Source organism: Podarcis filfolensis (assembly GCF_964270895.1).
Source record: "Podarcis filfolensis genome assembly, chromosome: 8".
In the NCBI taxonomy this organism is placed as follows: Eukaryota; Metazoa; Chordata; class Lepidosauria; order Squamata; family Lacertidae; genus Podarcis; species Podarcis filfolensis.
This window is the reverse complement of record NC_139611.1, coordinates 15,079,777-15,364,571: the sequence shown is the minus strand read 5'-3', so window position 1 is coordinate 15,364,571 and position 284,795 is coordinate 15,079,777. Positions and strand designations below refer to the sequence as shown.

The 284,795-nt window shown below is 46.2% G+C and overlaps 7 protein-coding genes, 1 long non-coding RNA gene and 1 pseudogene across 17 annotated transcripts; 2 read left to right on the top strand and 7 right to left on the bottom strand.

The window, feature by feature from the left end:
- Nucleotides 1-1,336: 1,336 nt before the first annotated feature.
- On the bottom strand, nucleotides 1,337-5,061 carry LOC310769583. Its single transcript, XR_014551704.1, has 4 exons — nucleotides 4,827-5,061; nucleotides 2,582-2,710; nucleotides 2,371-2,437; nucleotides 1,337-1,550 (listed from the first exon to the last, which is right to left on the bottom strand). It is a non-coding gene; the product is annotated as an uncharacterized lncRNA (long non-coding RNA).
- A 52,499-nt stretch (nucleotides 5,062-57,560) lies between these two features.
- Nucleotides 57,561-74,719, bottom strand: SRM (spermidine synthase). The gene is made up of 8 exons (XM_083628939.1): nucleotides 74,388-74,719; nucleotides 72,717-72,837; nucleotides 71,368-71,460; nucleotides 68,423-68,576; nucleotides 61,737-61,820; nucleotides 60,683-60,828; nucleotides 59,528-59,650; nucleotides 57,561-58,324 (listed from the first exon to the last, which is right to left on the bottom strand). Exons 1-8 carry the CDS (start codon nucleotides 74,603-74,605, stop codon nucleotides 58,307-58,309), a joined length of 957 nt encoding a protein of 318 aa, XP_083485065.1. The 5' UTR covers nucleotides 74,606-74,719; the 3' UTR covers nucleotides 57,561-58,306.
- Nucleotides 74,720-78,285: 3,566 nt separating this feature from the next.
- On the bottom strand, nucleotides 78,286-102,167 carry EXOSC10 (exosome component 10). 2 transcript variants are annotated; one of them, XM_083628610.1, is made up of 25 exons: nucleotides 101,939-102,167; nucleotides 101,055-101,191; nucleotides 99,725-99,848; nucleotides 98,918-99,022; nucleotides 98,587-98,755; nucleotides 97,428-97,539; nucleotides 96,775-96,850; nucleotides 96,291-96,401; nucleotides 95,462-95,605; nucleotides 94,465-94,655; nucleotides 93,323-93,479; nucleotides 92,137-92,285; nucleotides 90,972-91,022; nucleotides 90,125-90,236; nucleotides 89,220-89,270; nucleotides 87,942-88,020; nucleotides 86,515-86,636; nucleotides 85,446-85,541; nucleotides 83,639-83,713; nucleotides 83,119-83,206; nucleotides 82,224-82,297; nucleotides 80,142-80,313; nucleotides 79,177-79,232; nucleotides 78,734-78,810; nucleotides 78,286-78,517 (listed from the first exon to the last, which is right to left on the bottom strand). In XM_083628610.1, exons 1-25 carry the CDS (start codon nucleotides 102,056-102,058, stop codon nucleotides 78,487-78,489), a joined length of 2,679 nt encoding a protein of 892 aa, XP_083484736.1. In that variant the 5' UTR covers nucleotides 102,059-102,167; the 3' UTR covers nucleotides 78,286-78,486. The 2 variants fall into 2 exon arrangements, with proteins under 2 accessions (XP_083484736.1, XP_083484737.1); XM_083628611.1 differs by having other exon boundaries at nucleotides 98,587-98,752.
- A 1,057-nt stretch (nucleotides 102,168-103,224) lies between these two features.
- On the top strand, nucleotides 103,225-210,845 carry MTOR (mechanistic target of rapamycin kinase). Of its 4 annotated transcripts, none has more exons than XM_083628354.1 (59): nucleotides 103,225-103,359; nucleotides 105,289-105,451; nucleotides 106,096-106,204; nucleotides 107,845-108,077; nucleotides 108,878-109,078; nucleotides 109,502-109,636; nucleotides 110,846-111,118; nucleotides 112,733-112,841; nucleotides 113,594-113,780; nucleotides 114,418-114,546; nucleotides 117,525-117,769; nucleotides 117,910-118,125; nucleotides 118,943-119,148; nucleotides 128,082-128,204; nucleotides 128,402-128,491; nucleotides 128,639-128,731; nucleotides 129,844-129,978; nucleotides 130,706-130,835; nucleotides 134,306-134,556; nucleotides 136,764-136,805; nucleotides 138,715-138,801; nucleotides 139,891-140,058; nucleotides 140,972-141,084; nucleotides 142,121-142,283; nucleotides 142,990-143,082; nucleotides 143,248-143,394; nucleotides 146,179-146,321; nucleotides 149,209-149,371; nucleotides 149,872-150,017; nucleotides 177,055-177,130; nucleotides 179,918-180,057; nucleotides 182,507-182,607; nucleotides 184,065-184,180; nucleotides 185,933-186,010; nucleotides 186,111-186,218; nucleotides 189,633-189,758; nucleotides 189,865-189,996; nucleotides 192,008-192,123; nucleotides 193,132-193,249; nucleotides 194,119-194,325; nucleotides 194,597-194,697; nucleotides 195,009-195,105; nucleotides 195,720-195,818; nucleotides 195,938-196,060; nucleotides 198,909-199,091; nucleotides 199,571-199,705; nucleotides 199,841-200,015; nucleotides 201,524-201,659; nucleotides 201,761-201,908; nucleotides 202,245-202,367; nucleotides 203,372-203,454; nucleotides 204,223-204,295; nucleotides 204,952-205,026; nucleotides 205,464-205,599; nucleotides 205,962-206,027; nucleotides 207,185-207,265; nucleotides 208,088-208,168; nucleotides 208,845-208,950; nucleotides 209,945-210,845. In XM_083628354.1, exons 2-59 carry the CDS (start codon nucleotides 105,332-105,334, stop codon nucleotides 209,958-209,960), a joined length of 7,605 nt encoding a protein of 2,534 aa, XP_083484480.1. In that variant the 5' UTR covers nucleotides 103,225-103,359; nucleotides 105,289-105,331; the 3' UTR covers nucleotides 209,961-210,845. The 4 variants fall into 4 exon arrangements, with proteins under 4 accessions (XP_083484480.1, XP_083484479.1, XP_083484482.1 ...); XM_083628353.1 differs by having other exon boundaries at nucleotides 114,415-114,546; XM_083628356.1 differs by lacking the exon at nucleotides 136,764-136,805.
- ANGPTL7 (angiopoietin like 7) lies at nucleotides 154,617-163,254 on the bottom strand. Its single transcript, XM_083628897.1, has 5 exons — nucleotides 162,433-163,254; nucleotides 158,892-158,992; nucleotides 158,043-158,237; nucleotides 156,958-157,156; nucleotides 154,617-156,338 (listed from the first exon to the last, which is right to left on the bottom strand). Exons 1-5 carry the CDS (start codon nucleotides 162,803-162,805, stop codon nucleotides 156,145-156,147), a joined length of 1,062 nt encoding a protein of 353 aa, XP_083485023.1. The 5' UTR covers nucleotides 162,806-163,254; the 3' UTR covers nucleotides 154,617-156,144.
- Nucleotides 210,846-211,703: 858 nt separating the features above from the next.
- On the bottom strand, nucleotides 211,704-221,720 carry LOC310769499 (F-box only protein 44-like). 2 transcript variants are annotated; one of them, XM_083628940.1, is made up of 6 exons: nucleotides 221,547-221,720; nucleotides 219,322-219,573; nucleotides 217,698-217,875; nucleotides 214,870-214,965; nucleotides 212,964-213,093; nucleotides 211,704-212,774 (listed from the first exon to the last, which is right to left on the bottom strand). In XM_083628940.1, exons 2-6 carry the CDS (start codon nucleotides 219,557-219,559, stop codon nucleotides 212,475-212,477), a joined length of 942 nt encoding a protein of 313 aa, XP_083485066.1. In that variant the 5' UTR covers nucleotides 219,560-219,573; nucleotides 221,547-221,720; the 3' UTR covers nucleotides 211,704-212,474. The 2 variants fall into 2 exon arrangements, with proteins under 2 accessions (XP_083485066.1, XP_083485067.1); XM_083628941.1 differs by lacking the exon at nucleotides 221,547-221,720 and having other exon boundaries at nucleotides 219,322-219,632.
- A 1,790-nt stretch (nucleotides 221,721-223,510) lies between these two features.
- LOC310769554 (F-box only protein 6-like) lies at nucleotides 223,511-230,959 on the bottom strand. Its single transcript, XM_083629037.1, has 4 exons — nucleotides 230,847-230,959; nucleotides 228,882-228,977; nucleotides 227,122-227,251; nucleotides 223,511-223,750 (listed from the first exon to the last, which is right to left on the bottom strand). Exons 1-4 carry the CDS (start codon nucleotides 230,927-230,929, stop codon nucleotides 223,595-223,597), a joined length of 465 nt encoding a protein of 154 aa, XP_083485163.1. The 5' UTR covers nucleotides 230,930-230,959; the 3' UTR covers nucleotides 223,511-223,594.
- Nucleotides 230,960-243,689: 12,730 nt separating this feature from the next.
- On the top strand, nucleotides 243,690-252,981 carry UBIAD1 (UbiA prenyltransferase domain containing 1). Of its 4 annotated transcripts, none has more exons than XM_083628921.1 (3): nucleotides 243,690-243,834; nucleotides 248,215-248,779; nucleotides 250,406-252,981. In XM_083628921.1, exons 2-3 carry the CDS (start codon nucleotides 248,257-248,259, stop codon nucleotides 250,891-250,893), a joined length of 1,011 nt encoding a protein of 336 aa, XP_083485047.1. In that variant the 5' UTR covers nucleotides 243,690-243,834; nucleotides 248,215-248,256; the 3' UTR covers nucleotides 250,894-252,981. The 4 variants fall into 4 exon arrangements, with proteins under 4 accessions (XP_083485047.1, XP_083485048.1, XP_083485049.1 ...); XM_083628922.1 differs by having other exon boundaries at nucleotides 243,703-244,124; XM_083628923.1 differs by having other exon boundaries at nucleotides 243,705-243,915.
- Nucleotides 252,982-269,866: 16,885 nt separating this feature from the next.
- LOC310768092 (eukaryotic translation initiation factor 1-like) lies at nucleotides 269,867-273,684 on the bottom strand (annotated as a pseudogene). The gene is made up of 4 exons: nucleotides 273,630-273,684; nucleotides 272,534-272,672; nucleotides 272,094-272,293; nucleotides 269,867-269,902 (listed from the first exon to the last, which is right to left on the bottom strand). The product of its transcript is annotated as a eukaryotic translation initiation factor 1-like (transcript).
- Between the last annotated feature and the right edge of the window lie 11,111 nt (nucleotides 273,685-284,795).

Genomic DNA, 284,795 nt, shown 5'->3' with positions numbered 1-284,795 from the left:
ACAGTGCCTCCAAGAGACAGATATGGGCGATACTAATGTCCTGGACCCACAGCCAACAGAGTACCCAGATTTGAGCTTTTATGTTACCGTATTTTTTGCTCTATAAGACTCACTTCCTCCTAAAAAGTAAGGGGAAATGTGTCTTATGGAACGAATGCAGGCTGCGCAGCTATCCCAGAAGCCAGAACAGCAAGAGGGATTCAGAATATTTTTTTCTTGTTTTCCTCCTCCAAAAACTAGGTGCTTCTTATGGTCTGGTGCATCTTATAGAGCGAAAAATACAGTATTACTTTTATAAGCCCATCCGTCCTTCCACTGGAAACAAAGTTATGAAGCGAAAACCCCTATCAATTCATAAACCTTTTCTTACACCGCCTCACAGAGTAGCCATTTGAATCACCACTCGTTGGCCTTCTGTTTTTTACCAGCAAGAAGTACACATCTTTCCAGGGGTGGGTTTGTCTGCAATCAGGTACTCCCTAGAAGTGATCTTTTCCAATAAGTGTGGGTGGGTGTAAGAGGATCGCTGCGCCCAAATAACAAATGCAAAATGTAATAACTTTGCAATGAGGCTTAGACAAGCCTCCTGCTGTACAGGAGCTAAGGACTGGGCACTCAATGAGAACTCACAGTATAGTTAGAAAGTAGGTCTCTTTGTGGATAATGGGGCTTCCTCCCAGGTCTGGGGATTTAGGATTGCACTGGAACTGGGGAAATAGAGGTTTCTTGTGGCTTTAAGAGTTGTGTGTGTCTGGCAGAAATTCAACAGGTTAGGCTTTTCCTTCTCTGGAAATACAATTCTGGGGGAAAGCTTCACCTGTTCTCAATCTGTCTGCCAAGTATTATACTTTTATTTTATTTTTTATTTATGCATTTTCCAAATTCTACTTACACATCATACATTTTTCCTCATACATTATTTCTATGAAAACTTCCCAACCTATCACTCCATGACATTCCAGGTAAAGGTAAAAGGTGAATGAATAGGGAAATACATTATATGCCATCTTTGGTATCTAATCCCATACTATAGCCAGTAAAAAGGCTTCAGGTTTGTTTGGGTTTTTTTTGGGGGGGGGATGTGAAAATATTTTTTCGCCAAGTATTATACTATCAGTATGGACAGTCATGGATTTAGTTCTGGGTCTGCTACATCGCCTGAAAAATAAGATACAACTTTGAATATCACAGGAAGCAAATGCAAATTGTCTGCAGATCTGTGTCCTCTTCTGAGAGTGTGTTGGAGGGCCCCACCCACATACTGGACCCAGAATGTTCTGCTGCACTCCTGGACAGATATCTTGTAGGTTCACATTCAAGAGACCAAACAAGAGGCTAGAATGCTAAGATTTATTTGCAGTTGCTGAATTCTTCCTGAATTCTGGGCTGCCCATGAAATCTAGATTCAGGGCTTAAGGACTATGGGAGCAGAGTGGAGGTATCAAGCAGTGAAGGTAAGCCATTGAGATCATTTGGTGAACCTGCTGAGCATCTGAGTTGATTCCAACCTGCATCTCAGTTTTCTTCGGCCATAGTAGCTGCCTCTACATCTGTGAGCAGAAAGTAAAGAGCAGAGGATTCATTCTGAGAGGCCAGCTATGATCTTCTTTATGAAAAAGGCAGGAATCACAGAATTTGAGAGCTGAGAGAGACTGGAAGTCATTTAGTCCAGCAACTTGAAACTAAAGTGTCCCCAGCACGTGGCTATCTAAAGGGGCAGACTTTCTCTCACTCCAAAATACCACTCTGTTGGGATTGGGTCCATTCTCCCCCTGTTTTTGCCATCAGGAATTGCCTCCCAGTGTTCTATCCAAATCTACCCTCCTGCAACTTAAGCCTCAAGACCCACTCCTCCCCTCTGGAGCAGCAAAGGATGATTCTTTGCCATCTTCCAATTGACAGCCCTCCATGGATGTAAAGAGTGCTCTCCTCTCTCCATTCAGTCGTCCCTTCTCCAGCTTAAACCAACTCTGTGGTGCATCCAATGTTAGACCTACTTCAAGTTGGCCCATTGAAATTAAAGAACATGCCTAAGTTAGGTCCATTAATTCCAATGGCTCAGAGTAGAACTTCCTTGAACATAACCTTTCATTGCTATAACCTTTCCTCCTAGGGCGTGTTTCTGAGGTCTCTGCTCATCCTCATTGCCCTCCTCCAAAACCCTTCCGGGTCCTCTACTGATTGCCTTCTCATCTTCCTAGAACAACATTCATGCTCTCTAATATCTGAGCAAAAGATATCTAGCAGGTCATTAACGTCCCATCATGGATACTTCCTTGCTAGGGAAGCTACAGCTGCTCAATTCTTGTCCACTGCACCACAGTTAAAAGAACAGGAGCACTTGGGATGAACAGAAAAGTCCATACCTACCTCTTTTACCCTCGCTGACGGTATCTATGTAGCCAGCTGAGCTCGGACAACGACATATTTTTCTGCCCTAGAAGTAAAAAGGGATGCGGTTTAACCTCTTGACAATGTATCTCAAGTACATTTTTAAAAACAATTGAACAGCTATTCCACTCTCTCCAGTCCTATTGCCTCTGAATCCTGGGAATGGTTGTTTGAACAGCAGGATACTTACAGCCCTCTCAAAACAGGTAGATGGGCCCGAGCATTCCACGCGTTGGGCCCTTGTGCAGCTCATGAGTGCCAGAACAGACAGCAGGATCAGAAGATGCTTCATGATGGATGGAGCTGGAACTGGTGCTCGCTTTGGATAGACAGAAAGGAAAAGGGAGGACCATGATTATATTTTTTCTGACCTTTAGAAAACATGCAATAAACACGGAACAACAGAGGCAATGAGAGCAATATCTGCAACAACAGTTAAAGTCATATCACAAAAGGTTAATGTCACAGAACATATGAGGAAGTGATTTAGAATAAAACTGAGAGCATATGCCCTAAAAGGCCTCAACCCTATATACCTGAAGGAGCGTCTCCACCCCCATCATTCAGCCCAGACACTGAGGTCCAGCTCCAAGGGCCTTCTGGTGGTTCCCTCATTGCAAGAAGCAAAGTAACAGGGAACCAGGCAGAGGGCCTTCTTGATAGTGGCGCCCGCCCTGTGGAATGCCCTCCCATCAGTTGTCAAGGAAATGAACAACTATCTGACTTTTAGAAGGCATCTGAAAGCAGCCCTGTTTAAGGAAGTTTTTAATGTTTAATGTTTTATCGTGTTTTTAATATTCTGTTAGGAGCCGCACAGAGTGGCTGGGGAAATGATGATGATGATGATGATGATGATGATGATGATGATGATGATTCCTTATATATGGGCAGAATGTGGGCTAATTGGCATGCAGTCGGGGCAGGTGAGAAGATTTCAGAAAGAAAGAAACACTTACTTGAGACAGTGTTGGGTTGTGGGCATCCTTTAGGCACTCTTGTCAGATATGGTCTGTGGGTGCTGCCAGTGCCCTTTGGCTTGATGGACACATTGGGGTGTAAGTTGCCCAATGGGGCCATGGTATGACTCTTTGGTTTTTAGACCAAAGGTCCTTGCAGCAGGAAGGGAGGAATCACAGGAAACCTCACTGCATGCACAATATTATAATAATAATAATAATAATAATAATAATAATAATAATAATAATAGTTTTTATTTATACCCCCGCCTTCCCCAGCCAAGGCCGGGTTCAGGGCGGCTAATAAGCAATAATAAAAACAAGTTGAATGAATACAACTTAAAAACAAGATTAAAATACAACATTGAAACATTAAAATGCAGCCTCATCACAGGAGGAGAAAGGAAAAAAGAAAGAGGGGGAGGGAATCAAATTGACTCCAATCCAAAGGCCAGGTGGAACAACTCTGTCTTACAGGCCCTGCGGAAAGAAATCAGATCCTGCAGGGCCCTGGTCTCACGAGACAGAGCGTTTCACCAGGCTGGAGCCAGTGTTGGGAAAGCCCTGGCTCTGGTTGAGGCTAATTTAACTTCCTTAGGGCCTGGGACCTCTAGGGTGTTGCTATTTATGGACCTTAAAGTCCTCCATGGGAGAGGCAGTATGTGCTGCTGTGACCCCCATCTATTAATGAACATCTGCCCGGACTTTATTAGATTTGTTTACATTGGTTGAATCTGACTCGCTAGTTTGTTTTGTCAGATCCTCAAGTTACGTTTATTAAATATTACCAATTTATCCACCTGTGGTTGTCTTGACCCTTCTCCCTGGTGTGCTGGCAAGTTTCCTTGATGCTGTCTCTAAGCTGTCCCTCCAAACCCGAATAGGAACATCTCCCCACCTCCCTGAGAAAGAGGGTTCTATTTGTTTCTGCCTTGCTCTCAGGGAACGTAGAGTTTCTTCACTGAAAGAATTAAGTGATGAACAGTCCCCAAGTGACTGCCCACCCCCACCTTGCCCTGCTTACAAGGGGAATGTAAGGCAGGAGATTGGAGGAAGTAAAGGAAAACGAAAAGGCTGCAGAGTGCAGACCACCACTTTGATTTAGATACCATTGACTCCACAGAACACATGGAAGCTGTTAATAATGGACCATCTAAAATCATTCTTTAAAAAGGATCAAGAAAAGCAAACTTTAAAAAGATGCTTGCATATATTTAAATAGAAATATAACATTTAAAGACAATTATATATAAAGTCGCACATTAAAATCCTTTGCAGAATTAAAGTAAGGACACTCGCAAACACCCCTTCAGTGCCCTAGAATCCCGGCACCCCACACAGGAGTTTTTGACCAACATTTTCTCTTTCCTTTGATCATTTTTAACTGCAGTTTCTTTCCCCAGATATTTCTGGGGAATAGTCAGAACAGCACTGGGTTTGATCTAACTGCTGCAGTCAAGAAGAAAATGATGTTCTTACCAAGCTAGTGGTCTTTGTCTCCAGGAATGAGAAGACGTTCGCTCTTGGAGAATCCAACCGAAGTCCTGTGCAGAAGAACCCACATTGGGCTGGTTTAAATAGCCAAGTGGTCTGAACTGGGGGGGGATTTGTGGGTATGATTTGTGGTCTTGTGTTCCTGGACTAAGACCAAGTGTCATTTGGGAGGACAATTAGCCATCTTGTGCTGACGTGGAGAACAGTGTGCTCCTTCCCAAGGCAGTCCTGTAGTCACTAACGGAATGATTCCCAAAGTGGACAGTACTGCTCACCGAAGGACAGTGGGACTAGCAAGTGCAGGTTCAGCTACAAAGAAGTGCTGTAGGCACAAAGGCTTTTCATAGAGTGGGGGACACTGGGTATGTGTTTAGGGAATGAAGCCAACAGTGGGTGCCCCCGCCCCAAAGTTTGGGAACCTCTGCACTAAGTCATGAGCTGTGTGGCAGCTTTTCAGATCCCAATGAGACCTTTGATGCTTAAAGTAAAGTAAAGTGGCCCCTGACCATTAGGTCCAGTTGTGACCGACTCTGGGGTTGCGGCGCTCATCTCGCTTTATTGGCCGAGGGAGCCGGCGTTTATCCGCAGACAGCTTCTGGGTCATGTGGCCAGCATGCCTAAGCCGCTTCTAGTGAACCAGAGCAGCACATGGAAATGCTGCTTACCTTCCCACTGGAGCGATACCTATTTATCTACTTGCACTTTGTGCTTTCGAACTGCTAGGTTGGCAGGAGCTGGGACCGAACAACAGGAGCTCACCCCGTCGCGGGGATTCGAACGGCCGACCTTCTGATCGGCAAGTCCTAGGCTCTGTGGTTTAACCCACAGCGCCACCTGCGTCCCTTTGACGCTTATCACCTCATTATTGCTCCAACTTCCTGGCTGTACAACGACTTTTGAAAAGAGGAATATACCTTCCCCTGCGTATTTAAGAGGTGCATTAATGTTTCAACGGTACCATTAATGGGTTCAGTAACCCAGTAGTAGGGAGAACATGGGCGTTGCATGATGAGCTTGGTTGTTTACTGGTGTGGGCTGATCAGCACACTGACACACTCAATGGACCAAGCCTGGTTTATTATGTCTGTACCACTGAGCCTAGGACTTTCTGATCAGAAGGTCGGCGGTTCGAATCCCTGCAATGGGGTGAGCTCCCGTTGCTCGGTCCCAGCTCCTGCCAACCTAGCAGTTTGAAAGCACGTCAAAGTGCAAGTAGATAAATAGGTACTGCTCCAGTGGGAAGGTAAACGGCGTTTCCGTGCGCTGCTCTGGTTTCACCAGAAGCGGCTTAGTCCTGCTGACCACATGACCCGAAAACTGTCTGTGGACAAACGGCCAGTAAACTCGGCCAGTAAAGCGAGATGAGTGCCGCAACCCCAGAGTCATTCGTGACTGGACTTAACTGTCAGGGGTCCTTTACCTTAACATCCACATTACAATGTCCTCAGTACCCCTATTCCTCCACTATCTTGGCTTGAGGACGTGACCCTACCCTCATTCCCAGACTCTGGAGATGACTTTCTCCCCCAGTTCCTAGCCCACTCTCTATTTCCTGCATGCTAGCCCACTTGATATCCTTCCGTCTTATGCTGTATACTTGAAAAGAAGATGCAGAGATGAACAAGCAGCTGGGCTTGGGGAGATGTGGTGGAAATATTCCTCCCACCCAGGACTGAAAGATTCTTTGGAGCAATTTTAATCCCATATCCGCTTGCCAGGATCAGGGATTGAGCCCCATGGGAATCAGCAGGGCTTGCTTCTGTAACAGTTATTGTGGCATAAACCCACTTCTGTCCCTGTATGCTTGATGTGTCCCCCTCTGAGACACCAAGCAGTGCATCTGTGATGCCAACTGAAAAGTCCCAGAGCCTGCTTTTCATTCTGGGGCCCTTTTAAATGTGCCAGTGTTAGACGGATGGGATTCCATGACTGAGAAGCAGATCCCTATCCGTTTTAGATGTTTCATTTGCCCCAAGGGCTGGTGTATTGCAGATAATAGACCAGACATGCAGACAGAAAATGCAATCATTTGTGGGGAAACACAGATTCCCTGGAGCACACACACGTGGTCTGTCTCCTGATGAAGACAGAAAAGTCTTCATTACAGTCTTGGCCCTTAAAATTAGTTTTAATTTGTTGAAAGCTGCTGTGAGTTGCTAGGGCAACCCAGTTAGATGGGTGGCATATAATTTATTATTATTATTATTATTATTATTATTATTATTATTATTAGTCAGGCTTGTGGAATTCTCTCCCTCCCCCAATGGCACCAAGAAGCAGGGAGGAACAAGAAAGTTCTTCTGATTTTATTCAGTCATCACAGTGAAAAACAAGGAAATGCGGTCATTCCTCAATGGTGGCGTTGCTCACACTGAGCTCCTCCCTCTTCCTCTCTAGCAACAACAACTGCTTCTACGGCATCTGTCTGTGGACAACTATCTCTTGCACCCTTAACAAACCCCATGTTTTGGGAGAAGGGGGGTCAGTTATGCTGTCCAGTGATGTGTTGGCTAGCTGCTCTGCCTCCCCTCCTCCTTCTCCTAACACCACATAACTCTGCTGTCCGCCTGTCTCTGAGCTGTTATCTTCCTCAAAGCCCTGCTGTAATTCAAGACTGCCTCCCTCCTCTCTAGAAGCTACAGGCGAAGAGTGGGGAGACCTCCGCCATTCCTCCTCCTCTTCAGTCCAGTCCCTGACATCATCATCATCATTACAGTAAACATATTTCTTGGTTGTTAGCGTAGCCTGAATGGATAGCCCCTGAAACACATCCTGCAGTCCTGAGCATAGCTACACACAGCAGAATCTGCACCCTCATTGAGCTCAATGGGTAAGTGGATAAGATTGCAAATTAAGTTTGACCTCTGGCATGGATACACTGTCAGACATATGACTTAAGAGGCATAGTCATTTCCTGGACATGCTGAAACAATGGAGGGAATAAGATCTTTTTATATATAGTAAAAATTTAAGACCGTCATTGCCGTTGGAAGATTTGTAGTGCTGCATCACAATCCTGGATTTGAAACAATGGAGGGACTTATGTATTATATATCTTAATTTAAGAGGACATCTCCTTATTTACTATTCTGTCTTTGGCTTACAATGATGCTTTGATATAACAGTGCAACATGATAATTAGGTATCTGTTCGATCAATCAATACTACCTTTATTTCAGGGCTCAGACAAGGGCTTCCATTCTAAGGAACTTCTTGCAAACAGTAGTAGAACAATGGGAACTTTTGAACCATCTATCCTTGCAAAAATGGTATAAGAACATTAGGAACATTGCAGTCTTAGAAAAGATTGCCCACAGACTGTTATTTCCTGCAGAGTAAAGGACAGCCACAGTCCTTTAACACTATATACTGGGACTTTATTTTACATCCTGTGAGAATGGACTAGATGGGCCATTGGCCCAATCCAGCAGGCTCTTCTTGTGTTCTGATGTTGTTACTAGGACAAGGACCCCACTGATACCCTGTACCCAAATGCCCCCAGAAAGATGGAGCCAGCCCTGGGGCTTCCCATGCTGGACATTTGATTGGTGACCATGAGGATGCTGGACTGGCTGAGCCTTTGGCCTGATCCTGCAGGGCTCTTCTTACATCTCCCCAGGGAGAGCATTCCACAACTGCGGAGCCACTACAGAAAATGTATCTTGAGCATATGATAAAATGTTTAGGGAGCTCCAACAATGAAGGAAAACAAATACAATTATTCAGTCAGTATTGGGAGGGTAGATTGTTATAAAACTAACCTTGTCGCCTGATGTAACACAACTCTAATCTGTTTTATACAATGCCAATGTGACAGATTTATTTCTTTAAGAGTAGACACCAAATTGCAGTGGCTGAGATGCCTTCAGAATCCCAAGCCTAACTCTGGGTTTTAAACCTATCTTTATTGCTTTTCTTCCAAAGGCTTATCCGCTTGGACTACTGCAACACGCTCTACGTGGGGCTACCTTTGAAGGTGACCCGGAAACTGCAATTAATCCAGAATGCGGCAGCTAGACAGGTGACTGGGAGTGGCCGCCAGGACCACATAACACCTGTCCTGAGAGATCTGCATTGGCTCCCAGTACGTTTCTGAGCAGAATTCAAAGTGTTGGTGCTCACCTTTAAAGCCCTAAACAGCCTCGGTCCTGCATACCTGAAGGAGCGTCTCCACCCCCATCGTTCAGCCCGGACACTGAGATCCAGCGCCGAGGGCCTTCTGGCGATTCCCTCATTGCGTGGCAAGTCCCCTTCCCCATGTGAAATGAAGACACTGGACACATTATTTAAGGTTAATGGGCATAAAAAGGCCACAACTTTATTGATTGCAGAATTGAAAGGTATTGGCCTTAGGCATTGGCTCCTATCGACTACCCGGCATGGAGACCGGGAAGGGTTATCCACAAGCCGTGGGAGTCCTGTTGAAGTACGCCAACTAGGATCCCACGGGTGTCACCGCTCGGGGGCGTGCCGGAGGCCCTTACCTCCCTAGGTTTCGGACAAGGCAACGCCCCCCGGAGTCCTCTACCGGACTACCCTTTTCATTGGGGGAAGGTGATGGCGCTTCCTTCCCCCCATTCATTTGCATAACAATTCAACCCCCTGCCAATGCCTAACCGCCAATACCGCGAAAGTTGTGACGTTTGCTACGAGGTAGGCAAAAAAACCAAAAGGCTAGAAGTGCGCCAAATTGGAAAAATTCCTACCAGGCCCCTTGCGGCGACCAACCATAGCAAGGTCATGGCTAGCTAAGCCTAAAGGGTGGGTGGGATAGGAAAAAACCGCTCAGCTGGAAAGGGGAAAGAGGGCGGTCCCCGGGCGTGCCTGGCCTTAAATATGCTAGGCCCCGCCTCCCCAGCCCGACGATTGGTGGGCAGGGTCGAAGGCACGCCCGGAGATTCCCTGTTCTCGCGGGGGCAAAAGGCCAGCCCCCGCGTGTGTGGGAGGGGTAAACCCGCAACCCCCTCTCTTCCCTAAGCTCAGAAATGGCTTTGCGAGAAGTGAGGCTACAGGGAACCAGACAGAGGGCCTTCTCAGTAGTGGCACCCACCCTGTGGAACACCCTCCCTTCAGATGTGAAGGAAATAAGCAGCTATCCTATCTTTAAAAGACATCTGAAGGCAGCCCTGTTTAGGGAAGTTTTTAATATTTAACGCTGTACTGTTTTTAACACTTGATTGGGAGCCGCCCAGAGTGGCTAGGGAAACTCAGCCAGATGGGCAGGGTATAAATAATAATTTATTATTATTATTATTATTATTATTATTATTATTATTATTATCCACAGTGGCGAAGCTGCATGCTCCACTACCAGGGCCGGAGAGCGGGCGGGGGCATGGCTGGTGCCCCCTATGGGGCATGACGTGTGCCCCAGGGGCGTGGTGCGCATCCTGGGGGCATGACGCGCCTCCTGTGGGGGTGCAGCGCCTGGCGTGGGGGGCGTGGCACGTGTCAGGGGGGCCGCCGTGATGGCACCCTCCCAGAATAGTGGTGCCGGTGGTGGTCCACTCCTGTTCCTCCGCCAGTGCTCATCCACACTTCTGCTTGTCTCACACTGAAATATACTCAGAGTCGCAAAGTGATTTCATGCTCTTTATTCAGCTCATAGTGGTGAGGAGGAATGAAGGAATGAATGTCCCCTCAAAGTATCTGCTTTATATACATTATTTACACAATGGGCTGCACATGATTGGCTAATTCCGGAATTCTACTGTAAGCCAATCAAGTTGTGGATTCACTTCTATCTGGAGCATGATTGGGTGGTTCCTGCCAACCAATCATACTGCTGCATTGTTCTAGGACCAATCAGACTGCTGCATTCTGAATCCTATTGTTCTAGGACCAATCAGACTGCTGCCTTTTGGATCCTATTGTTCTAGGACCAATCAGACTGCTGCAGTTTGGATCCTATTCAACTCAGTACATAACAGACACCAAGAAAGTATGGGGCTGAGGGGCTTCCTGCTTGTCCTGCGCTTTCTTGGCACTATTCCAAGCTGCTTTTCCTTTGTCCCACCGCTTTCCCCAAGAAAATCTGCTCTTTATCACTAAATCAGAGCATTTATCAATCCAGAGAAAACCTGGTTAACTTTGGTTCTGATTCCTGGGGACCAGAAGCGCTGATTTGGGCCTTGTGGGGTCTCGAAGGTCATGTCTGATACCTCACGAGCCCTTTGATACAACTTCCGGTTTATACTGGATGTTGCACTTGGAGGCCTGGCATGGCCTCAAAGTTACCTGGGAGGTCGTGTCGGAGCCCCATGGTGTGGGTGCTGAGTGCCCACACAATTTTTTTTATTATTATTGGTGACCTACTTGCCAGGACCCCCTAGAGTTGGCTGGGTACAAGTGGTGAGGCAAGTGGAAGTGTGAAGCAACAGCATTTATACTACAGAAGAAACACACAACCTTAGCAACTATGATGCAGCACGAATCTGGATTTTAGAGGGGAACTGGTGAGTCTTTTATTCCTCTTGTCCAAGTCTCTGCTCACCCCCAGAATGCAAACTTCAAATAATATTGTTTCACTTTCTGGTTTAATTGTGACTTAGCATTATCTTGTTTCCCTTTCTCTATCCTCCCCAGGGCTTTAAGGTTATTAGGGATGAAACACTTAAGGAAGTAATAAAAATCTTTAAAAAAAAAAAAAAGAAACACTTAAGGAAGAAGAGAAAATAGAGTTGATGTGACAATCAATGGTCTCCTCCCTTTATTAAGTACAGGGAATGAAAACATCACAGTAACCCTTAAAGATTTCCCCGTTGTTGTGTTAATTAATCAATCATCTCATCATTGGTAGTAAAACAGAAATTTTAAAAAGTAATGTGTCATTATTTGCATTGCACACGAGTTATATGCAATAATATTAAAGATAGATTTTCCACACATAGGATTGTACATAAATGAGCAGGTACATAGGTGAACATTAAACAGCTCCCATTGAGGCCCTCATTCTACCACCACTGTGATATGTGGGTGCAGGTTGTGCAGCACTGGCCATGCCCATCCATTTCCAAAGCAGGTGCAAAAGCCATTCCTGGAAGAGCCAATTGATAAAAGCAGGGGCTGGGGCGGGTGGCTCCATGTGTGTGTGTGTGTGTGTGTGTGTGTGTGTGTGTAGGAAACAACTTACATCCACAACCCAAAATTAGAGTTTGTGTACTCAATAAGAATGGAGAGCCTCAGATGCATGGGTGATGTATGAAATGGTGGGGATCCAGTGGAAGGAGAAAGTTGGAACTGTATGGGATTCTGTAATCCTTCTTGAGGTGCCAAGGAGAAACATCTGCACTGAGGGTTACCCTAGTTGTCATCATCAACATAAATATCAATATCATTGTTGTCATCGTCGCCATCTATGTTGTGAGAACCTTTCTTCTTTTCTTCATTGTTGTTCTTCTTCTTCTTGTTCTTCTTCTTCTTGTTGTAATTGTTCTTGTTGTTCTTGTTGTTGTCCTTGTGGTCTTCGTCGTCATTGTGGTCATTGTGGTCATCGTGGTCATCTGGTTTACTAGAACCTTTCTTCTTTTCCTGGAAAAAAGAAAGAAGAGAGGTTAATGCCTAACTTCTGCTGGCCTTTTGGACCCTTCCTACATTGACTTCCCATCCTCTGAAGCCCTTTAGGAATTGCATCGGGAAAGTCAGTCAAGAAGACCATGAAAAGTGTCTTAAGTATTTTTGCAGAGGGTGGGGGTAGATCTGATGCAAATAGGCAGAAGGAGGCACTGCCCCAACAACCTCAATCTGCCCTCGGTCACCCCCCACCAACTGGCTTCTTACAACCATCCCAAGGGTTGGCTGTAGTGGATCCAACCTTGGTATACCCATTGAGGCAGATCTCCTACTTAGGTATAACTGTATAATAACACAACAGGTTATCTCGTGGATTTTATGTGGAAGGGAAAACTTAGTGATTTGGAGACTTGGGCAGAAGTTGAACAAATATTTTTTTTATATATAGAACAAAGTTTTTAAACAAAGGATATGTCAGGAGATAATGTTATTTCAAGAAACAGTTATTTAATATCTGTACTAAATCTAACGGAATTTGCAGGCGCCTAATAAGGTAGTAAACCCACAGCTTATATTCAGGCCTATATTGAGTTCTTATAACAACAGGTAGATATTACAGGGGAATAGACTAGATGGCAAATGATTAGCTTATTTCCAGTTACTTTAGTTCCTCAGCTTGTTTGCATAGGTGTTACAGCAGAATACTTTGGTTCTTAAACAAGGTGGTACTTTCTATCCGTCACCCAACCTTTTAACAATCACACTCTTGATGTGCTCCTAGCAGTATAATGGACCCAGAGGATCAGCGCACCACTCTTAACTGGATTGGGATTCTTCTCTACCTAGGAGATCACTCCCCTCGTGACTGGAAATAAGGAGATTGTATCCTCACAGCTTCTATTTCCCTTTGCTCAAACTCAGCCCTCTAGTTAGCTCCTGTCTGAATACGCTCCTAGGACACTGCATACTGTCCTTCACACTAAGTTCAGAGACTCCTTTCTCTAACTTTATTTTCCTCAGAGTGGAAGTTTCTACCCAGAACCAACTCTCTCTCCCTATCCTAATCCTTTTCTCCCCTCTCAAATCAAGCCCTATCTGAAGATCCTCTCAGAAACTGCTCTCTCTTTTTCCTCTCCTTCCACCAGTGCTGCTCCACCACCAAACACTCTGGGGGTGTATTGGTAGCCAGTCAGAGACAGGCTCTGTCTTTTCTACCCTTTTTGATAGGTCTTGCCCCATTGAAGGGGTTGCAAGGACTGAAGAACCCTGCCTTCCAACTGCTCTCTCAGGTTCCTCCCCAGATCTCTTCCCCACCAGCCTAAGGCTCTGACATCTTGGTCTCATGGCTCCTTCCTCTTCATTACTCTATGTGTTCTAGGAGACCAGAGATGAGGAGACCTGGTCACAGCAGGAAGGGGAGATTCCCTGACAAGGAGGTATAAGAGGGTGCAAAAACTGACAAGGCAAAGAAGGCTCAGGTTGCTTGGGAGGGACCCAGGAGAGGAGGACACTTAGCAAGTCATGCGAAGGCAGGGACCTTCAGTCATCACAACTGCCTCATCACAACTGCAAGACCTACTGGGAAGAATTGTGCTCACTATGTCTGGGCTATTCTGTTTTCTTTGAAGAAAGAGTTGACTTCACTGACACCTTGTGAGTTATTGCTGACCGGCTTCCAGATCCTGCCTTGACAGTATATATAGTTTCCCTCAGAGTAGAACTACTATAAATAATAATAATAATAATAATAATAATAATTGGAATTACTTCCCCTAAATAAGTAATGTCCATTCATTTCAAGGGGTCAAAGTATGACTAAGTTTGGACACACACCCCAATCCTTTTTGCCACTCACAATCTTGTCTGTTTGGCTCCAGGGCAAGCATCATGGCTGAATATGTTGTAGGGCTACAAAGAGCCAGTAAACCCCCCCCCCCCATAAACACACACACACAATGCATTTTGTGGTATTCTACTCACAGATGGCTTAATCTTCTCTAATGACTCTTGCTCCTCGGGCTTCCGGAGGCGGCGCCAACGGCAATGGCGGTCTCCTTCTAATCTGGAGGGAGAAGCTCCGCGGAAAGTGGGTCTGTCCGCTACGGCGAAGCGGAGACCCTTTTGAAAATCACAGGCAGGAGAAGCCTGTGAACGTGGGACTCGGCGGGCACCCTTAGCACCCCCCGAATTGGCGAAGGAACCCCGCAAGGGGCTCTGGAGCGTAATGGGAGCTTGGCGCGGTGCTGAGAGTCAATTGCTCCTTCCGTGGGGTGAAGCCGCACAGCTGTTGCCGGAGAGCGCTGACCTTTTTCCTGTGACAATTCGGCTGCTAAACAACTACCCGTGAGTAGGTGAAGCTTAAGAAATTGGGACTAAAGGAAGAAAAAAGGGATTAATTTGGCACTGAAGCAGGAAGGCGTAAACAGGAAGTCCGCCTTCCGTTTCTGTACACAGATCAAAGCAAAGACGCTTCTAAGCTAAGACCTGGAGAGCGGTGCTTTTAAAGCTCTAAATCCGAACGTTAAAGTGAAAGAACTCCCCCCCCCCCCCGCCAGGTTAGTGGAGGGGGGGGAAGAGGGAAAAGTGACTTTATTTCTTCTGGGAAAAATAGAGACAATTATTTAACTCCTGGGAACGGACTGCCAGGTTCACTAGAACTGTTGCATTGAGAGTCGCACTATCTATAGACATTGTAACTTTTTAATGGTTAACTCTGCAAAGGAGATACTTGTTGAAGGTCTTCTCTGGACTTGAAACTGTTGCTTTTTTTTTTTTGAGGGGACTTAAGAAAGTTGACTCTTGCTCCTCTGTGAGACTGTTTTCTTTTTTCTTTTTTATCTTTTGTAACGCCTTCAATGCTTTCTCTGCCCCTATCGCTGCAAGATCTTTTAGAAATGCTAAAGCGGATGAACATTTGAATCTCTGCCTGAGGTTGACCATGGACTCCCACTTGCGTTTCAACCCATAAAAGTCCTCGCTATGTCCTTCATCCTGGTCCTCATCCACAGAGCGGGTCTTAATTTTGTTTTCATCCTTGTCCAACACGTCAGCATCAGAGTTACCCAACGTACTTGTAGTCAAGGCCAGCAGCACTACAGCTAGCAGGATGGGCCAAGACTTCAGGATATGTCAGATTCAAAGTGTCCTACTTTGGCAGGTCAAAAGGAATAGAAGGATGAAAGAGCTGTCCCTTGTCTCTGCTCTGCTGAATATGGAGCTCTCTGCCTTTCTTATATAGCCCTCTTCAAGCTCTGCTGAGTTATGCTACCAGTTACCGTACTGGAGCCAAGTGTGCAGTTAGGCACATCATTCTGTCATGGGGAACACTGAACTCCTTTGCCAGGGCTGAGTGAATTGCCTCCATTTCCTCCCTTTACTGTCCCTCCAGTTCATTAGGCTCAGGGTCCCAGTCTTCCTCAATTTCGTGGGTTTTTGTTTTAATGCCCCAAATGCATCATGCACAGTTTGCCACAGTTCCCCAACCTTTTCTGCTCCCTCTGCCTCATCTCACAGATATGAATGTGTACATTGGGGATATGCTCCAAAAAGCTTATCTGAAATTACCCAATTTTTATTACAGGTAGGGAGCATTATGAGCTTCGTCATGGTTGTTCAGGTCCCAAGGAGATACCTAAGGCTTATCACCTTGTTGCTGTTCCAATCTCCAGGCTGCTCAATGACTTTTTTTTTAGTAACACAGTTCAAGCTAAATGTTAACTCAGGAAAACTACCCAAGGTTGAAAACAGCTTAACCATACAAACAACTTTGCCTAAGGATTTAAATGTTAATGTTTCCATACAATAGAGAAATGACAAGAATCAATTATCTGCAGGTAAGGGAACACTGAGAACTTGACCAATACAACCGTAACTAGACAGCAGTCAGACTTTAGGTGGCAACTGTCTGTATTGTTTTGCAAAAGCATCCAGCAATTTATGATGAAAAATGTATCCGTCGAGACTTTTCATTCCATTGCCATTCAAGAGATGTCCCATGCAGTTGCATTCATTATTGATCCTTCACAAATCATCATTTACACCAAAGGATGCAAAACAATGAAAGCCAATTTCAGATCCAGCCCACAGCTGTGATTTCACAGGTTCCAAGTGTACACACAACTCTAGGTCAAATAAGGGTGCCAGCATTCACTGCAGTATTGGGAAATATTCTGTGCACACAAACAAATAACATGTCCGATGCCTTCTCCCCAAGTTTGAAGTGAATGAGGATCTATTGTTCATGCAGAGTTCCATGTGGGCACTGGAGTTCCCACATGGACACAAGAGTCACTCAGTCTGGGTAGTTTGTTCACCAATATACATTTAGCCTAACCTGCATTTACTTATCTGTAATATCCAGGTTCCACATCAGTCATTTTCAGGTTACAAGCACAGTAAACTTATTCAAATTCATCTATGTGCAGGCCAAGAAGCATATCACATTTTCTGTACCTGGAGTATCTTTTTGTTTAGTTTTTTTTGCTTTTTCATTTTTTTTTATAATAATATTTTATTGGATTTTAACAAGAAAAAAGGTTACAAAGTCGTAAACAATAACAAAATCAAAAATTCGACACAAAAAGAAAGGGAAAAAAAGAAAGAAGAGAAAAAAAAGAGAAAAAGAGAAAAAATAAGAAAAATAAAAATCCCTCTTTTCAATTTCTCACCATTTTTTTTTTACTTATTTTCCTGACTTCCTCCCACCTCCCTCTTTGTATTCCATTTAAAGATATGTTCAGCAAATTCATACCTCTTACCTTACCCTTAATTATATATCCCCATATAATATCCTCATATTTTCATTTATAATCAAACCATTCTTACAAATTCTTATTTCACCTTATTACTCAAACCACTTCAGTCATTTTCAGGTTACAAGCACAGTAAACTTATTCAAATTCATCTATGTGCAGGCCAAGAAGCATATCACATTTTCTGTACCTGGAGTATCTTTTTGTTTAGTTTTTTTGCTTTTTCAAACTAAGATTTAGTAGCTTCCTTGAAGGAATTGGGAAGCAAAATAACTTACCATGCACCGAATACACCTCCGTGTATATTTGTCTAAATAAATTGTTTCCAAACGGTTTGTGCAAAGCACTAAACATGTTACAACTATACAAAGTAACAACTTTAATTGGTTGAAGACTGGAGGGCAGGGGGAGAAACAGAAGGAACACACTGACAACTTTAAAGAATACAAGAACTCCTCAAAGAAAGTTCATGAGAAGTGGAATTTGCTTGTCTCTAAAAAGCTGTTGCCAACATGGACATCTGTACTGAACAATGCCCTCTATTACAAAATAGTTAAACATTCTCACCCACCCACCCAAACAGTTCAGTGTTTAATTTCATTCTTGGAATGGCACGGGTTCCTCCTCATTTGCTTGATCGCTGTTCATGCTTGTCCTTTGAGTGTTGGTTCCTGTTCCGGTGGTGCCTAGGAGGAGAAGAGCTTACCCTTCTTCTGGACCGAAAGCTAGGTTTGTATGGGTGGGATCTGTGTCTCTTTGGCTTGCTTTCCTCCCTGCTCTGGTTTGGTTCAGATTCCTTATCGTCTTCTTGATGGTTTTGTCCCTGCTCTTGCTCCTTCGGGGAGTGCAATGTGTTCTTAATAGTATTAATCAGAAACCTTTTATTTGTGCTGGCAAGAGGGCACTTCATCCAGCCCAGGGCTCCCATAGTTTCTGCTCTGGTTTTCCCACGCTTGGCCTCAGTTAGAAGTTCTTCCACTGCCTTCCTCTCCAGCTCCGAATCCTCCGCCATGGCGGCCGGTGGGGTCGGTCGCTCGGTTGTCCGGCCTGGGTGCCTCTCAAGCGCCTCCGTCACCTGTCATCTCTTCCTGCCCCCTGCTCAATGACTTTTGAAGAAAAACATTGCTGCACCTTTTGAGGAGGTACATTCACTTTCCATCAGGGCCATTCAGGAGTAAAGCATGACTGCGGCAGAAACAGTTTGCAAGTTTTTTAAAGAGTTTGGTTGGTTGCTGATGGGGAGTGACCAACACACCCCATCAATTCTCCATTCATTAACCATCATTCTTCACCATTCTCCACAATCCATTGATGGCCTTCTCCACTCTAACTTTGTCTCATTCTCCTTAAAACTCATCAGAGGTTGGTGGCCATCCCTGCCTCCTGTGGAAGCGAATTTCAGTTTGCTTTATCTGTGAATGAAGCAGGGCTCAAGTCTTCAGAGAAAGATCTCACAATGACAGCTCTCACATGTTGTTATTTTCACATTGTAAGGTAAAGGTAAAGGGACCCCAGACCAGCATGACTAAGCCGCTTCTGGTGAACCAGAGCAGCGCACGGAAATGCCATTTACCTTCCCGCTGGAGCGGTACCTATTTATCTACTTGCACTTGATGTGCTTTTGAACTGCTAGGTGGGCAGGAGCTGGGACCAAACAACGGGAGCTCACCCTGTCACGGGGATTCGAACCACCGACCTTCTGATCGGAAAGTCCTAGACTCTGTGGTTTAACCCACAGCGCCACCCGCGTCCCTTTTCACATTGTACTGTGCAGCAAAAATAGGAAAAGCAGAGATTTGAGAACGAATGCCCCCTTTATTAAATATAGGAATTCAAAACACCCATCATTTATTCAAAGCTTTTACACCACTGTCTTTATACTATAGAAATTAAAACAAAGAAAGTTTTATTATTTGCTTTGCATTTGTGTTCTATTCAGTTACATTGAGGTCAGGCTTTCCTCTGTTGGATTGTACAAAAATGAGCAGGTACATAGGTGACTAGCAAGCAGAGTGGGCTTGCTTCATTATAACATGATCAAGAAGAACAAAGAGCCTCAGATGTGTGGGTGGCATATTAGCAGGTGGAGGGTCCGATGGAGCAAAGTGGTTGGAACTGATCCATAACTTAATCTGGGATTGTGCAATCCTGGTTGAGGTGCCCAGGAGGAACTTCTTCCCTAAGGATTGCCTGATTTCACATGCTTTTCTTTTTCTGGACCAGAAGAGGACAGTCTATTGAGTATACTTGTGGTTGCACCAGCTGCTATATACTCAGCAGGCTTGGCACGATTCTTCCAGACATGTTTAAAGATATCCGACATTTGTTTGTAGAAAGAACAGAGGTCAGAGGCTGCTCTGGGAACTGAGGTGTTCGTGTTTGTTTGTTTGTGTGTGTGTGTGTGTGTGTGTGTGTGTAGATTTCCTCAGATTAGACCCACTGGAAGTACTGGCCCTAAGTAAGTAATGTCCATTAATTTCTGTGTTTTTATTCTGAGTATGACTAACTTTGGATACAACCTGGACTTTTTGCCAATCACAACCTTATCTGTTTCGGATTTGGGGGAAATCTTTGCTGAATACCTTGTGGGACTTCAGAGAACCAGTACTTCCCTTCTTCAAATACCAATTACTGCACTAAAACCAAGTAGGCAATTAGGCATTTCATGCTGGCATGGGGAATGCTGAGCTCCTTGCCAGGGCTGAGTGAATTGCCACCATCCACTCTCTTGACAGTCCCTCCAGTTCATTCCACTCTAGGTCCCACTCTTCCTCAATTTCATGGTCTTTTGTTTTTGTTTTTAATGGCCGAACTACATCGTGCACATTTTGCCACGGTTCCTAAATCCTTTCCTTCTCCCTCCATCCCATCTCACAAATATGAATATGTACATTGGAGATATGCTCCGAAAAGAAAAGAAGACGTTGCCCAATTGTTTTTTACAGGTATGGAGAATTATGAGAGTCCACTGTGGAAATTACTCAGGCATGAGGTTTGTCATGTTCGTTCAGGCCCCAAGGAGATGCCTCAGGCTTATCACCTTGTTGCTGTTCCAATCTCCAGGCTGCTCAATGAGCTTTGAAGAAAAAGATTACTGCACTTTATGACAACGTATTTAGGAGGTTCATTCACTTTCCAATAGTGCCATTCAGGAGTACAGTAACTCTGTGGCAGGAACAGTATGTAAGTTGTTTAATCAGCTTAGTAGGTTACTGGTGGGGAGTGACCAAAATACCAGTACATGCTGTTAACCCAGCCTAACTTATAATGTCCACAGTATCCATATTACAATGTTGCCCTGAGCAGGACTTGGAAGACTCTCAAGTCCTCCGTGCCCCCATCTCCACTATCCAGGTTTGAAGACGTGGCTCTCTGATTAGCCTCACTCTCAAAATGACTCACTTGTAGCTTTGCCTGATCCACAGACATGCAGGAGGATGTGACTGCAGAATCAGCTCTGGGCGCTTTTTAGGAATTGCAGACAGCTCTCCCAGAGAGGGTTCCTCCACATGAGAGATGAAAGCCTCCCCAACCATCTTAAGCCTTCAAGTGCCTCTAGTCCTTTTCTGAAGCAACATCTTCCATGTCCCAGCCAGAAGGGCCCACGGGAGATGTCCAGGATCCTGATTTGCCTATTTTTTACATATATATAATTTTTTATTACGTATTTTTCGCTCTATAAGACGCACCAGACCATAAGATGCACCTAGTTTTTGGAGGTGGAAAACAAGGAAAAAAATATTCTGAATCTCAGAAGCCAGAACAGCAAGAGGGATCGCTGCACAGCGAAAACAGCAATCCCTCTTGCTGTTCTGGCTTCTGGGATAGCTGCGCAGCCTGCATTCGCTCCATAAGACGCACACACATTTCCCCTTACTTTTTAGGAGGGAAAAAGTGAGTCTTATAGAGCAAAAAATACGGTAGTTTTTTAACATACCATTTTGAACAGTAATTAAACATACTTTTACATCTTACTGAATTTTTTGACTTCCATCAGTCCTATCTGATAATTTTCCAATCTAATCTCTTAGTATACATTTCTTACCTTTCCTATTACATTTAAAACTCACAACCAATATCTCTATTCTTTAATCTACTTTGTAACACTTCATATATTTCTCCTTACAAAACTTCTTGTAGTCCTACTAGCGTAATTTGTTGATTACAATTGCTCTTCAAATAGTTCATATACTTCTTCCTTGTCCTCCTCAGAATCCTCCCTGACATTCTTCACCATTCTCCACAAGCCACAGGTGGCATTTTCCACTATAAATTTGTCTCATTCTCTTTAAAAATCATCTAGGTTGGTGGCCAATCCCTGCCTCCTGCGGGAGTGAATTCCTTAGTTTGAAGATGCACTAAGAAACTCTGTGGTGGTCCTTGGGCCCAAGGATTAAGACATTCTGGGAGATGGTTTATAATGAAATGAAAAAGGTATTTAAATATACCTTCCTGAAGAAACCAGAGGCCTTTCTCCTGGGCATGGTCGGCCAATTGGTGCCAAAGAAGGACAGAACTTTTTTTATGTATGCAACAACAGCAGCAAGAATACTCATCGCGAAGTATTGGAAGACACAAGATTTACCCACCCGGGAAGAATGGCAGATGAAGTTGATGGACTATATGGAACTGGCGGAAATGACTGGCAGAATCCAAGACCAGGGAGAAGAGTTGGTGGAAGAAGATTGGAAAAAAATGTAAAGATTATTTACAGAAATACTGTGGTGAAGTATCCAGCGCATTGTATGTGTGAGAAAGTACAATCTGTAGCTGACCTGAGTGTGGAGTGGGTACTACTTCGGTTCCCAGTAAGGCGACTTCACTGGGCAAGGAACCCCACGAAGCGAGTGTGTGAGTGACTGAGTGGATACTTCGCAGGGCCATACAATGGGAGTTGGAGGTTCAAAGGGGGAAAATACACCTCTTGAATGTATGTTAAATAATTTTAAGAAAGCCTTCTCAGGAGCATATGGAGTCAAAATGACGCCAGAGCGCTTGAGAACGTTATGTGAATTAGACTGGCCAAAACAAAATACTGGATGGCCGCCTCAGGGAACTTTTGATATAAATTTAGCAGGCAAACTTTGGTCCAATATCACCAAAGAAACTAGAGGGTGCCCAGAACAATTTTCATATATAGACTCTTGGCTGAGCACATTAAATAATAATCCTCCATGGATAAGGGAATGCAAAGTCCAACGATGCAAATTATTGGCTGTAAAAGCCGAAGCTAGGAAAGGAATCTTGCCAAATAAACTCAAACCCATTTCTGAGGGACCAGAGGAAGAGGTGCTTCCACCTCCACCCTATGCGCCACGTCGAGGGGAGCCTAATCCGAACACTCCACCAGTTGTAACCCCAAGGCAAGAAAATGGAATGAATAATGAATCTGGAGTCACGGACCTTGATTCCTTGATAGATTATGATAAATATCTTCAGGAGGCATTGGAGTCCTATAATAAAGCCCAAGCAGAAGTGGTTGTTCCACCTGTGAGTCCCAGTAGACCTCCATCTACAGTCTCCTTTAGTGGAACAACTGATTGCCCACCCCAAACCCCTGTACATCCAAGTCCTAGAGAATTATTACAGAAGTTACAGGGAGACCTTGATCGGTCAGCAAGCAATACAGCCAGGCGCATAAAGCTGCTAAAAGAACGCCTTGGGACAGATACCATCCCCTGTGATTTGAGGCCCCTAGAGCAAAGCGAAGAGAAAGGTCACGTAGCAGCCCCTCTTAGAAGAGTATTTGATGCACTTGAGGAGCCTGTGCTGGTTAACGGGCAACCCGGACCACGGCCACCTCGAACTTTGACCCTCCAGTACATTCCATTCACAACTATGGATCTGATGAATTGGAAAACACACACCCCATCTTTCGCAGAAAAACCTCAGGCTATGATGGACTTGGTGACTTCAATAGTAAATACTCATAGTCCTACTTGGACAGATTGCCGCCAACTCCTGAATACTCTGTTCACCACTGAGGAAAGAAGAGACATAATTGAAAAGGCACAGATATATTTGCGTGAGCAGGCCAGAGTGGGAAATATTTTTAATATTGACCGTAATCTCCAGGATAACTTTCCCTTGGAAGATCCTAATTGGGATCCAAACAATGCAATTCACCTGGCCAGGCTTACCACCTATCGCCAGACGCTTGTGCAAGGTATCCGCAGGGCATGCCAGAAGCCCACTAATATGTCTAAAGTCTCAGAAGTAGAACAGAAACCAAATGAGAGTCCGGGAGACTTTTTAGAGAGGCTGCAGGAAGCCTATTGTATATGGACTCCTTTTGACCCTGAAGCCCCCGAAAACTGCAGAATGATTACTGCTACTTTTGTGGCCCAGTGCGCTTCTGACATTTGTAAGAAAATTCAGAAATCAGAAGGATGGGAAGGGATGCTGATGAGCCAAATTATGGCCACTGCACACCGAGTTTATCGGAATAGGGATGAGGTTGAGAAACAAGAGAAGAAGAAGTGGCAGAAGGAAAAGATGGTAATGCTAGCCACAGCAGTGAAGCAAGACTACCGCCCCTTAAATGGAGGGAGAGGGCGGGGAAGGAATCCACCACTGGGAAGGAATCAATGTGCGAATTGCAAGAAGGAGGGTCATTGGAAGCGGGAGTGTCCTGAACCCCTGAGGTTGGAAGAAGTACGCCCAGGCCCAGGCCCAGGCTCCGGCCCAAGAAACCAGGGACGGGGACGGGGAATGATCCAAGATGGAAGATATCAGAGACCTGGACAAGGACGGAGTAGAGACAATTTCATTGGACTGGCAGAGGAGGATTTTACCCGAGACTAGGAACGACCGGACTCCATAAAGTTAGGCTTCCAGGAGCCCACGGTCACGATTCAATTAGGGAGCCATTTAATAGACTTTATGATAGATACTGGGGCTGAATACTCAGTACTCCCAGAACTATTGCAGAAAAAGGCATCCAAAAGTGTAGTTATTAAAAGTGCCACTGGTCAGTCAGCTAAGAGGTCTTTCCTCCAACCTTTGGAATGCCAGATTGGGGGACATCGTTTAACCCATCAGTTTTTGTATATACCTGAGTGTCCAATACCTCTCTTAGGTAGAGATATGCTGTCCAAATTGCAGGCCCAAATCACCTTCACTCCTCAAGGTCCAGAAATGAAACTGCCATCAAAGGCAGCAGGAATAATTACCCTCTCAGTACCTAAGGAACAATCATGGCGCCTAATGTCAGCCCTGCAAGTCCAACCCACATTGGATACAGAATTAAACAAGCTCCTCCGAACCCTACAGGTGCCACCAGGAGTATGGGCCGAAAATAGCCCACCAGGAATGGCTAAGAATATAGCTCCAATTGTAGTAACCCTAAAACCTATGGCTACCCCTGTATCTGTAAAGCAATATCCTTTACCCTAGCGAGCAGCGGAGGGCATCCAGAAACATTTGGACCGCCTATTAAAATATGGTCTGCTTAAGCCCTGCCAATCAGAATGGAACACACCCCTTTTGCCTGTTTGGAAACCTGGGACAGATGAATACAGGCCAGTACAGGACTTGAGGCTCGTAAACCAGGCTATCGAGACCTTGCACCCAAATGTACCAAACCCATATACCCTGCTGAGTTTGATCCCACCAGAAGCAACATTTTTTACTGTATTGGACTTGAAAGATGCATTCTTCTGTTGCCGGCTGGCGCCACAGAGCCAACCTATATTTGCCTTCCAGTGGGAAAACCCTTTGACAGGAACAAAAGGCCAGCTAACCTGGACAAGATTGCCCCAGGGATTCAAAAATTCCCCAACTTTATTTGGCACTGCCTTGGCGAAGGATCTAACAAGTTACCCCTCAATACCTGGAGAAAAGGTGGTTCTGCAATATGTAGATGACCTTATACTAGCGGCAAAGGATTTTGATACCTGTAAAGAAGGGACAGAGGAACTGCTCCACTTGCTCTGGGAAGCTGGCTACCGAGTTTCCCAGAAAAAGGCACAGTTATGTTTAGAAAAGGTCAAATATTTGGGCTTTGACATCTCACACCAACAACGAGCATTGAGACCAGAGAGGAAAGAAGCTATTTGCCTTATCAAGGAACCTACCACAAGGAAACAACTCAGAGGATTCCTGGGAGCAGCAGGGTTTTGTAGACTATGGATACCTGATTTCAGCAGTCTGGCCAAGCCCTTACATGAAAGCACTCGAGGTGCAGAAAAGGACCCATTCGTATGGGGACCTGAGCAGCAACAAGCCTTTTTAGTTATCAAACAATGACTTATGGAGGCCCCTGCCCTTGGGCTGCCTAATTCGGAAAAACCCTTTCAGCTGTATGTACATGAACAGAATGGGATTGCAGCGGCAGTCGTGACCCAGAGATTAGGAAGTTGGAACTGTCCAGTAGCTTATTTGTCTAAACAATTGGACTCAGTAGCAAAAGGATGGCCTCCATGCCTAAGGGCAGTAGCGGCCACTGCAAGCCTTGTCAAAGAAGCTGATAAATTTACCTTCGGCCAGACGATGTATGTGAATGTACCTCATGCTGTTCTGACACTCATGGAATATAAGGGTAGTTATTGGCTAACGAACACAAGGATGGCTAGATACCAAGGCCTATTGTGTGAAAATCCCAGGATTCATCTACGAGTAGTGAATATGCTCAATCCAGCAACTTTGCTGCCCCTACCAGAGGTAGATGATGAAGAATCACATGATTGTCTCCACATAATGGATGAAGTTTATTCCAGTAGACCCGATCTGAAAGATGAACCATTGAAAAATCCAGATGTTGTATATTATACTGATGGTAGCAGTTACCTGCATGAAGGTGCCAGATGAGCAGGATATGCTGTGGTCACCAATGAGGAAGTTGTGGAAGCTGAAGCTTTGCCTGCTGGCACCTCAGCACAAAAAGCTGAACTTATAGGTTTAACTAGAGCTCTGCAATTGGCAGCCGGATGTAAGGCAAACATCTATACTGATTCTAAATATGCCTTCTTAACCCTGCATGCACATGGAGCTCTATGGAAAGAAAGAGGTCTAATCGGAGCCCACGGGAAGGCCTTGAAATATGGACCTGAAGTAGAAATCCTGTTGGAAGCAGTATGGGCTCCAGAACAGATTGCTGTAATGCACTGCAAAGGTCATGGACGTGGAAGGGATCCAATAACCAGAGGAAATCATGCTGCTGACAAAGCAGCCCGAGAAGCAGCCCAAAAGCCTGTGGGAGGATTTATATCAGCCCTCATACCAGAGGTAGTTCCAGAAGAAGTTAAACCTCACTATACCCCAGAAGGAGCGGTTGTGAAGGACGGTTGGATGATCCTGCCGGACAATAGGATTTATGTACCTCATCACCTAGCAGGCACAATTGTAAGAAATTATCATGAATCTTTAACCTTAGGAAAATGTGGCTAAAGTCTCTAATGGGAGACACATGGTATTATTTTCTGTTAAACAATAAATCCTACTATTTACTAACTCTTAATTAGTGTTTTTGCAGCTTGATTGTATTCTGTTAATATGTAGGGTCAATAACCTTTTGCTCCCAGCCTGTAATTCCCTTTTACAACTTTGAGAATTTTGGCTCCTGCTATAAATCAAGGGGGCCCTTGTCCAGGAGGATAAACATCTGCCAAAGTCTTTTAGCCAGCTGGTCTTCTGCCTGGCATAAAAACACACAAGCATCTGCAAATATATTTTTTAAGCTCATTTTCAAATACAAGTCTTGATCAAATGCCTCAGGCTCACTTCATTGCAGTGTGTGTCTCTGTGTTTGCGCAAGTGAAGGAAGCAGCTTCCGCCCAAGCCTCAATAATAGGAGGAATTTAACATAATCAATAAGAACCGAGAGTCTCCGATGTGTGGGTGGCCCGGTGGAGGAAAGAGGTCGGGGTTCATCTTGAGATCTATCTTTGATTCCACAATGCTGGCGAAAGTACCAAAGAGTCACATCTGCACAGTTCAGACACAAGGTGTTTTCTGTTTCACGGGCTTGTTGCTTGTCCCTCGCTCTCTTTTTTTCACCCAAATACTTTACTGAATTTCGCCTTTGCACCTCGGACTATAGCTGCAAATTTCGCTTTTGCCCCTTTGGCCAAGTATTTTGCAGCCTCTGCTGATGCTGACATTGCTTTGCTCATCTAATTGGAGAAAGAAGAAGGGATGTTGAGGCCTGATTCCATCAGCAACCCTCCCTACGTTGACATGCCTGCCTGGGGACCCCTCCCCCTGAACCCCTGTTAGAATTGCATTTGGAAGGTCAGTGTGGTAGGCTGAGAAAAGTGGTCGCAGGCTCCTTTGGGAGCTGGATTCTGCCAAGGCCTGATTCAAATCAGGCATATGTGGATGCCCCAGAGTCATCCATGACTCTCAGGGCAGAGTAGGCTTCAGGCAGGAAGGTGAGGCAGAACCTCTGAAACACTTACAGAGGCAAGCCCTGCAGAGAAGCCCCTTGCATAGGAATGGCATGGACAAGGCAAGATGGATGCCTTTGCCAAACAGCTTGCAAAGGTGCACACTTCAAAAGTGATCCCCCCCCTACCTTTAGTCAGTTGTGGGGAGGCACAAGCCCCGAACTACAGTGGAACGTACTAGCTCAGAAAGTGGCAGACTCTCCTACCTTGGAGAGTTTCAAACAGAGTTTGGATGGCCATCTGCTAGGGATGTCTTAGCTGTGATTCCTGCATCGCACGGGGTTGGACCAGATGACACCTGGATTCCCTTCCAACTCTGCAGTTCTATGATTTTATTATTCTACTGCAGGAACAAACCCAGGACAGAACAAGCAGTTGCTTGGGAAATGACTTATAATGAGGACCAGAGGCATTCCTTTAGGGAATGGTACAGACAGAGGCTCCCAGGGGCCAGAAGAGCAGATTTATATATGCAACTACAGCAACTCAGATTTTGCAAGCTCAGAAATGGAGGATGGGAGAGGTCCCAAGGAAGGAGGAATGGCAGCTAAAAATGATGGTGTATGCAGAGTTAGCAGGCTTAACTAGCAGGATAAGAGAACAAGATGATTGAGTTTATAAAGAGGAATGATTTTTGTGTGTGGATTATGTGGGAAATAACTGAAAGCAAATGAAAACATGAGCAAGATTAATGTGAATTCAACAGTTACAATTTTGTTTGAGGTAACATGAAAAGGAGGGGAAATTAGATGGTTGGAATAGAATATGCAGTAAGAATGGGAAACTTAAAAGAACCATGGAAGGAGAAGAAGGGAAGTTGGTGTATTATTTTGTTTTATTGGTGGGTGTTTATTTGTGGAAATTCTATAACTGGAAACTTTAATAAAAAATAATATCTGATAAAGGCCAAGTAGTTGCCAGATTGGCCCAAGGCCTGATTCTGAGCATTCAGACCCTGCCTGGATTGAGGCCATAGGGCAGATGGGAGGCAAGAGCTGTGAACACTCCTAGGATCCAGCCCTACCTAAGGATTCTGTGGGTAGTACTGGGATTTTCTGGATGCAAAGCAAGCAGCACGACCGCTGAGCTCCCATCCTTCCCCAAACTCATCAGAACTGCATGTAGAATTGCCTGTACCCACCTGGTCCTTGAAATTTTTAAAGTCACGTTTCTCTTCCACTTTAGCTGTGTCTCTCTTAGCTGTGTCGCTCTTAGCTGTGTCGCTGTCATCCTCCTTGCCCTGAACCGAAATGCTCAGAGTCAAAACCAGCAGTGCTGCAGATAGCAGGATGGGCCCCAACTTCATGATGGGTCAGATTCGGAATAGAGGTGAGGAAGGGTTGTTCCTTGTCTCTGCTCTGCCTGAGGTGGAGCTCTGCCTTCCTTATATAGCCCTTGTTGAGATCTGTTGGGTGATGCTACCTATTTCTGGCCTCAAACCAGAAATAGGGAGAGCAATTGGCCATCTTGTGTGGGGGACACTGAGTTCCTTGCCAGGGCTGAATAGATTTCCTCCATTCTCTTCCTTGACTGTTCGTCTGGTTCATTCCACTCTGGGTCTCACCCTTCCTGGCTTAGACATTTCTGATACTGACTCCAAATTTGCATCATGCAAAGTTTGCCACAGCTCCCCAGTCCTTTTGAAAAAAATAAGCAATGTTGCTTCCCCAACATACTTAAGAGGTACATTAACTTTTCAACAGTCTCATTAATGGGTACAATAACTCTGCTGTAGGAACAGTATGCAGGTTGTATAATGCGCTTGGTTGGGTACAGGTGTGGACTGACCAGGACACTGATGCAAGCCTAACTTATAATTGCAGGACGTGGGTGGCGCTGCGGGTTAAACCACAGAGCCTAGGACTTGCTGATCAGAAGTTGGCGGTTCGAATCCCCTTGATGGGGTGAGCTCCCGTTGCTCGGTCCCTGCTCCTGCCAACCTAGCAGTTCAAAAGCACGTCAAAGTGCAAGTAGATAAATAGGTACTGCTCCGGCGGGAAGGTAAACAGCGATTCCGTGCGCTGCTCTGGTTCACCAGAAGCGGCTTAGCCATGCTGGCCACATGACCCGGAAGCTGTACGCCGGATCCCTTGGCCAATAAAGCGAGATGAGCGCCACAACCCCAGAGTCGGCCACGACTGGACCTAATGGTCAGGGGCCCCTTTACCTTTACCTGAGGTGAACTTGGAGTTATATGACTCCCAAGTCCTCAGTTTCCCCCTTTCCACTATCCAGGCACTATGTACAGACAAAAGCATAATGTACAGACAAAAGCATAATGGCGTCCGTTCTCTCCAGCTCCGAGAGAACAAACAGGCACAAGTAAAAAAGTACATACAGCGGAAGAGATAAAACTGTCTTCCATTCCCCACACTCTTCTCAGACAGGCATGTGATTTACACCAATCACAAATGCAGCGTCGGAGGAGGGAAATTGCTAAAAAAAACCTTTCTCCTGAAGCATCTATGCCCTCCCAAAAGAGTCATCTGCAACCCTTAAATAGTCCATGGCTGATTCTGAAGTTACAGCCTCCTGTCCAGTGGTGCAGTAGGAGAAGCTACATAGAAGGAGATGCTGAGAGCTGTTCTCCAAAGGATTTGGAAGGCAGCATATTGACTACATCAGCCCCAAAGCCTGAAAGAGTTCTGCTACTGTTCTACTGGGGCTTGGCACTCACCCCGGAGGTGGGAGCAATTGTGAGAGGTTGGCAAGGAAAGGCAAATCAGGATCCTACAGATCTCTCAATGGGCCCTGCTAGCTGAGGCATGGAAGATGTTGCTTCAGAAAAGAGCAAGAGGCATATGAAGGCTTAAGAGGGCTGCGGAGGCTTTCCTCTCCTGTGGAGGAACCCCCTCTGGGAGAGCTGTCTGCGATGCCTAAAAAGCATCCACAGCTGATTCTGCAGTCACATCCTCCTGCATGTCTGGAGCAGGCAAAACTACAAATGAGTCATTTTGAGAGTCTGAAGATAGTGGAAGAGCCACGTCCTCAAAACTGGATAGTGGAGAAGGAGTGACTAAGGTCTTGAGAGTCATCTAAGTCCAAGTCCTCCTCAGGGCAACTTTGCCATATGGATGTTGTGGACAATATAAGTTAGGCTTGGTTAACAGCATGTTTCAGTGTGTAGGTCACTCCCCACCAGTAACCTACCAAGCTCATTAAACAACTTGCATACTGTTCCTGCAGCAGAGCTGTTGTACTCTTGGAAAATTAATGTACCTGCTCAAAACATTCTCAAAAGGCACAGTACTTTCTCTGCAAAAGCCATTGTGCAGCCTGGAGATTGGAACAGCAACAAGGTGATAAGCCTTAGACATCTCAACAGAGTTGCTGTACTCCTTCATGTTGAAAAGTTAATGTACCTCTTAAATATACCGTATTTTTCGCACCATAGGGCGCACCGGACCATAGGGCGCACCCAGTTTTTAGGGGGGGAAATCAAGAAAAAAAAATTTTCCCCCCAGCCCCAAAGAGCAGCGTACAGGCTGCGCACAACCTCTCCCTGCCGGAGCGGTTGCGCACGGCTATGGCACAAGCCAAGGCAGCGAGCAGGATGGATCCCGCTGGCTGTTTTGGCTTCCCCTTTAGCCCCGTGCAGCCTCTCCTTGCCAGGAAAGGCTGCGTGGGGCTAAAGACTCCATAGCCCCGTGCAGCCTCTCCTTGCCGGAGGGGTTGCGCGCAGCTATGGAGCAAGCCAAAGCAGCAAGCGGGATGGATCCCGCTGGCTGTTTTGGCTTCCCCTTTAGCCCCGTGCAGCCTCTCCTTGCCAGGAAAGGCTGCGTGGGGCTAAAGACTCCATAGCCCCGTGCAGCCTCTCCTTGCCGGAGGGGTTGCGCGCAGCTATGGAGCAAGCCAAAGCAGCAAGCGGGATGGATCCCGCTGGCTGTTTTGGCTTCCCCTTTAGCCCCGTGCAGCCTCTCCTTGCCAGGAAAGGCTGCGTGGGGCTAAAGACTCCATAGCCCCGTGCAGCCTCTCCTTGCCGGAGGGGTTGCGCGCAGCTATGGAGGAAGCCAAAGCAGCAAGCGGGATGGATCCCGCTGGCTGTTTTGGCTTCCCCTTTAGCCCCGTGCAGCCTCTCCTTGCCAGGAAAGGCTGCGTGGGGCTAAAGACTCCATAGCCCCGTGCAGCCTCTCCTTGCCGGGAGACGCTGCGCAGGGCTTTTCTGGCTTTACTGTGAGGTGGGGGGATTCACCCACCTCCCGCAAAACCGGCAGAAGCCGCGCAACTCCTTTAAAGAGATCGCGGCTTCTCCTGGCTTTTCTGGGAGGTAGGAGAAGGGACTGATGCGGCCAGTCAGTCCCTTCTCCCTCCTGTGGAAAAGCCCGCAAGAGCGCACGGAGCTTGTGTGCAGCTCTTGGGGGCTTTTCCTGCCTGCCTCCCCCCTGCATTCGCTCCATAGGACGCACACACATTTTCCCTTGCTTTTTAGGAGGGGAAAAGTGCGTCCTATGGTGCGAAAAATACGGTACCTCTTAAGTATTCATTTTTGGACTGGAACAGAATTTTGGGCTTCCTGACTAATGGAATAATAGACTCACCAGGTGCTCTCTGAAACCTGGAGTCAGACGAGATGCTTAAGGAAGTTGTTAGCCACCTCTCAAAGAAATATTTGTAATGTTAACATTGTAAAAAAAGAGATTACAGCCGTAATCTATCATGTGAAAAATCCCGCCGCCCCCAAAACTATTGCCTCTTCCCTGATGGGGAAATGATTTTTATTTAATGTTGGAGCATCTTATACTCCACTAACCCAGGGTGGTGCTGTGGGTTAAACCTAGGGCTTGCTGATCAGAAGGTCGTCGGTTTGAATCCCCGCGACGGGGTGAGCTCCCATTGCTCAGTCCCTGCTCCTGCTAACCTAGCAGTTCAAAAGCACGTCAAAGTGCAAGTAGATAAATAGGTACCGCTCCAGAGGGAAGGTAAACGGCGTTTCCGTGTGCTGCTCTGGTTCGCCAGAAGCGGCTTAGTCATGCTGGCCACATGACCCGGAAGCTGTACGCCGGCTCCGTCGGCCAATAAAGCGAGATGAGCACCACAACCCCAGAGTCGGCCACGACTGGACCTAATGGTCAAGGGTCCCTTTACCTTTACCTAGGTCAGTGGCCATCACTGTCTCCTGTGGGAGTGAGTGCCATAATGTAACTATCCACTGCATGAAGCAGTTCTTCCTATTACTCATCCTGAATCTTCTGACATGCAGCTTCAGTGGAGGCCCATGAGTTCTAGTATTATCACAGAGGGAGAAAAGCTTTCCTCTGTTCACTTTCTCCATGCCATGTGGAATTTTATAAGCTTCTATCATTGCCACCAGTCAGGCTTCAGGGAATCCAATCCCTCCCACGGTAGGCAGCCAAGTATTAATTAAACAAGGAGAGTTCTTAACAAGTCTTTTATACAATACAGTGGTACCTCAGGTTAAGTACTTAATTCATTCCGGAGGTCTGTTCTTAACCTGAAACTGTTCTTAACCTGAAGCACCACTTTAGCTAATGGGGCCTCCTGCTGCTGCCACACTGCCGGAGCACGATTTCTGTTCTCATCCTGAAGCAAAGTTCTTAACCTGAAGCACTATTTCTGGGTTAGCGGAGTGTGTAACCTGAAGCGTATTGTAATGGTTATAGAGGTTGCTCGTGCGTAAGTTGCCACCACTCCTGGCTAGGTTGCCTGGTTAAACCTTTTCTGTCTGGACAGCCCTTCACTTCGTGGCTGTTTCAGTCGCTAGCAGAATCCGTCAGTGGGCGTTTCTTGAACCTCTTCCAGCATAGAAGTTCTTTGACGCCAAGTCTCCGCCTACTCTCCCTGCAAGGAAGTCTTCTGCGCAGGGTGGGTGTGGGCAGCGGAGGACCCGTGCTGTCCCCGCTGGTCTCCGGCGAGGAGTCCTGGAGCCCTCTCGCCGATTCCCCCATCTGCCCCCCTTTCTCCCTGGTGTCACGCTGATTTCCTTCCCCAGCCGATGAGCTGCCTCTCTCCCTGCTGGGCCTTCTCCAGCATCGCTTTGGAGCCTTGCCTCCGCCTCTAGCTCCGATGGCAGTTCCCTGACACGTATGTAACCTGAAGCATATGTAACCCGAGGTACCACTGTATTCACAGAGAGAGAGATAGCAATGCCATCTTTCTTAGATAATGGCGTTTCTCCAAGTTAAGCCCCACCCCTCCATCTCTCCCTTTATACGTCATTCCTACGGTGGCTGATCTGTGTCTTCTACCTCTGAGCTCTCTGCTCTCCTACTTTCAATGACCTCCAGGTTCTGGGAGGGGGGTCTGGCATGCTTTCTAAAGACACTGAGTCTGTCAGCTGTCTCTCCCCTGGTGCTTCTTCTTCCTGGTCCTCTCCCATTATTTCCCAGCTTCTCTCCTCCTCTGCCTCTGAGCTATGCCCTCCCGCAGACCACTGACTTCCTCTTCTGTGGAAAGTTCAAGAGGAGGGGGAGGCGGTCTCCACCATTCCTCCTCCACTGTCCAGTCCCTGACATTATCTCTTACTCACTTTTTCTATGAACCCAAAAGTCCCAAATGAGGCAACCTTTGCTTGTAGGGGAGTCACTTCATTCCCTTCCACATTTTGGCTGCCCTTTTCTGAACCACCCTGAAAACCAACTCCAAAGATTCTCCTCTACTTAACTTGCTGATCTACATCAACAAAATTGAGCCCCCATCCAAACATAAATTGTTGGGTTTCCAGGAAGAGAGAATGCTCTTGTGCTCAGGTCTGGCTTGGCCCCTGTGAAGATGGGATGCTGAGCTGCATGGGCCACTGGCCTGATCCAGCAGAGCATTTCTTAGGTTATTATCACCCTAGTGGCAGTGGAAATATTGTGGGATGGGGAAATAGAAGGGAACCCCCTGTTCAGTACAGTTTTTCTTCCCCTAATTGGCCAGGGAATATCTGAGCCATGACAGCCTCATAACCGATTAGGGCCCCAGCAAACTCTGAAACTGGCCACGTGGAAAAGAGATGTCTGCCAAGACCAGAGGTAAATGGTGTTTCAAATAACTTTGTTCCTGCTCCCTAGCCAACAATACCTTACAACCCAAGCCACTCCTGATTAAAAACAAACCAACCAGCTGAGTGGCCGGGCACAAAACAGATTCTTCCTTGCTCATGGAGGAAAGGGTATATAAAGAGCTGGTGCCATCACCCGGGACAGAACAGACCAAAGGAGAAGCTCTTCCACTCCATTGACCAGCGTGGAGCCATCATGAAGTTCTCCACCACCCACTTTGTTGCTGTGTTGCTGATCTGGTCCATTATAACTCTGGATGAGGTCCAGGCTGAGGATTCAGCCCAGGGCAAGACGGTAAGTAGAAGAATATAAGGACAGCCCTGAAGCTGGATCAGGCCAGGGGTCCATCTAGTCCAGCATCCTCTTCTCACAGTAGTCAACTGAAGGAGAAGCCCACAAACAGGCCCTGAAGGTAACAGCCACTCTCCCTGACACTTGGGATTCCCAGGAACTGATATTAACAAGGGGTCTCCATCCTGTTGCCAAGGAGTTGTCATTTGCTGTTTCAAATCGAACATGGCCATCCAAGAGGCCTCCAATGTGCTCAGATACTGCTTGTGGGCTTCTTGTGGACTTCTGGATGGCCACACTGGGAACAGGATACTGCACCAGATGGGCCTTTGCTTGCTGTCTAGTGGGACTCCTCTCAGATCTCCTAAGACACAGGGTGGTATCCAATGCTTGTCCTCCTCAGAGTAGACTCATTGAAGTTAAGAGGCATGGCTATCTTAGGTCCATTAACTACAAGGAATCTACTCTGAGTAGTAATTCCTTTGGATGCAACTTCCTTCCTTCCCTTCTTTCTTTCTTTCTTTCTTTCTTTCTTTCTTTCTTTCTTTCTTTCTTTCTTTCTTTCTCTCTCTCTCTCTCTCTTTCTTTCTTTCTTTCTTTCTTTCTTTCTTTCTTTCTTTCTTTCTTTATCTAGAGTTCCACTGCTCCTCTTGCCACTGAAGAACTGCTATGGGACATATCTGGGAGGCCACTGTGATTATGAGGATCACTACCAATGTTAATAGACAAATTTATGCTTGGCCATTTCAATGGGTCTTCTCTGAGTAGGACTAGCACTTGCTACCTGTGGCATCTGAACTGGAATTGTTTCCAGATGTTGTTAGATGAATTAATTCATTTATCTCTTGTTTTGTTTGGTGCCCCAGAGGAAGGGCAGGATATAAATATAATTATTAATAATTACGGTAATGGTAATAAGAACTAAATCTCAACAACTCATAGAAAGCTGCCCTCTGCCAAGTCGAACTATTGGTTCTTCAATGTTATCTATGAATTGACTGGTTGTAGCTCTCCAGGGGTTCAGTTAGGGCTCTTTTTTATCCCCACCTGCAGATGCCAGAGATTAGGTTAAAGGTAAAGGTAAAGGACCCCTGGATGGTTAGGCCCAGTCAAAGGCAACTATGGGGTTGTGGGCCTCATCTCATTTTCAGGCCAAGGGAACTGGCATTTGTCCACAGACAGCTTTCTGGGTCATGTGGCCAGCATGACTAAACTGCTTCTGGTGCAACGGAACACTGTGATGGAAACCAGAGCACACGGAGCCATTTATCTTCCTGCCGCAGCAGTACCTATTTATCTACTTGCACTGGCATGCTTTCAAACTGCTAGGTTGGCAGGAGCCAGGACAGAGCATCAGGAGTTCATCCCGTCACAGGAATTTGAAACGCCAACCTTCTGATTGGCAAGCCCAATAGGCTCAGTGGTTTAGACCACAGTCCTTAGTACCTTGGACCTTCTGCATGCAAAGCAGATGTTCTACCACTCAGCTAATTATTATTATTATTATTATTATTATTATTATTATTATTATTATTATTTATACCCCGCCCTCCCCGGCCAAATCCAGGCTCAGAGCGGCTAACATCAAACGTATAACACATTAACATAAAATCAGGCAAACAATTAAACTACATCCTAAAATCAGATCAGGATCAAAATAAAATACAATCAGATGGCAACCCACAGATTAGGGTTGGGGACCTTAAATGCTCACCAGGCCCAACTCTTTCTGCTGAACTTATATGGGTCTGTGAGAAAAATTGGGAGGCCACTTTCATGCAAATTCTTATGAAAGGGGAGGAGGAGTCAGAGTGAACCCCGACCAAAGGCCTGGCAGAACAGCTCCGTCTTGCAGGCCTGCAGAGAGAAGTCAAATCCTGCAAGGCCCTGGTGTTTTGTGACACAGTGTTCCACCAGGCCAGGGCCCTGGCCGAAAAGGCCCTGGTCCTTGCCAGTCAGTCTAATCTCTTTGAGGCTCGGGACCTCCAAAATGTTGTTATTTGTGGACCGTAAGGTCCTCCATGGGATGCAGGTGGCGCTGTGGGTAAAACCTCAGCGCCTAGGACTTGCCGATCGAAAGGTCGGCGGTTCGAATCCCCGCGGCGGGGTGCGCTCCCGTTGCTCGGTCCCAGCGCCTGCCAACCTAGCAGTTCGAAAGCACCCCCGGGTGCAAGTAGATAAATAGGGACCGCTTACTAGCGGGAAGGTAAACGGCGTTTCCGTGTGCTGCGCTGGCTCGCCAGATGCAGCTTGTCACGCTGGCCACGTGACCCGGAAGTGTCTTCGGACAGCGCTGGCCCCCGGCCTCTTAAGTGAGATGGGCGCACAACCCCCAAGTCGGACACGACTGGCCCGTACGGGCAGGGGTACCTTTACCTTTACTTAAGGTCCTCCATGGGGCATACCAGGAGAGGCGATCCCATAGGCATGAGGGACCTAGGCCTACATTCCTTCCCTCAAACTCAAGTACAATCCTAGTCTTTGTGGTTCTCATAAAGGGGTGGTTTAAAGAGAAACAGAGGAAGCTGCCTTATACTGAGACAGTCCATATAGCTCAGTACTGTCCACTCTGAGGAACAAAAGATCTCCAAGGTTTAGGACAGGAGACCCGGCAAGCACACCTGGGAATGCCATTGTAGACTGAATTTGGGCCTTTTGGCCTGCAGGGTAGATGCTCAAACACTGAGTACAGTTTGCATGGAAGAGGATAGTCTCTTCCACTCTTGACCAGAGGGACAAAGGTTCCACTCCACACTTGTAACGCGAGGAAGGGTGTCTGCAGATGCTGGGTCGTGATATCAACTATCTTCTCTTTGCTACCAACAGGGGGCATTGAACGATGTGATTCATACAATCAGGAAACATTCCCCAAAGGCAAAGAGGAATGGAGTTGATATAGGCCTTCTTTTGCATGGGATAGTTAATTCTGTTGCAAATGCTAACAAGCCTAAGGTATATCAGCCTGCACCAGACCACCCAGTTGCTATGTCATAGCAACATGTCCTTCCTGCCTGCTGCTGGCCCTCCTCAAGGCACCTCCACTTCTGCAACCAGACCCTGCGATGCTCCAGTTCATTTTGATCTAACCTCCGACTGCTCCCTCCTCCCAAAGATGCTCAGAGGTTCAGCACAAGGTCTTCAAACATCAGCCCATCACCACTAATTTCTCTCCATGCAGAAGGAACCCAGCACTGAGGCATCAATTGCAATGGCCCACTCAAAAAAATAAAGGTCATCCAGCATTTCTGTGTGTCTGTTTTTACCTGGGATTAATGTCACGTCAGTTGAGTTTCAAGCAGAAGAGGTTTATTCACTAGGGCTGCCCCACTGAGCTGTGATTGTCATTGGAGGCTCAGGTGGCCTTGGCAAGGAGTGCTTTTTTCCAGCTCCAACTGGTTCGCCAGCTATTACCCCTTTTGGACACAGATGACCTGACCTCTGTGCTCCATGTTCTGGTAACTTCCAGCCTTACCTCTGCAAAATGGGGCTACCCTTGAAGGCAACTCAGAAACTTCCTTTGGTTCATAATACATCAGCCAGATTACTAGCAGGAGTTCCATTTTCATCACATATAAACCAGATGCATCGGTTGTCCGTTTGATTCCAGGCTCAATTCAATGTACTTCTGTGTTCAAAGCCCTAAAGGAGTCAGGCTCCAAATATCTGAAAGATAGTCCCCTTCCTTACGCTCCCTTGGCTGCGAAGTTCTGTGGGCTAACCAGCCTCATATAACCAATATGCTTAAGTCTAATTAAGGCATAAAGGGGTTAAGACCATTGAGTAAGCTGTCCTGCCAGGCTTAGCTCACCTTGGGAGGAGCTAGGGAATCAGGCCTATGGTTCTTCCCTCAGTCTCCCTCAGAAACTCAGCATGTAGAGAGGTCTGAGCTGATTGCTGAAGCTCAGATGTAGCATGACCATTATTGTGTCCCTATGCTAATAATTTAGGAACTTTGGCCTGATCCAGCAGCCAGGCTCTACTTGTGTCCACAGATTATTTACTTCTATGTTCAGAACATTGAGACATCAGCTTAAACCGGTCTGTCCTCATTATAACATACAGACATTCAGCTTTCCATTTTTATGGACAGTCTTCTCTCATAATGCTAGAATGGAGTCAGGGCTGTCCAATGAAGCTGAATGCCAGAAGATTCAGGACAAAGGAAATAAACTGTATAGTTCAACTATGGACCTCAGTCCCACAAAAGGTACTGATAGTCACCAGCTTGGACGGCATGAAAAGTGGATTAGTCTAATTCATTGATAATAGGGTTTCTGCCTAATTATGTTCTACTCAAAGTGTATCCACTGAAGGTGATGGACCCAATTGCTCATGTTCATTCATTTTGGTGGTTCTATTCTGAGAAGGACTCACAGTGGATACCACCAAAAGGCCATCTGTGGCTACTGATTGTTTTATTTTCTTTATTTATTGCATTTCTATCCCACCTTTTTCTCCAAGGAGCTGAAGATGGTGTACATGGTTCTGCCACTCCTCATTTAATCCCCACAACAACCCTGTGAGGTAGGTAAGCCTGAGAGGCAATGACTGGCTCAGGGTCACCCAATGAGCTTCATGGTTTGAAGCTTGGTCTTCCAGGAACCTAGTCCAACACGCTAACCAATGCACCACATTGTCTTCTTACAAAGTCCAGGGATCTAGATGAACAGAGAGATTTTATTCTTTCCAGTAGCACCTTAAAGACCAACTAAGTTAGTTCTTGGTATGAGCTTTCGTGTGCATGCACACTTCTTCAGATACACTGAAACAGAAGTTGCCAGATCCTTCTATATAGTGAGAAGGTGGGGAGGGGTATTACTCAGAAGGGTGGTGGGAATGGGTGATTGGCAGATAGCTGTGATGAGCCTGTTGACGACTCTTAACGACTGCAATAGGTCTTACAGGAAAAAGAGAGATTTTAGTTTGGCAAACATAGATGGGGCTTTTTTTCAGCCGGAACCGAAAGGTTCCCAAACCTCTCAGGTTGGTGCCATTGCCATTCTAAGAGAATGTGACTTCATTGTGAGTTCTGGCACCTCTTTTTCTAGAAAAATAGCACTGAGCATAGTGTTATGCAGCACAGTGAAGCTCAGAAACAAAGTGGCATGAGGCTTTGCAGGATCCTAGTCACACTGAAGAGGAATTTGTTGTTGTTGTTTTGAATACTTTGTAGACTGCATCATTATGATAATCACTAAGCATTGTACAAGGAAACAAAACAATTGACCTCACATTTTGACTCAGGAGAGGGACACCCTGAGATCACCTTCATCCACCTAATTATTGGGTCCACACCCATAGGCGATCATGTCCACCCCAGCAGCTTTTACACCAGAGTATGGGAACCATTGGTCCTCCAGATTGTGCTTTACTCCACCTCCCAAGAGCTCCAACCAGCATAATCAATGGTTCCACATGATGTGCATTCATTATAATGGATCTACTCTGAGGAGCATGAACATTGGGTGCAGCCCTCCAGCTCTTTCCCCCAAATTTCTGGTGCCTGGAAGAACAGCTGCTCCTTCTACTCAAATTCCCCTGGGCTGAGCTTCTGCTTCATTTGTGGCTCTCATCACAGACCAGAAGAGCACCAGGCTTGAAAGCAGGACAGCTGATATTTTCCATGATGGCTGTACACAGGAAGGTCTTCCTGAATGGTTATGCAGGGAAGAACCACCTTAAAGAATGCCCTGTCTTAGATGATGGCTTCGAGTCTCCTCAAAATAACCAAGCAAGTATTAGAAGTCACCCCAGAACTGGCCCTACTAAACATCTTCCAAGACAATAATGCCCACACACATTACAAAGAGCTCATAACCCACAAAGAGCTCATAATGACCTAGATCAAAGTCCACCAATGTGAGGGGGGTATCTAATCAGGAAGAATTTTGGTCATTCAGGTTTAGTGTCTATGAAGCAGAAAGAAAATTAATGAGCATACCATTTTCCATCATCTGTGTTAGTTCCACATGGGCAGCAGCAGAAACTGCCAGGAGCCTGATCTGAGACCAAGCCATAATGGATAATATCTAACTGAGCCTACAGAAATACTTGAGGAAATTTTTGCACATTCTCTGGGCATTGTGCACATCTTCCAGTCAATATGCAGTGTCGCCAATAAAAATGTCCTTACGCTCTGTATCTAATCCACAGGTGCATGCAATTCTCTGCCCCTGGAAATGGTGGCAGGCCAGATGTGGAGTGCAGGCCAGATATCCCCACTTGCTGGTGTACAGGACTGAGCTGGGATCAAGGACACCCATTCAAGGGCGTATCTGATCGGGAAAGGTTTCGGCCATTAAATATGGAGCAGGAAGAAAAACCAAGGGCATGGCGTTATGCCTCAGCCTCATCAACTCTGTTCTTTCCACATGGCCAACACCAGATATTACCAGCACCGTGTTCCATTGAAAGGCACATCCACCAAGACAGAATAAATGAGTCATATAACTTTAGAGTTGGTGAGCTGTAATATTGAGAAATAATCCATAATGAGTTGAAAAAAATGTTTAAAAGTACTTTCCCAAACAACAAAGGTTCTTTTTGTTGGGGATAATTCAGACGGAAATTTCCAGGTGTCAAAAAAGGATATTTATGTACTGTATGCCACTACAGTGGCCCGTGTTTTGTTAGCCCAAAATGGAAAACGAGCAAGGTCCAAATTAAAGAAGAATGGAAACATAAACGGATGGAATATTCGCAGTTTGCAGACCTAACACATAGAATAAGAGAACCAGAAGAACATACGTTTAGAGAAAATTGGAGAATGTTTACTGAATATATGGGGGGAGATTGTGTACACTTGAAAACGTTGGCAGCATTAAGATAAATTCAACAGTGTAAATAAGTTTTGATGGATGTAATGGAATACTGAATGGTTTGATTGATGTAAAATATGCAAGGATTTGTGTTATGCAAAATTAACCATGGAAAGAGAAGAAGGGAAGTCATTGATATTTCAAGGTGGTTTAAATGAATATTCTAAATTGTAAAACAGAAAATTTAATGTAAAATTTTAATTTAAGTTGCCATTCTTCTTTCATTGGGACCTCGCTCATTTTCCATTTTGGAAATGTTCTTTTTCAGTTTCCTGTTTTACAGTTTAAGATGCTTATTTTACATCCTTAAGATATCAATGACTTCCCTTCTTCTCTTTCCATGATTCATTTTACATAGCATAAATTCGTGCATATTTTACAAAAAGTATACCATTCAGTATTCCATGATTACTGCATCCATCCAAACCTATTGACACTGCTGAATTTATCTTAAAGCTGCCAGCATTTTCAGCTGGACACAATTACAGTATTTCCCATATATTCAATAAATGTTTTCCAATGTTCTTTAAATATACGGTATGTTCTTCCTGTTCTCTTATTCTAAAGGTTAAGTCAACTTCTTGCTAAAGGATCATCCAGTTTTCTCTGGTCTATTCCACTTGAAAATGATTTTGGCATTGCATACATTATGTAAAGGCTATATTTAAAGAAACAGACACTTTCTTTTGTCTTTGGGAAGTTCTATATAATTGCATATAGAGCTACATGAGCTGAATATCTGAGCCATGACAGCCGCATAACCAATTAGGACCCCAGCAAACTCGGAAACTGGACGCGTGGGAAAGAGATGTCTGCCAAGACCAAAGGTAGATTGTGTCCCCATTAATCTTCTTCCTGCTCCATAGCCAACAATGCCTTACGACCCAAGCCACACCAGATAAAACATACCAGCTGAGTGGCTGGGCACAAACCCAGATTCTTCCTTGCTCGTGGAGGAAAGGGTATATAAAGAGAGCTGGTGTCATTACCCGGGACAGAATAGACCAAAGGAGAAACTCTTCCACTCCATTGACCAGAGTGGAGCCATCATGAAGTTCTCCACCACCCTCATTGTTGCCATGCTGCTGATCTGGTCTGTGATAGCTCTGGATGAGGTCCAGGCTGAGGATTCAGCCCAGGGCAAGACGGTAAGTAGAAGAATATAAGGAGAGCCCTGAAGTTGGATCAGCCCTGGGGTCCATCAAGTCCAGCATTCTCTTCTCACAGTAGTCAACTGAAGGGGAAGCCCACAAGCAGGCCCTGGATACAACAGCCACTCTCCCTGCTACTTGGGATTCCCAGGAACTGTCATTCAGGGGTGCCCTGTTTTCTGTAGGAAAAGCTGGATGTCAAAGGTGGCGGTGCAAGCAAGGGGTCTCCATCCTGTTGCCAGGGATTTGCCACTTGTTTCAAATGGAATGTGGCCATATTCCTGCCTTGCAGGCGGTTGATCCTCAGGGTCCCTTCCAACTCTACAATGTTATGATTCTATGATCTCTAGGACTTGTGGACTCTTTCGGTTGTTAATAGGTTTATCTCTTGTGTGTACTATCCTGGGTTCCTTCTGGAGGAAGGGCAGGATATAAATTATTTTTGGGGGGGTTATTTTGTTTTTAATTTTAAAAAACATCTTCACTGAAAGTTCAAAAAGTACGTAACTATATGTGCACCAGCCATGGTGAGATGCAAATTAAAAAGAGAAAGAGGAACGGAAAACGTGCAGAAGGGGAAACAAAGGGGGGAACCCAAAACTGTATATTTTGCAAGGTTGTTATTGTACTTCACCATATCTTAACCTATTACAGTATTTGCGAGAATGGATTCCAAATATCATTGAATTTGTCCATAGCAAGTCTGCATTTATATGCAAGTTGTTCATATGTTGCGAGTCTGTAAAAGTCTTCAATCCAATCATAGAAGGGAGCCACCTTTTTATTTTATTTTTTATTAAATATTTATTGGTATTTTCAAAAAACACACAACAAACAAAAACAAAAAATAAACAAAATAAAAACAACACAAAAAAACATATTCGAAACTAAACAGAAAAATAGAGAAAACACATACAGTTTCTGATACTTATTTTCCTCAACCTTGTTTCTCAGACCTCCTCACACCTCCCCTTCTTGTATTCCAATTTAAATTGTCAATTCAGCAAGTCCTTAACTTATTTCTTCACCTTAACTTAAACATTTATTCTAACATACTGTTATTTTACTTTACTTCTTTTTTTCCATTTCCTCAATTTATTTTTAACAGCCTTATTTTCACTTAATTTAAAAAAAAGAAAAAAAAAACCAATTTCACCTTATTAAAATTACACATCAATACTTATACCTCATTAATTTATTCTTAAACCTTTTTCCTAAAGTCGACCAAAATTTCCCTTCCACGGTTTACCCAATTTCCTTACCACTAACAAAATATAAAACAAACAAAGCAATGCAAATTATCCTTATGTACTCTTTGGATTCCCAACCTCCACCCACCCTTCTCCCGGTTCCAGTCCCCAACCAATATCCATCAGTCTTTATATTATTTATTTAGCCTGGAGATCTCAGGTCTGAGGCCCTTATGTCTCTCTCAGTTCCTTTCTGCCGGTCTCTTTGATAGACCTTGATGTTAAGCCCCAGGTCTCGGAGGGGCTCCGGCCCAACAGAATCGATGTTGCTTCTAGCCAGTCCTCCATACTTAAAAGCAAAAGCAAAGCCTATGGGGTATTCCAACTCTTGTTTCAAATTTCTTTCAAATCCAAATGTCCCCACAGCTCCAGCTTCCACCTTCAACCAATTTATAATCCTCAGGTCTTCAGATCTCCTCAAAAGAGGATCTCTCCATTTTCCAAACTCCCAATCAAACCAGGCTTTCCGCATCCAGTTTTTATTGTCCTTTTTTATCATCATGTCAGGCCTCATATTGTAGCTCTCCTTTGACTCCTGCAAACCTCCATCTCCTCCTTCGTTTTCTTCAAAAAGAATATATTGCTCCATCGTGTCTACGCTTTCGGTTTCATTTATTTGTTCAGTTAAATAGGCTTCCTGTTTCAAATCCTTATCAGACTCCAAGCTGTTGTTTACTGTCCAGTGTAATAGCAATACCTCTGTAGACAAAGCATCATACTCATCTTGTAAGTTTCCCAAGAGAACAAGTGCTCTGTCCAATTCTGCTTGGAATTTAGACACTCCAGCCATTTTTGTAATGTAGTATCCTTGTTACCCCTCTAGGGGGATTTAATTCCTTGATCTTCCTTTCAGCTCAAAAACCAAAAGTCCAGTTATTTTGTATCAACCTTATTTTCAACAAGTTATCCCGAATAAACCAGCAAAAACAGCAGAAACAATGTTCTCTTTTTCCAGCTGACAACTAGCTGACTAGCAGCTCACTTGACAGCTGTCAAAATCTTCCATGCAACAGGCTTTCTCATCGGACGTTCCCGGGTCTAGGGGGGGGGTGTAATTTCAGCTCCCAAAATTCTTTTTATCCTCCAGAATATCTTCTTATAATGTCCAGACCGTGAGGTCAGGATCTTTTGTTAAAAAAAAGCAAGAAACAGATTCTCTCGACCTTAGCTGCCCAGTCCTTTGCTTTAAGTTGTTTACAAAGAGGGGGGGGTGGACTTCCTTTTTAGCCCCTTCCCGCTCGTTCCAAATCCAAGATAAGAAGTTTTTTAAAGTTCCAATCTCCGTATTACTCACGGGTTGATGTTTTAGAATCCAATCAATCTTAGAAGAAGTTGGCGCTCTCTGTCAATGGCTTGCGGCTTCACTCCGTAGACAAGGGAGTACTCTCAGCACCACGCCTTACCCTGCCTCCGTTCCGAAGCCTTTAAAAAGGCTCCGTCGCGGATTGGGGGGGGCGCAAATGGTGCCCGCCGAGTCTCTGTGTTCACAGGCATCCGCGCCTGTGATTTTAAGGGTCCCCGCTTCGCCGCAGCGGCCAGACCCAGACGCTACGGAGCCGATTCCCTCCGGAGCTCGGAGGGAATCCGCCATTAAACAATGGCACCAACCCGGAAGTCTCAGGAGCCACCTTTTTATTTTCCCCATTACTCAGCATCGGTCTTTTTGCTGTGGCAAGGGCACAGAGAGTCCACTCATATGGTCCTTTTGTAAGGTTCCATGAGGTGGGTATATAATTCAAGAGGATATCTTGCTCTGTAAATGTAAGGTTTTTCCATACAGTTCTGTTGACTCTTTCAGAATATAAATTATTGTGGTAATAGTAATAATGACGAAAGTAATATTAATAGCAGCAACCTGGAGAAAGCTGCTTTTAATCAAGTCAGACAATTGGTTTGTCAGTATTGTCTATGGATTGACGCGTTGTAGCTGCCTGTGGTTTAAAGGGTTTCTATCCCTACCAGGTGGCACTGTGGGGGACGCGGGTGGCGCTGTGGGTAAAACCTCAGCGTCTAGGACTTGCCAATCGCATGGTCGGCGGTTCGAATCCCCCGCGGCGGGGTGAGCTCCCGTCATTCGGTTTCAGCTCCTGCCCACCTAGCAGTTCGAAAGCACTCTTAAGTGCAAGTAGATAAATAGGTACCGCTTTATAGCGGGAAGGTAAACGGCGTTTCCGTGTGCTGTGCTGGTGCAGGCTCGCCAGAGCAGCTTCGTCACGCTGACCACGTGACCCGGAAGTGTCTTCGGACGGCGCCGGCTCATGGCCTCTTAAGCGAGATGGGCGCGCAACCCCAGAGTCGGTCACGACTGGCCCGTACGGGCAGGGGTACCTTTACCTTTACCTTTTATCCCTACCTGGGGATTGGGGGCTTGAACCTGGGGCTTGAACCTGGGACCTTTGTCACGCAAGGCAGATGCTCTAACACTGAGCTACAGTTTGCAGTGGAAGAGGCTAGTCTCTTCCACGCTTTACCAGAGGGACAAAGGTTCCAGTCCACACTTGTCACGGGAGGAAGGGTGTCTGCAGATGTTGGGTCATGATACCAGCTGTCTTTTCTTTCCTGCCAACAGGGGGCATTGAACGATGGGATTCATGCCATCAGGAAACGGGCAGCAAAGGCAAGGAATGGCAAAAGCGGACCGGTTAAAGAGCCTAACGGGGGCTTAAATCGTCCTGGACCAGACAAAGAATTAGGTATAAATTGACAACTTGTCGAATACGACCTTCCTGCCTGCTGCTTGAGGCACCTCCACTTCTGCAACCAGACCCTGCGATGCTCCGGTTCATTTTGATCTAACCTCCGACCCCTCCCTCCCCCCCCCCAAGATGCTCAGAGGTTCAGCACATGGTCTTCAAACATCGGCCCATCACTGCTGGTTTCTCTCACTGGGGCATCAATTGCAATAGCCGAATCAAAAAAATAAAGGTCATCCAGCATTTCTCTGTGTCTGTTTTTACCTGGGATTAATGTCACGTCAGTTGAGTTTCAAGCAGAAGAGGCTTATTCACTAGGGCTGCCCCACTGAGCTGTGATTGTCATTGGAGGCTCAGGTGGCCTTGGCAAGGAGTGCTTTTTTCCAGCTCCAACTGGTTCACCAGCTATGGCTCCTTTTGGACACAGATGACCTGACCTCTGTGCTCCATGTTCTGGTAACTTCCAGCCTTACCTCTGCAAAATGGGGCTACCCTTGAAGGCAACTTAGAAACTCCCTTTGGTTCATAATACATCAGCCAGATTACTAGCAGGAGTTCCATTTTCATCACATATAAACCAGATGCATCGGTTGCCCGTTTGATTCCAGGCTCAATTCAATGTACTTCTATTTGTGTTTAAAGCCCTAAAGGAGTCAGGCTCCAAATATCTGAAAGATAGTCCCCTTCTTTACACTCCCTCTTGGCTGCGAAGTTCTGTGGACTAACCAGCCTCATATAACCAACATGTTTAAGTCTAATTAAGGCATAAAGGGGTTAAGACCATTGAGTAAGCTGTCCTGCCAAGCTTAGCTCACCTTGGGAGGAGCTAGGGAATCAGGCCTATGGTTCTTCCCTCAGTCTCCCTCAGAAGCTCAGCATGTAAAGAGGTCTGAGCTGATTACTGAAGCTCAGATGTAGCATGGCTCTTAGAAGCCATGGTTGTTTCCCTATCTGGGCAGTGTGCACACACACACTCACACACACATATAATTTTTATCAAGTTTTCATATTTTTCCTTTGTCACATTCATATCAAATCATATCATCACATACAACTTTGCTCGTACTGTGCATCAACTCCCCCACCCCCCACTCCCTGGCTTTCTTAAGCAATCACAATCCTCTTAGCATCTCTATATCACCCTATTTACCTTCCTACTATACTTAAAAAAATTACTTTAGTATTTGTAAATCAGTTTCAAAAATTATCGTTACAAAATATTTTAAATCAAACCTGCAAATGTTCTCAAATTTTTACAATGTTCTTTCATATATTGTATAAATTTATTCCAGTCCTTTTCAAACAGTTCTTCATGCTGGTTTCAGATTTTCCGTGTCAGCTTTGCCAGTTCTGCATATTCAGTCATTTTTATCTGCCATTCTTTCAAAGTTAGAAGTTCCTTGTGCTTCCATTTCTGGGCTAAAAGTGTCCTTGCAGCCGTGGTAGCATACATAAACATATTTAAGTCTACTTTTGGAATTTCTTCTGCCACAATATCCAATAGAAAAGCCTCCTTTTTAAAATGAAAGTATATTTAAAGATCTTTTTCAATTCATTGTATATCATGTCCCAGTAGGCTTTAACTTTACTGCACGCCCACCACATATGGAATAAGTTCCCTTCCTTCTCCTTGCATTTCCAACATGCCTTATTTTGAGCTCTATACATTTTAGCAAGTTTAGTTGGCATCAATTACCATCTATACATCATCTTCATTAACTTTTCCTCAAGTGCCATATATGTAGTAAATTTAATTGTTTTTGTCCATAATCTTTCCCACTTATCTGATTCAATATTATGACCCAAATCTTGAGCCCATTTAATCATAACCAACTTAACTTCTTCATCCTTTGTATGCCATTCTAATAATAACTTATACATTTTTGACAGTGTTTTTCTTTTGCTGTTTAGCAACTCTGTCTCTAGTTTTGATTTAGTGTTACCAAAACATTTTTCTCACTATCTTCCTTAAGTACATCTTGAAATTGATGGCACTGCAACCAATCTGATAGCTTACCTCTTATCTCTTCAAATGACTTTAGCTTCAATTGGTTATCAACTTCCATTACCAAGTCTTTGTATGTAGCCCAATCACTTAACATATTTTTCTTTTTTACTGTGAAGGCTTCCAGTTGTGAAAGCCACCATGGAGTTTTCCATTCTAATAATGTTTTGTATCTGTTCCAGACCTCATAAATTAATTTTCTTATAGTGTGGTTTAAGAAGCCTCTATGTACTTTAACCTTGTCATACCACAAATAAGCATGCCAGCCGAATCTGTTATCAAAACCTTCTAAATCCAATACATCCCTATTGTCCAAAAGCATCCAAAAAGCATTGAAAAATTCAGCCATCATGGACCAGATCAGCAGCACCACAGCGAAGAGGCCAACCAAGAACTTCATGATGGTGTTGTAAACAAAAATTCCCCTTTTCCCCTTTGGGGTATCCAAGAGCCCATATAGAGTCCTTACATAGGTTCCCTATTGGTAGGAGAGAATAACAGAGGCCAACCAGAGAATATTGAGAGGCAAAGCAGCTAGTAAGCTTGATCTGTATTGATCTGTTGCAACAGGGTGCTTCCCTCACCCACAGGAGAGAGGAGGAACCCAGAAAAATGGTGTGCAAGGCTTTATAAAGACTTTTGAAATTGCCACCCTGTAGATCAAGACCACCCCCAGAAACATCATACATACATCACAGAAGGGGTGTAACCTAAGACCACCCCTCAGATACATCACACCTACATCACAGAAAAGGCGCTCTAAACAGAAATTTGAATGTTGCTTTTCTCCTGTCTGACAGGTTATTTGACTGGATTGCCTGGGTAGCCTGGCCAGTCTTTTGTAATGATAAATACTTAGTTCCTGGGCCATGTCACAGGCTCACACCCTATTCATATCTTAAATGTGTCCTTAAGACAGGATTTGTGAGGAAAGAGACAATGGGAAGGTTTCCCACTTTGACCTTGCAGAGAAAACATTTGGTCAGTTTAGGAATCAAAATGGTTCCACATTGGTCTTCCTGTGCTGATCTATGTACGTGCTTGGTTAGTACATTTATGAACATTTCCATATATCTAAGACCTCAAAATTCCTATCACAATGGCTCCACGTTGGTCAATGGAGAGGAAGAGCTTCTCCTTCGATCTGTTCTGTCCTGGGTGATGTCATTAACTCTCTTTATATAGCCTTTCCTCCCTGAGAAAGGAAGAATCTGGGTTTGTGTCCAGCCATTCAGCTGGTTTGTTTCATCAGTGTGAGAAATGATAAAACCTTTTGCTTTTTCATTCATGTTGCTTTTTCATTCAAGGCTGCAGCTGCTAAAAACAACCTCAGATAGAACGTTACTTTTCTTCACATGGGCTACAAGGCCGCAGTGCTAGATAACTTTAGACAGTAGATTAACAGGCATCAGCAAATATAGAACTTTCTGACACCTGCTGGTGGTCAGGATGTGGGTGTGATAAGTAGACAAGCAACAGCAAAGCAGAGAGTTCAATTCACACTTATCTCCAGGTATTTTTGCTTGGCTTAGCAAATAATTGCATAGGGATATTGACCAAATAAAGGCAGGCTAATTAGGCAGTCATGATGGGCTGTAAACCTTGTGGTACCTCAGCCGATGGGGAGACAAGGGAGGGAACCTGCACTTCGAGTAATAGGGAATATATGTTTATGCTTTGTCAGTTTTGGGTGTGTCTACTTTGGACACCCGCTCTTGCAATAACGTTTTGTAATCAATAATCTCTTTGCTGCTTCACCAATTTTGTTCAGATTTAATTTTGAGGGTCTCAGACCAGGGCCAGATTTAGGTTTGATGAGGCCCTAAGCTACTGAAGGTAATGGGGCCCTTTATATGTCCAGCTGTCCTTTGTCAACAACAAATTGTCACTGTTTTTGTTGTTGAATATATGCTATATGGTAATTTATGGACCTAATAGGTATCTAAAGCCCTTTGCACATAACAAATAGGAACCTACACAAAACACTGTTGCTGTATGTAGGTTTTATTTTGTTTTTTATCTTAGATTTTGGAAATGGACATCCAGGGGTTTTTTTCCCTTTAAATTTTTTGAGGGCCTCCAAGAGAGTGGGGCCCTAAGCTATAGCTTGTTTAGCTTATATGTAAATCCAGCACTGTCTCAGACCCACTTCAAACAATCAGGAACAAGGCCACAAGCTTGCCTTCAAGCTCTGAGATAAACCTTGATATTCTACTGAAAAGACAGCCCAGTTTTATCTACCTACTGCGCAGTCCTAAGCATGGTATAGAGGGGTCCTTTTCTCAAACCATTTATGCCAAGTGATCTATGAGAGGGCTGTGTGTGACAAGAGGAGGCTTTGCTGAGTATTTCAGGGTCTGTTTTGTTCCCAGCAGGTTACGACTACTGGATGCCTCTAACTTTTCGTGATGGTGCTATTACTTGCCCGTGGCACTTGTACTCAATAATCCATAAATGTAAAAAGGAAAAATGGTTCTAGTCCATTTTTCAGGTTGTGTTCATTGACTTTGCAACAGCGCCTCCTCGCCACTGATTTAGAAGCCAAGCAAGTGCTTTGGTCATGATGCACACACACATCTGTTAATTTCAACAGGTCTCCTCTGTATCCAATATTACTTCTGGTCAACTGAATTTCAATGTATAGCACTGGTCTTTATGGAGCTTGAAGCAATCTCTGTCTGATTAAAACATGCACAACTGGTACTGGGTTCAATTCTGGATCTGCACAACAGGAAAGTGCAGGAGAATCTTTGAGTTGGTTTTGGGGAGTTGAGCAACTTTCCTACAAGGAAAGGTTGCAGCTTTTGCCTTGATGCTTCCAATGTTCGTCCTCTTTTGATGTACATGAATTGTAGCATAATGAGAGGGGGAGCTTCTGGGGCGCCGCAGCTATGAAATCCAATGGAAGGCAAGAGGCAGGGGCGCCACTGAAATTTCAAGCACCAAGGTTTGTCACTGTGTGCAGCTGCATGCATGCCTCTCTCTGTGTGTGTGTCCACAGTCCACATGCATGTCCCTCCAGTTTGCAAAGGTGCTTACAGGCCTCACAGTATGCTTGTGAAACATGGACCACTTATAAACGCCATCTCCAACTCCTCGAAAGATTCCATCAACAGTGTCTCCAAAAAAGTTTACACATCACTTGGGAAGACCAGTGAACTAATGCCAGCGTACTGGAAAGAAGCAAAGATCGCCAGTGTTGAAGCAATGATTCTTCAACATCCACTTTGTTGGACTGGTCATGTTGTGCGCATGCCTGGTTATTGTCTTCCAAAGTAACTGCTCTATTCCGAACTTAAAAATGGAAAGCGTAATGCTGGTGGACAACAAAAGAGGTTCAAAGACTCTCTCAGTCTAAAAAAATGTACAGTGGTACCTCAGGTTACATACGCTTCAGGTTACAGACTCTGCTAACCCAGAAATAGTGCTTCAGGTTAAGAACTTTGCTTCAGGATGAGAACAGAAATCGTGCACCGGCGGTGCAGCAGCAGCAGGAGGCCCCATTAGCTAAATTGGTGCTTCAGGTTAAGAACAGTTTCAGGTTAAGTACGGACCTCCGGAATGAATTAAGTACTTAACCCGAGGTACCACTGTAGTATAAACACAGACAGTTGGGAAACACTGGCCTGCGAGTGCTCCAATTGGAGAACAGCTTTTACCATGGGCTTTGAAGACGTTCAAACTCAGGACAAAAGGGAGAAACGTGCTAAGAGGAAGGCACGCTTGGCAAACCCTCACCATGATCAACTTCTACCCAGAAACCTATGTCCCCACTGTGGAAGGACGTGTGGATCCAGAATGGGCCTCTACAGTAACTTACGGGGCTCACTGTTAAGACCGTGTTTATGGTAAGGTTACCAGATTGTTTTTAAATGAATCCGGGAACACTTTTCAACTTCCTACTAAATAGATGGATTTTGTCAGGGGACTGATTTGTAAATCCGGGGACTGTCCCGGGAAAGGGGGACATCTGGTAACCTTCATTTATGGCAGACAATCTTACTCGTCTATGAGTGATCACCAAAGAAGTTGTTGCATGGGTCCCAGGGCTCTCAAGGGACCAGGATTATCTGCTCTGCATAACCCTGGAGAATCGTTGCCAGTCACGTGTTGATAGTACAGAGCTAGATGGGCCCAACATTCAATTCTCTGACTCAGGGCAAGGCAGATTCCTACACTCCTTTTTGAAAATATGATTATTGGGGGCCTCCATCTTTTTAATAGCCTCTTTTTACATTTCCTCCTCTTAATAGGGACAGGACAGCAGTGGCTCTGTGCTAAGCCTAACTTTATGGGTTGTAATGTCCTTTTTCTAATTAGAAAAGCAGCACAAATGCAAAACAATTCTGCCATCAGCCAGCGGAGAGGGATTTGGAGCCTGTTGTGTTGCATCCGTTAGCTCTTCCCCACGCAATTCGAGCCACGCACCTCCTCACTTGCAAAGCCTCCTTGAACCATGGCATGACTTGTTCCTTGATGCACTTTAGCAAGGCCTTCGTCAGCGACTCGGGCCTGGAGCATGTCATACACGGTCTCTTTTTCAGGAACAGAAACCCTAAAAGACTGGGAGAATGTACAGTATGTACATTCCCCTGTACTTCATCCAAAACCTGCAGCTTGTGTTCAGAATGCACAATTGTTGGTAGGAATGAGATTCTGTTGGCACCTCTGCTCAGAAGCTCTGCACTGCCTGCCGATTTGCTACCAGACCAATGTGTTACTATAAAGCCCTAAACTGCTTGGGACTAGTTTACTTGTGGGATCGCCTTCCCCCATAAGCACCCACTTTGACTGCTTCAATCATCAGAACCGGCACTCTTACAGGCGCCACATCTTACTTATTCCACACTTGCAAGATACCGTTTTACAAAGCGTGGCAGCACCTACACTTCGGAACTCCCCGCCTGTTGATAGCAGGGAGGTACCTTTGCTGTGTTCTTTTCAGCACCTGCTTAAAACACCTCTATACCTGTAGCTCAGTGACCAAGCAATTGCTTAGCATGCAAAAGGTCCCACGTTCGATCCCTGGCAACTCCGGGTAGGGGCTGGCGATGTCTCCTGTCTGAAACCCTGCAGAATCACTGCCCATCTGTGTAGACAATATTGAACCTGGTGGGGCAATGGTTTGGCACAGAAGACTGCAGTTTCTTACAGTCCTCAGTGAGAACAGCCTCTGCAGCCTCTGTTCCAGAAGCTCACAGCATGTACAGATTAAAAGGTAAAGGTAAAAGACCCCTGGATGGTTACGTCAAGTCAAAGGCGACCATGGAGTTGCAGCTTTCAGGCCAAGGGAGTTGCGGCGTTATGTGCTGGTCATGTGGCCAGCATGATTAAACTGCTTCTGGCGCAACAGGACACTGTGACGGAAGCCAGAGCGCATGGAAACACCGTTTACCTTCCCGCCACAGCAGTACCTATCTATCTACTTGCACTGGTGTGCTTTCAAATTGCTAGGTTGGCAGGAGCTGGGACAGAGCAACAGGAGCTCACCCCGTCATGGGGATTCGAACAGCCAACCTTCTGATCGGCAAACCCAAGAAGCTCAGTGGTTTAGACCACTGTGCCACCTGTGTCCCTAAAATAGATTAGTACCCACCAGTGTGGAGGGGGGAATCTAGGGTTGCAGGGGCCAAAGACCCGTTTTTAATTTTGTAGCAGGATCCCTGCCTCTAGGGTCCTAGGGCTGCCCAATCGGCACAAAATGGGAACTACCGTATTTAGCAGCTGAAAGTCCTCTCGCCCTTTGTGCTGATTGGAGCCAATCCGAGATAAAGGAGGCGAGTCGGTCACTGGTGATTGGCTCCTAGGGTCACTTTGGAGGTGGTGTGTGGGAAGAACCTGGAGTTGTTTTTGTACTGCTCTAAAGCAGTGTTTCCCAAACTTGGGTCTCCAGCTGCTTTTGGACTACAACTCCCATCATCCCTAGCTAGCAAGATCAGTGGTCGGGGTGATGGTACTGCAGTCCAAAAGCAGCTGAAGACCTACGTTTGGGGAACACTGCTCTAAAGCTAAGCCTTTGGTAACCTTGAAAACTCAAGGTGCTTCAGTAGCACATTCTGCCGCAGACAATAGGAAAACACAGCTTAAGCCACTCCGAAAGCAGATATTGGAGCTTACTTGCCCATCTACTTTTCCAGAAAACGGCAGATCTGGCTGAAAGGCAACACATGGGAGATCTGCACTGATAGTTGCTATGCATCCCGAATTCTTATTATTGTGTAAAATGGTTGTATAATCTTAGTTGTATAATCTTAGAAGTGGGTGTGGCTGTGTCATAAAGGAAGCCTGCCCCTCTGAGTTTGCCATTGCCCTACTGGTGCCCATGTACCCAAGCTCTCCCACACCACCGGAAACATGCTGAGCTGAGATTTCATGGCATTTCATCCCACCTGCCGCCCCCCTCTCTCCTGGCAAGAACTGCCAGGTAGAAACTAGAGAAGGGCTGTGGCTCAGTGACAGAGCACCCGCCTTGCAAGCAGAAGGTCCCAGGTTCAATTCCAATCAAGTCCAGGAAGGGCTGGGAGAGAGACTCCCTGTTTGGATTGCTGCCAGACAGTGGAAGCAGGTTAGAGCTCTCTAACAAGTGAACTTAATAAAACTGAAGATGCAGCTAAAACCTTAGGAGAAGCATCTCTTATGGCTCCAAGAGGGCAGTAGCTTAGTGGAAAAGCACCAGTTTTGCATGCAGAAGGTCCCAGGTTCAATCCCCAGGTAGGTTTGGAAAACTGCCCTCTCTCTCTGAACCCTTGGAGAGCCACTGCCGGTCAGTGTGGACAATACTGGCTTAGGTGGTCCAATAGTTTGACCGGGTTAATTAGAGGCTGCCTAAATTCCTAGATTTAAAAACAAAACAAGAGCCATGCAAGTAATGAGATTCTTATTAAGTTAGCTCTACATGTACTACCAAGTTCTCGTGTAAACAGAATAGAAAAAAGGCTGGGTTTTTTGGGAGGAGGGGAAGCTTCTCCAGCTCCTGGCCCTGTGAGCCTCTCAGATGTTGCTGGACTACAACTCCCATCATCCATGACCACTGGGCCCAGGTTGCTGGGAATGATGGGAGCTAGAGTCCAGCAATAAAAGGAAGGCCACAAGTCCTCCATTCACGGCAACTTGCAATAATAATATTTATTTAGTATTTATCTGGCTGGGTTTCCTCAGCGACTCTGGGCGGCTCCCAACAGAATATTAAAACACAATACAGCATTAAACATTTAAAACTTCCCTAAAGAGGGCTGCCTTCAGATGTCTTTTAAAAGTAAGATAGCTGCTTATTGCCTTGACATGATGGGAGGGCGGTCCACAGGGCAGGCGCCACTACCGAGAAGGCCCTCTGCCTGGTTCCCTGTAACCTCACTTCTTGCAGGGAGGGAACCGCCAGAAGGCCCTTGGCGCTGGACCTCAGTGTCCGGGCTGAACGATGGGGGTGGAGACGCTCCTTCAGGTATACAAGGCAGGGAGAAGGAACCTGCAGCCCTCGAGATGTTGCTGGACTACAAATGCCATCACCCAACTGATTGTTGGCCCTCGCTGGCTGCAAATGACTGGGATGGGAGTTCAACAGCATGTGGAAAGCCATAACCTCCCTCTTCTCTGCTTTAGGTAGAGCAAATGCCCTAAAGGGGAAATAATGTCTCTCTCTGCCCCGTTCTATACCTGCACTGTTCCACCTTCGTGACATTTTTTAAAAAAAGGGGAGAACAAAGCCAACTCAACAGTTTGGGCAAACCTTTCTTGTATGACAGGGCAGAGTTCAGGTGATTTTCAAGCACAGGCTGATATTAACGGATCCCCCCCTCCCAACCCACGATCACCTTTGAAAACAGACATTTTGCAATCAGATATAAATGGTCCAAGATAGGCAACTGGTCTAGAGTTCTTGGAGAGGTGACAGTCATGTTGGATGTTGAGCACCTCACAACAGCTGGAAGGCCACAGATACCTGACAATAATACATACAGTGGTACCTCAGGTTAAGTACTTAATTCGTTCCGGAGGTCTGTACTTAACCTGAAACTGTTCTTAACCTGAAGCATCACTTTAGGTAATGGGGCCTCCCGCTGCCGCCGTGCCGCTGCTGCATGATTTCTGTTCTCATCCTGAAGCAAAGTTCTTAACCTGAAGCACTATTTCTAGGTTAGCGGAGTGTGTAACCTGAAGCGTATGTAACCCGAGGTACCACTGTATTGCTAAGAGGGAGGGAACCAGATGCATGAGCAGAGCTCTAAAACAGGGTTACCCAAACTTCCTCCAGCTGTTTTGGGACTGCAACACCCACAGTTCCTACCTAACAGGACCAGTGGTGGGAACTGAGGTCCCCAAACAGCTGGAGACCCATGTTTGGGAAAACCTGCTCTAAAACAAGATAAAAAGATCCTCGGACCCCAACCCAGCAGTTCTTAAGACACGTGTGGGTAAGCTGAATGCCCCCCACCCCAGCTGCAGCCGAACTCCCACCAGCCTCAGCAGGCACGGCCAGTGATGATGGAAGTTGTACAGAAAGATCTCAAGGACCAACAATTCTGTGACTCTTAACAAAATCCCATTAACTCTTCCCACAAAAGCAGGTGCTACTGCTGAGGCCTTGAATGCTGATGGGACTAGGTTTTTTAGTAACTGGGGAGAGGGGAAGAGGCCCAATTAATTTCTAGGCCCACCCCCCAAGAAGAAACATGATTTAGAGCCACAATTTGGGCGCCGAGGTGATGACGAGCGGTTGGAAATGTTTCACTGGAGACGCCGGCTGATGTTAGGGCCTGGCAAGATCGTAATAAGCAAAGCACCCTGATCGTACGGAAAAGAGAGGGGGCTTATCTCAAAAGCTCACCCACCCACCCAGCCCTTAAGAAAACGATACTTAAATTTTATTTGAGTCCGTTTACTATACAAAGAGGTTAACGGTTCTCTACAGACAACTTTGGTCTTTCTGCGCTCAGCCAATTAAAACGCCGCGAAGAGACCCCATTGATGGGCTCAGGAGTCGGGGCAGGTGACCAAAACCACCTGACCAGGCAAGGAGGAAAGAGGTGTGGGCATTCCGTGGAGGTGGGGGGCAAGGGGGAGTGAGGCAAGGGAAAAGGGGGGGGCAGAGAAAACATATCCAACTATGCCTGCTCCCACCACACCCGATGCCAATCCCCATGCCCCCTTGAAAGGCAGAGCGTCAAACCATTGTGCCTGGTCCTGCCAAACTAGATGGCAACCACTTTAAAGGGAGATACGTTGTCAGTTATAAATACAGCGTTTTCGGGGTGGGGGGGGTGTTAAAAAGGAAGCAGGCAGGCGCCTGAAGGCTCTACATTAATGCTCCACATGTTGGAGAGACGAGTTCAAGCAATGGGCCAACAGCGAAGCCTGAACTAGGTGGATGGGGGCGGGGGTTGTTTGGAAGTGGGGTCCTGCGGTTGGGTGCAAACCCAGAGTCCTTTCATTTTTTTAAATACATAATTGGAAGGAATGTTTAGTTGGCAGGCTGGAGGCCGCAAGGCAAGCGGGGACCACGTCAGGCCGCCCGCCCGCCAGAGACGATCTGCTAGGTGGATGAGGTTTCCGGGGTTTTCCATCCCGCCGGGGTATCCGAGGCCAGAGGTGGATCTGCATCGGGGTTCTCACACGGCGCTCAGAGCCTGGTGGGGAGGAAAAGGAAAATGAGGATAATCAACAGGATGGGGCGACCCTCATTCGGGGCTTTCCATGGCCGCATCCACAACACTGTGATGCCACTTTAAGCAGCCATGGCTCCCCCCAAAATAATTCCTGGAACTGTAGTTTGTTAAGGGCCCTGGGAGTTGATAGGAGACCCCCTGTTCCCCTCGAGGAATTACGGTTCCCAGAGTTTCACAACCAATCCTTCTTCAAAGGAAACTCTGGGAATTGTAGCTCTGAGAGGGGAATAAAGGTAAAGGTAAAGGGACCCCTGACCATTAGGTCCAGTTGTGGCCGACTCTGGGGTCGCGGCGCTCATCTCGCTTTATTGGCCGAGGGAGCCGGCGTACAGCTTCCGGGTCATGTGGCCAGCATGACTAAGCCGCTTCTGGAGAACCAGAGCAGCGCACGGAAACGCCGCTTACCTTCCCACCGGAGCGGTACCTATTTATCTACTTGCACTTTTGTGCTTTTGAACTGCTAGATTGGCAGGAGCAGGGACCGAGCAAGGGGAGCTCACCCTGTCGTGGGGATTCGAACCGCCGACCTTCTGATCGGCAAGTCCTAGGCTCTGTGGTTTAACCCACAGCGCCACCTGTGTTCCTGGGAGGGGAATAGCGGTCTCCTAAAACTCTCAGCATCCTTAACGAACTACAGATCCCAGAATGCTTTGGGGCGGGGGGTGGGAAAATGTGACTACTTAAAAGTGGTATCACAGTGCAGTAATTTTTAGGTCTTGCCTTCTTTCTGTGATGGCAAGTAGTCTTAAAACTGTTTCTAATATTGCGTTTTAATGTTGGAATCCGCCCTGAGACCTTGGGTGAATGACAATTAGTATCATTATTAACGGTAATAATTTAAATGTCAGAAGGAGAAGGGGACAACAGAGGACGAGGTAGTTGGACAGTGTTCTCGAAGCTACGAACATGGGTTTGACCAAACTGCGGGAGGCAGTGGAAGACAGGAGTGCCTGGCGTGCTCTGGTCCATGGGGTCACGAAGAGTCAGACATGACTAAACGACTAAACAACAACATATTTAAATGCATGGTGTGATTGTGGCTTTTCTTGAAGAAATGGAGACAGCAATCCTTCTGAATACCTTTTGCTCCCCCCCCCCCCCATCCCGGCTTAGGAAAAGAAAACTTCACTTTGCAAGGACAGCATCTCAGCCCCGGTGGTTTACCTTTCGTGCAAATTCAGGGAGGACAAAGGCTGCCCGGTGGACATCCGAGTTGTAATACTTAAGATTCATTGCTTCCACTTCCTTCTGGGACAACTGTTGGACAGGGTCCCTGAAATTAGTGTTCTGCAGGAAGAATAAAAATCGGATTTATTTGCAGGCACATTCCTGTTTGCGTCCACAAGGGGGCAGAAATGGGGGGTGGGGCCTTACTGATGCATAAGTATCGTAATCCCCGCATCAATGGCGTGTTGCCTGTATTGCACCCACCCTACTCTTTCTTGCCAAAGGAGCTCAAGGTTCTCCATCTCCCCGTTTTATCCTTATTTATTGCATTTATAGCCCAAGGAGCTCAAGGCAGCGTACATGAATCTCCTCCACCCCCTTCACAACGACCCTGTGAGGTAGGAGAGGCCGAGAGGCAGTGGCCCAGGAAAGAGGTGTGGATTGGAGAGAGTCACGACAGCCAGACAGAAGTCCCTGGGGGGCCGCACGCAACCCAAATTTACAGTGGTACCTTGGTTCTCAAACGCCTTGGTACTCAAACAACTTGGAACCAAAAACTGCAAACCCGGAAGTAAGCGTTCCAGTTTGCGAACATTTTTCGGAAGCCGAACGTGCTCCGTTTTGAGTGTTACGCTTCCAATTTAAGTGCCACGCTTATGTTTTGAGTGATATGCTGTGGTCTGCCTGTTTTTGGTATTCATTTTGTGTTTTTGTTTTTGCGGCTCTTTTCGTTTTGTTTTTGTGACTGTGTGGAACCCAGTTCAGCTACTGATTGATTGCTTGTGTGACTGCAGTACATTGTTTATTGTTTTCATTTTATGGATCGATGGTCTCGTCAGATAGTAAAATTCATGTTAAATTGCTGTTTTAGGGGTTCTTTTTAAAAGTCTGGAACGGATTAATCCGTTCTGCATTACTTTCTATGGGAAAGCACGCATTGCTTTTGGAATGCTTTGGTTTTGGAACGGACTTCCGGAACGGATTATGTTTGGGAACCAAGGTGCCACTGTACTTAGAGCGGGCCCAGTGACATTGATGGACCAGACTGATTCACGCCCGTAAGTTTCAATGCTCTGCAAAGGGCTTGCTCCGGCATGCAAGCCTCTGCTCCCCAAGCCCTGATTGACGGAAAGAAGCGGCAATATCCCTTACTGAATTCTTGCTGCAGAGCATGAAGCCGATCTGTCCGCTGGGGTAGGTCGGGATGGTGCAGTAGGCGTACTCGACCACAGGGAACAGTGACTTGCAGAACTGGCGCATCTCCTTAATGAGGTCCAGGTGCAGCCACTGGCATTCGCCTGGCAGAGAGACAAATGTGGAGAGGAGTGTTATCAAAGCCTTCCTGGGTAGCTGGGGGAAAGAAGAGCTGGTATTTGGTTAGCCAAGAATCTGCGGCCCTTCCACCTCCCAGGCACTAGGGGGCAGGCTTCCAAAGAACTAGATCTGAGCTGGACAACCCAGAAACCTGAAAGGGAGTTCCACTGCACGTGTGTCACCACTGAGAAGGCCCTACACTATTTTTTTGGCTGTTGCAGTAACCCTGATACGCTGTGTTAAATGCAGCATGGTATTTCAATTTGTACTTTTATACCTTGCCTCATTTCTTACATATTGCATTTTTGCTGCGTATGTATGTATGTATGTATGTATGCATTTGGTTGGTTTTCAGATTAAAATTTTAATGTCACATATCCAACATACAACATAAAAACAAGATTCCAAAGAATCTCCCCTTTGTGGGTCCTGTTGTTAAACATTTCCTCCTGCATCTTCTACAACAATCCAAATCTTTTACCTCTCCATTGTGTCCAAAATTCACCATTAAACTACAAGTGTTATTCCAACCCTACTAACGATTTTAACTGTATACAATGGTTTTCAAGATAAATTATAAATTTCCCCCATTACTTATTAAAATTGATGTGTTAGTTTGAACTGCAATAGAATGAAAAATAATACAGGAAGAAATACAAACCCAATTAAAACCCACTATGGGTATTTACTGTGGGCGTGCTGCAGACCACCTGAATGAAGCTCATGGACCTACCTGAGCAGGGGGACCCCTGATCTAGGGGGCACCAAGCTTTCCATCCCTGCTTTTTTTTTTAAAAAAAAAGGAGGGGTGGGGGGAAACCCAACACTTCAGAAATGTGCTCAGTGCCTCCAACTGGTCATCAGCACACAGGCTATTTCGGCTGTCCCTCACCTTGGCAGCAGAGAATGCCGTCTTCCCGCAGAGCTGTCTTCATCAGCTGGTAGTAGGATTCTTTGAAGAGGCTTTCTGCAGGACCTGGAGGGGAAGGAACAGCACCAGGGAGGGTTCAGTATGAAAATACCTGGGAGGTATTTCTGGGATCGCTTGGATCACACCCTGCAAATCTGCATTCATCCATTTATATTCACCCTATCTGCAAACCACACCTTTGAGGGCCAACCTCCCACCTAACAAAGTAAAAGAGCATTTATCCGACGCTAATCCCACCTAGCAGTTCGAAAGCACGTCAAGGTGCAGGTAGATAAATAGGTGGGAAGGTAAACGGCGTTTCCAATGCGCTGCTCTGGTTTCACCAGAAGTGGCTTAGTCATGCTGGCCACATGACCTGGAAGCTGTACACCAGCTCCCTCGGCCAGTAAAGCGAGATGAGCACCGCAAACCCAGAGTTGCCCATGACTGGACCTAATGGTCAGGGGTCCCTTTGCCTTTACCTTTAATCAGAGTGTCTGAATTTGCTCCTCCTCTTCTCTTTTTCTTTTGAGCCAAAAGGTTCAAAGTGTTTAAAAGCATTTACATACAGTGGTACCTCTGGTTACGTACTTAATTTGTTCTGGAGGTCCGTTCTTAACCTGAAACTGTTCTTAACCTGAAGCAGAACTTTAACTAATGGGGCCTCCTGCTGCTGCCATGCCGCCGGAGCACAATTTCTGTTCTCATCCTGAAGCAAAGTCCTTAAGCCGAGGTATTATTTCTGGGTTAGTGGAGTCTGTAACATGAAGCGTATGTAACCTGAAGTGTATGTAACCTGAGGTACCACTGTACTGCTTAATATTGCCAAAAAAACAAAAACCACCTGAAAGATAACAGGGGCAGCGACAGGGGCAGTTCCCCACAAGTATCCAAACAATCAATCAAATCCATTTATTGTGAGGACCATGCCTGTGCACAAACATCAAAAGTTAAAAATATTAAAATTCATTACATACTATGCCAACAAAACCTTCTTCCCACAGAATAGAAAAGGAGGGAAAACGAGCAACGAGTTAAACAGACGATGAAGGGGTCTTTACATTGTCGTCCATAAATCTTTCCCTGGCTTTCATGGCCTTCATCACAAAAACCGCTACCACATGGGTAATGCGTGGGTTTGCATCAACTAACAAAAATTTTACTCTATCTTCAGGACTGGTTATAGAATTGGGTATAATTTGCAGCAATGCGTCTCTAAAGCCCGAGTAAATGGGGCAATAGAGGAGGTAATGTGTAAGATCCTCTTTAATTTTCATAAGGCAAGGACATAAACGGTGTTCTACTGGGGTTTTTGTGTATCTACCGGTCAAATAAGCAGTTGGCAATGTTTGGAACCGTGCCATAGTAAAAGCTCTCCGAAGGGTGGGATCAGTGATCTCCACCAAGTAGTTGGCACAGATTTTGACTGCTTTTACTCGAGGGAACCAGTAGGAAAACCCAGAGTTTTTTATCTTAGTGGAGTCCAAAAAGGCGTCTTTTTCAAAGATCCATTCCCGAACTTTATCAGGGCTCCACAATTTGAGAGTATTAAACTCAGGTAGGTTGTATCTTGATAAAATGTCTAGTAGATTTTTATGCCAAGTGGTATTATTTTGTAATGATACAAAGGCTTGTTTAGCCAATAAGGTGTTCGGGGCATCTATGAGGTTGGTGAAAAAACGCAGGAATCTTAAGTGGGCCCTGGCAGACACAGAGGGTAATCCTACTTCCACTCTTAGGAAAGCTGCCGGAGTGCTCTGAGGGAGGCCTAGAATTCTTCTGAGATAAAAATTTTGGAAGATTTCAAGCCTTTCTAGCAGCTTCTGATTCCATCCCCAGAGTTCTACTCCGTATAACATCTGGGGAATCACTTTTCCAACAAAAGTTTTTAGTGCCGGGGTCACCAGTTGCCCTCCCCTCGAATAAAAAAAGCTGAGCAGAGCACCAATTGTCCTACGTGCTAGAAGGGCTACAGTCTTGAAGTGGGCAAGCCAGCTAGATGTAGCTTGGAAAGTGATACCAAGATATTTAAAGAGAAGACATTGGTCAATTTTGTGTTCATCTAAAGACCATCTGAATGTGTGGCGAGCTCTAGTAAATACCACAATTTTTGTTTTATCATAATTTATCTTTAGAGAGTTTTGGGAACAATAAGCTACGAGCCCCTCCAGCATGCTATGTAGGCCCCTTCGAGTGAGTGCCATGACCGCCATGTCATCAGCATATAGCAGTATATTCAGGTGTTTGCCTTCCAGGGCAGCAGCTGATGACTTATACTTTGCCATATGTTGAACAATGTCGTTTATATAAAAATTAAAGAGGAACGGCGCTAACAAACAGCCCTGTTTAACCCCTTTCCCCAGTGGCAGTGGGTCAGTATAGTTGCCTGACATCCCAGTTCTAATTTTAACTGTGATGTCTGTATGTAACTCTCTAAGTATTTTGAAAAGTCGTCTATCTATATCTGTGTCATATAGTTTTTGCCATAATTTGTCCCTACAGATTGAGTCAAAAGCGGATGTAAGATCTACAAAAGCCACAAAAAGTTTGCTCTTATGTGTCTTTGTATACTTATCTATCATTGTCTGTAATACCAAACAATGGCCTATTGTACTATGGCCCTTTCTAAACCCTGCCTGTTCCGGATTAAGCAAGTTAGAGTGGTCAGCCCAGTCAACCAATTTATTTAACAGGTGACGAGTATAAAGTTTATACACAATGTCCAGGAGACTTATGGGGCGATAGTTTGAGGGATCTTGGGGGTCGCCCTTCTTATAGATGGGGGCTACCAGGCTCAGTTTCCAATTTTCTGGGATTTTGCATGTATCATTTATTACCGTAAAAAGTTGGGCCAAAAAAGCAGCCCACCACTGGGCATTTAGTTTAAGCACCTCAGGAGGAATCATATCTTCACCGGGAGCTTTGCCATTCTTGAGTGTTTTAATTAGCTGTAAACATTCTAATTCGGTAACAGGATCCCAGCCCATTAATAGATCGTTTTTAAGAGGAGGAAACTGGCTCGGTTTAGGGTTGGGGTTAGGGTTAGGGTTATATAGCCGGGAAAAATGTTGGTACCATAAGTTAGGTGAAATACTGTTGGTTACAGTTATCCCTTTGGGTGAAATTCCCTGAGCAATTATTTCCCAGAACTTTTTGTCGTCCCGCAATTTGATCGCCTTGTCGAGTGCCTCCCACTGTTCCTTTCTATAGAGGGATTTCTTAAGTTTTAGAGTATTTTTATAATGAGAGCGCCACCTGTGCAGGTTTTCCACTGAGGACAGGGTCCCTTCCTGTTTTACCTTATTTTGTAGTTTCCTGAGCAAAGATCTTAGATTCCTACAGTCTTTATCGAACCAGGCCCTCAAATTATTTTGTTGTTTGGGAGGGTTGGGGTTCGTGAGTAGTGGGAAGAGCGACTCTGAGACCTGCTGAAATGTTAGAAAGGGGTCAGAATTAGATAAAATACACTGGTCTCTCAAGGCCAGTAATTCTGATGAATGCAGGTGTAGTTTGATTTTGAATTCCAGGTCGCTGTTCCATTTACGCCTGCGAAGGGCCAGAGTTGGAGGTGGGTCTGCACAGTGATTGCGGTATTGCGGATCCTCCAAACCACGGGGAATTAGTGAAATTGATATAGGGAGGTGATCACTCTCAGTTCTGTTAAAAGTCCTAAAGCCCTGTGACCTCTCCAAGAGTTTTGGGGAGACCAGGATATAATCAATAACGCTCATACCTCTAGGCCCAAGGAAAGAAAAGAAACCCCCTGACCTGTCCATATGGGTACCATGCAAATTATACAGATTATGTTTGAAGGCAGTCTCCATTAATGTAATGCCTGCCTTATTCAAGACCTTATCATCAGAGGACCAGGGAATAAACCAATCTGCCTCTGGCAGCAACTGAGATTTAGAGCAGTACGTATTAATATCGTTTCCTATCCTGGCGTTGAAATCACCTGCCAGCAGGATATCCATGCCAGGGAATTCTAGTTCAGCCTTTTCCAAACATAGCTCTAAATCTTCCCAGGTTTGTAACGACTGGGAAGGGGTGCCTATAGGAGGGATATATATATTAAAGCAAAGGAAATCTCCTCCTTCACTGCTAGAAATAAGTAGGATTTGTAGATTGTTACTCTTCACCCACTGCTGTTGCCGGACCTTGCACTTTAGCTTGGTGGAAACAAAAGTGACTAAGCCACCACTAGGTCGGCCTCGAAAATTTGGTTTTATCGCAGGGGTAGCAAAAGCTTCGTATCCCTGTAGAGAAGGGACATGGAGATCTAGACACCATGTCTCCTGTAGGCATATAATCTGAAATTTTGTGAGGAAATCCAGAAGGTCGACATCACCCTGCTTAGATAGCCATCCTGCCACATTCCAAGATAGGATGTGGAAATAGGATGATGGTGGAAATAGTGGCAGTCAATCTCTTTTCCGGTGGTTTGAGGCTCCTGAGTTAGGCTCCTCCTCCTTCTGCCCTGCTTGGTGGTTCCAGGTTTGAGGTCGCTGGTCCCAAGGTAGGTGTGATGGCTTTAACTGAGGGGCCAATTGGTTGATTTGGCCCAGAGGGTCTTCGATGACACCATTACAAATATCATGATGGTCAGCTGATGTATCATGATGTTCAGCTGGTTTATGCAGAGCAAGGGCTTTGCCGACCCATATAGGCTGTACAGGTAGCAGGTCAACAGCTGAGTCTTGTGTCAGTACTGCTAGCGGGTCAAAATTTGACAAATGCTGTGGATCTTGATTACGTATCGGACTTAAAATAATGGAAGCCTCCAATTCCGGCATCAAGGCATATGAGGACGAGAGCATTTCAAACTGGTCTGGCTTGGGTAGTCCAATACCAGGCTCATTACACGTAGAGACCAGGGTATCAAGCGGGGGGTGTAGAAAATCAATTAGGTCATTTGCGGGCAGGCTTGCCACTCCCTGAGGGGTAATGTGTCCCGGCTCCATTCCCCCGACTATTTGTTCTTTATGGCGCACAGGCCCAGCATCAGCACAGACAGCACCTATCCTGGTACATAGCGGTGTGCGGGTCAGGTTGGTGAATACCCTTGTGAAATAGATGTACCATTTTCTTGTACGGTTTCTTAGTCCTAAAATCTTTGCAACACAGTGGGCAGATCTAAAGTTAATAACCATACGTCTCATATAAGGTCCAGAAGGCAGCCATAAGATGTCCACTATATCTACGGGGCATAGTGTCTGCCCCAGCAGTTGGGTCAGGGAATTTGCAACCGAATGTTTATCCACCCATTTGTTGTGATTCAAGGGGTGGTTTCAAACCAGTACTGCAAGTTTGCTGTTCTGGAGTTGCAGACTTGAGTTTTGTACTTGGTTGGGCAGGCATCTCACTTGTTTTTGTGCAAGGTTAACCTGCACAGTTGGGCAGAGGTGAGCGGGGTTTGCAATATTGTTAAGCTGAGGAAGTGAGGGGGGGCAACTGAACAAGCCAAAGACTTTTCCAAGCTTCTTTTCAATCCCATCCAGCCTTTTATATAAGTTGGTGATGGTATGTGTTATCAACTCAGTCTGGCAGATTAGCAGTTCCAGTGCCTCTCGGTCTTTGTTTAACTGGACTGGTGGCTGGGATAATTCAGGTGAAGTTTTTTGCAGGGACTCAAAAGTCTGCTCCATCTGTTCCTTCATACGCAGGTTCGAGGCTAATTGTAGGCCGTCCACAGTACCGGCAGGCTCCTCATGAGTAGTACTGGGAGCTAGGGCCTCATAACTGTTTGCTGTAGGGAAGTTTCTACAGATCTCATTTAGGTCATTGTCAGGCAGGAAATCCCTGATATTTGTCTGTTTTTTGGCCGTGCTCGTAGCTTCATTGGAATGCTGCCTGCAGCGTTTCTTCCCTCTCATGTCGGCAAGAAAAATAGGGAGAGGATTTCTCAAAATCGCAGGGTCAGGGCAGGTTTTGCTGTTAATGAGCCCTACTCCCTTTAACAGTCTTTATCTGCCGCGTTTATCTTTATCTGCCGCGATTTCTTGCAGATTTATGGGAGAAGTAGAAATAATCTGAACCATAAACCATAAAACTTCTAAAATAAACGCCTTAAGGCATCTTAGGGCCCTTAGAACCCGCCAAAGCAGATAGTAAAAACAAAGCTTTACCGAGCATAGAGCAAGGCTGCCGTTCACATCGCCAAACAAACCCGTGTTGCAAAGAGAACGTCAACAATGTCTAGGCAACACGATGACCATATATACATACGTAATAGACAATCTTTCAGAGACTTTGAAACTAAATATTTCATTTTGAACTTGTTATGGTTTGTAGGAATTCTATGAAGATTGTCTATTACGTATGTATATGGTCATCGTGTTGACTAGCTGTCCCACGAAGGATTCAGGGATTTTTGGAACTGGCAGAGAAAGCTTTCCCGCAGACCGCAGTGATTTGCTGGGTGCATAAGGCGGTCTCTCATGTCACCTGCTCCTGAGCTGTATAAGGTCTTCCAACACCTTGAAACTGACCTGGAAGTGGACTGGCCGATGGTGCTAATCCCAAAAGTCATTTGCCCCCACAAGCCACTTAGGTGTGCGACCTGTACAAGCTGCAGCCTCCAGGTCAACCCCAAGAGCCCCAGCTGGTACACAAGATTCACGATCCAATCACAGTCACTGGTCAAGATCCCCGACGCCCTCTGCACTCACCCATGGGGTCGGAAGAGTCTGTGATTATCACATCAAAAGCCTCCTGGTTCTGCTTCATGAATTCGAAGCCGTCTCCAACATGCAAGGTGAGTTTCGGGCTGGAATATCCCACGGCCATTCCTGGAAGGTACTTCTTAGATGCTTGGATCACATCCTGCCCCCCCAAAAAGAGAAAGAGAAAGTTTTGTCTATTTACTCGCCCAATTGATAAACCACACGTTTACCGTATTTTTTGATCTATAAGACCCACCCGACCATAAGACGCACCTAGTTTTAGAGGAGAACAAGACAAAAAATGTTCTCTCCCTCTCTGCTCAGCGCCTCTCCACAGCAAAGTTTTTCTTCCCGCTTCGCTGAAGGGGCGCTGTGCAGCTTTCCCTCTCTGCACTGTGCCTCTTCAGCGGGAGGAGCACTCTGCTGCGCTCAGGAAGCTTCGGGCAACTATCCCTGAAGCCAGGAGAGCAAAAGGGATCGATCCCTCTTGCTCTCCTGGCTTCAGCGAAAGCTGCGCAGCCTGCATTCGCTCCATAAGACGCACACACATTTCCCCTTACTTTTTAGGAGGGGGAAAGTGTGTCTTATAGAGCGAAAAATACGGTAGATGGCAAACCTCCCATCAACTCATAGGTGTACAGTAAGAAAAATGAACAAAAGCATGCATAGTAAATTAATAAACGTGCCCGAGTTTGCTTTCTTCTTCCTCCTTCCCTATCCCCTTTTCCTTTTGTGCTAAGACTCCAAGCTGAGATTCTATGAGCTTGGGTTGGATGAAGAACAGGATTTTAGGCAGGGAAATTGCTTTAAATAAATAACAGTAATAAATCACTAAAACCACTGGAATAAATCAATCACTGGAAACCACACTTGGGTCCTGTCCGCACAATACATTCTAGGCCGCATCATACCACTTTAAACAGTCACGGCTTCCCCCAAAGAATCCTGGGAACTGTAGTTTGTGAAAGGTGCAGAGAGTTGTTAGGAGACCCCTATTCGGATCGGAGAGCCAAATCAGAACCACGGGGAACAGAGAGGGAGGTTTCGGGGATGCTCGGGAGAATCCAGAAGCACGTAGAGAAGTTTGGGGATTTAAAGAAATCCCAAACGAAAGTGGTTCAGCTTATCTCCTCCCATTGAGGCAATGTGCCTTGTATCTCCAAGGAATGTCGGCTGTAGAAGTAACCAGCCCTGGGATGGGGAGGAAAGGCTCAGCTGGCCTGCTTTGCATTTTTGGAGGAACTCTGAACACAAACGCTCCTGTCTGGGACTGCACTGCGGCAATTTTATTATTAGTATTTAGACATACATACAGTGGTACCTCGGGTTAAGAACTTAATTCATTCTGGAGGTCTGTTCTTAACCTGAAACTGTTCTTAACCTGAGGTACCACTTTAGCTAATGGGGCCTCCCGCTGCCGCCGTGCGATTTCTGTTCTCATCTTGAAGCAAAGTTCTTAACCCGAGGCAGTATTTCTGGGTTAGCAGAGTCTGTAACCTGAAGCGCCTGTAACCTGAGGCGTCTGTAACCCAAGGTACCACTGTACATATATACATACAGAATAATGTACATACACTTACAGACAAAAAAAAAAAGGCAAAGGAAAAAGAAAAATGCATAAAATAGGTAAACATCCATGTGACTTCCCCCCACCAGCACTTGTCATCTTTATTACTTTAAAGTTCTTGTTTGCATTGCAATTCATGTGTCTCTACCTTACTTATCTTATTAAACTGTGATTTTTTTCTAGGTCAACTTTACAACTCAGTCTAAACATATCAGCATGCTATCTTCAGAGCAGTGTTTACTCATATATTCTTCAAACCATATCCACTGTAACCTTAATTTCTGATTTGCACTGCAGCATTTTGTTGCAGCTGCTACCTGTGCAAACCTGCCAGCCCACCCCCCCCACCCCGATTTTCAAGGCCCTGGCAAGATTTCATTAGCATGATGCAAAATGCATTTTTCTCTCTCTGCCTCATCTTGCAAAACCCCGCATAAAACTTCCAAAGTTGGGTGGAGGAGGATGTAGTACCCGCCCGCACCCCTTCTTTGAGTTCAGTCGGTAGAGCATGAATGAGACTCTTAAATCTCAGGGTCGAGGGGCTGAGCCCCACGCTGGGCAAAAAGATTCCTGCCCTGCAGGTGGTTTGACAAGATAAGCTGCATAGTTTCCTTCACTCCTACAAGTCTATAATTCTTCACAACTAGAGGACAAGGAAGTAAGTCTTTAATAAGGAAGGTGGTTAAGAAATCATAGCCCCGGGGAAAGGATAGGTTGATAATTGCTTTTATCCTGTCTAAGAGCTCCGAAATGTACCAGGCAACAAGACAGCCAACGCCCTCGGAGCTTGGGCAAGAGGAAAGAAATTAGGATACTAACACAGAAACTTTGGCTTGCAGCCAGCGAAGCCCTAGGCCAATTGAAATTTATGAGCCAAAGTTAGTCATCTTCATTTATTTATTTCAGCGGGTCTACTGGCTCCATGGGAAGGTGGTGGACTCTCCCCCTTCCTTGGAGGTTTTTAAGCAGAGGCTGGGTGGCCATCTGTCATGGATGCTCTAGCAGTGATTCCTGCATTGCAGAGGGTTGGACTAGATGACCATCAGGGTCCCTTCCAATGCTACAATTCTATCAAACCTAACCTTGGCTCTCACCCATTGTGAGCTCTTGAGGTCAAATCCTTCTAAATTTTCTGTTACTGGTTTCCCATCACCCCACCCCACTGCCGGAGGACCGCTTGGAAACTCCCAGGGGTCTTGGCGGACCACTGGCCACCAATTTACTGGTCAACCAAACAGACCCCCTTCTTGTAGAAATCATAAATGTGTCGCTGGAGATGCTATGCAATTTTAAATTGCATGTTGTGGACTGCAGGCTAGGGATCACAGCTTGGGGGAATCCCATTTGACAGGCAACGATCCATAAGCAGAACTAACTTTATTACCTCGTCAATTTCGCACTGTATTACGGACTCCACGGAGGGGTGCTTGACCACTTCCCGCAAGACTCCTCCATCGCCGCCCCCGATGATGAGCACCTGTGTAGTGGAGACGGCACTGTTACTTTGTTCTGACAACGCCCACCCATTCATCCCCCTAGACGAGGGCCATGTTCCCTTTCGGGGGCCACATGCCAGTAGCAAAAGTGGGTGGAGCAACAAGTGCGAATTTTACCTTTGGACAGTAGGCTAGTTTCCCCACTCCACTCACACGCCCCTCTCTGCCCTCCATCCAAACAAGCAAGAAGCATAGTCACGGTCCAAGGACAAGGACATATTCCAGCTAGGCAAAAACATGGAAGGAGGGTGCAAAGCAGAGAGGGTGTGTGATCAGAGATTCTTTAGTTGAGATTCCTGCATTGCAGGGGGTTGGAGCAGGGTCCCTTCCAACTCTACAATTCTATGAATCTAGGATCCCCACCCCTGACCAACTACAACTTTCCTTCTGTCAAGTTACATGGTCATTAATCTAAGCAATTGAACCTGCCCTCACCGCTTTCTGTACTTTACAATAGTCTACTTCTTTACTTCTTAAGTTAGATTACCCACCACCCACTCTCAAAGAACGACCCAAAGCAACTTACAGTTGAACTATGAATCAATGTAACCATAGGACACGGGAGGCACTGTGGTCTAAACCACTGAGCCTCTTGGGCTTGCCGATCAGAAGGTTGGTGGTTCAAATCCCCAAAATGGGGTGAGCTCTTGTTGCTCTGTCCCAGCTCCTGCCAATCTAGCAGTTCGAAAGCACGCCAGTGCAAATAAATAGGTACCAGTCCGGCGGGAAGGTAAATGGCGTTTCTGTGCGTTCTGGTTTCCTTCATGGTGTTCCGTTGCACCAGAAGCGGTTTAGTCCTGCTGGCCACATGACCGGGAAAGCTGACTGTGGACAAACGCCGGCTCCCTCAGCCTGAAAGCGAGATGAGCGCCGCTACCCCATAGTCGCCTTTGACTGGGCTTAACTGTCCAGGGGTCCTTTACCTTTTACCTTTACGTGTAACCCTAACAGCTAATGGCAGCCCAATAAAAATTAACAAAGGGTTGGATCCAGTGCTAGCCCTGTGCACAGCAGACTCACTGAAGTCAATGGACATGACTAAATTGGGCCCATTAATTTCAGCAGGTCTGCTCCCCAGTAGGACTTAGTTGGAGACAGCCCAAAGAATCAAATGTGGCAAAATATGCAGGTAACCCCCCCAAAAAACGGGTGCTGGCCTAGAGGAGCTGACGCAGCAACGTTCTTCATAGGATCATGTCCAGAGATGGATCCCCCAGGACGACAGGACGAGGCTTACCTTCTGTGGGTTTGGGTGACTGCACAAGGGAAGGTTTGCGATCATTTCCTGGTACGAAAACTCATCCCTCTCTGTGCACTGGATGACGCCATCAAGAACCAAGACGTTCCCGTATGTTTTGCTAGAGAAAGAAGACAGCAGGGGAAATGATGGGTCTGAACAGCAGGGCAAAGGTGTACGGTCTCCAGAATCTGCCCCTTTAAGTCCCTGAACACCAACGTTGCAGAGCTCCAGGGACAACATCTGGATTGCCACAAGTTCCGCATCCCTGAAGTAGGCCATCAGTTGCCTTCACTGTCCCTAAGGTGCATTTAATGCAAGGACAGGGACCTCTGGCCGTGTTGGCTGAGGCTGGTGAGAACTGGGAATCTAACAACCTATAGAAGCGCAAAGGGTCCCTGTTCCTGAACTAGGCCATCACTTGCCTTTCCTGTCCCAAGTTAAAAGGTAAAGGGACCCCTGACCATTAGGTCCAGTTGTGACCGACTCTGGGGTTGAGGCGCTCATCTCGCTTTATTGGCCAAGGGAGCCAGCGTACAGCTTCCGGGTCATGTGGCCAGCATGACTAAGCCGCTTCTGGAGAACCAGAGCAGCACAGAAACACCGTTTACCTTTCCGCCGGAGCGGTACCTATTTATCTACTTGCACTTTGACGTGCTTTTGAACTGCTAGGTTGGCAGGAGCTGGGACCGAGCAACAGGAGCTCACCCCGTCGCGGGGATTCGAACCGCCGACCTTCTGATCGGCAAGTCCTAGGCTCTGTGGTTTAACCCACAGCGCCACCCACGTCCCAAGTTACCTCCATCATAAATCTGACCATCACTTGCCTTCACTGCCCCTAAGCTACCTTTAAGGCAAGGACAGGGACTGCTGTCTGGGGCTTGTGAGAACTTGAACAACGTATAGGGATGCAAAGGGCCCCTGTTCCTGAACCAGATTGCCACTCGCCTTCACTGCCCCTAGCTACCCCCAAAATAACTCTGCCTTTTTAAAAAAAAAATCAGAGGCAGATGAAGATACAGCCCTCCAGATGTTGAACTACAGATCCCATCATCCCTAACAGCTGGCTAGAGCCCAGTAGCACCTGCCTTGCATACAAAGGGCCCCAAAGGGCTCCAAGTAGGGCTGGGGAAGACTCCTGCCTCTGAATCCCAACAGTGCTGCTGCCTGTCAGTGCAGGCAACGCTGGCCTAGATGGACCAGTTGCCAAATTCCAAGGCAGCACCTGCTGCCACCAGCCAGGAAGGAGTCACCTTGAGTGAGAGGGAGAGCTTAGAGCAGCGTTTCTCAAACCTGGGTCTCCATCTACAACTCCCGTCATCCTTGCTGTGGCAGGACCAGTGATGAGGGATGATGGCAGTTGCAGTCCAACAACAGCTGCGGACCAGAGTTTGAGAAACACAGGTGGAGGGTGTCCCACTGAGACCCAGGTTCAAATGCCCCACTTGGCCACAAAAGCTCGTGGGGTTGTTACAGGGAGTCAAACAATGAGATCTTTTTCTGGGGGTGCTTGGATGGGTGGGAAGACTCCTTGGACAAAAAGGTGGGCTGTATGAACGCCACCAAAGGGCAGCCCCGCCCTGTGCTTTTGACAGGATCGGGGCAGTGCACCCGTGCACGCCATCTTCACGTGCTCAGTACCCGCATCCTGGCCTTTCTCCCGCACCTTACCTCCTGAAGACCAGGATCTCCTGGAAGGGCGACCGCTGGTGATGCAGGACCTCCTGGACTTGCAGAGAGAGGGCCTGCCCGGGCCAGAGGCTGCACGTCTCGCGGAACCAGCCCTCTTGGATGACGGCTGCTGGGGCTGCCGCCTCCTCCTCCGCCTCCCCTCCCGCTGCTGCTGCCCTCCTTCCTCCTCCTTCTCTTCCTCCCAGGCCAAGCTCCATGGCCGGCCGAACTGGGCAAGGCGAAGCGGCTGCCCCTCCGCTCCGCCTCGCCTCTGCAAGCACAGGCCACCTGTGCACGCCTCAGCCGAACCGGCGCAGCGGCGGCTTCAAGGGAGGCGCGCCCGAGCGCGCCGCCGACCAATGAGGAGCCGCGTCTGCGGGGCCGGCGGAGGCAGCGCCGGCCTCTGGTTGGCTGCGGGCGGAGAGGGTTCGACGGGGCGGCGAGGCGAGCGAGCAGGGTAGGGTGCGCTCGCGGGGCGGGCGGGCCACGTGGGGCGCTGGGCGTTCCTTGCGCGTGAGAGCGAGATAGAGACGTCGCGGAGCAGCTGCGGTAGGGAGGGCGATGCGCGCTCCTGATTGGCTGGAAGGAGGGGAAGGCTGAAGCCTCTCTCCACGTGGCTCTTCAGCAAGGGCAAGTGAGGCCACGTTGCATCTTCAATCCAAGTGCACGGGGTGGCTTTTGGTTTTTTCTTTTGCATTGGAGCAAGTCCACTGAACTCGGCGGGCTTCTTCAAAGGTTCTTTAAGTGCCATGCATAGCCTGATATTCTCAGTCGAATATAAAAGCTTAAGAGAAAAGCAATGACAAACCTAGACAGCATCTTAATAAGCAGAGACATCACCTTGCCATCAAAGGTCCGTATAGTAAAAGCTATGGTTTTCCCAGTAGTGATATATGGAAGTGAAAGCTGGACCATAAAGAAGGCTGATCGCCGAAGAATTGATACTTTGGAATTATGGTGCCGGAGGAGACTCCTGAGAGTCCCATGGACTGCAAGATGATCAAACCTATCCATTCTGAAGGAAATCAGCCCTGAGTGCTCACTGGAAGGACAGATCCTGAAGCTGAGGCTCCAATACTTTGGCCACCTCATGAGAGAAGAAGACTCCCTGGAAAAGACCCTGATCTTGGGAAAGATGGAGGGCACAAGGAGAAGGGGACGACAGAGGACGAGATAGTTGGACAGTGTTCTCGAAGTTATGAACATGAGTTTGACCAAGCTGTGGGAGGCAGTGGAAGACAGGAGTGCCTGGCGTGCTCTGGTCCATGGGGTCCTGAGGAGTCAGACACGACCAAATGACTAAACAACAAAATATGAAAGATAGAGTGTCCTATGTAGGATTCTACAGAAATAAGCACGCACATAGGTGAATATTAAGCCACTCCCATTAAGCCCCTCTTTCCACCACTGCTGTGATATTGGGGGTGCAGGTTACACAGCTCTGACTATGCCCATCCATTTCTTGAATGGGTTCCAAGGTCAGCCCGGTAGAGTCAGTTGAGATGGGCTGCAGTGGGGGCTTGCTTCATGATAACATAGTCTAGAAGAATTAAGAGCCTCAGATGTGTGGGTTGTATAATAGTTGATGGAGGGTCCGATGGAGTTTGACCAAACTGCGAGAGGCAGTGGAAGACAGAAGTGCTCTGGTCCGTGGGGTCACGAAGAGTCGGACACAACTAAACGACTAAACAACATAAAAGCTTAAAGTTGGGGTCGGGGAAGCACATTGCCTATTTTGTTGGCATCTGTCTCAAGAAACAATGGAGTGTGCCTTTCAGGGGTTAAGACAAACCTCTGTGATAGACAGCACCAAAGTGACTGTTTGAGTGCAAGGGTTGCCAGAAGATAATAACAATAATAATTTATTATTTGTAAGATTGGGTCAATCTCTTAGGGACTCCACTCTGGATTTGTGTAGGGTTTACCTTTTTTCATTTTTATTAAATTTTCTGTTTTACAAGTAATATCTAAAATGTATGATACATTATTGGAGTGGGAGGTCAAAGATGAACAGGTCAAGGAGGTAATGATCAAGTGGGCTTTAGATATAGGGGAAACTATCAACAGCATGGGAAGAACTATGGAAAAAGAACTGGAAATTTACAGCCTGTGAAGCGTTGAGGGGAAATTTAATCGATGGTTTATAGATGGTATTTAACACCTGCCAAAATAGCTAAAATGTATAAAACAAAAACAAATCTGTGTTGGAGGTGCAGTAAAGCAGAGGGGACATTCGTACATGTGTGGTGGACCTGTGAAAAAACCAAAAGCTTCTGGGACATAGTGTATGATGAACTTAAAAAAAATGTTTTAGTATAACTTTATGAAAAATACAGAAACTTTCCTATTAGGGATAACGGACACAGGTATAACAAGAGAGGATCAGAAAATATTCCTCTATGCCACAGGTGCGGCAAGGACCTTAATTGCCAGAAATTGGAAAAAAGAATTTGTGCCGACAAAAACAGAACGGCAGGATAAATTATTAAAGTATATTGAATTGGCTAGATTAGCAGAGGCAATTGGGGCCTCCCCAGACAAGAATTTCAAAAAGAATGGGGAAAATGTAAAGAATACTTTACAGTGCCCTAAAATACATACCTGGACTTGTTTCGATTAATGTCTGCAGGAGACTTGGGGGGGTTGTTGGGTTTTTTTGTCATAATTTGAAAAATCATAACAACTCATAAAGAAAACAGTTCATAAGAAGTAAACAAGGAGGCCATGTACAGGATAAAGGAAGTCTTTTATTTTGTTTGTTAAATATTTATGTTATGTTTATGCTATGTTGTTTATGTCTAATGGTGGTGGATTTGTTTATTTGAGTTGTGGTGGATTTATGTTGTAAACAAAAAAAATAATTATAAAAAAAATCTGTTTTACAATTTAGAGTATTTAAACTACCTTAAAAAAATCAATTTTCCCTTCTTCTCTTTCCATGGTTCATTTTGCATAATATAAATCCCTGCATATTCTATATAAACCAAACCATTCAGTATTCCATTATTACTTCCATCAAAACTTATTTACACTGTTGAATTTATCTTAATGCTGACCATGGCCGATAATAGGAAGCAGACAACTCTTCCTGCTACAGCAGCTCCACTGGCTACTAGTCTTGTTTCCAGGCATAATTCAAAATGTTGATTATCACCTATAAGACCTGTATGGCTTAGGCCTGGGCTATTTGAAAGGCCATATTCTCCCATGCAAACTTGCCCAGATGGGAACAGGGCCTTTTCAGTGACTGCCCCCCATCTTTGGAACTCCCTCCCTGGAGAAGCCAGACTGACTCCTCCTTTGCTGGCCTTCTTCTGCCCACTTTTCCTTCCAACAGGCCTTTGGGAACTGACTGTTTCTGAGGAAAGGGCTGGTGCTGTGGGGCTATTCTTGTTATTGTCTGTGTTTTCAAAGGATCCTTCTTTATATAATTTTAATTCTATTAGTGCTTAATTACATTTTGACAATGGCCTTTTCTATGTTTTTTAGCTAGCTCTGTTTTGTCTGTGTAAACTGCCTTGAGTCTGGGACTGGGGAAAAGTTGAGATGATGATGATGATGATGATTATAACAATAATAGGCAATACTGTGCTAGATGGACCAGTGGTCAGCTCAAGTTAAGGCAGCTGAGATCCACACTGGTCTCCTGCAGAGCTGCTGCCTGTCTGTGCAGACAGTACTGAGCTAGATGGAACAAGGATCATTTCTCCTTAAGTGGCAGGACGACGATCAGGTGAGCTGTGAATTCTGGCTCTACCAGACTCAAATGTGCAATTTTAAATCATGAGGATCTTATATAAAGATGCTTTGAGAGCCTCTCGGGGCTGCATGAAGCGGGATGTGGCTTTTCTGAACGAATGAAGGAAAGGGGGAGAAGAAACAAACAAACAGCCGCGCAAATCTATTAAGATGCTCCCTTTCCTCCATCATTTGTGGGGGAAAGAAAAGCAGATTAATATATATCTTTTTTATTTTTAAAAAAAGAGCAACAGCAGGTATCCGTACAAAAAACGGCAGTGGCAAACGGCATCCCCTTTTGTTTAAAAGCCATTCCAACTCTGCATTCCACGGCTTCTCCCAAAAGCTTCCAGGAGTCGTACTATCTTTTCGGCCAGTTATGCCTGAAGCCTCTGCAAAGAGAATTGCATTATAAATTCTTATTTCGGAATAAAGTTTAGCCGGGGACGTTCCAACCATCAGCTGAAGCTTAATTGCTCTCTTGATGCAGAATGTACTTGGGAAAAAGCGTCCCGTCCCCCGAACAAACAATGTTGAGGACTAGAAAGCTTTAAAGTCCTATTTGCAAGGCAGCTCGAATGTTCTAGCAAACAACTGTCCGGACATACCTGTTGGATTTTCCAGCCATGTACGACATGCTTTTAGTTCCGGCTGGTTGCTGGACTCTTCCGGCTCCGGGAAACTTCTATGTTTGGTTTTTATTTTTGAGAGGGAGAAAGGCGGAAAGAAGGTAGCAATGTCAAAACAGCAGTTCTTGGCCCAAGGTCACCCAGTGAGCTTTATGGTCAAGTGGGGATTTGAAAGCTGGTCCAGACTCTAACCACTACCCCACTGGCCCATCTAGTCGAGCATCCTGTTCTCACGATGCCCCCAAGGGAAGCCCAGAACCAGGGCCTGAACACTCTTCCCCTCCTGTGTTTTCCAGCAGCTGATATTCAAAAGCGTTATTGACCATGTAGGCAGAACTGAGCCATCCTCTGCTACTAGCCTTCATGGGCTCCCCTGCCTCAAGAGATTTATCAAAATTCCTGTGTGCAGAAAACAACCTTACCTTGCCAGCTTGCTTGGAGGGATCAAACTGTGTTGAGGGTTTAGGCCTGCTGCTTCCTGAGAAAGAGAGAGTGGGAGAAAGATGGGGGTAGAAAGCAAATCTTAGCAAGGGAGATCGCTCTTGCAGAGAATAGATCATTTCAAGAGCCGTCAAGACCAGCAAAGTTTAGGCACGAATAAAAAGCACCGGCTGTAAAACAGACATGCAGTGGAAGAATTCAAACAGCCAAGACTTCTAAAAAAGGAACTAGGTAAAGGGACCCCTGACCATTAGGTCCAGTCGTGACTGACTCTAGGGTTGCGGCGCTCATCTCGCTTTATTGGCCGAGGGAGCCAGCGTACAGCTTCTGGATCATGTGGCCAGCATGACTAAACCGCTTCTGGCGAACCAGAGCAGCACACGGAAACGCCGTTTACCTTCCCGCCGGAGCGGTACCTATTTATCTACTTGCACTTTGAGATGCTTTCGAACTGCAAGGTTGGCAGGAGCAGGGACCAAATGACGGGAGCTCACCCCGTCGTGGGGATTTCGAACCGCCGACCTTCTGATCAGCAAGCCCTAGGCTCTGTGGTTTAACCCACAGCGCCACCCGCGTCCCTAATAATAAAAAAAAGGAACTAGGCAGCATCTTATTTTGCCTTGGCGTCGAAACAAAGCAGAGGGCGGAAACAAAACTGAACGGCAGTAGTAATAGCAATAAAATAAATAACAATGGTGGTGATGAAAAGGTTAGGAAGCTGCTGTACACGGACCATTGGTCCATCCAGCTCAGTACTGTCTACACTGACTGGCAGCAGCCCTCTGGCATTTCCATCTCTCCCAGCCGTAGCTGGAGAGTCGATTGGGGAGCGAACCTGGGACCACTGAGTTAGGCACCTTCCCCACACGTGACTATTACATAAGGAGAGCCCTAGTGGATCCTGAGTCCAGCCTCTTGAGCTCACGGGGGCCGACAGGAGCCTCACCAGCAAACACTTTGAGGTCAGATTTGCTGTAATCAAAGGGGGTGAAGGGCTTTGGAGTGGCCTCTGGTTCTTCCGGCTGCGGGGAAGCTTTGGGCTTCTTCTTCTCGGCCCGGGGGGTCTCGGTACCCGGATCACTTTCCACTCTCTCCCGCTTGTGGCCTGCTTGTTCCTGCTGTAAAACCAAAGGAAGGAGGAAGGAAGAAGTTTCAAAACACAGCCTGGAAGAAGAGGGCAGGGAAGGGCTGCAGCTCAGCAGAGGAACATGGCACCCCCGAGGTCAGGGAAACTACCAAGGGGGCCCCCTCGTTTGATCTCAGCACCCGAGAGGGTCTGTAGGGAAGGAGACAGCCTTTCAGGTATTCAAGGCCGGAGCTATTTAGGACTATCAGTGCTAGAAGACATCTGAAGGGAGCCCTGTTTAGGGAAGCTTTTAATGTTTAATAGACTATTGTATTTTAATATTCTGTTGGAAGCTGCCCAGAGTGGCAGAGGAAACCCAGCCAGATGGGTGGGGTATAAATAATAAATATTATTATTATTATTATTATTATTATTATTATTATTAATTATAGAATGAGCCCTTTGAACTAAACAAACTGGAAGCCAATGCAGCTGCTTTAGAGCAGGGGTTATATGGGACCCAAAGGGAACCCCAGCCAGTAATCCGGCCGCTGCTTTGATCTGTATTGTAGTTTAACAGTTATTAGACTGTTGGATTATATGACCTGGGAGATCAGGGTTCGACTCCCCACTCAGCCATGAAGCTCACTGGGTGCGAGCTTGGGCCAGTCGCCATCCCTCAGCCTCACCTACTTAAGCAGGGTTGTTTTGAGGATAAAATGGGGAGGAGGAGAATCATATACACCACCTAGAGCAGTGGTTCTCAAAGGGTTTGGCAGGAGAAGATGGCAAGAGTTTGGAAGATCCAAGGACAATCAAGGAAACATTTAAACATGTATAGTATAGTATAGTATCAATTTTTAAAAAATAATAATTGCAGAATATGGATGGATATCTTTTCAAAATTAGAGCAAGAGCATCAATGATACTGAGGACAATCCCAGCTGTGATTTTTTTAAATTTATCAATAAAGAAATACAATACAAAACGAACAATTTTTTATTCTGAAAGTGTGCCCCAGAGAAAAAAGTTAGCGAACCAGTAACCTACAGCCTCCTTTGGGGGAAGCATGGCAAAGAAGATGGAGTAAATAAACACAAAATAAATGTGCATGTTCCTAGAAATTCTATAGGTTGACCTCCATGTAAAGAATGTAAATAGTTTTAAAGGGATTTTGAATGAGTGTAAAATTAAGTGATACTGTTTTAAACTTCCTTGGATTATTGTCTACCTTGGTGGGTTGTTCATCATCACCAATAAATTTATTGTACTAGTCAAAAGCCATGAAAAATCCATACTTTTTAGGCTACAGCACCTAGTATTCCTCAGCTGTCTCCCATCCAAGTACGAACCAAGCCTGATCCTGCTTAGCTTCTGAGATCAGACAAGACTGGGTGTGTTCAGGGTAGTACGGCTGTAGATAACCACTATTCTGAATTATGCTTTTTATAGGGTAGGATGCACTGTGGAATGGGTTTATGGAGCCAAGGAAGCAGGGCCCTCCAAATCTAGATCTAGATCACTGGTCCTCAGCTATAATATTTTACATGCAAGTCGACACTGAGGTTTTTAAAAATTGGGATATTATTTTTACAGATGAGTGTGGCTGGGGGTGGGTCCCCAAATGTATGTTTGGGCTAAAAAGGAGGTCAGCAAACTTTTTCAGCAGGGGGCCGGTCCACTGTCCCTCAGACCTTGTGGGGGCCGGACTATATTTTTTTGGGGGGAAACTAAACAAATTCCTATGCCCCACAAATAACCCGGAGATGCATTTTAAATAAAAGGACACATTCTACTCATGTAAAAACACACTGATTCCCGGACCGTCCGCAGGCCGGATTTAGAAGGCGATTGGGCCAGATTTGGCCCCCGGGCCTTAGTTTGCCTACCAGTGGGCTAAAAGATGGGCCCTAGATCTGCAAACGTTTAGTCGTAGATGCTGGGTTGGGAGACCCCACTTACCGCAACCAGCTGGCGGACAGAGACTGCGTTTTCCACTTTGCCTTTGCTTTCCTTCTTGGGGACTTCATGAGCCGCTGGTGGGGGAAGGATGGAAAGGGCAAAGTTAGCGCAAGGACTGCCATGCTGGCACACAACTAGCGATGCATTGTGGTCAATCAAAGCTTTGAGAATCCAGGACACCCAGGCAGAATCCGCGACCAGGGAGAAGAGTCAGCAGAAGAAGATTGGAAGAAATTTAAGGACTATTTAGAGAAATACTACAAAATTAATGAACTCTGAAAAGATGTTGGATTGAACTTTTGTGGTCTCTAGCTGTTATGATAAAGATAATAGGGATTAAAATTGTTTAAGTCATTAAATTTAAAAAAGTTGAGTGGAAAATAAGGTGTTATTTTAAAAGGAATGTTAAGAGATTAGGATTTGCTGGATTAACAAGTTGAACTAGAAAACAAGAAGGGGAGGTATGAGGAAGTCAAAGAAACATGTTATTGAAAAATTGTTATTGAAATTGACTTGTTTTTAATATTTTTTTTTCTTTTTCTTTTTGTGTTTATATAAAATTGGAAAATCTAATAAATATTCATATATAAAAAAAAGAGAATCCAGGACACCCAAGCCTAGGGTTGCCATACATCCAGGATTTCCCAGATGTAGCCAGTATTCAGCCCTCGTAATCGCTGAAAAGTCCCGGAAAATCGGGACGTGTGGCAGCCCATGTTGGTAGTATAGATTTTGGCAAATTTAATTAAAGCTATTAAAAAAAAAAGACCTTTGATCTGTAGAAAACGCAACTTGAAAAAAAGAGACGATGCATGTATTTTTTTGTAAACTAAGAAATCTTTAATAAAATAATGAAAACACAACAAAAACAAAAACAAACAGGCCAGCCTCACACCTGTCTGCTGGATCTTCTTCTTAGCAGATTCTTTCTTTGTCCCTGCTTGAAGCTGGGCCTGGCTTAGGAGCTTCCACCGATTACTGATCTGGGGGGAGGAAACACAAACACACACAAAAATTGCAACTCTGCCAATGTTACACCGTGTTCTGGTGCACGTGGCCGAGCCAGCCCAATCTCCAGGGAGGGTGTAGGCAGTAGCACAGTGGTTGAGGAACCTGCACTGTGTGCAAAAGGTCTCAGGTTCGATCCCTGGCAGATCCAGGTATGGTAGGGAGACGGAACATCTGAAACTCTGGGGAGCCGCTACCTGCCAGTGTTGACAGCAGTGAACTAGATAAAGCAATGGTCAGACGTGGTGTGAGGCAGATTGCCACCCACGCTCCTGTTGTTCTCCAGTTAACAGCATCAGGTGGCAGAACTGGAGGGAACCGCAGCCCAAAAGCCAATGGCAGCCAGTGTGGACAACTCCGGCTTATAACCAGAGCAGGGGGCAGTTTTGTTAAATAACCGTTCTTACCTCATAGATTTTCGATGATGGGTCAAACTTTGCCAACTGGGAGATATGAGCGGGGTTCTGGTCCGCTGGCAAATACTGGAGGGAAGGAAAAACACGACCGTGGGAATAATAATAATAATGAATTTTATTTATACCCCACCCTCCCCAGCCAAGACCGGGCTCAGGGTGGCTAACAACCAATAATAAAAACAAGTTGATTAAAATACAATTTAAAAAAACAAGATTAAAATACAACATTAAAACTTTAGGATGCAGCCTCTTCACAGGAGGAGAAAGGAAAAAGAAAGAGGGGGAGGGGATCAAGTTGATTCCAGGCCAAAGGCTCTGTCTTACAGGCCCTGCAGAAAGAAATCAGATCCCGCTGGGCCCTGATCTCATGAGACAGAGTGTTCCACCAGACCGGAGCCAGTGTTGAGAAGGCCCTGGCTCTGGTTGAGGCTAATCTAACTTTCTTAGGACCCGGGACCTCTAGGGTGTTGCTATTTACAGATAAGGTTCTCCATGGGGCATACCAGGAGAGGTGGACCCGTAGGTATATAGATATCCCCTAATATCAAGATTAGGGCTGGGGAACCCTCTTCAGCCCGAGGTTCACATTTCCCTTCCGAGTAACCTTCCGGGGGCCACACAGCAAAAGCAAGCAGAGCAATTACTGTTAATTTTGCCTTCGCCTAACTAGTTTCTTCTCTGTCTCTCTCTGCTAGCCTCTCTCACACATACAGCCCTTTTTATCCTCTGTCCAGACAAGCAAGAATTCAAAGACAGAGTTCAAAGACATATTCCAGCCAGGCAAAAGCGTTCAAGGAGGGTTTGGAGCAGGAACAGTGAAGGGGTGTGGCTTGGGGAGGGGCCAGAGGGCTGCACAGAGAGGTCTGGAGGGCCACAACCTGCCTGCTGCCCTGGCCAGATTCCCCACTTCTGATCTTGACTCACCAGGGCCCACTTGCAATTGTAAGCTGTTTGGGGGAACCAATCCTGGATTAAAAGTGGGGTGCACCGCTTGTTAATTAAAAGAAATCAGAATTCCAAGGGACCCCTTCACTTCCCAGCAGGATTCATGCAGCTGGAATCTACCTCGCAGTATGAGATATTCTGCAACTCCCAAGAAGTGGGGAGACTCACAAAGCCCCCTAGAAGCAACAGCTTCCCAGCTGTGGAGTTTGTGCAATTCAGATGCTGCATTAACAAGCAATATATCCACTTACATATATAAACACGTTGCCAAGACATAATGAGAGAAAGAAGGGCAACATGAAAAATCTCTGGGTTTGCTTTTTTTAAAAAAAATCTTTTACAACTTGGAAATGTTTTCCTTCTCCCTAGAAGCAGAATAGCAGGAAAACATTATGATTAAAAAATGCACAGCCAATACGTTAGAGATGATGGGAGTTGTTGTTTGCTTATTAACACTGGCTAGGTTCACACATAATGCTAAGCTATGGTTTACTAACCCAGGGTTTAGTGTGGTGCAAACCCTGCCCAATGGCTTGTTCGAATGTTAGCAAACCATGATCTGAAGACATGGTTTGTTGCTGCCTTTACCAACCTTGGCTTGTCTTAAAGCTTGGCATTATGTGTGAACCCAGTACCCTTTATCAACCATGGTTTGTTTGGCCACCGCACCCCAAAATACAAAGGCACAAGGAACAAGAAGCTGGAAGACAGAATAGAGACAGAACAGACTTTGGAATATATGAGTTGTGGTTTGCTTGATCATCTGTGGTTAGCTCACAGTTGTTAAGCAAACCATGGTTCTAAGTGTTGCATATGAGCCAAACCACTGGGTAGGAAAACAAGGACTTTTTACCATTCGGAATGGGTTTTCAAAGGATTCCATGATCTGGCGGGCTTTCCGTTGGGTGACTGTCAAACTCTCGTCCTCTTCTTCACTTGCTTCCGTCTCCTTTGGGAAGGCAGAAATATGGATTAGTGGGACTAAGTACAGAACTGCAGAGGCCTGTCTGGAAATCTCCTGAATGGGTTAAGATTGCATTTTAAATATCAAGAGGTTCCCCGCCCTCCCGTTTGCTTTAAAAGAACAGTATGTAGAAGCAAACAGTTGCTGAATTGTACTTCTGGTTTGGCTAGCTGTTTATAGCATTTTGATCCACTGTTGCTTTTATTAATAAATACAGTGGAACCTTGATTCTCAAACTGAATCCATTCCGGAAGTCTGTTCGACTCCTGAAACCGTTCGAAAACCAAGGCGCAGCTTCTGATTGGCTGCAGGAGCTTCCTGCACTCAAGTGAAAGTCAAGTTTGATGTCCGGCTTCCGAAAAACGTAACACTTACTTCCAGGTTTTCGGCGTTTGGGAGCCAATTTGTCAACTAAGCTGTTCGAGAATCAAAGTTCCACTGTAACCTAGAGACTTTAGTACAGTCGTACTTTTGATTCCGAACGCCTTGCCTTGTGACTCAAACGTTTTGACTCCTGAACGCCGCAAACCCGGAAGTGAGTGTTCCAGTTTGTGGACGTTCTTTGGAAGCCAAACGTCCGACGCAGCTTCTGATTGTGTGCAGGAAGCTCCTGCAGCCAATCGGAAGCCGCGCCTTGGTTTCCGAATGTTTTGGAAGTGGAACGGACTTCCGGAACGGATTCCGTTTGACAGCCAAGGTACGACTGTACTTGCTTTTTAATCTGTTGTGAGGTCAGGTGACTGATAGGTGGGCAACCCAAGCTAGGTGTCAAACATGGGCAGAGACAAGGATCATGCCCCATTCAGTGGGGCAGGGGAGGGAAGAGACAGGGATCGTGTCCCCGCTCCCAAGTGGCTGGGGGAAAAGACCAGGATTGTGGGCCAACAGCTGAATACTGTTCCCTACCCCTGTTCTAGCTCATTTGGTCCCCTGCCCTGTTCTCAGAAACCTAACCTACATTAAAGATGTCAATGCTGGCTCTCAGCAGGAGGCAGGACAGACTTGGCGACTCGTCCGACCTTTCCGTCTCCTCCTCTGCTTCTGAAAAGAGACGCGCCTGCTCCCGGCTCAGCCCAGGTGCTGAATGACAAGAGGAGGGGGAAGGAAACAAAAGCACAAGGAATTAAGACTACCATTTACTTAAAATTGCAAAGAAATTTATTTATGTATGCTACTACAACAGCAGCAGCAAGAGCGCTACTTGCCCCAAAGTGGAAAGAAGCAGAAGTCCCAGCAAAGGAAGAATGCATACAAAAACTTATGGAATATGCAGAAATGGCGAAACTTATCCGGCAGAGTAAGAAATCAAAATAACAAACTTTTTATAAAAAGAATAGAAATGGTTCATTGAATACTTACAAATAAACTGCAAACAGATAAAAACATTGGCAGGATTATTTTAATAACCTGCAGTTTTATAAGAGCATACAGTGGTACCTCGGGTTACAGACGCTTCAGGTTACAGACTCCGCTAACCCAGAAACACTACCTCGGGTTAAGAACTTTGCTTCAGGATGAGAACAGAAATTGAGTGGTGGCGGCGCGTCGGCAGCAGCAGGAGGCCCCATTAGCTAAAGTGGTACCTCAGGTTAAGAACCGCTTCAGGTTAAGAACGGACCTCCAGAACGAATTAAGTTCTTAATCCAAGGTACCACTGTATATTTAAAGAAGATGAATAATTGAGTAAATTAAGTTAATCTGGATATGCAGAAGATATTAAAAATATAACTGTAAGGAATCACAGAAAGAGGGGAAGGAAGTCAAACTCTGAAATGTTAAATTGATTGTAAAACTAATGAACTGTACAGTGGTACCTTGGGTTAAGAACTTAATTCGTTCTGGAGGTCCGTTCTTAACCTGAAACTGTTCTTAACCTGAAGCACCACTTTAGCTAATGGGGCCTTCCACTGCCACTGCACGATTTCTATTCTCATCCTGAAGCAAAGTTCTTAACCCGAGGTACTATTTCTGGGTTAGTGGAGTCTGTAACCTGAAGCGTCTGTAACCTGAAGCGTCTGTAACTTGAGGTACCACTGTATAAACTTGAAAAGTATAAATAAACCTTTTTCAAACAAAGACTAACATTTACTTATTACATTTTAATCCTCAAACGAACTTCAGGATGGGTGCATGGTTCTCCTTTCCTTACTTTTTAACACTCCCCTGAGGCAACTTAGGTTGACAAGACTCGTAGACCCAAACAGTTACATAGGGCCCATCTGCACTATACATTTAAGGCTGTGCTAGACCGCTTTAAACTGTCATGGCTTCCCCCACAGAATCATGGGAGCCTGCCAACAAAGTGAACCAGTTACAGGGGTTTGTGCGCTTAGAACCTAGGGGTGGGGGGTGGGGATCCCTCTTCACCCCTCTTTCCAGACCCACCTGGATCCAAGTGGTTCGGCTTCTCATCCTGAGGCACGTGCGAGCTGTCGTGAGGTCCAAACAAATGATTCTCCGGCTTCTGCCAAAGGAAATTAAAGATATCCTAGTCCTCGTGATTCTGAAGGAAGGGCTGGTCACATAGGGAACTGCTTGATATCAGGTCAAACCATTGGCCCCTCTCCCTCAGGTTTACCTACACTGACTGGCAGAAACGCTCCAGGCTTTCAGACCTAGCTGGAGATTGAACCTGTAACCTTCTGCATGCAAAGCTACAACACCCAGAATCCTTAAACTTTTAATTTATTTACTTACTGTTGGCAGGTAAAGCTTTTAACCTCTTGCAAGCAGTACCGTATTTTTCGCTCTATAGGACGCACTTTTTCCCCTCCAAAGTGAAGGGGAAATGTGTGTGTGTCTTATGGAGCGAATGCAGGCTTTTGCTGAAGCCTGGAGAGCTAGAGGGGTCGGTGAGCACCGACCCCTCTTGCTCTCCAGGCTTCAGGAAGCTATCCGCAAGCCTTCGGAGTGCGGCGGGAGTTTCCGCCAGGCTCCGAAGGTTTTTGGATTGCAACCTGCAGCCCGAAGAGCGCAGCGCTGCGCACCCCGGGCTTCAGGCAGCTATCCGCAAGCCTTCGGAGCCCGGCAGGAGTTCCCGCCGGGCTCCGAAGGCTTGCGGATAGCAGTCTGCAGCCTGGGGAGCGCAGTGCCAACTCCCACTGCGTTCCCCAGGCTTCAGGCAGCTATCCGCAAACCTTCAGAGCGCTCCCCCAGCCCGCAAGCTCAGGGAGCGGCGGCAATATTTAATTCTTTATTTCCTCCCTAAAAACTAGGTGCGCCCTATGGTCCGGTGCGCCCTATGGAGCGAAAAATACGGTACTTGCAGGATCCCCATACCCACTATGTGCCCACCCAGCTGTATTGATCTGCGGATGTCACATAATACTTGTTCCTTAGTTGGAAGAAACTGATCTTTTAGTGTAGTTGAAACTGAACTTTAGAACTCCCTGCCTATTGACACCAGGCAGGAGCTGTCGCTGCACTCTTTTGAGTCCCCTGCTTAAAACATTTTTGTTTAGGCAAGCCTATGCAAATACACACACATCAATGTGTCTCAATCTCTTACACTTCAGGTTAAATTTTTTCAAGCTGTTTTTCTATCGACAGTTTTAATATTTCTCTATAAGCCGCTTAGATGTCTTACTCCAGTCAAGTGGTATGTAAATTTGGTACATGAAAAAGTAAAACAAATGCAAGATTGGCATCAGAAAAAAAGCTTACCTCTGTGTTTCGAAGAGGTCCTCTCTTTTTCACTCCAACTGCAATTTCAGACTAAGAGAGGGCAAGGAGAAATAATTATAAGGATAAAATTAAGATCACATTAAAGATCTCTTGCACACACAAACACTCCACCCTGACACCTCCAAGTCTACTTCCCAGTCACTGGCTGAACAGCAATGATATCAGCAGATATCAGGAATGCCCATAAAAATTCTAACGGCTCAAGAAAACATATGCTAGAAGGCTGACAGTGCATAATTTTATTCTTACTGTGTAACTGGTGCTAACTTGGCATAAGAGCAGGGTGATTTTAGGAAAGAGAGTTTGTATGATCCTAGGAACATAGGAAGCTTCCTTCTATAAAGTCAGACTGTTGGCCCACCTACCACTAACTGGCAGCAGCTCTCCAAGAATTCAGAGACAGGAGTCTCTCCTGAAGGAGCGTCTCCACCCCCATCGTTCTGCCCGGACACTGAGGTCCAGCTCCGAGGGTCTTCTGGCAGTTCCCTCACTGCGAGATGCGAGGTTACAGGGAACCAGGCAGAGGGGCTTCTTGGTGGTGGCACCAGCCCTGTGGAACGCCCTCCCATCAGATGTCAAGGAAATAAACAACTATCTGACTTTTAGAAGACATCTGAAAGCAACCCTGTATTGGGAAATTTTTAATGTCTAATGTTTTACAATTTTTTATGTGCTGTAAGTCACCCAGAATGGCTGGGGAAACCTAGCCAGATGGGTGGGGTATAAATAATAGAATTCTTCTTCTTCTTCTTCTTCTTCTTCTTCTTCTTCTTCTTCTTCTTCTTCTTCCTCCAACTCCATAGAGATGCCAGGGATTGAACCTGTTCAGTTGCTTTGAAACACAGCTGTCCTGTACTTAATACTGTCCCCCCCCCCCCCAATACCTTCAACAGCGGCATCTCTCTGGCCTGCTGGATGAAGAGGTGCATTTCGTTGATCTGCTGGCGAACGAGGGGAGGAACTGGGTTGCAGCAGGCGATGATGCCCTGGGGCTCCCTGCAAATCAACAAAAGGACCAGGACATTTTAAAAAAGATAAAACGCTAGCCAATGAAAATCATAGCATTGTGGAGCTGGAAGGGACAAAAAGGATCATCAAGTCCAACCCCCTGTAATGTAACAAGTACAGCAACAACAACAACAACAGGGTGTTGACCCTGAGATGCTATAGCTCCAGGATGATCTTAGCCACTTCCTGTCCCAGAGCTGGTCCTTAAAGAAATGTGGGTGGGGCACAGCAGAATGATGGAGCCACAGACCAATGACAGGAGAAGATGGAAGAAAAGCCGCAGGGGTGTCTGCAATGCCTATCCCCAATAGAGATATAAAGGTTGGGAGAGAATGAAGAAGGAAAGCAGAAAGAATTCTGATAGGATGAGCATTTTTCCTTCCTAGCTTCTGATCGAATTTTCTCATGGAAAACCTGCCAGTTTGGGAGAAAGGAAAATTACTATTTGGGCACCTGATTTCAAAATTCACCTGTTCACCCCATGCTTTCCCCAAAGACATGACCCAGCTAATGTTTTAAATACTATTAATTGGATCTACTGATTAGTGATGCGTTCCATGCATTTGTTTAATGGGGATGTCACTTGGCTTTGGAGAGTTTATTCTGTTTGTGGCCATGATATATATTTTTTCTCAAGTGTTGGCAGCACATGCGTGTTTTTTCGTTGCTGCTGCTGCAAATAAACACCCGTTCTTCCCCTTGCAAAGCAAAAGGCAGACTCACTTGGGCAGCTCCTCCGCTATCTTGAGCAGCATATGGTTCGGCAGCACGTACCTGCGGGACAAGGGGAGAAATGAATGGTAAAATCGTAGATTTGGAAAGGGTTCCCCAAAGGTCATCGAGTCCAAACCCCCCCGCAATGCTAGCATCACAGCTAGAGAATCACAGGCAGATGGCCATCCAATCTCTGTTGGAAAACCTCCAATGAATCAATTACGAACTAAATGTTAAATGCCACTACTTTCGCTATACAATGAGATCAGTCTTGTAAAGAGACCTGCCAAATATATTACTAGCTTTAACTCTCTTTCTCCTTCCCTTTTAGAGAGGAAGAGGAAGGGAAACAAGCCTGTAGGGGACAGATAGAAACCTCAAATCCTACTATGACTCTGCCCACCTGTGAAACGTGCCCTGCGGAGGAAGGAATGGGTGGGTGAAATAATAATAATGGGTGGCCAGATCCAGTTCTCCACTGCTGGTAAAGGTAAAAGGTAAAGGACCCCAAGTCCAGTCAAAGGCGACTATGAGGTTGCGGCGCTCATCTCGCTTTCAGGCCGAGGGAGCCGGTGTTTGTCCACAAACAGCTTTCTGGGTCATGTGGCCAGCAGGACTAAACCACTTCTGGCGCAACAGGACACCGTGACGGAAACCAGAGCGCACGGAAACACCGTTTACCTTCCTCCCACAGAGGTCCCTATTTATCTACTTGCACTGGTGTGCTTTCAAACTGCTAGGTTGGCAGGAGCTGGGACAGAGCAACAGGAGCTCACCACCGTTGCACAGATTCAAATTGCCAACCTTACGATCGGCAAGTTCAAGAGGCTCAGTGGTACAGGCAGCTTTGAAAGGATTCCTTTGCCGAGCAAGGGCTCTGTTCCCTTCCAATTCTAACAGCTCCCCTTTTATTTATAGCATTTATACCCCCCCTGTTTCTCCCCCAAGGAGGCCAAGTGGACGGCTCACCACCCATTTAATCCCAACGATGGCCCTGCGAGGTAGGATGGATTGAGCAAGGAAGTGACTGGGTCAAGGTCACGCCCAGTGAGAGCTCCAGGGCCAAGTGGGGGCCAGAACCCGTGTCTCTCCCAGGTCCTAGTCAGACACTCTAACCACTACACCACACTGGATCCTATAGCCCGCTCTGGCAGTCCCCTGTAAAAGAGCTCACCCCGTGCTCTCATCTTCCTGCCGACCCATCTTGTCCCTCCAGGCAAAGAGCAGCCGGAAGGCCGCCAACTGCTGGCTGTTGAGGTGCTTCTTCTGCTTCCGGTAGAGCTCCAGGTATGAGTCTTCAGTGAAGATGGGCTTGACGTATTTCTAAGGGAGAAGAGGCAGGTGGAAGCGACATAAGCGACCTGTAAGGACTTGTGTGCTGCTGCTGGCAGGAGGAATCCCTGACCCACAGCTGCCTGGCACGGGTGGGAGTCCAGCAATGGCTGGGAGGGCAACAGGCTGCCTGCTCCCGTGCTAAACTCTAGTTTCCCAGCACCCGCTCAAAGCCTTCCATGCTGCATTTTCTTTTTTCTTTCTTTTTCTTGGAATTTTATTTACAACATAACATAACCCCCCCCCAATACACAAATCCACCCTCATTAAACATGAACATAACATACAAAGAGCATAACATACAACAACAGGTAAAGGTAAAGGGACCCCTGACCATTAGGTCCAGGCGTGACCGACTCGGGGGCTGTGGTGCTCATCTCGCTTTATTGGCCGAGGGAGCCGGCGTTTGTCCACAGACAGCTTCCGGGTCATGTGGCCAGCAGGACTAAGCTGCTTCTGGCGAACCAGAGCAGCGCACGGAAATGCCATTTACCTTCCTGCCAGAGTGGTACCTATTTATCTACTTGCACTTTGATGTGCTTTCGAACTGCTAGGTTGGCAGGAGCAGGGACCGAGCAATGGGAGCTCACCCCATGACGGGGATTTGAACCGTCAACCTTCTGATCAGCAAGTCCTAGGCTCTGGGTTTAACCCACAGCGCCACCCACATCCCTAACACACAACAATACCAACAACCAAATGAAAGACTTCCTTTATCCTGTATCTGGCCTCCTTATTTACTTCTTATAAACTGTTTCCTTTATGAATAATTATTAAGATTTTTCAAATTATAACTTAAATATCCCCAAAGTCTCCTGCAGACATTAATCGAAAAAAGGCCAGGTATGTATTTTAGGGCACTGTTTTGTGAAGTATTCTCTGCATTTTCCCCATGCTTTTTGAAACTCCTGTCCAGTGTGCTGCATTTTCCTATCTGGGGGTGGAGGGTGAGGGTGTGTGTGTGTGTGTGTGTGTGTGTGTGCGCTCCTCCTTCCCTTGCATGCCTCTGCCCAACACAGGGAGCTCACCTTCAAGCAGATGTCCTTGCTCCGCTGCCACACCACTTGGAGCTGAGTAGGCTGCCCGTTGGCCTTCTCCCAAAGCTCCTCCCTGACCCGGTCGTAGATGTACAGCAAGTAATGCGTGTCGTCGCGGGCATAATTGAGCATCTCTTCTGGGAGGGGTCTAGAGGAGAGACAGAGAAACATGGATTACGGGGAATCTCGGGTGTGGTGGTCAGGAGGGAGCCAGCAGTAAATCACACAAAGCGGAGTTAACTCAGGAGGGACCCACACATTTCATTTCTTTGGGAAATGATATATAACGAATTGAAAAGGATGTTCAAAGTAACTTTTATTTTTTAAAAAAACTCAGAAGCTTTTCATTTAGGAATTATAGGGACAGAACTAGCTAAATTGTATAGAAATTTATTTATGTATGCTACTACAGCAGCAAGAATGCTACTTGCCCCAAAGTGGAAAGAAGCAGGAGGTCCCAGTAAAGGAAGAATAGATGCAAAAGCTTATGGAATATGCAGAAATGGTGAAACTTACCGGAAGAGTAAGAAATTGAGATAACAAAGATTTTTTATAAAAGACTGGAAATGGTTTATTGAATCTTTACAGATATATTGTAAACACATAAAAACATTAGCAGGATTAGAGTAATAACCTTTAGTTTTAAAAGAGTGTATATTTACAGTAGATAAGTTAAATGAACTTGGATATGCAGAAGGCGTTAAAAAATAAATTTAAGGAACCACAGAAAGAGGGGAAAGGAAGTCAAATTTTGAAATGTTAAATTGATTGTAAAACTAATGAAATGTATGGATTTCAAAAGTATAAATAATAATAATAATAATAATAGAACAGGATCTGCACAAAATTGGTGGAATATCAGGCTTAATGAGGACAGCAGCTCATCCCCAGTAGGTCTTCCCTAATGGATCACTTGCCAAGACTAAAGGTCCCCACCTCCCTACAGCCATCTATGTCTTCTCCTCTCTAGGGTTTTCCCCAAGCTATCAAAGACTGCGCCTGCGTGCCTATTATTGCCCCTCCCACTTCATGCCTCTTCTGATTCTGGGAGACCTGGGCGGATGGAAGCTTGTTGTACAGACTCACATTGGTATAATCTGGAACACCCCAAATCTACCCCCAGTCCTCCATACCGTATCCTCCAGTCCGCCAGCTGGTACTGTTTGTTGGCATCCACCTTGCAGTAGAGCTTGAGCAAGTGGTCCAGGGAGTGCCGGCCAAGATTGAGGAGCCGAGCCGCCTGGTGGGTGTCGAAGACGTTCACCAGGTAGAGGCCGAAGTCTCGCTGGAGCCACTCCACGTCCGAGTCGGCCCCGTGCAGGACCTGCGAAGCACCAGAGCCATAAATAGCGGGGGAAATGTCAAGAAGGTTCCCCGTCTTCCCACCCACCCACGTATGTATCCCTCTGATCATTCCAGGATGGCACTGCCTAGGCCAGGGTTTCTGAAACTTGGGTCTTCGGCTGTTTTTGGACTACAACTCTCATCATCGCTGGTGGTCTTGTAGTAAGGTTTTAAGCCAGGCATAGGCAAACTCGGCCCGCCAGACGTTTTGGGACTACAACTCCCATCATCCCTGACCACTGATCCTGTTAGCTAGGGATGGTGGGAGTTGTAGTCCCAAAACATCTGGAGGGCAGAGTTTGCCTATGACTGTTTTAAGCTTACTGAGAAATGATCTATAATGAACTGAAAAGGATGATCAAAATAACTTTTGTAAAAATTATAACTTTTGCAAGGCTCCCCTTTCCCCCCGGTGTTTCTACAATTACTGTTGTCCCTAGACAAGAGAAGATGCCAGATAGGAGCTGGGAGCCCCAGAACATCTGGAGGGCCACAGCCTGCCCATCCTTAGGCTTACGGGCTTAGTGTCTGCTGCTCGACAGAGCAGGTAATGCAAATAGCCAGAAAGGGCACTCCAGCTCATCGGTCCAGCCTGGCCAGGTGATTTGAGGAACCAAGAGGAGCCCGGCTGCTCCTCCAGAAGAAGCACCTGGACAACCCTGCTAGATTTTATTTGCACCGGCTTTTGTTTTAAGCTTGACTGGAAGAGCAGGGTGAAGGGCAAACCCAAACCTGACCCTTCTGCCACTTGTAAAATAAAAATAGTAAAAAAAAAAGGTCTTTCACCTTGACCACTGCAGGGTCTGTGAAGGTCTCATTTAAGATGTACAAGTCACTACGCAGCTCCAATGTGTCGATGATGAAATCTTCTGTCCGGGTGGAAATCTGCATAAGGCATGTCAAGCCCAGGAAACTCCGGTAGGAATGGTGCTGTGGAGGGCAGCGTGAGAGAGGGAGAGAAACAAAAGAAAGGGGTCCATCAATTCACAGCAAATGCAACAGCTCGCCTTCCCTGGGTGGGTAACTGGAAGCACTGTTTTCAGAGCCTGCTAAAAACATTTTTTGTTTAGACAAGCCTACGCAGGCATGCAGAATGTTGATGTATGTTTTAATCAGTTTTTTAGTTTACGGCTGATTTTAATTTTTAGAATGTTTAATAGTTATTTTTACTGCTATTACTGATTATGTCATTGTTTTATTGCCTTTGTAAACGGCTTGTTTTTGTTCTTTTACAATCCAGTGGTGTATTTTTTTTTAATGAAATAAATAAATTACCCAGCAGCATCTCTAGGTAGGGCTGGGAGAGACTCCTTGCCTGAAAGCCAGGAGGGCAGCTGCCAGTCAGTGTAGACAATACCAAGCTAGATGGACCCAATCGTCTGGTTTTGTATAAAAAGCGGCTTCCTGGGCTCATTTAGGACCACAGTTGCACTGTCAGATGCATGAATCAAATTAACGATTTGAAAGATTGTGGAATTAACAGAAGATCCAAGCTGAATGTGAAACCTCTAGTTTTCACACCCAAGCTACAAGCACTTCACCCCTGGATCTTCTCGGCCCATTGCAAAAGTTTTGCTGCAGGACACAAAACTAAAAAACCAGGACAAATTCTTACCTCCAAGTCCAGGGCGAACTCTTTGCAGCCCACCAGTTTCTCGTTCAACTCCACCAGCTCGTCCAAGGTGGAGATGAAGTGGCAGGGTGTCTCCTCCAGGGGCCTGAACATCTGGGAGGGGAGAAGAGTTTGTATTTGATATCCCGCTTTATCACTACCCTAAGGAGTCTCAAAGCAGCTAACATTCTTCTTTCCCTTCCTCCCCCACAACAAACACTCTGTGAGGTGAGTGGGGCTGAGAGACTTCAAAGAAGTGTGAATAGCCCAAGGTCACCCAGTAGCTGCATGTGGAGGAGCGGAGACGCAAACCTGGTTCCCCAGATTACGAGTCTACTGCTCTTAACCACTACACCACAAGGTGTAGCAAGGCATTACGGCTCGGCAGGCATGAAGCCAGAAGGTTTTAACTTTTGTGCGTGATCTACTCAATGAAACATTATTTGAGAAAGAAACATTATTTGAGAAAGAAAGAAAGCTAGCTTACCTGAACTTGTGGCTTTTCAAGAAGTTCGGCTGGTGGTGAAAAATGTGCCAGTTCGTACTGGTAAGGGTGAGCAAACCTTTTAGGATGAGAGGAAGGAGAAGGGAAAGTTAGAGAGCTCTGAGCAAGCTCCAGATGCAGAATCAATTGCCTAGGGAGATACTTAGGCCTGCCAGACCATTTAGGGACAAACCACATACACCTGCTGTATACCTGATGTCAAACATGGCGTCACAGGTGTGGGAGCAGGTACATAAGAACTCAGGATCAGGCCAAAGGGGGCCTGTCTAGTCCAGCCTCCTGTTCTCGCAGTGGCCAGACAGATGCCCCAAAGCAAAGGCTGCGAGCAGAACTTAAGTGCAACAGCAGTTCTCTCTTTACCTGCGATTCCCAATAACTGGCATTCAAAGGCATACTGCTTTGGACAGAGGCAGGAGAATGTAACCTTCTGGGCTAGTAGCCAACGACGGACATGGTTGGGCCAATAAAGGGTGTGCGAGCCTCCACAATCAAGCTGATCCCTGGGTCCTGCGAAGCTTTGTGCTGGTCGTGCCGCCAGGCATTTTGACAAGTGGGTGCCTTCCCCCACCCCCGGCCACCTGTCAAACTCGGGGGAACTGAAAGGCCCCGACCTGCTTGACCAGTCGCTCTCTTACATGTCCTGCTCAGTCTGTTGGGTCCTCTGCTGATACAGGAAGTCGGCCAAGGCAGCCGGCACATCCAAATCCTCCGGGCGCTCCTTCCGTTCCCGCCTGCTTTTTGAGAGCACTGGATGTCCAGAGAGGAAAAAAGGGGTTAGAGGTGATGGATCTACTTTCTAGGACTTATTTATTTTTTAATTGGCAGCCTGCTGCTTTCCCTCTGTAATAATAACCTTTGCACTCTGAGCATAGGAACACAGCAAGCTGCTAGGGACCTTTTGTCCATCTTCCTCAGTGTTGTCTGCACCAGTGTTTCCCAACCATGGGTATCCAGCTTTTTTTTTTTACTACTGTAGGAGTGCAAATATCCAGAGTGTGGGGTCAGGTGGGATTACTATGAGGAATTATAAAATATGCATCAAGCCATTGTGTCCACGGTGAATGCATTGTGTTGACTGGGTTAAATTCATTGACAATAATTTCTGACCAAATCCCACAACCCTCTGCATCTCTGCCCATTTCTCTTGCTTAACAAGTCACGTACACAGCCCAGTTGCTTTGCCAGGCATACATCCTGGGCCATAAAGATAGTGGGCAGTTTCTTTGATGTAGCTTTTCTGATATATTAATCTTAGGGCCAGGAAACAGGTCTCACATAAAGGTGATAATGATCGCTGTCCTCCTGGCCATCCTTCTTATCATGTATATTGCTTGTTCGGGGTTGCCAAATGCACTCCTTTGTAGTTCTGTTTTGTTTACCCCAAAAGTATGTGTGCTTAATTAGTTTTGGTAGTTTAACTTTGTCCCCACGTGGGGTTTGTTGAAATGCTCAGAAGAAATCTGATTGGTTCTTACCAACACTCTGTAAAAGTTCTTTTGTGAATAAAACGACCTGGGCCAAGGGGTGGGGAGAAAGGCAGAGATTATTATATGCACCCTTCCCAGAGTCTTGCTGGTTCAAGCCTCTGTGTGGCCCTCCAGCTGTTTTGGGACTACAACTCCCATCATCCCTAGTTAGCAAAGACCAGTGGTCAGGGATGATGGGAACTGTAGTCCGAAAACAGCTGGAGACCCAAGTTTGGGAAACACTGATCTACACTGACCGACAGCAGCTCTCCAGGGTTTCAGGCAGGGAGTCTCTCCCAGCCTTGCCTTGGAGATGGCATGCCCTTACCTTCTGGCAGTGGCTTCAGAGCGTTGGGCTTAACAAAGAGCTTTGGGACGAAGGGGGTGTTGGAGTTGTCCACCTTCTCACGGAACTTGAGCTGAGGGCGGACGATGTTCTTGGCGTGCAGCAGGCGGAAGGTTTCTGACTTTGTTCGCTTGTTGGCTTCCCCAGTCTGCTGGAAGAGAAAAATCAGACAACCCCCTTCAGCCCTGACCGTTGGGGTGGGGGCTGATGGGAAATGTATTCTGACACCGTCTGGATGGCCACAGGTTCCCCCACCCCTGGCTTAAAGAGAAAGAGCCCCTTAAAGGACATAGGAAGAATGGAAGCTTCTCACCTTGCGGTTCCAGCTGGAGACAATGGTCTTAGGAGGCTGCAAGCCCGAGGGGAGGATAGGCTGCTGGTTCTTGTTGACACCTGCTGCTTCATCCAATAGCATGCCCTGAAATTGCAGGTCACAGTGTGAGACCAGGGGTGGCAGGCAGAGGATGCAATTTTGGGGGAAGGACCTGGGGCTATCTATGAAGGTGACTCAGAAATTATAATTAATCCAGAATGCAGCAACAAGACTGGTGACTGGGATCAGCCACCAGGACCATATAACACTGGTCCTAAAGTATCTACACTGGCTCCCAGCATGTTTCTGAGCACAATTCAAAGTGTTGTTGCTGATCTTTAAAGCCCTAAACTGCCTCAGCCCTGGATACCTGAAGGAGTGTCTCCACCCCCATCATTCAGTCCGGACACTGAGGTCCTCCTCTGAAGGCCTTCTGGTGGTTCCCTCACTCCAGGAAGTGAAGTTACAGGGAACCAGGAAGAGGGCCTTCTCGGTAGTGGCGCCTGCCCTGTAGAACACCCTCCTACCAGATGTCAAGGAAATAAACAACTATCTGATTTTTAGAAGACATCTGAAAACAGCCCTGTTTAGGGAAGTTTTTAATGTATGATATCTTATTATGCTTTTATATTTGCTGAAAGCTGCCCAGAGTGACTGGGGCAACCCAGTCAGATGGGCGGGGTACTACTACTACTGTTAATATTATTATTATTAGCACACCCAACATGAGATCTTCATGGAGCGGCAACACCTAGGTGTTCAGGGGTGGGGAGTGAGAAGCAGTGCACAATGCCCAACGATGCTCACCACTCTTTCTAGGATGGCATCATTGGCATCGACCAGCAAGTCAAACTTGTCTTCCAGTTCTGTGACCTTGTTCCGGTCCCGGAGGTGGCTGCGGCAGCCATGGTACTGCATCACCCTGCTCATGCTGGGAAGACAAAAAAACAGGGTGTTGGAGTGTGTCACACAATCCTTAGCAGCGTTTTCCAGCTCCCCGAAATCAAGCTGTGACCAGAACCTGCAATCTTAGTCCTACGATCTCTATTGATACAAGGACTTTGGTACAACAGCCCCTCTTGGCTCCACAGGTCATACTAATTGCCTATCCAGCTTTAGGTAAAGGTAAAGGGACCCCTGACCATGAGGTCCAGTCATGGCCGACTCTGGGGTTGCGGCGCACATCTCGCTTTATTGGCCGAGGGAGCCGGCATACAGCTTCTGGGTCATGTGGCCAGCATGACTAAGCTGCTTCTGGCAAACCAGAGCAGCGCACGGAAACGCCGTTTACCTTCCCGCCGGAGCGGTACCTATTTTATCTACTTGCACTTTGACGTGCTTTCGAACTGCTTTCAAGCAGGGACTGAGCAATGGATTCGAACCGCCGACCTTCTGATCGGCAAGTCCTAGGCTCTGTGGTTTAACCCACAGCGCCACCCGCGTCCCTATCCAGCTTTACTTGATGCTAATTTCCTTTCGCCTCTGAAATGCTAAGCTGCCCTCCGAATTGCTAAGCTGAAGTGACCTCCCACCCTTACCTTACATCATCTGGCAGTTTGAGAAAGCTGTGGTGCAAGATCTGTCCCTGCTGCTGCCTTTTCTGGCTCCTGCTAGACCTAAGATACAGTGGTGGTGTCTCCAGCAGCTGCCTCTCCCTTGGCTGGTCTCCTAACCCACCTTCGGTCTCCAATTGTGCAGGAACTCACTTATTCTCAGGAACCTCCTCCCCCCCCCCCAGGGGGAGGAGCTGATGGGGTTGTTGGGAGGAACAAGCAGCACTCACTTGGGGGAGGGCATCAGCGAGGGAACAGCTCCCTCCCCCACTGCCTGTGTCACCATTGCTCAGGGTCTTCACCCACAGTGGCAGCCCCTGGGATCGTCCTCCTGTTGGCCCAACCCTGAGCTTTCCTGGATCTCCTCTTCCAGACCCAACCAGTTCCTGACAAAACAAGACTGATGGGGAGTTCATTATTATTATTATTAATTAAATTTGTATAGCACCCTACACCCATAGATCTCAGCGTGGTTCACATCTTGGGCACACGGGGCAAAAGCAATGTGAAAAGTGCCCCAGCTTCAAAAAAAAAATGTCAATCTTGGCATCACAACAAGCTTGCAAGAGAGCAACAAGACTCACCAGTGCAGCAACCGATCCCCTTGCATTTCACAGAAGGTCTGGAAACCAGGAAAACTGCGATAGAAATCGTATTCGTCTCCGGGCTGAGGGAGGCCGCCAGAAGCCTTGGTGGCTGACACCACCGTGCCAAGGGCATGCTGGACCGTGGGGAAAAGGACAGTGCAGTGGTCATTGCCAAACAGTTTTTTCTATTTATTTCACAAATGAAGCAAGGCAGATGCTTGACGACTAAGCTACGACCCTTAAATATCAGCTACAACAAAAAGCTCTTTTCAAGCCTAATTTCCACAGGGAGAGGGGGACATTGTGTGGGCACATTGGAATACCGTGTACAGTTCCGATCGCCTCAACTCAAAAAGGATATTGTTGGAAAAGGTTGAGAAAAGGACAACCAAAACGATCAAGGTTATGGGGAAAGGTGCAGCGTTTGTGCCTTTCTACTTTAAAGGTAAGAGGCAGCGTGATGGGAGCATGTAAAATTATGAACGGCTGGGATAAACAGAATAGTTTCTCTCTCCTTCTCAGCATGGTCTTCCAATAAAGCTGAATGTTGGAGGATTAATACTATAAAAAACTTTTTTTGTAAACCGCTTTGACGGTGGCCTTTTGCTTTTTTACAATGAAGCGGTGCATCACTTTCATGCCATAAATAACTTTTTTAAAAACCCTGTAAGCTGCTTTGGCAGAATATGGCGTATGAAGGACTAAATAAATAAGGCTTATTTTATACTTTGCAGCCCAAAATTAGATGCATTTTCCTATATCTTTCCCCACGCTGCTGGGTCACCCAAGAGACTACAAATCCCGCCATGCTTTGCTCTTCCACGCAAGCCAAGCGGCACCCGTAGCGACTTTGCCTTTTCCCGAGTTTTCACCTCCTATACCTTCACGAAGGAGTCTGCGTCTTTGAACCCAGGCAGCACGGCGTCCGCTGCCGTGTCGCTCTCTGCTCCCGGCGGCTCGGCGTTGTTGTCTGAGCCGCCGCCGCGCTCCTTCGCCGCCATTTTCCTTTTCCGTTCCTAGCTGCCGCCGCTTCGCCACTCAGTGGGCCGCCGCCATATTGGGATCACACTTCCCGCAGGAGAGAGCTCATCTCGTTTTTCTCTCGCGAGAAGAACGAACCACAGACGTAACGAAAGTAGAGGTGACTGCATCTTCGGAGGTTAAATTTCCGGGTTCACTTGGGAGTTTTTTGCGTGCGTGTGTTTGTGCATCTATCTGCGCGCGCGTGTGTAGATAGATCGATAGATACTTAGATAGATAGTATGTGCGTGTGCGTGCGTGTGTGTATATATATATATAGTGTGTGTGTGTACGTGTATGTATATATATATATAGAGAGAGAGAGTGTGTATATATAGATTTTCATCTATCTCGACACACAGTGTGTGTGTGTGTCGTGATAGATGAAAATACACATATATAGCAAAGTAGAATGGAAGTTTTTTGCAACCCTCCCCGGTGCAATGCACCTAGTGATAATCCTATCCTGGATTATTGAGGGATAGGAAAATGTCCGATCCTGTATTGCTAACTGAATTTTGACTCATTTATTTACTGTATTGCACTTTGATTATATATTCACTGCATTGGAAACCTTTGCTTAAAGCAATATATAAATGAAGCATACCATAGGACAAAAATAACGCAACCATTAAAATTTAATTTTTCAATATTAGCTATGAAATTTAAAATTTCCTGCGCACTGGGGTCCATCAGATTAAGTCTTGTAATTATGGTAGGGAAGGTCAGAGAGTCTTCGGCTCCGTAAAGGCAAAACAGAGAGCCGCTTCCCACCCCCACCCCCACAACCATAGAGCCTCCAGCTGGCTGAAGCCTTGAACTCTCTATGGTTCATGGTAAGCCTGGCGCACGCGCGCTAGCGACTGCTACTCGGTCCTGGGCGGAAGCGACTGCGCGACACCCCCACCGTCCTTCTTAACTAGCGTCCTACTGGTCCGTGCGAATGTCAATCTCCCAATTTTTCTCTTCTGATTAGACGGTTTCTCCGTACCTCCCTGGGAGGGCGGGGAAAAGAGGAAGGTGGCTTTCTTTTTATTTATTTTTTTAAAGAGGGCGGGGACAACACCCTGTCACTCCCTCCTCTTCTCTATTTCTACTAGCAGGGCCCCTATCCGTTAACAGCTTGGAGGCTTCTGGTTGGTTAGCTTAGCCGGTTAGGGGGCGGTGCTGACACTGAGGGCGGGCGCAGAAGCGGGGAAAGAAGGCGAGCGCTCTGCCGGGCCGCGAAGGAGAGAATGAGGCCGAGGAGGCGGTGAGAGGAGAAGAGGAAGGAAAGGAAAAGGTGACACTCGGGGAGTGAGGGAGGCAATGGGGTGGGAGGAATTACCTCGGGGTTTGCATTTTAATTTTTACCTCAGGATCTGTGTCTACTCGTGAGTAAACTTCGCCAGTGGAAGGTAGGACCGTCCGCATCTCAGTTCCGTTCTGCAGTTTCTCTGAATCCCAATTACGGTTTATTACCTTTTTCCTTATTAATAATACGTTTTAACGTGACAGCTAGTGTGTGTGTGTGTGTGTGTGTAAACACACATATGTATAGGTTCTTAAGAGGTAGTATCCATATACATATATATATACATATTTATATACGTATATACACTCACACACACACGTGTTTGTGTGTATGTATGTATACACATGTATGTATATATGTATATATGTGTGTGCATGTATATGTACACATGCATACAGTGGTACCTGTATACCTGAAGGAGCGTCTCCACCCCCATCGTTCAGCCCGGACACTGAGATCCAGCGCCAAGGGCCTTCTGGCGGTTCCCTCATTGCGAGAAGTGAGGTTACAGAGAACCAGGCAGAGGGCCTTCTTGGTTGTGGCACCCGCCCTGTGGAACACCCTCCCATCAGATGTGAAGGAAATAAGCAGCTATCCTATCTTTAAAAGACATCTGAAGGCAGCCCTGTTCAGGGAAGTTTTAAATACTTAACGCTGTATTGTTTTTAACACTTGATTGGGAGCCGCCCAGAGTGGCTGGGGAAACTCAGCCAGATCGGCGGGGTAGAAATAATAAATTATTAGTAGTAGTAGTATTATACCTCAGGTTAAGTATGTACATATGTATATATATAGAGAGATTCTTCTAGGTGGTATCCAACTCAATGCAAGTCCTACTCAGAGTGGTCCCATTGTAGCTTTGTTTTCAGCTGTTCTTTATCCATAAGACAGTCTGGAGTCCCTGTCAGGGTAAAAGGTGGGGCTTAAATAAACAACAACAACAAATAATGAGCCTAACTTAGTCGTGCCCGTTAATCCAACTGGGTTGCATCAGATCAGAGACCTGTAACATGACGGACTTGGTCTTGCAAGGGTTGCATCTCTTCGATTAGGCTTCCTGTCAAGGATGGCACTGGCTTTATTGCTTGTCATTGGTATCATCATTATTATTATTTAGTCATTGCTAATTAGAATATATACACACACACACATATATATAGATATGCGTGCGCACACACACATTGGTACCTTGGTTTTCAAGTGTCTCGGAAGCTGAACATTTCGGTTTTGGAATGCCAAAAAGCCGGAAGTAAATGCTTCTGTTTTCGTACAAGCCTCGGAAGTCTAATGGCTTTCGCTGAGTTTCCCCCCCCCCCCCCAATATTCTCCATTGAAATTGCAGACTGCCCTTTGCGCCTCGGTTTTTGAAATGGTAGCGGATCAGTAACCAGTGCAGATCTCTGAGTACAGGTGTTATATGCTGACAAAGCCTCACTCCCATCAGCAATCGCCCTGCAGCATTCTGCACTAACTGCAGTTTCCAGATCAAGCGTTAGGGAAGCCCCACATAGCGCTCATTGCAGTAATCCAGTATTGACGCAACCAGTGCATGAACTACTTGTGAACTATCTAACAGTGGGATAAAGAATTCTGCTGTTTTATTTATGCTTTATTGATTTAATATGCTGTAAACTGCTTTGAGATTTTTCTTAAAAATATAAAGCGGTATAGAAATTAATTAAATAAATAAATATTGCAACAGCTTGTTGAAAAAGGAAATGCTTCCATACATGCTGAAAAGACAATAGAGATGAATGATGTATGCCTCTCTTTTGAAGCTGTCCCGTTTTTGCAGAATCTCCAAAGTAAACTGGAAACATAACCCCTATGACAGAGGCTTGGGATGAAGTGACCTTCAGCCTTCTCTTTTTTTCACCAGTTCATAACGGTCTCTTTCTGCCATTCTGTCTCCTTAAGGGCCCAGAGGACTTGATGCTCCTCGCTCTGATTTGCCGCCACCATGTCGGGGACGGTCATTATCCTTCAGCAGTTTGCTGGTGGCCTCAAGAGCCGGAACGAAGAGGCCAGGGCAAAAGCTGCCAAAGATTTGCAGCATTATGTCACCATGGAGCTCCGTGAGGTGAGTGAGATGGGAGGAGAGCTGGGCAGACCTACATATATGTTTTTCCTGGGAGTGGAAGCATGAACAAGGTATCATTTCCCTTCTACCTTTCCCATAAAGTCTTTGCTTTAATGATTTCTTTGCTTCAATTTGTTCACATTTGCCTCTCCCTTCCCTCAGTTGCCTCTCCTTGCTGTCAGACTTAGATTGTAATCTCCCTGGGGGCAGATACCTTTCTTTGGATTTTGTTTGACATGTACATCATGTAAACGGGTGCTGTTAAAATAATAATTTGACCCACAGGCTATTTTAAAACATTTTCAAATTTCATAGGCAACTGGCCTCCACCAGGCCATTCTGTCCATACCTGAACCCTTTTAATTGGAGAGCCTGGGATTAGACCTGGAACCTCCTGCATGCAAAGCACATGCTGCAATACCCAACTTTGGTTCCTCTCCAACATCCAACACCTTTCCACCAAGGCACAAACGAGAAAGCCTAAGAGATTTCTTCGAGTTTGGATCAGTCATATGTTCTTAACACTTTTTATTCATTTCTGCCTCCCCCGTTCCCCCGTACAATTATGGAGACTGGAAAAGCCTTTACTTATTCATGGCCAAGAACTACTTTTCAAACATTTTTGTTTGTTTTCTCCTGCACAGATGAGCCAAGAGGAATCTACCCGTTTTTACGACCAGCTGAATCATCATATCTTTGAGCTTGTCTCTAGTTCAGATGCAAATGAGAGGAAAGGGGGCATTTTGGCCATAGGTAAGTGCCTGCATATTTTGTCTAACAAAAATCTTGATATGCTGAGAGTTCCTTTATTTTTTGCCACATTGGGTTATAGTATATTTTCTCTCTCTCTCTCTCTCTCTCTCTCTCTCTCTCTCTCTCTCTCTCTCACACACACACACACACACAATTTATAAATACTTCTTTTGTTTAACAAATAACCTAATGTAACCCAATGTTTTGACAAGAAAGCCATTCAGAATGCAAAAAGAACAATTAAAAAAGGGGTATTTTTATTTTATTCCCTACATTTTAAAAAAGTCTGTGTAACAGCTTGTTCTGCTGCCTTACAGCCTCCCCTTATTCTAGGAGTGGGGAATTGGATGGAGTCTCAAGGGCCTGATAGAGAGACTTGACAGGGGGCACATTTGGCCCTCAGGCCTGATGTTCGTCACTCCTGCCTTATACCATGCAGTATTATTATTATTATTATTATTATTATTATTATTATTAGCCTTTTTTTAACATTCAAAGTGGCCATAAAAACACAACTTCAAACAATATTGTAAATAACTGAAATGCTGTCTCCTCTCCTGCCAGGGAGCCTAAACCTCCAGTTAGCTGGAGAGGGGGTGAGTGAGTGAACCCATTGTCCATTTTTCATTTCCACTTAGCTGGGCCTGTTTAGGAAAAAGCTTGGCAAAAAGATGGATATTTGCTTATTGGGAATGGAAACTGCAGAGCAGAGTTCTATAAGCAGCAGAAGCCTGCAGAATCTGCTGGACAAGTGGGACCTGCAACTCAGTATATGACAGTGTTTGGGTTCTAGCCAGCCTTTCCTTTCCCAAGATACTCCATTCCATTCCACTTTTCTAATAGAAGTTCAGCAGCCTTCAGCATGCTAAGCCATCATTAGACTGTGTGTGTGTGTGTGTGTGTGTTCCCTCCATCCTTTGGTTTTTTCCAATCTAAATATTTTTTTCTTTCCTTTCCTTTTCTTTCCTTCTGCAAACCCCGGGGTTCCCTCAAGCCTGCTGTTACCTCTCTTATGTATGGATGGTGCTGTTTTGCTGTGTAAGAATCTGCTCTTGGAGTTCACTCTTACTGTGCAGGATGATAATTGTATATACCTTACCAATTAAGCCAGGGATGGAGAACCTCAGGGCTGGGGCCAAATGAAGCCCTCTGGGCCTCTCTGTCTGGATCTCTGGCCTCTCCCCAGGCCAGAGTCTCCCTCCTTAGACCTACTTCATATCCCCATGGAATGTTTTTGCCTGGCTGGAATGTGTCCTTGAACTCTGACAGTGCCTCTTGCTTGTCTAGAAGAAGGATAAGGAGTGGCATGTGTGTGTGTATAGAAGGCACCTTTGTACAGTAGGCTAATGTTTACATTAATTGCTTGAACCCCTTTCACCTATCCGGCTACAACATGTGGCCCCTCAGAAGGTTGCCCAGGTGGAAGTGTGGCCCTTGAGCTGATAAAGGTCCCCTGCCTCTGAATTACGATTTTCAAAAATGGTGGGCTGTCTTTCTCTAGGGTGGTTTGCGGTATAGGAAGAGGTAGCAGGGATATGTTTAAATTAGTGAATTGTAGGGATATTTGCTTTCTTCCAATGTCTTACCCAGCTATGGCACTTTTGAAACAACCCCTGGCATTTTTCTTTTCTTTTCCCCAGCGAGCCTAATTGGCGTTGAGGGAGGCAATGTCACCCGCATTGGCAGGTTTGCCAATTACCTAAGGAATCTCCTTCCCTCAAATGACCCTGTTGTTATGGAGATGGCCTCCAAGGCCATTGGGCGCCTGGCCATGGCAGGTGACACCTTCACAGCGGAATACGTGGAGTTTGAAGTGAAGCGGGCTCTGGAGTGGCTGGGAGCCGACAGGAATGAAGGACGGAGGCACGCAGCGGTAAGAGTTCATTCATTGGATGCAAACAGCTTGCAGGGCTTTTGAGGATTTCAGGAGTGGTACTTCAAGGGGAGATCCGGAGCTGTGAGCAAATGTCTGAGCTTTGGTCATGTCCTTCGCTGTTTTTCCTTCCTCATCTCAGTGTCTTCCCTACCCACCATACATTTAACCAGTGCTGTTTTGAAACACCAAACTTTGCACCATAACATAAGGCAGGGTTGTCCAGGAAGTTAACCGCTCTAAGGGCATATTGTGCTATGAAACATGTGTTTGGGTTTATACCAGCTTAAGGCTCTCTGCTTTCCCCAAATAACTTTTGGAATTGTAACCTGTTGATGATGCACAACCCTGCTCAATGGCAGATTCCCACCCCCACAAGCAAGCACCAGATTCAGATATGTTTCTCCTTAGAACCACAGCAGGGGAAGAAACAATTCAACTCTCCATCCACTCCTGTTGTGACCTTGATAATTATTAAACTTCCTCCCCCAGCAGATGCTATTTGTGTTTCTCAAAAAACCTGTGTGTTAAATGCAGAGCCGCATTTACTGTTGTATCTAGTTTGGCCTTGTGAGTTAGAAGTTGAGTACAGTGGTGCCTCGCAAGACGAAATTAATCCGTTCCGCGAGTCTCTTCGTCTTGCGGTTTTTTTATGAACAAATCTCCACCTTGCTCTTTGTATGAGCTTCAGACAGAAGGCATGACCCCTGTGAGTGAGCCTGCCAGCACTGTTAGTAAGCACCTGATTTCTTGTTTCCTTCCTCTTGACTCATATCATTTCACTCTTACCTCCCCTCCAGGTTTTGGTTCTGCGAGAGCTGGCAATCAGCGTCCCCACCTTCTTCTTCCAGCAAGTGCAGCCATTTTTCGACAACATCTTTGTGGCCGTGTGGGACCCAAAGCAGGCCATCCGTGAGGGAGCCGTTTCTGCCTTACGAGCCTGCCTCATCCTGACTACCCAGCGAGAGTCAAAAGAGATGCAGAAACCGCAGTGGTATCGAGTAAGGAGAAAGCTTTCAGAGCTGATGTGGGTGGAAGAAGCTCTTATCCATGCCACACTATTGTAAATAACGCTCCCCCTCCTTAATCCCCACAACAACCCTGTAAGGTTAGTCTGAGAAGTGGTGACTGACCCAAGATCACCCAATGACCTTCATGTAAACCCTGGACTCCCAACTCTTGGTCTGATGCTTGAAGCACTATGCCACACTGGCTTTCAGCATTGTAAGCCTTGGCATTCTTGGTGGAAATCTCAGTTCAGCCATAAATCTGCTAGCATGTCTCTCAGCCTCGCTGCCCAACTCTGTGTTAATGAAGATAAAACACTGACTTGCTTGACAGTGTGAAGGAGTAAGATACAAGTGTTTGAGCAGTAAGAAAAACAGCTATATAAATGCCAAGTAATAATAATAATGTCATTTTAGCAAACATACGAGGAAGCTGAGAAGGGTTTTGATGAAACTGTGGCCAAGGAGAAGGGTATGAACCGTGATGACCGCATCCATGGGGCCTTGCTCATCCTTAATGAGCTGGTGAGGATCAGCAGCATGGAAGGAGAGGTGAGTTGATAAGAAGGGGGCACAGCTGGGTGCTACTCTTGATGTTGAGCTATGAAACTAGCTCCCATAGGAGGCAACAATCGCCACCAACTTGTACGGCTTTAAAAGGGGATTAGACAAATTCATGGGACAATACGGCTATAAGTGACTGCTAGCCATGTTTCACCTCCACAGTTGGAGTCAGCAATGCTTCAAAGTATCAGTTGCTGGAAACGGCAGGAAGGGAAAGTGCTGTTGTCTTCAGGTTCTGCTTGTGAACTTCACATAGGGATCGGGTTGGCCACTGTGAGAGCACAATGTGCCATTCGCCTGATCCAGCAGAGTTCTTAATGTTCTTCTGTCAGCTAGTTTAAGGTTGCTGATTTGAATCAGAGCCCACAAATATATTGAGGTCGGTCTGGTTAGGCCAGTGATGACTTTTTAGAGTCAGCTTGCATTGCAAATATTTGTGAGCTGTTAACTTGCCTGCAGTGACCAGGTGCCAACAACCTCTTCAAACTCCTCCTCCTCCTCTCCATTAAATGGCAGAAAAGCAACCAAAATATGCCAAGACTATAAAAGCTCAAAGAAATTATGTGTCCAGATTTTGCATAGAACCCAATGACTCTCTTGAGTGTTCCAGACGATTTAGGAGCATGTTCTCGGGTTGGGTTCATCAACCTTCCCAGGCTTGAGTCCCCATCTTCAATGCTAACCTGAAACAAAGGATCTTGCTTTGATTTTTTAAAATATATCCTTCTCCCCCTACTCTTTTTGCTCATTTTCTTAGGACATAGCTGCACAGCGGATGAACTGGATTTATCTCTGATTCCATCTCCTTTGGGCAGGCATGGCCAAACTTGGCCCTCTAGCTGTTTTGGGACTACACCTCCCATCATCCCTAGCTAACAGGACCAGTGGTCTGGGATGATGGGAATTGAAGTCCCAAAACAGCTGGAGGGCCAAGTTGGGCCATGCCTGCCTTAGGGGTTCTTGGGAATGATAGTTCTGTGTGTATTTAGTGGAGGAGACTGCATGGGAGCTCTGGTATAGACATGTAACAAAGAGGTAAATGATCATTGGCCACACTGACAGGAACTGTAGCCCGAAAAATCTGGAGGGCATCTGGTAGGAGAAGCCCAAGCGGGCTGATCTTCTGTTGCCTTCCATGCTGGGGTGGGTGGCCAGGAAAAGTAGCATTAAACATCCTCTTCCTTCCCTTCCCCACAGCGTCTTAGAGAAGAGATGGAGGAGATTACACAGCAGCAGATGGTGCACGACAAATACTGCAAAGACCTGCTGGGCTTTGGGACCAAACCTCGCCACATCACCCCGTTTTCCAGCTTCCAGTCTATACAGCCTCAGCAGTCCAATGCCTTGGTGGGGCTACTGGGCTACAGCCCCCACCCAATAATGGGTTTCGGTGCATCACCTGTCCCACCCAAGTCAACCTTGGTAGAAAGTCGGTGCTGCAGAGAACTCATGGAAGAGAAGTTCGACCAGGTGAGTTTGAATATACCCCCCCCCCCTTATTTTGCCCTTCAAACTGCAACAAAACAGGCACAGCTTGAACAGCATCCCTTGGAGTTATGGAATCTCTCTGTTCATCTTTTCACCTGTTGCTGAAGAGAGATAATTTATGCGCCCAGTTCAAAATTTCCCTCTGAACAAACTCTGCGGTCATACTTATTTGTTGATGGGTACAGCAGTGAATGTGGCTCATTTCAGCCATTGCAGCAATCTGTTCCATGCAAGCAACAGACCAACCATGATACTGTGCTGCTTTTTTGTCTGCTCAGCTTGTAAGGTCCTTCTTTCTGCGGTGTACCAGCCTCCTAAGGCAGAGCAAAGGCCCATAGTATAGTTTGTGAAATCAGACATAACTTCAAGTCAGTGCAAATGGTTTTGTAAATTAACTTCATCCATAGTTTCATATCCCAGCTTATGATCTGACATGGGTTCAAATGTGAAAATCAGTAGTGTTTAAATAAAACATCATTTTGTGTGTAGTCAGTCAGAGCTATTTGTTAGAAACTATTGATCAATACAAAAATACAAGGAGCAAAGGACATTTGTTTAGATGAGGTTTGATGGACGGAGAACCTCACCATGCTCATTTCAGAGTTACTAGCCACAACTTTCAGGGACCTCTTCCCTTCTTTGCCAACTCCCACAGACAGTCTTACATTGAATGCAACAGTCCCAACTTCCCAGAAAAAGGTAATGAGATCCCTCCCATTTGGTTCTGATTCTCTGCTGCTTCTATATGAGTTGACTCCGGCTCCCATTCAGATAGCCAGAATTTGTCCTATTCGGAGTAGGTCTGGTGGGTTATATCCAATACTGTACTGTTCTTGCTCAAAATGTACCCACTGAAATTAACAGGCCTTAGTTAGCCATGTCAGTTAATGTTGGTGGGCCTACTCTGTATAGGCTATACATCCCCATGAAATGAATGGACATAGCTAACTTGGGTCTATCAATTTCAGTGGGTCTGCTTTCGGTGAGACTTGAGTGGGATACAAACCAATGTATGTGTCTAACACTAAAATTAAAGTTACTGTGATTATTATTTTTTATTATGCTATCTATTATTATACTTTTTATTATGTTTTTACAACTATGCTCCATAAAGTGTTCTTAATGTTGTACACTGTCCTATGATCTTTTGATAAAGGACAGCATATAAATTGAAAATAATAATAACAACAACAAAACAACAAATAATAATATAGATCATTACTCATAAATAATTCTACAGTAGACAGCCATTGAACTTACTGTGTACTGCAGATTTTAAACAATTTTAGAGGGACCGAAGTGTATCTCAAACAATGTTTTAAAACTATCCCTTGAAGTGCATTTCTCTCACTATTCTACAAAAGAAAATTGTTCATGAGAGGTTTTTCCCCCATTTATCCTCAGATCTCAATTTTTCCCCCCACTGGAAAAATTGCAGGGGGGAAAGGACCCTCTCGTTGCTATCTCAGCCCTTCACATCTCTTAACAACCACCCATACATCTGCAGTCCGAAGTGGTATGGCCCAACCATACATCTCAAGCCTCGTTTTCTGTTCTGTTGCCACAACACCCTTTTACCTTTTGTCTGTCTCTCAGGTGTGCTACTGGGTTCTGAAGTGCCGAAGCAGCAAGAACTCTCTGATCCAAATGACTGTCCTCAGCTTACTGCCACGCCTGGCAGCTTTTCGTCCTTCTGCTTTCACAGGTAAAAGCGCTCTTGCATACTGGTTTTTCAGAGGTGGGATTTTAAAATTTCATTTTGCAGGAGGCAACAGGTGGAGAAGATGGGACTGCAGGAGCAAACCCATTTGCTATTCCTGTACAGAATGGAACATACTTATTCTACTACAGATTGGTGGTGACTGGGTGGAATATATCCTACTGCTACAACTATGCTAGCTGAGGCTGATGGAAGTGGGTAGTCCAAAATATCTGAAGTGCTTCAGCTTGGGAAAGGCTAGGATAGAACTTCCAGATTCTGTGCTTACTTTCAACTGAGTGTTTCTTGGTGCCCTGGAACCAGGGCCATGCCTTAGCCACGGCTGTTATTTCTCTGTGCCTACTGGCTGGTGGCTGTGAATGACCTCTGAGCATAAGCAAACTGCCTTTCCTTCCTCACTCACTAGGTAAGGACCCACAAGCAGGACCCAACATAATAAAAGCCTTACTGGATCAGGCCACTGGCCCATCAAGTCCAGCATCCCATTCTCACAGTGGCCAACCAGATGCCTTTGGGAAACCCACAAGCAGGACTCAAGTGCAAGAGCACTCTCCCCTCTTGCTGTTTCCAGCAACTTTTAACCAAAAATCGCCCACCTACATTTAAAAGCCGGGCTTGTGGTAAACAAGTTTGTGAGCAGATTTGGCGAGTAACCTCTTTCTCAATGAACAAATGCAACCCCGAAATAATGTTGCTTGTGTTTCCTCTCTCCTTTTTTCATGTGAATGTGTGGCCAGCTGACCACTACCTTCCGGACACCATGAACCACGTGCTGAGCTGCGTCAAAAAAGAGAAGGAGCGAACTGCCGCTTTCCAGGCCTTGGGCTTGCTCTCGGTGGCTGTGCGGTCAGAATTCCAGGTGTACCTTCCCAAAGTCCTTGAAATTATCAAGGCTGCCCTCCCACCAAAGGATCTTACCCATAAGTGAGTGTGCTGCATGCAAAGGTCAGGAGACGGCTGTGATGTCTTTTAAAAATGTTCACGAGTTTCCCTTTTAAATGATAATCTCCAAACTGTGATCTGTGGGAGGGAATGATTTTTTGCCCAGTGTTTCTTCTGAAACATACAGAAGCTGCCAAGAATTGGGCTTGTGCCAAAATTATAATTAATATGATTTAAAGGTTTCCAAGCTACTCTGAACATATTTAAAAGCGTGAGTGTAATTACATTACTCCATTAATGCATTCACACAAAATGTTAACAAATTCACACAAACCACCTATGATTCATTGATATAATTTATACACATACATATATAGAGACATGCACACACACAAATAGAACACACATGTTACGCACACATGCACACGCACACACACACAAAACCTATATTTTAATTGTGGTAACCTGCCCCGGGATCTTACAAATTGATAATGGTAATAGTAATAATAATAACACGCCCACTGGGTTTTCTTCTGGCTCGTCCTTAGGTGGTGTGTGCATCCTGTTAACCTTTGTCTTGGGGGCAGCATGGGGCAGGAGAAATGGTTATACAAATAGGATGATATTCAGGATGACACTTCCTTCTTCTTGAAACTGTAATTCTGATGCACTTCAGCAGGAGGCAGAAGTCGGTGCAGGTGGATGCCACCGTCTTTACCTGTATCAGTATGCTGGCACGTGCGATGGGGCCCTCCATCCAGCAAGACATCAAGGAGCTTCTGGAACCCATGCTGGCTGTAGGACTGAGGTAGGGATTATCCGTTACCTCTGCCAGCCACTATGTGGCACTTGTGGGCTTGCGTTTCCCTCTGCTAACCACTAGCCTTTTTTCAAAAGATACAACTGGCTAGGGCTCCGCTTCAGGCGTTAAGCACCACTCACATTTCCAGCATGTTCTTTATGGGTCCTGCTGCAAACATTACAGCAACCCTGGAGGGGGCAGGGTTTGTCTCTAGTGCTAGTTCTACTCAGAGTGGATGCACTGAAATTAATGGGCATGATTATCATCAAACCATTATTGCATTAGCATACAGCCATAGCAGGATAAGACAAAAATGCTAGAGAGAAGCAACCTAACAAGATACAAATGATATTACTGGCATTGTGACATTTAAATTACCCTAAAACAATAATGTAAAAATTTAGTTGCCAGCGCCAGGAATCTAAAATGCGGATGTATATAAAACATATAATGGCCCCAAAATAGGCTCGGCACATTAGGTTAAAAAGGTAATACAAAGAATTAAAACAGGTCCAGGTCTGGGACACACTACCCAGTCAGTGTAGCCCTGAGTTTCAAAGCCTGCACTATAAAGATTGCCACCCCACGTGAAATTTGGGGATTTGCATCCACAAGAAGCGATTTCAAACAGTCTTCCTTAGATGTGATGGTGGGCGGGATCAAGAGGAGGAGCTTAGTTCTTATTAGCTCATAAATAGGGCAGTAGAAAAAGAAATGTATGAAGTCCTCTACTACATTCATTGTGCATGGACATAGACGCTGAGTAATGGGGGTCTTAAAGTAAATCCCCTGCAAGAAGGCCGTGGGTATAGAATGGAAACGGGCCATGGTAAACGCTCTTCTCAAATTGGGCTCCGTCAAGTCTATCAAGTAGTTGGCCAGTGATCTTACCACTTTCACTTTAGGGAGCCACTTGGAGAGGCGAGCTGTGGTGGACTGTGCCCGGTCCATGGCCTCGTCTCTTGTAAGAATCCAGGATGGGCATGATTAACTTAGCTCCAGTGGGTCTGCCCTGGGTAATACTTAGTTAGTACTACCCCAAATACATCTGAAACGTCAAGTGGGCTTACGCAACGGAGCTGTTGCACTTGGTGGCTTTGTGCATGCCCACTTCATGGTTGCAGACACATGCCTCTTGTTTAAGTGCAGCAGTGTTCCCTGCAGGTCTGGGGAGCAATGGGGCCCTCGAGGCATCTCGATCTGGCCCTCTGGACTCTCCCCAGGACTCTCCTCCTTGAGTGCTTTTACCTGGCTGGAATGTGTCCTTGAACCGTTGACAGTTTCTCCTGCTTGCCGGGATGGAGGGATGTGGGTGTTGTGATGTCTTAACACCTGACTTCTGTAGCTTACTGTAGAAAGGTGAGAGCAGCATCCATTGCCCCACTTGTTTTTTGCCTCTGGCCCCTATCCCATACCGGCACGTGTTGCCCATGCAGGAATGCATCCCTTGGGTTCCACCTCTGAAGAATGGAGTTGAAGGGGCATAAGATACAGTTTAAGTGTTTTATCCCCTGCCACCCATTACAGCTATCCTGCCAGTAGAGCATTGGGCTATGTGGGCATATCTGTGCTGAAGCATCCCAGAAATTCCGACTCTTTTTCAGAGTATTAATTGCATTCTTTTATTACTGACATGGACCACATCTGAGAGGAAGGGCCAGACAGAATTTTAATAATAACGAATAATGATGCAGGGGTGTTTGCTGGGAGCACGTGTGTCCCCATCGTCATGAATCCATCGGCTCACCTTCCTGTGTTGTTGGTACATGGGTGTTGCTGCTGGCACAGTTCCCAGTTGGTGGACACTGGCAGAGTTTTTGTTTATTCAACCCATGTGTTTTTCTTTCCCCCTCCTGAGCTGGCCTTGCACTGGATGCAGTGAGCATTCTGCTGGCATAGCAGGGGTGGAATTCCCAATCCCAGCGTCATGCAAGTTTAGGATTGTGCTGTTAATCGTCTTGTGCACCTCTGTCAGGTGCAGGGGGTACGCAGAGTGCAGCATGTGTTGTTAGCTCTGAGGAAGCTGCTGTTTTTCCGTGAAATGTCAAGGTCTCCATGTGTCTCTCCAGAATGGAGTGTGTGCTGGTATTTAAAGTATTTCCAAAATTCCACATGCATTCCTCTGAAGGCCTCAATGTCCACTTCTGTCATTTTAAATATCTCCTGTGAGGCAAATGCCCAAGCAAACAAGCAAGAAATTTTTATTAATCATTATTACCAGTGGGGCAAGTTTGAGAGCTGAATTCTTTTGTCTCTTGACCTTCCACAACCCTCTTGGTAGGAGTCTGGCAACTACAGTGGTTCCTCAGGTTAAGTATTTAATTCGTTCCGGAGGTCTGTTCTTAACCTGAAACTGTTCTTAACCTGAAGCACCACTTTAGCTAATGGGGCCTCCTGCTGCTGCCATGCCGCCGGAGCCCGATTTCTGTTCTTATCCTGAAGCAAAGTACTTAACCTGAAGCACTTTTTCTGGGTTAGCGGAGTGTGTAACCTGAAGCGTATGTAACCTGAGGGACCACTGTATTGGGAATTATATCCAGGCAACTAGTCTGAGGCCAGAATTGTTTTCAGGCCTGGAAGGACTCTGCCAAGACATTTCTGGTGATTTTTTAATCTGTGTGTCAGAAAGATAGAGAGACTTTTCCTAATAGACCCAAATGACTTTTTTTTTTTTAATCTTTTGTGGGCTTTGACACCACCAAAGCCTGCAAAAGAGTTTGCCCAATAAGACTGGACTATTGGACTGGAGCAGAAGTGGGGAGCCTGTAACTCTCCAGGTGTTGCTGGACTACAGCTCCAATCATTCCTAACCATTGGCTGTGCTGGCAGTGGCTGATGGGAGTTGTACCCTGGTAACATCTGGAGGAGCACAAGTTCCCCATTCCCAGCCTAGAGGATGAGGAGAGAACTGCAAAAGGATTTGAACCCTTGCTTAATGGCTTGCCAAGCTAAAGGACCTGTGTGGACCTCTGTCTTGCCCTCAGCCCTGCCCTGACGGCCGTGCTGTACGACTTGAGTCGCCAGATCCCCCAGCTGAAGAAGGAGATCCAGGACGGGCTGCTGAAGATGCTCTCCATGGTTCTGATGCACAGGCCCCTGCGCCACCCAGGCATGCCAAAAGGCTTGGCCCACCAGCTGGCTTCTCCCAGCCTCACCAATATCCCTGAGACCAATGATGTGGGCAGTACCACACTTGCGCTCCGCACCCTGGGCAGCTTTGAGTTTGAAGGTGAGTGACAGCAGCGGGAGGAAACCAATTGAAATCCTAAATAAGAGGGGCAGCAGGGTCACCCCCTGCCTTGCGTCTCATGCGTGAGAGTGGCAGCAAAATATTTTCTCCATCCGTTCCACACACCCCTTCCCTTTTAGGGCATTCACTGACTCAGTTTGTTCGGCACTGTGCGGACCACTTCCTCAACAGCGAGCACAAGGAGGTCCGGATGGAGGCTGCTCGCACATGTTCGCGCCTGCTCACGCCGTCCATTCACTTGATTAGCGGGCACACCCATGTCGTCAGCCAGACTGCTGTGCAGGTGGTGGCGGATGTCCTCAGCAAACTGTTGGTGGTCGGTATCACAGACCCAGGTGAGTGCAGAGGCCAGGGGTAGGCTTGTCACTTCTATGGTGCTTTTATCAGGTTCCCAGCAAAGGATATGAACAGTGCCCACCCCCTTCTGCTTTAATCTTGCTGTTCTGATCATTGGGTAGGCCAGCAGTTTAACTCCCAATAATCAGTTTTTCAGGGTGCTGTGATATGCCAACTCCTGGAGAACAACACTACTTTAGTAAGAGAGCACCTTCTTTGGAAGGTTCCAGATCCAGTTCCTGACATCTCTGGTGAAAACAATCGAGTAGTAAATGATGGGCAACATTTCTCTTTCCCTAAGACCGCAGAACAGGGCTGCCTAACCTTTTTTGGCCAAAAGGCTACATTCGCATTTGGCCCACTTTCTGAGGGGCTGGAGGATGCATGCTAGTGGTCAGAAGTGGGTGTGGTCACTACATATGCTCTCATAATCTTAAATATACATGCCCAGGCACACCTCCTCAGTTTGGCTGTGGAAGGGGTTTCTTGACCTCTCCCCACTCATCAGTTGATGGATCAGAGAGGGTCATTGGGATGCTGGGCTCATTGGAGTGTCTACTTTGTATCCCCCTGTTATTGCTGCCAAAATCAGTGGAGTCTTTGGGAATTAGCCACCCTTCCCCTAGAGAGCCACTGCCAACCAGAACAGACATGACTGGACGGACCCAGTATGAGGTGGCTTCTGGCATTTCTATGTCTTCCTCTAGCAAGAGAACAGGCACAGAAGCAATGCCCTCCCTGTGATTTGACTGTATCATTCAGCACTGTTAAACTAGGCTTCACTCAAGCACCTCCTGCTCAAATGTGCTCTTTCAGACCCTGACATCCGATACTGTGTGCTGGCCTCCCTGGATGAGCGATTCGACGCACACCTGGCCCAGGCGGAGAACTTGCAGGCTCTTTTTGTAGCCCTGAATGACCAGGTGTTTGAAATCCGCGAGCTCGGCATCTGCACCGTGGGCCGGCTGAGCAGCATGAACCCGGCTTTCGTCATGCCGTTCCTACGCAAGATGCTGATTCAGGTAATGGGAGTTGGAAGATTTCGGAGAGGCACCAAGAAGGTGAAACTGTCTGGCCCTGGAAGCAGTGAGAGCCCTGCTCCAGTTCAGAGGTGATCGGGTTTTATCCAATGCTAGAGTTGACTCATTGAAGTTAATGGACATGACTCACTTAAGTTTATTAATTTCAGTGGGTCTACTCTGAGGCCACATTTGCACCATACACTTAAAGCACTGTGGCACCACTAACCAGTCATGACCTCCCCTAGAGAATTCTGGGAGCTGTAGTTTGTTAAGGGTGCTGAAAGTTGTTAGGAGACCCATCTATTCCCCTTGCGGACCTACAATTCTCAGAGTTCCCTGAGAAAAGGGATTGACTATTAAACCCTTCTGGGAACTGTAGCTTTGTGAGGGGAATAGGAAGGTCTAAGAACTCTCTGCACCCTTAATCAACTACAGCCCCCAGAATTCTTTGGGTGGAGGTCATGGCAAGTTAAGCGTATGGAGTAAATGTGGCCTGAGTTGAATACATCTCTTTCACTACACCCTTGTTTTGGCCACATTCCAGGTACACTTCTCTAGGTTTTGTTTAAGGGACCTTGTCATAGCGACAGAAGAATCTGCCTTGTACTGTGTCACATGGGGAAGGAAATGAATTGAATAGTCATGTCTAGTATCATTGCTTGGGGAATATGGAGTTAACTTGTTAAGCCTGACCTGTCTGGGTGTTCAGATTGGAAGGTGGGAAAACCATTGAAGATGTGAGGGATCTCACATAGCCTGTCTTGAGTTGAGATTTAAAACCTAAAAGCTTCCTTGAACCTTGTTGATTGCTAGGCTTGTGAGTCACCTAGCCCCAGACCATACCCACAGTTCTTCTTTAGTATTCAGATCAAGGAGGGTCTCTCACAAAGGATATATACCAGTGAGAAGGATCATAGAAAAGTCTTAAGTGAAGAACTGCCTGGTAAGTGTGTGGTCTTAGGGAATGTGACTGCGGGGGGAGAGCTGGTTTTGTGGCTAACCATTTATTTAGTTGTTCTTTTGCTCCATTGCTGAGATATGCTGTTTTCTATAGGTTTTTCTATGTAAACTATGTTTTGTAAGAACTTCCCTCCTTCCCTTTTTAGTTAATATGTAACTTGATTTCATTAACACTTGTCTCTGTTTATACATCCCTACATCTGGTGCCAAGTTCCATGCTGTTTGAGTTGTCCTTGAGCAGACACAAGGGCTGTTTTGTGAAAGGCAGCCGGGGTCAAACCACTCATTCACCTGGTGGCAGTGAAAAGGTCTAAAGCATGGGTAGGCAAGCTAAGGCCCGGGGGCCAGATCCAGCCCAATCCCCTTCTAAATCCAGCCCACTGACGGTCCTGGGAATCAGCGTGTTTTTACATGAGTAGAATGTGTGCTTTTATTTAAAATGCATCTCTGGGTTATTTGTAGGGCATAGGAATTTGTTCATTTCCCCCCCCCCCCAAATATAGTCTGGCCCCCCACAAGGTCTGAGGGACAGTGGACCGGCCCCCTGCTGAAAAAGTTTGCTGACCCCTGTCTAAAGGAAAGTGTGGGCAAGCAGAGTGTACACTCTGTTTGGCTGGATCTTTCTTTCCCCACATGGCATAGGGCCCAGGGTACCACATTGTGGTGCCTTCTCACAGAGATCATTGGCCCATCTAGCACAATAACCAGCAGCAGCTTTCCAGGGTTTCCGACAGGGGGCATTCCTAGCCTTACCTGGAGATGCTGTGGTTTGAACCTGGGGCCTTCTGCATGCAAAGCAAGTGCTCTGCAACTAAACTATAACCTTTCCCTTGGAGATGGGGATGTGTTTGTGCACTCATACAAGGGGGGCTTCCTGAGGGCAGATTAGGAGGAGCTAAAAGGTCCCCCTTTGCATTTTTAGTTTTCTTCTTGGACTTTTCCCTGCATATGCCCCAACTAAGGAGGAAAAATGTGGGTTTGTGCAATTGATGGAGAGAATATGAATGCTTGAGTTGGCCTTCTTCATTCTTCAGTCCCTAGATGATGTTGGACTACGACTCCCATAATCCCTGGCAATTGGCTAAGCTGGCTGCAGATGATTGGAGTTGCAGTCCAGCAACATCTGGGGACTCAAGTTGAAGAACTTTGGTGTGGAGAGTCAAGACTTCATTGTGTGTTCTTGGGTGTGTTGCCGGAAATATCCGAGGGCTCCCTTGGACAAAAAGTAAAGACACCAACCAGGATAACTTGGCTGACCAGGACCAGGACCAGGACCAGGACCAAGGCACCCCCCTTTGATAGTTCTTGTCATATGGAGTAAAATAAAATGGAACAGTGCAAATCCGATGTATGGTTGATTTTCCATGAATTTATAACAGAAATGTGGCGAATGTAGTGTGTGAGTGTGTGTGTGTGTGAAGTTTGTACAAACAGAATGATTGGGGTGGGGGGGTTCCTGCTACAGTTCCCCCCTTCGGAGATAAGATTGCAAAGGTGGCTACTTTGCAATCCTTTTCTCCGCACAATTTAAGGTGGTAATTATTAACCTGCTATTCTCCGTCCCAGATGCGTGTCTCCATGTGTACCTGAAAGGGACTCGGATGTCATGCTTCTTAAGGACATTTGCATAGAAATATAATGGTGTAACAGTGCACATAATTAGACTTAGGATATCACGTAAAATTAATATTTTGTTGTTCAGTTACTTGTGGCACTCTAGTACCTTGGAAGAAATATTTTCTCAATAGTGGCGTATGCTTTACATTTAGCAGGAAGGTCCACTAATGACTGAAAAATGCAGTTTGCTTTGTCCCCCGCCATTTTTGTGTTCTCAGGTGTCAAGGTAGCTCTTCTGTGGTCTCACACCGGCCTGGTGTCACAGTAGTGGCAATCCCTGGTGAATCCACTTAGGGCTTTCATATTAACCATGTTGCCTGGCACTCACCCCAGCTGGCACAGGTTTGGGCACGTCATGAGGGAAATGTCCTTGCCTTGGCCATTCTATGGGATTTTATTATTATAGGCTCTGGTCTTGCAGTCATGGGAAGTTGCTCACTTGCACTTTAAGGACCAAAAAGCTAATTGCAGCCTGGATACACTTGCCCAAATCAAAATGAGTCCAATTTGAATTTATCTTGCCCCATGGTTCCCAACTTCTCAAACCAATCTGTTAAAGGGCATTTGTCCAAATAAGTCAATTTAACTCTATAAGGGATTATTCCTGCTAAACCAAAGCATATGCACTTTCATGTATCTTATCAGCTTCTCTTTGGTTAAGCGAGTTTTTGGCACATTTTAAAATGGGTAGGGAAGTTGGCAGAGTGCCAGGTGAAACAACTAAATGTGGTTATAAATTTATCTAGTTCTAAACATTGGACTACATAATAGCCTGGTCTGTTAAAAAGCATAAAATGTATGAGAATCCTCCACTGGGTTGTAAGGAATAAGACATTAAACATAAAAACAATTACACACAAAAATAGCCACAAAAATAGCCCCCCCTTCCCATTTGTGGAAATAACACACTTGTCAGACACATTTCAACATTCCTACATAATAACACATAATACAAAACAAACTAATTAAGTATCAGTTGCATATCTTGAGACAATTGTGATATTTTATGTATGTATCTTTAGAATCCTGGAGCACAGTCTTGAGGTTCAAAAGTGAGAAGATGTCCTTAGAATTCTACTCCACCCCCCTTTGTCAGCCCCACTTCCCCTTTGAAAGGATTTGCTGTGGCCACTTTGAAAACTTTGGTGTCTGTTGTTGTTGCTGCAGGTAATAGTCTTGTGGTGGCGAAGCTTTTCATTGGATCTGTAGTAACACATCTGTAGAAGTGATATCCTGTAAGGGGCAGGACTTAAAGACAGAGTTAGAAGGGGCAAAAAGGCAAAAAAAGGATGTCCTTCAATTTACGTGGGAAGCTGCAAATAATAAAAATCTTAGCGGATTAAGCATTTTATTCATTCCAATATTATTATCACATTTCCATATAATTACTGTTATTATCTGCCAAGTTTGTTTGCTTTCCTTCACTTAGTTTGGCTGTGGAAGAAACGAAGGGACAAAACCTTTGTTAATTTGAACACAATTGGCAAGTTGTTAAACTTTTTGCTTATGTGGGTCCGAGTTCACGTATCCTGTTTTAAAGGGGGAAACAAAATTTTTCTTTCTTTCTTTGAAAATCTCAGTCAGGAATGCTGTTCCTATAATGCACACAAAGCCTGTTGTAAAAGTTAAATCCCGTGGGGGGGGGGGACTAGTCAAGAGTGGAACTCACAGTGGGAGCGTTTTGATGTTTACCTGTGAAAAGAATTTGGCATGTTAAGATTTGGAACCTGGAAAGCTCTTGACTTTTGATGGGCTAGGTTTTTGGGGTTTTTTTTGTTTTTTGTTTGTTTTTTGTTTTTTTTTAACCCTTTTGTCTTCCGTAGCCCCTGGAGCAAAAGACACATTAAGGGGGATTTCCCTCAATGGTTCCAAGTTTTACATAAGGGAATTTGGATAAGTTTCTCCCTGCAGCCCAAGCTCTCGAAACCTCCTCTTCCCCCTTACAGTTCCCCCCTTCTTCCTCTCTCTCTCTTTTGTGCTTTTTTTTTTTTTTTAAAGGTGATCTAGCCTCTGTGCATGTACAGAGTTCATGTCTCAGTAAACCTTTTATACTATTGAAAATGTTGAATCTTTTGGCTAAATTACCATTTGAAGAAGGGAAGGTGAGGGTAAGGAGTAGATTTTAAAATAGGGTTAGATTTTAAAACAAAAAAGAGAAACTCAGCAATTCAAGTATTCACCAAAGCTAGCAATTGTAGCCCAAGCAAAGGGACTGCTTCCTTTATGTACAGGAAAGGGCTAATATCCCTCTGGCCATTCGCGGAACAATGCCACGCCCTTATATATGGGGGAAAATGGCCAGAGAGTCAAAATTCATAGGTTATATATTTTTTTTAATATTCTCAGTCATTTCAGCCTTACAATTTGCAGACAATATATATATATATATATATATATATATATATATATATATATTTCTGCCCTTTATTTACAGGATTGGTCAAGGCGCATATGTATTTTTATGTGCTTAAACTTTGAATTGACTTTGAAGTCTGATTTTTAAATAGTAGACAAAATTATAAACACTTTAATCACTCAAATGCTTGATATTACCAGTTGTGCTTCAAAACCATCAAGGCTTCACCTCTCACCTTTTAAAACTAAAGAGCAAAGCTAGGCTGAATTTCAACTACATCACCACACCAGAATTGTTTCATTCTGTCTCTTTTTTTCTTCCTTCTTACTTCTGTGCCAGGTAAATTTACTCCCGAGTAAGCTTCCTTTAAAGGAAACTGCAAAGAGGGGGGGAGCAATCTTTCCTAAGGTACCCTGCATCTCACTTTCCTATGTGTGGTTATTTAAAAAAAAAAAAAAATCAAAATTAGGCTTACTATTCCTCTGCAAGTTCAGAAAAAAAACCTGTTCACTTCAATCTTCCTTTGAATATCATTTCACTAGGAACTTGCATTCTTTAGTCTAAGGAAGTAAACTCCCTCAAACTATCTCAAGATCTGCTAAAAGGGTTCTGTGTAAAGTTGGGTACTTTTATTTTCCTCTTCATTAGTACATGATAGGAGCATAGATGTTTCCTTTCTCAGTTGTAAATCTGTACTTAAATGGGTATGTCTCTTTGATAGTACAAATCTTGCTGTGAACCCTATATTTTGGAGGGTTGGACTAGATGACCCCAGGGTCTCTTTCAACTCTCCCAATTTGTGGCTGTGTGGAAGGGACATGTGTCTGCAAGCATTGGAGGGTAATACCTGGCACAGAAGTAAGAAGGAAGAAAAAAAGAGACAGAATGAAACAAGGGGGGGGGCATTTTCTGAGGAAAGAGGCCAGGAAGTCTTATAGAGACTGATATCAGGAGCCTTACAATAACTCTTCTGTCCAACCAAATCAAAGTTAAAACTGGACGCACATATTTTTCTTAGAAGGAACACCATACTTTCATAGGCATATGCTTGATGAAATACATACACTGCATTTTAGCTTGAGAGAGCAATTGTGCTCAACTAGGCTTTTGCAGCAGAAACATTAGGTTAACTTCACATTCCAAAATAGACTGGAACACAGGTGTACTCACAAACTCAAAAGTTACAACAAAACATCATTTACCATTAGACTTAAAATCACCCTCCTCACTTAAACTAGAGGAAGGAGGTGGGGTAATCCTCCTTCCAGAACACAAGTAGCACGTATACAGGATTTTACCACTTGGGAGGAAAACTCTCTTTTAGAGCTTCTCTCAAAGAACAAACATTTGCATACTTCATTCTCCATTTTGTCTTGTTTCAGGTTGACAAGGTCCAACATGGCTTCCTTAGATTTAAAATTTTGAAGCAAGCTTGCAATTTTAAAAACTATGTGCATTTAAGAACAGTCTGTGGATGCCGAAGCCAATGTAAACACAAACCCTTTAAATATTTCTAAATCTTGGGAGTACATCTCTTATTCATTTTTTTTTTTTTTTTTTTAAGAAACTAAGTTCTCTAATGTGTGGGCTCTCAGGCTGGGCTGTTATTATATCTACTGCCTTCTGAGCACCATTAAGTTTACGGTTTCATGTTTAGTTTTAGGTTATAGTTTAACAACACAAATTTGATATGTTCAGCTCTCCCTAAGGGTTCACACCCTGATTGTATTGAAGGATCCCTGAGGTGGCCCAGGTGGTGGGCCTAAGCTACCCACTAAAAGTTACAACGGTCTCGTACTTTGTACTTGAAAGACCATTTTGCCCCTTTATTTTATTTTATTTTTTTTCAACTGGAGATGACAAGCTGGAGGGGCGTATTAGAATCCTCTCTGGGGCAAAAAGGCTTCATGGAAGCTTTGTTGCCAGGAGGAGTCCAGCTAGGGTGTTTTAGTGAGCTCCCATTTCCCTCTAGTATAAAGGACAGAAAAGGACAGAAAGAATGGACACACAAGGGGGAAGACAAAGAGGGGGGAAAGGGTAGAAAGAAGAAAATAATATTCTTTCAGTATTTAAGGTACCTTTGATTATCTCTTTAACTCAATTCCTGCCTATCAACGAACCGCAAATAACTTATCATCTATAAAACCTCAAACATCAGCCTTAAAACCACGGGTCTCTCTCTCTACCCGCTACACAACCACGGATCCTGAAATTCTGCCTCAGTACTGCTTACACAACTAGTCCTAGTGTGGGGCCCCAATTCCCCCTCTACCACCCACGACAGCCTCCTGCCTAGCCTTTGAGACTAAGTTCGGACCCCTACTGAACGCCTGCGCAATGCCGTGCCAGATCGGGGTCCGAGAAAACACCCAAGGTTTGAAAGGAAGCAAATGACCTTGCGTTAAAATACTTTTGAAAAGACGCCTCTGGACGACTCCGAGAGAGGGACGTCAGAGAAAACAGTAAAGAGCCACGCTTTCCCGGACTCAATTCCAAGACGGAAAACGGGGGAGAAAAGGGGACAGAATAAGACGTCCCTGGACGACTCCGAGAGGTAACGCCGGAAAACAGTAAAAGTACCACAATTTCCCGGCCACGTTCCGAAAAAGAAATTGGGGGAGAAAAGGGGAGAGTTTAAGACGTACCCGGACGACTCCGAGGGGTAATCGTCAGAAATGAAAGAAGGAAAGTCTGGCTGTCGTGGGGACGCTGCTTCTTCCACCCCCCTCCCAATGTATTTACTTCAAACCATACTCACGTTCGAAGATGTCCCCCGCAGATCCCGGGATCCTTTCCCTTTAGCCGGCTTGACCTTGCCTTTGCTCCCCCTGGCTGGGCTTTTGGTGACGATTGATTACCGCCCACAAAGAGGAGGCAGGGAGAGGAAGAAGGATCCCTGGGCTAAGGTTGCCCAGTGGCGCCCGATCCCCTCTATCTCCCTCCTCACCTTCGCAGGAGAACCAAGTGTCCCTTTGTGGTCGCCAAACTGTTGCCGGAAATATCCGAGGGCTCCCTTGGACAAAAAGTAAAGACACCAACCAGGATAACTTGGAGCAAAACAGCAGCCTGTAGGCTTGGCCTTTATTGAACTGTTGCAACAGGGTGTTCCCCTCACTTGCAAGAGAGAGGAAAGACCCCGAAAAATAGTGTGCAAGGTCTTATAAAACTTTTTGAAATTCCCCTCCTCTAGGTCAAGCCCACCCCCAGAAACATCATGCATACATTACAGAAAGGAGGGGTTGAGGGAGGAGTTGGTGGTAACCTGAGTGTCTTGTCACCTGGCTAGTTCCTCCTTTCCCCCCTCCCCATGAGTCACTTCCAGGAGACAAAGGGGAGTTTGCAGTTTCCTGCCCCCAGAGGGAAGATCTGATCATTGTCCTTTGTTTCAGTCCATGCTGAATCCACTCCCATATGCAAGTTCTTTGTGATCTTGATTGTCTTCTGTCTGGGATCATCAGGGTTGGCATAGCAACTGGGCAGGGCTCCTGTGGATGTGCTGAGACGGTGAAGGGATTATGGCTGACCAGGACCAAGGCACCCCCCTTTGATAGTTCTTGTCATATGGAGTAAAATAAAATGGAACAGTGCAAATCCGATGTATGGTTGATTTTCCATGAATTTATAACAGAAATGTGGCGAATGTAGTGTGTGAGTGTGTGTGTGTGTGAAGTTTGTACAAACAGAATGATTGGGGTGGGGGGGTTCCTGCTACAGTTGAAGCTTCCTAGCCAACCAGCAGCCTGATGTCCTGACCAAAACTGAAACCACCCCTGACCTGGCCTGATGTTACAAGCAGGTCTTTTCTTCATTATCTTTGCTTCTTCCATTGGAGGCTAAAGTCCACTGTTCCATTACATAGAGATAAGGACCAGATGGAGAAAGATAATCTTCTGCTGCTTGAGAATGGGAGTTGTAGGCCTGTTATTTACTTCCCAATCTCCTTCTAACTGGGGAAATACTAGCTCTCACCTCCATGGCGTCTTTCCCCCCCCCCCTTCAGATCCTGACAGAGCTGGAGCACAGTGGCGTTGGCAGGATCAAAGAGCAGAGTGCAAGGATGTTGGGGCACCTGGTCTCCAATGCCCCGAGACTTATCCGCCCCTATATGGAACCCATTCTCAAGGTAGGCCTTTCATAGCACATGTAGGATGGTTGTCCCCCCCCCCCCCGAATTCATTTATACATTACGCCATTAATTGAATGATTTACATCCGCTGTGCTTTTCTGGGCGGGGCATGAATGCTTGGCTGAAATGGGCCACAAACACAGACTTACTTTCCTCCCTGATCAAAATTCCTCCTTCTGCATGTCATTCAACAGGCACTGATTGTGAAACTGAAAGACCCTGACCCTGATCCGAACCCTGGAGTAATCAATAACGTCCTGGCTACCATTGGTGAACTGGCACAGGTAAACCTCTAGAAGTTTGGAACTTTATTTTGCTTGACAGAGCCACACTTTTCATGGCAGTGTGAGCGCTGCCATGGTCACTTCATGCCTGTAAACTTTCTGTTCCTTCTGCTCACCCGCCAAATCCTCTTTTTCCTCCCTCATCAGGTTAGCGGGCTGGAGATGAGGAAGTGGGTGGATGAGCTTTTCATCATTATCATGGACATGCTCCAAGACTCCTCCCTACTTGCTAAGAGACAGGTGAGCAGCGTGGCCTGCTTTCATGAAAGCCTTTTTGATTTTCCTCTCTAATCTTAGAATATTGTACAAATCAAACTTCATAATAAGAATCACTTTTCACAAAAAGATGCCTCTAAGCTACTTGCAGTTCTTAAAATACAAATAGCATAACAGACATTAATACCAAATTTAGAAGAACAGTAATAGGACAAAAAAACCCTGCAAAGTGCTCATTCGGGAAGCCACCTCCTCCCTTTATTTATTCATAAATCACAACCTTCTCAGTGATAGCCCCACATGTATGGAATGCTCTCTTCAGGGAGACTTGCCTGGTCCCCACCTTGACATTTGTTTTCCTAGGTGTTTGGGGCAGCAGCAATGATGTGATACTGTACTGTTCATAAAAATATTTCTTTGATTTTAGTATTGCATTTTCTTTAGTTTTGATTTGGGACATTTTTTAGTGGGAAGCCATGTATAAATTGAATGAACCAAACTTACACAAAACACACAAACTTCCAAGCGATCTGGAGTGAATTTTTGGAGCTCACTGCCACGCTGGTAATTCCCCAAGCCAGGAAGATTGGGAGGCACAATGTTAAAAAATCAGCAAAGGACTTAGTGCCTACCTTTGGCATTTAAGCCAAATTGCCCTTCCTTGCCCCTATATCTCTCAGTCTTTTTCTTTTTAATGTCTAAGGCCACCTTCTCCAATCTGGTGACCTGCAGAATGATATCAATGGGTATTAGCCACAATGGCTCAGCTCTGCCTCTGTGGTTGCAGGCAGTAATTCTGAACAGCAGTTGCTAGACCCATAAGAGGGGAGGGTGCTATTGTGCTCAGGTCCTGCTTGCAAAATTCCCACAGGCATCTGTTTGACCACTGTGGGAACAGGATGCTGGACTATAGATGGGCTGTTGTCCTGCTCCAGCAGGCTCTGTATGTTGCTGGGCTCCTAACTCTCATCACCCCCTTGCTGTTGGACATTCTGAGTGTGACTGACCTGAGTTGGGGCCCTACAACATTGGAGGTCACCAGGTTAAGATAAGAGAGCCAACCAGCCAGTTGACTCCTAATTATGTCTCATAAACAAAAACAAAAAGCATTCTTTTTTATGGCGGATCTGTTCCAGGTGGCTCTCTGGACCCTGGGTCAGCTGGTGGCCAGCACTGGCTATGTGGTGGAACCCTATAGGAAATATCCAACTCTCTTGGAGGTGTTGCTGAACTTCTTGAAGACGGAGCAGAACCAGGGTACCCGGAGAGAGGTAGGCATGCCATGGGCTGAGAAACAAGGGCAGGCTTAGTAAAAATTCTCTTGAATTCATGCTAAAGGGGATGAATGGAAGTATGTTCTCTTGTGCTTTGACCAATTTGACCAACACACACAATCGTGTGTTGAATGATTACAGGTTGCTATGGTGAAATATGAGACGTTTTGATTTCTTACTGTGAAAATTGTGCTCCATAGGTTGTGGGGGGGCAGGATTACTTAAATCAATACTTTTTCTAAAGAAATGTGTGATGTACTTTTTAAAGATCCCTAAAGCTTATGATAGGGTGACAGTAGTGTGGGAAAACGTGAAGGGCTTTTTGTAAACCGCTTTGAGGTTTTATACCATATTTGTAGGCTTTATAACATATTTATAACATGCGAATTAAATAAATAGGTGGAGAAGGCTTGATAAAGTAATCAGGGAGCTGAACAGTGACACAAAGTGCCTCCTAGCTGATGGCTGGCTGGTAGAATCATCTCATCTGGTAATTTCCCAGCTTTGAATCAGTCACTGTTGTCTCTCTATCTATATTTAAGCCACATCTGAGACTCTTAGGATTGTCCAGCTGAAAGCCAAAATTCTGTCCTTGGAATTGCTGGTTTGAGTTGTGCTTTCACAGTTATTGTCTGCCTTTTGCGCTGGTGATGCTTCTTTTGATGATGCTTTCCTTTGAAGCATGATGAGTCTTACCCTCCCCCCAATCGTTTGTTCCTGTTAGGCTATCCGTGTCCTTGGTCTCCTGGGGGCACTGGATCCATACAAGCACAAAGTGAACATTGGCATGATAGACCAGTCGCGGGATGCCTCTGCTGTCAGCCTGTCAGAGTCTAAATCAAGCCAAGATTCTTGTAAGTAGACTCAGAAAGGGTCCAGGGATTCAGTCTGCTTCAAGGAAGAGCTCTTAGCCTTGGTGCTGGGTCTCCTGTCCCCCAAAATTCTTATGACCAAGATATAGAATGTGGCTTCCCTCCAGATTTTGGTGGACTCCACCTCCTGGCACCATCCCCTGAACCGTTGGACATTCTGGCTGCTGGGAGTTGGAGTTCAAGCAACATCTGGATCCCATTGGCGACCTCTGGCTAGTGGATGAGCTGTGGGGTGCGTGGATTTTTTAAACCTGCAGTTCCACCTGCTAATGTATGCATGAGTTGGAATACTTGTACCTCATGCTTGAATCGATAGAATGGAAATAGGTGGAGACCTTGTTCAGAGGGCTGCTGTGAGGATGGGCTAGATGGTTTCTACTACCACTCCTCTGCCAACCCCCTCCCCAACATTACATTAATAGCTCAGCAGTGTTGATAAGCAGTGATCTTCCTTGATTCTCCTCAGAAGACATGGGTGATATATAGGGATGTTACCTTCTTTTAAAAAAACAACAACACAAAAAACCCTGCAATTTCATAGACTAGTTATATGGAATGTGATTGATTGATCAGGTTGATTCAATCTATTTACATGTGAAGAAAGAAACGTACATTGTTGTTTGTAGATCAGCCTTTCTCAATGGAGCACATGTACCTTCCTTCTCTGTGATAGCAGCGTTCTGGGAAATGTAATCCACAGGCCCCCTAGCCTGCATATTAAATGGCAGGGATGGGGAACCTGTAGTCCTCTAGATGTTGTTGAACTACTGCTCCCATCATCTCTAACCCCTGGCTGTGCTGGGTTGAAGCTGGCGGGAGCTGAAACATAAGAAGCTGCCTTATACAGAGTCTGGTTTATCCAAGTCTCGGTATTGTTGATGCTGACCAGCAGTAGCTCCACAGAGTTTTAGACAGGACATCTTTCCCAGCCCTCCCTGGAGATTGAACATGAAAAAAACTGTGCTCTCCCACCGAGCTGCTTCCATTCCCTTTAGATTTCAGTCAAGCTATGGGCTAGAAGTGGCAATCATAGACTTTTCTGTTTGAAACCTTTCCTGCAAATAACCACTCAGTTTATTTATTTAGACATAATGATCTACCCATCCTTCTTAAAAGAAAGGAAGTTGATGGGCAGTTTAGCCTTCAATAGCAGCCTGGTTTTAAATGGTGAAACTGTCTCCACATCCACAAAAATTGTGGCTCTCCTTTTGAGGAGAAGCTGCCCATGAAAACCTCACACGTCAGCTCAGTTTTTCTCATTTCCTGTCTCTTTCTGCCTGTTTGTGTAGCTGTTTCCTGAATTAGAAAGTTTAAAGGTGCTAAACTACTTGATGGGGTGGAACCATGCAGCTGTCTGCCAGATGTTTGCCTCAGTCTGCTCTCCTTTGGTTCAAAGAGTCCCCTCCCTGCACCCAAATGTAGCAATCTGGATTTACAAAATTGGGCATGATATGCCTGTTGGCCAAGTCCTGAGCCCACAGAATTAAACTTACAAGCAGCTATAATGAAGCATCCACCAATTTTGCACTATTTGGAGCTGGAGCTCTTTTAGGGTTTGATGGAAAACCAGGATTCTGGCATGGAGAGCCAAATGGAGAGAAGAAAGCCAAAAATAAGTAGAGGATATTATAAATCTCCCTTTCTCCAGCTGTGACTATAACTGATTAGCTTGTAAGCTTTCCTGAGAACTGAAAAGCCACTTAATACTGTGACTTATGATCAACATTTATTAAGGAAATTGTTTGACGGAGACGCTTGTTTGGCCAGAGATGGGATCTGGAAAGTTCCTGGCAAAGAGGGGTTAGTGTTTCATGTTGAGGTTCTCTTCAACTCCCCTGCACCATGTAATACCTCAAATACTTGCTCCATTGTAATGATAGAGCTGAAACAAGCTCTATCCACAGTCAGTTGAGTTTAAACACAATGTTTGCATGCTAGATGCCCTGGTGGGTTATGGCTGCAAATCTACAAGTGCAGGAAAGGCACCAAATTCAGCTTCCTGAAATGCCCAGGATTGAGAAACCAACATTATGATTGGTTTGAAAGGGTTTGGGCAGTGCCTGGCAATTCTCAGAAGCAAGAGATTAGCGGCTGAATAAGCTTTCCATTGGGCCAGGGGGCAACTGTGCTTCATTCAGCCCTTTCCCTCTCGCTATGCTCTGTGGCAGAAGTGTAGATTCTACAAAATGGTTTACAACTGCAGAATAAGTTAGGCAAACTAAGGCTGGATATATGTCATTTATAGCAACAGTCACCAACCTTTGGGGGGCAATGGGCACATTTCAGATTTGGAGAGAGTGCTAGGGGCACCAGACACAAAGTGTAGGAAGTGGCATAGCACAAAATTAGAGAGTACAGTCATGGCACAGATTTTCCTATAATTGTATTTCCATACTAGAAAAGACTTAATCTGTTGAATATCTTCTGTTAAAGGTAAATGAACCTTGTTTCCTCCCAGTCCTAAACCAAAAACCTAGGCTGCCATCCTGTGTCTGTGGGAGTAAGCCCTGCTGAACACAGAGACTTACTTCTGAGGAGACGCATATACAATTGTACTATAAATTAACTATATAGTGCATTTTTAACAAGTACCTGGTCCTTGGCACCTGCACAACAGGAGGCATTCTTAAGCCTCCCTGCAAAGTTTTCACATTTGCTTTTGTGGGGCGGGGGGAATTCTTTAACATCCACCCATGCTTACTGTGTAGTAGTAGTTGCAGAAAATAGCTTTCAGGGACTACCTGATCTCAGGTGAACCCACCACATGGAAGAAGCATCCTAGCTGGAAGGACAAATTATTGAGATTCCAAGGATAAGATAGAAGCAGGAAAAGTGCACTAAAGTGGAACCAGTAGCATTTTAGGACCCTAGGGATTTCTGATGACCGATGTCCAACAGCTCATTTATCAATCACAGCTCTAATTTCACTTGTTGGCCAAAAACACTTGACAGGCAGGAGCAGCTTGGCTGGCACATTTCACAGAAATCACTTAGAAAGTTTTCTTTCTGAAAGGGCTAGCGACTTCTTCCTCCTTCTTCTTTTTCTTCTTTAAATAAAATCTCAGTGTCTTAAGGCCCTAGCCTAGGAGCTCCAAAGTGTCTTCACATTGGCTAGGGTTAGTGACTCAACAGTGGTACCTCGGGTAACAGTGGTACCTCGGGTTACAGATGCTTCAGGTTACTGACACTTCAGGTTACAGACACCGTTAACCCAGAAATAGTACCTCGGGTTAAGAACTTTGCTTTAGGATGAGAACAGAAATCATGCGGCAGCGGCCCGGAGGCAGCAGGAGGCCTCATTAGCTAAAGTGGTACATCAGGTTAAGAACAGTTTCAGGTTAAGAACAGACCTCCAGAACGAATTAAGTTCTTAACCCGAGGTACCACTGTATAGTGATCACATAATAGCCCCTGCCCCCAATATCTGTGGTTAATTCTCCCTCCCTTTTCAGCTGATTATAGCACCAGCGAGATGCTGGTCAACATGGGCAACCTCCCCCTGGATGAGTTCTACCCTGCCGTCTCCATGGTGGCCCTCATGAGGATCTTCCGGGACCAGTCCTTGTCCCACCACCATACAATGGTGGTCCAAGCCATCACGTTCATTTTCAAGTCTCTCGGGCTCAAGTGTGTGCAGTTCCTGCCTCAGGTCATGCCGACCTTTCTCAACGTCATTCGGGTTTGTGATGGTGCCATCCGCGAGGTGAGTGTGCCCTTGTCTGTCCTCCTCCACCCTCCCCTGAAACCAGAATCGGCTTTGAGGAAACAAAACCAAGAAGGCCGATTCCTGAAATATATGGGGCGTTGCTGAGTTGTCCGTGTCCGCAGGCATGCTGCAAAAGTGAGTGACCGCTTCCCGTCTCTGTTTCAATCTTTTTTGGAATATTGTCTGTTACTAACCATTCTTCGCTGCTGCCTTAGAAGCCCTGCTGTTTAGTGGCTTCCACTTTTGTGAAGCCTCTTTTGCTCTAAGCTAGCTTTCGCTGGTCTCCCTTGCCCTTCTGCCTGTTGTAACCTTCAGACCTCTATACCAGGCATCTGCTGCTTTTTGTTGTGGTTGTGGCTGCTGCCCTCACTGCCGTCAGCAGGGGAAGCACATGTGCGATGCCGCAGCTGGCCAGACTCCCTCACCTTGGTCCCCATCACGGTTCTGGCAGGTGCCGGGTTGCTCTGAGCAAGTTTCAATTCTAATTCCAAAGCTATAGAGTTGTATCCAATTAAGTTTATAAGGGTAGATCGATTGGAATTAATGGACCTAAGCTAGTTATCCCCATTACTCCATTTGGAACACAGTGTATAGTTCTGCTTGCCTCACCACAAAAAGGATGTTGTAGAGTTTGTAAAGGTTTAGAAAAGGACCAGCAAAATAATCAAGGGAGTTGAGCAACTCCTCTGTGCAGAAAAGTTGCGGCGTTTTGGACTTTTTAAGTTCAGAGACAAGGTGAGGAAGAGGTGGCATGATAGAAGTTTATAAAATGATGCATGCCACGTAGAAAGTAGATACAGAAAAGTCTTTCTCCCTCTCTCATAGCACTAGAGCTCCAGGTCATCCACTGAAGCTGAACGTTGGAAGATTCAAGACAAATAAAAAGTCTTTCTTTATGCAATGCATAGTTAAACTGTGGAACTCACTCCCACAGGGAGGCAGTAATGGCCACCAACATGGATGGCTTTAAAAGAGGATTGGATAAATTCATATATATATATATATATATATATATATATATATATATATATATATATATATAAAGACATACCACACAAATTCTTACATACATATTCTTATTTGGACTTCCTTCAACACCTCTGATAATCCTCCGTCCTGATCACTTCTCCTACAATTCTTGACTTAATATTGCCTTTACCTTTCTTAACAAATCATCTCCCCCTTTCCATTTTTACAATATTTCTTAAATTACTCCTCACAGAACTTCTTGTAAACCGAGGATTGGATAAATTCCTAGAGGAGGAGGCTATCAATGGCTACCAGCCATGATGGCTGTGCTCTGCCTCCACAGTGGTTCCAGATACCCGTTGCCGGAAACCACAGGAGGGGAGAGTTGCTCTTGTACTCAGATCCTGCTTAAGGGTTTCCCACAAGCATTGTGGACTACATAGGCCATTGGCTTGATCCAGCAAGCTCTTCTTATGCTCTTATTAATTTCAATGGACTTGCTCTGAAGAGGACTAAGATTGGATATAACCTATAGTGTTTATATCAGATTTGAGAAACTCTTGTGGTTGATTGTGGATATGCTGCCGCTTGCCACCAAAGTACTAAACCGCGGCCTAAATTTATGTTCTGCTTCAAGCAAACTGCAAGGCTCTATCATTCATTTTAAAATAATTATAATAATGGGTGGTAAGGATCTGAAACAAAAAAAGGGGTGTTTGCATTGTCATTGGAATACCCAATGGGCTGGGAGACATGAGTTTTCAATTTGTCTGTCAAACTGAAAACAACTATTGAAATTGCACTGGGACCCACAAAGGCCTCAACTGCTTTTTGCTTGATTTTGCTTCCCAAATGGAGCGCAATTTGGAGGAAGTTAGGGCCTGTGCAAGTCCTGTCAAAATCTCTTAAAATATTAGCACAGATTCAAAACATTAAAGAGGGAACAGGGCTGAGGTTGTTCCCTGGATTGAGCTCCATGTATGTAGATTGGACAAGCTAGGAATGTATGTTTGGTTAAGAGCTGTGTGTTGTATGTGGGATGAGCTTTCCCTGGCATGCGCTGCTGTTAAAGTTACCTTTGTAGGACTGCAGCCGCCACCGGCTGGTTCTCTCCCAGAACAAAACAACTTGTGGATTTCAAGGCCAAATTCTGGTGCTCTGGGTGCCTGGACCAGACTTGATCTGACTTCCTTGAAAGCTACATACTTTTGCCTACTCTTTTTACAAATTTTCAGGTAAAAGAAGATGGTGAAAGTGTGCTGGGGAGAAGAGCTGAGGTGGGTACATACGGCATTTAAACACCTAAACAGGGGACTTCATGTGATGTGTATAAAGCATCTCGTATTCCCAAGCAAAGGCAGCTTTATGTCAAGCTCGGTGTTACACATCTTTGATAAATGGAAGTAATGAAGACAACAACAAGATTCTAATGACAGCATATGAATCAATCTAGCTTACCTTACCCAGCAAGCCCTCCCCTCTCCCGTCACAAATGCAAACAAACCCCACTGCAACCAGCCACACACAACCAAACACACCCTGCCCCCCAATACCTATCAGTGCCAAGGAAAGGTAATAATGCAATAAACGGATAGAAAGAGAACCTACCCAGTTGACGCTGACCCAAAACCCCACACATACACTATACAAAAGAATAGAAGCCTCACCACCTAACCCCTCCTCTCCCCGCTCTTCTTCCCCAACCTTATACTGTACTCAACACTAATGTCTCACAACAAATGTAACTGATTTGTAAGAAAGACTGTACAACCTGAAAAAAGAGGCAAGGCATGTACTTTTGTAAACCGAGATAATCTTTAATAAAAATAAATTAAAATAAATGGAAGTACTGTACAAAAGAAACCTGCAGACCCAAATATAGATGTTTTAGTTGTAGGCAATATGTGAAATTCACCTTTGTCCTCCCTACTCCTTTGCCTCTTCACTTCTCCCTTCCTGCACACACCACACAGTTTTTCCATTCCCTAGGAGTCCCTATAGACTTATTGGCCTGTACCTTTTCAGACTCTATACCCTTTGTCATGCTCCCCTTTCTGCCAAACCCACAGGACCCCATCCAAACTTACCTTTTGCTTCCCTCATGAAAGCTTTGCTGCTCAGATTCTGTTGCTTGTACCTCTTTCCCCCAACCCCAAATTTGGAATATTTATGAACATACCTTGGCATCAAAGCTGTTCAGCTGATGGCATGCCAGCCAGGCAACAGGCTTTGAGCCTATTTCAGCACATGGTTCTCCCCTCCCCAAAGGCACTATGTCATGAAGCAACACCCAGCATGGGAATTAAGCAAAAAGAAGCAGGCTTCATTTGGGGACAACTTACACTGGCATAAACTAAGCTAACACGGGCCCCAGAAAAGGAAATGCATTCCTGTTAAGTCCTTACAAAATGCAAGTAGTCTCCCCGCCCAACATGTAACCTAACCTGTCACAATAGTAGCCATTTTACTCATTATTTTTTTGTGAATATACCTATATTTAATACGGTCATAGACACAGTGAATGAACCTGTTTTTTCACAAAATAGTTTTCAACATAGACAGCTATTTCCCCACTCTTTTCTGCAACAGCCTCCTAATAAATTTACAGAGCTAGTTCCCCCCCCTTCTGTTGCATTGTTCAGCTGAACCACCAAACAGATATTGACAAGATAGTAAAAGGTGAACTTTCAGCATAGAGCTCAGCCATCTTTTCTTCTGAAAAGGATGTGGATTCTCTTGCTGTGTGTCGTGTGCTTACAAATGTATCTAGGCACGTGAGAGCGAGAGAGTTTGAGAGAGGGGGGAGTGGGGTGCAAGAGGGGGGCATGGCTTGGATATCATGAAAACCCTGGGTGAGATTGGCTGGTGGGACAAGTTGGGGCGGGATGAGTTGGCGAAGTTCTGTGGCGCTCCAGTCATGGTGTCAGCACTTGCATGTCTTGATGCTTTGTGGCATGTCTGAATGTCTCTTGTGTGTGTGCACCCAAGGTTTTGATAGTGCACAGGAGTGCCTGTGAACTTCACAGAAACGGTTCCAAAGCAAAATTGAGCCCTGTGTTTGCAGCATGCCATAGCAGTGTGGTGGGTGGCTGTTCTTGTAAAGAGCTTGTGAGCAAGAGTTCCTGAGAACTGCTCTGTCCCAAGCCTTACCTACGTTTCTGTAACCCCTTTCCCTGCTCCTTTCAGTTCCTGTTCCAGCAGCTGGGGATGTTGGTGTCCTTTGTGAGAAGCCACATCCGACCTTACATGGATGAAATTGTCACCCTTATGAGAGTAAGTATAGCTGCCTTTTAGCTCAGTGCTTCTTCTAAAAGACTCCTTGCAGGAAACATGGACTCTATAAGGGCACAAGGAGCAACTTCATGCTATTAGCCCATCTAGTTATCTGCCCAGACTGGCAGCAGCAGCTAAGAACATCAGAAAAGTCCTGCAGCTGAGGCACTGTGGAAGCTTGAGAGCCACCAGCCTCGGCACCTTAATTTTGGCAAGAAGCTTCTCAAAAGTACAGCTGGGCATTAAAGAGTTCTGCTATATACCTTGAAAATTTATTAGAAGCGTTTATTAGAATTTATTTATTAAAATTTATTAGAAGCACAGATGTATTAAGGCAGAGTTTTGTGGTTTACTGGGCCCAGATTCCCTTTGATCCTATTAAGAGGCATCAGGTGGTAAAGATTTAACTCTTTATTGAAGTCAAGCCTGGCTTGGTTTTATTTGCTCTGCACTGGAAAGGGAAATTGAGTTGGTGTGGTTGTGGTCCATGCCCTGGTGTTTATTTTGTTCCAGGTCATGTGTGCTAAGTTTGCTTTGCTTACAAGAAAATCATTTCCCTCACTTTGGCTTGGGGGTAATAATCTTTTCAGATTCTTCTGGCAGCCTGCCTGGTAGGCTGCATAACAGGCAGACCCATTTATGAAGTCAGGTGAGAGGCAGGAGGATTGTATTTCAGCATGGTGCAGAGGCCTACAGCAGTAGTTAAAACTGAAGTATACCACTGCAAGGCATAGTGATGGCCGCCAGCTTGAACCACTTCAAAAGGAGATTAGACAAATTCATGTAGGGTAAGGCTATCAATACCCACTAGCCATGATGTTCTGCCTTTGCATATCAGCTGCTGGGGATCATGCGTGTGAGAATACTATTGCGCACATGTCCTGCTTATGCGTATCCCATAGGCATCTGGTTTGCCACGGTGAGAACAGCCTGCTGGACCGGGCAATAGATGCAGTTTGTGTGGGATCTTAAGTTTTGGAGGACTTGAGAGTCACCTGAAGCCTCCCTAATTCATCCTACATGGGAAGTGTTCTTTAGCTTCGTATTTTTCAAAGTGTCCCCACCCCTAACTGTCCTTTCTCCCCCCAGGACTTCTGGGTTGTGAACAACTCGATACAGAGCACCATTATCCTTCTCATTGAGCAAATCGTGGTGGCCTTAGGTGGGGAGTTCAAGCTCTACCTTCCCCAACTCATCCCTCACATGCTGCGAGTCTTCATGCATGACAGCAGCAGCAGCCGCAGCGTCTCCACCAAGGTGAGCACAATGCTGCATTGGGGCAGCGGTCCTGGATGGCACCTGGGTGTCACCACTAATGTATTTCAGGACAGTTTTTAAATGGTGGATTGAGTGTGGTTCAGCTGGCATTTAGCATCTTTCTGGAAACCTCATTAATTTAAAAATGCCCCTTTGCTCTTGCATTCAGATGAATATGTAATACCATTAGGATGCATACACACCATATATTTAAAGCATTTCATTCACTCATTCATTCATTCATTCATTCATTCTCTGCCTTTTTCCCTGATGGCTTACAGATCAAAACATGGGGGGGGGGTTTAAAAACCAATTGAACATTAATAGAATTAAATCTCTCTCTCTCTCTCTCTCTCTCTCTCTCTCTCTCTCTCTCTCCAGCTTCCCCCAAAGGATCCTGGGAACTGTAGTTTGTTAAGGGTGCTGGGAATTGTAGCTCTGTATGGGTAAACTACCCAGGATTCTTTGGGGGAAGCCATGTTCTTTAATTGAATGGCATGACTTGCCTTAGTATTCAGGCAAACATGATCAGCTGCAATACATTATCTTCTAGGGAGGTATTTTGTTCAGTGGTGTGAAATTATCCCAGTCTTCTTTACCAAATGGAGGTACCCTGGGAAAAGCACGGGGAGGTGTGTGGCTTGAGCAGGGAACTGATCATTCTCTAACATTCACTTGATGCTTTTGGACAGGTGGCGGAGAACCTGTGGCCCTCCCACATATTATTGGATGATAGCTCCCTTCTTTCCTAGCCATTGGAAGTGCTGGTCAAAGCTAATGGGAGTTGTAGTCCAACAACATCTGGAAGGTCCCAGGCTCCCCATCTCTAGTTTTCCTCTTTAAAGCATTCTTGTGGTTAATCTTACAGTGACTGTTTGAATGTCATTCCTATTGAGCTTTCTCTCCTTTCCAGCTGTTGAACGCCATCCAGCTATTTGGAGCCAATCTGGACGATTACCTGCATTTATTACTACCTCCCATTGTAAAGCTTTTTGACGCCCCAGATGCCCCACTGTCAGCTCGCAAGTAAGTGCTGGTCTCTCCTGTATACTTCTCTCTGCAGGGTAGTCCCTAAGCATGTTCCTTGGTGATGCCACATTTATTATTACTATTTTTATTGGGTTTTATCCAAATAGAATGTTCTTAGAGTAGACTCATTCAAATGAATGGACCTAAGTTAGTCATCTTCATTAACTTGAATGGCTCTACTTTGAGTGGGGTGAACATTGGCTACAACCAGTTGTTGTTTCAGTTATGAATTTCTTTCAGTGAGGCATTCATAAGCAATTTGTAATATAATAGCCTATATAAGACAGTTACATATATAAACACAGTTAGAAACAATTGCACATATTTTTTATTTATTCTTTAGATTTTCACCCTGCACTTTCCTCTAGGGAGCCCACTATGGCGATACAATAAACAATACAATAATGTTTTTGGTTATTTTAAGAATTTGAAAAAGCTTTGAAACAACAGCACATGCATAAAATCAGTTTGTGGCTTTCATTTCTGCCTTGTCTTCCCACTATCGATTTTCTCTTCCCTCTCACGAAGCAGAAAAACTGTAACCTCCTTGACTCAAAGTTGTTGTCACTCCAAAGAAAAAGAAGCTGATAGTCGGGGTGGTGAGAAGTCAACACCACCCTTTCTCTCTGCTCACTGATATGATTACTATTGGACAAAGAAAGGCAGAGGAATATCCTTTTGTTCAAAGAGAAGATCATATCTTCCTCCTCACTTTTTAATACCTCTTTACCTGATGTGAATATTAAGCCAATTCCATAGTCCCTCCCTCTTCCTCAGAGGGAAAAAAGGATGCAGTTGGTACTGCTCGTATATTTCCCCAAAGCTTTACCAACTTGAGTTTATAGGTTGTTTTTTTACATGGACCATGTGTATCTTTTTTCAAAAAAAATAATCTTTATTAATTTAAATTACACACCTATACAAAGAATTTACAATGTGTATCTTTACCACAAGTGTTCAGTTCAGTTTAGATAATAATCACAATGCTTCTTTTCTGCTGCTACCTCCCCCCCCAACCCCCCCCTCTCTTCAGAGCTGCCTTAGAAACTGTGGATCGCTTGACAGAGTCTCTAGATTTCACTGATTACGCCTCACGGATCATCCATCCCATAGTGCGGACCCTAGACCAGAGCCCAGAGCTTCGGACAACTGCCATGGACACACTGTCATCATTGGTCTTCCAGCTAGGGAAGAAGGTAAGAAAGGTCATTTTTCCAGAGATAGAGCTTTTTGGAGCAGTGGGTGGTATTTGACTTGAAATCTTTTGTCTTCTAATTTACCACATTTTTCCGTGTATAAGACTAAGTTTCCCCCCTAAAAAGTAATGTCCAAAATTTGGGGGCATCTTGTACACTGATATATCCCCCCATTTTCTTAAATTGGAGTCCCCAAAAATAGGGGGGATCTTATACATGGGGGAGTCTTATAGATGGAAAAATATGGTAAATACTTTCCCCCTAAAGTGGTGTGTGGCTTCTCAAATAGCCCCTTGCTTGGTTGGAATGTTGTCCTGCTCAGTGTACACAGCTGTGTGCACCCACATACTTCAAATGGGGCATTAATTTATTGCAGGAAGGAGTTGGAGTTCGCTGGCATTTATTTTCCAGTTTCAAAGTATCCTGGCTTGTTACCACATATGAACCAGGGATAAATGGTTTATAGCAAACTAGTCAGTTTCAAGCCAAGCCAGCTTCAGCAATTGGATTATGAAGCTGACTTGTTTTAACAAACCAATAGCTTGTTTTAAAACATCAACTCCTGGCTGTGGACAAAGGGATGTGCATGAGCCTGCCACTTTGCTTCGACTCATTTCAGCTCTCCCATGTAGTGCTTAAATCACTGTTCCGCATTCTGAGTGAACCAGCCCACAGTCTCTTGGTGACCATTTCCTTTTGTTTGCAGTACCAAATTTTCATCCCGATGGTCAACAAGGTGTTGGTGCGCCACAGGATAAACCACCAGCGGTACGATGTCCTCATCTGCAGGATTGTGAAGGTCAGACTTCTTTAAAGTAGTCACATGGAAGGCTGAGGGGAGGCTGATGGATTTGTGTTAAGGTGTCAAGCCATTCAGTGGTGGCTCTTGGTGGAGCAATAAGCTAATTGAAATCAGCAGTGTCAGGCGCAGCACGGTTTAATGACAGATCTGCTCTCAAATTAGGGCTACACCCTTGCTGACGAGGAAGAAGATCCCTTGATCTACCAGCACCGCATGCAAAGGAGCAACCAAGGAGAGGCTTTAGCCAGTGGTCCTGTGGAAACAGGCCCTATGAAGAAGCTGCATGTCAGCACCATCAACTTGCAAAAGGTAGTCGGGGGGGGGCACTGCATCCTGCAGAGACTCATTAGTTGAGACTAATGGGTGCTTTTCAGAAAGAAGTCTTATTAAAGGAGATGATGATGATGATTCAGAAATGCCTTCAGGACCAGTTTTCCATTTTCCATCAAGCTTAAAGCAATTGCTTCAGTGACCCTCAAATTTGTCCACATTGAATCTCCAAAATTAAAAAAAAGTTGTGTTTTTTTGTTTGTTTTGTTTTTTAAGTGAGGCTTCCCTAGGCATGGTGAGGTCCATTTCAGAACCTTCCCTTTTTCCAGGTCAGAGCATGTTGCTTGGGATGTGTGTAAGCAAAGTACGAGTATTCTTCCTACAACAGAGTGTTAGGGAAATTTATGAAGTGCATATATTGAGAAGGACCAAGAAGGAAACCTCTAGCATTTTTTTAGAGGCCAGGCTTCCACTGGAGATTACACAGTTAGCAGCTGGTTCACACACACATACATACTTCCTGATCGATTAGAGCGGCACGAAGTGGCAACTTGTGAATGGACCATTGCAGAGCAAACACAAAAGGGTCAAGCTTTTGCATTTCCTCTGGGTCAGAGCTTGCATTATTTTATGTTATCTTGTAAATTCTTTTCACGCATTCACTGGTCAAAATTCTTCCTGCACTGTTATTGTTGCACAAGGTGGGAGATGGGCCCACATGTATTTAAAATGCTTTCAAACTCTGAGCCTCCTGCTTTCTGGAAAGTGGCTCCATGAACCATTTAAACCCTGAGAACCATGTTTAAGTCCAGAGGTCCTTTTGCCCCTTCCTTTACAGCAGACCACTGTGCAACCCCACTCCCAGGCTCCTGACAGGAAAATTAGTAGCTTTGCAGGAGTTTTATTTCATGCATAACTTTTCCCCCTCCAGCTGTTCCCAGTTGGGCATTAATGCAATTACATTGAATGGGTATGATCAAAGTGTAGCCCTTGGCCAGATCTAAAAGGAAGTGCCTGTGTTTGCGGTGCTCTCTCGAGCTATTAAAAGTATAGAAACATCACCTGTGGAATGGATGCCTTTTTATGAAATTAGTAGGGCAACCCTGTGATTGTTGTACCTTACAAAATAAACCCTGAATAAGTGGCATGCAAGGCATACATTCATTCATTGTTTACATAATTAGTTTTTAAAATTATGTAACCATCGCCCATATTTGTGTGCATGTGTTTGTACCAAGAAGAAAAACAGGTTATGAGCCAAAAGTGGCAGCCATAGAAGCCACCTGCTGTATCTCTGCATGATTTGGGGGATGTGGGCAGCACATCTCTGCTGGTGAATTAGGCAATTTTGCCAAATGTGCATTGGATGTGATTGGGTCATCTACTCACTACTGATGTAGCGATACCACAAAATTACCTGCTTTCAGAGGATGCTGCATGTTTGATCTCTGCACAAATCCCTGTTTTGGGCTTGCCTTTTCATGTGGAGTTATGCCCAGAACTGTGCTTCATGCAGACACACTGTGCATGGGCCTCCTTTTTTAGGTGGCTAGTTCTTAAGTCTTTTTTCCTCCAGTTAATTTAAATTTTATTAGTATTTTCCACACAACAACAGCAACACAAAAATTATCGAAAAATAAGAATACACAAAACACAAAAACCAACATACAAAAAGCAAATCCATCTCTTACAAATTAGTAATATAAACACTAAAAAGAAAAACAAACATGTATGTTAGTTCTTAAGTCTTAAGTACTTGGAGAGAACATTTTTGGGTGTAAGAGTGAAGGGTACACAAAGAGAACTGAACTCTAGGTGGCAGCTTAATGGGGAAGCAGAAGGGAACTATTTATTTTTGGAAGCATTTTTACGCCTCTCTTAAGGCTCCCAGTGTGGCATACAAAGATCAGTAGTATGACAGTTCCCACCCATAGACCTGCAGCCTAAAAGACATGACACACAAGGAAAAATGGATGGGGAGGGAGGAGGAAATCAAGCAAGTTCGGATACCAGTATACTTATAATGACCCAGCTGGGTTGGCAACACTTGTGGTGGCCTGATGGAATGTCTGCTAGTGGCAGTCAAAGGAAGGCAAAAGGCAGCTGTTCCCTCAGCAGAGCTGATGGAATAGCCTGCTTCATTTCTCTCCTTCACCTGCTTTGCAGCCTGATGGAATGGCTCCCACTGTGTAATAATAGGATGGCTTTAGAAGATCTCTGACCTGCTCGTTCTGTATAAAGTATCACATGGAACAAAAACTTGTGGTTGGCATCCTAGTCACTTGGTTGCTTTTAAATTCTCAGAAAGCAATGACAGCCAATTAAGGATAACCTATTCGTATATGCAAAAAAAATCAAATTGCTTCCAAAACTGTTTCTTGGGATATATTTCTCTCTCCTTTTTTCTTGCTTAGTGTAAGAGAAATGTATTGGGTGCTGCCTTCTGCTAGGTCAGACTATGTGGCCATCTAGCCTAGTACTTTCTGTCCTGGTGGACAGTGGCTTCCCAGGATCTCAGGCAGAGGAGGGTCTTTCCCAGACTGGAGGTAGAACCTGAGGCCTGTTGGATGGAAAGCAAGTGCTGTCTAAGCTGTCTATTTAACCTTAATTAAAAACATGATAAATTTATTATACTTCTGAGCCAAGACATGCATTTAGCTGTTTACGCTTTGCACTTAGCTAAATTGTTTTGGAATTTTAATAGCTGGAGGGGGAGAAAACAATGGAGTTGTGGCCCACTCCGTAGCTGATTTGATCTGGGGGGTTTTGTGTTTATTTTTTAACACAGTGCAATGAAAGTGTCCTTTGTGTGCATTCCATCAGGCCTGGGGAGCAGCACGGAGAGTTTCCAAAGATGACTGGCTGGAGTGGCTGCGACGACTGAGCTTGGAGCTGCTGAAGGATTCCTCATCGCCATCCCTGCGCTCATGCTGGGCCTTGGCCCAGGCCTACAACCCTATGGCCAGGTACTGGCATTTCCTGCCTCTCCTAACTGTGCGTCCGCTGAAGCCAAGTGCCATAAAAGAGGTGGAAATAGAAGGGCAAAGGCATTCATGGAAAGAGCTTTTAACTGCTGTCCGGGGGCAAATAAAACCATTTGGGAATCTGATTTCATAGCCAACTTCCCCACCGTCCCCCTGGACTGGCAGCTCCTTAAGGTGTTTTGGGTTTTTTAAAGAGATCACAGACAGGAAGCCCTGCCCCCCGCCGGCTGCTTTCTTTTTTTAATACGTCTTCTGCTATTTCCAGCATATAATAGTAAACGGAAAAGGTGCTATAAAATACAGTGAAATTAGTCTGAGGGCATGATGTCTCCAATAAAGGCACTTCCATGCTTCTGCGACACTGCTGCTATCAAAGTTGCCCTAATCTTTCCCAATGCTCTGGGTCTCACTGTGTGACAACAGGTGGACTTTTCAAACTAATTTAATTGCTTTGAGAGAGTTGGAGGTTTCTATGCGTATTTCTAGCAGAAGGAACTCGAGAACTGTTGCCACAATCAATGCTGTAACTGCATGTGTGTGGCAGGCAGGATTGGATGGAGGAGGAGATAGTCCTCCCACAAAGTCTCACTTTAACCTCTAAGCTGCCTTGTGGTTCACAGAATTAAGGAGTTCCAACATTTATTGGATTGAGTGTTCAAATCCAGATGAGCCATCTTAAGAGAAGTGAAGAAATTTGCCCGTGTTTGAGAAGGACGCTATTCTCTGTGTGTCCCATTCAGCGTTCTAATGCAGACAAGTCGGCCCACTTTCACCCTGGAGGGCACCAGTTGGTCTGATCCCATTGTTTGATCCTGAGACAGGGAATGAGAAGTAGCAGCAGGATGGGACTCCCTCTCAGGGGATGGGTTTGAGAAGAATGGAAGGAGTGTCTCGCTGATTTGGGCCGAGGGTCTATCTTCGTCACCAGCCTGTTTCTCACTATGACCAAGCAGAAACAGTCCCTTCACTGTAAGAACATTAGAAGAGCCTAGCTGCTGGATCAGGCCAAAGGCTCATCTAGTCCAACAGCCTGTTTTTCACAGTGGCCAACCAGATCACTTAATGGGAAGCCAGCCCACAGTGAGGGCGGCTGGTATTCAGAGATTCTGCTGCTTCTGATCCTGCAGGTAGCATACACAGCCCTTGTGACTGGCAATTGTTAGTTTCAACTCCATGCTGTTGTAGGAGAACATCTACTTAGATGGCAAACAGGTTAGGTGCAGTGAAAAATATTTTATGGCGGCTACTGTGGGTACAAATAAGAGCTCAGAACAGACACGAAGTTGCCTTATACTGGCTTGGATTGTCATTCTCTTTAGGTCTCGGGCAAAGCCCGTTCTCAGCCTGATCACCTTTAAAGTGGAGTTGCTGGTGATCAGGCCAGAGGCAAAGCATAAAATTGTTTATATCTGTTTTAGAAGTCCTGTTTCTTATGTATGCAAATGATAAAATTCAATCATTTGATCCTGCATGAACCCGGAGCTGTAGAATATAAGAGCATACTAGATCAAGCCTGTGGCCCTTTTAGTCCAGCATCCTTTTCTGACCGTGGCAAACCAGAGGCCTGTGGGAAACGTACAAGTGGGACATGAGAACAAAGGCATTCTATCTACTCGCCCCCCTCATGGTTTCCAGAAACTGGTATTCAGAAGCTTTATTGCTACCAGTTGTGGGAGCAGAGCATAGCTATCATAGCTAAAAAGGTAAAGGTAAAGGGACCCCTGACCATTAGGTCCAGTCGTGGCCGACTCTGGGGTTGCAGCGCTCATCTCGCTTTATCGGCCGAGGGAGCCGGCGTATAGCTTCCAAGTCATGTGGCCAGCATGACTAAGCCGCTTCTGGCGAACCAGAGCAGCACATGGAAACACCGTTTACCTTCACACCGGAGTGGTACCTATTTATCTACTTGCACTTTGATGTGCTTTTGAACTGCTAGGTTGGCAGGAGTTGGGACCGAGCAACTGGAGCTCACCCCATCACGGGGATTCGAACTGCTGACCTTCTGATCAGCAAGTCCTAGGCTCTGTGGTTTAACCCACAGCGCCACCAACGTCCCAACTATCATAGCTAGTAGCCATCAAATAGCCTTGGCATCTATGAATTTGTCTAATCCTCTTTTATACCCATCTTAGTTGGTGGCCATCATTGCCTCCTGTGTGAGTGAGTTACATAGGTTAGCTATGTGCTTCAGCAGCAAGAGGCTTCCCTCACAGCAAATTCAGGGCTGCGTTTTTAGACCGGGGTGGAACACCTGCAGCCTTTCCAAAAGGGAGTTGGAGTCCATCAACCCGGGTCTGCATTGCAGGTGGTTAGAGATTATGGGAATGTGAGTGCAGCTGTATCCTAGGGAGCCACAGATTCCCCATCTCTGCTTTAGAAGTCTCATTTTACTCCAAATTTTGTCCCCAGATAACCTCAGACCCATGCCACAATTGTATCCACAGCTGATTCTGCATCTGTTAAGGCTGTAATCCTGTTGTCTCTTGTGGGTTTGGATCCTAATTTCTCTAGTAATTCAGCAAGATCCCTTTCTAGCCTTTTCAAGCTAACCCTGCTCCAAGAAATACATAGGCTCTTTCATTGGATCTCTGAGACCAATATCAATTTCGGATAGACTGCTGAAGCAGCAGGTGCTGTGACTCAGTCCAGAAATCCTGCTTTATGTTTTTTAAAAAACAAAAAACCTTGAGTAACATTCCATTGTTTTGGGTGGCCTTTCTAGTGAACAGGGTTTGCTGACATTTGCAACTCTAGGCCTGTGGAATAGCGGGGCTTACTCCGTTCTTTACTCCTTAACTTAGTATAAGGAGACTAATGACTTGCTTGCTTAATGCCACATCACTCTTTCCCTCTTCTTCTCCCTTCCCAGAGATCTTTTTAATGCCGCATTTGTTTCATGCTGGTCTGAACTCAACGAAGACCAGCAGGATGAGCTGATTCGCAGCATTGAATTGGCATTGACTTCTCAAGATATAGCAGAGGTCACCCAGACCCTTTTGAACTTGGCAGAGTTCATGGAGCACAGTGACAAGGTAAAGATGCCATTGAAGGAACCCTTTGGGGGAGCGGAGGGCATGGGGGAAGAGATTATCTACTTACATCAGCCTTGAAAACCAACCAGTGAGGAGGATGGCTTTTATGTCCTTTAGTCCTGCTTCCATTACCTTGTTTGCCTCTTGCTGTTTTTGCTGTGGACTGCTTATATCTCACCTCGCCTCTGGTGCTTGATGGGACCCAGTCATAGAAAGCTGCCATATACTGAGTCAGACCACTGGGTCCATATAGCTCATTACTGTCTATGACTCTACACTGTTTGGCAGCCGCTTTCCAGGGGACATTCTGATCCCTATCTGGAGATGCCAGGGATTGAGCCTGGAACCATCTACATGCAAAGAAGATGCTCTACCACTGAGCTATGGCTCCTCCATCTCCCAAAGGTCCATTTTCCAACCTTGTTCTTGCCCCTGGGCACGCCTACTATCTATAAGACAGAGTCCTGAACTTTCTTTGGCCTTCCTTTCTGTATTTTCAGGGGCCGCTGCCTTTGGGGGATGATAATGGCATTGTCTTGCTGGGGGAGCGGGCAGCCAAATGCCGGGCGTATGCTAAGGCACTGCACTACAAGGAGCTGGAGTTCCAGAAGGGTCCAACCCCAGCAATCCTGGAGTCTCTCATCAGGTAGGGCCATTTCTTCTGAACTACCTTTGTCAGAAAAGCTGATCCTGGCCTGGCAGCTGGAAAAAAGCATTCAACAAACGTGTTTCTCTACATAGTAAGCTTCTACCTATGTAGCACACATATCAAAGTGTTTGTCTATGTATTGAAGTGTGTATCTATGTTTCCTTGCTATTTTTACGAATTGGTGCTTGTGTGCAATGACAGAAATGGAGAATGAAGCTAGCATTATGAGATGTTGTGCTGCATTAGTGCAGGACTTGCGTACAACCCTTCCAGAAGTTTGGGACTACAGCTTCCATCAGCCGCAGCCAATGCCTGTGCTGGATAGGGCTGATGGGATTTGTAGTCTATACCAGAGGAGGGTGCCACATTGGTGAAAGCTGGTTCAGGGCATAAAATGTGGTTGCTTCATAAACTTTATTAGGAGGATGGTACATGTATCTCTAAAACTTTTCCTTTTTCCACTTAGGCAAAAGCATTTTAAGGCAAATCTTGGCACTAGGAAGGTCTCCCCTCTGTGTATCATCCCTGGCCAAAAAATTTAAGTGACTTTCAAGAGACTTTATATAAAGGACATTTTGAAGACATTTGGCCGTTGCCTTTTTAGAACACACAGAAATACCCTAAATAGCTGTGCAGTTTATAAAGTGCTTGGACTCCCACATCACAGTGGCTTGGGGGGATCAGTAGAGATTTCAGTATCGATTGGCCTGGCAACAGCAGCAGAAGCACTTCAGCACAATATAAGCTCATAAAAACTCCGGGAATTGACCCTCCCTGTTTCTTAAAATACCATCATCTGGTATTTAAATGCCTGGGGCCAAGTACAATAGAAATGGTCCAACTCACTGCCAGAAATTCTGCAGACTTTCCTCTTTTCTTTGCTCCCGCCTGGGCCTAGGCTGGGTGCCTCTATGAGCAACTCTGAGCTTTTCTCCCTGTCCTATTTGTTTGGATCTTGCACTCCATGGGCTAATCCATTCTGAGAGAGACAGAAAGAGATTTATTTCCATCCACTTAGTACAATACTCATTTGCAGTTTCCTATAGACCACACTGTCTTTCCTCCCTTCTCTGCTCCTCTCCCCAACTCAAATGTCCTCTTCCCTCTCACCTCCAAACAAATTACAAGTCAACATTTTTGCCTGCTTCTGATGTCCATTTCAATGGTATGGCAAGGGCAAGGTGCAGAAATATTCCGGGCATCCTTGGGCACCCTTTCCACAGCTACTGTGTCTTCCTCTGAGCCTGTGGAGGCAGGAAGTGAGAGGGATGACTGCTATTCAGCACTGAATGCTATACTGTGTTAAGAACACATTAATCTATGATACCTAATTGTTGCTTTTCTGGAAGAAAAACCAAGCAAAATACCACTTATCCCTCTGCTTTGTAATCTAGCCTGTTAAATGTTCATCTGATATACCTGGCTAAAGCAATGGCAGGCTGTTTGTGTTTGGCTTGTCCATTGGCTTGTGTGGGACATACAGTTTTTGAGAAACGCTTCTGTCTCTTCCTTTCTCTCTCTCTCTCTCTCTCTCTCTCTCTGTGCGTGTGTGTTTGTTCGTGTTCCCCCTTTCCTTGTTTCTGAGCCAGCAAACCAGCAATAACTTCCACAGAGTTTTGTCCAGTTGGGGTCTCTGTGGTCTCTGGATTTGGGGTTTATTATTGCTGTCAGCCAGCCACAAAATGATCTCTTTGTAAATTCCCATACCATGGTCAGAGTGATATTAGTGAGGCAACTTTTCTCAGCTGGCATTTCCAGAAATTCTCCTGAGTTGCATGGCAGTCATTCCCAGCTGATGACAGATTGTCAGCTTGGAGAGCAGGCAAGAGGTGTGCTTGAATCTAATGCAAGAACAAGAGCAGCTTCTTTTAAATGATGGTGATTTAATGGCAGGGGGAAAGAATAGCTCTTTGAAAGGGCCATGTCTGCGCTTCCTCTTCTTGCAATGTGCCTATCAATACGGGAGCATATGAAGCTGCCCTATCAAAGAGACAGACCAGCAGAGGCTAGTCCATTAGGGCAAATGGAGCAGTGCCCATTAAACCCCACTCTGCCCTCGGCCAGCCCTGCCTTCTTACTTGCGTCCAGTCCAGGGGGTGGCACTGCCTGTCAGATTCCTCCTCTTCCGTCTGAGTGTTGCCCTTGTAGAATTCAACAGGGAGAAGAAGGAAGAATCTTGCAGAGCATGTGCTCTGCATGCAAAGGTGTTCAGGTTGAAATCCCTGAGCAGCCTCAGTTAAAAGGACCTTGAGCTTGCAGTTCCACTGCCTGAGAGAAACTGCTGGGTGGAGCAGACAGTGCTGGGACTGATGGACCAATGGTCTGTCTCAGAGGTGCCTGGTGTCCCTTTGGATTGGTGAGGTAGAAAGTAGGTGGATCACTTACAGGCAGAGCTAACTATTTCCAGTTATGTTCCCATTCTTTCTACTTGGGAGGCTATACAAATAACTTAAGCCCTAAAACAGTTTTAAATTAAAACCCGCCTAGCCTAGAGTGGCCAACTGTATGCCACTCTGAAGGCCACAGTCCTCCCCCTGCTCTTGCTCCACAGGAACACCTGCTATTTGTTGGTATACTGCCTTGGAACATGGAAGCTTCATGAAGCTAGGATGACTTAATAACCATTTGTGCAACAAGAAAGGAGATTGAAATGTGGCTCGCTTTCAACTGTTAAAAAATAAATAAATCCAGAGGGGGCTTTTTCATTAGTGCATGTGTTGGGGAAGATTTGGCCCTCCCAGGTGTTGCTGAACTACAACTGCCATCAGCCCCAGCCAGTAGAGGCTGGAATCAAAGCTTAAATTTCTCAAGGACCTTTCCTGAAGGGCCACTTATATCTGCAGACTAATTATTCTGGTGTTAATTAGCTGTTGAAGTGTACTCTCTGGTACCCTGGTTTCAGTCCAAATTGAAATGGATTCAGTTTAAATAGAAATGTCTTTACAAGCTCAGTTGTCGCAAGCAACTGGAATTGTGCCTGAACTTCTTATTTTTTATTAGCCTGTTTTTCTGTTTGCTTCCTAGTTTATTTAGGGCTTTTTCCAGTCTGGTGTATTGACTTCATTATGTTACTTCACTTCTGGAGCTAAGCATTTTGTTGCTGTTAATCAGTCTCTGTTTTGCTCCCAGCCAGTAGTCTTGGCTTAATTCAAACTGTGGACTTCTTGTAGAATTTTCTGTCCCTAGAGATGCATAATTCCTCTTTGGTTAAGCCATGTGCCTTTTGCCTGCCTGCTTCTGACAGATCTGTTAATCAATCACTGGCTGCAATTACTCTCTTCCTCTTCCCAAGCAAACAAATTGTACGTGTGTGAGAGAGAGAGAGAGAGAGAGAGAGAGAGAGAGAGAGAGAGAGAGAGGAAGAAGAAGAAGAAGAAGAAGAAGAAGAAGAAGAAGAAGAAGAAGAAGAGGAGTTTGGATTTGATATCCCGTTTTATCACTACCCGAAGGAGTCTCAAAGCGGCTAACATTCTCCTTTCCCTTCCTCCCCCACAACAAACACTCTGTGAGGTGAGTGTGGCTGAGAGACTTCAGAGAAGTGTGACTGGCCCAAGGTCACCCAGCAGCTGCATGTGGAGGAGCGGAGACGCGAACCCAGTTCACCAGATTACGAGTCTACCACTCTTAACCACTACTCCACACTGGATCAGGGATAGCAGCTTCTAACCTAATGTTTATAACATGCTTCTGAACTGCTACTGCCTATGCTTTAAACATACAAAATTGCCTAGTTCTGAGTCTTCTAGCTCATTATTGACTACAATGACGGGCAGTGGCTGTCAAGGAGGGGCATGGGAGTGGAGCCACTGGAGGGGAAGACTTTCCAGGCTTCTTTAAAAGTCCCAGGTGATGCTAGTCCAGGCATAGGCAAACTCGGCCCTCCAGATGTTTTGAGACTACAATTCCCATCACCCCTGACCACTGGTCCTGTTAGCTAGGGATGATGGGAGTTGTAGTCCCAAAACCTCTGGAGGGCTGGCTAGTCTTTGGGTGAGGCAGCACCTTTTCTAGTAAGGCAAGCAGATCCCACTGGGAGCTGCCCAGGGTTTTGTCTGCTGTGACTGGCAATCATTATTACACCCCCCATGGACCCCAAGCCCCACCAATAGCTCTTCCTGAAATGTTCCAGGCAGTTCCTGTCCCTTTCCTTCACTCTTTATCTATGGAAAATCAGGCATGCTTAAGCTTTTGAAGGAAATGGGACATGTAGCTTTAGCATGCCTACGGACCAATCCTGTGCAGCATTAGGTCACTGTGCATAGAATTGTAAGTCCCAGTGAAGTCCCTAGTGGTGCTCACTCTCTAGTAAACCTGCTTGGCAGCACATCCTTTTATTAATTGTGTGTGGCTGTCCCTGTGTGCATTGCCCAATTTATCTCTGCCATGTTCCTGTTATCTTCTGCATGTGTCTCATTTTCCATATCATATCCATCCATTGCTCTTTTCTCTTGTCTGCTGAGCTATTTTCAGACCCTGTGTCTGCCACACAACACATACTGTCACCTCTCCTGGAGCCTTGCTTGTTCTTTTCTTCAAGGACTTCTGATTTTAATCTGCCTGCTTGTTAGGTATTTTGACAAAAGACTCAAGACCCAGTTTAAAAACAAGAGAGTTTATTATAGAATCTGAAAAAAACAAAACAAAAAAATCCATTGTGGAGGCGTGGCAGATTTTGTACAGAGCGCTCTTTCAATTTACAGTACATCCAGATCCACCTGGAGCATCACCCACACAGCAACCATCTTTAACAACAATATGCTCCTGGAGGGATGGTCCCAAATTTTGTCCAGTCAACATGTACAAGACACTTTCCAGGAAACCAATGTCTTCTGGTGCCAAGATAGCAACTTTAAATTATGCTAGATCCCTCTTGTAAATAATAATTAAAAAAGTGAATAAAAAATAGATATATTAACTATGAACCCACTCTGGCAATGAAGTTAAGCAGGGAACTGAGCTGTGAGAGGAGTCCTTGGTAACTTGTGTTTTTTTAAAACAAATCCTTTCCCCAATTGTGATGCATTGCAATGTGTGCATAATATTATTCCTCACATCTCTTTATTTGTGTTGAACACTGCACAGTATATTAACAGGACTGAGGATTCTCAGGCCTGGTGGTTGCATGTGGTCCTTGTGGCATCTCTATTTGGTCCTGCTCTGCACCCTCCTTGGGTGCTTTTGCCTGGCTGTGGTATGTGCCTTTGAGCTGTGGTAGTGTCTGTGAGTGGGAGATGTGTGTTGGTGTGCAGAAACCTCTGGTTTTAGTGTGATTGGAATGGAAAGATAGTGTGACTGCTGTAGAAAGATTAAAAGTTGCATTCATTGCTCAATCCACTTTTTCCTATGGCCACACCCACCACTGTCTTGAGGCCCCTGTAGAGTTGCCTGTGATAGAATGTGGCCCTCAGGTTGCAAGAGGTTCCTCATCCCTGGCTTATAAAAGCTCAGAATATTAATGTATATTTTTTATTGTTGTTGGCACCTTCCTTTTGTAGTAACCCCCCCCCCCCAAAAGCTCAAGGCATAAATAGTAGGCTTTTAAATCTGGAGTGTCTTTGATGCCCCTCTCCATTCATCAATAGGAAGATCTGTGGGGAACTCCAATTACGATTCATCCAACACCCCAATCTGATTCTTTTTTCTCTTTTAAATTGTGGGCCTATGCTTTTGAAAAGAGGATCACCTCACTTGCCATCATCTTCCTAACTCAGCACTTCCCTCCCACCCCCATTCCCTTACCTCATTTTGGCCGTTGTTGTATCTGTGCACTTGAGTCAACCTAAAACAGGGAGTGATTGCAAGGTGGAGATTTTTAAAAAGCTGGGAAAGTTAATACCGCACTTTGCATCCCTGTACTCCGGGGGGAAATGCTATACCAACTCTGTGATATTTGTGAATGGAACAAAATTATTCTCTTAGGAGGATGCTGCTTGCCAGGGGCTACATGTCCTGGGACATTTGAGCATCCTACTGGAAGAGAGTGTTGTGATGAGAAAGATGCAGAAGTACAGCCCTTGTATTTCAGACCAGTGGTTGTGGTTGTGGTTTTGTTTTTTTTGTTTTTTTGGTTAGCATTTGTGTGTATCTTTCTCCCTGTCCCCCATGAAGTTGTGTCTCTGCTGCCTTACTCAACTTTGTTGGTATCCCCCTGGGCTTTGAAGTCTGCCGGCCGAATCTTCATCTCGACCCTCTTCAGGGAATAGGTTTTACCGTGCCATCCGTACCAAGTAATCCCATCTGTGCTTTTGTTGTGCTCTCCATTGCGGTAGTAAACCCCGTTCAGGTTGGAGTCTGTACAGCAGTTGTACCAGTAGCCGCCTGTTGAGAAACAAAAGTGGAGAAAATAATTTGATCTGTCTTCAAAAGCAGTGGGTTTTGAAACTTTTTGCCTCCAGGGAACCTCCTTTTGCATTGACATCTGCCATCATGGGACCAAGCAAATTGCAAAGCATTCTGGGGCACACACGGTTTCATTAATGCATTGGCCTACCCCTGAGCCAAAGGGTCAGGTAGCAGGCAATGGGAAATAGCTTTCTCTGCCCATGATCTAGGAGAGCCATTGCCAGTTGGCCTAGACTAGGTATAGGAAACCTTGCCCCCCACCCCGTACATTACTGAACCGCCACTCCAATCACCCCAGCCATTGGCTATGCTTGCTAGGGCTGCTGGGAGTTGTAGTTCGGCAACATCTAGAGGGCCAAAGGTTCCCCTGAATTTGATGGACAAATAGTCTAACCTTTTATAAGGCAGCTTCCTGTGTTCCTGTTTGCTCCAGAAAGTGCTTCGCATATCACATTTTGTAGTTGTCATTGTTCTTGCAATGCTTACAACTTCAAAGCGAAAACAGGTTTCAGAAATGTTTCTAAATTGCAAAATGGCATTCAGCCCTGTTCAGCTAAAACTTAGTGTAGGAGAATGAGCCCACCTACATGCTTACCTTTGCGTAACAGCGCACAGTGATCCACACACTTGTCATTGTCCTTGTCCTTAGTGCTGAAGGCTGTGTTGTTGTGATACCTCAGGGAGTCATGTGGAATGTTGCCACTGTAGTTGGCCAAGAAGAGGCGGTAGCTGTTTAGCTCGTTGCCCAGAGTGAAGTGGTTGTACAGAGCGTAGCGGATGTTGCCATTCCAGTCCTGCAAGGGTAAACAGGAGGTGGATGAAGGTGAAGAGGAAACTTCTGTTAGCAAATTTATCTAAGAAAACCGTTTCCAGGAATGTATGCACCTATCCCTCCTTGCAAGGAGTGCCATATCTTCAGGCATCCATTGCTCTTTCAAATGGATGTGATGGATACCTGCGCAGGAAACGATACGGCCATTTCCTCAACGTTTTGCATTTCATTCATGTGTTCAACCACAGGGCATCTTGTCTGCTAGCTCCACTGAAACTACTTCTCATCTTGTTCAGAAGCTGAAGGTTTAGAATGAATAGTGTTTTTGGAACAGAGGATGCTTTAAGCATTTAATTATAGCTGACTCCCTTCAGCAAAACCTCATGCTCTGCCTGCAGTTTGGCAAGACTTCCAAAGGAAAATACCTCTGTAGTTGTGGAGCAGCCGCTGAGGACATCTGGGTATGTGCCCATGCTTTTTGAGTTTAAGGGCACTGTTAAGAGGGCATAATGGAGGGTGGGGGAGATATCTTACTTGCCAACCCCAGATACTGACGCCTGTGTAAAGCAGTACCTAGAAATTGCAATACAGTCGTACCTTGAATCCCGAATGCCCTGGAACTCAAACGTTTTGGCTCCCAAACGCCGCAAAACCGGAAGTGAGTGTTCCGGTTTGCTAACGTTCTTTTAGAACCCGAACGTCCAACGGGACAGCCAAACAGAAGCCCAATTTGGTTTTTGAAAGTTTTGGAAGTCGAACGGACTTCCGGAACGGATTCCATTTGACTTCCAAGGTTTGACTGTATCTTAAATTGCTGTTGGAGACTGCTCGTCCTTCTAAATTCCTCATCTGTTCAGTGTAGATAAATTACCAAAAGTTAGCCTGGTTTTTTGAAATCATTCCCTTACCTCGAGCTCCACACGTAGCATTGTCGGGCGCCGGGAAAGCCTATGGATGTGCTCATTTCCCAGCCAAAAGTCTCCCTGGATGCTGCCAAACCCTTGCTTGTACTGCTTCCAGTCCCGGCTGAAGGAAATCAGGCCAACTTTACGCCTCTGGATGACTGTCCAGCCTCCTCCGTCAGTCTCCATGTCACAGTATACCTGGAGCGATGGGAAAGAGTGTTGATTCCAGTCATTCATGGAGACTAGGGACTGTCCAGGCCCCTTTTGGGGAGGGGGCATGTATTTGTTGCTGCCAAATTGGACTGAATAGTTCAGTTGATTTGAGTATCTGTTGTCCCCCCCCTCTCACCCCACAAACCATATCAGTATGAATATAAGTGAAAACATGTATTATTGGTAATGGCAGAATAAGGGATTTTAGGCACTGGGTAGCAGCATTTACCATGAGGTCAGCTGCTTTTTAGTTTAGGAGAGTTGTTCTCTGTGATGCTACAGGTGGAATGAAGCTACTTTCTCGGAAAGCCATTTTGAGTACCAAGAAAGGGAAATCCATGAACATCAAAAGTTTTTTTAAATAAATAAATAAATAAATAATCCTAAGTGTCATTCTTTCAGTCCAGCAATCCTGGACAGTTTTCCCTACTGCTGCCATTCAGCCCCATAGATTGGACCATTGTAGAGAAGCTCTTACCAGCACCCCTAGAGGGTCACCTTCTGTGGGTCATGGAGGCTCAGAGAGAGCAAATGTGTGCTCCTTCCATAGGAACCTGTCCTGAAAGCTGCCCAAAGCTGCCCATCTGGACTATAACTGGGGCATAAGTAAGTCATAGCATTTGTATTAAGACTTCTTACTTGCATTTCTGGTGTTCCCAGGAATTCATCAGGGAGGAGTCTGTAGACCCCTGAAGTTCTGTAATTTCTCTGATAAAGCGATGAGCAGTCGTACACAGCATCTGTGTCAATGGAGGGGGTGGAATGGGAAGCAACAAATGTTTAGCAATGACTGACGAGTATTCAACACCCCCAACCCACAAATTGTGATAAGTTCTTAAGTACAGCGGTACCTCGGGTTACATATGCTTCAGGTTACATACGCTTCAGGTTACAGACTCGGCTAACCTAGAAATAGTGCTTCAGGTTAAGAACAGGATGAGAACAGAAATCATGCTCCGGCGGCAGCAGGAGGCACCATTAGCTAAAGTGGTGCTTCAGGTTAAGAACAGTTTCAGGTTAAGTACAGACCTCCGGAGCGAATTAAGTACTTAACCCGAGGTACCACTGTACTTTTGACACATTTTTATTAAATGTAACCTTGCTTATGTTACAGTTCCTCCAAAAACAGCATGTTAGTTTTAAACTTACGTTGCAATATTTAGTGAAGCCTCCCTAGAATTTCAAACCCGGAAGGGGAACCCTGAGACCATCAAGCCTCAACCACCTCCAACATTAACCTATGTGATTGAGACAGCCATGTGCTCCACAAATAAGAGGACAGCTGTGTATCTCTTCAGGATGCTTGCAGCTGATGCTTTCCTTAAGCAAGTGAGCCAAACTGTGTTCTACTGGTGAATGAAGCCATTGCCCAGTTTGGGAGAGCTAATAATAATAATTTTATTATTTATACCCTGCCCATCTGGCTGGGTTTCCCCAGCCACTCTGGGTGGCTTACAGCACATAAAAAATTGTAAAAGATTAAACGTTAAAAATTTCGCGATACAGGGTTGCCTTCAGATCTGCATGATGGTGGCTGCAGTCTAGAAGCATTTCCCAAACCTAGTAGGCTGTTTCAGCAATTGATTGGCACACATGGAATCAGGAGGGCCATCTGCTTACAGAGAGGCTGCTCAAGTTATTTTTCTCCTGTACATATATAAGTGCAGATTTTGGGCGCTAACTTCTCCAGCTCCTTCTGTAACCCTTCAAAAACACAACCATTGAGCAGCAAGGACTTGGAGCAGGATCAGGCTAACAGAAAGGAAGGCTCAGTGGCGCAAGGGGGATTTGATGGCTTTGGCATGTGTGCCTGAAACCCCCCCTCCCAAAAAAACCCATTCTAAAATTATGCAAACATTATCCTGATTAGTAAAGAATAAAGAACCAGAATGGTTCAGTAACCATAGTATTGAACTTTGGGGACTTAAGGTTCTAATCCCAGCTCGGCTGGGTGAGTTTGGGCAGCTTACAAACCCTTAACCTTGACTGCAACTGTAAAGTTGACGTAATAGCAACGTATCTCACCATGGTCTTTTAAAGGTGAAAGAGAAATTGTTTTGGCAATGTAGCAGCAGTACTTGTCTGTTCAGAAATGACTAGTGCAAGAGCTGGTGTAACCAACTACAAATCTAGAAACTTCAGGTTTGAATCTCACTTTGAATTTTCTAGGCAGCCTCGGGGCAGGCATTCTCTGCTGCATGCTTTGTACTGCAATAGGGGCGTATCGCACCCATACCAGCCTGCCTCACAATAATTTACTATAGCAAGATTGTGTAAAATGACCTGAACACTCAGAAACAGCACTTCACAGATGCGAAGCAGTAGTGTTACTACTTCTGAGTGTGAAAGAACCAGTTTCTCCTCCAAAAACTTCCCTTATTGCAAAAGCCCCCAGACTGAAGCAATGGGGAATAAGCTAGGCAAATACAGTTTGCTGCCATTCCGCAAAGCCCAACCTCTTGATCTGATAGGATGGCCATGCCTGGGACAGCTTCCCCAGTTTGCAGTTGTGCTCTCAGGCAGACGAGCCAAATCAGCACATCTGACATGTTTGGACTGTGCACGGTCTGTTTTCTGCATCATGGCCTGCTCCCACTTGGAAAGTACATTCCCGCTCCGGCGAGCGTATCAGCCTTTTTGGAAATGGTTGCTTCCCTTTCCATGTTAAGAACTGAACAACCAGCTGCTTCCAGGGGAAGGGAGAGGCCCTTCCCGAGGTTAACTTTTATCCATCCTGACAGGTGTAACAGAGTGCAAGGTGAATGATTTCCACCTATTAGGAAAGATTAGGTGCCAACTGGGGCTTCCTTGCAGCCAGCAATTCAAGTCCCTATGTGGCTGTCTTCCACATGCAGTGTGGCCTTACCGTGCCTGTAATAAGACATGTTGTGGTTTAATAATTTTGTACCTTGAAGACACACTCTGGGCTATTTATGTGAATACTACGAAAACCTCAGTGTGAGGATTTTTTCCCCCAGGTCACACTTGTATATAGCTTGGTTGCTCACAATTGAGGGAAAGAGCTGCTTCCGGGCGACCATGCCTATAAGCTAGGTTGAGTTGATTATTTATTTCACTGTAAACCTCAAATGATGAACCGGCTAGTTAAAAGGTGTGTTAGTAAAAGTGTGTATGGCTATATTGGCCCCTGGGGGGGAAAGGTGATTAGGTGGTAACCAAGGTCATGTTACTCAATTAAATCGGATGAGTTTTAATTGATTATTGGGGTGGAGTTTTTAAAAATATAGCTATACATATAATGTTGAAGGAAAATTCATATTTTCTTTTAGGGAAGGGCTGCGGATCAGTAGCAGAACAGCTGCTTTGCATGCAGAGGGCAGCAGGTTCAATTCTGGGGGCCTCCAGGCAAGGCTGGAAATTAGTCCTGCCTGAAATCTTGAAGAGCTGCTGTTGGTCAGTGTGGGCAGTATTGAGCTAGATAGTGATCTGACTTAGTTCTTTAATTTTGAATGGTGCAGATATATATGTAAAATATCTCACAACATTCCCCCTTGAGTGAGCGTAAAGGTGGGGTGCCTCTTGGAAGAAGATGCCATCCACCTTTTTCAATCAGGCTTTTTTCTTTAAGTGTTTTGTCATTGAGCTGAAATGCCTTTCAGTTTGATTTACTGAGGTTTTAAAACTATTTAACCCAACCAGTGTGTGTTAAAGATGGCAATGCTAGCGTTCATGCATCTCAGGATATGACTGCTCATATTCTCACACAGAGTTCTTTGTGCGAAATCACACATGTACTCACAACCTTCCCTCTTTCCTCACAAACTGCTTCTGGAAAAAAGCATGAATGGGATCTGGCTGCACTTTCCTATCTTTAAGCACACACAAAGACAGAGAGACCATAATCTCAATGTAGGACTGTCTCTCCTCACTTTTCTGCTGACATTCTAAAGAGTGATTGTGTTTTGAGTGTCTGCAGGTCTTACACGCAGAACAAAGCTATTATCATTTAAAACATTCAAGCTCTCTTGGAAATGAAATAGTTGAACAACTCAAAAGCAAATACACAAGATTGTGATTCCCTGTTTAAAAGCACCTCTCCTGGGGTGCATTTTGCCCAGCAGAGTTTGCTTGCAGTATTGGGGGTCTTAACTGAGGGGAGCAGCTTCTGAGGTTCTATTTTTTCCATGCATTTATTTGCCATACCACTGGTCCTCCTTACCTGCGGATGTTTGCGTGACAGTCTGAGCTGCCTGGAGCTGCACGATGCCCAGCTGGTTGTTCATCTCCGAGTACTTCCCTTCCACGTCATTGAGGCGCAGGTCCATCTGCTTGAAGCTTCCTTCCAGCTCCATCACCTGCATGATGGCGTTTCCCAGTTCATCCTCCTGCTTCTTGCTCAGCTCCTGTATCAAGGTGGACAGGTTGGCCACGTGCATCTTCAGCTCCTTCAGCTCCTCACAGCAGCCTAGGTTCTTGGGGTTCCCATTGATCACCTTCCTCTTTGGAGGTTTCTGCAGCCAGGCTGGGTACACGGCCAAAGAGATGGTTACTGCACATAACCAAGCCAGCTGAGTGCTGAATGTGGTCTGCATGCTGTGTCTAGGGATTTTTCTTCTTCTCTGCTCCCCCGCTCACTTGGTCCTAGGGGTTGCTTCAGAAATTCTTATCTCCTGGCCCAGGAGGAGGAAGAGTTGCTTTTTTTAGTTGAACTGTATTTGTACAGATGTTTTCTGTAAAGCCAAAGCTCTTGTTTCCCTCTTTCTCTTTCTCAATGAACCAAGTCTCTCAAAGGTGGATCACTCCTGTCGGAGTCTCTGCTCTCGAGAAATGTGTGTGCCTCTCCCTCGCACACCGCATCTTAAATATCTATTGCTTCTGGGTACCTCCCTCCCCCTCTTGCAGCCCATACACAGCCCGCTAAGCCACTCCCCACTCATCTGCTCATATCAGGTGGAAACAAATACTTTTTAGGGCTTGTTTGCGTGAATGTGGGGGGGGGGGTTAAGGGTGGGCAGCTTGGAGGCTTTTTCTGTTCAACTTTGTCATTCTCTCAGATTTGGGAGTGGGGGGAGTGCAGGGAAGTCATGGGAGTTGCCAGTAAATGCCTCCTACTGGATTTTAGCCTTTCTGGTGACTAATCCTCTGGCAGCATGTTAAGGGACAGAGCAGGAGTTCAAGTTTGGTAAATGGAAGGGGGTTCTGCGGGTCAAAAGATTATATAAGAGGTTGGGGGTGGGCTGATCCCACTTCTAGCAGCCCTTTATTAAGAGAGCAAGGGTGACTTGGATTTCTGGTATGTTTTTCTGACTGCCTCAGAGGAAGGGACCCAAAAGCCAACTGGTTCGGAACTGGGAGGGAAAGGGCTACGTCATGCCACCTGTCAGATGCCCAGCACACAGAGAGAAAGTTCCTGCAAAGTCTTGTGACTCAAGCAAGCGAGCCCAACCCCAACACTGCCAGGTGCAGGTGGTATAACAAGTAGCAATTCTGAACTGGTCCAGAGTCTGTCCTGATCCATCAAGCAGTGAACACGAGCAAACCCCATTCCTTAAGGGAAATTTCAGTAGGTACAGTTCTCACATTACAATACAGTAAGTAACAGTGTGAGAAACTAAGATATGAAAGCTAGGAGCTAAATGGCACCTTAAACTATGGTTACCAGATTTTTTTTTCCAATGAATCTGAGGAACTTTTTTTTTTTTTAAGCAGAGTAGCAACAGTGAGTCAGTAGTGGGGATGGTGAGGCAAAAGACCCTGGGCCCAAGCACACATGCATATTGTATAAAGGTGCAAAGCCCTTCTTTCGCACCCTGCGAAACATAAATGCGCAGAGTTTTTAAAAAACTGGGCAATGGCGCGCCGCCCGCCTGTGACTCCTGAGCCTTCCCCAATCTTCTGCCCCCTTCCCCCTTTGTTTTGACAGATCAGGGGAGTCGCGGGCGGGCGGCCAGCCTTTGCCCTGGAGGGGCACAAGGAGCACGGTTTCTCTGCCAGGCAAGGTGCAAAGCCCTTCTTTCACACCCTGTGAAACATAAATGCGCAGTTTTTTAAAAAACTGGGCAACGCCCGCCCGAGCCTCCCAAGCCTCCCCTGATCTGTCAAAACAAAGGAGGAAGTGGGCAGGAGATCTGTACCAATGGATGTCCCTGGTTCCCCTTCGGCAGTGGGGCGGCAGCGAGCAGCTCCTGAAGCTAGCCAGAGCCAACTGTGCTACCAGGCTGGCTCCGGGCTGCTGAGGCTGCCACTGCCACATTTTCTGGGGACAGATTTGCAAATCTGGGGACTATCCCCAGGAACAGGGGACGTCTGGTAACTCTACCTTAAACCCAGGTTATGGATGCAGCAACAGAATGTCTATGCACGCTTTTTTAATAACAAAGCTGAAAATGAATGAACTGCAGCTAAAATATTATGTTCATTTTTCACATGGTCTAGTCCTTCCCCTGCCCACCCCCCTAATATTCTTAAGAGGGTCTCTTCTCCAGTCTTCAGAGAGTAGCTGGAAGTGGGGAGGCAGAAAAAGGTCCTTTCTTTCCACTTTGCAGCTTTAATCTGAAATCTTACGCGCAGCACTGCACCTAGAGCTCAGAAACTGCTCACGCTAATGAAATTCCCGGTCGCAAAATGCACATAGATTAGAACTATGGGAGATTTGAACGCTGATAGGTACAGTTGCTCACATCATAGAATCTCAGACATAGTGAGAAGGGGGACCCCAGGGTGGAAACTACTCTGCTGGCAGAGACATGTCCAAAGGGGATTCAGTGCATCTCTTTTAGCTCCCAGATACCTAATACAGACAGACTAGCTGTGGTAATGTGTTTACAACTCTTTAGAATTGGAAACAGTCAAGGATAAACCGGGGTTGTCCCTCCACTGTCAAAAGCAGCGAACCTTTCAGTACTTCGCTGGGAATCGCAAGTACAGAGAGTTGCTATTGCATTTAGGTCTTGCTTGCGGACTTCCCATTGGGGCATCTGATTGACCACTGTGACAATAAAATGATGAACTAGATGGACCCCTTTTGGCTTGATCCAGCAAGTCTGCTTTTTGTTCTTATGCTGTCATCTCAACTACTGCCATGGAGCCAGATTCTTGTTCTGCAATTGCATTTCTGCATGAAGTGGCTCATGCATGGATGAAACCTGATATAAATAAAACACAAAACCTCCAGTAGATTTTATTTTTTTAGGTCTTCCTGGATCAGTTTATTTCCTTTGCTTTTTTTTCCCTTTTTGGTGGGTGGTGTTCTCTTAAAAGGGGTGGGGTAGAGCTCTAGCAAGTAGAGCATCTTCTCTGCATGCAGAAAGTCCAAGATTTAATGTCTGAAACCCTGGAGAGCCACTGCCTGTCAGTGTAGATAATCCTCAACTGGATGGACCGATGGTCTGGCTTGACTTGATATCATTGCAGTCTTTGTTTTATGATATACAGTAACTTCCTATGGTCCTACCTTTTAAGGAACCACCCTTTCCACATTGATCAGTCTACTGAGGAGCACCTTCATGTCTGCCACACAAACATTTGTGAATTATACCGTATTGGCCTGAATATAAGCCTCACTTTTTCCCCAAATTCCGACTGTGAAAAGTTAAAGTGTGGCTTATATTCACGACCTTACAGTATGCAGCTAGGAGTGTGGGACAATCAGTGCCAGGGGCACGCCATGCATAGTCCCCCGTCCTCTCCCCCAAGGCAAGGAAGGGAGAGAGAGCGAGGAAGGGGAAAGGGCGCCATCAGTACAGGTTGGCTCTCCCCCTCCCCCCTTATGCAGCTAGGAGTAGTGAGGAAGTGTGTGGCTTATATTTGGGTATTTTCTTTTCTTTTCCCCCTCCAGTTTTTAAGGTGTGGCTTACATTCGGGTGCAGCTTATATTCAGGCCAATACGGTGTGTCTAAAGCACACAGCTAGTCCAGGGAAACCTAGAGGCTGCAATCCGTGCTCTTCCAAGTCTGCATTTTACTGAGAAAGATCAGTTGAAGCGGGCCAGCTGCCTCTCATGGAATCTTGTTGATCATTACTATCCTTCTCATTAAGGAACTTAAGCAAGATCAGTAGTTGCCTCTGCAGTCAAAAACACAAAAAAGCCCAGTTTTGAAAAAGTAAAACCATTCCACAAATTTTGTAGCACCCCCAACTAAGAAGAAAAAAGCATATTGTTCCCAGGAATGCTGCAAAGCCACACAAGTTAGTTTGCTATAACTAAGAAGGTCTTTAGTTTGGTCGGTGCCCCTGTAGTAGAATGCCTATGGGTGCTCCATGCATGCCACCTTGACTTCCATGTTGGAAGGAAGGCGGGATATCAACATGCTAATAGCTTCACATATTCCCTGTAGGAGGGAGGGAGAAGAATTTCTGGAATTTCATCCTCCTGTCCCAAGTAGCACTGCTCACTTGCACGCACCCGTGGTCTCTGGCTCCCATGCTTTCTGTGACCTGAGATGCCACCAAATTTCTGCACTCAGAAACAACGGGGATGAAAGATCCACATTTTGCTCATGTTGACGCAGATTATTTTGTACAAAAATTTCTTGAATGGAATTGCTTTTAAAGAAATACATGGGGCGTTGACCCCTCTCCACACAGTCCTGACCCTTGACCTTTTTCATTCTCTCTCTAATCCCATCTGAGTCTCCTCCCAGCCACGGTTTCGCTTGTTCCTAGGGGCAAATTCTTATTTGGGCCTCTTGTGATGAGAAACATATTTGTCAAACTGAAGGCCAAGGAGACGAGCGTGATGCTCTGTGTGTCAGTTGTTGCCTCCCCTAGTTGTCCTTGTTCCTTTTGCATTTGTCTCCTTTGTGCCCTGGTATCCCTCTGCTAGGATTTCAGCAAGGTGTTTTGTTTTGTCGCTTCTATGCCAGTGTTTCTTAGAATGTGTGTGCTCAATTTAATGATGCAGGTGGACTATCATTTAGATCAGGGGTCAGCAAACTTTTTCAGCAGGGGGCTGGTCCACTGTTCCTCAGACCTTGTGGAGGGCTGGACTATATTGGAGGGGGTGATGCTGCAAGAGCACCACGAGCCCTGATGGCTGCTTACCTGTGTCTTGTGAGCGGCAGGAGCTGGCGGCGGCAGAGGGACAATGAGCGGCGCATGAAAGGGCTCCGGAGAGGGGCTGCTTAAAATGGCGGCTGCCTCGTGCGCTGCTGCTGCTGCTGGCACCAACAAAGCCCAGCCCCCTTCCTCCTCTAGGCAGGGCAGGGAGAAGCCAGGAGGAGGGAGGGAGGAGGCAGCGCCTCCACCACCACCTTGTGAGGGAGAGGGAAAGAACGCACATGCTGGCGATCCACGTGGCGATTCCCAGACTGTTCGTGGGCCGGATCCAGAAGGCAATTGGGCCTAATCTAGCCCGCAGTCCTTAGTTTTCTTACCCATGATTTAGATTGTGTGTCACCAATATGACACAAGTGCCCACAGACGCCTTCCTTGGTGGCATCAGGGTCCTGTCTTCTCACTGAAATTAAGCGGGAAGCCTTCTTTAGCCAATAGCTTTAGCCTAAATTGCAGCACAGGTGCCATTTCATGGTAGAGGTGCTTACAGCTAGGGAGTAGAGAGTTGTGACATGCCTGTAGTGACTGTGGCAGTTGCTTGGGGTTGAACCTGATACCAATGTGCCCGAAAAGGTTGAGAACCCCTGTCTTGGATTATTTTGTACAATGCCTTAGCTGCATAAAGTTCTGTGGGTCTTGGCTGGACAGGCAGAGTGACATTCCAGGGCCAAGGTGGGAAATCACCAGTAAGAAATGGTATCCTGTTGCTGTAAAGCACATGTGGTGTGTGTCTCTTTCTCAAGCCAACTTAACCAGCCTTTTAAATAAACCTACAAAAATTACAAGCCTGAAAGAAATTTTGCTAGCTTTACTAGAGTCTGGCAGAAAGCTCCATCCCTAGAAACATAGGAGTCTGTCTTATGCTGTGTCAGACCATTGGCCTATCTAACTCAGTGTTATCAGAACTGACTGGCAGCAGCTGTCTGGGGTTTCAGCTTGAACCCATTGAAATGAATCTAAGTTGCTCATGTCCATTAACTTCAGTGGGTCTACTGTGAGTAGGACTAGCATTGGATAAAACCCTTTGTGTCTATGCTCTGTTCTTCCTCTGCCAACTGGTCTCTTTCCTCTGCCTGGCTACTGGGCAAATGTTTTAAAACACAAGACTGGTTTTAAGCTCCACCCACACTGTGCCAGCTACTAGCATTGCCTACTGAGCTCAGTACAGCAAGTGGGGCCACTGGCTAAGTAGCTGACCCCCCCCCAAGGACCAGTGGCTATCCACAAGATCAGGCATAGCAAACCTGTAGTCCTCCAGATTTTGTTGGACTCCAGCTGCCATCAGCTCTAGCCAGCATGGCCAGTGATCAGGGGAGTTGCATGATGGGAGTTGCAGTCCAGAAATAACTGGAGGACCACAGATTCTACATCTCTGCCCTTTGAAGCTTCAGCCTCTGGCACCTCTCCTCTGTCTGACATGTTTTTCTCACGATAGAAGACCTGAGAGGCTCCCACTCTCATCCCCAGCTCATCCTTGGTTTTCCCATTTTGGTCTAAGTTGCTTCTTATCTTCTGATTTTTTTTAATGCCACTTCTGAAACTGGATCTGTGCCTGCTCTGAACCATGCTACCCACTTCTGGCTCCTCAAGAAAGACAAGCAGGAACACCAAAACCTCACCATGGCTGTATCCAACTAAGTTCTGGAGTCTGACCATTGCTATCGTTGGTGTGACTCCTTTGAGCAGTTTTCTGACTTGTCTCTGAAGACCATTTAAGCAGGGCCTATTTTTCAGATGGGATGCTGGGTTAAATGTGCATGGAGGGCATGCTTGCAAACTGAATTGGCCATGAGACCCTTATGCAGGGGTGTGAAGAAGCCAAATGTGGCTCTCCAGGCCTCCCTATTTGGCCCTCTGGTCTCTTCCCCAGGTTACAACCCTTCCTCAGCTGCACCCTCACCATCCCCAGATGTTTATGCCTGGCTAGAATGTGTCCCTCTTGCTTGCCTGGATGGAGAATAGAGAGAGGGAGGGGTGTAAAAACTGGCCTATGCTACAAAGCTAAAATTCATATTCACAAACCCTGAGACTGGGAATGCTGGGTTGGTGTATACACTCTTAGACTTCACATGGTGGTATTGATATGTCAAAAGCTGAGGCTTTGGGGAATCAGCCCCCAAATGGACACATGCATTATTCAGCCTCCTGCTGCCCTATGCAAGAGAGAAACCTAGCTCTAGACATCAGGTGTCTGGGGAAAATGGCACGTTAATGCAGCTTCTGGTTCGTCAGGCCTCCTCTACGTCTCTGTGGACTTCAACCTTTTGGTAGCCAATCTACCAAAACCATTTTAAAGTCCCAAGGACTTAGGCTGCAACCCTAAACCAAATAATTGCAGAGTATAAACCATATTAAACACAGTGGGATTTACCTCTTGAGTAAACACTCTTAGGATTGCTCTGTTGAGATGATCAGCAGAGAGAATTATTTCTCCAGAGCCAGCCGGTCAGTGAGGAAAAACATCCACCTGTTTCTTACCAACAAATGTTGAGAATCGCAGCAACAGCATGTGGCAGTTCTGTCTGAGAGGAATATTAGCCCCTTGGGGTGATATGCATGAGCTTAAAAATATTTTTCTCTTTCTCTGATGCTTCCCGCTTGTTGAACAGTAACTGGAAAACAGTCTTGTAATTCCTTAAGAATGTTAAAGAATTTCAAAAGTTGATGCCTGAGTGTCCAATTTGATGGTTTGGGGCCAGAGTGTGTTTTGCCAGTTGCCTGTGGAGGTGGCAAAAGCTACCCTTGAGCTTTTAAAAAATGTATGTTTTTTTAAAGGTGCTGTCACAGTTCTTCTTGGAAGCTGGTTGTCTAAACAGTTAGTCACAAGCTTCTAGGAAAGTCTATATTCTTTCGCATCCCATCTGACCCTGCTCTTTTCCAGCCTCAAAAGAGAACTTCCATCTGTTTTAAGTGACTCTCTTCCTTACAAAAACACACATTCCAGTTACTGATGATAAAACAACTTCCATAATCTGTCAATAAGCCACTAATAACAGCTGCTTTCACACATGCATGCACGCACACACACACTCAAAGACACGTGACAAATCTTTCATACTTGGAAGAAATTATTGTTGTCTTTGGTGGGGGACCTTGGACCTGCTGGCCCAATTAGGCCCACCAGACGGCTCTGTTTGGCCTGCAGGACCATCTGAGCCAAGTCACACCTACCTGCTCTAAACCAGACATCATATATGACATCTGTATGGGCAAAAAATGGGTCACCTGGTGTAATTATGAGCCCAGGTATTTGACAGGTAAGTGGCCCCATGAGGGCAGGGAGGAGATTAGAATATTGCCCACCAGCCAGATTCAGTTTTCCACCCCTGCCCTGGTATATGTAATGTGCAAGTAGTTTTATGACCTTTTTTTTATTATGCAGAACTCAAGTTGCCCAGATGTTGGCTGGGCCCCAAAGGCTAACTTAATGTTCTATTTCAACCCAGTTTCAAGCCCTGTTATATTATTCAATGGTCAAAACTGATTTGTTTATTATTTATTCATCAGTTTGATTTAAATAGATAATCTCTGCTCTCGAGGTTCACAGTACAAAGACACAGCACATGAGGAAAAAGAGACAGGAGGGAGGAAGGGAAAAACAAGCTCATGTGTGTAAAATCACAGTTGTTATAACACAGTTAGATAGTTCTGGCTATGCAGATTCTGGCTACCCAGAAGACCAGCAACTCCTTGTCAGTGGTGAATTCCTTCTGTCTTTCTTTCTCTGAGAGCACTATTCCCCCCATTCCACCTGCCCAAGATTAGATCCAGGAGCAGAGCAAGTGACAATGTCCAGGCCAGGAGGGCAGGGACTGTTCATCTTGGGGTCAGCATCTTCCCCCAAGTCTTGATTTTTTTCCAGTATAAAGTCTGGGATGCACACACAAGCACAAACTCTTTCAAAATGCTCTTACGTAGCCCCTGTTTGTATTTCAAACAGAAGATCCCAGCAGGTTGTATATCTGAGTCTCCATCTGCAAGCTGATAAATTATAAGGATCAACATTATTGTCAAGTGGATTCGGCTCTCTTGAGGAGAGGGAATTGAAAATGATGTGTGTGTTTTTCAAAAAAGAAACGTTTGTGCTTCTTCCAAGATTTAAGAATATGTGTGGTCCCGCTCAGCCTTTTGTTTTGAAGTATAAAACATCTTGTCTCATTCTCCTTTTTGACAAGCTGTGGAAAGGAGAGAGAAGTTAGTGCCAGAAAGTGGCAGCAACAGAGCAGCCATAATTATGATAGAGGGTGGGAAAGGATAATGGCCAATTTGTCAGTAGGTGTTGACAAGAGAGATAAAGTTGGAAGTAATTAACTGCCTGACATACAGGGAGTGATGTTTCTGCCTGCCAATGGGACTGTGACGGCCATTTATCACTTTTACAATGCACTACAATGAATCACTCTTGCTCAAGGAGGAGGAAAGACATTCCCTCCCTAGAACATCAGAGGTTTATCTCCCAAGTCCATCTTCTGTCTCAGAGGTGAGAGAATCCTGGCTTGCTGTTTTGTCGATAAGGATAATGTTGGTGCTAGCGAGTAATTGGGTGACGATTTGGAAGCTTACAGCCTGCTGCAGGGGATGGATAACAAGGGTTTTATTACACCAGTGCTTACAACTCTGCATAGCTTCTCGTAATTGGGGCTAGACCTTCGCCAGGATCTAACCTTGTTGGTTCTGTGAGTCTCTTGGTGACGTTCAGTATTGTCAGGAGGCATGGTGTGCTTCTGGACTTCCTGACAGGGACAGAACCAAAGGATGTTATTTTGCAATAGCTCTGATCCCTGCTTATGGGTTGGTCCCAGAATATAGGGATGAGGAATTCCTTCTTTGGCATGTAGACCATTGGTGTATGCCTGCATGGTGCTTCTCGGATTGATTCTGTCAACAGACCATGAACTTGTCTGTTTTTAAGCACTGTACATGAGGCAATGGCTTAGGAGAAGAGTTGTGGTTCAGTGGTGGCTCTCACAAAAGATCGCAGTCACAAATAGGATTGTGTAACAAGTAGTGAAAGAGACCGTGCTGTCTGTCAGCGTTGACAGGATTGAGCTAGCTGGGCCACAGGCGTGTATTGGTATAAGGCAGCGCCCTATATCTTGAGTGAAGGGATATGGCTCAGAGAAGGTGCCCCCGTACCTTGTATGGAGAAGGTCCTAGTTTCAGTCTTCTAACTCCAGTTAGAAGTATCAGGTACAAAGTGACAGACAAAACCCTGCCTGAGACCCTGGGAAGCCAGAGCTGGTCAGAGTAGGTGAAGCAGGGCTTCATTGACAAATATTTGTTGTTGTTTTGTCGTGTCTGACTCTTCGTGACCCCATGGCCCAGAGCACGCCAGGCACTCCTGTCTTCTACTGCCTCCCGCAGTTTGGTTGAACTCGCGCTGGTAGCTTCGAGAACATTGTCCAACAACCATCCCTCAATCTTTCCCAACATCAGGGTCTTTTCCAGGGAGTCTTCTCTTCTCATGAGGTGGCCAAAGTATTGGAGCCTCAGCTTCAGGATCTGTCCTTCCAGTGAGCACTCAGGGCTGATTTCCTTCAGAATGGAGAGGTTTGATCTTCTTGCAGTCCATGGGACTCTCAAGAGTCTCCTCCAGCACCATAATTCAAAAGCATCAATTCTTCGGTGATCAGCCTTCTTTATGGTCCAGCTCTCACTTCCATACATCACTACTGCGAGAACCATAGCTTTAACTATATGGACCTTTGTTGGCAAGGTGATGTCTCTGCTTTTTAAGATGCTGTCTAGGTTTGTCATTGCTTTCCTCCCAAGAAGCAGGCGTATTTTAATTTTGTGACTGCTGTCACCATCTGCAGTGATCATGGAGCCCAAGAAAGTAAAATCTCTTACTGCCTCCATTTCTTCCCCTTCTATTTGCCAGGAGGTGATGGGACCAGTGGCCATGATCTTAGTTTTTTTGATGTTGAGCTTCAGACCATATTGACAAAAATACTGACCTGTAATCCTTCCTGTGTTCCAATGTAAATGTAAACATCTCCCCTATTGTAAATGTGTGTGTGCGCGTGCTGAGAAGCCTGAGAGAGGATGCTCTAGAAAGAGGTTCATGACTAAGATAAAAAAAATTGAGCCAGGACTTCCTCGCTGTTCCTCTTAAGAGCTGTGCTACAGTTCTGTACATTCTTATTATCAAGAGGAGTGATAAGAATTTGAAGTTCTGTTTGACTATTGCCTGCAGTTTGTCTAAATGGGAATGTATTAGCAGGGCTCTTAAAAAAAGGTCCTCTCTCTTCCTTGTGCGGTATCCTAGAAAAGCTAAACTTACTCTGAGCACTTACAATTTGCTCTTAAAATAAAGGGGAGTGCGTAGGCAAAAGGTTGCCATCAAGCGGGCTTCATGAAATCCCAGCCAACCCTATAAAACTAGAAAGTCACAACGCAAAGCAAGTGTGTGTGGCCAGAGTGTCGTTGCCTGCCCTTTTATAAGTCGGCCAGGTTTTCTCCAGAAGCCCATAAAACCCGGCATGAATTTGAATCCTTTCATAGGGATTGCAGCGCTGGACTCAGCTGGGTAGGTCTGCTAGGCTCAGAGGGTACCAGCCTGGCCTATGCTTTCTCCAGACAGGAGACAGGACAACGAGGTGTTGCTGTTCTACCACGTTAATTCAGTGTTCTCGAATCATTGCCAAAAGAGAAGCTCATCGGCACATCTTGTGCTGGCTTGTTTTCGGGTGGGTTTTCTTTTTTGACAGACTCCAATGCAAGAATTGTGGACGACTCCATCCTTGCATATGGTTCTTTGCCAGACTGGTGCCCCACGGACTGTAATTCCCATCAGCCTCAGTGACAGTAGTTGTTAACTCTTTGCTATTTTGTTGGTTTGCTGCATCAACTGCAAGAATGTGAGCATCCAGCCATCCGTACCAGAAACTGGTGAACTCAGATAGCGGAAGGGGAGTGGGTAAAGCAGGGTGAGGAGAAGAATGCACCAGCCAGGGAAATAAAGTGAAGCTATTCACCACTAAAGGGACGCAGGTGGCGCTGTGGGTTAAACTACAGAGCCTAGGACTTGCTGATCAGAAGGTCGGCGGTTCGAATCCCCGTGACGGGGTGAGCTCCCATTGCTCGGTCCCTGCTCCTGCCCAACCTAGCAATTTGAAAGCACGTCAGAGTGCAAGTAGATAAATAGGTACCGCTCCGGCGGGAAGGTAAACGGTGTTTCCATGTGCTGCTCTGGTTTGCCATGCTGGCCACATGACCCAGAAGCTGTACGTCGGCTCCCTCGGCCAATAAAGTGAGATGAGTGCCGCAACCCCAGAGTCAGCCATGACTGGACCTACTGGTCAGGGGTCCCTTTACCTTTATTCACCACTGTCAGAGCTACCCTAGGTCCCAGCTCACTAAGGACCAACGCTGCTTCGTTGTTAAGTATAAAAGTCTTTATTGAAGTTCAGTTTCACTTCCAGAGCCGCAGCGTGCAGCCCCACGTCCAAAGTCTCAGACCACTGATGCTCCGTCTGAGTCTCCTCCCCCTTGACACCAATTTAATAGTCTAGCCTTGCTCCACCTTCTCCGCTGCTCCTTCCTCCTCTGGGTCCGCCTGCCCGCCGGGGTTCCGCCCTTTCTAGCCTCTTCTCCCGCTGATTCCCCTGAGCCTTCTCCCTCCCTCCGGCGGGCTTTAGGAGCTGGTTCCCCATCCGGGTCTCCTGCTGTTCCGCGCGCCTGCACATTTGAACTTGGCGCGCGGGCCCAGCCAGCAGCTTTCCTCCTGACCGTTCCACTGCTGCTGTCACTGCTTCCCCCTTCGGGGGGGCTAGCTGCAACTGACCTCCCCTCCGTTGGAGGCGTGGTCAGCCCTGACTCCCTCTCTGGAGGAGACACTGCTCCTGACACATGTGACTCCTCCCCCCCACTACGCTCTGGTGGGGAAACTGGTCCTGATCCTCCACTGCTGCTTTGGGGTTCCCCTCTGGCTCCTTGTTTCTGGTGCGTCCCCCCTGGGACCCCCCTTGCCCTGACCATCGGCGCCCCCTTCTGGGAATCTTCTGATTCGCTGGAGAAGCTCATGGAATCTCTCGGGCCACTGTCATACTCCCCTACGCTGCCCTCGGATTCTTCCCCTTCGCTCTCCCAATCCTCTCTCCCCAGTGCTCCTGCTCCTGATTCCCTGACAACCACTAAGAACCTAAGAAGAACCTACTGGATCAGGCCAGTGGCCCTTCTAGTCCAACATCCTATTCTCACAGTGGCCATCCATATGCCCCAAATGGGAAGCCCACAAGCAGGATTCAAGCACAAGAGTATTCTCCCCTCCTGTGGTTACCAGCAGCTGGTATTCAGAAGCACTGCTGCTGCCTCCCAACTGTTGGGGGAACTGGAAACAAAAGGACAGGAGGAAAAGTGAATGTCCAATGCGTCCAGGCCCTTCATCAAGGCTTTTCATATACAGAAGTTCAGCCTCTTGGTCTCTCTCAGTAGAAGAAAACAGTATAATACATAGATTGAACTTCTGTATTTGAAACTCCCCAATAAAGGACCTGAGAGGTCCAAAATCCATTGGACATTCACTTTTACTGCTGCCGCTTTGCTTCCTGATCCTGCCCCCTAAATTTGCTGGGCGTTTCTGCCCCACCTTTGCAGAAAGGGGACAGTCGATGCTTCTTCAAGAGAGTAGCAAACTGCAGGGCTGAAGTGGGAGAGGCAGCTGTTTAATATAAAATGTTTATTTCTTCTTCAGTCCTTATGAGATCTGTCTTAAGGGCGCTTAAAACCTCTAATTCTTTTGAGGGATTAGTAGTCTTTCTAAAGGGAGCGGGGAGGGGGACTTCCACCAATATTTTTTTTAAAATAAAAACCTGTTATGACTGGATGCCCATAAAGCCCTTGAATACGTGGATGTTCAAGAGAAGGAATAGGCCACGGGTAGGAAGTCCTAGCTTAAGGGAATGCAGCCTAGAGGAAATTAAAACAATGACATGCCATAGACATGTGAGCCTCAGCTGAAGTCCCCTGCTGCCAACTCTGCTAAATCTTGTTCAAAGCCTAAAATCATGTGGCGGCGGCAGCAGCTGTTTGGGGGGAATGGAAGGCTTGGTGGCTGAGAACAGTAACTGCAGCAAAGGTGTGTGGAAGAATCGTGCCTATGAAATGGGCAATGCTGGTTGTCTTCTTTTTTTACAGATGGCTTCTCATCTTCAGTATCCACTTTGTACCAGATTAGCAACTGCATCAGTTGTCCGCATAAATGACTGATGTGACTTGCACTATGACAATTGTGCCATCCAGGTGTTGTGGGTCTACAACTCCCATCAACCCGGATCATTGACCGTGCTGGTTGGGGCTGATAGGAACTCAAGTCCCACAACATCCTGACGGCCGCAGGTCTCCCATCCCTGAACTAGACTGTCACTTGCCTTTACTGCTGCATGCTACCTCCCATCACACACCTGCCATCTTTTAATGCAGGGATGGGGAGACTGTGGCCCTTCAGATATTGCTGGACTACAACTCCCATCATCTCTGACCATTGATCATGCTAATTGGGCTGATGGGAGATGGAGTCCAGCCATATATGAAGGGTACTAGGTTGACTAAGGCTGCTTTATATTCTCCTGTCATTGCACATATAGCAGGGGAAGATTGGTAGCAGTGGGGAAACTGCCATTTTATGATTGTTTATGGTGCTGTTTTAAAATGTATTTATACTAGTTTGGTTTGAACTTGTTCCAAAAAAAATATTGTTTGTGGAAGCTGGAAAAGCGGAATATAAATAAATAAAACACTAGGATCTGCCCTAAATGACTTTTTATTCCCACTTACCTCTTTCCAGTATTAACAATAAACTGCAGCAACCAGAGGCAGCAGCCGGGGTTCTGGAATATGCCATGAAACACTTTGGGGAGCTGGTGAGTAGCCTCTTAATTCCCCATCTCCCTGTTTTCATTTTGAGAAAGAGGGCCACAGCTCCATAGTAGAAGACCTGTTCAGCTTGCAGAAGATCCAGGTTCAATCCCCAGGCAGGACTGAGAAGGATTCCTGCATGAAATTTGAAAGAGCTGCTACCAGTCCATGTAGACCATACTGAGCGATAGGGACACATTTTTCCCAACTTAGTATAAGGCAGCTTCCTATGCTAGCCTTTCATCCGTAACCTTACTTTACTTTTAGAGCAGAGGTTCTTTACCTGTGATCCTTGGATTCCTAGGATCACGGGCTTTGGGGGGTCCATGAACTTTAGAGAATGTAAAAATATGACACACACACCCCCCATTTCCTTCCTGTTTCTTTGAAAATTGTCTTTGTGAAAAAAAATTCTGGGGAGAGCTTCCGTTAGATTTCCAACGAGGTCTATCACCCCAAAAAGGTTAAGAACCACTGTTTTAGAGGAGGGTTCAGACTAGAGCATCTGCTTTGCATGCAAAGCTCCCCTAGCATCTTCAGATAGGGCTGGGGGAGGAGGAGACCACTGCCAGTCAGTGCAGCCAGATTCATAGTCGGACTTTGGTATGAGACAGCTTTCTATCTGCATATGAGTGGAACCCATAATCCCCTGATCACATCAGCAAGCTCTGCATCCTCGCCTGTTTTGAAATGATCTGCCTGTGGAGCCCCAGAGGCCAGACCTGCAACGTCTCACGTGGAGGGGCACTGAAGTGTGGCATGTGTTGTGTGTGTGTGCAGCTTTATCCTGCCTGCAGGGCCCTCAAAGAATCCACTGCTTGGCATAACGTCGCAGCAAGAACTGCCAAGGGCTGAGCAGAAAAGAACATTGGCCTGGAGCCCATGTCGGGGTGGGCGGGCAGGAGGGGGTTGCGGGAAGCAAAAAAATCCCAAAGAAATCCAAGTGGTAGCTTGTCCCCTCCCCTTCTTTTCCCCCCTTTTAATCCCTTGAAAATGAAAATCCTTAAAGAAATGAGAGGCTGGTGAAAGTGTTGGGAATTTGAAAACTGTCATTGGTCGGCACGTCTGTTCTTTTTTACCGCTCACCTTCAGAAAATCTGGACTGCTAAGGCCAGTAATAAGGCCTTAGTATCCTTTCCCTTGCTGCTGTACAATGCCCCACGTGCTTGTAGGCTGTCTGTCTGCTGGGCTGTTCCAAACTTCATCCCCTGCTGCTCTTGTTTATATGTGTTGATGCTACTTAGACTTGGAGCTGATGGCACAGCAGGCAGTGGAGGCTGGCTCTGTTAGGGCAAAGGGGATGTTGTCCCACCAACCTCAGCCAGCCTCCACCTGCCTGCCTTCTTATTTACATCCAGCCCTGCCTGTCAGCTTCCTCCTCTTCCTTAGTCTCAGTGTTGCCCTTGCAGGACTCAGCAGGCAGGAGAAGGGGGTGGGCAAAACTAGAATGAATTGACTCTGCCTGCCATTGGCTCTGGCTTCCCCACCTGCTGGTGTCTGTGCCTTCTGCCCTACTGCCCGCAATGGGCACCAACCACCAGTGGTTGCAAGGGAGGCTCTACTTCTGTCCTTGGGTCTCCCAGTGGTGTTTGCTGATGCTCAAAAGGGATGGATAGATTTTAAGGAGAGGGAGCCGAGAGCCACATTCATCTTCGGCTAGCCCTCTGGGGGCCATGTGCCAGCAGTGACTCCCACGTGGAAACACACACACACACACACACACACACACACAGAGAACTGCCCTTCCTCACACGACCCAGGCAAACCAGCCAGTCATACTGGCCTAGATGGACCAATGGTCTGATTATTATTCATCCCTTTATTTTTCATCCATTTACCTAGGGCTATATCCAACTGAGCAGGGGCGTGGGTGGCGCTGTGGTCTAAACGACTGAGCCTCTTGGGCTTGCCGATCAGAAGGTTGGCAGTTTGAATCCTTGTGACAAGTGAGCTCCCTTTACTCTGTCCCAGCTCCTGCCAACCTAGCAGTTCAAAAGCACACCGGTGCAAGTAGATAAATAGGTACCGCTGTGGTGGGAAGGTAAACAGCATTTCCATGCACTCTGGTTTCTGTCACAGTGTTCCATTGTGTCGGTAGCGGTTTAGTCATGCTGGCCACATGACCCAGAAAGCTGTCTGAGGATAAACGCTTGGCTCCCTTGGCCTGAAAACGAAATGAGCGCTGCAACCCCATAGTCGCCTTTGACTGGACTTAACCGTCCAGGGGTCCTTTACCTTTTACCTTTACCTTTATATCTAACTGAGCCCTGCTCAGAGTAGATTGACTGGTGCAAGGTAATGTAAACTAATTTGTGTTAGTTGGAACCTTGTAATAGTGGTCTGTTATACTTAATTTTGGTATGGATATTTATTCTACCATGTGCAGTTCTAGGTACCCCCTTTACTTTTTGGCATCTGTTGTATGTCGTGTCTTATTAAAAATAAACATATAACAACATTTTTAAAAGAGTAGACCTATTGAAATTAATGAACCCATGGTAGTCATGTCCATTCACTTCAGTGGGCCTACTTTGAGGCAGACTAGCATTGGATACAACTCCTAGGTTTTTATTTTCCCCCTTCCTTTCTGCAAACATCTTCCCAGTGCTGCCTACACAAAGCGTTCCCTCCCGTCATGCTAATGGCATAACTATAGACCTCGTGTGAGACGGGACATGAAAGCATATGAGACTTGCGTCTCTTGGGTCTTCTTCTTTACTCCTGCCACTTTCCCACACTAAAATTTGCTATTTTGTTAACCCTCTCTTCCCGCCTCTTCCCCACTTTTATAGGAAATTCAAGCAACCTGGTATGAGAAACTGCATGAATGGGAAGATGCTCTGGTGGCCTATGACAAAAAGATGGATACAAACAAGGATGACCCAGAACTGATGCTGGGGCGCATGCGCTGCCTGGAAGCCCTGGGGGAATGGTAAGACGAGCCAATGTGGTATGGTTAAGAGTGTCAGACAATCCCTACTTGCAGATGCACATTGGGGGGCTGTCTCTCAAACTAGCCTACCTCACAGGGTTATTGTGAGGATAAAATGAAGAAGGGGTAACCTGTGTATGGCACTTTGAGCAATGTAAGGGGAAAGTCAGTTATAGATCCAATAATACATAAATAAAGAGCATCTTATTAGCATGCTAAAGGCCATCCATGGCGTCTCCAGGTAGGAGTGGTATTTGTCCTCTGTCAGAAGCCTGGAGAGCTGCTGCCAGTCAGCATAGACAAAGCTGAGCTAAGCAGACCAATTATCTGATTTGGTACAAGGCAGCTTCCCATTAATCTGTAACTTTATTCAGAACCATGCTCAATTGTAGAACATCTGCTTGGCGTGCAGAAGGTCCCATGTTCAATCCTCAGGTATCTCCAGGCAGAGCTGCAGGAGACATCTGTCTAAAGGCCTGGAGAGCTACTGCCAGTCAGAGTAGGTAGTTCTGAGCTAGAGGGACCCAGTTGTCCACCTCAGAATAAGCCAGCTTCCTAAGCTCCTATGGGAAACAAAAACAGACATTTGGTATACAAAGCATGTGCTCTTCCACTGAGTTACAACCCTTTCCATGGTTCTAAGTAATGACTTAGAAATATGTATTGTGAGTCCCCCTCTCCTTGTTTAAACTACTTCGAAAAAGTTTGCTGGAAAGTCGGAGTATATTAAAATAAGGTACCTGCCCATTAGCTCATATAAGAGATGTCGGTAGTTTGCTTTTTGCAGGCTTGTGTGGATCAAGACCCTTTGTGAAGTGAGGAGTCTTTATCCCTAGCAGGGATCTACAGCATGCACACTGTATACATATGTGTGTATGAGAGAGAAAGGGAATGTGCTTTTTTTTGGAGCTTAATTGGAAAAGACAGAACCTGCATAACGTACTGTGCAGTTCAACCTGGAGGGTTCAGCAAATCCAAGCCAGTCCTGCCTAAATCGCTGCACGCCTCATGTCATTGAGCCTCTCTGTTTCAATGGGTCCTGACGTGAACCCAGGTTGATGGCACAAGGGGAGTGGGAGAGGGGAGGGGAAGATGCCTGTCGATTGAAGTCACTCCACAGACCAAGGGGGCTGCACAGAATTACCTGAAGCAGCACAACCTGTACCTGATGTTCCCATCTTTTTGCATCCTGGGTGGCAGAACGGGGAGGGGGGAGCCAAGTGACTTTGTGGAGAGTGAGAAGTTAGGCTGCGTTGGCTTTACCAAGTCTTCAGATGAATACACAATGTTTAAGAACAAAAGAAGCTCTGTCAGCTGAATCAGGACATTGACACATTCTAGTCCAGCATTTGGTTCTCACGGGGGTGGGGGGGTGGGGAACCAGATGCCTCTAGAGAGCCTGGAAACAAGATTCGAGCACAAGAGCAGTCTCCCCACTTGCAGTTCCTAGCAACTGACATTGTAGGTAGAACACAGCCATCGTGGAATGCAGCTTTGGTGCCTAAAGGTCAGCTAACATCATATTAAAAGAACCATCAGATTCAATTAAAATGAGTACAAATCTGACAAATGAAACCAGTAAAGAGGAGGAAATAGCATTAGTACTTAATGCTAATGCTAAACAGAGCAACTTAAGACCCAAATATCTGAAGGGAGTCTGTATCCAGCTAAGTCATACATAGGTTAGACCCATGGAAATTTAAATACCAACTTTAAAAAAAAATAAACAGTGGCAAAGTACTGCAGCAGAATTTGTGTAGTTTCACCCACCTGTGGGATTTCCTTCTGAGAATCACCTGCCTGCCACCCTTGCCTTTATTGTCTTTTAAGACTCCCAGTGAAGTCTCTTGTGTCCTTCCAGCCCTTTTGACAACCTTAAATATTTTGTTTCATGTTGCTGCTGTTTTGATCAGTTTTCACTTTCAATCAGTGTTGTTGCTCATTAGCTGCCAACTTTCCTGCATGTGGTTTTATTTGCCTTTTAACACTGTCTTGTTGGAGTGTGTGTGTGTGTGTGTGTGTGTGTGTATTTAAAGACTGCTTTCATGGGGGGGCGGGTGTTTAATGACACTATTTTAGGTTACAACCTTAGGTTACAATTACAATTCCCTTGGAGTGAGTTGTCTCCAGCATTAGTCCTATACAGGATAGACCCTTTCAAATTCATGAACATGACTAACTGTGGTCAATTAATTTTAATGGGTCTTCTGAGTAAAATTTGGCTGGCTACAACCCAGTAAATCCAACTGATCTCAATGGGGCTTCTGTGTGAGTATGAACAGTATTCCAGTATCATCAGCAAACTGCAGTTTTGGGTTTATTTTTTCACAATTACTGAATACTGTTTCCTTAATGGAAAGGCAGTATAAAATGCACATTTTAAATAAAAGCAGGGAAGAGGATTATCAACAAACTAACTTTTGCATCCTTGTTTTTTTCTTCTTCCTAGGGGACAACTTCACCAGCAGTGTTGTGAGAAGTGGACCTTAGTGAACGATGAAACCCAGGCGAAAATGGCAAGAATGGCAGCAGCAGCTGCATGGGGGTTAGGTAAGTCCCAGCCTTAAGACTGTCCTTCTCTTCCCTGCATGCACACACACACATACAGTGGTGCCCCGCAAGACGAATGCCTCGCTAAACGAAAAACCCGCAAGACGAAAGGGTTTTCCGATTTTTAGCGGCTTCGCAAGACGAATTTCCCTATGGGCTTGCTTCGCAAGACGAAAGCCCATAGGGAAATCTCCGGGGACAGCGGGGAAGCGTAGCGCGCCTTCTCCTCTGTTCCCGGACCTGTCCTGAAGGCTTGCGGTGGGAGGAAGGTTTTCCTCCCCACCGCCAACATTCAGAAGGCTGTTCTGAAGGCTGGCGGTGGGAAGAAAAGCCCTTCTCCCCCGCCAGCCTTCAGAAGAGTTCCCGCAGGGCTGCCTAGGCTGCGGATAGCAGCCTGCTGCCCCGCGCAAGGGGCGCTCTGCTTCAGAGCGCCCCTCACGCCGGGCAGACTTCCGCAGCTTGGGGAGCCCTGCAGGCAGCCTGCTGCCCCTATCCGCAACTTGCGGATAGCAGCCTGCTACCCCTATCCGCAGCTTGGAGAGCCCTGCGGGGAAGTCCTGCAGGGCTCCCCAAGCTGCGAATGTCTGCCCCGCCTGAGGGGCGCTCTGAAGCAGAGCGCCCCTCGCGCGGAGCAGCAGGCTGCTATCCGCAGCCTAGGCAGCCCTGCGGGAACTCTTCTGAAGGCTGGCGGCGGGAGAAGGGCTTTTCTTCCCACCGCCAGCCTTCAGAAGGCTGTTCTGAAGGCTGGCGGTGGGGAGAAAAGTCCTTCTCCCCCCGCCAGCCTTCAGAAGAGGTCCGGGGGCAGACTGTCCCCGGACCTGGTCTGAAGGTGGTCTCCATAGGAACGCATTAATTGATTTCTCAATGCATTCCTATGGGAAACCGTGCTTCGCAAGACGAAAAACTCGCAAGAAGAAAAAACTTGCGGAACGAATTAATTTCGTCTTGCGAGGCACCACTGTATATATATTGGGGGTGGGGTGGGGAGTTTTGCCAAGTGTCTAATCTAAGCACTGAAACAGACAGTCCCTCTAAAATGCTGTTTCACAGAGAAGGGTGTCCAGCACAGGTAGACATGGGATGGCAAATTTTTTATTGAACACTGGGGGTGCATTTTCCACATAGGAGAAGCAGTTCTGCAGTGGATATAGGGAGGTCATCGAATTTTCTTCCATTGAGTAGGTTTAAGCTCATTTCTTTCAGGGGCGCTATGGGGCAGCTATATCTCCACAGACGTAGCCCTTCAAACGTTTTCAACTACAACTCCCAACAGCCACAGACTTTTGCCAGGGATGATTGGAGTTGTGGTCCAGGGACATCTGGAGGGTGCAATGTTGGCTACCTCCGGTACAGGGATTAATCCCTTTCTTCAGGTAGATTAGAGGGGATAGATGAGCATGTCCTGCTGGATGCCTCCCAACTCTTACAGCTTATGCAGGTTGTGTCTGTCTCTGCAGGTCAGTGGGATAGCATGGAGGAGTACACCTGTATGATCCCAAGGGATACCCATGATGGCGCCTTCTATCGGGCTGTGCTGGCCTTGCATCAGGACCTCTTTTCATTGGCTCAGCAGGTACACTGTGAACCTTTCTGCCATCACCCGCTGTGGTTTGAAGAGCAGCAACTGGGTGTTGCTTTCCCGTATGGCAGGGAAGGCTCCTGTTTGAGGGGACCCCTGGCAAAATGCCCTCTGGTGGGCCTCCTACACAGGGAGCCCTCCTTCGGCAGCCTATGTTGGGATCTGACCATGGTAATTCATGCTATGCTGGCTAGGGTTGATGGGAGTTGTAGCTCAAAATATCTGTAGGGCACCAAGTTGGGGGAGGCTGCTCTAGGACACCAGAAATCTTCAGCCTTTATGGTGCCACAGGACCATGCTGTAACAGACTCAAATGGCTGTTGATCAGGCACTTTTGTAAAGTGTCCCTATATGGCGAGTCTTAGCCACCATCCAGGCAAGCAGCAATTTGCAAACTGGTCTTTGGTCTAATCCTGCATGGATATTCCTATGCTTCTGTTGAGGATTCAACTTACGTTGTCTTTGTGAATGTGAAATACATTGTTAATTTTAAGGGGTGGGATCTTGTATTATTTTGGGGGGGGTGGAGGGGGCTACATCCATCCTGCCCCACCCTAAATTAAGAGCTGAAGTTGTAGAATGAATTCCTCTTTAAGAAAGAAAGAAAATAATCCAAATAAGCCCTGTCAGAATCTGTCTGTCTCTACTGATGTGCACAAGAAAATTCAGCCAGGCGTTTGAAAGAGCTAAGGCCTCTGTAATTAACCTTTTTCACATTCTGGGAAGGGGGTGGGGGAAGAGGGAAAACTCTGAAGGAAATATTATATAATATATGGCACGACACCCAATGTTTTGGACTTCTCTTTGTGCATAGCCTGTAAAATGTGAAATGGAAGCTCTGGGACACATAAAACCTCAAAACCTATTGGGGAAAAATTATGGGATGTGCCTAGGTCATAGTAGGCAGTGTGCTTTCAAGCATACATCATACAGGCACCATTTTATTTGTATGCTGCCTTTTCATAGTTAAAGCCAGGCTCAAGGCAGCTTACAACGTGAAAAAAATACGATATATAAATTACATAAGCAGGGTGGGACTCTGGTCATCCAGCTGTTCTTGTTGGGACTCCAGCTCCCATCAGCCTCGGCTGGCAGGGCCAATAATCAGGGAATATGGGAGATGTATTCCAGCAGCATCTGGAGGACCACAGGTTCTCCACCACTGCTGTCGAGGATTGGTCCTTGTAGATGCACCTTGGCCAGATCCTGGATGACATTCTGGGAAGCTTTTCAGCTGGCACACCTCTTGATAGTTGGTGTGTCTCCAGGGTCTCAGGCAGAGGGTCTGAGAACGTTGAATTGGAAATGTTGAGGATTCTGCATGCAAGACAGGTGCTCTGCTACTGAGCTACAGCCCCTCTGCAAGCCTGACTCAGCTTGTATGTTCCTGGGCGTATGGAGTCACTGTCAGTACTTTGAAGGAAATGCAAGAGTGGGGTCTGTGTACAAAGCAGGGCAAGGTATCTGTTCTAGAGCAACAGGCAGGAACAGGAAGAAGCCAGTAATAATGGACAACCCAAGAAAGACCCTGGCCAGTCCACAAGATCTTGAAAAAGCACCACTATCCCAAACGAGTGAAAGAAACAAAGTTCTAGATGTACATGGTCATTTTTTGCTGAAGTGCAACAGCCTCTCTTCTCCTCTCCATTGTTGACTTCCTTTTTTGTCTTTACTTTAAGCTTATTGTACTATATTTTCAAGGTCTCCATCGCCTTAGTAGACCCTTCCTTTCTTTTCCTCCCTCAGTGCATTGACAAAGCCCGAGATCTGTTAGATGCTGAGCTGACAGCTATGGCAGGAGAGAGTTACAGCCGTGCCTACGGGGTGAGTACTTTGCTCCTGGCCTCGGGTGATGACCCCCTGTTTGGGAATTGTTCCGGCGCAGCGGTGATTGGGATGGAATGTGATTGGCTGTTTCCTTTAGGCGATGGTATCCTGCCAGATGCTTTCGGAGCTGGAAGAAGTCATCCAGTATAAACTTGTACCGGAGCGACGTGAGATCATTCGCCAGATCTGGTGGGAGAGACTCCAGGTAAAGACACTGCAGAAAGTTTATAACACCAGTATGGTGTAGTGATAATTGAGTGCTGGGCTTGGATCTAAGAGACCAGGGTTCAAATCCACACTCAGGCATGAAGTTCACTGACTGACCTTGAGCCAGTCACTCTCTTACCTAACCTACTCCACAGGGTTGTTGTGAGAATAAAATGGGGAATCATGTAAACCACCTTTTGTCCCTTGGAGTAAAGTTGGAGATAGGTAGAGTACCTAGAGCAGTAGCCATGTCAGCAGACACCGAACTCTCTAGCTCCCCTGAATCTTAGCTCCCTTCCATCCATCCATCCTTTCTACCTCCCTACCTTGGAGCAGACGCGGGCTTGCAGCTTGATAGCCAGTGGCTGCTGTCCCATATTAACTCCAGCACCCACCCAGAGGAAGAATTTTTTCCACCGTGGCGCTCTCCTTCCTGTTGTTCCTGCGTGTGCTTCCGTGCGGCGCAAGAAGCTGTTTACCTGTTGCTGCCAACGGCTTGCTTTTCGCCCCCCTCTCTCTCTTTTTCCCTGTGCCATTTGGGAAGCTGTGACAAAGCTCTTTGCCTCCAAGATTGCATTCCTGTCTGGAAAGTCTCAGAGAACATTCCGCCCAGGAGGAATAGCCCGGAGCAACGGGGTGGGTGAAGTCTGCAACTGCAACTGTTTATAGACCTTGAAAAGTAAGGGAGAAAGAAAAAACAGGACACCGAGTTCTTGTGTGTTTTTACAGCATCTTCCTAACAAATACAAAAAGGCCCACTTTATGTGGACCTCAGGGAGCTTTAGATTTCCTACCTAGTTTGGATGTGGCATGGCATACCTGGCTATCTAATAAAGGCACCGTTCTCTCTCTGTTTCTCCAGAGCAGGAAAACCTCTTCAGTCTTTCTAACCAATGTTTAATACTCTGTTTTGAATGCAAGGTCTACAGTAGAAGTAAACTCTTGGAGATGTAAACTCTTGTTTTCATTTGGTGCAACTTGCCACCATTTGTGGAAGATAGGAAAAGCCCAGATGGGCTCTGGGTCCCTTTAAATTCCTCATTGGTTACATAGGAAGCTGCCTATACTGAGCCAGACCATTGGTCCATGTACCTTAGTGCTGTCTACACTGACTGGCAGTGGCTCCCCAACATTTCAGACAGAAGACATTCCTAGCCCTAAACTTGTAGGTACTGGGGATTGAACCTGGGAGCTTCTACATTCAGGGCTGATGCTGTGCCACTAAAGCGTCTTTTCCCATCCCACCCCTCCAACTGTTGTTCAAAGCTGGCATGGCCTTCTCCAATTTGACTCAGGCTTTCCTTCTGTCTCCGCCATGGCAGTGGGCATTGAGCTATTGTGGCACTCAGCACAAGTAGGTGAGACGGAGATGCCTCTCCTGGCTCAGCCTGCTTGCCAACAAGGCAGCCTAATTCAAAGGGATGGCCAGGTCAGCGGGGCAGCAGGAAAACACCAATACTAGGCAGGGAAAACAACAGCCAAAGCAGAAATGCAAAAATATCTGTGTGGGGAATGTGTTCGCTCAGCGCCGCCACCCCCCCCAAAAAACCCTTCTTTTTCTCCTTGTTTTTCTTCCTTTTTGATGCAGGAACAAATTGTCGTTGGAACTCAAAATAACATGTTCTTTTTCGGAAATTGAGTCAGACCCCTGTCTTGTTGTTTTGAAAGGGATTTAGGAGGACACAGACGTTACTGCTTTATGTTTTCAAGTCTGTTCCTTTTACTGGGGGTTGATTGTTCCTCCTCTCCGAATTGCCCCCCTTTTTTTCCATTAACGAACATAGTTAACACTGGAGAACCTGGCCGGCTCCTGGAGCTGACTTCTACTTACAGTCCCCAAGGACTGAAGTTTAGCAGCGTGTGCAGGGTGGAGTGGTGTGCAAACTGCGAAAATTAAATGCATATTGCTTGATGTAATAAAGCAGTGACGTTTTCTCTTTAGGAGAAGTTGTCTGTGTTCAGCATTAGTAGGAGCGCTAGCTGCTTGTTTGGACCCACGATAGGTTAGATATTCCTTACTAACTGCAACATACAGCAGTCTTTATTTTCTTCTCCTTCCTTCCCTGTCTCCCCTAAGACAGCCTTTTTTCTGTTGAGGGCCACAAGAGTAATGGTTCAAGGAAAACACATTGGTCTCTCCCTCTGTGTCCCCTTTTGCATTTCCAGCTGGTCATTAGAACAACTGGTAACTAAGAATTTGTACCTGCCTTTGTGTATTTCCTCCTCCCGATCCATTTTTCTTCTTCCATCGTGCCATGATTATGGTTTACTTTATCACTTTCCTCTATATGTTATGCTCAAAGCATGACAAAAAACCAAAATCATTACAAAAGACCTCTCAATACCACTAACCACATAAAAAGAGTCCAACATAATAACAAAAATGCATAATATGAAATAATTTCCGTTTCAAGTTAGGAAAATTAGTAAAATTAGAACAGCAAGAACAAAGTGGGAATGAAGTATGTCTGCTTCTGTTTTCACCTATCAAGGCAAGGGCTATAGCTCAGTGGCAGAGCACCTGCTTTGGATACAGAAGGCCTCCTGTTCAATCCCCAGCTCCCCCATGTTGGCCTGGGAATGTCCCTCACTCAACAGCCCTGGAGAGCTGCTGCCAGTCAGTGTTGACAAGACTGAGCTAGATGGACCAGTGGCCTGCCTTGGAATAAGGCAACCTCCTATCCTTGCAGCAGGGATGGGGAAGCTTTGGCCGGAGGTTGTTGGACTCAGACTCCCATCAGCCCCAGTCAGCATGGTCACTGGTCAGGGGTGATGAGAATTTGTAGTCCAACTACATCTGCAAGATTGTAGGTTCCCTGCTAGATAGTAGCAGCAGAGTGAGCCCTTTTTAAAGACCTAGAAAGGGAAGCAGGGCCAGTGCCTGATGTTAGCAGCAACAGGGCAAAATGTCCTCTGACCTAGAGAGTTCAGCAGATCTCATAAGATGATGTTGTTCATGGACATGGCTCCACTGCCTGTTACAGCTAGCAGCTACCAGTTGACTTATCCTCTTATGCAAAGGTTTAGGAGCAGAGGAAGTTTCCTTGTACTGAGCCAGGCCTTTGGCTCATCTCGTTCAGTATTCCCTGTACTGACTGGCAGACCCTCTCCAAGCTATCAGGCAGGAATTCTTTCCCAGCCTTAACCTGGAGATGCCATTGGGGATTGAACCCGGTACCTTTTGCATGCAAAGCAGATGCTCTACCACTGAGCCACGCCCCTTTGTGTAGGTAGCTACCATCACGCCGGGTGGAAATGACTTGCGTAGGCTGCTGGCGCACCATGTGCAGCTGCTTCTTGTTTGCCGTAAGCCTATTGCCTGTTTTAATTTCCATGGACGGCAGGAATAAGAAATAAACCAACAGATACATGGACTTAAGAGGTCTCTCTGCCTGTGCTTCTCTTTTTCTAGGGCTGCCAGCGGATCGTTGAGGACTGGCAGAGGATACTTATGGTCCGGTCCCTTGTCGTTAACCCCCACGAGGACATGAGGACTTGGCTCAAGTACGCCAGTTTGTGCGGCAAGAGTGGGCGGCTGGTGAGTGTGTCTTGCAACTCCAGCAGGTATGAGAACAGGAAGAAGAGTTGGACGCAAAAACCCACAGTAACCTTCCCCCACCCCTCCTCTTTTCTGTTTATTCAAGGCTTTGGCTCATAAGACCCTCGTGTTGCTTCTTGGGGTTGACCCGTCCCGGCAGTTGGATCACCCGTTGCCAACTGTTCATCCTCAGGTGACCTACGCATACATGAAGCACATGTGGAAAAGTGCCCGCAAGGTAAAAATGTTGGAAAGAATTTCGAAAATGCTTTTCTCCCTCTTGCTGATAACTTCTGCTTCCTAGGACTGCTGCAGTGCAAGGAGCAAAATGCACACGGTTCTTCTCCCTTCCTTGCCCAGCCACCTTTTCTGGTTTCAAAGTGGATGGCTCTCCACCGTGTCCCAGCATTTTCTATACCCTTATGTGTGTTGTGTCAGTGGTCGGTAAAGAAACAAGCAAACACACCAGGCAAACCGGAAAAGGTTTTAGGGGTGGGGCTTTTTTGCACAGACAAAACATCTCTGCAGACTTAGATACCCAGCCAACAAACAGCTGGAGAATGCACAGGGCTATGTAAGGCCAAATCACTTGGCTTTGCAGGGCCGAGTCTCTTTGGCACAGCCATGTGAGGGGAATTTACATAATCAAATCCAATAAACCTCAGTCTGGATCCCTTCTTATTCCTGTTTAATATATGGTAAAGTCTCTCTTTTAGTCCTGAATGTGCTGCCACGTCATTCCTTCTATTCAGTGCCCCCACCCCAAACCCATCTTGGTTTTTGCCGACTGTGGAGGCTAAAGCTCTTAAAATTGTGTGGCTCAGCTGCACACCTTCTGAACTGCAGAAAGGGCAACCCCACCAATGGCTAATCTTTTGACTCTTTTTGAATTGGACAGGTTTACACCCGTGCTTTTCTTGTAGCCAGCTCAACTCACAGTGTGGGGGGGGGGGGATTTAAGCAACCTTGCATGTGTGTGTGTGTGTGTAAAGCTCATCAAGTATTAATGTAACACCTTAAGAAATAATGATAATTTAGGAATCCTTGAATTTTCAGAAGAAGTTGTAAATTTGTACAAGCTAAGCTCATTGAGAGGGAAGAGGGGTAGGTGGCATTGCTGAAAGGGTCTTGTGCCTCACCTATGGTGTAGTTATGGAGGTGTGGGTGGGTGTGTGCCCTTTGCACTAGGGATGGGGGCTGAGAGCCAGAAGCCACTATATCCGGCATTAAGATTCTTCCCAGGGCACCCTTGTCACCAGTCCTGCTCAGAGCCCTCCTCAAGTGCCTTTGCCTAGCCTGGAATGTGTTCTTGTACTGCGATGATGATGCTGGCTTGCCTGGATGGATGGATGGATGGATGGATGGAGGGTGGTGGGGTGTGTGTGTGTGTGTGTGTGTGTGCAGAAACTCCTGTTTTACATGACTGGAATGTAGCCGAATGCTGCTCCGCCCATGTTTGCCTCTGGCCACACTTACCAATGGAATGTCACCCCCAGAGGGTTTGCCCATGAGGGAACACGGCAGCCCTCAGGCTGAGAATGATTCCTTTACACTTCCACAGAAGTGCAGGAGGAAATCCACTTTGGTTATGTAGCTTTAATGAATTGTTAGGGCATGTCCAAAAAATCTTTGCCTTCTCTTTCTGGCTTGGGTACAGAAGTGTTGCAACCCAAGAGAGGAGAGATGGGAAGAAAATGGTGATGTTCATCTTCCTCTTTAGTGCAAAAGTTGCTCTGCATGGCACAGATGAATTACCAGCTTGGTGTGTGATTGCTGGTTCATTTTACCCTATTTTTTCCAAGGCTTAAAAAAAAAAATCCACTTTTTTTTAAAGGAAAGGAAAGGGGAATAAATGTATTTTTAATTGAAGATATATACGCAGGGTACTCTAAAATAACAAAAGCTGACCACTTGTATGAAGGAAGGTGAGACCTTGAATCACTTTATCATTTACTGGCTAGGACATCTGACAAATGGCTGGAAATCAGGCCTGAGATGGAAGAGGAGAGAGAGAAAACGCCTTGGGTTGTGTCAAACTATGACCTGCTCAGAGGAAATCCATTGAAATCAATGGACCTAAGTTAGCCATGCCTATTAATTTATATGGGTCTGATCTGAGTAGGGCCCACATTGGATACAACCCAATGATTCCTGGTTTGTATGTGTATTAGCTGCAAAGTCCCCCCTTTGTCAATGCTTGATAACAGCCTAGCAATGCACTTCAAAGCACACATGCATTCACCTTGCAGATCGACGCGTTCCAGCACATGCAACACTTTGTTCAGACCATGCAGCAGCAGGCTCAACATGCCATCGCAACTGAGGATCAGCAGCACAGGCAGGAGCTCCATAAGCTCATGGCACGGTCAGTACCTTCCTTCCCCCGAGGCTCAGCAACCAGGCCAGAAGCAGCGACCTGCTGAAGGCTGCAGATAACACAAGTGTCGGCCGATGGCCTGACCAGCTGAAACCATTCACACTCTGGATGAAACAGCTCTCTCGACATCAGTAACCTGTGCTAGTAGCTACAAGAAGCTTGCTGTTCCCAAAGCACTACCATTCCAGCACTGTTAGCACCATTTATTCTGCTTTCATTTGATAACATCATTGTGCCAGCTGCACAGCAGAGACCACTTTGCTGTGTGTTCCGCATTATGTAAGCTGGATTGATTCTTACTGCAAGGATGGGGAAGCTGTGGTTCTTCAGCTTTTGTCAGACTCCCATCTAGTCATCCCACCAGCATGACCAATCTTCAAAGATGCTGGGAATTGTTGCCCAAGAAATACCTGCGGGGTTCCCTCACCTGAGTTGCGTGCACCGACCTTCTGAAGCCACCGCTAATAAGATGAGGCATGATTTTCAGGGTGCTTAAAATGGAAAGAGATGGTAAAAGAGTTCTGAGAGGGTCTCCACAAGCCAAATGAATGGGCAGTAAAACAGCAAATGCATTTCAGTGTAAACAAGTGTGAGACTGAATGTTGGAAGATTCAGGGCAGGCAGAAGAAAGCACTTCTTCACACAGCGCATAGTTAAACTGTGGAACAATGGCTCCCACAAGCAGTGATGGCCACCAACTTGGATTCTTTAATAGAGAATTAGGGGGGTAGGGGAGATGAAAAGAATGCCAATATATTTCACATCACATCTAGCAACCCATGTGTCCCTTTGGTTTCAGGTTAGTTAGTTAGTACAGGGGTTCAGTTCAGTTCAGTTAGTACATGGGTAGACGGGTCTAAAAAGCCTGGGACCCAAATTGTCATGGTCCTCTAGCAGCTATGGTGGCTCATTTACTAGAAGTAATGTATTTAGCATTAACTCTGGAAGTGTATACTCGATTCTGACCAAACTACTCCTCCTGGCATATGCTCTCAGGTGTTTCCTGAAACTGGGCGAGTGGCAGCTGAACCTGCAAGGTATCAATGAGAGCACTATCCCCAAGGTCCTGCAGTACTACAGTGCCTCCACAGAGCATGACCGCAATTGGTACAAGGTAAGCAAAAGGTTCCCATGTCGCCCAGAGTAGCAGTAGCGCTTTTGGTGGGCCCTTCTGGTGGGGCCTGTCAGTCCGCAGTACAAAACACTTAAGCACCCCTGCCCTCCACCTTCTGCAGCAGGGTGTTGGGATGTAGTGATCAGGTGGGATCGCTATGAGGAATTATAACAAATATAGAGTAAGCCATCTGTGTCAGCAGTGAAAGCATTGCGTTGACTGGGTTTAAACTATTTTGATATGATTCTTGATCAATCCACACCTCTGCATCCCTGTTCCATTTCTCTTTCTTCACAAGTTAGACACTTCACACACTTAGACAGGCAGGCGTCCTGGGTCATCAAAGACAGTGGGCAGTTTCATTGATGTAGCTTTTCTGATATGTTAATCTTAGGATGTTAATCTTAGGGCCAGGAAACAGGTTTCACATTAATGTGATAATGATCGCTGTCCTCCTAGCCATCCTTCTTATCATGTGTATTGATTGTTTATGACCTCCGGGGTTGCTAAATGCACTCCTTTGTAGTTTTCATTCATTTACCCCAAAAGTATGCAGGCTTAACTAGTGTTTGTAGTTTAACTTTGTCCCCACGTGGGGTTTGTTGAAATGCTTAGAAGAAATCTGATTGGTTCTTACGAACACTCTGTAAAAAGTTCTTTTGTGAATAAAACGACCTGGGCCGAGGGGTAGAGGGACAGAGACTATTATACGCACCCTTCCCAGAGTCTTGCTGGTTCAAGTCTCTGTGTGTATTCTTATTAATCAGAGTTCAATCCTTCCTTTACTTTGAGAACACCTCATTGGCTTGGGGATCAGCAGGGGCGTTGTTTATTGGCTATTCTAATGCGCACGCACCCACACCCGGCAGGCTTGGCACGCATGGGCAGTCATGAATTTTGAGGCCGTCCTCCACTACAAGCATCAGAACCAGGCCAGGGACGAGAAGAAGAAGCTTCGCCATGCCAGTGGAGCCAGTGTCACCAGTGCCAACACGGAGGGCAGCAACAGCGAGAGCGAGACAGAGAGCACCGAAAACAGCCCCGTCCCATCTCCCGTGCAGAAGAAAGTCATGGAGGTACAATCCAATTGTCTCCCCTTTGGCTCTCCAGGCCCAGTGGGCTGTGTGTCCAGCTAGTTCCCCTTCCTTTCATCCTTCCAATTGATATGCACCAAGAGTGGGGAAGCTGTGGCACTCTAGATGTTGGCAAAACACCCACCAGCCCAGGGTCGGGGATGATGGGCATTGTAGCACAGCAACATCTGCGGGGACGCAGGTTCCCCATCCCTGGCTTGGCTGTCACTTGCTTTCATGCGGAGTGACCTGCAAAATGTTTGTTCCCTGGCAGGACTTGTCCAAAACACTCCTGATGTACACTGTTCCAGCAGTGCAGGGTTTCTTCCGGTCCATCTCTTTGTCACGAGGAAACAATTTACAGGATACCCTCAGGTGAGGATTCCCCCCCCCCAAAAAAAATCAGGCCCTTGTGCAGTGGCAGTGAATCAGTGCTGCCCTTGCCCTGTTTATTTTGATGGGGACTCTCCACCGCCAGAGGCAGTGCACCTCTGAATTGCTAGAAAGCCCACGTGGGGAGAGAACTGCTCTTGCACTCAGGTCCTGCTTGCTGGCTTCCCACTAGGGCATCTGGTTGGGCACTGTAAGAACAGGATGCTGGACTAAGTGGGGCACTGCCCTGATCCAGCTGCAGGACTCTTCTTGCATTTTTATGAGCCTGACGTGTTTTGATCTTCTTTCCTTAGAGTCCTTACTCTATGGTTCGACTACGGCCACTGGCCAGAAGTCAATGAGGCATTGGTAGAAGGGGTGAAGGCCATCCAGATTGATACCTGGTTACAGGTAAGGGACTGGTTTCTTGTGAGCATCCCTTGCATTATTTAGACCTAAGTACAACAGCGGACTCTTAAGGGACGCGGGTGGTGCTGTGGGTAAAACCTCAGCGCCTAGGACTTGCCAATCGTATGGTCGGTGGTTCGAATCCCCACGGCGGGGTGCGCTCCCGTCGTTCGGTCCCAGCGCCTGCCAACCTAGCAGTTCGAAAGCACCCCCGGGTGCAAGTAGATAAATAGGGACCACTTACCAGCGGGAAGGTAAACGGCATTCCGTGTGCTGTGCTGGCTCGCCAGATGCAGCTTGCCACGCTGGCCACGTGACCCGGAAGTGTCTGCGGACAGCACTGGCTCCCGGCCTCTAGAGTGAGATGAGCGCACAACCCTAGAGTCTGTCAAGACTGGCCCGTACGGGCAGGGGTACCTTTACCTTTACAACAGCGGACTAAAGAAAATAATCCATGGTTATGTCTGGATTTCCCAAGCCCCATGGTTCATAAACCTGAATTTGTTATTCTGCCATTGTTCCTTTGCTTGTCTTAGTGTTGTATGAAATAAGAGCATCTTTTGAGAAATGTCTGAGTTCATTCCCCCCCCCTTACCTCTCTTGTCCTCTAAAATCAGGTTATCCCTCAGCTCATTGCTAGAATCGACACCCCTCGTCCTTTGGTGGGCCGACTTATTTACCAGCTTCTCACAGATATTGGCAGGTACCACCCACAGGTGAGCACTCCTGTTTCTTTTCCCATCAGCCCCACCCCCCCCAAAAAATCTCGTTGAGGCTCCAGACTGTAAACAAGCTCCAGTTTTATAAATTGCTGCTTTCTGATACTTGCCTTTAGGCTTTGATCTACCCACTGACTGTTGCTTCAAAGTCGACCACAACGGCCCGTCACAATGCCGCCAACAAAATCTTGAAGAATATGTGTGAACACAGCAACACACTAGTCCAGCAGGCCATGATGGTGAGTGTTGCATGCATGCACACATTTTGCTTCTCCTTCCACCCTGTGCAACATTCCAGGTTGGGGCATTCATTTAGGTTTTTACCCCTCCTTGTCTATAACCTCAGTGGTGGGTTGTATTGTTTTAATTAATATATCCCTCTGCTTTGCAATTTGGTCGACAAGAGTAACCATTATGAGCTTCTCTTTGTCTTCCCCTTTGTACTAAAAAACATTCCTAATTATGGTTTTGCAAGGATTGATCTGCCTGACTCTTAGGGAGTTGTGTGTGCTATTTATTTTAACACTCTTCCCTTTGTATTCTGAAACGATTCTAATTACAGTTTCGGCAAGGATTGATCCGCTTGACTCTTCTGTCTGAGAATGTGTGTGATCTTTTTCTTTAATGCTAGCATACATAATTTTAAAGAGGGTGATTGTCAGTCAGTCAGTTTTATTGCACAGAACCAAAGGCTGCTTCAATGTACACAGAATCATTCAACAATTAAAAGAAAATATATTGGATTGATACAAAAGGCTTAAAACATTTATATTATCAAAACATTACGTACTCTAAACAGAGCTATAAAAGTACCCCAATATACAAATCAAGACATTAAACAATAAAATTCATAAGCTAAAATCATCACATGGCCACTAATATATCAAAAAACAATGAAGAGAGTGTTTGGGGTCCGGAACCAGCGTGCTGGTACTTCTTTGCTTATAGTTGAATTTTGGGATTCGATTGCATAGGATGTAGTGATTGCCACCAGCTTGAATGCCTTTAAAAGAGAACTAGATAAAACCATGGTGGCTGAGGTTAGTTGCTACTAGCTACAATAGCTATCTACTGTATGTTCTGCCTCTATGATAAGAGGCCATATGCCTGCGGATATCAGTTGATGGGAGACACAGGTGGGGAGAACTCTGTTGCAAGCTCCCCAAAAGGATCTGGGAAGCTACTTTGAGAACAGGATGCTATCTCTTCTGCAGCGGAAGCAGCAATCTTTAGAATGCACCAGACCCCCTCCCTTCAATCAAGTTATTAAACAGAGATTGGATGGCCGTTTGTCAGGGCTGTGATTCCTGCATTTCAGCAAAGGTGGTTTTAGGGTACCACGACTGGTGCAGTGCTGTGGAATGGAGCATTAGAGGCAGTGCGGGTATAGAATTTAAGCATTGCACAGGGCACCGCTGAAATTTGAGAGCCTAAAGGCTGCCCCTGATTGCAGGAAGTTGAACTAGATGACCCTTGGGGCACCTTCCAGGCCTATGATTCAAAGTGGAGACTGCTCCCTCCTTCCACCCGACCCGAGCTACAACCATGCCATGCGCTTCCAGCAACAGTTGCGGAAAACCAGGCATCTTTCATTTCCTTCCGCCTCACCGTGTGTTCTCCCCCCCCCCCTCACCCCGCATAGTAGTGAACTTGTGGAACTCGCTGCCATAAAAATGTGGCAACGGCCACCAGCTTAGATGGCTTTAAAAGGCACATTTGTGAAGGGTAAGGCAACCAGTGGCTACGGTCATGGTGGTCATGTGCTGCCTCCGGAAACAGTGGCAGTGTGCCTCTGAATTGCTGGTGCCTGGATCACAATGGCAAGAGTCACCTGATTGGTCACTGTGGGAAATGGAGTGCTGGACTAGATGGGCTTGTGGCCTGATCCAGCAGCCAGGCTCTTTTTACATTCTTAGCCAGGCTTCCTCAACCTCGGCCCTCCAGATGTTTTGAGACTACCATTTCCATCATCCCTGACCACTGGTCCTGCTAGCTAGGGATCATGGGAGTTGTAGGCCAAAAACATCTGGAGGGTTGAGGTTGAGGAAGCCTGTTTTTAGCTCTCCCACCGAAAGTCCCTGTCCTTCTCTCCCTGAACCCCACTTTCAAAGTCAAATGGTTAAAGAATACACAGGGGGGTGTGTTAAAGCTCTTGTGAGGTCACAGGTACATGAACATCAGGGGAAGGCAGAAAGTGAGAGAGAAATGTTTCTTCATTGAATGCTGCTCTGGGAGACTTTCTTGGATGGAGAGTGGGAGCAAAATGTGTTAAATACATAGAACTGTCTACAGTGGTACCTCAGGTTACATACGCTTCAGGTTACAGACTCTGCCAACCCAGAAATAGTACCTCGGGTTAAGAACTTTGCTTCAGCATGAGAACAGAAATTGTGCTCCGGCAGCACGGCGGCAGCAGGAGGCCCTATTAGCTAAAGTGGTGCTTCAGGTTAAGAACAGTTTCAGGTTAAGAACAGACCTCCAGAATGAATTAAGTACTTAACCCGAGGTACCACTGTAATTTGGTACAGTAGGCTCATATGCTCACATTCTGATGTTGGGATTGCGCAACGTAGCACCACAGTGTTTTAAGACGCTCCTTAAGCTCCCTCTTGTGGTCAGTCAGAAGTACTATTAACCCCTGCAACAGATAATGCCTCTTGCTAGCCTTGATATTATTATTATTATTATTATTATTATTATTATTATTATTATTATTATTGATTGATAGATAGAATTTATATACCTCCCTATATCTGGAGTTTTTGATATGGAACACAGAGAGTTGTGTCTCTGTGTGATATAGAGAACCTGACTTGTGTGTTTGGAAAGTTGCCTTGTGTGCAAAGGTAGGAATCACATCAGTTGTGCCACTGGTCCTGCCCACTGCGTTATGTAGACCCCAGGAAGTGGCTCTGAAGGGTGTGGCCCTCTGGCTAAAATAAGGTTCCCCACCCCAGGTTGTCCCAAGATAACAGGGCTGGGGAACACACACAAAGACACCCCAACCTGAAAACTGCTGCTGCCAAAGGTTCAGGTGGGCCCTTGTATATATGCGAGGCAGTGATTTCCATCATGTGTTCCATTCAGGTGAGTGAAGAACTGATCCGTGTGGCCATCCTCTGGCATGAGATGTGGCACGAGGGGCTGGAGGAGGCATCGCGTCTCTATTTTGGAGAGAGGAACGTCAAGGGGATGTTTGAAGTGCTGGAGCCCCTTCATGCCATGATGGAGCGGGGGCCTCAGACTCTGAAGGAAACTTCCTTCAACCAGGTATGGAAATGAGAGTTGAGGACTGCCAATATCTGCTGCAATTCCAAGTCCACAAAGCAAGAATTGTGAGTAGTTCACATTAGGAACATTTTAATCCTGAAATAAGCAGCCTCACTAAATAAGCACACACGTGGCTACTCCAGGTATTTTGGATGCTACAACTCTATCAGCCCTGACCATTGACCCTGCTGGCTGGTCCCAGCAAAACCTGCAATACACAAACAACTCATCACAAGGTCTTTCAGCCTCTTTGCTTCATGGGTCGGTCTTTTGGAAGTAGCAAGTTATAAGAAGCTGGCCCCGATTGAAGATTAGGGGAAGAAAGAAAAACAAAATACCTTGTAGGTTGAGGCAGACTTGCCCACCTTTTGTGAAGGAATTTAGCACAATTGAGTACTGTGTCAGTACAACCCCTCAGCAGTCTCCGCACTAGTCGGCAACCATAGAGTGGTGGGATAATTTTTCTCCTTGCTCGGCAGGCTTACGGCAGAGATCTGATGGAGGCCCAGGAATGGTGCAGGAAATACATGAAATCAGGAAATGTGAAGGACCTCACCCAAGCCTGGGATCTCTATTATCATGTGTTCAGGCGCATCTCTAAGCAGCTGCCTCAGGTAAGCTGAGAGGCACAAGGTTTTTCCCCTGGAGGTGGGGGGGATCTACCATTGGCAACCATTCAACAGGCACTTCAAACTGCCTGTATTAAAATGCCATACTTTTGTCTACCCGCTTCGCCTTTTTGCTGGCAGCTGACTTCCTTGGAGCTCCAGTACGTCTCACCCAAACTCCTGATGTGTCGAGATTTGGAGCTAGCGGTCCCAGGGACGTATGACCCTAACCAGCAAGTCATCCGCATCCAGTCTATTGCGCCATCATTGCAAGTCATCACGTCCAAACAGAGGCCAAGGAAATTAACCTTAATGGGTAAGAAATTGACTTTTTTCCAGTGGGTGAAGAAGCACACATACCTTCTTCCCAGCTTTAGTTTCCAGTCTCTCTGTCTGTCTTTCTCTCTGGTGTTCTGATGACCACTGATTTAGAGGGGGGAGGATGGGAGGGGGAATAAAAGGTAAAGGTAAAGGGACCCCTGACCATTAGGTCCAGTCGTGGCCGACTCTGGGGTTGCGGCGCTCATCTCGCTTTACTGGCCAAGGGAGCTGGCGTACAGCTTCCGGGTCATGTGGCCAGCATGACTAAGCCGCTTCTGGCAAACCAGAGCAGCGCACGTAAACGCCGTTTACCTTCCCACCGGAGTGGTACCTATTTATCTACTTGCACTTTGACGTGCTTTTGAACTGCTAGGTTGGCAGGAGCAGGGACCAAGCAACAGGAGCTCACCCCATCATGGGGATTTGAACTGCCAACCTTCTGATTGGCAAGTCCTAGGCTCTGTGGTTTAACCCACAGCACCACCCACGTCCCAGGGAGGGGGAATAGATGTACTCATAAACGGTACAATTCATAGGTTTGTCAGTAGCCACAGTAGCTAAAGAAGGGGTGAGGAACTTCTGGTCCTGGGACCAAATGCAGTCTTCCAGCCTCTTGGGACTCTCCCCAGGTGTTCCTCACCGGCTTACTTTCCCCAAGTATTTTTGCTGACTGTAATGTGCCCTTGAGCTCCAGTAATGCCTTTTGCTTGCATGGGTAGACAGAGATGGTTGTGTGAGTTTGTGTAGAAATCAGCCTACTGTACACTATTCAAGGTAAAAAAATGCATTCATTGCTCCACCCACTTTTGCCTCTGGCCCCTCCTACCACTGGGATATGGCCCCTCCAGAGGGTTGGCCAGAAGGGGTGTGTGAGGCCTCTGTCAGTTTCCCCCCAGTATGCAGAAGTGGTTGATGTCTTCGTCCCCAAAACCCTTTAAAGCTTTTCCCTCTGTTACGCTTGCTGATGTTCACGTATCCATCCAAAGTGCCCTGGTTTTTCTCTGATGTGTGGGCAACTTGTTCTTAATCATTGTTCATTAAGTCTCTCTTTTTATCGTGTATTAAAAAAAAAAAGTGCAGCTGGCTTATGAGTGATAAGACAGGCAAATTGTTATGGATGCTTTAGTTGAGATTCCTGCATTGCAAGGGGTTGGACAAGATGACCCTTGGGGTTCCTTCCAGCTCTGTGATTCTTTGAGGCAAGCCTGCTAGCACTTTTTGAACTGACCAGAAGTAGCTTAATAAGAGCAGAATGATTTGAGTTTTTGTTTGACCAGAAAAATACTGAAAGAAATGGAATGGAAAGCAACGTCATGCAAGACATGGTACAAGAGAAAGGCAGCACAAAACTTTCTTTAATTTATTTCATAAAATGTATATACTATTTGACTGTTGAGGGAGAGAAACCCTCAATTTGACTAGGGGGCATATTCATACCCAGCTCCCTCCAAACCTTCATCTGAGTTTACGCAACTTAAGAAACCTTCTCCTTTTCCCATACAGGTAGCAACGGGCACGAATTTGTCTTCCTTCTGAAGGGCCATGAAGATCTGCGTCAGGATGAGAGAGTGATGCAGCTTTTTGGCCTTGTGAACACTCTGCTAGCCAACGACCCAACATCCCTGCGTAAAAACCTCAGGTGTGTTGAAGGAAAGCCGGTTGTTGGAATGAGTGTATTTTCAATAAAGCTGGGGCAGGCAGTTTTTCAACAGTTTAATATCCTTCTCCCTCTGGTTCCAGCATCCAAAGATATGCAGTTATTCCACTTTCTACAAACTCTGGGCTTATTGGCTGGGTGCCTCACTGTGACACTCTGCACGCACTCATCCGAGACTACCGAGAAAAGAAGAAGATTCTGCTCAACATTGAACACCGCATCATGCTGAGGGTAAGGCTGTGCCTGCAGTAGAAGATTCTAAGTTCTTCACAGGGGGGAAGAGTTAAGGTTGCCTTTGGAGCTCTTATGTAGAAAAGAACCATAGCTCAGTGGTAAGGCACATGTTTTAATCCTTGACAACCCATGTTAGGTCTATAAGAGACTTCAGGCTGAAACCATGGAGAACTGCTGCCAGTCAGTGTAGACATTACAGAGCTGGATGGACCCAATGGTCTAGCTTGGTATACGGCAGTTTCTTATGTTCCCTTCCTGTAAAAATGTATCTTCTTGTGTCTCCTTGAGAAACATGGTAGCTTTTAAATGTTGTCTTTCTCCAATTATTTTCAGATGGCTCCTGATTACGATCACCTCACTCTGATGCAGAAGGTGGAGGTGTTTGAACATGCTGTTAATAATACAGCCGGGGATGATCTCGCTAAACTTCTTTGGCTGAAGAGTCCCAGCTCAGAGGTACAACAGGCTCTGAATGCTTTCAGAAGTACTTGCAGACTTAGATAAGGCATATTTCAATCAGTGAATGAAGAATGATAGAATACAACTGCTAGTTATCAAAGTTGCTATTTTATATTCCCTAGCGCTAGATATTGCGTGTTCTGTGGTAGGTTTGTTCAATCTCAAACCATGGTTCGGAGAATTCGAAACAAGTCTCGGGCTCACACATTCTGATTTTCCTCCCTTTGCTTCCTGGTTTAAGCAAGCCAAGGTTTACTGTGACATTTGCACTAGGTAAACTTTGGTTTGCACAACCCAGGAAATGAAGGGGGAGGGAATTAGAGCACAGGAAGGGTAATGAGAGAAAGGACAAATCTGAGGCTAGTTTCCTGCCGTCTAATCTGTCCAATTGTGATAGAAAATACAAAGGCCTCAGGTTTAAAAATATGTGCCAGGCAAAATCACTTTGAGCTTGCTGCTAGCAAGAAATAAAAAGTAAAGCCTACATACGACTTGAAGAACAAAAGCTATAATCATAACAGCCACAGCTTGTGTTTCTGTGAATAGAAAAGGCTGAAAAGTGCCTGTTAACCTGACTGTGCATGAAATGTTCACAAACCTCATTGTAGGGAAGGGCCTTTTATAGATGGTTGATGGTTCCGAGAGGAAAGGATCATCACGGTGGACACTTGAGATTCATACCTGTGTGGGTTTGGAAGGAATATATGGGGCGTGCAAATAGTTGTGCAAGAGAGCAGGGAAAGCTCTGACTGGATTTCACTTTAGGTTGTATCCGACTAAGTCCTACTCAGATTAGACCCAAGTTTGTCATGTCCATTAATTTCACTGAGTCTACTTTGGGCCTAGTCCATGGATTTAAAAATATCCAGCCCAATCTCCGGTTGGCATTCCCTTGCATAAATTTAACAGTTGGGGAATTTGTTCCTTAATGCTGCCCCATCTCAAACCATTTCTCTGGCAAATACGTTTCACTCACATCTATGATCCGTGTTCCTCTTCAGGTGTGGTTCGACAGAAGAACAAATTACACTCGGTCATTAGCAGTGATGTCGATGGTTGGTTACATTTTGGGCCTTGGTGACAGGCAAGTGGAACTGAACTCTTTTTCCCTTTTAAAAAAAAATGCATTCAATAATCAAAGCAATCATTGCACCTTTAGCAGGAGAAGCGGGCAATGAAATCTCAGGCTACTAGACATGGTGACTGTGTTCTCCCTCTACTTTCAAAGGCATTACGCCTCTGAATGCCAGTTGCTGGAAACTGCAGGTGGGCAGAGTCCTGTTGTGCTCAGGCCCTGCTTGTAGGCTTCCCAGCAGAGAATCTGGTTGGCCACTGTGAGACCAGGCTAGATGGCCCATTGGCTTGATCCAGCACTCACCTTAAGTTCGCATCCATACCTTTGTCTCCTGGATCAGCTGCCAGTGCGTCAACCTACTTTCCTTGGTATAAAGTATTTCTACCCTTTTGACAAAAAGTGGCTTGCAACTGTTTAAAACAGGGGACCAGAACTGCAGCCCCCCACATGTTGTTGGGCTCCTCAACTCCCATCATCTTCCTTTGCAGGCTGGAGTTAAAATCTAACAACATTGGGAGACAGGGGATGGGGGCAGAGATTATTCACCCCTGGTTTAAAATAATATCGCAAGGAATAACATGTGCCAACAAAATAAGTAAGAACTATCTAAAATCTGCCATGCAGGAGGGAGATGAAATAGTGATAAAACAGGGGAAGAACGTGCATTTACAGTGTTCTCGGGCCACAATCAAGGATCTGTTCTGACAGGACACAGAGGACCAAAGTAGTTTGTGGAGAATTGTTCACTAATTATTTATTGTTCCGTTTCTTCGACAGGCATCCCTCCAACCTTATGCTCGACAGGCTGAGTGGCAAGATTCTGCACATTGACTTTGGAGACTGTTTTGAGGTAACACGATTCCGTTTTCAGAAAGCGGGATGGAAGTTGGAAGTGTGAAGTCACAGCGGGTGGGAAGGAAGGAAGCTGAGAAATGTACATCCCTCCAGATTCTGCTGGACTACAGCTCCCATCATCCCTGACCACCAGGGATGCTGGCTCTTTGGACTGCTGGAAGTTGGAGTCTGGGAACACCTCTGTGTTCCCAGTCCCTGAAGAAAGCCTTCCATAATGCACTGGGAGCCAAAACTGAAACAATATGAGTGTTTTAATTTGCACTTGAAAGCAGAGGTCTGTGTGTGTTTTGCAGCGGGGCTAATAGCAGCTGCTGCAGGAATATCATAAAGATCTATGAAATAGCACGAGGAAAAGTATTGGACTTCTCTTTCCCACCCTCCTCTTTTCCTAGCATTGCTGCCCTGACCCTACTCAGGTGGGATGGAGGAAGCCCAGTTAATTTAAGTTAAAATTAAATTGTCAGGGAATTCAGTTGCCGCTGCCTCCTGCACTAATTTCTTTTAGCCTTAAGAATCCTGCCCCATCAGTGTAATAATAATCATAATTTTGTTATTTATACCCCACCCATCTGGCTGTGTTTCCCCAGCCACTCTGGGCGGCTTACAACATATATCTTTAATTTAATTGCCTTTCTTCCATCCTGGTTCTAGGTGGCAATGACCAGGGAAAAGTTCCCTGAGAAGATTCCTTTCAGGCTGACAAGAATGCTGACAAACGCCATGGAGGTAAGCAGGAGAAATGCCTCTTAAATGTGGAGCTACAATATGGGAAACATAAGGATGCCATCAAAAGGCGATAGACATTTCCCCTTCTTCTTCAACAGACAATTAGTTCAGTCATTTGCTTTCATTTGCAGCCGGGATGGGGAGCCTGTGACTCTCATCCTGGACTACAATTCCTATCATCCCTGACCACTGGCCATGCTGACTGGGGCTGATGGGAGTTCAGGGGTTCTAACATATGGAGAGCCACAGGTTCCTCATCCTTGGTTTGGAGGCTTATCAGGGGCTCTTGAACAAGAAGGGTCAGTCTGGTGCCAAGCTTTCCTGTTACTTACCTGCTATAGATTTTCCCTGTAATATAAGGCTGCAGCAGAGTATTGTGTATGTTTTCGGAAGCAAATCAGAAATAAAGGCTTCCTCTCTTCTCTCTCCCCCTGCAGGTGACTGGCTTAGATGGAAACTACAGAATCACTTGCCACACTGTCATGGAAGTCTTGCGAGAACACAAAGACAGCGTCATGGCTGTGCTGGAAGCCTTTGTCTATGACCCCTTGCTGAACTGGAGGCTGATGGATAGTAAGTTTGCCTGGAGAATAAGAGAGAAGTGAGGCAGAAGAAGACCAATTTAGGCATCCAGTTGCCCTGGCCAACTTGTCTGCTGAGCAGTGTGGTTTGCTGCTGACTGCCCGTGGTTCTGGAGCTACCATGGAGGCAGGGTGGTGGCCTTCATGCCCTGGGATAAATAGTGGCAACTGGCTAGCTGCTGTAAGAAGCAGAATGTTGAACTAGACAAACTTACTGGTCTGATCCACCGAGGTTGGTCTTATGGAGGAAGTCTGTCCCCAGACTTACTTGTCTGGAACAGCAGCTGAACAAATTAAGGCACATAAGGAAAACCTGCAATGCATTGAACCTTTCTTTTTCTATCTCTTTTGCAGCAAACACAAAAGGCAACAAGCGATCACGGACACGGACGGACTCCTACTCTGCTGGCCAGTCAGTAGGTGAGTATTGACCCAAACAGTGCTTTTTGTTGTTGTCCTTTTGTGCGGGATATCCTTCATTTAGGTAGTGCCAGAATAGTTTCCCTTTCCCTAATTAGACTGCAACAAGAAGGGAGCTTGCTAGGCCCAGGATTCCATGGCCACAGCCCTTCTGGTTTCTGAAATGGGGCATTGAACATTTTTCTCTTTCCCCCTTCCTCATGGGAAATATGTTTATACTCAGGCAGGGGTGGGGAGATGAGAGCACCAGGCAGGTGCTAAAACAGAGGTTGCTTTGTTGCACCTATGTGTGCTGCAGTGAAGCAGCTTTTCAGCTAAGGCTGATGCAATTCCCACAGTCCGAACTAGTTAGCCCCTATAAAGCTGCTGTGTGGCAGAGGTGGGGAACCTTTTTTAACCCGAAGGCAGCGTTTCCTTGAGGGAGAAACCTTCCAGTAGCCACTTTTTGGTAGTGGGTGGGGCAACAGTCAGTGACTCTTAACTTTTGTACCAGCAGGGATAGTGAGGGATGGAGAAGCTTGGGAGGGGCTGCATTTGGCCCCCAGGTCAGAGACTTCCCTGTCTTGCTCTATGGGAACACAGTGGCCAGTAACCAAAGCCCAGCTCTTACCAACAGCCTATTGGTAAAACCTGTTTGGTGTTTCGCAACTTTCTGACTAGTTGCAGGACCTTAGCCAGACCTAGCAGAGTACACGCAGAATCCACAGAAGCAATTGGCGACTTGGCTGCAGACAGGATAGACGAAGCAGGAACCAGGAACTTGTAGTTATGTGTTTATTATATACAGTGGACTATTTACAGGAACAGAGCATGGATCTTTTGCTAGCTCTCTCTGACACAACTCTCAACTCCCACACTGAACTTCTGAACTCACGAACTAACACATTCCAGTTAGTAGGCCATTATCACTCCCTTGAGAGAGCTTGACCAATCAGGAAGCTGTCTCCATGCCTCTGTTATCACCAGGCAGACTTACTCATTCAGATTGCCTTCTGGCTGTCTGCCAAACCTTAATTGACTCTGTGTGAGTAGCTGCACGTACACAGTTTCCCAACACATCCAGCATCCTAAAGTGAGGCAGCTCCAAGCAGCAAAGTCATGGAAGGAATTGCATATTTGTCTTTTGGTCTGATCATCCCTCCCTCCTTCCCTCTTAGAAATGCTGGACAGTGTGGAGCTGGGTGAAACAGCCCACAAGAAAGCTGGGACCACGGTGCCTGAATCCATCCGTTCGTTCAGTAAGTTTGGACCCCTTGAGGGAGCACTTGGGTCTTCTGTTCCGCCGCTGTTGGTGTTAAGGGCCCGAAATGTAGAATCCAAACTGCCTCTGATCAGGTAGAGTGGGCATATAAAGAGCCCTACGGAATCAAGACCTAAAGGCCCATCTAGTCCAGCTTCCCATCTCCCAACTAGACGCCTTCCAAGGAGCCTGTAAGCAAGGCATGAAGGCTGCAGCTCTCCCCCACTGGATATTCACAGCACCAAGTTTGTTCAGAGCTAACTTGCCTCTGAAACTTTATTTCCATTTTTTTAAAATTTAAAGCAATGTCTGATCTAATAACCGTTGCATAGGCCTGTCCTCTGAATTTGTCTACACTTCTTTTTTCAGATCCATCTAAGCTAGTGGTCATCTCAACACCTTGGGGCAGCCAGTTCCTAATTCCATGTTGTGTGAAAAACATCCTGTGTCTGCCACTCATTGGTTTTCATTGTGTGACCCAAAGTCCCAGTATCAGGAGAGAGGCCAAATATTCCTGTCACTCATAATACTATAGACCCCTGTCATATTCTCCTTTCAGTCATATTTCCCTCCCCCATTAAACTGAGAAGCCCCAAGTGCTATAACTTTTTTATTACAGGGCAGGTTCACCAACCTCTGATCAGTTTAGTTCTCTGAAGAAGGGGGTGGCCAAAACTGTACAAAAAAATACCTGTAACTCACTTGATTTCTCCCTTCCAACCAGTGTCAGGGGCTGAGGGTTTTATGCCACCGCTACCCATTTATTTTAGGTTTCAGGTCTTAAGGTTATCTCTTTCTCTTTTGTCTTTTTGCCTTCTAGTAGGGGACGGTCTTGTGAAACCAGAGGCTCTAAATAAAAAGGCTATACAGATTATCAACAGGGTCCGTGATAAACTCACTGGTAAGTAATGGCATATTCTGCAAAACACAAAAGATGAACATAAACATTAATATTATATTTGAATCCAGGTGCTTTGTTGGTACAGTCTTAAAATTCAGTGCAACTGTGTAGGGGAGAGGAGGGAAGTGGGGGGCAAGATGCTCAATCATGGGTTGGAGGAGGGCCACTAAACTGAAGCAGAGTCCCTTTCCTCTCGGAAGAAAAAGGAAAGCCACTTCTTGGGAGGAGGAAAAAGTAGTAGAGAATCCACTGTAGATGCTTATATACTTTATTTGGGCTGTCACCAAGGTTAGTCCTACTCAGAGTAGACCCTTGAAACTAATGGATCTAAATTAGTCATGAGCATTAATTTCAGTGGGTTTGCTGTGAGGAGGACTTAGTTGGATATGACCCTTCATCTTTATCAAGTGTGGGGAACCTTTGCCCCTCCTGATTTCCCTGAACTGCAACCCATCGGCCCCAGCAAGCAAGGCCAGGGGTGCCGGGAGTTGTAGTTTAGTGACATGAGGAGGGTCAAAGGTTTCCCCTCACCTAGTCCTAACTTATACACCATTCCACCTGTTTCTTTTGTATTTGGTTTTGTTCCAGAGCAACAGAAATGTGAAGGTGAGCTTCCGAGTCTCCTAATTATTCTCTCTCTCCCTCCCTCTCCCTCTCTCTCTTTCTCTCTGCAAAGGACGGGACTTCTCTCACGACGAAACACTGGATGTGCCCACACAAGTAGAACTTCTAATTAAGCAGGCTACCTCCCACGAGAACCTTTGTCAGTGCTACATTGGATGGTAAGTTTTGTAACTTCACAAACGGCCTACTGTTCACGCTTGTCTTATGAGATGCCCTAAGTGGGAAGCAAACAGAATGATTGGTTTGTTCACCTTACTAGCCAAGGAGGCCCAAGGAGGAGTGCTGGGAAGGAGAGGCAATTTCCATTCAATAGCAACAGAAGCAATCAGCAAAAGAACAATCAGGCGCTCCTTTCAAGCCCTTATCTGTTCCATACCTGATATAAACAGAAAAATCCAGGTCCTTGTCTCAATGAGCTTGTAGTCCAAAATGTTGGCAGTTGACAAATCATCAATAGAAAGAGGTATTCGGTATGCTGAGGTTCAGATAATAAATTCATCTATTCTGGATGTGGACTCTTATTTCTGCATGCTTGTTTCTTCTGTGTAATATGAAGCAACTCCAGTGGTGTCGTGGTTGGAGTGTCAGACCAGGGTTCAAATCCCTGCTCAAGTGTGAAACTCACTAAGTGGACTTGGGCCAGTCAGTCTTTCAGCCTAACCTACCTTACAGGGTTGTTGTGAGGATAAAATGGAGAGGAAGAGAGTAGTATATGCCACCTTGAACTCCTTAGAGAAAAGGTGGGATATACAGTGGTACTTTGGGTTAAGTACTTAATTCGTTCCAGAGGTCCGTTCTTAAGCTGAAACTGTTCTTAACCTGAAGCACCACTTTAGCTAATGGGCCTCCTGCTGCTGCCACGCTGCCGGAGCACAATTTCTGTTTTCATCCTGAAGCAAAGTTCTTAACCTGAGGTAATATTTCTGGGTTAGCAGAGTCTGTAACCTGAAGCGTATGTAACCCGAGATGCCGCTGTAAATGCAACAAGCAGACACACAAACCTGATGTCAGGGGTGGAGTGGGTGGGCATGCCTAGCCCAAAACCTGCGGGCCAAGTTTGGCCCGCAGAGCCAAAGTTCCCACCCCTGTTGTATGAGACATCCTGGCCAAATCATGAGCCAGTCTATCACATTTGTCCCTTTCTTCCCTTAGGTGCCCTTTTTGGTAACAGAAGACACATGATGGAACATCCTTAGCCTTTCCTTCTCAAGGCTTCTCCGCTCCCAGCATGTTTCTTCTCAGAAGCTGAGAGGGGAACAAGGACTGTGTGGGCAGGGTGAGAATTGCCTTTCATCAAATACTTTGAACTGTAAATGAGAACTGTATATTAAAAGTTTGTTTTGAGCTGATTTGCAACTGCTGATGCGCGCTGGGCAGTAATGAAACATGACAGAGTTTCCAGAGTGCTTTAAAAAGGAACTGATACTGACCAGACGTTGACTAATGTGGTCGCTGAGGGATGACTTGGCAAGAAAAAAGTTAGGAGCGAGACTGTATTTTCAAGATACAGGAAGTCAGTAACGTGGCCAAGCAGTAGTGAATTCACTTCCATGACCCAAGTGACCTTGATCAGGTTTTGGAAAGGCACAGAGGCCTCTTTAGAACTGCAGCCTGTTGCTCGTTGCTTGACATTGCCCCAAGCAGATTGTGACTGACACTTGTGTTGGAAAACGCAGTTGTAAGCATGTTTCTGGCTAAATGTGCATGGAAGAGCCCAAAGAAATCACAAGAGACTCTGTAAGAGCTGAACATCATAATTGGGTTGGGGATTGCAAGAGACAAGCTTGTGCCTCTGGGAAGTCTTCCATACTCGCACAGAGCAAAGAGAGAAATGGGGGTGGGGGTGAGCATTAATGTTGAGCATAAAACCAGTGATGACGGGCCTGGAAGGTTATAAAAATGGGTGGAAAGCCTGGAGTGAACCCATAATGTCATGACTTCATTAATGAAACAAATATAAAGTAAAATGCACAAAGACGTGTACTGATATTTAGATGCCATGTTGTAGTTGGATAATTTTTGTGCCAATAAAAAGTACACCAAACTGTGTGAAGCTGGATTCTGAATGTTTTCATCCATGACTGCATGACTCGGGACAGTGGGGAGCAAATGAGCAGGGAAACATTCCTATGCCAGTTCACATATTGTAATGAAAAGGGACTGCAGTCCTTGCAGAGGGGGAATGGATCACCTTGGTTTCACTTTCAGATCCGTCCATTGAAAACACATGGGCATATTGCCCCCAGTGATGAAACTTACACCACCAGATGGGAAACCTAGATGGTCTCCAAACTTGTCTCCTTCACCTGGGATGCAATGTTCACGTAGTTCCCCCACATGCAGAAAGGAAGTGGCATGGTCTTTTCATTTATTTATTTCAGCACTTATATTATGTAAAGCACCCCCAGCAGTTCACACCATCGTAATAATAATAATAATAATAATAATAATAATAATAATAATAATAATATAATAATAATAATAATAATAATAATAATAATAATAATAATAATAATAATAATAATATCAAGGCCAGGGGTGCCGGGAGTTGTAGTCTCTGCACTTAGGACTGTTACCATTTCACGTCACTTTCTGACCCATCTATACAATTCAGGTAACAAGTTCACACAGGGATAAACCAGATGGGTGATTGCTTCAAGTCTGTTTAGAGCTGTCCCATTTTAATCTTCAATTTCCCACCCTGATAATTAATGCCCGTCTGCTATCAACATTCCCAGTAAAGCTTTACATATAGTTTAACACATTGATACCGCATTTAGTCCATCCACCTTATATTTTCTGTAGAGCAGGGATGGGGGAACCTTTGTCATTCCCTTATAGATCCTTCAAAAAGCCAAGTAGGTAGCTTTGCATGTCTGCTGCAACAACAACAAAATCAAGAGCCTTGTGGTATCTTTAAAGTCTGGATCATATTTTATGGCAGATGCTTTTGGTGGCTAGAGTTGCCTTCATCAGAAGCATAAAGTGCTGTCCTCTGTATAAATACAGGCATATGACAGAGGTATATGGGAGAATGTAAACAGCAGGGTTAAATGGCAATGAAAGTCATTCTGTAACAATTCTACATGGAGCCTGCCAGCAAAAAAATACATGAATTTCAAGTGAGCAAACCTAACCAGCAGTCGGATAGTAACCTTACAGATTAATAGTGTTACTTCTGCAGAAGCTTGCCTGAGGCATAGGCCACACACAAGTCACAGGAACGGCATGGTCACCTAAGTAGTTAGAAAAACACACCGAGTCCACAGAGAATTACAGGACTATTCTTCCCCCCAAAAAAGTATAGCCACAAACAATTGGCAATAGCCAACGCCCTTTTAACTGGGCAGAGCACGGACAGATTATCTTATCCACTCAATGGGTCAATTCCCTGTTCCATGTCCCTGCACCTTGTGCTGTGAAAACGGAAGACCCTCTGCTGCCTGAAAACCATCTCAGTTTCAGAGCTAACTTCCATCCTCTTCCTGCATAGCCCACTGAGAAACAGCCTGCGTTCTTTAATTCCAGAAATGCCCATTATAGAGAGAGTGAGCAGGTGCAGGCATACAATGTGACAGAAGCTCAGAACATCTAAAATCTGCAACGAGACCGGTGCAAATTTTAGAGGAGGACGAGGGGATGGACTCCACGCAGGACTCGCGGGAGAAAACAAAAGTACTTGTTACCAGTGGAGATAGTTGCCGCGGCAGGGACACTGGATGCCTCGGTAATAAATAAAGCTACATGTGCTCAACTCTCTGCCGTCCTTATAGTACATGGTTTTGTCCAAGGAAAACGGGCCAATGGTGACGCTGCTTTTGGTGATCCTCATCCTTCGGTCTGTTTTCATGCATCTGGCTATTCTGAAGAGCTTGGCTATTCTCATCAAAAGGCCGGATTCCTGCCAGTTCAGATTTTGGCTTTGGTGTTGGAAGAAGATGTGGCGGACTCCGGGAGGGAAGTTGTGAAATGTGTGCGAAACCTGAACGTGACGAGCAGTTGGGGGGAGAGAGGGGGGTGATGGCAGAGTTGCTTGGGTTTAGGAGAGATTAGCCACTTGGGCAGGGGAAGAAGGCACTTACCCCACCTCCCAATACATAAGGAACCATTTACCACTGGATGCACCCATGGGCCACAGCCAACCCCACTCTTCGAACTGAGCTGACTTTACCTCGCGCCATTCCTCATCTTCTGAATGGCACGTGTACCGGCCTTTGGAACAATATTCTCTGATCACAGTGAAGTCTGCAGACAAGAGCTTTACAGAGAGCTGGTAGCGGCGGCCGAGAACACCATAGAACCTATTTATTTTAGGAGCAGAGCAGACGAAGGAAAAAGAACACCAAGAGTTAGATTCACTGCACCTCCGTGCTGGGACATCTACTTCACATGCAGAAGGTCCCAGGTTCATCTCCAGGCATGTCCCCTGTCTGAAACCCTGGAGTGCTGCTGCCAGTCAGTGTAGCTCATGCTGAGCTAGATGAGCAGTGTCCTGACTCAGTGTAAGACAGCTTCCTATGTAAGCATCTCCCTGGCCCCAGGATGGAGAGGGGAAGAGCGAAGACCATCACATTGCTGAGCTTGTTCCTACAGAAGCCTTCTGGTAGAGAACTGGCTCACGAGATATTAAAAATGAAGAAATTAATGAAGCTCCAATCAGCACTTCTGCTATCAAATTTGAACTGGGTACCACTCGAAATTGCCAAGGTGTGTTACGTTCCACAGAGAGCCAGGGATACAGCAATGTCCCCTTCTCCTCCTTCATGAAGGCACAATGGTGGCCTTCACACATATCGCTACACAGCAGAGAAGTGGTGTGTTTGTGTGACCTAATAACCACTACTGAAGTTCACTAGCACAAATATGTCGTTTTGGCTGCCACCAGGCCCTTCCTTTCCCTTATCAGTTGACACATTTGGATGTTCATGGGTATAATCAACGTGTGCAGCTTTTTCTGAATGGCTTACTTGGACATCTCCTTTAGCAGGGAATCTGTGGCCCTCCAAGTGTTGCTAGATGCCAACTCCCATCGCTCCTTGCAGTTGGCCGTGATGGGAGCTGGGAGTTCAACAACATCAGGACTGCCAGAGGTTCCCCATCCCTTTGCCTTACAAAGGGGCCCGGGAACGAGCCTTTGCTCCTTCAGATGGGCACAGAATACAGCTTCCGATAACACAGGCTGCTTCCTTGTAAAGTCAGCACACCCAAACATTCCCAGCCGTAGTGTTTCATTTCATTTCTGCTAGCCCGGAGAAGTGAGAGAAAACGACATATCCCGTATTGTGAAAAACTCAACTGAATCCCCATGCCTTGATGAGTGAGAGAAGACAGCATGTCCCCACTCACCCATGGCTAGGATGCCTTGGCATAAAATCACAGAATTGTAGAGTTGGGACCATGAGGGTCATGTAGTCCAACTCCCTGCAATGCAGGAATCCTTTTGCCCGGCGTAGTGCATGACCCTGAGATTAAGAGTCTCATGGTCTACCATCCTCTAGCCAGACTCACTACTCTGTGTCCAAACCACTGGCCACTTCTGGATTTGTCCATGGTCCACCAAAACCTGTTCCTCTGTCTGCAGCCCACCGGCCCCTCCTGTTGTGTGGAACTCATAAATACCAGTATATCATAAATACCAGTATATCTGAAGGAGCGTCTCCACCCCCATCGTTCTACCCGGACACTGAGGTCCAGTGCCGAGGGCCTTCTGGCGGTTCCCTCACTGCGAGAAGCCAAGTTACAGGGAACCAGGCAGAGGGCCTTCTCAGTAGTGGCACCCTCCCTGTGGAACGCCCTCCCACCAGATGTCAAAGAGAACAACAACTACCAGACTTTTAGAAGACATCTGAAGGCAGCCCTGTTTAGGGAAGCTTTTAATATTTGATGTATTACAGTATTTTAATATTTTTTTGGAAGCCGCCCAGAGTGGCTGGGGAAGCCCAGCCAGATGGGCAGGGTATAAATAATAAATTATTATTATTATTAATTATTATTATTATTACCTTAGAACTTTGTCTCACTGTGTACTTCCTGCTCTGATCCCACCCCCAGCCAGGACAGGTTGCTTAGTCACTCACCAATCCTTCACCACAATCGTGGGCCTGCCCTCATCCATCAGCTCATCCCAGTAGCCTTCGTCCTTTAAAGTGATGAGCTGAGACTTGACGCAGAGCCTGAGGCACAAAATGGGAAAGCCATCAAAAACCACCCTGAGAGTTTGTGGGAACAGTTATGGACCACCGGTATAAAGTTTACGGCATGTAATGCCTTAAGAGAGAACATTATGAAAATGATGTATAGGTGGTACATGACCCCAGTCAAGCTTGCAAAAATCTATCATACGCCCAATAATAAATGCTGGAAATGTAAGGAAACTGAAGGTACTTTCTACCACCTTTGGTGGACGTGCCCAAGGATCAAGGTCTTCTGGGAAATGATCTATAATGAAATTAAGAAGGTACTTAAGTGTACCTTTCATAAGAAACCAGAGGCCTTTCTCCTGGGCATGGTGGGCCAATTGGTGTCAAGGAAAGATAGGACGTTTTTTATGTACGCTACAACAGCAGCAAGAGTTCTTTTAGCAAAGTATTGGAAGACACAAGAACTACCCACACTGGAAGAGTGGCAGACGAAGGTGATAGACTATATGGGACTGGCTGAGATGACTGGCAGAATCCGTGACCAAGGGAAAGAGACGGTGGAAGAAGATTGGAAGAAATTTAAAGTTTATCTTAAGAACTGTTGTAAAATTAATGAGTGCTAAAATGTCATGGGTAATGTAAAACAGAATTGCAGTGATAAATAATTGGGTAAGAGGAAAAAGATTAGAAACTGAGTTATAAGCATTGAAATTAGGGGTTGCTGGAAAAGTTTAAAACAGGGATGCAGAAAAGGGAGGTATGGGGAAGTCGTTGAAACAAGGTTTAAGAAAAAGAGGTTAAGAAATTATACGTGTTTGTACGTTCTGTTTGTTTATGTGTTGTTTGTTGTTAGTTGTTAGTTGTATTGTGTTCTATTATATGTTGGAAAATTAATAAAAATTTATTTTAAAAAAAAAAACCACCCTGAGAGTTTGGACAACGCTGCTTCGCACACCTATTGGGTTGGCTGTTGCAGGAAGCAGAATGTCAGATGATAGCCACATTCACATCATTAAAATACTCTGATGCCACTTTAGCCAGCCATGGCTTCTTCCGCCAAAGAATTCTGGGAGATGTAGTTAAAGGTGCTGGGAGTTGTTACCAGACCCCTGTTCCCCTCGCAGAACTACCATTCCCAGAGCTCCCTGGGAAAAGAGGGGTTGACTGTTAAGCCACTCTGGGAATTGTAGCTCTGTTTGGGGAATAGGGGTCTCCTCACAACTCTCAGCTCCCTTAAACTACAGCTCCCAGAATTCTTTGGGGGAAGCCATGACTTACTAAAGTGACATCAGAGTGTAATGTGTGAATGAGGCTTATATGGGGCTTTACCCTGATCCTGCAAGGTTCCTACAGTTGTAAGCTTTAAAGAGGGGATGGACAACTTTTGGCCTTTCAGTTATTGCTTGACACACACACACCCAACTCCAGTCATTCCTGACCACTGGGCATGCTGCCTGGGGCAGAGGGGAAATAGAGGAGAACCCTGGTGTAGAGTTAACCCTTTCCTGTTATTACAGTGGTACCTTGTTTCCCAAACATAATCCGTTCCGGAAGTCTGTTCCAAAACCAAAGCGTTCTAAAACCAAGGCATGCTTCCCCATAGAAAGTAATGCAAAATGGATTAATCTGTTCCAAACTTTTAAAAACAACCCCTAAAACAGCAATTTAACATGAATTTTACTATCTAACGAGACCACTGATCCATAAAATGAAAGTATCAATCAATGTACTGTACTATAAAATAAATAAGACAGTATTGTAGATGATAAAAAAAATTAAAAATCTTACGTGCACTGATGATAGTCATTGTTTGGATGGGGGGCTTTTATCCATTTCTGCAGTCACACAATCAGTCAGTAGCCGATCTGGGTTCCACACAATCACAATGAAGTCACAAGCCACAGCCACAACTCAGTCCCATGAAACGAAGAACAAGTTGCAGGCAAAAAACCAAAGAAGCCACACAAACAAAAGCGCAAAAAAATAGCAAAAACAAAAGCTCCGAATATCACCTCTGTGTTGCATGGGTGCTCTGGATTCAACAGCCAGCAGACTCAACAGGAAGCCTCTGATTATCAGCGGGGGACTCAATTTACAAACGGAACACACTCAACAGGAAGCGGAACATGTTCAGCTTCCAAGGCAACGTTCACAAACCAGAACACCTACTTCCAGGTCTGCAGCGTTCTATTTCCAAGTTGTTCATAAACTAAGCTGTTCTAAAACCAAGGTACCACTGTATTGCGTTTGAAGAGGAGGTACTATCTCCTGGATAGCCCAGTTGGTTAGAGTGTGGTAACACAAAGGTTGAAGCCAATCTAAGTTAGTAATGAGCATTCATTTCAGTGGGTCAGCTACATAATCCTGCATTGCAGGGGGGTTGGACTAGATGATCCTCAGGGTGTCTTCCAGCTCTTATGCTTCTATGATCTACCGTATTTTTTGCTCTATAAGACTCACTTTTTCCCTCCTAAAAAGTAAGGGGAAATGTGTGTGCGTCTTATGGAGCGGATGCAGGCTGCGCAGCTATCCCAGAAGCCAGAACAGCAAGAGGGATTGCTGATTTCACTGCGCAGCGATCCCTCTTGCTGTTCTGGCTTCTGAGATTCAGAATATCTTTTTTCTTGTTTTCCTCCTCCAAAAACTAGGTGCGTTTTGTGGTCTGGTGCATCTTATAGAGCGAAAAATACGGTACATGCAGACCACGAGGACCCCCTTTCCCATCGCCTAATGAATTATGGCTCAGCCACCGCTGTGATCCTCACCGACCGTACGCAGCGAAGCATTTGTTAACCTCTTGATAAGGGATGGCGTCATCTTTCACATAGAAATGCCTCTGAAGGAAATCCCACTTCTGGAGTTTGGAGGAATCCGCTTCCGACATTTCTTTAATTTTCCACTGGCCCCTTGGAGATGTTTGGGTATCCCAGAAGTCCAAGCCCTCTGGGAGAAAAAAAAATGAGAATGTAAGAGCAATAAGACGGGGCAATGGCCCATCTAGTCCAATATCCTGTTCTCGCCGCAACCCCATAGTCTCCTTTGACTGGACTTAACCATCCAGGGGTCCTTTACCTTTACCTTTTAGAGAGATGTGGAGCTCTACAGTTGCCTCAGGCCTGGGGTTTCTGACTACTGCTATGAATTTTTGCTAGCTTTGTGTTCCTTTAAATTGCCCTTTTTCTGTCTCCATTCAAATCCACTCAAATGCGTCCATATCTGAATGTTTGGGGAAAATGGAACTTTATAGCTGCATTCTCTCTACTGCCTGTTCATAAGATTTTACTTATCTCCAATCTTGCTACCAGCCTAAACTTTCCCCTCTAACCATATCTAGAAACCCCAAAATTTCTCATTCAGAAATATAATGGGGTCCAGGTACCCTTTTTTTGAACACAGACATTTCAATATTCCACTACGTAAAAATAACAACTGTGGACATAGAAGACTATTGTGCAGAAGAAACAAGTTATCTTGTCTAAAGGTAAAAGGTAAAGGACCCCTGGACGGTTAAGTCCAGTCAAAAGCAACTATAGGGTGTAGTCCTCATCTCGCTTCAGGCCAAGGAAGCCGGCGTTTGTCCACAGACATCTTTCTGGGTCTTGGGGCCAGCCTGACTAAACTGCTTCTGGTGCAACGGGACACTGTGACAGAAACCAGAGCGCAGTAAGTGTTTACCTTCCCACAGCAATATCTATTTATCTACTTGCACTGGCATGCTTTCGAACTGCTAGGTTGGCAGGACCTGGGACAGAGCAATGGGAGCTCACTCCATTGCAGGGATTCGAACCACTGACCTTCTGATCGGCAAGCCCAAGAGGCTCAGTGGTTTAGACCACAGCCACCCACATACTAGTCCACTGCTGACTGGTGCCCACTGGGACTGATAGGGTGGAAGGCAGGGAGCCCAACAGTAGGTGGTGCTAGACCCAATGGCAGGCAGAGTCAACTGATTCCAGCTTTGTCCCCATCTACCACCTTGCTGAATTCTACAGGGATTAAGGTGGAGGAAACTAACAGGCAGTGCTACCCCATGGACTGGGCGCAAGTAAGAAGGCAGGACAAGCGAGGGCTACCTGAGGGCAGACTGAGGCTGGGCGTCCACCCTAATGGACCAGACTCCAGTGGTCTTAGATGCCTCCTTTCCACAGACAAGGAGGTTATCTGATGGAGGGGAGAATCCAAACATGTGGTCTCCCACCAACCAGCAGGCCAGGTTTAGGCAAGCTTTGGCATTCCAGACATTGCAGAACCACTGGCCTCGCTTGTTGGGGCTGGTGGGAGTTGTAGGTCAGCAACATCTGCAGGGTCAAAGCTTTCCCAATACCAGATTCTTTGAGAAAGACATTTGTCCTTCAGAAAAAAAGAAAGAAAAGGCCAAAAGGGACACACCTTCTCCACAAGGATTCTTGATCAAGTTCCTCTCCAGGTGAGAAAAAACATAGAACTCTTTGGTCTTCTTCAAGTTCTCATTTTTATGGCGGTATTTGCTCTTCCAGAGGATGGGCAAGTCCACCAGGTCTCTCCACCGGGAGCAGACCAGCCGGCAGCTGAGAATCAGCTCGTTCATAGGAATCAGCGACAAGATGTCCAGCATGACGTGGTCTGGCAAGTTGCCAATGTTCGTCATCTCCCTTCAAGGGCCTGCGAAGAAGAAAAACAAAACAACCATAAAAGGGAAGAGGATCACATGAAGTCCATTTGCAGGAAGCAGATGCCGATCTCATGAGCATCCTTGACGTGGAAGCTGTCTCAAAGCATCAGAGGCCTCCAGAAGCAAAAGGAGAGGTGCAGGTGCAGGAGGTCCCCGGTTCAGACTTTTTTGCCTCTTCTGCATAGGTGGGCCATAGATCTGCGTGGTGAATCTTCTGCAGCATGAGGACCACATTCCTTTCTAGGGAGTCTCCCGGGGGCCAATGGTGGGTGGGGCCAGAAGCAAAATAGGGCAGAGCAGCAAATATTAATTTGGAACTTTTTGTACAGCAGAGGGGCTCACACACTTCTTTGTCCTCCATCCAGGCAAGCCAGATGCAGGATCTGAGTTCAAGGACACATTCAGGCCAGGCAAAAACTCTTAAGGAAGGTATGAAACAAGGCTGGTGATGGGCAAAGCCTGGGGAGAGAGGATTTGCCTGCAGGTCCCCCATCCCTGTATTTTATGTGCCCCTCTCTGCTTCTTATAGGAGCCCAGGAAACTGCCTTATACAGAGTCAGGCCAGCTGGTCCATCTGGCTCAGTATTGTCTACACTGACCGGCAGCGGCTCTCCAGTGCTTCAGGCAAGGGACAGTCCCAACCCAACCTGGAGATGCTGGAAACTGAACCTAGCACTTGCTGCACACTCTACTACTGTGGTCTTTTTCCTAAAAACAAAGTAAGATTCTAGTCCTCATGGTTCCAAATTACGGCTACATTAAATAGGAACCTTATTATACTGAGTCAGAACAGTGGCCCACCTGGCTTAGTATTGCCTACACTGACTGGCAAGATTTCGGGCAGAAGTCTCCCAATTGTAACTGGAGATGCTGGGGATTTCTGCATGCAAGGCAGATCTCTGAGCTACGGCCCTTTGCGATGGGGAGGTTTAAGGGGAGACAAGAAGGGCCTTTCTGGATCAGACCACAAAGGGCCATCTTATGCAGCATCCTGTGACCCTTCGGGGGGGGGGGGGCAGGCAAACCAGGTTCCTCCAGGAAGCCCACAACAGGGCATGATGCCAGCAGCCCCCACTCCATTCCCTGAGTAGTATTCTCATATGCTGAAATCCAGAGGTTGCATATAGGAACTGGGCTGCCTCGCAGGGTTGTCGCCGGGGGCATAAAAGAACATTCCGTGCAAACCCTAATAAGCATGATACATTACTGGGTAGCTCAGTTGGTTAGAAGTGTGACACTGATAACGCCAAGGTCGCAGGTTCGATCCCCATGTGGGACAGCTTTATTCCTGCATTGCAGGGGTTGGACTAGAGAGGGTCCTCAGAACCCTAAGATTCTATGAGCAAGACGATTCTCCAGTTTCAGTTCCTGCTCTCTCGCATTGACCTGAGGCCATGAGCATGTTGGAAGAGTGCCACTCTGCACATGTTCAGGGGCATCCTCTTTCACCACCCCTTGCTACCAAACAGCTCCCGAGCCTTCTCGGGACCACTGCCCAACTAACTCCCTTTTTGCTGATCCTACCCAAGACTTTGGTGGGGTGCGGGTGGCGCTGTGGGTTAAACCACAGAGCCTAGGACTTGCCAATCAGAAGGTTGGCGGTTCGAATCCCCACGACAGGGTGAGCTCCCGTTTCTCGGTCCCTGCTCCTGCCAACCTAGCAGTTCGAAAGCACGTCAAAACGCAAGTAGATAAATAGGTACCGCTCTGGCGGGAAGGTAAACGGCATTTCCGTGCGCTGCTCTGGTTCGCCAAAAGCGGCTTAGTCATGCTGGCCACATGACCCGGAAGCTGTACGCCGGCTCCCTTGGCCAATAAAGCGAGATGAGCGCCGCAACCCCAGAGTCGGCCACGACTGGACCTAATGGACCTTTACCTTTTACCTTTATCCAAGACTTAAGACGTCCCCCCACCCCAGCCAGGCGTGCCTTACCCTCAAAGGACCGCCTTTGGGGGCGTTTACCTGGGTCTAGGAAGCGAGCAGGATCCAGCTGGGAAAGATGAGCAGTCTCTGCCCCGCTCGGCTTCCAGCTTCCGAAGGCAGGCAGGCAGGATAAGTGGGAAGAAGAACCAGGAACCGTTCCCCCTTCACCCCGCTGCTGCTTTGCCTCCTCCGGGGACGGGCGGGGCGACTACGCAGGCGGCGCCTCCCCCTCCGTGGGCGGTCCGGAGATGGGAATCCCGGGCAAGGCGATGACGCGCGTCTGCTGTCCTCACGCAGCTCCTTGCAGCGACAGTACTGCCGTCCAACGCGCGAGGTGCGACGTTAACTAGGAAGTTAAATCCCACGATGGACTTCGGGTCTTAGCCTCGTGTCAGAAGAGCGCAGCTTCTTGATCATCATCTTGCTCTTTTTTAAAATGTATTTTTATTAAAGATTTTCTTGGTTTACAAAGGTATGTGCAATGTCTCTCTCTCTCTCTCTCCTTTTTTTTCCAAGTAACATTTTTAACAGATCAGTTTTGTTTGTTGAGACATTAGAAAGAAAAGGGGGAGAGAGGTGGATATCTTCTTGCTTTTATGTTTTAAATTACGAAAGGGGGGTTTCATAGGTTCTCGAGGAATGGGGCGCAGGGAGGAGGATGGGGCGGGAAGATCCAAGGACAAATCAAAGAAACACTTGGATATTTCTGCCAACCCAGTGCCAGATTTACGTATAAGCTAAACAAGCTATACCTTAGGGCCCCACTCTCTTGGGGGCCCAATTTTTTTTTAAAGGGGGCGGAACTGGATGTACATATCCAAAATATAAGATAAACAAAAAATGGCTTTAGATACCTGTTAGGTCCATAAAGTACCATATATTCAACACAAAAAACCAGCGACAATTTGTTGTTGGCAAAGGACAGCTGGACATATAAAGGGTCCCATTACCTTCAGTAGCTTAGGGCCTCATCAAGTCCAGAAAGATGGCATTGGTTCAGAAAGCAGAAAGCAGAAAAAAGAAACAGCCATGGTGCATCTGCAGCAGCTCAACCAGGTGCTGACCTTTAAAGCCCTAAACGGCCTCGGTCCAGTATACCTGAAGGAGCGTCTCCGCCTCCATCTTTCTGCCCGGACACTGAGGTCCAGCTCCGAGGGCCTTCTGGCGGTTCCCTCACTGCGAGATGTGAGGTTACAGGGAACCAGGCAGAGGGCCTTCTCAGTGGTGGCACCCGCCCTGTGGAACACCCTCCCACCAGATGTCAAGGAAATAAACAACTATCTGACTTTTAGAAGACATCTGAAGGCAGCCCTTTTTAAAGAAGTTTTTAATGTTTGATGTTTTGTTCTGTTTAATATTCTGTTGGGAGCCACCCAGAGTGGCTGGGGAAACCCAGCCAGATGGGCGAGGTATGTATCTATGTATGTATGTATGTATAAATAAAATTATTATTATTATTATTATTATTATTATTACTTCACCTGCCTTCATTTGCCATTGGTCTCTGCAGCCACAGCAGACGCTGCAACCTCCCACCAGTTTGACTTCACTCCCAAAAGCACAGACGTTTCCGAGGCAGACGGATGCCAACAACATTCCCCTGTTGCCTTCCCTTCCTGTATTTTAATGTCTATTTATTGAATTTGATATCCCACCTTTTTCTCCAAGAAGTTCCAGGTGCCTTGCATGGTTCTTCCCCTCCTCATTTAATCCCCATTAAGAACCCTGCATTGTAGGTTAGGCCAGGAGGCCATGACTGGCCCCAAATCACCCAGTGAGCCTCATGGCCAAGTGGGGGGGGGATTTGAACCTGGCATCTCCCAAGGCCCTAGTCCGACACTCTGACCGTTTTGCCACATTTCAATATATATTTTGATATGTGTCCTACCTCAAGAAGTGGGAGGCCGTACAGACATGTGGCAACAGCAACAGATCACAAAAATAATTTAAAATGCATTTATTCTGCGGTACGAAAAAATACCTTGTAAGAGTCTCACCCGCACAAGAACAAGTAAAAAAAACAATTGGCCCAGCCAAAGAAGGGGTGTGCTTTCTTTTCTCTCCAGCTTCAAAGGGAATTCAGCAAATCAGTTCCGTTGACCAACAGTGTAAGTAAACTTAAGGGTGATGCTGGTGTTAGTTATGCGCACACCTTTATGGTTACGTTCATTGACATTTTGGCCTCGGTGTTCAAAGTAGATGTAGCGGACACCAGGAGGGCAGCCAAAGATGGAGTAACAAACCTACAGGATGGGGGGGGGGGAGAGAGAAAGATGGGTGGTGATTTGGGTAAAGTTTAATTTATGCATTATTATTCCTTGCCTGTCCCTTCACCAAAATGTCCCATAGGGCAGGCTGTTGCAGCATTTATTTATTTCTCTTTTTTTATAAGATGTTTATTAGGATTTTACAAAAAGCAAAAATTAACAGAATAAAAAGAAGACAAGAAAAAAAAAGAAAAAATACAAAAAATACAAAAATACATAAAAAAGAAAATACAAAATACAAAAAAGAAATAAGTAGAAAAAGTTAAAAACAAATCCATTTTTTTCATATCTTTAAGCTCGTTTGCTTGTTTCCTTGACCTCCTCACACCTCCCTTTTTTGTATTCCCGTTCACATAGTCAGTTCAGCAAATCCTTACCCTCTTTCATTTATCTTAACTCTATATCTTAACATATTATAACTGTATATTTTCATCCATTATCAGTCCATTTTTACATATTCTTATTGGCCTTGTTGCTAATGCCACTTAATTTCGATCCAACATCATTTTAACATTCATTAATTTTACAATATTTCTGCAGATAGTCTTTGAATTTCTTCCAATCTTCTTCCACCGACTCTTCTCCCTGGTCTCGGATTCTGCCAGTCATTTCCGCCAGTTCCATATAGTCCATCACCTTCATCTGCCACTCTTCCAGGGTGGGTAGCTCTTGTGTCTTCCAATACTTTGCAATAAGTATTGCAAAGTAGTTAGACCTAAGGTCCAAAAGATATTTCGGGATATCCTTAAATATATCCACTCTTGATTTGTTTATTTCCAAGGTATTCTGGAAGTGCAGACTCAGTATTTTGTCTCTCTCCTCTTTTGATCGGAGGGTAATCAACAGTCTCTCGCCCTGTTCTTTCTCCCTCCTCTTCCAAGTCTGAAAGCACTCACTATCTTGAAGTCTTGTTTATCATCCAGGTTCCAAAAGTCTGCAAATTCCTGTGTAAGAAAGTCACTCAAACTATCTTTCTCAAGTTCAGGTACAGCCCTGATCCTTAGATTTGTCTGTTTTTCTTTTAATTCAATCATAGACAGTAATGACTTGTGGTCCTCAAGCTGCCTACATATTGGTGGCAGCATTTATTTCAAAGTACAGTTGTACCTCAGTTTTCAAACATAATCCGTTCCGGAAGACCGTTCGAGTTCTGAAACATTTGAAAACCAAGGCACAAAGGGCAGTCTTCAAATTTAATAAATAAAATTGAGAAAAATAACATACAGTGGTTACCTCGGCATGTTCGACTTCCGAGGTGTGTTTGAAAACCGAAGCATTTACTTTCAGGGTTTATGGCGTTCAAAAACCGAAAAGCTTTGTCAACAGAGACGTTCAGAAACCATGGTACCACTGTAATTTTCAAAATAAGATTTGCAAATGCAAAAATAAAGTAAGATTTGCAAATCCAAAAATAAAATTCGTATAAAGTACATAATAAGGGAAGCAGGTGGCACTGTGGTCTAAACCACTGAGCCTATGGCTTGCCAATTGGAAGGTCAGTGGTTCGAACCCCCGCGGCGAGGTGAGCTCCCATTGCTTGTTCCCAGCTCCTGCCAACCTAGCAGTTTGAAAGCACGTCAAAGTGCAAGTAGATAAATAGGTACCACTCTGGCGGGAAGGTAAACAGTGTTTCCGTGCACTGCTCTGGTTTCGCCAGAAGCAGCTTAGTCATGCTGGCCACATGACCCGGAAAAACTGCCTGCGGACAAACGTCGGCTCCCTCAGCCAGTAAAGCGAGATGAGCACCGCAACCCCGGAGTTGTTCATGACTGGACTTAACTGTCAGGGGTCCTTTCCCTTTCCCTTTAGAGTGCATAAGAAAAACAGTCATAAAGAGGAACAAAAACGCAACAGTAATCTTTTAAAAGCTGTAAAAGGAATGAATAGTTATACTGAGACAGTTACGGAATACACACAACTGTTCCAAAATGGAAGAGCACAGTAGAAATTGTGCAACAGAGGTGAACCCCACAAAGATAGGGGGCAAGGCAGAAATCTCTCTTAGGACCCATTTGTTGAAGACTACGACTCCTGGGGCCCCAACCTTCCACCTGGGTTATTAATAAATAAATAAATAAAACAAAACAAAACAGTGTTATCTTGGTTCCTGAACAGAATGCATTCCAGAAATCCGTTCGACTTCCAAAACCAAGGTGTGGCTTCCGATTGGCACAGGTGCGCAGAAACAATAGTAGAAGCCGCATTGGATGTCTGGCTTCCGAAAGCGTTAGAAAACCAGAAGACTCCAGGTTTCGATTGTTTGAAAGCCAAAACGTACGAGTACCAAGGCATTCAGGAACCAGAGTACCAAAGCGTTCAGGAACCAAGGTACCACTGTAATAATTTTTTATTATTTATACCCTGCCCATCTGGCTGGGTTTCCCCAGCCACTCTGGGTGGCTTACAGTTAAGTTTTATTTATTTATTCGACTTATATACTCCCCTTCATCACAAGAGCAGTTCACAAGGTGAAAATACAAGGTGAAAGCACAAATAAATAGTTAAAACAAAAACAACAAAACAGTAACCTCCCTCCCAGAAACATATTTAAAAGGCTGTAGAATATTAATCAGCATAAGGCCCGGTTGAAGAGAAACGTTTTCATCTGGCACCTAAAGATATATAATGAAGGCACCAGGTGAACGTCCCTGGGGAGAGCATTCCACAAATAGGGAGCCACTGCAGAAAAGGCCCCGGCTCTTGGGTTGCCACCTTCTGGAAGGGGCACACGAAGGTGGGTCTCAGATGATGATTGCAGGGTCCGGGTCAGTTTGGCTGCAGCTCCAATCTGGTGGAACGCTCTGTCACAAGAGACTAGGGCCCTGCGGGATTTGAGATCTTTCCGCAGGGCCTGCAAGACAGAGCTGTTCCACCAGGCCTTTGGTCAGGGCACAGCCTGACTCCCTCCTTTGGCTATCTTTACAGAATTTAAGCTTAATGGTTGCCATCAATTGGATTTTAATTAATTTTTATAATGAAATGCTTTTAGAATGTTGCACTATTTTATTGTTGTTAGCCGCCCTGAGCCCAGCTTCGGCTGGGGAGGGTGGGATATAAATAAAATTTATTATTATTATTATTATTATTATTATTATTATTATTATTATTACTATTACTATTATTATTATTATTTATATGGGGAGAGGCAGTCCTTGAAGTATTACGGTCCTGAGCCGTTTAAGGCTTTATAGGTCAAAACCAGCACTTTTGAATTAATTGGGTCAAGAAACTAATTGGAAGCTGGTACAGTTGGTGCCAGGTACATGCTCAAACCATCTTGCCTTGGTGAGCAACCTGGCCGCCAAATTCTGCACCAGCTGAAGCTTCCGAACCGTCTTCCTTCTTACCTCTCGCCACCTTCCATGTTTAGATCCATTCATGAACAAGTCTTCAGAACACCGCTCTCTTAGGACCTTGAAGTCTGCTGATAACAGCTGTACCCGCAGCTGGTATTGGGTGCCTTTGGTGCAGTAAAAACTATATTGAGAGACAGAGAAACAGAGAATATGCCACACCATAAAAATTGTACTGAATCCTCACTCTCACAAGGAGCTAAAATCTAAGAAGAGCCTGGCTGGTGGATCAGGATAATGGCCCATCTTAGCCCAGAATCCTCTTCTCTTCCTCTAATAATTGTCAAAGTTGTAATAGATATCATCTTGGCCCCTCTCCTGCCGATCACCACTGGGCATTTGGTAACGGATGACCCTGTGGCTGCGACAGAACTGCAACCCGTGATTCTGGTACGCACAAGGATTGTGAAGGTCTCATCCAGCAGCCCTGTCTGAAAGGAAAATACAACCCCACAGGAGTTGAACTTCAGAGCCAGCAATCCTGCACACTCCAGCTACCAGCCAGAGGCCCCTGCTGGGCCCACCCCACCCATGTTGTTAGAAGCCATGATGACAGAGTTTTGCTGGCCAGGGTAACTGGCAGTCAGTCACTGTCCACCTTAGGAAAGCAACGTGGATATTTTAAGGAAGCTGTCACGCCACCAAAGCTGGGCTTGGCATGGTAGTGAAAGCCTGCACAGGTCCAAAAAATGTTGGACCACTGTTGCAGCCTATTGCCATCTTTGGAACTGTCCGTGGTCCTGAAATCCAGGTCCTATCAGACACACTTGTCCCAATCCATCTAACTCGCTGGCCAACTCTGAAACTTCCCATGGTCCTGAACCCTAGGTTCAATCAGACCTGCGCCATTGTCCTGTCCATTTGCATTTCTTAGTCCAGAAAGTATTGATCTGATGTGTAGAGATCTTTCCTAATGTATAGCGATCTTTCCTAATCTAATTAATTCAAGAGGGTTCTGGAAGCTTCTCTGTGTGAAAGAAACAAGCAGAAGGTTCGTGATGTTTGGGTTATTCCTTTAGAGAAGCTGAATACAGCTGGTTTAAACTAGTTCTGTTATCTCAAGTCAAGGTCATGCAGACTATAAAAGTAAGGCCAGAAGGAGCCTGGGTTTCACTTTCTCTTTCTCTCTCTCTTCCTTCTGGTGTGGTGTTCTGTACATAGTATGTTTAGTGTTAAGGTTTAAACTTATTATAAGTTATTGTAAGTTTAAGTTAATTCTGCTGCAACTGGATTTCTTATGGACAGTGCCAATCCTGGATGTATTGGATTTGCAACCATTATGCTCATTGGCCTTCAGTAGCAGTAAAGCTCTGCTGGATGAAATATAATTGCCTCTGATCTATTTCTGGGGATCCTGCAACATGTTTGAGTTTTTACTCTACTAACTATACAGTGGTACCTCGGGTTACATACGCTTCAGGTTAAGCCCAGAAATAGTGCTTCAGGTTAAGAACTTTGCTTCAGGATGTGAACAGAAATTGTGCTCCGGCGGCGCGGCGGCAGTAGGAGGCCCCATTAGCTAAAGTGGTGCTTCAGGTTAAGAACAGTTTCAGGTTAAGAACAGACCTCCGGAACGAATTAAGCACTTAACCCAAGGTACCACTGTACATTGGAATCTACTCTGGATCAATATGGAGTAGAATTTCCATGACATGGCCAACCCATTGGCCACCTCTATCCTTTCGATCTACTGGAACCTTTGAGAGTGTCTTCTTGCCACACAAACTCACCAACATGGCACACACTGCACTCACCAATCGCTCACCACAACAGTGGGTTTGACCCTGTCTATCAGCTCATCCCAGTAGCCTTCGTCCTTCAAGATGATGAACTGAGACTTGGCGCAGAGCCTAAGTGAAAACCACAAAGTAACACCATCACTATCCTGCCTTTTGCTCCAAGGATTTGGGAGCGGGGGAAGTCGGCCACCGGAAGCGCCAAACCAAATGCAGCCCCATTGAAGGAGGCTCATCAACCCACCCATGGAGACTAGCAAGCCTCACTGCAGAAGGGCACTGGGACTTGGCCACTTATTAACGTGGTGCTCTAGGGAAATCCTGGCCTCCGTTTTGGGGACGTCGGTTGGCTGGTATTGGATCCTGCCTTGTTTAGTGTGCAAGAAGAAAGTTGCAAACCTGAAATCCACTCCCTGTGGCAGGGCTTTGAAAAAGTCCTGTGCAACACACGACCCACAAAGCTGAAAGCAGGCCAGAAACCAGAGGTTGTGGGAATGCTCTTCCTAGCGCCTGTTAGCCTCCTGAGAGGCAGCATAGTGTTCTGATCAGCGAATAACACATACAAAGCTGCCTTATAACATTGTTCCATCTAGCTCAGCATAGCCTACACTGACTGGCAGTGGCTCTCCAGGGTTTCAGGGAATCTCTCCTGACCCTACCTGGAGATCCGAGGGACTTTCTGCATGCAGAGCAGGTGAGCTGTGGCTCTTCCTACATTCCGGGCTGAGAAGTTAATACAGTGGTACCTTGGTTCTCAAATGCCTTGGTACTCAAACAATTTGGCCCCTGAATGCCACAAACCTGGAAGTAAATGTTCCGATTTGCAGGCGCTTTTCAGAAGCCAAATGTTTGACGCAGCTTCTGTTTGAGTGCAGGAAGCTCCTTGCAAGTGATCAGAAGCCGCGCCTGTTGGGTTTTTTGACTACGTGCAATTCTGTGCACCTTGACACAGAAGAAGAAGAAGAAGAAGAAGAGTTTGGATTTGATATCCCACCTTTCACTCCCTTTTAAGGAGTCTCAAAGCAGCTAACCTTCTCCTTTCCCTTCCTCCCCCACAACAAACACTCTGTGAGGTGAGTGGGGCTGAGAGACTTCAAAGAAGTGTGACTGGCCCAAGGTCACCCAGCAGCTGCATTTGGAGGAGCGGAGACGCGAACCCGGTTCCCCAGATTACGAGACTACCACTCTTAACCACTACACTACACTGGCTCACACAGAGTCAATTAGGAGCTAGCCGGCCAAGAAGACTGAGCAGAGGAGTTATCTGCCTAGAGATATGAAGTTTTGGAAACAGCTCTACCATTGGTTGAAGTCTCACACAGGCGTGATGATTTATGACCTTACTGACTGGAATGTGTTGGTTGATCAGTGTGGTGTTCTGAGAGTCGTTTGGAGTTTGTTAAGAGAGAGCTAGTTAAGATCCGTGCATCTGTTCATGTATATAGTAACTTGTAGAGTCTGCTGTAAATAATAAACACCTTATAAGTAATCAAGTTACTAGTAGCAGCATTTTGTTCCTGCTTCGTCCATCATGCCTGCAACTGATTGCTTTCTAGAACTCTGTGTATGCTCTGCTAAGGTCTGGCTAAGGTCCTGCAACAGGTCAAAGTTGCAAAACACCAATAGGTTTTTGAATGGTTTCAGGAGTCGGACGGATTCCCGGAACGGATTAAGTTCGAAAACCAAGGTACCACTGTACATGGGGGGTTTTTTTGCAGGGGGTGGGGAGAATGGTTGCAGTTTCATGCAGGTGTGTCTAACCCTATACCAATTTATTGGCTATTAAAAAGAACTCAATAGATTGAACTTGTTGATGTAAGTTGTGATTATTATTATTATTAATATTTTAAGAAACTGGTCCAGGATTGAGGAGAGGGTATCTAAAGGCAGGCTTCCATGCCGGCCCAAGATTCCCCACAGCAAAACAGTGAATCGCTCTCCCCATCTCCAGCTGAATCCCAGATCAAATGGTATTATCCTTACCCATCACAAGCAGCAAAGCATTTTTTAACCTGAAGACAGGGCCCATCATCCACAGGGTGGTTCCGCAGAAGAAAGTCCCTCATTCCAAGTCGCAGTGAGGCCTTTTCAGACACTTCCTGAATTTTCCATTGGGCCTCTCCAACGGTCTTGGTTGTCCAATAGTCCAAGCCATCTGTAGGAAAAGGAGACAAGTGATAGGGAAGGGTTAACAACATAAGAAGAGCCCTGCTGGATCAGGCCCAAGGTCCATCTAGTCCAGCATCCTATTCACACAACCTATAAATTACTGGGAAATTTATGAAAGGGCATGTTAAATAACATAATTTAAATACTTGTGGCATTGAGTGGTGTAGATATCTCAGGTTGTTAGTAAAACAGTGTACATTGTAGGCTACAATCCTAACCCCATTTACCTGGGGGTAAGCCCCACTGAATTCAATAGGACTTGCTTCTGAGTAGACACGGTTTGGACTGCATTTTTAAGTTCACAAGGTCTAATATTTTAAAGCGGGATCCAGAAATGAACTTTAAAATACTCCTGTTTTTTCCAATAGCTAGTACCAGCTTTTTGCCAGTTTTAATGCTCAGTTCCACTTTCCTGGGAAATCATGAAAACTGGAGTTCTGTAAATGCGGCTCTGGGATGCTGCCCCAGAAATCTGCAACTCCAGGGAGGGGGGGCTGGAGTCCATTGGGACTGGGAGGGCAGAAGGCAGAGAGCCCAGAGCCAATGACAAGAGAACCAACCAATTCTAGTTTGCTTGTCTCCACTCCTTTTCCTGTTGAGTTCAACACAGGCATCACTGTGGAGGAGGAGGAAGTACCAAACCCAGAGATGGTTGGAAAAAGTCAGGCAGGTGGGAACAGAGCCCCTCCTGCCCCCCTGCCATGGACCAGCCTCTCGAGATACAAAACCAAGAAGAGTTTTGTAGGTAGCTCTTCATTTCAGCAGGTTTAAGCGGCTCCCCGCTTCAGGAAATTCCTTCCCATTCCCAGTGACACAGCATTTTCTCCTTCCGCTGTAATTCACAACGGCCTACCTGACACCTGAGAGTCAAACTCTGCATGCAGAAATATGGTACAGCCTCGCTTTGCTTCAGCTATACCACTTCTGAATGCAGGTGAAGAAGCGATGTGTTTGGAAGGTTCCCGATGTAAAATAAATAAATTTACAGACCTAAGTTAGCCATGGCCACATAACAAAAGAGTGTGTCAAGGGGCAGGGAGTAGTTGTTTAGCATCCCTGAGATGCTTGGTTTCTTCAGGAAAGGAGAGATGTGTGTGTGTGTGTGTGTGTGTGTGTGTGTGTGTGTGTGTGTGTGTGTAAGAATTCACACATCTAATTTCCTATTCATCTGCACTCAGATGTGGGACAGTTCACAGGAACATAGGAAATTGTATTATACTGAATCAGATCATGGGTCTGCCTAGCTCAGAATTGTCTACCTGGAGATGCCATTGGAAATTGTGCCTGAAGCAGTATCTCCATCCCTGTTGTTCAGTCCGGACACTGAGGTCCAGCGCCGAGGGCCTTCTGGCATTCCCTCATTATGAGATGTGAGGTTACAGGGAACGAGGCAGAGGGCCTTCTCGGTGGTGGCACCCGCCCTGTGGAATGCCCTCCCTTCAGATGTCAAGAAAATAAACAACTACCTGACTTTTAGAAAACATCTGAAGGCAGCCCTGTTTAGGGAAGTTCTTAATGTTTGATGTTGTATTCTGTTTTTAATCTGTTGGGAACCACCCAGAGTGGCTGGGTAAACCCTGCCGGATGGGCAGGGTATAAATAATAATAATTAGTCGTAGTTGTTGTAGTAGTACCTGGGACCTGCTGCAGGCAGACCAGATGCCCCAACACTGAGTGTTTTTTTTAAGGACTATAAGCAGAGGCTTTTGGAAAGGACTGTGCAAATCAGTTCCCTCTCTGCTCAAGGCAGGCTTGTTGGTATTTCTCCCGAATAAGCAGGGACTTGCCTTCTCCAAAGGGGTTCTTGATCAAATTCTTTTCCAGGCGGCCCAAAATGTAGTAGGCCTTTATATCATATGGCACAACTGGCACACATTTGTTGCTGTCCTTCTGCCGGAAGAGCCGCTTCCAGAGAATGGGCAAGTCCACCAGGTCCCGCCAGCGGGAGCAGACTGGACGGCAGTTTCGAATCAGGTCGCCCATAGGGACAAGAGACAAGATATCCAACAGGAGGTGATCGGGCAAAACGCAGAGGCTTGCCATCGCCCTTCAAAGAGGTCCACTCCACCTGGAGAGGAGAACTGGGAGAGGGAGGGAGAGAAGCACACAAGAGGGATGTGATCACACTAAATCTCCTATCTAGGAAAGGGCAACCCAAATGATCGAGGGGATGGAACGATTCCCCTGTGAAGAAAGATTGAAACGTTTGGGACGTACAGTGGTACCTCGGTTTTCGAACGTCTCCTTTGACAAACATTTCAGTTTTCGAACGCCGAAAACCCGGAAGTAAACACTTCCGTTTTTGAACACACCTCTGCAGGCCGCCCTTTGCGGTTTTCGAACGTTTCGGAACTCGAACGGTCTTCTGGAATGGATTATGTTGGAAAACCGAGGTACCACTGTACAGTGGTACCTCGGGTTACATACACTTCAGGTTACATACGCTTCAGGTTACAGACTCCGCTAACCCAGAAATATTACCTCGGGTTAAGAACTTTGCTTCAGGATGAGAACAGAAATCGTGCTCCGGCGGCACGGCGGCAGTGGGAGGCCCCATTAGCTAAAGTGGTGCTTCAGGTTAAGAACAGTTTCAGGTTAAGTACGGACCTCAGGAACGAATTAAGTACTTAACCTGAGGTACCACTGTACTTAACCCTCGTACCTACGGGACCGCCTCTCCTGGTATGCCCCACGGAGGACCTTAAGGTCCATAAATAGCAGCACCCTAGAGGTCCTGGGCCCTCTTTTGTTAGTTAGATTAGCCTCAGCCAGACCCAGGGCCTTTTCAACACTGGCTCCGGCCTGGTGGAATGCTCTGTCTCATGAGACCAGGGCCCTGTGCGATCTGATTTCTTTCCGCAGGGCCTGTAAGACAGAGTTGTTCTGCCTGGCTTTTGGCTTAGAATCAATTTGATTCCCTTCCCCTCTTTCTTTTTTCCTTTCTCCTCCTGTTAATGTTTTAATGTTGTATTTTAATCTTGCTCTTTAAGTTGTATTTTAATCAACTTGTTTTTATTATTGGTTGTTAGCCGGCCTGAGCCCGGTCTTGGCTGGGGAGGGTGGGGTATAAATAAATTATTATTATTATTATTATTATTATTATTATTATTATTATTATTATTTATTTATTATTATTATTATTAACCTGAGGTACCACTGTATAAGGTTAGAGGAAAGCTGAGTAAGAGGCGACATGATAAAAGTTTATAAAAATTATGCTTGGCATTGAGAAAGTGGATAAAGAAGTGCTTTTCTCCTTCTCTCCCAACATTGGAACTTGGGGACATCCAGTGAAGTGGGCATCCATTGAAACTAAATCCACTGAAACTAAACCAGGAAGAGGGACTTCTCGGTAGTGGCACCCACCCTGTGGAAAGCCCTCCCATCAGATGTCAAGGAGATGAGTAACTCTATAACCTTTAGAAGACATCTGAAAGCAGCCCTGTATGTAAAGGTAAAGGACCACTGGACGGCTAAATCCAGTCAAAGGCAACTATGGGGTTGCAGCGCTCATCTCGCTTTCAGGCCGAGGGAGACGGCGTTTGTCCACAGACAGCTTTCTGGATCATGTGGCCAGCAGGACTAAACCACATCTGGCACAACAGAAACACTGTGACAGAAACCAGAGTGCATGGAAACGTTGTTTACCTTCCCTCCGCAGCAATACCTATTTATCTACTTGTACTGGTTTTCTTTCAAACTGCTAGGTTAGCAGGAGCTGGGACAGAGCAACAGGAGCTCATTCTGTCACAGGGATTTGAACCACTAACTTTCCAGTCGGTAAGCCCAAGAGGCTCAGTGGTTTAGACTACAGTGCCACCCGCGTCCCTAGCCCTGTAAAGGGAAGTTTTAAACATGTTATATTTTAATATGTTTTTCTATACATTGGAAGCCACCCAGAGAGGCAGGGGCAACTCAGTCAGATGGATAGAGTACAATTATTATTATTATTATTATAGGAAGATTCAGGACATATAACAGAAAATACTTCTTCATGCAATGCAGAGTTAAACTGTGGAACTCTCTCCCACTTGAAGCACCAGCATGGATGGCTCATATCCTGCTTGTGGGATTCCCCCTCAGGGACCTGATGCAACAGGTCTCCTCTGATGTTCTCATAAATAGCAGAGACACCAGAAACTGCCTTGCACTAAGTCAAACCATTGATCTATCTAGTTCAGTATTGTCTGCACTGACTGGCAGAAGTCTTGCAGGATTTCAGACAAAGCTGTCCCCCAGCCCTACCTAGTGATGACAGGGACTTGACCTGGGATACTACCTGCATGCATGGAAATAGACAACGCCAAGGAAGGCCCTTGCAACACAGTGTTGCTGTGTCTGGGCCACCCAGTGAGGGAGGCTGCCCATAGGCTGGAATGCAGGGAGACCAGCAGTAGGGGGCGCCAATGACAAAGAGAGCCAGCTAAGTCTGGTTTCATCCCTGCTGAGTTCTGCAGTCTTAAGGAGGAAGGTGCCATCAATCAATACTAATCCCTGGGGGTGGTTGTAAAAAAAAAAAAAAGCAGGCAGGCAGGGCCTGGCTAAGGTTCATGGGGCAGAGAATTCTATCCACTGAAGTCAATAGACCTTCATTGTGATTATTACGCATTCAAATAAAATGTGCATGATTATTTAAATCTATTAATTGTTGGATATTATTATTTCTAATTGTTTCTAACATGCATTCTTTTAAACCGTTGTACTTAACTGATCACATGAGATGTTGTGAGCCGCTTTGGGCACAATTTTGTGGGCAAGTGGCATACAAATAAACAGATAATGTTGGTGATGATATATCCCGCCTTTCTCCATAAGCTCAAGGTGGTGCACCCCAGCTCTGCCCCCTCATCATTTAACCCCCCACAACAACCCTGCGAGGTGCATTTTGCTGAGAGGCAGTGACTAGCCCAAGGTCACACCCGGTGAGCTTCAAAGCCCAGTGTGAGATTTGAACCCAAGTCTTACTCTGGCACTCTTAACCATGATATCACACCTTGTAGGCTGGACCCATCCTTTAAAATTAACATGCAGCTGCATGTTTAGAAGGCTGGGGAACCAACTGCCTTTTATTTTTTCGATGGGGGTTAAAATAGATTGTGAGGTTGTGGCGTTTGCCCTCTTAGGTGGGTCATAAGGAAAGGGTTAAATGAGTGTGAAGTGATTAGCCAGTGGGAACCCAAGGGGAGGAGTTAGAGTTAGAATTGTGTAAAAGTCAGTTGGGAGTTGGAGAAGGAAGAGGGAGGATATAAGTCTGTGGACTGGTCTAGTTTTGATGTGAGAGTGAGTGATTCAGATAGACAGGTGGGATAATCAGTTAGACGTTAATAGGAAGCTATAGGCCGGTATAGAAACTAAGGATAAAAAAACTGACAAGAAAAATTATCTTAAACCATAACCTTGTTAATGCTTATAAAATAAACTTGATTATTTGTTTTAATGTTGACAACTGTCTGGACTCTGTGTGTACACGAGAGAAACGGGTTGGTGGCAGCGGGGAAGTGATCATAGTGGTGGCACAGGGATCAATAGACCGTCAAACGTCCGGGGACCCTGTGTGATCCCCACAGAGGTATATAGAATTCATTGAGGCAGGGTGGGGGTAAAGAGTAACTTTCTCCCGTTATTCACACTACACAGGAGTTTTTGGGGGGTGAGTGGGAGCACACTGGTAACAGGGATGGGGCTGGTCCACTCCACCAGCTCTCTTAACATGCACCAAGGCACCCTGAACCACCAAGAGGGAGAGGAGTTTGCAAAACTACTCATTCCAAGGGTTGTAGCCAGCTAAATTATTCTCAGGAGCGGGCCCATAGCAATGAATGAACCTGCTAGTTATGTCCATTAACTCCACTGGATCTACTCCGAGTTGGAAACTAGCTAGAGAGACTTAAAGATGCTTAACTGCTCAATTCTCTCATTCTTTGGGTCCTGCCCAGTTGCAGGAATTTATGTATAGGTTGGGGGGGTGTTGCCCCTCCAGCAGATATCATGCACATGCAGCCCACTACCAAAATCAGCACAATCACTTTTGTGACTTTTGTGATTTATCCCCACAAAACACTTCATCGCAGTTTCTTCCTATCTATTCAAAGGGCCTTTGCTGCATGATGCCAAATGTAACAATTCACTGATAAATTTATCTGTGTACTGGCTCACAGGGAAAACACCAGAAATTCATATAGACATGTGAGCTCAGCTACTCAGCCCTCTGCCTGAGTGATTCCTGGCATCCTGATACCCGAGTGCCAGACAGGTAGCCATTCCAGAAATAACAAACCCAGATGAAGACAAAAGGGTGTGATTAACTTGGCTGGGAAATAGGGAAATGTAAATATCTATTTTGTTACACTTGATGGGTGTTTGGTGGAGGGCAAGGAGAACCATGGGGCAGGGTCTAGGATGCTCAGATTACTGCCTCCAGAACTCCCCTTTCATGATGTAACCATGATGTATTAGTGATGTAGTTTGGGCGGGGTGTAACATGGGGATAAGCAGCTAATAAAAGTTTGGGGGCTTTTGTGTTCGGGGCTTCCATCTTGTTCCACCTTGTGGCAGGTGGGAGTCCTGTCGCGAAAGTCTTCAATAAAGACCAAGCCTACTGGCTGCTGTTTTGCTCTGGTATTCCTGGCTGGTGTCCTTGTTTTTTGTCCAAGGGACAGATTTCTCTGTTAACAGCCCAAAGCTAAGAGGCTCCTCGTTTGCCAAAAAACTTCTAGGGGCAGTGTGGTGCGATGGTTAGAGTGTCGGACTAGGGCCTTGAGAAACCAGGGTTCAAATATCCCAATTAGCCATGAAGCTCACTGGGTGACTCACTACCTCTCAGCCAAACCTACCTCACAGGGTTGTTGCAGAGATTCAGTGAGGAGGGGGCAGAGCCATGTACAACACCTTGAGCTTCTTGGAGAAAAAGGTGGGATTTAAAGGCAATAAAACAAAACAAATAATACTGACTTGGGAAGGGTGCAGGAAACAAAACCGTGTAGGCTCCAAATTGAAGTCGAGTCTCTGCCCCGCTGAGCAACCAGCAGAAAGGGGAGGAGCAAGATGGAAGTTGGGCGTGTCCCCCTCCTCCTCCCATAGCCCCTCCCTTTATAGAAATCCTGGGCAAGGCTCATTTGCATACGATTTAGAGGGCCTTACGCACAGCTGCTGTGGCTTTACTCTTTATCCTCTTAATCATTTTCTGGGGGGTATCCTGGGTTTGCTTACCCAAGAGTAACTCAGACTGAAATCGTCGGGGCTTACTTCTGAGTAGTAGGCAATGGGCTGTCTGCGGTGCAAGTCCTACTCAGAGTAGGCCCATTGACATTCGTGGACAAGAGTAACTTGGGATAAATAATTTCGGTGGATCAACTCTGAGAAGGACTGTGTTGGGTCCAGCACAACTGCATGTTTGTTTAGTCGTTTAGTCGTGTCTGACTCTTCGTGACCCCCTGGACCAGAGCACGCCAGGCACTCCTGTCTCCCACTGCTTCCTGCAGTTTAGTCAAACTCATGCTGGGAGCTTCGAGAACACTGTCCAGCCATCTCGTCCTCTGTCGTCCCCTTCTCCTTGTGCCCTCCATCTTTCCCAACATCAGGGTCTTTTCCAGGGTGTCTTCTCTTCTTATGGGGTGGCCAAAGTATTGGAGCCTCAGCTTCAGGATCTGTCCTTCCAGTGAGCACTCAGGGCTGATTTCCTTAAGAATGGATAGGTTTGATCTTCTTCTTCTTTGATCTTCTTCTTCCATGGGACTCTCAAGAGTCTCCTCCAGCACCATAATTCAAAAGCATCAATTCTTCGGCGATCAGCCTTCTTTATGGTCCAGCTCTCACTTCCATACATCACTACTGGGAAAACCATAGCTTTAACTATACGGACCTTTGTTGGCAAGGTGATGTCTCTGCTTTTTAATATGCTATCTAGGTTTGTCATTGCTTTCCTCCCAAGACGCAGGCGTCTTTTAATTTCGTGACTGCTGTCACCATCTGCAGTGATCATGGAGCCCAAGAAAGTAAAATCTCTCACTGCCTCCATTTCTTCCCCTTCTGTTTGCCAGGAGGTGATGGGACCAGCTGCATAGCACTGCACATTTAAAGTTCTCCATTGCAAGCTTTCAAATGATTCCCTGCGCTGAGCCGCCTTCCGTTTACTCTCAAGTAAGTCTCACGGAAGTCAGTGGGGCTTGCTTCCAAGTAACGGCGCTGCTGGCCTTCCATTAACTCTCTTTCCTCCTCTCTCCAAGGATGTTTGGTGAAATAAGAATAAAAATGGGGTCCCTTCAAGGGGTTCAGCTTCTTAAGGAAGACTGGACCTTCGGAGAGAGCGTAACTTTTAAGGCTCAAACCGGTCGGGAAATGAACAGAGACCAGACCAGGATATACAAAAGCAAAGCGGCTATATGCCTGGTCTTTATTAAAGCTGTTGCAACAGGGTGTTCCCCCCACACGCAGGAGAGAGGAGGAGGACCCAGGACAAAGGTGTGCAAGCCCTTATATAGACTTTGAAATTGCCCACCCTGGAGCTCAAGACCACTTCCAGAAACATCATACGTACATCACAGAAGGGGCAGACTACAACAGAAATCTGAGTGCGTTGTTTTTTTCCTCTTGTCTGCTAGGTTGCTTGATTGGATTACTTGGGAATCCTGGCCACTCTTTTGTTACTCAGTTCCTGAATCCAGGGCACAGGCTCACACCCTTTAAATGTGCCTTTAAGACAGGATTTGTGAAAGAGACAATGGGGAGATTTCCTATTTCCTTCGACCTTGCAGAGGAATATTTGAGGTCATTTTGGGAGAGAGAAAATAGTTTCAGTACTTTTCTGTGGGTTTCAGACATGTGGTTTACATATTTGTACGTGTTTCCTTGGTACATTTATGAACATCTATTTTATATATGGGACGTGGGTAGTGCTGTGGGTTAAACTACAAAGCCTAGGACTTGCCAATCAGAAGGTCGGCGGTTCACATCCCTACGACGGGGTGAGCTCCCATTGCTCGGTCCCTGCTCCTGCCAACCTAGCAGTACGAAAATACGTCAAAGTGCAAGTAGATAGTTTCCGCTCCAGCGGGAAGGTAAATGGTGTTTCCGTGCACTGCTCTGGTTCGCCAGAAGTGGCTTAGGCATGCTGGCCACATGACCCGGAAGCTGTACGCCGGCTCCCTCGGCCAATAAAGCGAGATGAGCGCTGCAACCTGTAGCAGGAACCCCCCCACCCCAATCATTCTGTTTGTACAAACTTCACACACACACACACTCACACACTACATTCGCCACATTTCTGTTATAAATTCATGGAAAATCAACCATACATCGGATTTGCACTGTTCCATTTTATTTTGCTCCATATGACAAGAACTATCAAGGGGGGGTGCCTTGGTCCTGGTCAGCCATGGTCCCTTCACCGTCTCAGCACATCCACGGGAGCCCTGCCCAGTTGCTGTGCCGGCCCTGATGGTCCCAGACAGAAGACAATCAAGATCACAAAGAACTTGCATATGGGAGTGGATTCAGCATGGACTGAAACAGAGGACAATGATCGGATCTTCCCTCTGGGGGCAGGAAGCTGCAAACTCCCCTTTGTCTCCTGGAGGTGACTCATGGGGAGGGGGGAGGGGAGGGGCTAGCCAGGTGACGGGACACTCAGGTTACCACCAACTCCTCCCTCAACCCCTCCTTTCTGTGGTGTATGCATGATGTTTCTGGGGGTGGGCTTGACCTAGAGGAGGGGAATTTCAAAAAGTTTTATAAGACCTTGCACACTATTTTTCTGGGTCTTTCCTCTCTCTTGCAAGTGAGGGGAACACCCTGTTGCAACAGTTCAATAAAGGCCAAGCCTACAGGCTGCTGTTTTGCTCCAAGTTATCCTGGTTGGTGTCTTTACTTTTGTCCAAGGGAGCCCTCGGATATTTCCGGCAACAAACCCCAGAGTTGTCCGCAACTGGACCTAATGGTCAAGGGTCCCTTTACCTTTACCTATTTTAAATATAAAAGAGCTTAAAATTCTTATAACATTTGAACAGCCCAAATGCACAAGATGGATTGTGGCAGGCAGGTGGAGGCTACGCCAGTTTACTCAGCCTATCGCTTTCTATTCTTATCCACCCAGGCAGCCATCGTTCAGGGGTGTGTGTGCTGAATTCCACGATGAAACGATGGAGGAAAACCACATTTCTGAATAGTAAGGAAATGCATGGAAGCGGCCAATGGGGACAGCGACCCCTGGAGGCAGAGAGCGAGCATCTCTCTACTGCCGCATACCTGTGCGCCTCATTCCAGATACAACAGGATTGGGGAATTGCCCCCCTCTAGTGGCTGTTGGAAGGAAATCAGCCCTGAGTGCTCACTGGAAGGACAGATCCTGAAGCTGAGACTCACTCCAATACTTTGGCCACCTCACGAGAAGAGAAGACTCCCTGGAAAAGACCCTGATGTTGGGAAAGATGGAGGGCACAAGAAGAAGGGGACGACAGAGGACGAGATGGTTGGATAGTGTTCTCGAAGCTACCAGCATGAGTCTGACCAAACTGCGGGAGGCAGTGGAAGACAGAAGTGCCTGGCGTGCTCTGGTCCATGGGGTCACGAAGAGTCGGACACGACCAAACAACTAAACAACAAAGTGGTTGTTGGACGCCAGTGTGACCAATGATCAAGGATTGTTTTACACCATGGGTAGGTAAACTAAGGCCTGGGGGCCAGATCGCCTTCTAAATCCGGCCCACGGATGGTCTGGGAATCAGCGTGTTTTTACATGAGTAGAATGTGTGCTTTTATTTAAAATGCATCTCTGGGTTATTTGTGGGGCTTAGGAATTCGTTCTTTTTCTTTTTCTTTCCAAATTATAGTCTGCCCCCCCACAAAGTTTGAGGGACAGTGGACCGGCCCCCTGCTGAAAAAGTTTGCTGACCCCTGTTTTACACAGTTGACATTTATTGTCACATGTGCCAAGGATAGCGCCAGGATCCCTATATGACTTTTCTTTTTCACATCTCTCGAGTCAGAGGAACATCTGTTGCCCTCCAGATCCTGCTGGTGTACAACGCCCGTCAATCCCAACCAGCACAGCCAAAGTCCATGGATGAGATGGGAGCAATCTCTGCAGTGCCGCAAGTTCAGCATACTTGCCTTGCAGAGACTTTTCACCTGACTATTGCAAGAGATATTCGTGGAAGAGAGAGCATAAGTGAGGCGACCCAGTCCTGGAGATCTCTCTGCTATGCAGTCTGGCCCATGAACACTGTAAACTAATAAATAACATGAATGAATAAAAGTACACTGCCTCCTTTTTGGGGGTGGGAAGAGAATTGTCGGCAAATTGCACCCTCTGTGAAAAGGATGATCCCAAGCCTTCTTTCCAGCCTGTTGGGTTTTTTTTGTGGGGGTGTGATTTTCCATGTATGGGAGGTATAGCCCATAAATGTGTGCTTTCCAATAAATGACTCCTAAGTCCCCCCTCCCCTTCTTTCCCCCTCTTTTCTTCCTAACCTAACACTGTATGCAACGCCAATGTCTCACAATGAATGAAACTGATCTGTAGAAAACACATCTTAAAAAAAGAGACGATGCAAGTATTTTTGCAAACTCAGAAATTTTTAATAATTTTTTAAAATGACTCCTAAGTTTCAACTGAACTGGTACAGTCCCTTGTGGCAGGGCTGTACTACCTTGCCATTGCAACGTATGAACAAGTGAGGGGGGTGCAGTGTCTCCCCACTACAAATGCCACACAGTCGTCAATGAAAATGCAATCTGAAGCCAGGATGACACACCCAGTTTGGTGTAGTCAGACCTTGGGTTGCAAACATGATCCGTGCGGGAGGCACATTCGCAACCCGCAGCACCACGTCTGCGCATGCGCAGGTTGCGATTCAGTGCTTCTGCACATGCGCAAAGCACGATTTAGTGCTTCTGTGCATGCGCAACAGCCGAAACCCAGAAGTAACCCGTTCCGGTATTTCCAGGTTTCGGCGGGTCTGTAACCCCAAAAAACACAACCTTAAGCGTCTGTATGAGGTATGACTGTATATATATAGCATAGCTGTCAACTTTCCCCTTTTCTTGCAAAGAATCCTATTCGGAATAAGGGAATTTCCCTTTAAAAAGGAAAAAGTTGACAGCTATGATATATAGTGTGTATAGTGTGTCTCTCTGTGTGTAGTGTATGTATATACTGTGTGTGTGTGTGTGTGTGTATGTGTGTGTATATATATAGGACGTGTGTGTGTATATATATAAATATATAGTATGTATGTATGTATGTATATATATACTATATATGTGTGTGTGAATATAGTGAATGTATATATAGTGAATGTGTGTGTATGTATATGTGTGTATATATATACACACACACACATATATATATATATACACACATACATATATACACACACACACACATATATACACACACACACACATATATATATATATATACACACACACACACACACACACATATATATATACACACACACACACACACACACATATATATATATATATATATATATATATGAATGAAAGGCCGGGTTCCAGGAAGAATCTGGCGTGAATAACCCGCCCCGGAAAACCGAATAAGCAAGCAAGCAGACACCCGACACCCGGGCGTTCAGCTCGCCGGCCTCCCCGGGTCGGAACCTTTGACTCCGAGGGAGTTCTGTTTCCGGCCGGGCCGCTTTCGGAAGCGCACGCGCTTCGGGCGCCCGTCGGCGGGGGCGAGGAGAAGGGAGTGGACCCGCCGATGGCAGAGGCGAGCCGCAGTCGGCGGAGGCGTCGGGGGAGCTGGGGCTGCTCGGGAGCCGCCTTCTCTGGGCGCAGGGTGAGTCCTGACCGGGGAGAGGTTCCCCCCTTCCACCTGCCTCCCGCCCGGACTTCGCCTGCGCCCCGCCACCCCTGCAGGGTAGGACGCTGCTGCGGAGGCTGCCGCCCCGCGGAGGCAGGAGACTGGGGTGGGGCGGGCCCAGGGCCTCCCCTTTCTTCTGGGCTCGAAGTGGCCCGGCTTCCTCAATGCTCGCGGGAGGAGGAGGCGGCGGGCAAGCGGGGCTTCGGCGTCTCTCCACCTCCTCGGACGGTAGAAGGGGACAAGGCGGGGTAGGGCTTGCGCGACCGGTATGGAATTCATTCCCTTGGTTGTAATGTATATATTACTTTTATATATCCTACATTTTGACTTCTCTATCTGGAGAGCAGGGGCTCAAAAGACACAGTTTGACTACATATGTTACTTTTATATATCCTGTATTTTGATTTTTTGTGTCCGGAGAGCAGGGGCGGAACCAGACTCAATGACCCAGTTTGGCTATATATGTTACTTTTATATATCCTGTACAGTATTTTGACTTTTCTCTCTGGAGAGCAGGGGCGGAACCAGGCTCAATGGCCCAGTTTGGCTATATATGTTACTTTTATATAGCCTGTATTTTGATTTTTCTGTCCGGAGAGCAGGGGCGGAACCGGCTCAATGGCCCAGTTTGGCTATATATGTTACTTTTATATAGCCTGTATTTTGATTTTTCTGTCCGGAGAGCAGGGGCGGAACCAGACTCAGTGACCCAGTTTGGCTATATATGTTACTTTTATATATCCTATATTTTGATTTTTCCCACATATTTTCTATTAAATGTTATGTTTTTCATTTTAGAATATTCATTTAAACCACCTTAAAATATCAGTGACTTCCCCCCTTCTCTTTGTGTGGTACATTTTGCATAACATCCCTGCATAATTCATATAAACCAAACCATTCAATATTCCATTATTACATCCATCAAAACTTATTTACACTGTTGAAGTTATCTTAATACTGCCCACATTTTCAATGTACACAGTTCCCCCCCATATAGTCAATTAACATTTTCCAGTCTTTTTTAAACGTATGTTGTTCTTGTTCTCTTATTCTATATGTTAGGTCCGCAAGCTGCGCATATTCCATCACTTTAAGTTGCTATTCTTTTCTAGTTGGGACTTTGCTCATTTTCCATTTTTGGGCTAACGAAACATGGGCTGCCGTAGTGGCATACATAAATAACCTTTTTTGACACCTGGGAATTTCCGTCAGAATTATCCCCAACAGAAAGGACTCTGGATTTTTTGGAAACTTTTAAACATTTTTTTTCAATTCATTATAAATTATTTCCCAATACTCTCTTACCCTTTTACAGATCCACCACATATGACAGAACATACCCTCAGTCTCATTGCACCTCCAGCACTTATCTGATTCAGTCTTATACATCTTAGCAAGCCCACTCAGAGTTACATACCATCTGTGAATCATTTTCAGGTAGTTCTCCTCCAAGGAATAACAAACTGTAAACTTCAGATTGCTCTTCCAAAGCTTTTCCCAGAGATTAAATCTATATTGTGTCCTTTATCTATTGCCCAGTGTGTCATAGAGGCTTTGAGAAGCTCGTCTTTTGTTTCCCAATGTAGTAACAGATTGTATATTTAGATTTTTCTGTTTGGAGAGCAGGGGCAGAACCATACCCAAAGACCCAGTTTGACACACACACACACACATTTGCGTACCTCCACCTCAATGGTGCCCCTCTGGAGGCTTCATTTGGGGCAAAAAAAACCTGGCTAACACACACACACACAGAGAGAGAGAGACGTAGCTATGGGTCTGGGAGATCACTTCACACAGGTGTTTGACTTAACTCCCCACCCTCCACCGACTGTAGAGTCGCACCCTATTGTCTCTTGAGGCAGGTAGGCACCAAAAACAATTACATTTATATGCCACGTTTCTTTCCCCCCCACTCCCCCTCTCCCATTTCATCCTCACCAACAACCCTGTGAGGTAGGTTAGGCCAAGAGCCCACGGTCTACATTAGTGAACTCCATCATAGGGATTCGAACCCAAGTCATAGTCTGAATCTACAAGCACACTGGCATAATTATTCTTATTGCTCTTATTAGCACCCAGCATTAACATCAGAGTTCAATATTGAAAGCTGTTTAAAACAGCTTTAGAATCACAAAAAAGAAGTCTATAGTAGTACATTGTGTTTATCTGGTTTTTGGTTTGCTTGCTTTTGGTTTCCTTTTGTATTTATTACAGGGGTTAACGAAACAGGAATGTTGAATGTTGAACAGGCAAACTATTCTAGCTTCCATATTGCCATAAGGGTGTAAAACGTCTTTTCTGTTAGTCACCTTTAATAAATATATGGTTTGAATGTTTAACCAGTTCCGGATCAAACTTGTTTGAAGTACTGGTTGATGCTTTCATTACTTATCTGTCTAGTACATATTCTGTTTGTTATTTTGTAAACCACTTGGAGACTGGGATATGTAAAAATATTAGATAAATAATATTAGATAAATTAATTAATCTCAGTAAGTTCTACAATCATGCATTTTAAAATAACTTAAGTTTAAAAACAATACAAAAACAACTAAAGAGAGGTCATTAAAAAGTGTTGCTTTAAAACTTACTGCTGAAAGCCCTGCTATGAATTATTGTGGGCTTCTGACATTTTAGAGACCTCAGAAACTCTCCGACAGATCACAGGGACTTCCTTGGCTTGTAAAGGCTTAAGGCAGACTTTCAAGGAAAACAGCAGGGTGACAGGTGGAAGTTGGGCAAGGAATGCTTCAAATGCCCACCACACATTGTTTTATTTCAGTCCGCTCCTGATTAATCCCCGTGCTTTAATTCAGAGCTCATTTTAAAGGCAAGTTTCATCAGCCTTATGTCCTCCAAATGTTTTTGGCTACACCACGCTGGCGAAGGGAAGGAAGGCTTTGTTCCTTGGTTTCACTTTGGGTCTTTTTGGCTATATTTACTGTATTTTTTGCCCCATAGGACGCACCTACTTTTTTGGGGGGGGGGGAATAAAGAAAAAAAATTATTCCCCCCCCAGGCATGGGGCAGGCGCAGGGGAAGCCAGAGCTTCCCCTGACCCCAGCCCCCAGAACAGCCTGCTATCCGCAAGCCTAGGGAGCCGCGCCGGTCTCCCCAGGCTTGCGGACAGGTGCGCGAAGCCCGGGCGCGCTCTTCAGCGCGCACCAGGCTTCGGAATGCAGGCAGCTCTGCGCCACCCTCCGGAGCTCCGCGCGGCTTCGCACCGGGCTCCAGAGGGTGGCGCAGAGCTGCAGGAAGCTCGGGAGCGCAGGCAGCTCTGCGCCACCCTCCGGAGCCCCGCGCGGCTTCGCGCCGGGATCCGGAGGGTGGCGCAGAGCTGCAGGAAGCCCGGGAAAGCCTGCATTCGCCCCATAGGACGCACACACATTTCCCCTTCATTTTTGGAGGGGAAAAAGTGCGTCCTATAGGGCGTAAAATACGGTATGTTCTGTTATGGCATGTCCTATGTGGTTTTGTCAGGGACCAGTGTGCCCTGTGCTATTGCAGAACGTTTGCTTTCTCTGGATCGCTTGGAGCACAGTGGAAAATGTGGATTTAAAAAAAAAATGGCTGGAAGGTGGTTTAAGCAACAGCTGTTGTGAAAAATCTTTTAATCAGTAAACTAAATCAAACCTGAAACCTTCAAAAGTGTCAGGCTCTCCTTCATTGGAGGTTTTTAAACAGAGGTTAGGTGGCCCCTGAGTTGCAGGGGATTGGAGTCGATGCCCCTTTGGGGTCTTTCCAACTTTACAGCCCTATGAGTCTGTAATTCAGTGTCCTTGCCAGGGTATGGGGTGGGGTGCACCTGTTGAAATTTTATTAGATAAACCTGCAACCCTCCAGATATTTTGGACTACAACTCCCACCACTCCCATTTTGTGTTGTGAACCGCTCTGTGGTCTTCGGATGAAGGGCGGCGTACAGATTTAATAAATAACAATAATCCCAGCCGGTGACCAAAAGCATCCGAAGGGCATCAGATGGCTGAAGTAAGTCATAGGAGTCCCATAAAAGGAATATAAAGACCTGATTCAGCATCGTGAGTCAACCTGTTGCTGGATCATTTCGCAAAATCTCAAGCCGGAGCTCTTTCCCCAACTTTTTTTTTAAACGGGAAATGTTGGGGATGGCAAGAGGGGCCAGAGGGGAGTGGACAAATTAGTTCCCTGGGTCCTGAGGCCTCCCCACGCCTGTGTTACACAGTTCTATAGAGGTGCCCACTTCTCTCTGTCAAGGAAATAACTCCCCTAAAGAGGAGGAGAAGGCTATTGTGAAAGGGGTGAGGTGCAGGTTTTCCTTAGATTTAATGGACCACCACACAACTTTCTCTTCTTCCTTTCCCCTTTTCAGGTCCACTTCTGACACCTGGCGTTGCATCAGCCTGTTTGAACAATGGAGGCAGAAGATGAGATGGAAAAGATCAATATTGTCAGCGAAAACAAGCAGGAAAGTGAGCCGGAAGATCAAGGGGCGGCACTGCTGGGCACCCCAAAGAGCCTGCCCAGCACCTGGCAGCACAAGTGCGCCTCTTATGTCCTGGCCCTCCGCCCCTGGAGCTTCAGCGCTTCCCTCACCCCGGTGGCCCTAGGCAGCGCTCTTGCCTACCGCTCCATGGGGACTTTGGACCCTGGGCTCCTGGTTGGCAGCGCAGTGACCGTCTTGGCTGTCCACGGGGCCGGGAACCTCGTGAACACCTACTACGACTTCTCCAAGGGGATTGATCACAAGAAGAGCGACGACCGGACCCTGGTGGACCGGATATTGGAGCCCCAGGACGTGGTCAGATTCGGGGTCTTCTTGTACACCCTCGGCTGCATATCTGCGGCCTGCCTCTATTGCTTCTCTACCCTCAAGCTGGAGCATCTAGCCCTGATCTACTTCGGAGGGCTCTCTAGCTCCTTTCTCTATACTGGAGGTAAGGAATCCTCACCAACACGCGCAGACCTTTCCTTGTTGCAGAGCATCTTTCCCCGACCTGGGGCCCTCCAGGTGTGTGGGGCTCCCAAATCCCTGGGATGCGAGAGTCCAAAGCTTTTGAAGGGCACCAAACTTAAGGTGTAGGCTGTTTAAGAAGAGCTGGGCAATATCAACATCGTTATATATCACAAGCTAAACATGGTGATATACCGATATATCACAATGTCTGAAATAAGGATGGAGCATTGGCTGGTTTCATGGTTTTTCCTGCATCGTGATTTTTGCTGGCATCTGCTTCTTTGATTCGCTGCCCCATGCATGAGGCAGGGGAGAGCTGAGCCAGCAGAGTTAACAGTGGCTGCAGGAATCGAGAGACGCATTGGCTGGCTTCACAGTTTTCCCCACATTGTGATTTTTGCATAGCACCCACACCCACAATTTGTGATATATTGCCAGGTAAAAAGTTATGAAACCAATTTCACAATATGGACTTCAAACCGGTTTTGGACAATATATCAATATATCGTCCAGTCCTAGCCAGGTTCAGTAGCTGAGGCGACAGGGGTTCTGTGCCAGAATTCTGTGATTTAGGTTTAGGGTTGGGCGATAACTAGTTTTCAACATTGCGCTATAACACCAGCTAAACATGGCGAGATACCAATATATCACTGTGACTGAAATAAGCATGGAGTTACGCAGAGGCATCGGCTTCACAGTTTTTCCTGCATTGTGATTTTTGCCGTGTTGATCATCTATGTTGCCTTCTGCCAAAAAATTATCAATATCGGGCATTTTGCAAACATATGTTTTAGAGAAGCATTATCCCAGAAGCTAGATGTCTTAGATAATCCTTTCATAAATGAGTTCAGTGGAGTCTTAATTTGAGGTCCAGAGACACCCTTGTTATAGAACTTAACACAATTGCTTGGTTGTGATTGAGTTCTCCAATTCTTTTTTCCATTCCTCCTTTCATAACCGCGTATCAAACTGGTTTGCTGCTAAGGAACATTTATATATGGTAATTGTGGGGTGGTGTTTTTGTTTGTTTGTTACATAAGAGTTAATCGACTCTTTTAATATCTGGGGTCTCAGAGCCACAGAAGGTCTTTTGTAGGCTTAAGACTTCCACCCTCCTGGTCTTCAGTTCATGGGTGATAAGGCTGTCGGTGCCCACTAGCCACAACGGCTATGCTCTGCTTCCACTATTGAAGGCCACAGGCCTGCGAGCAACAGTTTCTAGGAATCAGTAGCGGGGTCAGCACTGTTGTACATGGGTCTTGCTTGTGGCATTCCCATGAGAGAGCACCTGGTTGGCCATCAGGTGGCTTTTGCCCTGATCCTGTCGGGCTCTCATCATGATATTATTATTTATTCCATTCATATCCCTCTCCTCCCCCTCCAAGGAGCTCAAGGTGGTGCACGTGGTTCTTCTCATTTAATCCCCACAACCACTCTGTGAGTTAGGCTATGTTGAGAGAGGCAGTGCCTGGCCTGTGCTCACCCAAAGAGCTTAATGGCATGGGGAGGGGAGAAGGGAGGGGATTCGAACCCTGGTCCTGGCCTGCCGCTCTAACCGCTACACCTTCGCTGCCTCCTCTGTCATTCTGTTCTGTCGTGACTGCAGGCATTGGCTTCAAGTACGTGGCACTGGGCGACGTGGTGATCCTCATCACCTTTGGGCCGCTGGCTGTGATGTTCGCCTACGCCGTGCAGGTGGGCTACCTTTCGGTCTCGCCCTTGCTCTACGCCGTCCCGCTGGCCCTGAGCACCGAGGCCATCCTGCACAGCAACAACACCCGGGACATGGAGTCGGACCGGCAGGCCGGCATCGTCACCCTGGCCATCCTCATTGGGCCGACGTTCTCCTACTTCCTGTACAACGCCCTCCTCTTCCTGCCCTACCTGGTCTTCTGCGTCCTGGCTACCCGCTACACCATCACGATGGCCCTCCCGCTCCTCACAATCCCCATGGCCTTCTCCCTGGAGAGGCAGTTCCGCAGCCAGAGCTTCGTCAAGCTCCCCCAAAGGACAGCCAAGCTCAACCTCTTGCTGGGACTCTTCTACGTCTTCGCCATCCTCTCGGCGCCCCCGGGGGCCCTTCCGAAGCTCTAGTGGGGGGGTGAGTTCTATGGAGGTGACTGTGGCTGGAAACTCCGGGTTCTCCCTTCAGAACTGGGTGCAGTGGAGGTCGAGGCGAGAGGGGCCGCTGCCCCACCAACTCCGGCTTGCATCCAGTCCAGGGTGGTGGTCCTGGCTATCAGCTTCCTCCTCCTCCTTGGTCTCAGAATTGCCATTATAGATCTCAGTATGGAGGAAGAGGAGGAGGATGGGGGCAAAGCTGGGATTGGCTGGTTCTACCTGTCGTTCTCTCTGGCCCCACCTTCTAGGGGGCCTTTCTGCCTTCTGCTGCACTTGTATCGGTGGGCACCAGCCTCCGCTGCCTGGGCAGTGCTTGTGGGGTTATTTTTCTCGGAGAACAAGAATTAGAGGTCTCAATTAGGCTTTTTAATTTTTTTGTCTTAACGGTTTAGGTGGCCAGGCCGTGACCTGGAGTTGCAGCAGTCCTGCTCATGGGATCCCTCTGTAAAGATGCTGCAAAAGTGTTTTCTTTTAAGTGGGGGTGGGGGTGGAAAGAGATATTAAAGCTTAACTCCCAATGTTTCGTTTGTTCTCCCGCCACTCCCCCAAAGTTGGAAAATAAATGTTTAAAGAAACTGTCCAGCTTTCTAGGGAAGGATGTGCCATACTTTGCAGAGCTAGTTGAAATTGAAAGTAAATTGAGCAAGGAATTCAGGGAACCCTGAAGAATAGGCAGCCTTTGCCAAGCAGGTGCCCAAATGTCACTGAACTGCAACTCCCATCAGCCCCAGCCAGTGTGGCCCAATTGATGATGGGAGTTGTGGTCCATCAGCATCAGGTCATCAACAGGTTGCCCATTGCTGCATTAAAAGAACACTGAGTTATGACGGAGGTATCTGGGCGTGGTAGAGACACGTCAGGAGGTAGCTAGGAGGCAGTAAGGGCAAGTGACAGTCCAAAAACTGTTGGACTCCAACTCTTATCAGCCCAGCAAGTTGGAATTAGGGCTGGGTGGTATCTGGTTCTCTCTCTCTCTCTCTTTCTCTCTCTCTCTCTCTCTCTCTCTCTCTCTCTCTCTCTCTCTCTCACACACACACACACACACAATTTTTAACAAAAACAAAACATGCACAATAACAAATACAATAAAAAATACAAAGAAAAATATACACAAAAACAATATCAAATTCATAAAATGGGATTCTCCAAATCCTGTGACTTCCCTCTCCCCCCACCCCTGGTTCCTTAAATTTTATTTTCAGCTGCATATCATTTTTACTCCAAATTATTTTTGGCGATATCTGGTTTTCAGTGTCATATCACCAGCTAAACATTGCGATATTACTGATATATCACAATGTCTGAAATAAGGATGGAGCTATGTAAAGGCATTGGCTGACTTCACAGTTTTCCCCACACTGATTTTTACATAGCACACATGCATCATAATTCGCGATATATTGCCAGGTCAAAATTTATGAAACGGTTCGCACGATATGGACTTCAAACTGGTTTTGGATGATATATATCGCCCAGCCCTAGTTGGAATTCAGTAACAGTTTGGATTCAGAATTGTTTGGGGAAGGCCAATTAAGCTTATAACGGCATAGAAAACCAATGTTTAAATGCACAGCCTGAACCAAGAAAGAAGTGTCTTCCCCATCCTCTTAGCATCCCTGTAGGTGGAGCTCCACCAGACCTCTCATCGGAAGGACTTCCAGACGCCATGACACAGAAATCCTTGGTTCATTTTCTCTCTTTTCCAGAGAAATGGGTGCCAAGACGGATCTACCCTTTGGATATTGATGATGATTATTAAATCCTCCATATGGTTCTATAATAGGCATCCTCCTTATTTAACAGGTACCCCACTTTAACCACTGCCAAAAAGCTCAAGGGACCAGTGGTGGCGACAGCGGCGCTTGGAAGCCCGGGTGTTGACGGTTGCAATGTTTCTAATTTTAGTGATGGTCTGAGCCTATTGAGGTTGGTGGGGGTGGTCAGTAGGTTGGGCCTCTTGGGGATAGGGTCCCCGAAAGATCTTCCTCCACTCGTTCCTGTTTGTTTCCTGGCAAGAGTTTGTTCTTGAAAAATAAAGCAAAACTTTTATCTTACTTGAAAGCCATAGACTGGGCGTCCTGTGGCCTAAGAAAAACATTTGCCAGAAAGCTTGAAAGGTGAGCAGAAAGGGCAAATCTGGTCGCTTTGCCGTGTATCCAGGTGATGAGGCTTGAAACGGCAACCGGTTTTGTATTGAGGGTGGATCACAAACTGTCCTAAAAAAGAGAACCAGGGTCCCTTTTTCTTTCGTGCTCTCTGGTGGAGAAACTGCCCCTTAAAAACGAGGCTGCAAAAATTTCTGGAGTGTTATGCTTCCTAAAGGTGCTTGTTAGAGCTTCAGTTTAACAGTGGCTAAGTTCTCCACCCCCCTCCTTTTTACAGCACTCCCTAAAGGGAACCCTGCAACCCCTTCCAGAAGTTTTTGGACAAATCTCTCATAATCCCCAGCCAGATCAGGGACGATGGGAGCAACATCTGGAGGACCACTCATTTCCCATCCCTGGACTAAAGGCCCCTGGGAGCTGGGAACACCAAAGAAAACCCCCTGTTGTGCCTCTGTATGAGTGGCTGCTCGGTTTGTTTGTTTTTTAATTACTGATTAAAGCAGGGATGGCTCACCTGTAGTCCATCCAGACTTGTTGGGACTCCCAATTCCCATCAGCCCCAATAGTCACGGATAGCGGGACTTGTAGTCCCACCAGATCTGGAGAGCTGCAAATCTCCCACCCCCTGCCTGGAAGGAGGTGGCTGAAAGGAAAAAGCTGCATGTGGATTGTTCATGCCTGCAGACCCCCAAAATATGTTAGCTGACAAGGGATGGTGTGGGGCCGCTGGCAGCCCGAAATGACAAATTTGCATTATTAGGAAATTTTGGGAGCGGTTAGTAGGTGATCTTCCATGTATGTTTGGAAAGCCGCTGGTGTCTCTGCCTACTGACAACTTTTCCCTGGTAATGTGTTCACCTTAACAGCTACCAGAAGCAGATTGTGGGTGGTGTTTTGCAATGCTATTTTTCTAGAAAAAGAGGTGCCAGAACTCACCATGAACACCTCCCTCATTCTCTTATAGTGACAGTGGCACCCACCTGAGAGGGGTTGGAATATTCATTCCAGCTGAAAAAAAACCCTGGTGTTTAGGGTGGTTTGTTGCAGAACCATGCTGTGGCCCAATATGTCGAGGGCTTTCTCCTTCCATCTCTCCTCCTGCTGAAGGTTGTCCTTCCTTTCCTTTCCCTGCTCCTTGCTTACATTGCCCTATTTCATCAGTGATCACTTTCAGCTCCCGCCTTGGGTTCCCATCCCACGGATTCAGGGTTGGGCAAGCTGAGTCAAGTCTTCCTCCTCCTGGGTCCCGCTGGCTCGCTCTTGTTCCAGAGCAGGAGGGCAGGTATGTCACAAATTGAGCCTGCCTCACCCTTGGCAAGAGGGATGGTGACTCCACGCGGGGAAGCTGTTAGCTGCCTGGAAGCTTCTGCGGTTTGGTTGTAACCAGAAGGGAGCTCCAACCAGGCCTGCTGGTTTTGCAGCAAACCAGCTCAGTTAACCCCACTGTAATGAGTGCCATAATGGCTGGGGTTTCCACACTCCCTGTGTCAACACAAATTACGTGTATGAAGCAGAGGAGTTATTTACGCCTCTGCTTTATGGGCCGACTGCACGGGATGTTTTCTTCCTGGGCGTTTTCTACAGCTCTTCCGGTGCCAAGCTCATATTGGGGCACATTGAATTTTTCAGCTTTCGAATTCCACATTTGTGCTAAAATGCCGTAGCATGACTTGGGAATTCAAAAGATATTTTGGTTAAGTCAGTGTAATTTAGTTTTGCTTGGTAAGCAAAACGTGGGGGGAAATTGCATAGAAATAATGGCAAATGATTGCTAAGTGCTTGCAGTAGAACCCATCTCAGTTGCTAAAAGGCACTTCCAGCCACTGAGCCTCTGGTGACAGAGAAACACCCCCAGGACTGCAAACCTCCTCCTCCAGGGGCAGTGCAACCCCATCCATGGTACGCAGCTGATCAATTTCTCCGACACCTGAGTGCCTCCAGGATTCAAGTTCAGCTTGTTTTCCCTCGTCCATTTCACCACTGCGTTCAGGCAGTGGATTAGGGACTGCAAAGCCTCTCCTGATTTCAGATCCTATGGAGAAATAGAGCTGAGTGTCATCAGCATACTGTTGACATCTTGCCCGGAAACTGCCAATGGCCACTCCCAGCTGCTTCATGCAGACATTAAGTAGCACTGGGAATAAGGCCGTCCACTGCAGCACCCCATAATGTAAAGGGAAAGGACCCCTGGATGGGTAAAGGTAAAGGGACCCCTGACCATTAGGTCCAGTCGTGACTGACTCTGGGGTTGTGGTGCTCATCTCGCTTTATTGGCCGAGGGAGCCGGCGTACAGCTTCCAGGTCATGTGGCCAGCATGACTAAGCCGCTTCTGGTGAACCAGAGCAGCGCACGGAAATGCCGTTTACCTTCCCACCGGAGCGGTACCTATTTATCTACTTGCACTTTGATGTGCTTTCAAACTGCTAGGTTGGCAGGAGCAGGGACCGAGATACGGGAGCTCACCCCGTCGCAGGGATTCGAACCGCCAACCTTCTGATCGGCAAGTCCTAGGCTCTGTGGTTTAACCCACAGCGCCACCTGCGTCCCCCTGGATGGTTATGCTCAGTCAAAGGCAACTATGGGGTTGCGGCACTCTTCAGGCCAAGGCAGCCAGCGTTTGTCCACAGACAGCTTTCCGGCTCATGTGGCCAGCAGGACTAAACTGCTTCTGGCACAACAGGACACCGTGACGGGGCCCTTTACCTTACCATATGCAACATCCTCTGAGGAGCACGCAGACTTGCTAAGAGCTGATGCCCAGGGAGTTCACTCCTCTTCGGCCCAGGTGCGTGAGAGTTTCCTATGCATGGAACTCTTTCATGCGCCCAAACCCTGCCCATCAAACCCTCCTCCCACCAGCTGGTGCAGGGTGAGTTCAATCCTGTTAGGTTCTGGGCGTTCAACCCTGCTTGGTTTTCTCACACCCTCAAAGGCCACACCACCAGCTGCGTAGTGTTTAGTTTCCAAGAGATGTCGTTCCAAAGCACCCAAGTCTTGCCTCTTGATGAGGGATTTGATTTGCTAGCCTTCCTAGTGGAAGTCGAATACTAGGTACAGTGGTACCTCGGGTTAAGAACTTAATTCGTTCTGGTGGTCTGTTCTTAACCTGAAACTGTTCTTAACCTGAAGCACCACTTTAGCTAATGGGGCCTCCTGCTGCTGCCACGCCGCTGGAGCACGATTTCTGTTCTCATCCTGAAGCAAAGTTCTTAACCTGAAGCACTATTTCTGGTTTAGCGGAGTCTGTAACCTGAAGTGTATGTAACCTGAAGCGTATGTAACCTGAGGTACCACTGTAGCATCATCAAGAGTGTTGACCCATTGGAATTAATGGACCTAAGTTCATAAGAACATAAGAAGAGCCTTCTTCCACAGTGGCCTGTGGAAAACACACAAACAAGATCTGAGAACAAGAACACTCTTCCCCTCCTGCCGTTTTCTGGAAATGGTATTCAGAAGTATCTCTGCCATCAACAGCCCTCTCCTCCATGAATTTGTCCGATCCTTTTAAAGCCATCTAGGTTGGCTGCCATCCCTGCCTCCTGGGGGATCAAGTTTCAAATTTTCACTATGTGCTGCATGAAGAAATAGTTCATTTTTTATCTGTCCTGAGTCATCCAATGTTCAGCTAATGTTATGTGAAAGAACGCCACTTGCACAACTTTTAGGAAGCCCTTGCCATATAAATGTTGCCGGCTATTAAATCAGATTAAGGCAGGCTTAAAGGCTGTTCAAGTAGGAGGACTATTAAAGGTGACTCTTGGGCTGAACCAGGTGAGTGAGGCATCTGTGCATGTGGGGCGTCGGGGTGAGAAAGCCAGAGAGGTCCCTTTCACTCTTCCGTAACATCAGAACCCATAGGCATCCAGCGAGGCTGGATTCAGGATGCACAAAAGGAAGGACTTCTTTACACAGAGAGCATGGCTAAACTATGGAACTCACTGCCACAGGATTTAGTGATGGCCGCTAACTGGGATGGTTATAAGAAGGGAGTAGAGAATGCACTTGGAGGCAGCAATGCTTCTGAATACCAGTTGCTTAAGAAATGTGGGAGGTCAGTTTTGCCCTCCCCCATGTATTTTTTTGAGCCCGCCCCCCTCCGGTCCCTTCAATTTTCAAAGAGTGTGCATTTCCTCCCCCCTGACTCCTTGTGATGCCGTGTGTGCAACTTCAGGATGTTGTGTCGGGCCCCCTCCATCAACTAGAGAAGACGGCGCCTCTAATAGCGCTTGGACCAATGAAGTCATAGAATTGTAGAGTTGGAAGGGACTCCGAGGGTCATCTAGTCCAACCCCATGCAATGCAGGGTTCAAATGACCAGAAAGGAGATTCCGACCAAACATCAGAAAGGACCTCCTGGTATTAAGAGCTGTTCGACAGCAGAACAAACTCACTTGGAAGGTTGTGGACTCGCCTTCATTGGAGGTATCTAAGCAAAGGTTGGGTGGCCATTTATCAGGAATTCTTTAGCTGTGGTTTCTGCGTTGCTGGGGGTTGGACTAGATGACTCTGGGGGTCCCTTACAACTCTACAACTCTAGGATACTACTATCTATGTTCTGCTGCCTGTGGTGAATTTTTGATCACATTATAGCAGCAGTTCTCAACCTGTGGGTCCCCAGATGTTGTTGGACTACAACTCCCATCATCCCTGGCCACTGGTCATGCTGGCTAGGAATGATGGGAGTTGTAGTCCAACAACATCTGGGGACCCACAGGTTAAGAAACACTGCATTATATGAAGAAGTGATGAGGAAAGCCTGACTACTCACCTTCTTTAGTGATCCCTCATAGCCAAGTAAGACTGTCTTCCACAAACACGGTTTTAACAGTGAGTCCATAAGTGAGCATGGAGTCCAATTCTGGATCCACACGTCCTTCCACAGAAGAAGAGAAGAGTTTGGATTTGATATCCCGCTTTATCACTACCCGAAGGAGTCTCAAAGCGATAAACATTCTCCTTTCCCTTCCTCCCCCACAACAAACACCCTGTGAGGTGAGTGGGGCTGAGAGACTTCAGAGAAGTGTGACTAGCCCAAGGTCACCCAGCAGCTGCATGTGGGGGAGCGGAGACGGTTCACCAGATTACGAGTCTACCGCTCTTAACCACTACACCACACTGGCTCTCACACAGTGGGGACATAGGTTTCCAGGCAGGAGTTGATCACGGTGAGGGTTTGCCAAGCGTGCCTTCCTCTTAGCACATTTCTGCCTTTCGTCCTGAGTTTGAGCGTCTTCAAAGCCCATGACACCATGTTCTCCAACTGGAACGCTCGCAGGTCAGTGTTTCCCAGTTGTCAGTGTTTATCCTACACTTTTTTAGATTTGCCTGGAGAGAGTCTTTAAACCTCTCTTGTTGACCACCAGTATTACGCTTTCCATTTTAAAGTTGGGAATAGAGTAGTTGCTTTGGAAGACGATAATCAGGCATCCGCACAACATGACCAGTCCAACGAAGTTGATGTTGAAGAATCATCGCTTTGACACTGGCAATCTTTGCTTCTTCCAGTAAACGGGCATTAGTTTGCCTGTCTTCCCGGGTGATGTGTAAAAATTTTCAGGGACACTCGGCTATGCCTCTGGGTATCCTGCAGGTGGTAGCATTTCACCACTTACCTGAGACTTAGTTGGTTTTTTCAGATTGCAATTCAGTATCTCGGGGAGACTCACTGCTCTGTGCAGCAGGTTCAGTCTGTGGCATCTCTGGCTAAGGCTGGGCAAGACCCTTGCTTGAAACCACTGAGAGTTACGGCTGGTCAGTGGAGACAATACTGAGTGGGGCATCTGGCCCAACCCGCTGCAATGCAGATATCAGAGCTAAAGGATCCTGGACAGATAGCCATCCAATGTCTGTTTCAAAACCGCCAATGAAGGCAAGGTCACCATGTGAGGAAGCCTGTTCTGCTGTCAATCAGCTCCTTCACTGGAGGTTTTTTAAACAGAAGTTGGATGGCCATGTGTCAGGAATTCTTTGCTTGCGACACCTGAAATTCAGGGGGTTGAGCTAGACTAAAGGTAAAGGGACCCCTGACCATTAGGTCCGGTTGTGGCCGACTCTGGGGTTGCAGCGCTCATCTCGCTTTATTGGCCGAGGGAGCCGGCGTACAGCTTCCGGGTCGTGTGGCCAGCATGACTAAGCCGCTTCTGACGAACCAGAGCAGCGCACAGAAACGCCGTTTACCTCCCCGCCGGAGTGGTACCTATTTATCTACTTGCACTTTGACGTGCTTTTGAACTGCTAGGTTGGCAGGAGCAGGGACTGAGCAACGGGAACTCACCCCGTTGCAGGGATTCGAACCGCCGACCTTCTTATCGGCAAGTCCTAGGCTCTGTGGTTTAACCCACAGTGCCGCCCGTGTCCCTAGAGCTAGACTAGGCATAGGCAAACTCGGCCCTCCAGATGTTTTTGGCCTACAACTCCCATGATCCCTAGCTAGCAGAACCAGTGGTCATGGATGATGGGAATTGTGGTCCCAAAACATCTGGAGGGCCGAGTTTGCCTATACCTGAGCTAGATGACCCTTGGGGTCTTCTTCAACTTGACAGTTCTATGATTTTATTATTCTATGTGCCCCCACCCCCCAAATCATGAGCGTAGCAAAAATATGAATCCATTTCGAACGGGTCTGCTGGTTCAGGCCAGTGTTTTGAGCAAGGTCATGGAAGATGATTCATCTGGTTTGTATCGGAGCCAGAGTCCTCTCTTATCTCTTTCCGCTGCCCTCCCCCTCTTGTCAAGTCTTTCCTTAAAGAGCTAATTTATCCGGGGCGAGCAAATGTGTGGAACATCTCAGCCGTACACTGCACCAGGGAGACTTCTTCTCTCGGAAATAATGGTTGGGGAAATTGCATGTAATTGAAAAGCCTTAATGACATTAGTGTAATGAGGAGGACCGGTGGCTCGAGAAGATAAAGTGCCCCGGCTTGGCTGCTTTGCTGCCCTCATTCCAGGCCTTCTTGCCTGGGAAAGAGAGAGGACAGAGGTTTAGGAGCGCACAGAAAGATGCAGAAAGGCAGTTTGGCGTAGTGGTTGGGATGAAGAAACCTGGGAGACCTGGGTTCATATCCTGACTCGGCCATAAAGCCATAAAGCCAGTGTCTCCACCTATCAAGGGTGTTGTGAGGGTAAAATGGGGCTCGGGATGAGGAGAAGCATGTATACCACCTTGAGGGCAAAGTGAGATAAATGTAATAAATAAATGAAGACGGCTTGAGGGAAGCAAACTAGGCACCCACACCTTATCTTTCAAAGTTGGGATGGGTAGGGGAAGGAGGATCTGGAGGAAGGACTGGTCTGTTTTGTTGGGTCCCAAGCAGGATCAGAACCCAGAATTCCCTAGGAGAAGGCCACCTTACTGTTGTAATATAAAGTTACTGACGCACACTTGTGTGTATGAAAGGGTTAACTTTGCAAGTGAGTGTGGCTTAGCAGGCTCTGCTTCCCCACTTCTCAATCTTTTTCTCTTTATGCTTGGTGGAAGAAGGAAAAATGGAGCCATGCGGCCAATGGCTCCCAGCTACGAGAAAAACCAAAGGAACTGAATCTCTTCAAAAAGGAGATTTTACAGCCTGATATCCCAAAGATTGCATTATCATTTTTGTAAGGAAACTAAGTACTTTTTAAGTTGTTTGGAAGCTTTCTTCTTCATTTCACTGCCAGGAGATGGAGACTTGTTTATTGTATCTTCTGGAAACTTTGTGAGTAAAATATTCTCTTACCTGAAAAGCTAAGTGTCTGTGATTTATTCTAGCCTAAGTATTTTTGTGGGGAACATTTGTTTAAGGGTGGGTGAGGGCTGATGTAAATCTAACCAAGTTTTAATGTGCAATCACCATTGTACTTAACTCTGCTATGGAGAGTAGGACTCCAAACCTCTCTCTCCAACACTTCCTCCATGCAGATGGGCTATGAGGACTCTGGGACCTCATCCTCTAAAACCTTTGTCGACCTCATTGCCACATTTTCAATTTTATTTCAATGAGGACTCGTAGCTTCTTTTTTTTTAGAAAGAAAAAGAAGAGAGGCAAAAGAAGAAAACAAACCGGAGTTGTCAGGATTCTGCAACTTCCATTACTTCTAAATTGGCTTGGATGAAAAAAACGAGATAGAATCTGAGATGTCACCAACAACCCAACATACGTGTCCGATATCCACCTTCCCAATGGAATTTTTCTTAGCTCATTCAATGCTTTTATTTTTATGTTGCCTACCATATTCATCTGTCTCATATGTGATTCTATGTACCACAATGTGTTCTAATATTAGTCTAGTGCACAACTGTTTTATAATCCATTACTTTCACTATATATTGAATTGTTATTTCTACTGGGTATCATCTATTATTTCTCGCATGGTTACAGGACCCGTTGACTTTTTTTTTTAATATTTGAGACGGGTCATTCCTGTGTGTTTCTGGTTTTTTTTTTTTTTAATTTCTTTTTATTGAATTCTTTTCTTTTAAGACAAGAAAACAACATAACCAAGAACATACAAGATAAACAAAAACCAAACATTCCTGTGTGTTTCTGAACATTCCATGACATCACAGAAGCTCAGCCAGTGGCTGGACAGAGGAGATAGGTTTGGGACAGGCAATCCACAGACAACAAACCCTTCTCGCGTAAGACTCGGTGATAACAAAACAGAACTATCGGTCCCACTTGGACCCAAACTGTCCTGCTCACTGAATCTTCCCCCAAAGCATTTGACAGTAAGTGGCCTTCACTGGCCTTGCCTGGAGAGGCCTTTTTCTTTGCCTCTGCCCTCTCTCTGTTGGGATTTCCTCCTTAAGTGGTGAATTGCTGCTCTAGTTTTCAGGAGGCTGTTTTTCACTTTAAGGTGGAGCGAAATATCTGCCTGAGTTAAAAAATCTATAGCTCCCAGAACTGCTAAAAAATTCATAAGGCTTAATAAAACTCTGTGTTATTGCAGCAAAGGGGCTGGGGACAGGGTGGGGTGTGTGTGGAGAATGGAGAAGCAGGAACAGTCCAGGTTCTCTGCTTGAAGTCTTGGGCAACCCGCCACCGTTTTGAAAAGAGGACATTTTGGTGCCTCCAACTTATAATTTGAGGAAGAGGAGAAATACAGTGGTACCTCGGGTTAAGTACTTAATTCGTTCTGGAGGCCCGTACTTAACCTAAAACTGTTCTTAACCTGAAGCACCACTTTAGCTAATGGGGTCTCCCGCTGCAAAGTTCTTAACCTGAAGAACTATTTCTGGGTTAGCGGAGTCTGTAACCTGAAGCGTACGTAACCAGAGTTACCACTGTAACTCTCTTCCTCTGTCTCGTAGGATGGTAAGAAGAGCAGGCAAGAACTGGCCAATGGCTCCTCTGCTTGGGCATCCTGTGGGAAACCAGCAAGCAGGATTTGACCTCAAGAGCCCTCTCCCCTCGTGTGGTTTCCGGCACTCTTATTCAGAAGCATTGCTGCCTCCCAACAGTGGAGGCAGAGCGTAGTCGGCCATCATGGCTTTTAGCTATCAGCAGCCTTCTCTTCTATGGATTTGTCTAATCCTCTTAGTTGGTGTCCACCACTGCCTCATGTGGCAGGGAGTTCCATAGGTTCAGCAGGTGCCGTGTGGACTTTCTTTTATCTGTCCCGAATCTTCCAATGCCCATCAAACTTCCATTCCATCGTAGGAACAAAGGATAGCTATGGCACATCTAGCACGGATTAGCAGGACCTCTGCAGGGTTTCTGGCACTGAGACCTTCAAAATAACAACAACAACAGTAATAATAATACCTTTATTGTCAATGTACAACCTGTGTACAATGAAATTAACCGAGCCTCCCCCCCCCAAACACTCAGTCTGTTTACCAACTCCATCTGGTATGCAGGCTGAGACCCTATCTGCCTGTGGATTGCCTCGCCAGAGTGGTGCATGCTCTGGTTATCTCCCGCTTGGACTACTGCAATGCGCTCTATGTGGGGCTACCTTTGAAGGTGACCCGGAAACTACAACTAATCCAGAACGTGGTAGCTAGACTGGTGACTGGGAGTGGCCACCGAGACCATATAACACCGGTCTTGAAAGACCTACATTGGCTCCCAGTACGTTTCCGAGCACAATTCAAAGTGTTGGTGCTGACCTTGAAAGCCCTAAATGGCCTCGGCCCAGAGTACCTGAAGGAGCATCTCCACCCCCATCGTTCTGCCCGGACACTGAGGTCCAGCACTGAGGGCCTTCTGGCGGTTCCCTCACTGCGAGAAGCCAAGTTACAGGGAACCAGGCAGAGGGCCTTCTCGGTAGTGGCACCTGCCCTGTGGAACACCCTCCCACCAGATGTCAAAGAGAACAACAACTACGAGACTTTTAGAAGACATCTGAAGGCAGCCCTGTTTAGGGAAGCTTTTAATGTTTAATGTATTACAGTATTTTAATATTTTTTTGGAAGCCGCCCAGAGTGGCTAGGGAAGCCCAGCCAGATGGGCAGGGTATAAATAATAAATTATTATTATTATTATTATTATTATTATTATTATTATTATTAATCTCATTGCACTCTGTGTGCTTGGGGCATTCTAGTCATAGGGAAACATTTTGCTAGCATTTCCACAGGGGGAGGACAAGTCAAGGAAGAAATCCAATTGCTGGAGTGAGGTCGCCCACCCATGTTTTCAGCAGGGCCAGGAAATGTGGACACATGCCCTGCATATAGAAGTGCCCAGGTTTTCGATAGGAATGTAGAGATCTGCCTTATACGGAGTCAGACCATTGGGTCCATCTACCTCCATACTGCCTACACTGACTGGCAGGCACGAGTCACTCACAGCCCCACCTGGAAGATGCCGTTGGATACGGAACCCAGGGCCTTCTGCATGCAGAGCAGTTGCTCTGCCAACAGAGATGTGGTCTTTCATCTCCCTCTTTTCTTCCCTTTCTCCGCTTCAGAGACTGCAGGAAGTTCCTTGTGAGAAGGACTCTGCCAGGCGCCCAGAGGCCTTGTTGAACAGCAGAAAGCATCATGAGCGCCACAAGCTGGCTGCATCTGTTGCCTTGGAAACTGCCGCACATGTGGCCACCTGTCCCAGTTTCTGCGCTAGAGTCAGTCACCCTTGGTGCAGAAGATTAAACTAAACACAACAAAGCATCCAGGGCCTTCTGTGTATGTGGGTGTGTAGGAAGGAAGGAAGGAAGGAAGGAAGTGGGTGGAACCAAGGAGAGTCAAGGCTCCTGCAAGAATTACCGTATTTTTTGCTCTATAAGTCTCACTTTTTCCCTCCTAAAAGGTAAGGGGAAATGTGTGTGCGTCTTATGGAGCGAATGCAGGCTGCGCAGCTATCCCAGAAGCCAGAACAGCAAGAGGGATTGCTGTTTTCACTGCGCAGTGATCCCTCTTGCTGTTCTGGCTTCTGAGATTCAGAATATTTTTTTTCTTCTTTTCCTCCTCCAAAAACTAGGTGCGTCTTGTGGTCAGGTGCGTCTTATAGAGTGAAAAGTACGGTAAGTCGGACTCACACCCATCCACCCACCCACACCCCTGTGCTGATCCAGCCAGCTTGGGAGCTGGCAGGACCCTAAACTAAGCTTAAATCCAGGCTGAAGCTACTGCTGCACCTGTTGAATTCACTCACTCTTCCAATAGCCCAGGTATGGGAGGGCAATTGGCCCTCTAGATTTTGGTGAACTATCCTTGTCCATTGGCCAGACTGGCTGCGGCTGATGGGAGCTGTAGTTCGGCAAATATCTGGAGTACCAAAGGTTTGCCTGAAACAGCCTGGTTGAAATGCCAATGTTATTTGTACAGCGGGTCCTTAGAGGTCCTCCATCCCAGCCCCCTTCCCTCTCAGTGCAGCAGCCTTGCAACTCCAGCACCCATGACAGATGACCTCATCCAACTTCTGCTTGGTCCAACTAGCTCATCAGTGTCTACGATGCCTGAGAGCATTCCCCAAGGATTTCAGACATGATTCTTTCCCAGCCGCACCTGGAGATGGCAGAATTTGAACCTGCAATGCCTGTGCTCCACCGCTGAGCAATGAGTTTTCCCTTTAAAGTATATGTGTGTGTGTGTGTGTGTGTGTAGCAATGGGAGAGAAGTTGACAGGGAAGGGCCATCGCTCAGTAGTGGAGCATTTGCTTTTCATGTAGAAGGGTCCAGGTTCAATCCCCAGGTATCTTCAGGTAGGCCTGGGAATATCCCTTGCATGAATCCTTGGAGAACCACTGCCAATAAGTGCCAATGATAACAGGCTCAATGGACCAATGCTCTGATTTCATTTAGTGGCAGAGCATCTCTCAGTAGGACTGGGTCAAAGACTTCTGCCTGAAATCCTGGACAGCTTCTGCCAGTCAGTACTGAGCCCGATAGGCCAATGGCTCCAATTTCTTATAAAGCCACTTCCGAGCTGGAGAGGAGGTGGGGTTGCGGGCCCACACCCTCCCCACGCATGCAGGGGCCGGCTTACAGCCCCCGGGAGAGTAAGGGAATCCTCGGGCGCGTCACCAATCGGCTGGCCGGGGAGGCGTGGCCTGGGCCATTTAAGGCTAGCACGCCCGAGGACTTTCCTCTGTTTCCCGTGCCAGCTGCTCCGGTTTCCCACCCCGCCCTCCCTTAGGATTAGTCCTTTGACCTTGCTATGGACTACGGTTGGTCGCCGTCAAGGGGCCTGGTAGGAATTTTTCCACTTGGCAAATTGGCACCAGCCATTTGGTTTTTTCGCCTACCTCGTAGCAAACGTCACAACTTTCCCGGTATTGGCAGTTAGGCATTGGCAGGGGTATTGTTATGCAAATGAAGGGGGGAGGAAGCGCCATCACCTTCCCCCAAGGTAAAAGGGTAGTCCGGTAAAGGATTCTGGGGGGGTGTTGCCCTGTCCGAAGTCTATGGAGGTGTGGACCTAAGGCACGCCCCTGAGCGGTGACCCCGGGGGGATCCTAGTTGACATACTTCAGCAGGACTCCCCCCATTGGTGGTTAACCCTTACCGGTTTTCATGCAATCGGGCGGAAGCCGGTTAGTTAATGGGAACCAATGCCTAAGCCAATACCACTCAATTCCTGCAAGCAATAAAGTTGTGGCCTTTTACGCCCATTAACCTTAAATAACGTGTCTGTTGTCTTTATTTCACAAGGGGGGAGGGGGACTCACCACGCAAGGCAGCTTCTTGTGTTCCCAAAACAGATCCATCCACTTCCACGTGAGTAAAGGTGAGCCCTGAAAAATGGTGCTTTGCACCATCATAGAATGGTAGAGTCGGAAGGGACCCCACGAGTCATCTACTCCAACCCCGTGCAATGCAGAAACTGAGAATCCCCGACAATTGGCTATCCAAGTGCTTAAAAAACACTTGCAACTCAGCTTTTAGCTGCCCTTCTTTGTGGTTTCCTCACACACCATCCTAAAAGCAGGCTAAAAGTTTGGGTAATACGGAAATGTATTTAGACACAATCAATGAGCTGATTAATTGATGAAAAAGTAGATGATTAAGCAAAAAGCAGGCGCCTTCCAACCCAGCCCTGATTTTGCAGCGAGGTGGTTGCCGCCCACAGATCTATCGGAGGGACATTCTCTGGTAGTTAATCAGCCGGTGTTGTCAATAGCTTGCAGAGATGAATGAACCAGTGGAGGAAATCATTGAGTTGGTGGTTTTGCTTTTTTGTTTTGCAAAGAAATGGGCTTGAAAAGGAACACCAGCAAGGAGGAACAGTTCCTCCAGTTCCGAGAGCCTCGGGCCTCTTTGTACCTTGCAAAAGACCCACTGCTATTTCTGCAGCAGGGTTCCTGTCTCCTGGATCCTAAAGTCGCCCAATCACTCGGGAGAAGGCATGCAGGAAATGAGCTGTCCTTCAAAGCTAAGCATTTAGGAGCACTGAAAATGCAAGGTTCCAAGAGAACGGTGTGCACGTCTTTATGTCATGCAGTGAAACTTCCAAGTAAACCCCACACAAATCTGGAGTGAAGTCCCTAAGATGTTTGGATGGTGCCTTGTACGCCTCCTTCCTGCCACTCCTGCAGCTAAGCTGGTGCCAAATAGTTATTTATTTATTGCATTTATATACCCCCTTTATGGGATGCAGGTGGCGCTGTGGGTTAAACCACAGAGCCTAGGACTTGCCGATCAGAAGGTTGGTGGTTCGAATCCCCGCAATGGGGTGAGCTCCCGTTGCTCGGTCCCTGCTCCTGCCAACCTAGCAGTTCAAAAGCACGTCAAAGTGCAAATAGATAAATAGGTACCGCTCCGGCGGAAAGGTAAACGGTGTTTCCGTACACTGCTCTGGTTCGCCAGAAGTGGCTTAATCATGCTGGCCACATGATCTGGAAGCTGTACTCCGGCTCCCTCGGCCAATAAAGCGAGATGAGTGCTGCAACCCCAGAGTTGGTCATGACTGGACCTAATGGTCAGGGGTCCCTTTACCCTTTACCTTTATACCCCCTTTATCTTCCAAGCAGCTCAAGGTGGTGTACATTGCCCCCCCATTTCATCCTCACAACAACCCTGTGAGGCAGTGGCGTAGCGTGGGTTGTCAGCACCCAGGGCAAGGCAAGTAATTTGCGCCCCCTAACCTGTGGATTTGCGCCCCCTAACCCGTGGATTTGCGCCCCCTAACCCGTGGATTTGCCCTAACCCCAGATGTTGCGCCCGGTGTGGCCGGCCCCACCTGCACCCCCCACGCTACGCCACTGCTGTGAGGTAGGTTAGGCTAAGAGATGGTGACTGGCCCAAGGTCACCCAGCGAGCTTCATGGCTGAGTGGGGATTCGAACCCTGATCTCCCAGGTCATAGCCCAACACTCTAACCATTATGCCACACTGTCTTATCAACATATTGCTCTGCTTTCCATCGGACCACATCAGCGAGGCTTAGAGGGGGGTCTGGGCATCTGGACAGCCCAGGACCTCCATACACACTGCCCAATCTTGCAACCCGGGAAAGATAATTGGGTGCTGCTAATGCAGCAAAAATAATGTAGGAGGCAGCAGTTGTGAGTTACCAGTTACTGCAGCCACAGCAGGCGCAGTGATTCTCCCGTGGTTTGACTTCACCCTTGGAGGCAAACTCCATTGTGTCCTGTGTGTGCGTTCACTGACATGTGCGCATATATATACACACACACATAAAATCTGCCAGATCTCAATGTACGTTCAGGCTCATTTCCAGTGCCCTTTCCCTCTCAAAAGCATGTTTTGCAGGTGGAAGTACGGATGGCAATGAATGAGGTTTTCGCTCTCTCTTTTTTGCCTTGGCTTGTCCAGCCTCTCCACTTCAATCTGCTATAAATTGCTCTACTCTCTGCCAAATGTGTGACAGCAAAGAGAGATCCCCTTGGCTCGGTGCCGGCCTCGTGGATATAATCTCAGCTGCCAATCCAAGCACACCAAGGCGAGGGAAACATGTCACTGGCAAGAGCATAAAAGGAGCCCTGAAGCTGCATCAGGCCAGGGACCCATCTATTCCGGCACCCTCGTCTCGCAGCCCTCAGCCAGACGCCCTGATAAGAAGCCCACAAGCAGGACCTGAGTGTGAGAGCTGCTCTCCCCTCCTGCAATCCCCAGCATCTAGAATTCAGAAGCATTACTGCCTCTGAACATGGAGGAAGAGCATAGTCATATTCCACGGGAAGAGGGTGAAATATGGTGTTAAGGTGGGGGGAACGAGTAGCATGAGACTGGTATGGAGGGTTGAAATATTGAAGTGCCCAGGAGTCTTTTTTTTTAAAAAAAGGGAGACTGTTCATTGGGTCCAGGCAGTAAGCATGTAGGGAGGAAAATGAGCATCTGCGAGCATGTGCAAAGTGCCTTTCTCTCACTATGAATAATTGCAGCCATTGGAGGAAAGGTTCTTAAGTTAGCAGACTAGGATGGCCAGCTAGGCTGTGGGCTTCAAATGTTCCAACTCTTGTCAGCCCCATCAAGCATGGCCAGTGGTCAGAGATGACTTTAAATGGTGTTAATATTGGGTCATTAAATTATAATATTCCCTGTCTTCGATCACATTTTATCCAGCAGTGACAGGTGAGCAATGGGAAAAGTGGGCGGAAGGCAGGGAGCCCAAACATTCATTGAAGCCAGATAGGTGGAGCTAGGGGGACGCGGGTGGCGCTGTGGGTTAAACCACAAAGCCTAGGACTTGCCGATCAGAAGGTCGGTGGTTCGAATCCCCGCAACGGGGTGAACTCCCGTTGCTTGGTCCCTGTTCCTGCCAACCTAGCAGTTTGAAATCATGTCAAAGTGCAAGTAGATAAATAGGTACCACTCCGGTGGGAAGGTAAATGGCGTTTCCGTGCGCTGCTCTGGTTCGCCAGAAGCAGCTTAGTCATGCTGGCCACATGACCCGGAAGCTGTACGCCGGCTCCCTCGGCCAATAAAGCGAGATGAGCACCGCAACCCCAGAGTCGGTCACAACTGGACCTAATGGTCAGGGGTCCCTTTACCTTTACCTTTAACTCATTAGCAGAGTACGTGCATCACAGACAGAAGGTCCCAGGTTCAATCCCCATTGGCATCTTGAGGTAGGGCTGTGAATGCCCCTTCTCTGAAACCTTGAAGGCCTGCTGCCGGCCAGTGTAGGAAATATCAAACTAGATGTGGACTGTGGCTGTGACTCAGTATAAGACAGCTGCGTACCTCCATGTAGGATCTTCTCCATATTCCAGACGGGCCGCCTAAACCGGAATCATCACTACATAATGATAATCTTTATGGAAGCCATTTAAGAGGGGAGCCTAATCTGTTTTTATGAGGTGACTTTTGAAACTTTCAGTGCTGGGCGATGGGGACAGGCGAGGAATATTAAGAGGCAGGGAGGGGTGTGCGTGCTTGTGTGAGTGAGTGAGTGAGTGTGGGAGAGAGAAATCTGCAATCTAGTGGCTGCTTCTCCCTGTTAATTGGACACCTAATCCCTGTAGGGTTGAGACAGCAGCGTGGCTTCCTGGGATGGGAATGAGGAAGGGCGTCCAATTAGTAGAGTTTCATGCAATTGAGGCTGGATTGCAAAGCCGGAAAGGGGGGGATTGAAATGTATGACAGGTGAGACCCCCGCCAGTTCCCTTCTCCCTGCCTCATTTGTGGGCCAAATTACCTGTGAGGGTCCCCCCACCATCATTGTCGGTCGCCCGCCTCCCTTTGGAGACGATGACTTTGGGATTATCAGCGCCTTTGCATACATCAGCTCTGAATTGTCATGCAAATTGTAAGTGCTGCTTTGTTCAGCCTCATGGAGCTTCTGGTAAACAAAGCCCCCCAGATGCGCTCTGGATTTAAGTGCCGGGACAGAAAGTCAGGCAGGCTGTCATTCCTCGCCTGTCCTTGAAAAAGAAAGGCAGGGAGGATTGTCGAGCTGGAGAAAAGTTGCAGGAAAGGGGGACTGAAACGATCAAAGAGCTGGAGAGAATCCCTTGTGTGGGGGTATATAGTTATGACTCCTTGGCTTTTAAGGGATTTTTTTGGGGGGGGGGTTGCTGTGAAGAAGGGGCACAACAAGATTATGCAGCAGATCAAGTGGTGGTTGATTTCCTCCTCCCTCTCTTATAATACAGTGGTACCTCGGGTTAAGAACTTAATTCGTTCTGGAGGTCTGTTCTTAACCTGAAACTGTTCTTAACCTGAAGCACCACTTTAGCTAATGGGGCCTCCTGCTGCCGCTGTGCTGCCGGAGCACGATTTCTGTTCTCATCCTGAAGCAAAGTTCTTAACGCGAGGTACTATTTCTGGGTTAGCGGAGTCTGTAACCTGAAGCGTATGTAACCTGAAGCATATGTAACCCGAGGTACCACTGTACTAGAAACTGGGGGCATGGATAAGAACATAAGTGAAGGGATAACTAAAACAAGACGGTCAAAACCAACTACAGTGGTACCTCGCGTTACATACGCTTCAGGTTACAGACTCCGCTAACTCAGAAATAGTACCTCAGGTTAAGAACTTTGCTTCAGGATGAGAACAGAAATCGCGTGGCAGCAGCGGGAGCAGTGGCGTAGCGTGGGTTGTCAGCACCCGGGGCAAGGCAAGTAATTTGCGCCCCCTAACCCGTGGATTTGCGCCCCCTAACCCGTGGATTTGTGCCCCCTAACCCATGGATTTGCCCTAACCCCAGATGTTGCGCCCGGTGCGGCCCGCCCCCCCTGCACCCCCCACGCTACGCCACTGAGCGGGAGACCCCATTAGCTAAAGTGGTGCTTCAGGTTAAGAACAGTTTCAGGTTAAGTACGGACCTCTGGAATGAATTAAGTACTTAACCTGAGGTACCACTGTTCTTAACCCGAGGTACCACTGTACTTATGATTGCCAGAAAGGCACACCCAGAGGTAGTTGGATCTTGCAGGATCTACAGGAAATCCTCTCTGTGAGAGATTCTCCCCCTGTGACCAGCCAGTTAAAGGGGCTCAGTCTATATAAGCTGGTTACATCACCAGTCTCTTCCCTTCGCTGTTTCATCAGTGACTAGGGATGTAGGACATGTGCTGAGTCTGAGTCGCAGCCCAGACTCCACTTCTAAACCATATAACTACATTTGGAGGGGTGGGGGCTCTTGTCAGTTTATTACATTGCTGAGTTACACTAGTCTAGACTAAGGGGAACCTGATGTGATTACATTATGCAAGCTGGCTTGTTTTTAAACTAGTGGTGAGGGGCACAAGGAATTTCTCATCTCAGGGAAGTCTTCCCCCTTGAGACTTTGGTGAGCCACAGGCACTTAAAACCTATAGACGATAGGTAGGCAACCTAAGGCCCGGGGGCCGGATGCGGCTGAATCGCCTTCTAAATCCGGCCCACGGATGGTCTGAGAATTGCATGTTTTTACAGGAGTAGAATGTGTCCTTTTATTTAAAATGCATCTCTGGGTTATTTGTGGGGCATAGGAATTTGTTCACCCCCCCAATATAGTCCCCCACACAAGGTCTGAGGGACAGTGGACCAGCCCCCTGCTGAAAAAGTTTGCTGACCCCCAGTGGCGTAGCGTGGGTTGTCAGCACCCGGGGCAAGGCAAGTAATTTGCGCTCCCTAACCCATGGATTTGCGCCCCCTAACCCGTGGATTTGCGCCCCCTAACCCTAACCCCCAGATGTTGCGCCCGGTGCGGCCGGCCCCCCCTGCACCCCCCACGCTACGCCACTGCTAACCCCTGCATGGACTTTCAGCTGGTTGTCTTTAGCCAGTCCAATCTCACTGAGGAACTGTCGTACGTTCCCTTGAATATATGGTCCCCTTGAAGCTGAATCACCTCTCCATACTCTGGGTGCTCAATCACAGCACCATTGCAGGCAAATTTCTCCTTGAAGGCCTTCACCAGTTTCTTTTTATCGTAACCATTGGCAATGCCCTAGACCAGGGGTGTCAAACTCAAATTCATCGGGGGCCGCATCAGCAGTTTGGCGCCGCTAGAGGGCAGACGTTCTCTGGCTTGTAGGCTGCCGCGCATGCGCTGAAGAGGCAGCTTTCTTGTGTCAAAAAAAAAAAAAGCGAGAATAAAAGGTGAAGGCTGGTGGCCGGTGGCGGCTACACAGGCCACAATGCGAGGTCTGGCGGGCCAGATTCGGCCCGCGGGCCTTGTGTTTGACACCCGTGCCCTAGACTGTGGTGAGGGTTTTTCTTCGTTTCTCTGCTGGTTCCTTATATGAATGTAGTAGTCCAAGCAGGAAGTAAGTCATCACCCTTAATTGCATCAGCAAAGGGGTCTGGCTCTAAGTTCTTTAACCTCCCTTACGCATCACTCTGCCCCCAAACAACAACAACAACAACAGCACGGCTCCTCTCCCCATTCTGCATAACTACCGTATTTTTTGCTCTATAATACTCACTTTTTCCCTCCTAAAAAGTAAGGGGAAGTGTGTGTGCGTCTTATGGAGCAAATGCAGGCTGCGCAGCTATCCCAGAAGCCAGAACAGCAAGAGGGATTGCTGTGCAGCGATCCCTCTTGTTGTTCTGGCTTCTGAGATTCAGAATATTTTTTTTCTTGTTTTCCTCCTCCAAAAACTAGGTGCATCTTATGGTCTGGTGCGTCTTATAGAGTGAAAAACATGGTACATTTTAAGCCTGTCTATCAGGAATGCTTTGTGTGTGATTCCTGCATTGCATGGTGATGCTTAATGTCCCTTCATACTCTCTGGTTCTAGCTAGATGCTGTATATTCCCTGAGACTTATTTACCTGACAGTGTCTGGGAAAAGACCAGCGAAAAAATCAGGCCTGGCGTAGCAATTCCCAGCCCTGGTGCCCATTTTCTGTTTGTAAAGGCCACGTACGCTGGAGCCTAGAAGTGCAGAGGCTTGGGAATTAACTCGTTTATTCTTTCCCCGGCTTTCCGAACACTCAGGGTTGCGGTACCCATTGTGCTTTATTAGTTTAATATATGTTGAGGGCTTCAAATGGATGCCGGGGAGCAGGTGGAACAGATGAAATGTGACTAAGTTCCAGGATGATTGATAATGAGCAGGGCCTGGGAAATCAATGGTGTTAATTCCTGGCCTGTCGGTGGGAGAGAAAATTAATGAGAAAATCTGTCTAACTTAATGGTATTTACACATTTTACCGAGGGTGATAAAATTGTCTCCAGGTGCACTATGGCATTGCAATTACAGCATTCTGACTGCTCCAGAGGCAGGTGCGCATGTGCACACACACACACACACAAAAGGTGTGTGAGAGAGGCCGTTTTGCCAGCCATGGCGACACCAGCCAACCCTGTAAACCTGAAGCAAGAACATGTCGTCATAGTAGCGTGAGCAGGAGTGGTGCAGTGGATAGCATGTTGGACTAGGGAGGGCTCTGGCATCTTCAGGTAGGACTGGGAATTCCCCCTGCCTGAAACTCTGGAGTGGTGCTGCCAGTCAGTGTGGACCACACTGAGCTAGATGGAGCAATGGGCCTGGCTCAGCAGAAGGCAGCTTCTCATTGTCTTCAGGGTAGGGTGGTTGTTCAGTGGTGGAGCACCTGCCTGGCATGCAGAAGGTCCCAGGTTCAACCTCTCCAGGTAGGGCTGAGAGAGACTCCCTGTCTGAAACCCTGGAGAGTTGTTGCCAGTGGTCTGATTTAATAATACCACACATTTCCTATGTTCCTAAGGATGTCAGACCAAATAACTGCTTCCCACTAGTCTGACTGGTGGCAGTTTCCCTTTTTATGTGTTCCTCTCTCGGCCTCTCTTTCTCTCTCTGCTGGTTCATTTTGCAAGTGACTGAGACCAGGGGCATAACGTGGGTTGCTGGCGCCCGGACTGGGGTGGGGCAGGTTTTGCGCCCTCCGGGTGGCAGTCCGTCCCTTTGCTGGCCTGCCCCTCTCCATCTTTCTCTTCCTCCCTCCCTCCCTCCTTGGTGGGTGATGGCAGAGCCCTCCCCCTCCCTCCCTCTCAGCTGGCCCAGGAGTGTGGCCCATGGGGCATCCCTTTGCCAGTCACAAAGAGAAGGAGGCGCTGTCATCACCACCTCAGCCCCAGAGTCCCAGCTTGGGCACAGTTTGCCTCCCTGCAGCTCTGGCCTCAGTAAGGGAGCCTGACGTGGGGGTGCCTGGCTGTGCCCCCTCAGAAATTTGTGCCCGGGGCCACACACCCCACGCTATGCCACTGGCTAAGCCCATTCTAAAGGAAGGTGGTGAACCTCTGAGCTTTCCTGGAGCCTTTGGCCCTCCAGATGTTGTTTGCCCCTGTTAAGTTGTGGGTGAACATATCAGACGACACAGCGATTCTTCAAACAGCTCTTGTTTATTCACAGGCCAGATCAGAACTGAACTGAAGGGTTCAGCCAGCCTGCTTATATAGAGCTACAGTACAACGTAACTGTAACAACTTTCTGTAACTATCCAATCACTGAACGTCACTTTGGATCCCTTATTTGCATATGTGGACCTGAACAATCTACAGTATCCCCCTGCTGGCCCAGGGTGAGAACTTCAGTACATAACAGCCCCCAACTCCTGTCATCATCCCTGACCATTGGCCATGCTTACTGGGGCTGATGGGAGCTGGAGGGACGTGGGTTTGACAGCTCTTTGCTTGAATATGTCCTACTGGAGGTCCTGTCCACAGTCCCTATGAAGGTTAGAATTGCATCCAAAGCTATTCCTACTCAGAACAGACACACTGATGCTTAACAACCTGACTAACAGGTTCATTTTTAATGGGTCTACTTTGAGCATAACTTATTTGAATACACCTCACAATCCTCAAGGTGCTGCAGGACTCTTGTCTTGAAGTGCCTTAAGACCCTTTGCTGCTTTTCCGCAAAAGGTTTCAAAGGGTTTCAAAGTCAGGTGTCCTCAGTCCTTGTGCGTCTGGTCGCCATCCAGACATTGGCAGGATAATGTACTCTGAGCAAAACAGACCCATTAAAATTCCACTCTTGTGCTTTGCCTGACCATCTGCCAAGCCAGAGGCTGGCACCAATTTGAGTATTTACTGTGGTGTGTTCCTAATAAACCAAAGTGTACTTTCATTTACCTCCTCTACAGCAATCAAGGAGCCGTGGCTGCAATAAATCGTTTCATTTCCAAACTCACGTGCTCTCCTGCCCTGTTACTGTGCCTGCCAAGGTGGAGAGACAAAATGTTCCATAGTCTCAACAGAAGGAAAATAACCCACATTTTGTACCTTTCCCTATGACGTTAATGACTGACACGGAAAATTGCATGGGGACATTCCCAATAAAACCAGAACAGGGCAGCGGGGGGGTGGGGGGAGAGATCTGCAAGATTACCACCATAGAAGAGGAGGAGGAGGAGGAGTTTGGATTTGATATCCCGCTTTATCACTACCTGAAGGAGTCTCAAAGCGGTTAACATTCTCCTTCCCCTTCCTTCCCCACAACAAACACCCTGTGAGGTGAGTGAGGCTGAGAAACTTCAGAGAAGTGTGACTAGCCCAAGGTCACCCAGCAGCTGCATTTGGAGGAGCGGAGACGGTTCACCAGATTACAAGTCTACCGCTCTTAACCACTACACCACACTGGCTCTCAGGGATGTAGGGATGCAGGAAGGCATGGATTTCCATTCTGATCTATATTCATCACAATTCCCATTTCTGTTCCGCTGCAGTTTGGTTTGCACCAAACACTACATTATTTGTCTCACTCTCTACTATTTAAGTTACGGAGCTTGACATAACTACCGTATTTACACAAATTACACCACTTACATTCATTTCAATGTAAAGGAAATGCCAAAAGCATGTTTTCGAAAAGCCATCAATTACATATCATTTGTGGACTTTGTGAAACCAGCAACGATGATGTGAATGGATACTGGCCATACTCGCTTGACCAAAGGCGAATGAACTGCAGCAATTTCTACTTCCTTTTCTGCCAGAATCCTCTGACATCCCTACGCAAAGGACAGGACTGTCCTCTCTCATTGACACCACAAAGTTAACAAGAGGTCTATGAGTTGCTGAACTGTTTTGCCATTCCTGAGATGTTATCAATAAGCATTCTCCAGCCCATGGGAAGGCAAACTAAGGCCCTGGGACTGGATCCGGCCCAACTGCCTTCTAAATCCAGTCTGCTGACGGTCTGGGAATCAGCGTGTTTTTACATGAGTAGAATGTGTCATTTTATTTAAAATGCATCTCTGGGTTATTTGTGGGGCCTGCCTGGTGTTTTTATTTAAATGTGTTGTTTTATTTAAAATGCATCTCTGGGTTATTTGTGGGGTGGTTTTATTTAAAATGCATCTCTGGGTTTTATTTAAAATGCATGTGTGGTTTTATTTAAAATGCATCTCTGGGTTATTTGTGGGGTGGTTTTATTTAAAACGCATCTCTGGGTTTTATTTAAAATGCATGTGTAGTTTTATTTAAAATGCATCTCTGGGTTATTTGTGGGGCATAGGAATTCGTTCACCCCCCCAAAAAAATATAGTCAGGCCCCCCCACAAGGTCTGAGGGATAGTGGACCAGCCCCCTGCTGAAAATGTTTGCTGAACCCTGTGTGTCCAGCCCTTCTTAGCAGTAACATCTCGTCTGCTTTCTTGATTGAGATGGCTCTCCCCACTCCTTTTGTGGTCTGTTTGCATATCAGCCATGGAAGATTAAAGCTACCACTGATGTGTCAAATGCATCAACACAGACAGAGAGAGAAACAGAGAAAGATGCAAAACAAAGAATACACACTTCGGCATTATCTTTGACAGTTGAGAGAAATAGATATTGTTATGAGTTTAGCGGGGAGGAAGTAGGCAGCATGTGAGATATTCCTAACCCCTGGATCCAGCAAGAGTTCCGATATAAGTCAGGCTAACTTCCAGTGTTGAGATGATCACCTGCGTGACAGTTCATTAAAAGAACAAAGGAAAGGGCTGTGCGTGCAAGACAGCAAATGGGTTGAGGGCAGAGACTGAGTTTAGAGTTGAAAGGGGAGTGATGTGTCCTAGAAGCAAAGCAGTAAGCTGGCGAGTAAGTCAGAGCAATGCTTGAGAGCAATGTTTGATTTCTGTTTGAATCCAAGGCTGCGGCGATGGGAGAAACAAGACCCTTTTGAGGTGTTAATGCTGTGAATCCCTCCACTGCAGGTTGCATATATGTACAAATAAACCATATATCCTAAGAAGCAAAGATCACCAGTGTTGAAGCAATGATTCTTCAACATCAGCTTCTTTGGACTGGTCATGTTGTGTGGATGCCTGATTATCGTCTTCCAAAGCAACTACTCTATTCCCAACTTAAAAATGGAAAGCGTAATGCTGGTGGTCAACAAAAGAGGTTTAAAGACTCTCTCCAGGCAAATCTTTTTTTAAAATGTAGTATAAACACCGACAACTGGGAAACACTGGCCTGCGAGTGCTCCAGTTGGAGAACAGCCTTTACCAAAGGTGTCATGGGCTTTGAAGACGCTTGAACTCAGGATGAAAGGGAGAAACATGCTAAGAGGAAGGCAAGCTTGGCAAACTCTCACCATTATCAACTCCTGCCCGGAAACCTATGTCCCCACTGTGGAAGGACATGTGGATCCGGAATTGGCCTCCACGGTCACTTACAGCCTCACTGTTAAAACCGTGTTCATGGAAGACAATCTTACTTGGCAACAAGTGATCTCCAAAGAAGAAGATCTCCTAAAGGCACCAAAGTCTTTGCTGTGTCTCATTTCTAAAAGGAAACATGAACCCTGGGCAGTGGCGTAGCGTGGGTTGTCAGCACCTGGGGCAAGGCAAGTAATTTGCGCCCCCTAACCCGTGGATTTGCGCCCCCTAACCCGTGGATTTGCGCCCCTAACCCTAACCCCCAGATGTTGCGCCCGGTGCGGCCGGCCCCCCTGCACCCCCCACGCTACGCCACTGACCCTGGGTAAGTGCCTGGAACCCCTGGAATCCTATGGAAACCTAGCAAACTGTCCTATGAATCCTTCGTCAAAAGATGCGAGTTGGGTGCTTTGGAACGGCATCTGTTAAGAATAAAACAAGTCTGTACTGTAAGTCCGTACAGGTGACCTCTGCTCCAGCCCTGTGGCTCTGCAGCTTCCCAGCAGCCGATCTGGGGGTAAACAGTGCTATGGGAGGACTTAACCCATGACATCATCTTCCCTGGGACTTTAATTAAAGGTTGGGAAACAGGGAGAAGTTTTCTCTTTTTTAAAACAGGTGTTCCTACCTGTAGGTTTACAACAGGGGTGTCTAAACTTTTTTCAAAGAGGGCTAGATTTGATGAAGTGTACATGCATGAGGGCCGACCAAAGTTGTTGAGCTTTTTATTGGATTGAAGTAGTTGAGCTTTTTAAAAGATTGGAGTTGTTTTTTAGGATTTTACTCCTAGGAAATAAACTGCCACAAGGGTCAGATTAAACCAACTGGTGGGCCAGGTTAGGCCCCCGAAAAGGACTTTGGACATGCCTGGTTTACTTTTTTAAAAAAATAATTTTTATTAAGTTTTCCATTTAACAATCCAATCATATCACATTAATTATTCCAAATTGTACCAATACATATCATAAAGTCCAAATATTTTGCCAAATTATAAATTTTTGTTGGGGGTTCAAACACTTCGAGTTCAGTAAGGGTCCACTCATCTCATATTTCTGCTGCTTTTAGTATTCACCAATCCCATCTTTCGATCTTCTTGTTATCTTTTTTCTTCTTAATGGCCTCTGAGTTGTTTCCACAGGCGAGTTAAAGTAAACATTATTATGTTTCTGTGTGAACTTTGTAAGGCTCTCCCTTTTTTAAAGCTGGTAAGTCTTTTGTTTGCAATAAATCTTGACACGCTGATCCAAAAGTCCTGCTCGGGCGGCAGGCGCCATCTTTCTCAGTTCCGATTAAATAAAATCTAAGCGTCTGCTCATTAATTTTCCCAGACAAGTTGCACCATAAATCATGGACATGCCTGGTTTACAATGTACTATATTTTTTGGCCCATAGGGCGCACCTAGTTTTTTGGGGGGAAATAAAGAAAAAAATATTTATTTCCCCCCCAGGGGGAAGCCCGAGCTTCCCCAGCCCCCAGAACAGGCAGCTCTCCACAAGCCATGGGAGAGCTGCGCGAAGCCCGAAGCCTGGGGGGCGCTGAGCTCAGCATGCCCCCCAGGCTTTGGGGTGCAGGCAGCTCTCCACAAGCCATGGGAGAGCTGCGTGAAGTCGCGCAGCTCTCCCACGGCTTGCGGATAGCTTCCTGAAGCCTGCAGAGTGAGAGGGGTCGGTGCGCACCGACCCCTCTCGCTCTCCAGGCTTCAGTGAAAGCCTGCATTCGCCCCATAGGACGCACACACATTTCCCCTTCATTTTTGGAGGGGAAAAAGTGCGTCCTATAGGTCAAAAAATACGGTAATCAGCCTGATACAAAAGGGAGAAGGAAGGAAGAAGCAGGTAGAAAGAGGGAGCAGAGTTGCCAAGGCTGAATAGGAAGTGGCAAAAGCGAGCAGGCACTCCTGCAGAGAGGCGACAAACTCCCTCCTCTTTACACCTGCCCTGAAGTGGGTGGGGGAACACTTTCCTAACCCTTTCTAGGCAATCTAAGTGGATGGGAGGGGAAGCCAGAGGCAAAAGTCGGTGGAGCAAAGAGCAAAGAGCACAAACTTTATCTTTCTGGATGGTCGGCTGGTTTCTACACATTCTCAGGATGCAAAGCTAGTGAGGGGGCATGGCATGGGGGAAAGGGGTGGGTCGGAGGAGGCGATGTGTCCTGGGGAGAGTCCTGAGGGCTAGACGACCTCATTCAGCCCATAAACCTGAGCTTCCCCAAGGCTGCCTTAATGCACCGAGTCTGTCCACAGCATGGTGGCAGTGCTATTGTGCCCAGGCAGATAGGGCGTGGAATGCCTGGCATTTCACCAGTCCTGGAGCGGCAATTGCAAGGTGAAATGGAGGTTTTTTAAAAAGGAGAGATCTGCCAAAGCTGTCTGCCTACCCCTGCAGCCTCACAATTCCATTACTGAGCCTTTGTAATAAAGATACTTCTTCCCCACTTCCCGCAACCCCTCTCCCAGTCACCGGTAATAAAGAGATGCACGTTCCGTCTCTCTGAGGATTCTGGCAGAGCCGACTGAAGAGTGCCAGGCACGTGAACCCTTTAAGATTTTAATCCTTTGATTCTTTAAGAGTTTTATATCTTTTTTCCCCCTCCCCTCTCCGCCCCCTCCTCCCCCACACCTCGCTGAAGCTCTTATCGCGCAGTGCTGAGTTCCAGGCGATAAGCCCACAATGGAGGGAGCCCTGAGCCTCGCTTATAGACAGGAGAAGAATCAGATTCTTCCGCCCCTCGGAAGTGAAAAATCCCCAGACTGGCACTATTTTCCACCCTGTTTAAAAAACCCAGAGGAATTAAATAGACTGTGAAGAAGGTTTTGTTCCCTTGGTGGCGGGGGGGGGGGGGGGAGAAGCCTGATAGGAGAAGCAGATATAATAATAGTAATAGTAGTAGTAATAATAAAAATAATAATAAAAATAAAAATAATACCCCGCACATCTGGCTGGGTTTCCCCAGCCACTCTGGACGGCTCCCAACAGAATATTAAAACCACGATCAAATATCAAACATTAAAAATTTCCCTAAACAGATGTCTTCAGATGTCTTCTAAAAGTCAGGTAGTTATTTATTTCCTTGACATCTGAAGGGAGGGTGTTCCACAGGGTGGGCGCCACTACCGAGAAGGCCCTCTGCCTGGTTCCCTGCAACCTTACTTCTTGCAGGGAGTGAACTGCCAGAAGACCTTTGAGGGTGGACCTCAGTGTCCGGGCTGAATGATGGGGGTGGAGAATGAGAATTGTGAAATTCTGACCCTGCTGGATAAGGATTTTTTCAAAAAAAGATTTTCCGCATCCTAAAGCGCCGAGGCCTGATTTCTTAACCTAGGATAAAAACCCTTCTGTTTTCACCGCCAAACCTTTCAGGGGAGCATTTGCAACAGTTTAGCACCATTTTTGAGTGAATTGCAGAATGTCAGATTTTTTGTGAAATTCTGACCTCGCAGATTAGGGATTTTTTCAAAAAAAGATTCTTCGCAGCTTAAAGCGTCAAGGCCTGATTTCTTGGCCTATGCTAAAAAGACTTCTGTTTCCAGCGCCAAACTTTTCGGGGGAGAAATTGCAACAGTTTGGCACCATTCTTGAGTGAATTGGAGAATTTCAGATTTTTGCTGAAATTGTGACCCCGGGGCTGAGAGATTATTTCAAAAAAGTCTTTTTCCGCCGGTTTAGTTCTCGAGGGGTGATTTCTTGTCCTGTGATAAAAATCCTTCCGTTTTGACCACCAAACCTTTCAGCGGAGCATTTGCAACCATGGGGCACGATTTTTGAGTGAATTGGAGAATGTGAGATTTTTTCTGAAATTGTGACCCTGAGGCTTAGGGATTTCTGGAAAAAAATCTTCTTCCGCCGATCAAGTTGTCGAGGGCTGATTTCTTGTCCTGTGATAAAAAGCCTTCTGTTTCAACCGCCAAACCTTTCAGGGGAGCATTTGCAACTGTTGGGCACCATTTTTGAGTAAATTGCCGAAAGTCAGATTTTTTTCTGAAATTGTGACCCCGGGTCTTAGGGATTTTTTCAAAAAAATATTTTTCGGCCGGTTAAGTTGTTGAGGTCTGATTTTTTGTCCTGTGATAAAAAGCCTTCTGTTTCGACCGCCAAACCTTTCAGGGGAGCATTTGCAACCGTTGGGCACCATTTTTGAGTGAAATGCCGAAAGTCAGATTATTTCTGAAATTGTGACCCTGGGTTTAGGGATTTCTTGAAAAAAATCTTCTTCCGCCGATCAAGTTGTCGAGGACTGATTTCTTGTCCTAAGGCAATTAGTTTGGCACCATTTTTCTGCCGGTTAAGTTGTCCATGGCTGATTTCTTTGCTCTGTGATATAAAGCCTTCTGTTTCGACTGCCAAACCTCTCAGGGGAGCATTTGCAACCGTTTGGCACCATTTTGGGGTGAATTGCAGAACGTCAGATTTTTGCTGAAATTGTGACCGCGCGGCTTAGCAATTTTTTTTTTTTAAAAAAATTCTGCCGGTTGAGTTGTTGAGGGCTGATTTCTTGTCCTGTGATAAAAACCCTTCTGTTTCGACCGCCAAACCTTTCAGGGGAGCATTGAGTGGATTCAGAGTCGAGAGTGGATTTCATGCTCTTTATTCAGCTCATAGTGGTGAGGAGGAATGGATGTTCCCTCAAAGTATCTGCTTTATATACATTATTTACACAATGGGCTGCATGTGATTGGCTAATTTACTCCTGCCTTACTCCTAGTTTACACCTAGTTTACTCCTCCTTTACACCTAGCTTACTCCTAGTTTACTCCTACTTTACACCTAGTTTACTCCTAGCTTACACCTAGTTTACTCCTAGTTTACTCCTAGTTTACACCTACTCTACACCTACTTTACACCTAGTTTGCTCCTTGTTTACACCTACTTTACTCCTAGTTTACACCTACTTTACTCCTAGTTTACTCCCACTTTATGTGTGCATTTATTTACTCCTAGTTTACACCTAGCTTACACCTAGTTTACACCTACTTAAAACCCTTCTGTGTTTTACTCCTAGTTTACACCTACTTTACACCTAGTTTACTCCTAGTTTGCACCTACTTTACTCCTACTTTACTCCTACTTTATGTGTGCATTTATTTAAAATGCATCTCTGGGTTACTTGTGGGGTATAGGAATTTGTTCATTTTTTTCTTACACCACATTAGCGATTTTTTTCAAAAAAATCTTTTTCTCCCGGTTAAGTTGTCGAGGGCTGATTTCCTGTCCTGTGATAAAAAGTCTTCTGTTTCGACCACCAAACCTCTCAGGGGAGCATTTGCATTTCTGATGAAATTGTGACCGCGCGGCTTAGGGATTTTTTTTTAAAAAACTTTTTCTACAGACTACGTTGTGGAGGTCTGATTTCTTGTCCTGTGATAAAAAGCCTTCTGTTTTGACTGAAAAACCTCTCAGGCGAACATTTGCAACAGCTGGGCACCATTTTTGAGTGAATTGCCAAAAGTCAGATTTTTGATGAAATTGTGACCGCGCCCTAATATAAATTAGTCAACCACATTTTGTATAAATTCATTCAAAATACTGTCGTATTTATCCAAGCAGTCTATGTTTGTAAGCAGTCCGTTCACAGGTTGCAAGTGTTACCATATTATCAATCCACCGATTAAAGGAGATCATCTCTTTACTCTTCCAGTTTATCAATATCAGCCTCTCAGCTACCATTAGAGTGTGTACAATCCATTTCTGTTGTCCAGAACTTCCATATAGTAGGCATATAGTTAACTTCCATATAGTAGGCATATAGTTAAAAAAAAGTTTCATGTTTTATTGTATATTATTTTATCCTGCAAGCTGCTGAGCGTGGCTGGCACGACCCAGTCAGATGGGTGGGGTTAGGGTTAGGGTTACTCCTAGTTTACACCTAGTTTACACCTAGTTTACTCCTAGTTTACACCTACTTTACTCCTAGTTTACTCCTACTTTATGTGTGCATTTATTTAAAATGCATCTCTGGGGTACTCTGGGGCATAGGAATTTGTTCATTTTTTTCTTACACCACATGGTCTGAGGGACGGTGCACAGGCGGTGGACAACCTCTCAGGGGAGCATTAGCGATTTTTTCAAAAAAAAAATTTTCTCCCGGTTAAGTTGTCGAGGGCTGATTTCCTGTCCTGTGATACAAAGCCTTCTGTTTCGACCGCCAAACCTCTCAGAGGACCATTTGCAACCGTTTGGCACCATTTTTGAGTGAATTGCCGAAAGTCAGATTTTTGATGAAATCTTTTTCTACGGATGAAGTTGTCGAGGACTGATTTCCTGTCCTGCGATAAAAAGGCTTCTGTTTCCCCCACCAAACCTCTCAGGTGAGCATTTGCAACCGTTTGGCACTATTTTTGAGTGAATTGCCAAAAGTCAGATTTTTGATGAAATTGTGACCCCGGGGCTTAGCGATTTTTCAAAAACAAAAAAATAATTATCCCGGTTGAGTTGTCAAGGGCTGATTTCTTTTTCTGTGATAAAAAGCCTTCTGTTTCAACCGCCAAACCTTTCATGGGAGGATTTGCAACCATTTGGCACCATTTTTGAGTGAATTGCCAAAAGTCAGATTTTTGATGAAATTGTGACCCCGGGGCTTAGCGATTTTAAAAAAAATTTTTTTTCTAGCGGTTAACTTGTCGAGGGCTGATTTCTTGTCCTGTGATAAAAAGCCTTCTGTTTCAACCGCCAAACCTCCTAGTTTACACCTACTTTAAACTCCTAGTTTACACCTACTTTACTCCTAGTTTACACCTACTTTATGTTAGGATATTTCTGTTCCACCTTAAAAGGGAGCAGGATGTTTGTATAACAGCCTGCGCGTTTCCTGTCTCACAGGATGTTTATGTTGTCTGTTCCTTTCGTTTTCGCCTGTTTTGCCTGAGCAGTCGGAGCAGACGGTCA

Coding starts and splice junctions, on each gene's coding strand:
- LOC310769554 (XM_083629037.1), bottom strand. CDS start 230,929: ATGAGGGACTTTCTTCTGCGGAACCACCCTGTGGATGATGGGCCCTGT. Junction 228,978..230,846: donor TGCTTTGCTGCTTGTGATGG/GTAAGGATAATA, acceptor GTTTTCACTTAG/GCTCTGCGCCAAGTCTCAGT. Junction 223,751..227,121: donor AACATGGAAGGTGGCGAGAG/GTAAGAAGGAAG, acceptor CCCATCCTGTAG/GTTTGTTACTCCATCTTTGG.
- EXOSC10 (XM_083628610.1), bottom strand. CDS start 102,058: ATGGCGGCGAAGGAGCGCGGCGGCGGCTCAGACAACAACGCCGAGCCG. Junction 97,540..98,586: donor TCTGAAGCCACTGCCAGAAG/GTAAGGGCATGC, acceptor CTGGACATCCAG/TGCTCTCAAAAAGCAGGCGG. Junction 94,656..95,461: donor CAGACCCTGCAGTGGTCAAG/GTGAAAGACCTT, acceptor GGTGCTTCGCAG/GTCCTGCACGGGGCCGACTC.
- MTOR (XM_083628353.1), top strand. CDS start 105,332: ATGTCGGGGACGGTCATTATCCTTCAGCAGTTTGCTGGTGGCCTCAAG. Junction 194,326..194,596: donor TGCAGAAGAAAGTCATGGAG/GTACAATCCAAT, acceptor GTTCCCTGGCAG/GACTTGTCCAAAACACTCCT. Junction 196,061..198,908: donor TAGTCCAGCAGGCCATGATG/GTGAGTGTTGCA, acceptor TGTTCCATTCAG/GTGAGTGAAGAACTGATCCG.
- SRM (XM_083628939.1), bottom strand. CDS start 74,605: ATGGAGCTTGGCCTGGGAGGAAGAGAAGGAGGAGGAAGGAGGGCAGCA. Junction 72,838..74,387: donor GAGATCCTGGTCTTCAGGAG/GTAAGGTGCGGG, acceptor TTCTTTCTCTAG/CAAAACATACGGGAACGTCT. Junction 60,829..61,736: donor CGGCATTCTCTGCTGCCAAG/GTGAGGGACAGC, acceptor TCTCTCTGCCAG/GCGAATGCCAGTGGCTGCAC.
- UBIAD1 (XM_083628921.1), top strand. CDS start 248,257: ATGGAGGCAGAAGATGAGATGGAAAAGATCAATATTGTCAGCGAAAAC. Junction 248,780..250,405: donor CTCCTTTCTCTATACTGGAG/GTAAGGAATCCT, acceptor TCGTGACTGCAG/GCATTGGCTTCAAGTACGTG.
- LOC310769499 (XM_083628940.1), bottom strand. CDS start 219,559: ATGACGAACATTGGCAACTTGCCAGACCACGTCATGCTGGACATCTTG. Junction 213,094..214,869: donor ACGATTGTGGTGAAGGATTG/GTGAGTGACTAA, acceptor TAAAATAAATAG/GTTCTATGGTGTTCTCGGCC. Junction 212,775..212,963: donor AAGATGAGGAATGGCGCGAG/GTAAAGTCAGCT, acceptor CGTCACGTTCAG/GTTTCGCACACATTTCACAA.
- ANGPTL7 (XM_083628897.1), bottom strand. CDS start 162,805: ATGCAGACCACATTCAGCACTCAGCTGGCTTGGTTATGTGCAGTAACC. Junction 157,157..158,042: donor TGCTACGTGTGGAGCTCGAG/GTAAGGGAATGA, acceptor TTACCCTTGCAG/GACTGGAATGGCAACATCCG. Junction 156,339..156,957: donor CTGTGCGCTGTTACGCAAAG/GTAAGCATGTAG, acceptor GTTTCTCAACAG/GCGGCTACTGGTACAACTGC.